Here is a 235,116-nt window from a genome sequence, read left to right on the forward strand (position 1 = left end):
ATCATTCTCCCATTTTTAGGGAGTCAAGATGAGGAGTGAGGGAGAAGTTTTGATGCAGACCACTGAGCTCCAGAGAGAGAGAAAGACAGACAAAAGAAGTGAGTGAAAGAGAGTAGTGGGAGATGTGTAATTTGTATTTTGCCAACAAAACCTTTAATCCCTATACAGACCACCTTCATGACGCATGCAGTTTGCACCTCCTACTATTGTTGGTCAGAAAGTAAAAGACAGAGAGAGTAAGGGAGGGAGAGAGACCGTGTTAAACAGAAAGAGAGATTTGGGACTGAGGTTGCTTCGTTGTCAGCCTCCTAACGTTTTCTGCCTGACCGAGTTTATTTAGAGCTAATCTCTGCTCTTTCATCGCCTCTGGCCTATCTTTTTACTTTCTCTTGCGCGCACTTTCTCACACGCTCTTTGGCTTACTGTTTCTCTGGTGGTGTGGGGTTAGAGGTCAGTGGGAGGGTCGCAACGGTTGTTGGACTCGTTTAACACGAGCTGCTCAATAGCATTGTGACAGGAGGCGGTCAAAATAAAGTTGCCAAACAGTGACACAAACATGTGCACCCAACCAACAGGTTCAAACAGGTAAGGACTGTCAGAATGTGGCTGTCAGTCCTGTTCAAAACAATTTTTTTTAAATCATACATTTACTTGAGAAGCAATGCTGCATATAAGTTGCACCTTGAATGTAAGTGTTTATGTGTTTTGCACTGACTTTTTCACTTGTTTTAAACTTGAACTATAGTGAACAAACATCTGCCAGCACAGTAAGACAAAATACACTCAAATAAAAAATGTATTCTGTGAAAGCAAGCCTTTATATCTTATGCAGTGTTGCTTTGCAGGCATTCATTGATATATCCATCAATACATTTTCCAAACTGCGTGTCCACTGTAGGGTTGCAGGGATGCTGCAGCCTATCCCAGAGTCTTGAGACACCAGGGAACATGCTGGAAATGCAGACTGTGCTTCAAAAACAGATTTTAAATGTATAAAAATGTAAAAATGTAGTACATGGTTAAACCAACAGAAGTCATATTTGAGGGTCAGATCAGGCTCTTTCTGTGGCACCTGTAAGCTAGACACTGATACACGAATGTTTACAGTTGTCAGTCTTAAACTGACTGTGTGAGCATAGCCTATAGGTGATAAACATGTGATAATGTTTCTGAAAAGTGTTTGGCTGAACAGGTCAAAGAGATAGACTCAAATTAAACGAAGGGGCGCTGAAACAAACTGCATCATCTATACCTCAAACAATAATATTACACAAACCATCTTTATGAAATTTTCACAAAGAGGCGAACAAAAGGAGTAGAGAATGGAGCGATGGCAACTTTGTGAGAAGCAGAGAACGGGGGAAGAGATGCGGCCCTTTGTCCACCCCCTCAGTCATTAGTAGTAAGAGAAGAGTCCTCTCTCTCTCAGCCTCTTTCTCAGCCCCTGTTTCATCTAACTCCCTCTCTCTCTCTTCCTCTCTCTCTGTCTCCCTCTCTCTCAAATGCAGAAGATTGCATGACACTTTCAAACTCTTATTCTCTCTCTCTCTTTCACTCTTTCGCCCTCGCTCCCTACTCTATCACCATTTCTTTTTGATGTTGGCCTGATCAGTGAGATTTGAACTGAAAAATCCAGTAGCTAAAAATAGAGCTTGAAAAAGCTGAAAATTGGCTTTAATCTGCTCGTTTCATAAAGTAAGTGTGTGTGTGTGTGAGTGGGGGGGGGGGGGGTGCGTGCACGTCTCTCTGTGTGTGTTAGGGTACGTTTTGAATCCTAGTGTGTAAACATGCATAATAATCATAGATTAATTCTGACCGAGAGCAAGGTTATGAGTTTACATAAACCTCAATAATAATTCTCATGTGTCTTGTGGAAGAGCCAAGATTCTCTGTCTCTTTCATAACCATGAAAATGAATCATTCAGCATTAGCAGCATGTGGGATATGTGGTAGCACTAAAGGCGGGATTTATGGTACGAGAGGCATCAAAAGCAAGAGTATACAATTGCATTAGTAGCAATGTATATTCAAGCAGCAGATTGTCAGAATATAATTACTGTACACTATACCACAAGGTTGCATGGCACCTGTAGGCTAAACTGTGTACTATACAAACACAATATGTGCTCCATGCATTTCATACAGTAAATAAATATACATTTCACATATACTTTCTCATGCTAGGAAAAGTACCACCTAGAGAGGCATTATGACTCTCAAGACCCACCTTGAACTGTTTGGAGTGAAATATGAAGGGGAAAATGGAATTTATTCTGTTTTGGTTCATTTTTTGTCATAATTATTGTCAAATATATTGAAGTAAGCTAATGGTTTACTGACATGGAACTTGCAGTTCAGTGAGTCATATGTTGGATTCAGTAGCTACTGTGATGGATTTGAAGAGTTTATACAGTGAAGGATTTGTGAATTGATTCTAACCGGCAGCTTATGCATTTGTGACTCTTTTCGAATGATTAATTAAAAGAACATGAGAGTCATGAGAGTCATTTGTGAATTTGATAATTACAGCACAGATCACAGAAGTGCTACATCATGTGATAAATATCCAAGTTATGTCCACCATATAACTTGTTCATTCAATATAAGAACATGTATTTTTTTATCATGATTCTTGTTAAATTTTATGTCTATTTCCACTGTGTGACCCATAGTATGAAAACCACTGCTTAAGTGCGTACTGCATACTGCTACCACAGTTGGATAAGTTGTTAGAGGTTTCTAATATAAATCTCTTAGATAAAACAGGAGTGAACAGATGACTAACAATAACACCCCAGATCAAACTCTCCTCTGTAACACCATCCAGTCAAAGCATTTATCATTTTAAATCAAACTGTACTGTAGTTGATGACATTCACCTTCAGGTATTTATGCTCCTCAAAAACCAAACAAGACATGTCATGATGTATGCAAATAGATGTGCTTTAGACAAACTGAGCGTTAACATAAACATCATGTTGATGTTCTGAATATTGGCTAGTTTTATACAAATGTAAAGTTTCACTGTTCTGAATCTTTGTTCTAGTTTAGGATTCGTGATGTGAAAACCAAATTTTGAGGAGCTTGAAGGAAAAACTTTTTTCATCAAAGATCAGATAGAACTGAAATAACTTTAGAGAGCAGTGAAATATTTAAAAGGGTGATGTCACCGGCTTATTGGATTGGCTGTTAACTGTGACATGGTTGGCGCTTCTTTAAAGACAAACACACATACACAAGGACATACAGTAACTCTCCCACCCAGTGATTTACACAATACTTGTCTGTGCAACAACGGTAGACACCGTATGCAGTGGAGATTAGTACTGTATTTGCATTTTGCCTCATAATTCACTGCTAGCATAATGCCCATTCTTTTTACCATTACTGGAGATCATACTAGAGACTTATACTCAATGTACTTGTGACTGCACTGAGGGCAACTAAATAACAACTTAAAGCCATAGCTCAAAAAAATGGCATTTGGCATTTCAAATTATTTTTGAGTGAACTATAAAAAAAAAGAAAGAAAAAAAAAAGAATTAATTAATTAAATTAAATTAAATTAAATTAAAGGACTGACAAAATGTTTGGTAAACTAAAATATACTTTGATGTAATATCTTTTGAAACTTGTATGTCCTGTATTTAAAAAAAAATATCTCTGTATGCACATTTGTAATAATAAAGCTGAAAAAGTACACTCTGTTCCTGATACAGAGTCATTGTATGGCTTCATGAAACATAATATATATAGCGCACCAGTCATATGAATTACTTTTATGGTGAATTTATGATGCTGTATTGTCTTTTTTAGTGTTTGGTAGCCCTGAACTCTCACAGTATGACAAGAGGCATTCATAAATTGGCATTTATCAAATAACTTGGTGCAAATTATTTAATAACAAGTTTGATTAGAAGCTTCTCTTTTTCAGATATTTAGAGCAGCAAATTCAACTTCTAATGGTTTTAATCTCTTTTTCTCTGTTTCTGTCTGTTGTGGCAGGTTTTAAGGCCGAGCTCTGTGTGTACAGTGGGGTCTATAGAGACTGGCCAGTAATCCTGCTCTCTCTTAAGGCTCAGTTTGAATCTCAATAGGAATGTAGGGGGCAGATTTACTCCTAAATCCGTTGGTAAACATTGCACCAATGCTGCTCTCTGAGTACCAACAGGTCTCCTATAATTGTTCTCTGTGTGTATTTGTGTGCCTGTGTGTGTGTGTGTATACAGCGGAGGGTGTTTCTTTGTTTGTTTTGGTTACTCACAGTTCTTGGCCCACTCGCTTATTCAGTTAGATGCTACGCTAAGCTAATCTCTGCGAAGGAAAAACAAGCACATGGAGACTGGAGAAACTAATTTGTTCTGCATTTCTTTTTTCATTGCTGTTGTTGTGGAATTATGTGACCCTTACAGCAATTTCTATGGCAGTGCCATTGTAAATTGACGGTGTTGCCATGGTACAGGTCCATAAACCATTATAATACCATAGTACATTTTTATTAGTGCATACTAAGCTAGCAAGATGATTGCATTCACATCTTGCATTACATTGCATTCTAAAAACTGTGATGCAAAAGTTAAATGAAGTTCAACGTTTCTCAAGACCTTGCATTTTTTCCCCTCATTCCACTGCTAGCGTCTCAGGCTTTCAAAGCAAAAGCATGTTCTGTGCGAACGGCCGCTTATGTGCCAGGTTAACGCATCAAGGGCAGGTCAAATCATTCAACGACTTGACATTGCATCATACACTGAAACCATTGAGCCATTTGAGTGACAAAGCCACAGTCAAGCTGATAAATCAGCACTAATAGCATCTCAGATGTTGAGCTACAATGGCCGTAGATGCAACATATGTCTGTTCCCCATCAGAGCTATGGATGTCCGATGCTTCAGAGAATGCATTAAACTCTTATCAGCGGAGAATGTGGTGTTAATTCAGGGTGTCTGAGTGGGAGATTAGGATGAGATGGAGCAGGGCTTTAGGGTTAGCGGGAGGACGGGAGAGGTACAGAGGGCCGAAATTCCAGGGATGCCTACTGGATCAGGGATGAGGGCTGCTGTGTTTGGATATGGATCAGCAGCAGTTGCACAGGCCTGGGACCAGAGTCCATCTGCTCTGCTTCAGATGAACAAATCCAGCTACAGCCTTTAATAACACTGCATCATCAGGCATGATGTAACACACGTCTTATGAATCCACTGGAAACCCAATATTATTAAATCATTTGTTATATGACTTGTGTAAGTCGTGCTGACGGGCTGGATTTCAGTGCAAGTGAAGGTGAAATTCATTGTGATCTCCTCCCTGCATTGTGCAGACTGCTTTGCTTGTCGCTAAAAGATTTATAGGACATCCATGCACAAATATGCATCATCAAAAAGACCTTTGAATACATACATACAAATTGAGGGTGAGATGAGAGTGGTCACTGTCTTTCAGAGGAATAATGGGAAACAGAGAGGGAGATGGGGAAATAGATGCTGAAAGGAGAGATGATGTGTTCAGGATAAAGAGTGGCTTTCAGGTATACATGCGTGAAGGCAGTGGCACATAGGCGACTTCTGAAATGAGAAGTCCCCTGTTTGCCTTTGGGTTTTTTAGTCCAATGTAAATTCATATTCTCTTTGATGTTTACATGGTTTCTGTTTTGAGAGGATTGTAGCACTGTATTTACCCTGCACTGTGAACAAACAGTCCAGTACAATGAATTATTGATTTATTGTGAAAGGAATTAATGCTTTATTCAGCAATGTGCATTAAATTTATCAAAAGTGACAGTAAAGACATTTTTTACATTTAACATTACCAATGATTTTATTTAAATAAATGCTGTTCTTTTGAATTAAGTATTCATCTAAGGTTCCTGAAGAAAATGCATCATGCTAAATTTTTCAACATTGATGCATGCTTCCAAACATCGAGCAACATTGAGCATCAAACCAGCATATTAGAATGATTCCTGAAGGATCATGTGACACTGAATACTGGTGTAATGATGCTGAAAATCCAGCTTTGCCATCAAAAGAATAAACTACAACTTCAATAACAACTTTTACTTACAGCTTTTACAACTAGAATTACAATTAAATAAATTACAATTATATTTCAAAATACAATAAAATAGAAAACAGTTGTTTTACGTAGGAGTAATATTTCACAATATTTTATTATATACTGTATTTTTGATCATAGATGCAGCCTTGGTGGAAATAAAAGACTTCTTTCAAAAACATTTGAAAATCTTACTGATCCCAAATGTTTTCTGTATGTTTTTTCTTTTTTGTTGTTTCAAAAATAATAACTGCAATATTACAGCAATTTATTTGATATGCATTATTTTAAACATTTTTTATTTCTACTATTAACTGTTCTTAAGCTAATTATTAATGACATTTTGTATTATTTGCTTTCTTTATGTTTATACTGAACAAACATCCTCAAGTGAAAATGGCAGAAACTCATTTCTGCTCTCGTGTCCTTTATGCTCAAACTCTTTTCACATCTCGTTGATGCAGCATCTAATTGATTATTCATTACAGTACCAGCAGATAACTGTGTATAGCTGCTGTATACAGAAATAGAACTAGTGACACAGATATGTCAGACCCCTCTCTGGAGTCACAAACTCTGGAGTCCAATACCTTTACTCAGCCACATTGTCAATGAGAGCATTATACATTCATCCGGGTGTGTATGTGTGTGTGTGTGTGTGTGTATGTATGTGTGTTTGCAGGTCATGGTAGACCTAGACCTAGATAGACCTAGATAGAGAGGAAGGATAGACTCTGTATACCTTGCTGGAGGACACACCTTGTGAACAGTAACTGAATGTACATTGGAAAGGTTGGCACTGTGTTCCTTTGTATATTCAGCAGAACTGGTGTGGAGTTAACTATTAGGATTGGGATAGGAAGTAGAAAATAATCACCTTCACTTATGTTGCCCTATCTGAAACATGTCTGCCTTTGCACATGCCCAATACAACACACACACACACACATGCACACACACACACACACACACACACACACACACAAACACAGTCAAATACTTACAGTCAATATGCAAAACAACAACAACAAAAAAACTAACAAACACAGTGTTATCAGCTCTTTAGGTTATCAGTAAAAGTATGCACACTGATAAAAGCTGAACAAGCAAAAAGACCTTACAAATGCTCTCTCTCACACACATACACTCTACAGACGTTCTTGTCCCTCCTCCCTTTAACGTTTCACACACTTTAAAAGCCCATGTGGTGTACCGATGCTTTAAATCTCATGTTCATCCTGGGTTATTTTCGGGGATTTAGCCACATCTGTAATCAATGATGGAGTTATTGATTCGTGATTATCTCTTGCCGCTTACAAAATCACATCTCTCTGATGTTGTGAAACATGGCTTGGGACCTTATGGATTAGAGCCATCCATGAACATTGTTTTTCAGAGGATAATTGCGGCCCAGTTTAATATTCAACCTCTTGTGAAGGGAGGCCCTCGTCCTCACCTCCGCTCCTTTGTGTGTTGTAGCCAGAGGCTGGGGTTAGACTGAAGGGTGAATCTGGGGAGAGAGTTCAGGGGTTCACTGGGCTCTTGGGGTGGGGGATCACACATTCGTTCAGTTCTTCAGGTCTCAGAATGTCTGACGTTGCATAATATGGTCTTGAGCTGGTACCACCCCCCAATCCCTCATACTACACACATGCACATTTTGCGTAAGCATCATTCTCTTTTCGCTCAGGTGTTTTGTTTTTTTTGTTTTTTAGCTGATCACTGAAACCATATCTGTAAGATGTTTGGTGGAAATACATTTTAGTTGTTAATCATATATCTTCTCCCTCTTTCAGCCTTTACAGTTTTAGCAGTCATTTTTACCACATGCTGCCAACAAGCCACCAAAATTCCCATAAGCACCCTTGCTGGGGTCAGAAGACATCACTATAACAGCGCAGCATCTAACTTGTCAATCAATAAAATCAATCTTGTTTCTCAAGGCTCTAAGAGATATAGTGACTGTCTCATATTCACAGGGGATAGCATTTTGAGATAGACTAACAGGTTATTATTGAATGGGTGATGTTTATGTGTCTTTTTAGTGAATGTCTTTAACCCTGGTGTCAGAGAACAGTGTTGATTCGACTGAGGATGCTTATGTATTCATGCTGATTTTACCACTCGCAGGCTAACAGCCGTCCTCGTAAAACAAACACAGATGGACAGCTACTAAGAACTATCTGTCTCTGCTTCTCTCACATGCACACACACTCCTACGGTAATTGAGAAGACGTTTCTTCTCTTTATGGTCTCATAAAGCTCTCTTTGCAAACGTGTTTGTAGCTTTAAGAGTAATTGAGACTTTGTTTTACTGCTTATCCTAAAGAATTATGACTCTGACAACACTTGGTAATCGGCTAATCAGCCTTCAGGAGACACATGACAGCTTTATGACAAGAAAAATCAACAGACACAATGACAGAATCACAAACCACACACACACACACACACTTGTACAGATACATAAGTTGAAATACCTGATCAGGCAGCCTGTAATCACACACACACTTGCGTTTCTGGTTTCTGTTGAAAGAATCAAAACATACAAGAGAAGGTCTTGGTTTGGGGGTATAATATTACAGTTAAAACTGAATAATAGGACTGTTCCCCATTGTGCTTTTATTTCCAACAGCAAGTGATTTGTCAGAGAATTAGTCAGTGTCATGAAATGACAGACAGTATTTTTAATTTATTTTAGTTACCCACCTTAAATGCTGAATTGCTTTCTTTACTGCACAATATGGGCTGAAGGGCATGCAATAATGATCTGTGTTGACAGTTATAAACACTATTCAATGACAGGATCAGTCTATGGATAGGATATGTTATAATCAGTGTGCAGATTATTTAACCTTCTATGTTATAGAGTTGCCATATGGCAGCAATTAATTTCCTTGTTATTCTGAAATAATAATAATAATAATAAATTCTGTATTGCAATATGGTAATTCAAAGGGCCGGCCTTAATGATATGCTGTTTTTAAGTCAAATGACATTTGAATGTTCTATAAAAAATTTTTTCAAAAATTGTGATTTGCATAATTGAAGCTATGTCGTGTAATACAAACAACAAACAATATATATATATATATATATATATATATATATATATATATATGTGTGTGTGTGTGTGTGTGTGTGTGTATATATATATATATATATATATATATATATATATATGTATATATATGTATATATATATATATATATATATATATATATATATATATATATATATATATATATATATATATATATATATATATATATATATAAAATGGTTAGAACATAATGCATAGTGTTGTCAGTGGGATTTGTAAAGGATTTCTGTCAGTAATTTTTGGGGAGCAGATAGTCTTTCGCAAGATGAATAGTCTTTTATCGTTCTTAAACCAGTTAGAAATTAGTCTTAACGCCGTTTTAAACCAAACATTTTTTGTGATATATCTGCGATGTGTATAATGTCGTCATAAATAGCCTAAAACTTTTAGCCACCTTTGTCGATGTATTGCAAGATAATCCAAGAGTTTGAATAGCTATGGATACCTCCTCAAATGACAGCATCTTCCTGATCGTGTACATTAGCCCTCACTAACTTGTATTCAAACTTTTGTTCTTACTGAAACGTTGTAATGCCCCCCAAACCCCGCTATAATTCGCACCCTGAAAAGAGTACGAACAGCAGAATCTTTGTTAGTTTTAATTGTTTTTTTTTGCTGACTCTCTCCATGGCCCATAGGGCGGTTTGGGTTCGCTGAGCGCAGCTTCTTTGACAGTGAGTAAGTTGATTGAATATTCGGGTTTGGTGTGGGAGGCGCCTGCGGCTGGCTCTCTCTCTCTCTCTCTCTCTCTCTCTCTCTCTCTCTCTGCCCTGAACTCACGAGGGGGGCGGCAGGCGGCGAGCACTGCACTCGCAGCAGGGACGCGGTTTGAAATCCGATCCTAGTTCATTTTTTTCCCTCTCTCCAGAGCCTGGTGCTCAAACTGTTAGTGGGAGTCTGAGAGCCAAGCCTTCACACGGCACCAAACGCCCCGCTCTTCACAACAGACCCAGCGGCGCAGCGGAGCAGTTGTGCCCGGACAGCGCAGCGCAGAAGAGCGGAGCTTCTTCCGTAGGACCCCGAGACCCTCTTACGAGCCAAAACTACATAGGCTAGGTGCTCCTTTAGATGATACAGGCCAATGTGCTTTTGAAACACTTTTCAGCGGTTTAAGGACTGGACAGAGTCGGACAGCTCAAGGCTGTGTGTGAATACGGCATCTTCTCAAACATTGCACTGACTTCACGTCTGTTCAGATTTTCTTCACGCCTGGATTTGGAAACTTCAGTGTATTTGGATGACTTGCCCCATGAATGTGATTCACGAAACATCTGGAAAGGATCCCGCAGACCAAGCTTTCTCAAAAAGCCGATAAATCAATTTTATTTCGACCTTTTAAAAGGATTACTGTCAAGAAGGAATTTGGTGAGGAGTTTATAATTACAATTCTTATTTGTACATTCTTATATTGTCTTTTGTAATTAGCCTAGCTAAGTAATAACGGAATTTGTTATGAATATAGAAACATGAATTTTAAATATTAAAATAAAAGTATACATAAATCAAAAAAAAAAAAAAAAAAATAGATAAAGTTATAAAATGCATACTCCATTACGACAATAGCAAAGTTTACGGCTGCACTCATGCTGCATCATTTATATTGACGCAAAGCAACATCAGTGCCGTTTCTAATATATAGGTAACTTTAAAAAGTGAAGTCTGCATACTTTACCAGTTTTATATAGCATTGAGTTTTGACATAGACCTTGGAGCAGGCAGAGCTGGTCAGGCCAGGTATGTAAAGTTGCCTTTGAGGGGTAGGAAATAGTCTTATTCTCATATTTAGTTGTTCCTTGTTCCAGTTCCAAAAGGTGTTTATCAATTGGTCTATTAATTCAATCAAAGCTTTCTGAATGGAAACAAAGTTTTAGTGTAGAAGTGAGCTGCGGTGACATGTGGTGTGTGCACGTATCGCTTACAGTCGGGCAGGTGTTGCGCGGTGTGTGTGTGTATGTGTGTGAAAGAGAGAGAGAGAGAGATAGAGAGATGGAGAGTACGAGTACCGCGTGCTCCAAAGCTGATCTACCAGTCGCGAGAAGCCGCACCTGTGTTGAAAGAATTCACAATATGGCTCAATTAAAACTGTTTGTTGCTTATAATTCAGCCTGTTGTGTGGACAGTCTATCTGAGGTGTGAAATTGACTCTTTTCCTGAAGCGCGAGTCAAAAAATAGCCTTTAATTCGTCAGCAGCTGGTCTTTGTCATGGAGTGTAGGTGTTTTAATGGTGCCGAAACCCACCGTGGGATGTAAGGTGACAGGAAACAAAGTCAAGGGCGCTTATATCAACCGATCCTTCACACTGCATGAGTTTAATACAAAATGGTTAGTTATTCCCTTTAGACACCCCTTATATAGAGCCATTTACATTTTTACCTGTTGTAAACTCAATAACTTGTTAACGGTCACTCAGTTGGCATGTCTTTCTGATGAGAGACTTAGCCCTTTACAGCTTGACGTATGACGCATTTTAAAACCAAAATTACATCCATTTTTTTCTGCGGCCACCTCAGCAGGGCTTCATTTGTGTTGTTTTTAGCTCACACTGAAGGGAACCTCACCAGTTTTTCCTCCGCCGTACCCACGGGCCATCTGAAACCAATTGCAGCTATCGAAGTGAATTAGAGTCTCTGGAGGTGTTAACGCGGGCTACTGGGGGCAATTAGCCACCTCATGTACTAGTCATTCAAAGCTGTCTGGAGTCCGTGGTGAGAACTGAACTGGGATGTAAACTGTTAGGTTTTCCTCTAATCTCGATGATATCATTATTTTAAGCAGATCTATTGTTAATGTAGGTTTCTTTGGGCTTTAAATGACTGACAGCAAGAAGTTTCTACATAAGATAATCATTAATTTTCTAGTCATGTGTCCCGTGCACTTTTCAATCCAGCCTTGGTGGAACTAGTAAAGGTCTGTCTAAGGCATTCACACAACTCAAATGTGAGAGGTCATGTCATCAGGGAAAAAAGAAGCTCTTTTCAATTGGATCCTCGAGTAATTATGACCCTTAGCGGACTGGTGCTGGCTTAAAATCAATACGATACTCTGTGGACTTTCGAAAGTTTGAGAGTTGAAGTCCTTAATATGTCATGAAACTATTTTTCTCTAAAGTTCCTTGTGTTATTAGCTACTGGTAAGATATTAATATAATAGGCTATATTATTAAAAAACCTCAACAAAAAAATGTGCACAATATCATTTTACACACAATGCACAATGCAATCCAAAGGCTAAAAACAGCATGAATGAAAACGAGGCAAACAATAAACAATGTTACCGCAGTCTTTCGCTCTTTTTTTCCTTTTGCTTTTAATTACACTTCTGTTTTTCTTTTTCTCTGAATGTCTTTGTGGACAGTGTTATGATTTATGTAAGCATATGAGATGATGGGTTTAAGGCTAGAAAGCATAGAAAAGTCACTGACTGAGAAGTTGGGAGAAACCCATAATTTCACAGTGACAAACATCTGTAAATGTGGTTTGAAAATGGGTCCTCTTCGAGTTATCTGTTTGATGCATTCCTCCGTGGGGATGTTTAAAAGGGTGGGTTAAGGAGTTTAATTCTCACCTTTATTCAGTTGTCTACACTGAAGCAATGCACAAACCCGTAGCCTCACATACTCCCACACACGCGCTGACAAAGCTCTCAGAGAACCGCAGGAGGGCGAGTGAAGTCCTTGGAAGAGGATTACAGCCAAACTCTAATAGAGACACCTCAGACTTCAGCTTTTCATCTGCTGTCTCTCTCTCTCACTCTCTTTATCGCTCTCATACTCTGTCTCCCTCCTAATCCCTATTTTCATTGGCAGATTTTAGCCTGGGCTGGCCGCTGACATGGCTGCACAATTACTGGAGATTACTGACATTTTTGAGTCCCAGATTTGTTGCAAGGTGTGACTAGTGTGTGATAGGATTCTATTAAAACCTTCTTTCACCCAAAACTATTAGACATTTCACGCATAAATGCCCAGGATTTGAAAGAAATATACTTGCACTGCCTTGTTCAGCTCTGTAGTTGTTCGCGTTGCATAAAAAAAGAAAGTGATATTTTTTATACTTTAATATTTGTTCTATATCAGAGTTGACTGAGGGGTCTAAAAGCAAAAGACGGAAAAGTAAAAATAAAAACACAGTAGCTAATGTTGAATTATCGGTTAGACTGATAATCATAATATTTCAATAGAGTCCAAATCAAATTCTTCAGTAATCCCCTAGATAAACAGTGACTCTTCTGCGAGACTTAGAGTTTTACACACCACACAGAAACACACTGTAGCACACATAATTCATGTCATACAGTCCCAGCTGCCTATATCCATAAACTTTCATTTGCACAGAAGTATATGCATTTAAGTTTGGGGTTAGTTTTTAAAAGAAATGATTGCTTTAACTTAGAATGAATGGTGACAAAAACATTCTATTTTGACACTAAAATAAAAAATAAAAAGACTTTCAGACCCTACACTTTTTGAGGGTATGAGTTAAAATGGCTTATTATAAATGCATAGATAAGATACAAGCAGGCACAGTCAATATTCAAACTGCACCATGTTGTTTTAGGTAACATATATTGTACAATCATCCATTTATTATCGCTAAATAAACCAAAACATGGTGATCAGGAAACTCTATTATCTTTACAAAGAGGGTTATTTTTGTGATAAGGACTGGCTTACTGCACATAATCCCATTTATTACACTGCTTATCCCCAAATAAATAAATAAATAAATTGTGATTTGAGGTGAAATTACAGCCTAATGAAGAATGTTGCCTGGTGAAATGGTCAATTAAGTTTAGCTCTCTTGTACCATAGAATGCTGTGATCAACCAACCAGTATCAACTACTCCAAAAAGATGCATAATGATAATAATACAAGATAAGGCTTTTTTTCCAAGAATATATCAGAGTTTTTTTCTGATTTAGGCCTCTCCACTACTTTTAAGCTTTGTTACTGTAAGATAATATGGCTCCAGAAAAATATTTAAAAACACACCTACGATACCCACTCCAGAAATATGCTCCACAAATAAACCCTTCTCTCCTACAACAGCAAGTCCTGATACACTATCAGCCCACAGCGCAGTGCACGCTCCTGCTCCACCGGCCAGAAAAAACACTGAGTTACTCAACACACCAGACCGGCTTCTCTCCTTCTTTCTCTTCAGTATGTGCTGACCAAGAATCAAGCGTCTGCTCGTCAAGGGAAAGAAAAACAGCGCCACACTAGCCTCAGGACAGTGTGTGCGTCCGTTTAAGAAGAATGCCACAGTTTAGAGTTAACGCAAACATTTTGTGTGTCTAAACCAAGGCTGCTCTTAAATAACAGGAGTTCAAGTTTAAAGCAACACAGATTCCTCTCAAATTCTCAGTGTCTTTGAACGAAAGTCTCTCAGCGGGAATCAAATCATGCAGCCTACATTATATATAAATATATATATATATATATATATATATATATACATATATATATATGTGTGTGTGTGTGTGTGTGTGTGTGTGTGTGTGTGTGTATTTAAAGCTCTTTACATTCCTTTTATTGCGACTAATGTAAACTCTCTATGTGGCAAGAGGCAGACACACACACACACACACAAGTCACAGTGTTAGGGGAGCATATGTTTTCTTTAGAGAGATAAGTGTGTTTGTGTTAGCTGAGTGAAAGACGTGTTTCACAGTACATGGACCAGAGAGAAGGAGAAAAAAGGGAGAATAGAAAAAAGAGATGGCAAAAGAAAGTTTACAACAAATCCCAGTCTCGTCTAAACTAGTGTTGGACGTATAATATAAAATTACTCACTTTCATTCGCTCGTGGCAGTTGTGTGTGGTCGTCGCACTTTATTTTTCAATTTACAGTGTACTCAGAGAGACTGCTGCAGACATTTGCATGTCAGCACAGAATTCCAATAGAGTGTTTTGAAAAATGTGTACCATGTCAAAATAACAAGAAACAGGCCTAGGTTTTATTGAATATCTGTGAGAATTTGTACTTTTTATACTGTTAAATGAAGTGTTTGTTCTGTGTTCCTTCTCTATTTGACCTCTGATTGTTGATGGTGTTTTTGTGTTTCAGGTGGGGGGCTGGCAGCAACAGGACCGTGTTTGTGTGTGTGTGGCAGCGCTACATTGACAGCATGTGTGGAACGGTGGAGGATGTCTGAGTCTGGTCTTCGTGGTGAGGACACTCGTCCCTGCGTCACCCGGCCCGGGATGGTCCCACTCTGTCTCCTTCTGTACCTCGCGGCCCCCATCTTCCCTCCAGTGTCCAGTGCCCACCTGCTGTCCCCAGAGCCCACAGGTCAGATATTACATCTTACCTGCTCTGTCTCTTGCACTCAAAAACCAGGAAATATCTTATGTTTCTCAAGCCTGGAAAAGTCATTTTAAATACACATTTTGCATACAAACCATTCAGTTTAGGGGTCAACAAGATTTTTCTAAAATAAGTCTCTAATGCTCACCAAAGACACATTTAGTTGTTAAATAAAAATTCTGTAAAAAAAAATATATATATTTTTACATATTATTGTAATTCAGAATAACTATTTTCTATATTAATATATTTTAAAATGTAATTTATATAATAGTAAAAGTGAAATTTCACAGCAGCCATTAATTGTATCTTTTATTATTATTATTATTATTATTATTATTATTATTATTATTATTATTATTATTATTATTATTATTATTATTATTATCAATGTTGAACATTTGAAAATACATTTTTCATGATTCTTTGATGAATAGAATGTTCAAAAGAATAGCATTTATTAAAAAAGAGAAATCTTTCGTAACATTACTGTCACCATTTATCAGTTTAATGCATCCTTACTAAATAAAATTATTAATTTCTACAAAAAAGTATTGTTGATCCTAGTTTTTTAAATGATACTGTGTTTTGCTTTGAAATCCTTGGTATATAGATATTCCAATACTGATTTGTGAATATTATGACTTTGTGAAACAGATTATGTTCACGGTATCATTACTGAATCAGTCTGAAAAAGAGCAATTATTAAAACACTAAGTTTTCTGAAATGACTGGAAAGGTCTTGGTCATGTCTATTTGTTTGCTCTGAAACATTTTGCCACCTAGGTATACAGTAGGTCTTATACAGAGGCCACAGAGATATTTTGTTTTAAAATGAATGGGTCGATTCTCTAAAATGAATCAGTCAAACTATGTTTTCTATACTAAGTGATTCATTTTGGTTCATCTGAATCCTTGCATCTCTTCTTTTTGAAATCAGTAAACCTTCATCAAAGGATCTAAATTGATATAGGCTTCACTTACCTGTGTATCTCACACCTTTTTTTCAGTACACGCACTTCTCGAATGTATTTGTTTGATACTTTCCGAAAACAGAGGATTGTTTGTTATTATTTATCACATGATGAAAATAAGTGGTTGTCAGTGATTCTGTGTTCTTAATGAGCTCAGGTTACAGCCTCTTTGATTGGGCAGTATGTAACTGACTGAGTTTGTACAGTGGCACAAAGTGGGTATTGTTTCAATGAACACTTGTGTAGCTGATATTATGTAAACACACTTTGTCCTTGCCATTGATTTATAATCCCACAGTTGACGGATGAGGCCCTGCAGAGTGGATTACATGACAGCTAAGAGTGTGTGTGTGTGTGTGTGTGTGTGTGTGTCTCCAGGCAGATAACGTCTGCATATGTGGGCAGGTATGAGAGAACCCATGTTGTTGAGAGGTGTTGATCATTATCAGTTGTTTGTTAAAGACAGGTTTCTTGGCTGAGTTCACCCTAGTCTCTGTTGTGATTGGATTCTAGATGGCTCTACTAAACATGTTACAGTCACTTAGAAAATAGAAAGGACATTGATGCTTTCTTGGCCCATTTCTCTGCTCTGTGAGTGTGTGTTGGGAGAGATCATCTGATTGCTAGTGGATCTGATTTCTCATAATGATAGCAGGTAAATATTAGGAGACGGTGAGAGAATTACAGTTAATGTTCTTACATGGTCCAAAGGAGAGAATGCAGAAAGTCTTTAGCAAAACCACAGCATAAACAAAGAGGGATTGTTATGAGACAAGAACCTGCAAACACTTCACCACCCAGCTCCTATTCACTTCTAATCCTAACAACCAAATCCCCTGTTTTTCTCTCTCTTTCTTTCTATTCCTCCATTCATCTTTGTAGGTCTGTGAATCCAGAGACAGTAAGTTTAAATTGATCATTTCAGACAGACAGATTAAAGCAATAAGCCACAAGAGGCCGCACATTACAGTGAAGTTTACATGAGTAAGATGTGTTCTTAGGCACAGTATGAAGCTGTATATGAAGTAAAGTAGCTGTTGTGATAAATTTAACACAATGTGTGTGTCTGTGTGGCATGTGTGTGTGTGACATTGTGTGTGTTAGTTGGGGTTGGTTCATCCTTTTAATGCTCTTTGAAACTCACAGCAGGTCAGCAGATTAATTATTATTGAGCAAAGAAACAAATTCTCTAAATGGTGTCTGAAACCACCTGTTCACACCTGAGAAGAGACTGTCTTGTACCAGATCCCTGCTCAGTATTGCACACAGACAGAGGCACAGGCGTCTGAAGCAAGTACACACTTGCTGGCCTGTCAACCTGTAGGATGGGTGTTTTCAATGTAATTATCCATTCCCCTGAAGGACATTACTAAGATACTTACATAAAGTCATAAGTGGTAAAACAAATGGCTCAGGACTTGCTTTATTCCTTGTCCATTCTCTTCTTTCTTATATCTGTTTTTGTCATGTCAAATATACAGAGCATATGTTAACTATACTATAAAGACTCCAAGCTTCGGGGTGTTCTAAAAGGCTTTTCTTAAAGGTTAGAGTTATCATCTAGTAATTATAATTAGCTTTATATATACAGTATATATATCAAAAATAGAAGTTTACGGTAAGCCTTCACTTAGCCAAGTCGACGAGTGTGTTTGAGTGTGTGTTGCTGATTTCCCTCAGCTCCCCTATACCACTTCTGGCAGTCATGAACAGATGGCAGAAGTTATGTGCTGTAAGAAGTCCAACAAACACACACATAGACGTGTACACTTCTCCTTTACCACCCATGGAATGAACCTCTGCCTTGGCAGTATTCCTGGTCCAACACATACCATCCCACATACACATCCACAACAAACCAGAGCTTGATGTGTCACACAAACAGCAGTCCATCCATCAATCTCCTCTGGAGTTTGGTTAGATTTAAGCTTTGGCTTAGCATCTTATATATTAGGCTCCTCTGGAACACAAAGTTCTTTATGACGGCTGCTTTCTCTCCTGGGATGCTTATGAATAGTTTATAAAGCATTAATAATGCATTTATGACAGTGTAACAACACTTATACCGCACACAGATCAGTTTGTAACTGAAAGTGATCAAGTGCTGGCTTTGTTTAGCAGTGTGCGAGCATTATAAACTGTTATAATGTTACACAAGGACAGCAGGCCATATTAAATTTTTGGTTTCAGTTATTAGCCGTTTATACTGCGTGATAGACTAAACAGTGTGTCACATGTTTGGGGGAATCTGTTTTTGTTTAAAATTTTGAGTTATAAATGGGATTGCATATTCATGTTAATACACTCAGACTGCGTATGTGTGTGTGCGTGTGTGTGTGTGTGTGATTTTGGATATTTCTGAGCAGCTGTTGCCAGTTGCTTCTGGGTATCATTGGCTGGAAGGAAGCAAGGCAAAGGATTAGTACTTTTCCTGCCCATTAATACCCAATCTCTCTCTCTCTCTCATTCTCTCTGAAAATGCTATGTTTCTATTCATAATAAAAGACAGAGTGGGTAAAGGGGGCAGGGCAGGGGCCATGGAGAGGTGACGTGTTTGTGTGTGTATTTTGTTGATCGCTTGTGTTTCTTTGAGGGCAATTTGAGGTCACAGAGTTGAAAGAGTAACATCTCAATCAGCTCATCTCTTATTCTGTCTGAACTTTGTTCGCAAGACATCTCACTCTGCTTTACAGCACACATTTACACATTTGACATACAACAATTTATTATAGTGATAGACCCATTAATGTTGGCCAAAATGAAGAATCAGACAATGTTTGCCTATTTAGAGATATACGTGAACGCATTTCAGTACATTGGCCATTGGCCGTAACCAAATCAGATGATTAAATAATGGGGAATAAGTACTGTATTGTATTAAACACACACATACACACACACACACACACAGTCCTTGTTACAGTGTAATTATACAATTAATTATGGCATACTTTTAATTAACTACAGTATTTACTTTAGGGATTAGTTCAGGGTTAGTTGCTTGTAGTTGTACATGTAACGCGTAACAAGGACATTATAAAAATGTTATCTAATTTTATATTCACAGGATGTTCAACATCAGGGTGGGATCAAATGTAAAAGTACCACTAATATGAATATTTAGTTTATGTCATAATAATTTAATCATTAATAACATTTAAACAACTCCAAATTAAACACTTTTATATTTACAAAATACGTTTTTGTTAACCCTAATTCTGAAAAAAATAATTTAAGAGAAAAAACTGGATCTGGAAAGACATTTGTCAAATATCCAAAGATTTGCTGACATTACTTCAGATTGAGAGCATGTGTTTGTTCATTTTACAAGCTGCCGCAGTGTGTTCTGTACAGTGTGTAGGGTTTGAAACTAGGCCAGTTCGTCTATGGAATGACAATTAAGATGGTCCAGTCCCTGATTACAACCTTTGTGTTTGTTTCAGTGTGTGGCTTTTCGAGTATGTAGACATGTGAATGTGTTGGAAAACCTTTGAAAGAATGTTTTAGGACAATGATTAAAAACAATGTACATGTATATTTATATATATTTGTATGGATGTGTGCTGAAGAGCTTGGCTCAGACTCTGGATGTTCAGTACATCCAGCTTCCATTACTAATTAGCGCACTGATGCGGGAGGGTTTGTGTGAGTGTGTGTGTGTGTAGACAAAGCTTTTAGGATGCAGCAGCTTACTTAAACTTTCCATAGGGGCACACACACACACACACACACATACACACACACACACACACATGCTTCAGCAAGACAGAATAAAAGAGGTAACAAACAGCAAACGCTTCTCCCCACAACCTATTTTTCTGTCATAATCCTAATCGCAGATTGTGTCTTTCTCTCTTTCTCTCCCGCCAGTCTTATTCAGAGGAGGATCCAGCTCAGAAACTTGAGGTTTTTACATCCGGCATCTGCGATTCACACATACAGTGGATGCAGATTTCAGCTTTAGAAAGATAATTCTTTAACGCAACAAGATTGGATGATGTTGAGACTGAGTGAGTGGAAAGGAGATTGCATACGAGAAATGTGCATGAATGTGTGTTGTGTTCAGTCTGAAGGTCAGACGACAGTAGGGGATGTTGACTGAGTGTATCACGCCAAACGGCTGAAAGCAGCGGGAAACGACAAAAGAGCAGACAGGCACAGCTCCGGTTGGTGCGAGTGTGTGTGTATGTGTGTGTGTGAGTAGATAAAGGTGCAGACTAATTACCTGCTATAAATCAGCTACATGTATTGATAACACTGTGTCACAATAGATCACGTACCTGTGCTTTCAGCCATGACTCTGTGTGTGTGTGTGTGTGTGTGTGTGCGTCCGTGCGTGCATGTGTGTGTGTGTGTGTGTGTGTGTGTGTGCAGACTCTCTATCCTCCCCCCATATTCTCGTTTTAACCTGTCGTTTTGTTGCAACACCCAAAACAAGTGGAACCAGAGACTGTTAGTCGTACACACATTTATCACATGCTGTCAGCTGTATGTGTGTGTGTGTGTGTGTTAGTGAATGTTGGAACTAACAGCATAGCGACTCAATACACGTCCCTAAAAGCAAGCAAATAAATCAAGAGGCCACATTAAACCCCACCCAACACACACATGTTTGTGTGTGTGAATGTGAATCATTTATTTTATTCTAAAAATGCTTAATGCTTACATATACAACACCGCTAAAAAGTTAGGGGGTTTAAAAGAAGTGAATACCTTTATTAAACAAAGACACATTAAATTGATAAAAACTCAATAACAAGTTTAATTGCAATAATGTTTCACAACATTACGTTTTTTACTTCTTTTTGTTCAAATAAATGCAGCCTTAAAAGCGATTGAGAAACTTTAAAAAATTTAAGTCTAACAAACCCTAAACATTTAATATGTGTGTATATAATTTTCTCATATATTATATATTATACTGAAAACTAACAGAGATCTAAGATCTAAGACACATACAGCACTTTTTAATCAGATGCAAAAAGTGCTGTTTTCTGATTACTACTGTAAATGCCCTTCTTACACAAACACACACAGAGTGTTGACCTGTTCGTTTCATAACAGCAGTCAAATATATTCTAGCAACTGCTGTGTTGCCCATGGCAGCAGGTTTTAAATCACATTTCACATATTACCCTGCACAACTCTGGCAAAACACAAAAAACCTTTCATCTTTTCCAAAAGATCAAAGGAAAACTGTCCTCAATGCAAGTGTGTGTGTGTGTGTGCTGAATATAAAACAGTGCTTGAATCTACAGTGATTATGAAAATACATGAAGCTGATTATAGAGTGAAAGTATGATTACAGGCTTTGGGGAAGGTAGCATTGTGGTCATGATGGTTCAGGACATTGCCAAAGGTTCACATCCGGAATGGCTGACCACTGCTGAAATCTAGTAATCTAGTTTTGCCTTTAATCCGATCAATGTTGTCATGATGTCATATCCTGTGGCTTCAGAGTGATTAGACACATGATACTTATGGCTCAGATTTCCAGTCATATTTCAGCCAAGCAACTACCATTGAAATAAATGGAAATGCCTAGCAGAAAGCAGATACATACTCTACGTTCTGAATTTCAGAGACCGGTGACACATGAACGGGGTTTGTGAGGCTTCATAAAAGTCTCACCTGATCTGTGGCCCTCAAGAGGTTCCTATATCAGCCCTGTAAAACTTCAGCTCTCACACTGGCTCTATTCTCCACACACCTCCTGGGAAATATGGGAACACAGTAGCCATTTATGATATTTATTTATAACCCCTTCCCCCACGCATATTAGTGTCTTTCACTGGGCCAAGTATATGTTACGCAAAAACATACTACCTCTCTTTCACAGGATATAGAATCGACACACACACACACACACACACAGCAGCATTTATTCACTGAAAGAGCCGCCGTATGATGTCAGCACTGTGGTGCCTGTGGATTTGAGTGGTATAGAGGGGGGAGAGAGAGGCAGAGGAATGAGTGAAAGACAAGATGAAAGGTAAAAAAAAGGGGACGGAGAGGCAGATGTGACGGCATCAAGAACTGATATGAGAAGTGATCAAAGAGATATTAACACTTCACGTGGCCTTCAGAAAGCCTCAGATGGTGTGGTGTTTTTGGACTTTGCACTTAACAGGGTGTGTGTATGCGTTCACGTGTAGCGGGCGATCTATAATTCATACACCCAATTCTGTATTCCACTCCAGCTTAGTCTTGTCTGCAAGCCGTCTGCCAACACACTCCTGACCTCATACACATACACACGAGTGCAACATCTATCAGATGTATCAATCTTTTGTAAGTCTGTCACCGCTCTTCCTAGAGATGAATGTCACTTTGAAAAGAGAGAACAAAAGAGTGATAGAGATGCTACAGAAAGAAAACCAGGTTTATTGGTGGTGATGGAAAAATGAGAGGGAAAATGAAGGACACTCTGTCAGGTGGAATATTTATTCCAGCATGTTGCATTTCTGCATCTCAGTGGGGTTTCCCGCCGTTCACCGTGGTGGTCAATAAACATACTTGTTTATTTTTCCTGGAGTGCATTTGTGTGATTTTTACTTGGAGATATCTGAGGTTAAATAAAGATTTAAAATCATAATATGTTTATCATCTTTGATGCTGTTTTTGAAAATCAAATCCTTGCATAGCTTTGACAGGAAACACTGACATCTTAACAATGCTTTGGGGGGAAAAAACAGTTAATCTTAAAATATAAACCATATACTGTAAATAAACCCCAAAAAATTTTTTTATATTTAAAATAATATAAATATATAATATATAATATACACGTACATTTTTTCTCCGTAAATTTAACAGATTACAGTTACATTTATTTTGTAATTAAATTAAGTTTTTCTGTTTAATGTAACTAGTTACTCCCCAACACTGCAGTTTACATTGCCTTTCTATATACTTTAGCTAAAAGGGTTACTCCAACACCAAAATGAAAAAAATTACATTAATCACTTACCCCATGTCGTTACTAACCCGTTAGCTTAGTTCGTCTTCAGAACATATTTTACCATATTTTGGACGAAAGCCGGGAGGCTTGTGACTGCCCCATAGACTGTCAGGTAAATGACACTGTCAAAGTCCAGAAAAGTATGAAAGACATTGTCAGAATAGTCCATCTGCCATCAGTGTTTCTATCTGAATTTTATAAAGCTACCAGAATACTTTCTGTACACAAAGAAAACAAAAATAACCACTTTATTCAACAGTTTGTCTCCTCTGTTTCTCTCCACTTCATCCCAGCGCCATTTTGGAGAATATGAGCTGAACGCAGACAGCGTACACTCCTATCGCGCCTCTGACACAGAAGAACGTAAGCTGCCTGCGTTCGGCTCATATTCTCCAAAATGGCGTCTAAAGTAGTTATTTTTGTTTTCTTTGTGTACAAAAAGTATTGTCCGTCGCTTCATAAAATTCTAATTGAACCACTGATGGCAGATGGACTATTCTGATGACATCTTTCATACTTTTCTGGACTCTGACAGTGTGTTTTACTTGGCAGTGAATGGGACAGTCACAAGCCTCCCGGTTTTCATCCAAAATTAACAAATCTTTTACGGGTTTGGAAAGACATGGGGTGAAGCATCCCTTTAATGTGTACTAGAGTTGTTCCGATTCCGATACTAGTATCGGAAATATCTCCGATACCACAACAAATTCTGGCATCGGCATCGGCGAGTACATGAACCCATATACCGATCCGATACCATTTTCTTAAAAAAGACCTAGTTATGACCGCAAGCTTTGCCTAACTGCTGCACGGTTCTTCTTCGCTGCTCAAAATGCATTGAAAACACAGGAAGTTGTGCTGTGTTGCCACAAGCAACCCCTGTTTAGAGCAGCGAAGAAGAAATGAAAACGCGTTAGCAGCCCTGATCTATATATGACTGGATCACTCATCACATTCTAAACTGCCAAAAGACAGTGAAGCCGCTTCTATATTATAGATCAGTGGTTAGCAGTATGTCTCTGTAGTACCGGTAGTTACAGACTCTCAAGTATATTCAGTACCGGCAGCTGCGTTCAGTCGCTTCCGTGTAAGTCAAAGCGCAGGGCTCCAGACAGTAGCCGAATATATACTAGTGTCTGTGAATATTAAACTGCAAAATACTATTTAAATATTACTCCCGCAAAATCTACATCTCTGTGGGTGACTGGCACAGATGCGCGAGAGCTCGCTGTTTTGTAGTCTCTGCTGTGTGTCATGAGGACACGAACGCATAAACCGTCACTTCATGAGAATTTACCGTTTCATTTGAGAATACTGTCATATCATAAACACAGACACTCAAAGATCTTCATGGCAGCCCATTAAAATAAATGTTTGGTTTACATGAGTAAATTGACAATATATAAAGCTACTGTTGTAGCCTACAGTAATAATAATACGTCTCTATAATAATAATAATTATGCCTAGATGGTTGCTTGTTTTTTACTTGTTTTGTTGTAAAGAGATTATCTGATTAATAGATCTTTTTTTATATTCCTAGACTTATTTGTTGCAGTTTTTTTATACAGTTATATTGTAAAACTTAAATACCTTTTTTAGTTTGCGGTGTTAGATTTTTGGCTGCATTTGAAGTTCTTTTTTGCATATGAAAATAAATAATACTGTCAAATTCATGTTAGATAATAAAAATACTGTAATAAATACAGTAGTTCACCATGTATTTGTTCATGTTTTATTGAGGGATCTGTCTGAAGCACACCATAAAAAGAATTCTAGCAATTTACACAGGGCTAGTAGTATATACAGCTGTATATACAGATACACACCCAGGTATCGGATCAGTACTCGGTATCGGCCGATACCCTGAGCCCAGGTATCGGAATCGGTATCGGGAAGAGAAAAAGGGTATCGGAACATCTCTAATGTGTACCTTCAAGTGACTTTGGATAAAATATCTCCATTAATCTAATTTCGTTATCGATACTTTCATTTACTGCAGATTACATTTACTCCATTAATTCGTCTTTCTCTGTTTTCTCTCTGTTAGATTGGGTGTCAAGTGAGGTGGAAGTGTTTCTGGAGGACCATGTTGCAGGAGTCGGGGACACTGTTGATCTGTCCTGCACACCACGTGACTTCCTGGTCCCCATCGTGTGGCAGAAAGATGGCGATGCCGTGTCTCCTAACAACCGTACACGGGTGGGGCAAAAAGTGCTCCGTATCATCAATGTCTCCTATGAAGACTCGGGGGTGTATTCCTGTAGACACGCCCACAGCAGCACGCTGCTAAACAACTACACCGTCAGAGTCTCCGGTCAGTCTCTCCGAATTATGTTGAAGTAGTGTTGTCATTATTTTAGTACAGTAGCACAAGCTCAGTCATGCAAAGCATTGCTTGGAAACTTGCCAGTCAGACTTATCCCCAGCAGGCGAACAGGTCTTGAGACATACTCCCAGCACACACCTACAGGCTGACTTGACGTTTATCATACAAAATACAATAACACATTTGAAGGCAGAATGTTAAATAGTCTACATGCTGTTTAATATTCCACACGGACTGAACAGGACTGTTTTAGACTGTGACGAGGGCTTTGCCCAAATAAAAATAAGGAAATTACTAAAATAGTGCCTCCTTGGGAAGGTATGATGGAAAATAGCATATTTCAGTCCCTATAGATTTAAATAAACACCAATGTTGTTTGTGTGCGCATCACATTTGGCCCATTGAGCCGACCTGTCCGGTATAGTTATCTTTTACTATAGAAACCTTTAAAGTGTCACTGACTACTGTATGTTTAGAATGGAATCTGAACACTGCTTTCTATGTAGTATACTCTGTATCTATTATTATTATCATTCAAAAATAGTGATAGAGTAGGCTATGTCCTGTATTATACAATGCTACACATTTCATACATTTCATCATGCTGATACATGATTGGAATTCAGTGTGTGTGCCGTTTAATTATAGGCCAAATAGAACAAAATTAGAACATTTTATAGTAGGAACATGTGTTCATTAGAATTAAATTAATAATTAAAAAAATAAAATGTCATATAAAAAAAATAACACGTTTAAGTCAATCAATAAAGTTAAGGTAAAGAAAAAAACATCTATAAATGCATTTTAATATTACTTCCAGTTCAATTTGGCTAATGTTATAATGTCTATGCATTTGCCTGATTTGCACAGTATACATATGAAATACTGCAGAATAGTATAAGTATGATAGTTTGCTATTTCAAACATGTTCATAATGTAATAAAAAAATATCATTAAACTCTAAGACAAACAGACATTACATGATGGAATGCAGAGATTTGTTATTGCAGGGCGTGTGTGTGTGTGTGTGTGTGTGTGTGTGTGTGTGTGCTTAAACGGTAGTGTGGAGTGATCTTTGGTTCTGTAAATTCGTGGACACAAGCTGAGCTGCTCATTGACAGCTAATTAGGCTGTAATTATCTGGAATCACCTCATCATTTAAAGCAGATGGAAAAAGTAAGAGTGTGGGGAGAGTTTTTTTTTTTTTTTTTACTGACATGTGTTTGGCATTAGACCAGGGCAAATCAGCTCTCATTCTTACCAGCATCTGGAAAAAGACAAAAAAAAAAATGGAAATGGGCACGCAACCTTCACCAATTATCACATACTGATAAATAGTCCACAAGACAGCAATATCCTGTTCCACACACTTTAGCACAAGACACAGCTACCAGACACACTAACAGACAGCAACACACAACCGAGCTTTACAAAGATACTTCATACTGTACTAAAACACTCATCATTAATCACCAATATTTCATTCCAAACCTGTTTGAGTTACTTTTGTGTGTGGAACATAAAAGAAGAGGTTTTACAGAATGTTCCAGCTGCTGTTTTCCATAATGAAAGTGAATTTGGACTAATTTGTGTACTATATTCCGAGTCTTCCAAAGCTTTAGAATAACACACAGAAAAACAAACTGTTTTTGTTTTTCATGGTCTTGCATGTCTTCTAATAAGGTGGCCCTAAATGGTCAACACCAGGTTTGACGTCAATAACATAATTTGTTTACATGGGTTTTGTCATTTACGTCTTGACAATTTTTAACTTTTGGGTGTGCTAATTTTTAAAAACATGTTACACTGCAGAACAAAAACAATATTATATAAGACAAATCTCCATTAGTCGCTAAAAACTGTTAAGCCACAAAATGCAGTATATCTGATGGTTTGGTGCAATAAACACTGTGAAAGCCACACACAGAAAGCTTCAGTGTCCCAGTAACAGCATATCTTTAGCACTAAATAGGCCTAGTGTTTGATTTCACGCTCTGCTGGTATTTTAAGAGTGTGTGCTGTACAGTTTTACCTGTGTAAATGTTCACAGAGGAGGAGCTGAAGACAGAATAATCTCTTTTTCAGGGTCATGGCGATTTTTTCCCCTCTCCCTCTGAATGAGTTCATTGAGAAGCAGAATACGAGAGTGTGTGTTGGTGCATGTGTATTTCAGGACATGAGTGTAAAAATACAGCTGTTGTCAGAAATCTCAGAGACGTTTTACTCACTGAATCTCTGCTAACATCTGCCATCCATTAACCGCTGTGTGTGTGAGTGTTTGAGGGGGTGTGTGTGTGCAGTAATTGGTTTTGATTTGTTATCAGTTTATTTTCCTCATTCTGCAGATCATATGAATAGGTTCATTGTTCATACAGAAAGGCCACTGTGCGGTTTAAGTAATAAGATCGTTCTCTCTCTGTCACTCTGTCTCTCTTAGACTCACTGTCCTCTGGTGATGATGAGGACTATGATGAAGATGAGGACGATGCAGGTAATGGAAATGGTGTGTTTCGCCCTCTTATTTCTCACTTCACTCCTCTTTTTTGATTAAGATTTCCCTCTGAGAGGTCTCTCTGTTGTGTAATAAATGCATTAGATTGCTGTCTTTTTTAGCTGGGGTTAGGTTGCATCTCATTTCATCAGCTGCTTTTTTCTCCCACTTGATGCTAAAACAAATTCTCAGGAGGGATCGAGAGAGAGAAGGAAAAGAAGAGAAATAGTTTAAAGTCTAACAGTGTCAATTGAAATGTGACTAAAATTTGAGAAAAGTTCCTCAATATCTTCAAACTTGTGTGTAATAAGTAAAAAAAGAAACCAGACGGATATTTACTTTCTCAGTGTTTTAGTGTTAGTAAGTTCTCATTTTAGTGACCTGGGCTGTGTATCTCAAAAGCATTGTTAGCTTGAGTACATCGTAGACCCGTTAAAACCAATGGAGCTATGATCAACTTAGGTTTGTGAAGCTTTTGAGAAATGCAGCCCTGATAATTTTTTTTAAAACACATATATTTTAAACACATTTTGATAAATGTCTGCGCAGGCAAATGTATGTCAATATAGCAAGAGAATCAGAATCATTGGTTCTGTCCATATTTAAAAAAAAAAAATTAACTCAATAATATATATATAATAATTAAAATAAATGTTACAATTAAATAGCTAAAATAAAATAAAATAAATAAATATAAATATTCAGTGAAAAATGGAAACTTACATTTAAGTATTCAAACTGAAAATGTAAGAAGAAAACTAATAACTAAAATCTAAAAAGTACTAAAAGCTTACTAAATCTAAAATTAAATAAAAAAAATTATCATTGAAATATAGGTAAATATTATTATAGTACATAAATAATACTAAATCTCTTTTGAAACTCTACATGATACAGGATGAGTGGCATCTTTTTCTGAGGGAGAACAATCTGATATTCTGGAGACCCATTTATCTTTATTTGATCTCATTGCTTTGTAGGAGAAACAACTGAGATTTGACAGAGATCTTGTTAGTGACTTTTCACAAAGAAAGAAAGAGAGAGGGAAGGGAAGGGAAAGCTAATGCATCTGTCTGCTGTGGAGGGATCAGGGTTGGGGGAGGGTCTCAGGGTTGAAGGGAGGGCATGAAACGAGGGATTAGGCAAAAACCAAAACCCCTTTAGAGTTTAATGACCAGTAATCCAGCTCTAATTAAGAAAGAGAGAGAGAGGGCTGAGAGCTGTGAGGTCTGGGCTCTCTGGAACATTTGAGAAGAGCTGAGGTCGTGTGACATCTGATGACATCATTCTGTAATATCTTAATGATGCAGTGCTAGTTACTGCTCTCAGTTTGGCTGACTGAAGCAAGCTGTGTGTAATATCAGCTGTGTAGAGTTGCGCTGTACTTTGATGGCTTTTTTTGGCGGTAGAATAAAAGTGAATGAAAAAAAAAAAAGCTGGGTCACTGTAGATTCGTGGTTCCCACTTCAAAGCTCAAATTGTCTGTATTGAACTCTATAAAATGGCAAACCACACACACATCTTAGGTCCACTGTTTGGTACAGACCCATGTTGTGGTCCTATCATATCACTGACCATCTGAGAATGCAGTGAAAACTGGAAGAGTGTGTGTGTGTGTATGTACAGGCATCAGTGTATCAGTTATGCCAAAGGAAATGCCAGCCTGCCAATCACCCTTCACATTACAATCTGATAGCATGAGCAATAACACAAGAGAGAATTATATTCGGTCTACTTAATGGGTTTACTGTGTGAGCGCGCATCCACAGATGTGTGCTCGTGAGCTCGCATGTATGTCTGGAGCGAAATGTGGCGTCTGTGGGTTTAATCGCCAAGTTTGTGGGTTGATCTGATCTGGAGTTAATTGTTTGAGCAGGGATGAAAGTATGTTTACTCAATCTCTTAAAGACACACACACACACAATGTTCAAGACTTGAACTGAAAATAAAAATAATGACTATTATTTTAGCTAAAGGATGTTACTGTAAGTATTTATGCTGTGATATTTAGCATTAGCTGCTAGGAAGCGTAAACACAAACCTGACCACATGACAGTCAACAATATGAACTGAATTTGTGGGAGGGTTAAATGGAGGAAAATTGCTCTGTTATTATAATAGGCTATTATTAGGAATCCGCATTGTGTGTTCACGGCTCTGTGAAGGAGTTAACACCGGGAATCTTTCAGAGTTCTGTCTGCAAGAGCATAAACTCGCCTCAGACTAACATACGAGTGTATGTAAGCTTGTTTGCTTTTCCAAACAAATTTTAAATCAGTCTGGGAATTAGGCAGCCAGTCTGACGCTGCCACAGAGCGAGCAAGAAAAATCTTTCCATAAACATTCACCCGCACGAAGACTCCTGGAGAGGGAACACCCTACCCCCTAAACAACTGTGCTGCATGTAAACATACACTTATATGTGGATCATTTGCACCTATGGATTCATGTATTATACACTGACCTGCTTTTGTAAACTTTGAAAATGTCATGTTTAGTTGATATTTTCAGCAGCATCTGATTTTATTCTTATATTTCTAACAGAAGCTCCATACTGGACCCGTCCTGACCGGATGGAGAAGAAACTGTTGGCCGTTCCCGCTGCTAATACAGTAAAGTTCCGCTGTCCTGCTGCCGGCAACCCCGCTCCCACCATCCATTGGCTGAAAAATGGGAAGGAATTCAAGGGAGAGCAGAGAATGGGCGGGATTAAAGTAAGACAATATGAATACCTATTAAGAACATGTGCGTGTGCATGTGCAAACATGTGATTGTGTTTAGGATTACAGATAATAAGAATCTGCAATTATTAATAATTTATACAGATCCTCAACATCTGCTCCTTCAAGAGCTCTTTCTCTCTCTCTCTCTCTCTCTCACACTCTGGATTTTATTTGCTCATCATCTCTAGAGGATACGTCCACCTGTTGCTGTTCCTCTGAAAGAACAGAAGAGCACAAAGTTCTGTGTGGTCTTGTTATTTATGTGTTGATGCATTTGTGCGAGTGTTGTTTGTGACGTGTTTTGGAGACTGTCCACTGATTTTTTTGATTATTTGTATTTATTATTGCCATTTTTTTAATCTTTCAGGGCTGTTGCTCCTTAATGCTCAATGATTTAGCCCTCACAATTAAGGGATAGTTCACCCAGAAATAAAATAGTTGTCATCATTTACGCTCCTTCCAAAAAAGTGGACCTTTTCCTTTCAGGAGCAAAAAAATACATTTGTTGTTGTTGTTTTCTTTTGTCTTTTTGGTTCTTGTTTTACAGAAGGAAGTAGGTCATACAGGTTTTCAGCTACATGAGCATGACATTTCTGTGAATTCAGTTTTTCAGTGAATTACCCCTTTAAATCCTATAAAAAATAAATAATAGGCCTAAATAATAGCATTATTAAACACAATTTTCCCGAAGAGGCACACATTTTTCCTATTGGAAAGGAAAAGTCATGAATTACATTTAGTCTTTAATATCTCTATAATAAAAAGATAGCCTAGAGATGAAATTGAAAACAGATTGAGACTTTCACTGAAGACTTTTATAGGATTTTCTCCTAATTAAAAGACACCAGTAATTTCAGACATCCCCTCTTCAGATGAGATCTCAAACTGTGCTCAGATTTGCAAAGAGCTGAAAATCTGAAATCAAAAGATCTCAATGTAAAATATTACTAGCATTGGCATTAGCATTGCATTGCATTGACTTGTATGCATAGAATATAACCAGTGTCCTCTAAGAGAGACATTTAGAAACAAAACATCGACCTCTCCACCTCTCCTTGGCCATAGTGTGACCGGCCCGCCCTTACAAACACACACACGTATACACACACCAGGGGTCCGCACTGACCCAGGGTCATCCTTTATACCAGACCTGTCCTCTGCATCAGCACAGTCACTGTTAGCATAAAGATCTCTGACAGCATCATAATAGCTTTATTTAACACACACATACACAGGAGCTTGACAGCTCACCCTGAATGTCTTCTGTCTCTATTAAGACCAAGGCTAAAAGTCACGGCTCTTATATTTATTCAAAAGGATGTGTGACCCCCTTGTGTGTGTGGATATGACAGGCCTGATGGCTTGATAACACACTCAAGGATGTGTTAAAATGAGAGTTAAATTAATGAATTAAACATGACAGATCAGCATATTCCATCTTAAAGCTCTCTTTTTTTTGCAATGCAAGGGGAACAATAATGCTGTGATTATGTTTCTGTTGGCACTGGAGCCGGTTATAAGTCTCTGGCTGAGGGTCACGTTAATTGCTGACTAAATGCGGTAAGATTGCCGAATGATTTTTAAGTGCAAGAAAATGAGTCACATGTTGTACTCTCATTGTTTGAAACGATTCTTGGCTTTGTTTAGACATTTGACTTTCCCACTGTTTTGCCCACACACATTAACACAAACACACACATACAAACAGACACACATATCTGTGCCTGACTGGCAGGGTTCTAAGGTCAAAGGTCAACTCTCTATTGAGTCATCAGAAGGGGGTGGTTCCCAGAGGGTGTTGTTGTGGCGATTTAGAGACCTTGATTGACAGGGGGAGGCGTGGCTTTTGTCATGCTCACATATGGCAGCCGAAGTCACATTGTTAGAATGCTAATCTGTGGCACTGTGGGTTAGTCACACCTCACACACACATACACACTGGTGTTTTGTAAAAACGCTGCATTTGAGTGTGTGTTTGCGAGCAGTTCGCAACATATTCAACAGCTCAATTGACGAGTGAGCTGAAGAAAGACGGTTACGTCCTCTGAAAGATGTCTCAATTTCAGTTGCACTTCTCTGTGGGACCACCAGTGCTAAATTATACATGCTTGGAATGTCAGTGAATCTCTAGTCCACCGACAAATGTGCCTTTTGTCTGTAGGCCACAGCAGTGTATGTCTTTATTAACTGCTTAGGTGCAATTTGTTATTCATTTATATGTAACAGTATGTTTAAAGGTCAAGTGTTTAATATTTTCGGCTGTTTAACATAAAGCTAGTCCACTTTGCAGCTTCTTTCCAATAAGTATTTTTCCAAAAAGCCTTTTAAGTATTTGTGATCCTTTGTCAATAATTTAACAGTATTTGATACAGTTTACACAGAAGTAAGCTAAGAAGGAAACTAAGCAGCTTTCTGTTGGTCAGCACTGCCAGTTTGCTTAATCATCTTAAATCCAATCTGAATTCTGCATAGGGATTTTTTTTTACCTGAATGCATATTTCCAGTCATGTGGATGCCTATTGAAATGACTGCATTTCTATATGACTGACATAACAACAAATGACCAGCTGTTGTTTAGGGGTGTGTTTATATGACATAGTTGATACTACAATCATAGACTGGTGTGGAAAGAGTAATACATACAGATGAATTTACATATAAAACCCAGAAACAAATCAGCATGCATTATTCTGTTCTGCATGTCTAGAAAACTGGCACAAGCAAAACTTTCAACCAAATTTTTTTTGTGAAACCCGTTTGAAATTTTTAAAAATTCTTTTAAATTCAGTTTTCTACCACTAGTGACCACTAAATACACAACAATATGAACTGAGAACTGAGACTTTCATGTTAGGGTATGTATGATTATGGGCCATCTGTACAGTATTGATGGCTTGTTTTAATGGTGAAACAGGGTGTTTCCAATGAGACTACTGTACTACTTTCCAGTGAGAGAGAGAGAAAAGAAACCGTTTTGTCATTTTAATGACTCGCCCTGGGGTCAGTTGTTTTTGCTTCCTGTCTCTGTGGGTCAAATTAAACAGCACCACTATTGGAACGAGCTCGCACCGTTTTGACACAACCATAAATCCTGAACATACACGTACAAACACACACACTCAAGAGAGACCTGAGCTTCTTGGCACCCTCTGAGCCCCTTTACTCCCGATATTCTCTGCAGTTCACAATTCAGCCGAATATCCACTGCACTGATCTTACCTCCTAACCCCAGTCTGACATCAGAGTTAAAGAGGCTTAATATGTTAACAGCGTAATGCCGGGAGGAATTTGAGCAGCGCTTTTCAACTGATTATCAGACCTCTGCTTGGGTCTTTCTTGTACTGTTTTTTTCTCTGAATCAGTGAGGTCCAGCACGACATTGCACACTTTTCAGCTCTTATCTTTTGATGAAGGATGGGATAAATGTACTAACTCTCTCCTCCCATTCCCTCTGGATAAAGTGCTTGGGTAGATTGAGGAACAGCTGAGAATTCTGCACAGCAATTCTTTTCAGCAGACACACTGAGATAAATGTCACACACACACACACACACACACACAAAATGTCAGTGTCAAATAAGATAGGGTCCTAAATTAACTCTCGCTCTCTTACAGTCTCACTTCACATGGGTAGTTGACATTAAATATGTTTGGGAAGTTAACAAGGCAGATCTAGGATTTCACTGAAAGGGGAGCTGAGCTTAGTTGATGTATAGCTCAGAGTAATATTTATTTCCTGTAGTCTAAAGTTGCTTAACCAACAATTTCTCTCACACATTTACATTCATTTGAACCTAAAATCTTGATTTTGTAAAAGTCAATAGACACATTATGTCAACTACTCCCATACAGACATTCACTCACACACACTCACACACATTTCTCATACTGTGCACCGTGTCAGTCAGCAAACACCGAAGCCTCACTGAGTGAGAGCGAGCCAGCGAGGGCAGCCTGTGAGAAGGTGAGGATATCGAAGATAAGGGGGAGTTGGAGGAGTGCAGGGGGCAACTTTCTTAGGCATGTGTGTTTGTCTATGTGCATGTTGCCCGCTCAGTGAGTGTTACCATGCAACTGTTCAAAAACACAGCGCATAATATTTACACAGTTACATTTTTTTCCACTCAGACCTTCTAAGTAAGTAGAGGAGGAATGAGAGAGAGACAGAATGCAAGAGAAACCGAAAGAATCAGAGAGAGAGAGACATACAGTACATGCAATTAGAGTGTGCTCTATAAATGAATGGATGGTTCTGTGTGTGTGTGTGTGTGTGTGTGTGTGTGTGTGTGTGTGTGTGTTTGTAGTAGGTGAAGGGTTTGTGTAAACAAAAATACTTTTTTTTTTTTTACTTTCTGACCAATTAGCATACTTTCCATGTCTGGTGATGTTAAAGGTATTCCTAAATGAACCTAAAAATAAATAAATAAGTGTGTTATTATTTTCACATCAATGTGTTGTTCTCTGTATGCTTTTTCCATTTTATCTATCTATATGTCTGTCTTTCTGTCTTTTAAACAAACATTATAGCAAACATTCAAAGACTCTTCTAGTTAAAAATTCTAGTATATGGAATAGCATATATTTTATTTCAATTCATTTTAATTCTGTTTGCTTACATTCAAATCAGATTTTCCTTTTTGGAATTCAAATTCAATTCAGATTCATCAGTACAGTGTCATAGTCAAAACATTATACAGACGCAGAATTTAGCACCTGCTTTTCTTCAGCTAACAGAAAATCCTGAGGAAGGATTCAAGTGGACCTCTTATGTAATGCTTCACTAATAAAACTCTGTTTCTGTCTCTGTCTCTATCTTCCTCTCTCTCTAGTTGAGGCATCAGCAGTGGAGTTTGGTCATGGAGAGTGCCGTTCCATCTGACCGGGGAAACTACACATGTGTGGTGCAAAACAAATACGGGACAATCAAACACACTTACCAACTCGACGTGCTGGGTACGAACACGCAACTCACACACATTCACGCTTTAAATCACTTACCTTCATAGCTGACTGCCCTCCATCTCTCCATCTCTCGTCGTAACAGAGCGCTCTCCTCACCGGCCCATCCTACAGGCGGGACTCCCGGCCAATCAGACGGTGGTGGTGGGCAGTGATGTCGAGTTCCACTGTAAGGTGTATAGTGATGCTCAGCCACACATCCAGTGGCTCAAGCACATCGAGGTGAATGGAAGCCAGTATGGGCCCAATGGCGTCCCATATGTCCACATTCTTAAGGTACAGAATAAGGAGAATGCATGAATAACCACTTTTAAGAGGATAATTCAAACTTTAGTATGCCTTTTTATTAATATCACACTACTTGTGATTTGTTAAAATGACGATTATTTAAACGTTGGATTATAGTTTAATTTTTTCACAGAATACAAAGTTACAATTCTTGATTTTTTTTTTCTTAAAACTTTTATTTTGAAATTTTTGCTTGTTAGAATGGTCCATCATAGATGTTGAAGGCATTTTTTGAAATGTGTCCAAGTGCAGCTTAAATTAAACCAACATATTAAGTCTCATGTGAGCTTTGAGTGACTCTTAGAGCACCTCCCTCGACTCCTAATCCCACCCATGTTAGCATCTCATTATAGACTCTGCAACTGGAGAATTAGGGGTATCTCGCTCTCTTTTTCCTCTCAGAGGAGTGAGAGAGGAGGCAGACATCTGTTTTAGGCTATGCTAACCGCCGCAGTGGCGTCGCACAGGGAGACAGCCATTAGCTGTGCTGCCCCACTCACTCTTCAGAGAAGAAGGAGGGAGGGAACAAGGGAAGAGGCTCCCGAAAAAGCCATGGAAAAAATGAGTGCGGGAAGCGAGGGAAGGGCCAAGTCAGCAGGCAGAGGAGGGGAGTGCGTCGGCTGGCCAGACCGCCACACTATTTTAGACTCCCACATAATTGAAACAGTATTTTACTGGGAGCCGCGCACCGGCTTTTCCCTTCCCCACAGTCTCATCTGTGCACCCTCTAAAGCCTTCCCCAGCCCTCCCACACCGAGAGCGCTGAGCGACAGATCATGTGTGGCGCATCGCCTGCGATCAAGGGAAAGAACAGAAACTGAGAATAAAACAAATGAAGCGTCTGAAAGAATCACAGAAGCAGATATGTGTGGGACTGAAGATGATATTCGAGCATATAATTATAACATATAGTGACATCAGAGCAATGGCCTAGCAGTTAGCGTGTTGAGCTGTGGCACCAGTACAGGTGGAGTCAGTTTCAATCCAGCTCGCAACATTTCCCAAGCTGGTTCCTGTTCTTATCCCATCGTTTTTTGTTTTTAAATAAAGAGAAAACTGCACATACAACGTAAATCTTTATGGGTTGCAGTTTGCATCTGTGTTGGGTATTTGCATGCACTTTCTGTGTTGGTTTAGTTGCCTGATTACAAAGAATTATGCAAAACTGTTAACGGCACAACATATTGCTGCTTTCAGTTGTTGATAATAGAGTAACAGTAAATGCACTACATTTTGTAAAAAAGCTACAATCTATAAGAAGCCAAAATTAGAAGGAAGATGTTTGACCTGAAAAGAATGACAATGAGTTAATTTAAATTTTAATGATGCACAGTGGTTTTGGTTCAGTTGAGTTTGTGTATTTGAATTGAGGTAGCAAACAGGAATTCTAATTGAAATTTGAATTTGACTTTGAAGTAGATAAAAAAAAATAAAAATAATAAAAAACGATTTAAAATGAATTTACTTTTTATATTATTTTACCTATTTTAAGTTTAATTTCAAGTACTGTTCTTCTATACTAGTGCAGATAATGCCTGGTTAAACTGGATTTTGTGAGGTTACTAAGTTTTTGCACTAAAGTGGCGCAACTGTTTTGTGAATTTGCCCCTAAGTGTATCAGCTTCTTTAAAAAGTGGTAGAACAAGCTGCAGGAGCATTTTAAATCATTAAGTGTTTCTTCATGTGTGAACGTGTTTGCCTCTGACTAAGTGTGTACATATGTCTCTGCAGAGTTTTGTCAGTAAAGTAAAAGAGGCCCACGATATGCTGACTCTGTATAATGTGTCAGAAAAAGATGCAGGCCAGTACTGGTGCAGAGCCCACAACTTTGTAGGCATGTCAGAGAATACGTTCTGGCTCATGGTATCCCAGCCAGGTAAAAATCTCTTTCCAAACAGCTGATGTCAATCAAGACTTTGGTGGCGTAGAGTCAAACTTCCCTCAACTCTCTCTGTTTCTCCCTGCTCTTCTCGTCCCTTTTTCACACAATAATTAAGGTGACCTGATTCAAGGACTTGTTATGTAAGACGAGTGTGTGTCTGCTCATTTAAATGCTCGCTGCTTCTTTTTCTTCCCCAATCAATGCAACAAGAGTATGTTTATGTCGAAGTGTGTGTCCCAATATTCTAGAGAGCTGTGTGTAGTGCAGGAGAAAATCAACAAGAAAGTGCATGTGGCACAGTCTTGGCTCCTATTAAATAGGTGTCAGTTTCTAGTGAGAAGTTACATTAGGCTTAAAGCTGGTAATATTCTTCCGCTCTTTTTCTTTGCACCTCGAACAGATCTGGATGAAAACTAATGTGACCTGTTACTGCTGATGGGCCACTGAATTTTCCACCAGTGTTTGGGGTTTTGCTTTGCTTCTAGGTCATCTCTTCATATGCAGGATTGTGGGATTTCTGGGTTAATGGTGATGGGTTAACTCTCATTCAGATCTTCCTCCCGGCGTCGGGTCTGCTCTTTTCCCAAGGGTTGTGGTTTACGCATCTGTCTTTCTCTCTCTCCATCTCTCCCTGCTTTTCCAGACTGCGGGAATAAATACTACGGATAAAGAGCTGGAGATTCTCTACCTGTACAATGTGTCTTTTGAGGATGCGGGGCAATACACTTGTCTGGCAGGGAACTCGATTGGCTTTAACCATCACTCTGCCTGGCTTACAGTGTTACCAGGTATACTAGTCTCACTTTCTGGGGTTTCTCTTCAGGCCTTGTCTTCCCATGTCTCCCCACCTCCTAGTTTCTCTGTTGTCCTTGAATGTTCATAGTTTTGCAGTTAAAATGTTTTTTAATTGTTTTCAATAATATTCTTTCCGGAGCGTAGCCAAGGCAGACAGCAGTCTCGTTCTTATTCCTATCAAATTAAAAATGCCACCCTGACTAAAGTCCTCTGAAAAACAACCCGGTAGTTTGTAATTGTTTTCAGATTTAAACATGACATATGCAGAGAAAACAGAGGGATGACGGGTTTTTCTCATAGACTGTTTCCACCCGATAACACACACGCTAGTGACTGAAGTGCTTGTCGTGTTTACTGGAGTATTTACTGATGGCACACAGTCCCAGTATCTGGAAGGCCCCATTCATTAATTCTAACATCCTCTGCGCTCATCCTGTTATCCTGCTCTCCTTTCTGCTGCTATAATTAAAATCGCTCGTCTCGTGTAGAGCCACTGAACTCTATCTGTGGGGCTCATCACACAAGTGCCAAATAAACCTCCCGGAGAGAGGGGTATTATGGGATGTTTGTACCTGCACGGGGGTGCGATAGCGTGTTAATTAGTTTTTAAGGTGGCTGTAAATTAACTGTAGGCTTTCTGCTTTATAGCTTGGAACAAAACAATAACATGATCTCTAATCTAACCATTAGTGGGGCTTATTTCTAAAGTTACTCTCTTTTTAAATGAAAGTCTCAAGGCTGTAGTTATTAGCCAATTTAAGTTGTGTTTCCTGTTTTATTCGAGTAGTTAAACTGAATTTTGTGGTTATGTGTATTAGAAGTAAACAGGGTCCAAAATGAACCTTTTGCCACACAGGTGGATGAACTGAGCCAAAAGAATATTTCTTAACGCCCTTCAGCATATTTTGTCCCTCTAATTTTATAGTCTGCATGTGTCTTGGCACATTTAGTTCTAGGAAAAGTTGTTTGAAGACGGTTCGTATGAATTTTAAAAAAATAATTTGTGTTGCTTAAATCAGACATTATCACACTTTGATTTATGCTACATATTATGTTGCAGTTCCCAGTAAAAATTCAGTTATTTTCTCATCAAAGCCAAGCTCATCAAATTTTACTTGCATTTGGCACTTGTTAAGCGCTCCAACCCTGACAATAGAAAAAACACTGAATAGGAAAGTGAGCCATTTTAAAACATTTTAATCGATCGTTGTGTCTGAAATTCACATATTTCTAAGTAAATACTTCTTTAAATAAGAACTTAATTTACAGCCATTTAGAATGTGTTCTAAATAGTATGGTGGGTTGTATGAATGTAATCGTTTCATTGTTTCATCTATAGTGCAACACATTGGTACATTTGTCTCATAATGTCATCACTGCATGTCTAATCTTTGCTCTTGTGCTCTGTGTCAGCGGTGGAGATGAAAAGAGAGGATGACTATGCAGACATCCTCATCTATGTGACAGGCTGCGTGCTCTTCATCCTCACCATGGTCATCATTATCCTCTGCCGTATGCGGATGAACACGCAGAAGACTCTACCCACACCACCTGTTCAAAAACTGTCCAAATTCCCCCTCAAGAGACAGGTAACAGAAAGTAGATACAAGATTTGAATAGCATTTCTCCTATCTTCTTTCTCTCTTTAACGTAAAGCTATTGTAGTATGTCTTTGGGCTATTGGTGTCTATGAAGACATACTGTGTGGATGTCATAGATGTGAGGTGGCAGAGGGATATGCATGCTCTCCTGGAGACTGCCAGAGTTTATATCATGTTTCTCTTCTGGTGAAACTCGCTCTCTCTCAGTTGTTTTAAACATCTGAAATTGCAGCAGCTGCAGCTGACACACACTGTCTCTTAATCTCTTCTTCTTTTTCCCTCAAGTTATTTCCAGTAATCAAAGCATGGCAATGTCACACTGGAATCAACGCAAGCTACATAATCACGCTGAAGTGTTTTTTTTTTTTTCTTCTTCTTTCTTTCATTCAGTGTGTGTGTAGGTGTGTATTTTGAGCTAGTTCTGATTTTAGAAAATATTGAGATATCATTGTCAGACAGTTTGATCTTCCTACTGCTGACATACTTTCTCAGTGTCTCATGAAAGTGTACACAGATTTGCATTTCCTAAAGGAAACAGCAGTGCTCGCATGGGACTAAAAGAATAGTGCTCAAGTTAAGGCAAACATGCCGTTGTTATGACATTCAGAAAAAGATGCAAATCAGTGCTGGAGAGAAGCCACAGTTTGGGATGAAAATATTACATTGTGATGATGCCGCTGATGAAAAAAATGAGCCAGTTGATGAGCTGGTGGCTCCCGAGCACATTACTGGATACAAGACAACAGCGAAACTCCAGATGATAGCTATGTGTGCACGGCAGCATTGAAATGTTGCTTCATAAAGTCTTCTGTGGTCCATTATGTGGAGACCTGACAGCTACAAACCTGTCTCTCTCAGAAGCACTCCTCTGAGGAACAGACACCATGTTTCTGTCTGCAACACACAACACTTCAGAGTAGATGAGATTCTTAAAATAGACATCTTGATCCTTCCCCTTTGCTGTCTTGCTCTTATTTTCACGGTCTTATTCTCTTTCAGGGACAATAACATGCTCTTTTTATTCTTTACCCAAGCAGGTGTCCTTGGAATCGAACTCTTCCATGAATTCCAACACCCCGTTGGTCCGGATCGCCCGCCTGTCATCCAGTGATGGGCCCATGCTGCCCAACGTTTCGGAACTTGAACTGCCCTCTGACCCCAAGTGGGAGTTTCCACGTACTAAGTGAGTTACAAGCTGAAGTGAACATCTAATGACTATAATACATATGAGTTTTGTCCCTTGCTGATCGATGTTTCTGTTGTAGACTAACGCTGGGAAAACCGTTGGGAGAGGGTTGCTTTGGGCAGGTAGTGATGGCTGAAGCCATTGGGATTGACAAAGAGAAACCCAACAAACCTCTCACTGTTGCTGTCAAGATGCTCAAAGGTGAGTGTGTGTCCAGATAGTCTAAATTATATTTGATTTTTAGTAAATGTCATTTGAGTGTGATTAACTGTAATTAAATAATAAATACTAATATACTAATAATATGCAGTATCCTACCGTTCAAAATACTGGGGTCAGTAACATTTTTCTGAAAAAGATTTCTATTCCACATAAATACTGTTCTTTTGAACTTTCTATTCATCGAATAATCTGAAAAAAAAAAATCAAGTAAAATATTAAGCAGCAGAACAGTTTTCAACATGGATAATAATATGAAATGTTACTGGAGTACCAAATCAGCATCTTAGAATCATTTCTGAAGGATCATGTGGCACTAAAGCCTGGAAAAACAACAAGCTTTGGCATCACAGGAATCAGTCGCATTTGAAAATATATTACAACAGAAAACAGTTCTTATAAATTGTGATAATATTTTACTGTTTTCTTAGATGACGGGACAGATAAGGACCTCTCGGACCTTGTCTCTGAAATGGAGATGATGAAGATGATTGGAAAACACAAGAACATCATCAACTTGCTTGGAGCGTGCACACAAGATGGTCAGTATGCAGTATCCAGGCTTATGTTTAGCTTTTGTCGGTTTAGATTTTTCGGACTGAATTGTTTCTGACTGTGTTCACGCAGGTCCTCTGTACGTGCTGGTAGAATATGCCTCTAAAGGAAATCTTAGGGAATACTTGCGGGCGAGAAGGCCTCCTGGGATGGACTACTCATTTGACACTTGTAAAATCCCAAATGAAACTCTGACATTTAAAGATCTGGTGTCCTGCGCCTATCAGGTCGCCAGGGGTATGGAGTACCTGGCCTCAAAGAAGGTAACACATCTACTTATCTCAGTTTGGAAACTTCTTAAAATAGAAGTAATTTAATATGCTTGAATTGTTTATAAAGTTTATAAATGCTGTCTACGGATGCCAGTTATTATTTTCCAGATGTGTACATCATAGTGTGTATTTATCAGACTTGAGCATAAAAGATGTTCCTCTTTCTGTTTGTGTTGCCAGTGTATCCATAGGGATCTCGCGGCCAGGAATGTTCTGGTAACCGAGGACAACGTGATGAAGATTGCAGACTTCGGCCTGGCTAGAGATGTGCACAACATTGACTACTACAAGAAGACCACCAACGTAAGTCGACACTATTATCAATCTCAGAATGCTTCAAGGATAGCGCTTTTGGGTGGCACTGGATTGAAACACAGAGGATGTGGTTATGTACTGTATTTCAAATGTCAAGCCTGCAGGTGTTGAATTTTGTGTATGCTAAGTTTAAGAACTTTTGATGGTGCTTTCATGAGCAACTTGTCTTGAATTAACCATTGATTGATGTCAGGAGTTGGTAATAAGAACGTGTGTGTATTGGTGTGTACTGGGCAGTATTGAACAAATCACAGTTTACCTTGCCTGCAGTACATTGTGAAATACAGTAGGTACTTGAATCCAGCTAGCTGAAACTAGAGGTGCTGCTACAGTAACTTCACTACATTTTCCGTTACGTGACATTAGCTTAGCTGGGTGGGGGCTGGGTGGGGGGTTTACACTTGTTTTCCATTCATTGTGAAGTACTTATTAAAAAATGGTTCATAGAGTCATCAGTATTAGCACCTTTTGATTAGTTAGAGCGTGTTCTGAACTCATTCCTGTGTCTTTTTTGTTACCGAATTTAAATTTGGTATTGAAAGTAATGACTTGGCAATTTTTTTTTTTTTATTATAGCCAGTACTGGCAAACTGTAACGCATAACTGATTACAAATTACATTAAATTTTAGAGTTTTATGTTATTTACTTTTATATTTTTGTCCAGACATTTGTCCAAATCAGTAATTAGTAAAAAATCATTGAGTATGACATACACTGTAAAAAATTTCTTGTTGTTTTTACAAAAACTTTTTGGCAGCTGTGGTTGCCAGAATAATTTTGTAAAAATACAGAAAACTGTAAACACATTTATGTCAAAAACTGTTAATTTTACAATATAAAGCTGTAATTTACAAACAAGAAAATGTGAATATAAACCAGTAAATTCAACAACACACAAAATTAAATCTGTTTTGTACCTTGAAAATACTGACAACCACCATAATAATAAAGATGGTACTGTATAAGAGAAAGCCACATGAAGTATCAAAGCTCATCACAAGTAGCTTCACCACAAGCAGAAGTATATATTAACATATAGAAGGTGCACATTTATGAAAACACAAAACACAATCATGGTAACACACGTGATACTTAAATAATGCAAAAAACTTTCATTAAGCAACAGAAGATGTAACATAAAGCTCAAATGTACATAACTGATAACAAGAACTATTTAAAAACATGATTATTTAAACAAAATACTTTCAAACGTGGAGTGTCACGCAGGGAATTCTGGGAATATCAGTTTACAGTTTTAGACTGTAAATTATACATTGATTTGTTCTTTTTTTACTTCTAAAAGCTGTATAATTAACAGAATTTTACTGTAAATTTACATTAAATGCTTTGTTAGATCTTTTACAGTTTTTCCCTGTATATAGTACGGGAACTTACTGTTACCTATTATCAGTTTTTTTCCGTAGCGTTTTTACAAAATTTTACAGTTAAAATTACACTTATTTTTTACAGTGTAGTGTTTCACAGCTATATATCAGCACTGTTAGTAACTTGCATAATTATCCATCACATACATGGACTAACTCATCAAGAGGTGCTTTTGTCCCCAAATTTAGAAGCATGGATCACCAAATTAATTTACATGACATTTAAATGGCCATTCTATATTGTTAATATAATCAAAGCTAAATGCTATTAAACACGGTAGGACTTTTTAGCTTCCCCAACACTGGTGCAATAAATATAATGTGTTTAATGGAACTGTTAGGTGTTGTGATGGCAGGTTTTAGATGTGGGGTGTGGCTGGTGAAATTTTTGGATATTGGATGGGACAGTTGGAGATTAGAGAGCATTGTTGATGCGAACTGCTGAAGTGTATTTCCATTAGACAGGACAGTAGGAGATTAAGCTGCAGGCCTGTTGATGTTCATTGGGCGTCTGTATGTCTTGCTGGGTCAGCACCACTGTTGTTCTCACTGATCTGTGTCCTTTCAGGGTCGTCTGCCCGTCAAATGGATGGCACCAGAAGCACTGTTCGACCGCGTCTACACGCACCAGAGCGATGTGTGAGTTTACATTGCCATGCATACCTCGTCTTTTTTCCTCCATCACTTCATGCCATCTGTTCATAAAGTTCATCAAGCGATAAAGGAATGTAAGTGAACACCATAACCCTGCAACGATAGCATCAAAGCCATCCAAGAGAGTGTGCCAGTGTTTCCTGCACTGGAATTCACAGCCAATGTTCAGAGATGTGAAAAAAAAGGCTGTTAGTTAAAATGGCTGAGAACTACTAAATAAAACAAAGACAACACATCTTTCTGAGCTTTTACATGCTGCATTCAACAATAAACATACAACATAGTGTAGTCTAATTCACAAAAAAATCATGTAGTTAATCAGCATAAATATACATACATATATATATACTCTTAAAAATAAAGGTGCTTCAAAAGGTTCTTCAAGCGATGCCATAGAAAAATATTTTTGGTTCCACAAAAAAACATTCGGTCAAAGAACCTCCATTCAGAACCACCTCTTTAATATCTGAAGAATCTTCGTTCACCACAAAGAACCTTTTGTGAGACAGAAAGGTTCTTCAGATGTTAAAGGTTCTTTATGAAACCATTTAGAAAACAAGTTTCTTCTATGGCATCATGAAGCACCTTTATTTTTAAGAGTATATATATATATATATATATATATATATATATATATATATATATATATATATATATATATATATATATATATATATATATATATATAATTATTATTATTATTATTATTATTATTATATATATATTTATTTATTATATTATTTAAAATCCCATGCTACGTGTACTGTGTTAACCTAACTGAGACTTGTTATAGCACTTATATATCATTGATCTTTTTGTTGTTTTTGATTGCTTCCACTGTCTTCATCTGTAAGTCGCTTTGGATAAAAGCGTCTTCTAAATGAATAAATGTAAATGTAAATATATACATATACATATCAATATTGTAAAATATTATTACAATTTAAAGTAATGTTTTCAAATTAAATATATTATAAAATGTAATTTATTCCTGTGATGCAAAGCTGAATTTTCAGTATAATTACTTTAGTCTTCATTGTCACATGATCCTTCAGAAGTCATCATAATATGTTCATTTAGTGATAAAAGCCCTATTTGCATGGGATTAGGATTACCTGGTGCCCTCCAGTCATTTGTAATAATTGCGAAGGTTGTCTGCGATCTTAATCCCGTGCGAATCGCCCATGTCTGTAATTTGTAAAGTCAAAATTCCCCTGCAAAAGTCCTACCATAGTTCACCGAACACCAAGGTCCTCTATAGATAATATTAGCCCCGTGCGAATCGACATCTCTGTTATTTGGCGGGTCATATTTCATTTTTCGAGGTTTTTTTTTCTTCCTGTGTGCCTTTTTATCCATCTTTTGTGATGAATGGAGCTGCTTTTGAAGGAGTGTTTGATAGTATTTTGGGTGCTGTTATACAGTATATCTCCACAGCATACAGTTTGCAGAAAGAGAACGCTGAAAAGGTTTTGAGGTTAATGTGCTACAAATAAATAAAGCATAAAGCTTGAGTTATTATTTTAACCTGGTAAAATGTAAATGACAAAGTGCAAGAAACTATATTCATTTCTTTTTTATAAATCGATCTGGACCATAAAACGGGACTCTCAAAGCCTTGACATCAGAGAGATAATTCAGTAAATTTGAGTAAAATAACAGGCTTTGCTTATCCTGTGTGAATGCACCACACGAAATTCAAATGGGGGGGTGGGGGGTATTTCAAAATAAAATTCAAAATAGGGCTAAATAAACATTTCTTACTATTATCATTGTTATTATTTGTCTCTTATCTTCTATTATTATCTTTTATTATCAAGGAAAACAGTTGTGCTGCTTAATATATTTTTGTCAGTTTAGAAGAACAGCATTTATTTATAATAGAAACCTTCTGTAACATTATAGATGTCTTTGCTGTCACTTTTGATCAACTGAATGCATCCCTAAATAGATTAATAAATGTGTTCAATTTAAAAAAATAAAAATAATTCTCACTGACCCCAAGCTTTTGAACAGTAGTGAGTGTGTCTATGTTTGCACAGCAGGTTTTGATTAGTATACTACACACTGTCTCTCAGTAGAGCGAACACCCATTCATCAGACTCCGGAGCTGCACTTTCCAATATGTCTAAATACTCTTTAATCACAGTTGGCCTGAGACAGCAGTAATAGAATAATATAATTTGCCTCTGTCTATAGGCTGTACTTATGCTATGATATATGAGCAGTGAGCCCTTCATTCACTCGATCTGCTCTGTATGTGTGTGAGTTTGTGTGAGCACCACGCTGATGGGCGTAAATGAGATTTGACTCCAACATAAAGCTAATGAATGGATAGTGATATAATGACGAGCCAATTATTCAGCCCGCATAAGGCTTCTAACTGACTGTGTGTGTGTGTGTGTGTGTGTGTGTGTTTGTGTTTGGCCTGGTAGCATTAGCTGGCTCATAGCTCCTGTTGTCTCTTAGCGTGGCTAATTTGATTAGCACTGCTCAGTGGTGGCGTGGGAGGAATGGGGCCAAAACAAAAGAGCCCTGAGTTAACAGAGCAGCTTGTGATAACACTCACCCACATACACATATGTGCGCACACACACTCACTCTAGTTTAATAGACTCACGTCTCATATCACCAACATACATTATAAGCCTCAGTGAGAACCAACAAAACTCCTCTCTCACATCTGCCAAGTATCTACACCCCAGAGAGAGACAGGCAGATAGTAAGAGTATTGTGACTCTACTATTTCAAACACCACCGGCATATACAGGCCTATCACGTGTTTAGACACTTCACTTATCCTTGAATTGGACTTATGTTTTGTGCTGTACTGTAAATGTGGGATTGTTGCCCCGTTATTTGCTCTGAACTGTGACCTCTCTTGCATCTCAGGTGGTCTTACGGAGTATTGCTGTGGGAGATTTTCACACTGGGCGGCTCACCGTACCCAGGTATCCCAGTGGAGGAGCTCTTTAAACTGCTGAAGGAGGGTCATCGGATGGACAAACCTGCAAATTGCACTCACGAACTGTACGTTTCTGATCTTCTTTGCGTTTCATGAAAACTCTTAAGACCTTCTTAGTCTTCACTTAAAATAAAGCTGTGAAATAGGGCTGAAAGATTTTAATCAATATGGTTTAGTAAAATTATTAAATCAAAAAAACCTACAGTTTAAGTTAAATATAAAAAAGAGAATAAATAAAAAACACATAAATAAAACTCCATGGTTTAATGTTTCAAAATGAAGAAATTGAGATAGCCAAAAGCATTTAGTATTGTGTGTCGTGTATATAGTATATAGTATTGTGTGTGTGTGTGTGTGTGTGTGTATTTACAATACTAGAGAGAGAGAGAGAGATCAAATACTCTGAATGAAATAATATTACATAAATAGTTATTACAATCATAAAAAAAATGTTTTTGTTTATTTATAAAAGTAACATAAAATAACACACACACAAAAAATTTTTGGACAAATTGTGCAGTTTATTTAGCAGGTCATTAGTTATTTAACTGTATTGTTTATCGTTTACTCTGATTATTCTTGCATTATTAAGATATCAACAATAGTCATTTAGAGGAATTAAACATAAAATATTAAAAGATAAATGCTCAACTACATTGACTTGATGCTGGCATCACTTAGAGTATTTTTTTTTATGTGAATGTGCTCTCGGAAAAGTCAGTTTACGAGTTATTAAAAGTAATTTTATACTTTTAAGAGCAAGCAAGACTGCTTTTTATAAGTCTGAATCTCATAATTACAGTAATTCCAACATGACGTGGATGCATCTATTGCCCATCAATGTTTTATTATTTTAATTCTAGCACATATTAAATGCATGTATCATTTTGTACTGTGATTCGTGCAGGTACATGATTATGCGTGAGTGTTGGCACGCTGTTCCTTCACAAAGACCCACGTTCAGACAGCTAGTGGAGGATCACGACAGGGTTCTTTCCATGACCTCCACTGATGTAAGAGACCTTGTGCTGCGAACCAAACACCTTAACTCTTATTAGCCTGAACTCGCCGATACTGATGTGTGTGTGTTTCATCCATCAGGAGTATCTGGACCTGTCGGTGCCATTCGAACAGTATTCCCCTACCTGTCCAGACTCCAACAGCACCTGTTCCTCCAGCGACGACTCTGTGTTTGCTCACGACCCTTTACCTGACGAGCCCTGCCTCCCTAAACATCACCTCCACAGCAATGGGGTCATACGAACATAAGGACCCGGGGCGGAAATGGTGCTTTGTGGGGACCTTCCAGTTCGCTTCTCTGGGCTCCTGGTACAGTGTGGATCTCATGAAACGCTCAACGAGAAGCTTCAGACTTCCAGCTGTTCGCAGGTCTGAAGGACGGATTATGCCCCTATCCTTCAGCTCCTTTTCTTCCAAATCATTATTCAGCTTTTTGTCTATGACAAGAGAATTCCTATTTTTATATTCGGCCAGTTTCGTTTTTCCTTTGCGCAACGCAGTCAGAAGGGTCAAACCATTCCGTGCCTACCAAAAAAAAAAAAAAACAACAGACAAATTGCTGGACAGGAAACAAAAAAGAACGGATCGACACTGTGTCATCGCACGGTTCTGAAGCGACAGACAGAGTCGTCCTGTCACACACAGACAGGAAATGTTTTTACAGCAATATCTGACTGGAGTGAGAATCAAACCCATGGCCAGTCTCTCCTCTCCACTCCTCACAAAGAACGTTTTTCATCCTTTTTTAAAAGAGAGAAATCTCCTAGATGTGAGATTTAATTAGAAGATATATAACTGTGTGCTTTGTACGTATCTTAAAGTTTTTATTGTAAATATATAGATATAAATATGTATCATATTGCAGTCGGTAGCAGTGTACTTAAAAAAAAAATCTAAAGAAGAAAGAAAGAATGACCTTTTAAAAGCAAGTAAGCATACACTGTTGAGATCATGTAAACATTTAATCTTAAAAAAGCTAAACAAAAGTTTTATTTGAATGAACATGTATATTTGTAAAGCTATTTATAGACTTAAGGTTTTTAAGGGGGTCTAAAATTATAGTCGGGTTTTGGTACTGTAAACAAAGGGTTTTTGTTTTCAATTTTGTAAGTTATTTACCACAGAAGTGCAAGATTTCAACCGATGGGTTGTATTTTATTTTTGCTTGTTTTCTTCCGTTTCTTAGTTTACAGTGACAAGAATGTACGAGAAGCTAATTGGCGATATCAGCAGAGCAAAATGATGAAATTACTGTATGAATTCTAAACATGAAACAAGTAGTTGCTTTGCCAGTAGTCAGTATTGAATTTAATGATAAAAGGACCACAAGTGCTTCTGATCTTTATGAGGAAACTATGTATTTTTAACTCCAGTCAGACTCACAATTAAAGCACTTTTCATCAGGTTTGTATATTAAAAAAAAAAAAAAAAAATCTCCATATTTGGGCTTCCATGCATGAGATCTATTTAATACAGTATTTAAAAAAAAAAAAAAACAGTGTTGGTTTTCTCTGATTATGAGCGCTGTGGTCTTTTCATCCAACTCTATGATGAAGGAGTGCTATGTAGGTAAAACTTACCATAGCATATAGATACATGGTGAAACCATATTATGAGTTTGTCGCTCTTATTTGCTCTTTTGCTAATTCATATGTATAATAACATTTTGAGGTAATCCTCTGGGTCGGTATGTCTGCAAAGTGCCAAAATCTTTCTCTCTGCTCGGAGTTTTATGTTAATGAGTACAGAACCGTTATTGCTATTCAACTCTAGCGTGCATGGTTGTCAGATGAGTGTCTCTGGCCCTTGCGAATCTAAGCGAAGCATTATGGGATAGCTTGGTCGTGTCTCAGGGTGTCCTCAGACAATTGCATTCAAGCAGAAAGCCGGCAATAATATATAATGGGGGGAAAAAAAGAGGATGATTCGCTTGCTGCTAAACTATGAAAACTGTAGATTTGATAGGAGGTGACTGTACAGGTGCCGAGCGAAGCAGTTGCTCCCTCCTTCTGCAAACCATTGAATTTTGTACTTGTCAAGTGCCTGGGAGGGAGTTGAGCGGATGAATGTTGTGACGTATGGTCACATCAAGAACAGATATAAGCAGGGTGTTTCTTTGAATGAGAAATGAGTAAATATGTGTAAGGCACTTCGTTACCTTAATTCTCAGATTGGGTTCTTAAAGATATGGATGACGTTGTTCTGTAATTTCTTCTTCCAGCTGAGGGGCATCATGTTCTGTTGGATGCAGTGTTTGAGTGTTTGTCCATAACCGTGTGGAGTTATTGCTTCACTGTTTGGTGGTGTGGAATGGCAGGGCAAGCGATCGCTCTCAGCTTGGTTTTTTATTTTTTGTACAACCTATAACCTCTGGCTCACCTCCGCATCCAAAGCTCTACTACTGACCGCTCTTTTGCATTGTTTCAAACATATCGAACAATGTTGCTGGTCTTCCTCCCTCCTTGTCACAAACCCAGATTATTTATTTCCTTGTATTTATGTTTTGTTTGGTTTTTCGTCATCCGCTTGCTTCCGTGACCTTCTCTTATTCAAAAGGACAGCATTCCTTCATGCTTGTGTGCTTTGGGATGGAGGCAGAGCCAAGATGCGTTAAGGGGTTGAAGAAAATTGACTTAAATGTTTACAATGAACATCCAGACAGTTTCACAGGACAAAGTGTCTCCCAGCACTTTTTTGAAGTGGCTGGATGTTGAGCAATACTGGTCTGATGTCGACACTCTTTCATTTTACGCATTTGTTCTTTTCCTCTTAAGCTCTATTTGATAGTGCCATTCAGCTCTTATTAGAATTAAGATATTAAATTAAGTTATAGATTTAAATTGGCAAATGAATAGATTTTATATAGATGTGTTTTTGTTTTAATTTGTTTTCAAATTGTTTTAATAGGGATGAAAGCTTCTTTACAGTGTTTTCTTACAGAAGAATTGCATTGCATTCCAGGTAGATTTCTATCTTTACGCGGTGAGGTAACACGTTTGCAGAATTAAAGGCATTCAGCATCTGCAACCCTCTCTGTTTAACAAAAGAATGGAATAGTTGACTAACAGTGTTTTGTGTTCTTTTTCCATATCTCTGTATCTGTGGAACATTCCGTTCTGTTTCAGTTGTGCCCCTTCCGAGCTGTTAAACCCCTTTACACTCTATTAGTCTGTGCCTGACGGAATTATGCTGTCAATCAAAACCTTTTCAATAAACACCACAAAACCAGTGCTCGCTTGTCACATTCTTTTTCAATCAATACCGGCCACCCTCAGTATTTCAGGTTTATTTAGCCAATAATGACCAAGTGTGGGAGAGAATTTCATAAGGATTGAAATGCAGTGAAAGAAAGTACATTTTGAAACTCCTGAATTCTCAGTGATGAATACTGCCGAATACTGATGCGCTGACATTTCGGTAGGCAAACTGTTTGAATGACCAAAAAAAAAAAAAAGTGAGCCAAAATGGGTTTTGGAATCATTATCTGAAACACTGACATTTGAAAAGTACTTAAAAATGCAATAATCTTCAGAATTTAGACACACGTAATCAGTTTACTACAAGAACAAAATAAGTTTATTAAACAAATGCCCTTTTCTAACCATTTTCAAATCATACACTTGCATGTATGCTAAAGACAACTTTATTACACTTGTGAATGTTATAACAAATGTTATAACATTTTGTGTTTATCTTACTGGTTTCCTTACTCTTCTGAGACATTTTAATTCCCTTGCTTCATATATAGGGAGAGATATAAAATACTGTTGTCCTCCAAAGCCAATTTATTACAGTCAGTGGTCAAGCCTAAAAGCATAAGCATAAAATGACACTAATTAACCTGCATGGGTGCATGACTCAGCAACTGGCAATTCATGCATGGGACCAATTACTTGAAATAATCATAAAATAAATTGCAGGTATAACAAACTCACACAGAGCAGGAGAAAGAAACTGATGTAGAATACTCTGAAACCATATTCACTGAGAAACTGCTAGAACATTTCACAAGTAATTACAAAGAAACGGCAAGTAGCACCCAAAATGTAAATATAAATGTGTGTGCAATATATATTTAATACAATAATGTAATACAAAAATGTGTCATCATAATAGAAATAATGTTGTGCAGAATAACACAAAAAAACTTTTCATAAGTTTTGGACTAGGACACTTGTGGCTGTGAGTGTTTGTTTGCTGGAGTCCTGCCGGGCTCTCTAGAGCTGAAAGACTCAAATATGTCCTGAAGGGGAACATCCTGCTTCCCCAGGGCTCTGAAGAGACCCATTCAGTGCCTTTAGATATGTGTGTGCGCGCTCATGTGCATGGACTTCACTTTGCAGCTCAAGAGCTCCTTTCACAAATGTGTTTGAGAGAGCCAGGTCTGAATCGGTGTGTTTGATTCAGAGCTGTGTTTGCTCAGGGGGAGGCTTTGCATCCCTCAATTCTTTACACCTCTTTTTTTTATTATTATTCTTGCAGGGTTCTCTGACTCCAAAAAGCCTCAATTTCTCTCGTTCTTCTTCCCCTGGTTCACTGATGTCACTCTATAAGCAGGTTGTCCCACTGTGCAGTAGCTTGAATGCAATTGCTCAGGGTTCACTGGAAATCAAGCACCTCAGTCAGAGTCTTCAAAATTGGATGCTCTGTGGGATTTGTCAGATCTGTAATCTTGCCATTGCTACCTGTATGTTACAAAGCGCTTTATAAACTTTTGGTTATATTTCTGCATAATAAGTTCAATGAGGACATTTGTTTATGTGCAGATGCATAATGTGTTTGGCACGAGTGATGTCATCCTAAAGCGCCCTGAAGGAATGAGCTGTGTGCTGCTGCAGGAAACCATATGAAAATTTCTCTGTCAATGGCATGCTCTCCATCACTGAAAATTGCTCACATTTCACATTGCTCTTGTGAAATCAGAAAATACAGTACTGCACAATAAATACAGAAACACAGAGCTTATATTGAGACCTAAAAAAGTTGGAATTATTGGTAAATATGAGCAATGGGGATTGTGATTTTTTTTTCTTTCAAAATATTTACAAAAATGTAACCCAGAATTTAAGTAAAACAATTGAAAGTGGTGGGAAAATTACATTGTGAAATAAATGTTATTCTCCATTGCACACTGGCCATAATTATTAGCACCCCTAAAAGTAATATGCATTCATGAAATATATTCCCATTCATAGTTATATAGTTAGATGACTAGAGTGACTACAAACAAGAGTTGTTCAGCCATGACTTCTGTTTTACAGAAGTATAAATAAGAGTTAATAAAACGGCCAGGTTCCCTGAATCATCCATCAGAAGGAGTAAAACTAGTTCTGATGTGCAGGCAAAAGATTGTTAAGCTTCAAAAAACAGCCTGTAAGAAAATAGATTAAGCATTGAAAATTCCCATTTCAACAATCAGGTCAATAATTAAAGCACTCCAATCAAATCCAGAGAACTTGTGTCCATATCATCTTAATGCATGGTGTGAAGGATAGTTTAAATGGTCAAGGACTCTCCAAAAAACACAGCTGGAAAACTGCAGAAATTCATTCTTGGGTTCAGAAAGACTAAAAAAATATCAAACAGCACCTACATCACCACATGATGCTTGGGAGGGTTTTAAGAAAAAGTCCTCTGCTCTCATCCAAAAACAAACTCCAGCATTTTGAGCTGCCAGACATGACTGGAAATTCAAACAGGACCAGGATCTATGGTCAGATGAAACTAAAAAATATCTTTTAGGAACATGTGAGATGAGTTTAAAGGGGTCCAGAGGGATAAAAAAGTACCCCATGACCACAGTTATATGCTTTGTGCCTATTTGTCTGCACATAACATCATGGATTCTGTCAAATACCAACAGACAACTGCCTTTGTTAGAAATATTACAAATACACTATCCATCAGGAAAATGATGCAAAACAAACATCAAAATTAACACAAAAATTATGCATGTGTGCGATGCTGATGGCACAGGAGCTGGAGTTCATTAGATGAAGATGAGTTTTTGTGTACAGAAGATTTGGAAAAATCTCTGCAATTATTCCATTTGACAACAGCTCGCATTAAAACCCAAAATGGGGGACGCCTCATGGGGTTTTGTAATATTACTAATGCAAAATCTCTGTGTTTGTTCAAGTTGATGATAGGCCACAAGATAGCTGTGGCACCTGGTCCTCCCCACTGCAGCTTTCACAGTGACTCCATCCCTCCCTGCTTTACATGTGGTATACACAGTAAACACACAAAAAGTAGCTGAGGACTCACATGCATTTCAGAGTATATGAGTACACCTCAGGGTCCTGTAATCAGCGCACCATAATATATATATCGTTTTCAGAATTAAAGGGGTCATATCATAAGAATACCCTAACTTTCAAAAGACCATCTTTTGCTGCAATAACCCAGATGACGGGCTGCAGACATCACAAAGGCTTTGCAAAGACAATGATGAAGAGATGCAGAATATATTGAACTCAAAAGGAAAAATACTTTTATTATACAGTATTTTACAAACAAAGTAGGAGTCTGTAAGCAACAAATGGCTAATTTAGTTATAATGGTCCGAGAGAGAGAGGTGGAGACAGAGAGCGGAAAACGGTTATAACCTAAACTAAAATTATAAATTAACCACAGAGAACTTTTTTAAATGATATATCAAATTATATAACTTCAAATAATGCCCCTATTAAGTTTTAAAAATAAAAATGGCCTTTAAAACCATAACGTCCCTGACTTGTGAGTTGTGTAAAGATAATTATGGCTCTCTGTACCCAGTGCTGGTCTGTATTCTCAGTCAACACACTGAATATTTTTTGACCAAAAAGAAAGACTCCAAAATGGCCCCGCTGCATAAACAGACCTAAAAACAGAGGGTGCAGGAAATCTCCTCCCGACTGCACTTAATTCATTTGATTTGTGTATAAGTGTGTTTTCTGGACTCATGTTGTGCCAGACCCTTCTGTAATTGTTGCTGGTTTAGTGTGTATAGTGCACACACACACACACACACTCATCGGTGGTCTGAGGTATGCAATGAGAGGCAGAGTTTGGGAGGCCTGAGCATAATTAATACCTTCGATGTGGTTACAGAAGAGCCAGAGTCACTGACTATTTTTTGCTAAATTTAATCAAGTAAAAACATGTCTTCATGTGCATGTGTGTACCCGGCTGGCACTGTGCTCTGACCAGACAAGATGTTTACCGTTAGTCTGTGGCGTTGGACGGCAGAGCGGCGGCATTTTTCAGCCCCTATTAAAAAGCCACTGCAGACACCAACGCTTATGACGCAAACGCGGGAGAAGGGGGAGGGGGCCAGGCGGAAGGGAAAAATGACAAGCAAGTGAGAGGCTGAGACAGGAGAGATGTGTCAAACCAAGCGTCAGCGTGGAGACTCCTCTGACAAGTGGATGAAGTCCAGACTGAAGCTGGCTGGGATGAGGGACTCCCCGCCATACTGACAGAAGTTTACACAGAGCTTTAGGAAATTTGAATTGCGTCTAAATGCCAGCACAGCAGAATGTGAACTCTGTCTTCTGAATGGTAAGAGTAAGACACTCATGAGGACTGCTCCAGATGCTCATTACCGTTGGCTGACGACAGAGATGACAGAAGCTTCATGTCTATTCACTTCAGAATTCTGAACCAACTAAACTAAACTAAACTAAACTAAACTAAACTAAAATAAAATAAAATAATTAAGCCACAAGCTTATTTTTTCTATGGAACAACATGTCAAAAATACTCTTTTCTTTACAAAGAAAGTATGTGATCACTGTCTGTAAAGATCAGCTGCAATTCTGCTTGCTTTAGTAAAAATAAAAAAACTTGACATTCTTCAGAATTTGAACTAAAAAATCAGATTGACCGAACTAAACAAACTCTCTGAATCACTTAGTCATAAATTAAAGAAGTAAGTCACAAAAAAAAAAAAAAAAAAAAAAGTTTATTAAAAGAAAAACTGGATGTTTGTTCAGGATTTGGACTAAAGAAAAAAAAATACTCACGAAATAGACTATTTATTCTTAAACTAAATAAATAGTTCACCCCAAAAAGTCCTATTTTATTCACACTCGTAATTTCAAACCTATAGTGATCCTGTAGCTCAAGTGGTAGAGCTTTGCATTAGCAAGCGTCAGGTTGGGGGTTTGATTCCCCGGGAACACATGATAGGTAAAATTTGACAGCCTGAATGTACTGTAAGTTGTGCCTGCTAAAAAAAACAAAAAAATTTAAATGACTATTTGTTCAATGACAAAAAAGACATGAGAGGAAATGTATTTTGAAACCAAAACCAAAACATTGATCTCCATTGTAAGTTTAAACCAAAAACACTGACATATTTCTCAAAATATCTTCTTTTATGTTTCACAGAGTGACATAAGGGGTGAGTTAATATGGCAGAATTTGAATTTCTGGGTGAACTATGCCTTAAGTTACTCATTAAGAAAGTAGTTCCAAAAGTCTTTACCTCACCTATAGGCCACCAAGTGAACCCAGGCTGCAACTGGCAGCCCCTAAAATTAATAGTTCCCTGTTGTTTCTGACAGATAATATGAGGTTGTGAATAAAAGAGGAAAAACAGTTAGAAAAAGTCAGATTCATAATTATAATTCTTATTTCTGCCCTCTGGGTATGGAGGTTTTGTGGCAGCATATTTGGCATCCTTAACTCCTTCAAATTCCAGATGTTTCCACAGAGAGACGCATTCTGTGTGAAAGCTTTTGGCTCTGCAACACAATGCCAGAATGTTTCAGGAAAGCAGGCACTGCGGACACACTCAAAGAGCTGCTCAAATATACCTTTTCATGCTTGTCGCCAGAAGAATGTTCTGGTTTAAACACAGCTCAAGCTGTAACGCCAGCATCTGTGGCATGCTGCTGATTACTCCAGAAAATTATTCTGACTTAAAAACCCATGTACAGTAATCCACTTACAATATACACCTAATGCTTTCGGAGCATAAATGTGAATGTTTGAAATTTGGCTCCTTTAAAAATGCTTTATGGATAGTTACAGTATCCTGGTATATTTGCATGCAGAACTTAAGTTTACTGAATCTACACATCCTTTGTCTTATAAAAAAACTGAGGGATGAGTTGAAATTATTTGGTGGTAAAGTTGTATGTCAGCAGTTTTGTTGTTGTTGTTTACAGAGCATACTCTTTTAATTAGGATGTTTCTACCAAAATGCCCTTTTTTGGGCTAATTTTCATTTCTATTGCACTTGCAAACACATTGAACTTTTCTACAAATAAAGTGCATTACACTGTTCCCATATTGTGAAACGTGATATTAAATAAAATGAGTTGCTCGAGTCCAAGTCAAGAGATCAATTATGGACTATTGCATTATCACTATCTTGGCTTTCGTTTGCCAGATCCTCTTCTAAGATAAGAGAACTTTGCTTAATATATTAGCACTTTTTTTTACAAGTATTACGTCCAAACCTCATTTCGCAAGTGAGTTCACAGCTGGAACACAGCGATGAAAGTTCAAAACGGAGACCATGTTAAGAAGAAGGGACATCAAGTCCCCAGAATGACTGTGTGTTTGACGTGTGAGTGTGCGTCCGTGTGTAATTGTGTAAGCTTGTGTGAGAGAGCTCTTCTCCTGAAACTGGACCTTGGAATGTTGTCGGAGCAATGCTGCCAAACTAGCGATTAGTGAGGATGTGTGAGAGACAGCCGTAGAGAGGAGTGAGCTTTGGGGACAGGTGTCCTCAACACACACACACATCTCTGGCTCTTCATCTGTTGCGTATTGTGGGACGGTGCGGTTTGCTTTTGGTGGGTATTTCAGCTATGTGCAGGAGCACGGAGTCCTGTCAAACACTGGGCTAATAACACACTCAGGCTATTATTTATCTATGATTTTAATGTCAGTCTCCAACTGTGTCATTTATTAACTTTTTCATTAAGTATAATTATCTGCCCCCGTAATAGATTTTCAGGCATGTTTATTTTTTACCTTTATTTGGGCATATTTGTTTCTGATTACATTAATATACAGCATGCCATCTATGTCAAACTCTTGAATTTTAATTAAACTTTTCATCTTGCATGTGATTTTTGGTGGAGTGTACAGACTTTTTTCACGCATTTAACTTTTTGGTTTTCTTTTATAATAAAAAATGCATAACTTGCTACATTATATGCATATAACTGATCAAGTAAGCAAACTCAGTGGTTACATGTACTTGTATAACAATACTCACTCTCAGAAAAAAGGTACAAAAAGCTGTCACTGGAGCAAAATCCCCTTGTGCAACAGCTAAAAGGTATCAAGACCCATTTAGAAACACCTTGAGTAGAATATTCGGAAATATATCAAATGTTAGAAAACAGCTATAAACAGAGGAATGAACTGTAAGAGCATTTTTGTCCCAGCTGAGCACAATCCCACTGCAATGTCTGATCGGGAGAAAGACAGAGTGAGGGAGAAATTAAGAGAAAAAAAGGTTTCAAGATTTGTTATCTCTTGAGTTGACTGGTGAGAAGCTTAATCCAGATGTCCTCAAAGTTTGGGTAGCTCTATAACTCAAGCATAAGGAGTGCTGGATAAATGCTGGGGGTCCCGATTAGTCATTTCATGTGCTTCATCACTGCTTCTAAAATTCATTGTTATATTCAAAACTGACATTTAACACATGCTCCGAGATCACCCAGATATAGCGTGCATGTTCTTTATCCAGCAGCCAAATGCACACGAGCGTGAAGGAATTATCTATCTGTTTAGGTCTGCAACTATCTAATGGGGAATATGTGCAGCAGTGTGTCTGTGATCCATTTCACTTCCAGACGAGAGCAAGTGATAAACTCTATCACGTCCACAGAGCTGCAGAGCCCCATAGAGAGCTCAGAGATGAAAGACGCAGATGGATAAGTGTGATAGGTGAGAAGAGATCCACACTATCCCAGATGTATTATTTATGTCTCAATTTTGAATTGCATCAGGCTTATTCTAAGGAAACAGTGCCTGCATTTTTCAGTTGTGTCCCCAATAGGACTTATACAATTAACAAGACACTCAAGTCACATAATTTGATCATTTTAACTCTATTTAGTGTGTAATCCAAAGAGATTTGTTAAAATACAGAATAAAAAAATGAAGAAATAATCTAGAAATAACTTGTTTTTATTTTTTTATTGAAATTAAAACTTCATGCATCACTTTTTCCCCTTTAAAAATAATAGCTTTTTCTGAACTCATATCTAAAGGAATGGTATCTAAATGTAACAAATACTTAATTCCGTTAATAGAAATATATGTTTAAGCGCAATAACAGAAATGCTTTTTAGGGATAAAACAGCAACCTGTTATTTTGCAAAGTTGTTATCGCTTGTTTAGCATCATATTTATAGTTTAACACTTGTATGTTGTCATTTTAAATCTACGGTGAAATCACACGTGACAGATGTGCACTACGATGTCAATTCATAACTGAGAAAGCATTAAAGTTCTAACCACACACTCTGCTGTTATTCTGTGTGTAGGAGTGTTTGTGTGTGCTCAGAGCAGGCCGGTAAGTCTCATTAGCTGAGAATAAAGTCAGGCAGTGTTACATGTGTGTGAGATACAGAAACACACTGTTCAGTTTAGAGGTAAAGACTAGGACTCTACAGTTCAGTGGCAGTTCAGTAGATAAGAGGACAGTTCCAGCTTTAGCTCCAGTCAGAGGAATGCTGTCTGTTCATGGCCGCTCGTAAATGGTGTGTGATTCAAAGGAATCTCTGTTGACTTATTTGCTGTGAAATTAGCAGTCATTAGGCTGAGCAGAACGCTTCCATATGCTAAACCTGCCTCTCCATCCTGTGGAACTAAACACTCCCTAAGAAAAGTGAGTTTACAGAGACAGAGCTGGAAAAAAAAGATATCTCTGTTTATGTAGATGTGAATGTGGATAGTGAAGGACAGTAAAACCTGACATACAGCTTAATGAACAAACTAAACAAACATTTCTTGAAAATCTAAAAGTGCAAAACGGTTTGTATGAGGGTTCGAGTTTTGGGTTATGGGAAAGAAAATATCATTACCTCAGTTTAAAAACAATAAAAGTCAAATGGAAAGTCCCCACCATGATAGAAAATCAAATGTGAGCAACTTTTCAAGCACACTCATGCATCAGAGGAACACATGCTGATGTGCAAACAGGATGAACTCTAAAGATGGAATTCATCAGATGAAAGAGAAAATAGCACTGTGCTGTTAACTTACACACACACACTATAACAAAATACTTGATACTTGACTGCTTTCATACATCCAGAAGCCCACATGCATTATTAGCGATGTTAAGGTCGACATCACAATTAGCTGTAATTCCCCATTCAGGTTCATTCATTGTCTGATATTATTTGTCATAGAAGCTTGTGTTGGTAGTCTCTTGGATTACTTGTTCTTCTGTGGATTTGGAATAAACTACAGTTTGAATTTATCTTCTTCGTTGTGTGCTTAAATTTATTCAGCACGTAGCGTGAAATTTTATGTGTATATGTATATATATATATATATATATATATATATATATATATATATATATATATATATATATATATATATATATATATATATTAGAGATGTCAGTTTAACACTTTTTAACACAAATTAATTTATTAGTTATAAAAAAAAAAACGCTATTCAAATATTGTAACGCAGTTAATGCACTGCTCCCACCCCAGACCTGTGCGTCATGTTACATACGGTTTCATGTATACTTACAGTTACATGCATACAGTGGACTGTTGACAAATATGATGCAGGGTAACACTCCATAAATGCAGTTATGCTCTAAAATTCAAGATATTGGTGCAACAATGCCCCTGTATGTGTTTTTGTCAAGCGGCAACCTTCTGGTGTCTCTCGTGAAACCAACACAGAATTGTCTAAAACAACAATTCATGGACTGGCTGGCTCCAAAAGGGAGTCAGTCCATAGACTCTACAGCAGCTTTACTGCAGTTTTTTTTTTTACTGCCTGGTACAAAAAGTGTTTTTTTGTCTATATAGCTAATTTTGCCCTTCGTGACAGCTGTGAGGGGGTGAATTTTTTTTAACTCCGTTTAATTTATATTATGCCTTAAAGTTGTGTATAATTAAGGGCGTGGCCGCTTGAGTGACAGACAGGTGGGTTGCCGCTCCTGTCACCACCATTGAGCTAGGTGGGTGTGATCTCAGGAACCAGCTCCCGCCTCTTTGCCCATTTTCGATTATCTGGGAGTAACACAGTGACATGTTACTAAGATGGCAATGGCCAACTCTTTGGTTTTTAAAGCTTTGAGCTTTAAAAACCGATAGCCCTAATATATATTTATTTTTTATTTTTTTACTCAAATTTTCCACAGACACCTTCATACCATTTTGCATTTTAAAATGTACACTACCTCCTACACTAATTGCACTCCTTCCACCCTATTAAAACATAAAAAAAATAAAAAATAAAAATGAATACAGTCTCAGTGTCACTGAAATCTTGATTGCGTGATTTCTTAAGCACTTCCTGAAGCGTGATTCGGCATTTCTTTGATGCTCTTCATTTTTTGCTTCATAAACAAACATGACAGCAAGTAAACTTGTGTAGCTGGCCAGGCCTATTTGAATGCACACCCATTGGTCCACACCACACAGCTCTCGTCTGGGTTTATTTTGGAGCTGTTTTCCGTTTACACATGATTTGTTCTGGATTGTGTTTAATACACATTGGTTCTCAGTGGGGGTGTCCTAGGGCCCCTCATCCTGACAACTGTTGCCGAGGCAGTGAAGACCAGACCAGTGCCAGTCAATGGATTTCATTCAGTCCGTACTTCCTGAACAACAGAACGAAAGAGGGAGAGAAGAGAAGGAAAGAGAGAATGAGAGAGAGAGGAAACAGTAAAGTTTTGCGCTGGCATCTTCTTCCTGCGCTGTCGTTGCCAGCTGTCCTTAAAAATCCACCGCACCACACAATGCACTGGCCTCTCTCTCTCTTTACCCATTTCCCTTCTGCCAAGTGGGTCCAACCGTGATCAATCGGCACATCTGGAACACACACACCACCTGTAGACAAAGAAATCTGGACACCCAACATGCTCATTGTGAATGCATGTAATTTGCACTACTGAGCCTTCCTGTCTGTTTCTGCAGCTCAAGCCAAGTGTTCATACCCAACCGAGAAGACAAGGGCAGGATACAGCGAAAGGGATGCAGAAAAAACTATGTCCTATGGTATAAGCCCATTCCCTCGCTCCAAACGATCAAATTAGATCCAAGCAGGTGTGTGTGAGCATGTGTATGCGTCTGAGGCTGCAGAACAGCCAATATCACATAAATGCTGGCTAGAGCTGCTGTTCTCCACGGCTTCAAAACGACTTTCTCACAGTTTTAAATACCTTACATGTATCCCACACTCACTAAGGAGGTAATGATGAAGAGAATATGAAGAAGATTTACGATAGCAAACCTAATCTATCTCATATGAAATCTAATTTCAGGATTTTTTCAGGCGCTCTCTAAGGACAAAATGATTTGAAGATGAATAAAAAAGAATATGTGTATGTACTTGTTGATAAACTGAATAATTTGCAATTACTTTCCTGACAATAACTTTTTATTATTATTATTATTATTATTATTATTATTATTATTATTATTATTATTCAGAATACAGTGTTGTGTATTTAAATATTTTAGAAAAAAATTATGTTGGTATATATTTGTGTATATTTATATATATATATTTGTGTTATATTTATATATTTGTGTATATATATTTAGTTCATAATAATTGAATAACCCTTATGTAAACCTTTTGGGAAACAATGTGGAAAAACATGCTTTATTCTTTGCAACTGTAGATTCTTTATTTTATGTCTTTTTAGTCTACTTATCTTTTGTAATTGTTAAAATGGTTGTTTCTCTAATAATTCTCTAATAATTAATAATTTCTCTAAAAATGTTGTACAGGTTTGAATGAATTGATTCAAAGACCTATTCATAAAGAAGGTCATTTTCTGAATGAATCAGCTGTATTGAATGAACCCTTTAAGACTCACCATTAAGAAGGACTTACTACCACCTGCTTGTGGTTTTAGTTTCATATTAAAAAAAAAAAAAAAAAAAAAAAATTATATATATATATATATATATATATATATATATATATATATATATATATATATATATATATATATACATTTTTAAAACAACCCCCTAGCATTACTTATGCAATTGCAGTGTAAATGTATTTATGCCAATGCTGATCTGTAAATATACATAACACTTCAGATGCAGTTTCTGTTGCACATTTGGAATGCAAAGATGGACTTTCTTGATAAAGATTTTCATTTGATTGGTAACAGCTTTATAGTATAGTATAGTATAGTCTTGTTGATCCAAGTGAATTTATTGATTCGATTTTTTAAAAGTTGTAAAAGACATGCATTTGGGTACCAGCACACTCAGCAAATTACCGTGTAATCATCATTATCGACAAAATCCATCATATATAATGGACATCATATTACACTCCTAATTTTGAGATATAACCTAAACTGAATAATCTTAGAATGCAAAAAAATTTATAAAAACCAAGATATATAGTTTGGCTGTGTGTCCCAGTTCTAGTACTCTGGTTCGCTACACTAACGTAGAGCTGCTGTGTTTTATATAAAGAAGTGTAACTCATCCTCCACTCCCTGTGAATAATTTCAGGCCTGATCTGCGATGACTGTTAGTTTTCACCACACTGACTGAATCTGGACCACAACTGCCCTGCTAACACAGCATGTCTACGATAACTAATCCACCCCATCAGGTCTGAACAACACAAACATACGAGTGGTGCGGCACACATACGTTACACAAACACACACTTGGAAGCTAAAAGTCTGCGCTAAGCATTATCACCAGGTTTGCAGTGGAAAGTGCGTAGAGCATCGTCAGAGAGATAATGAGGGAGAGAAAGAGAGCTGTTGCCAGGCAACCAGACTTGCTTGCCAAGTGCTTGGATGGATGTTTTTGGGACTTAACTGAAAGCCTCCAGTTAACCTTTTACACTAGTATTTACCCTTGTACACTAACATCAGTTAAAAAATAGAATACTGATTTTTTCTTTTTTTTATATGAAAAAAAATCTGGTAAAACAAGCTAAATTATATACAATAATAAACAAACACAAATGTTAAGACATACATCACACAAGAATAGGAAAAAGAAACTGAACAATCAAAATCCTTTTGTTTATTTTTATATAAAAAAATAAAAAAACGTATGTTGATAGGCCTATATATGTTGTTTGTACTGTGTTGTTTTAATAAAACTGTATATGTAAAATACATTTTTTATTGTTGACATATGGTTGCTACATATATAAAAGCTCATAATATAGATATCATTAACATATACAAATTCTGCTATCGAATTGTATATATGTTAGAAACTTATATCTTGATCTATCCAGAGAATATATGTATGTGAAATATACACATATCTTATAGGTAACTTAATGTGATATGACTCTTGATAAAGGGTAAAATGTGTAATATATTACATTTCTCTGGATCCGAAACCCTCTGTAACTAGCACAGGTTTGCAGAAAATTACTGCTGTTTAATTAAATACATCATTTACACATCGTAGAAAATATATATATATTTTTTTTTCCGGTTTTGACTATTCAGACATTTTGTTGGACATTCTAGGACAATCCACCGGAAAGGCTTTCGCATATGAAAGATAACGGAAGTGAGAGAAAAGTGTTCATTTCGTTTGAAATATGGATTAAAAAAAAAAATAAAAATAGATTCACTACAGGTTGCCTTTATTCTCCCCAGAGCCGTGTGAGGCACGTTTATTATGAATGCGCATGCTTTATTTGACGACTTGTGGGCAACACACGCTGACTGCAATGATCAAAAGAGGATGAGGATGCTTACAGAAGTGGGGAGAAAATCTTGTATAACCAGGCCAGGAACAGACCAACAAATGAGATTAAAGTGGCTAAAAAAGTACTCTGAAAAGCTGAGAAAACCGTTTCCAGCCAACGATCGGGCTTCAGTATGGACTGGCCTCAAGAACATCACTTTCTACAAGACACCACCCCCAAAGTCTGTGGAGAATCAACAACTGGCTGACGATCTGAATGTGTTTTACTTTCGATTTTAAAAGACCAACCTACCTGAAGACATCACTGGACCCTTGCTATCACCATCAGCACTGGCACCCCTCAGGGTTGTGTTCTCTCCCCACTGCTCTTCTCCATGTACACGAATGACTGCTCTTTAAAGGACCCCTCTGTCAAGCTCCTGAAGTTTGCGGATGACACCACAGTCTTCCGCCTCATCAAGGAGAGTCTCAGAGATGAGTCTGCTTACAGACATGTCTGTAGCAGGAAGTACAACATATGCAGGAGGTTAAAGAGCTGGCTGTCTGGTGCACTCACAACAACCTGGAGCTCAATGGCTCAAAATAATCATGGACTTCAGGAGAAACCCCCCAGCACTCCCCCCACTCACCATCATGAACAGCACTGTGTCTGCAGTGGAGTCATTCAGGTTCCTGGGCACCATAATCTCTCAAGATCTGAAGTGGGACACTCACATCGACTCCACTGTGAAAAAGGCCCAGCAGAGGTTGTACTTCCTTCGTCAGCTGAGGAAATTCAACCTGCCACAGGAGCTGCTGAAACAGTTCTACTCTGCTATCATTGAGTCTGTCCTTTGTTCATCCATAACTGTCTGGTTTGGTTCAGCTACTAAATCAGTCAGGACTGCTGAGAAGATTCTCGGTGCCCCTCTGCCCCTCAGACCCAGCCCACTGTCTCTTCAAACTGTTGCCTTTTGGCCGGCTGAGCGCTGACCAACAGAACAATCAGGCACAAGAATAGTTTTATGTAATAAAATTTCAAGCAAAAGTGTAGCACATTAGTTGATTCTGCAGCTCCTGATAGCAGCACAATGCTGTATAAAATGTGATGTTGATGACAGTTCAATTTATGAAGAAAATATCCTGGTCAATTCGAAGACCCTGCAACTCAAGTTGATCGATTTTAGCAGCAGTAGCTTGATGCCAACAAAAGAAGCTATACTTGTGATAAGAAGCATTTTTGTTACTTTATTATTTTTATGCTACTTATGAATAGTAAGCTCAGAGTGCAATCTTATGTGCCATCCCATCTTATTGTTCCATCACGATCACATTGATGAATTTACTGCAATGTCATTTAGATATTTACTTGTAATTATTTGAAATAATTATACATCACTATTAACCAAACATAAAATCTCTTGCTTACAGGAGCACAGCGATACCGTTGACTCAACTGCTCAACGTTTAACCATATCCTGCCAGTGTATCCAGAGGTGAGACAATAAACCTTTAGATTGCAGTTATAGGTACAGCAGGACACTATTGTCACCATATGCTACGGCTGTAAAAAGAACATATTAAAGGAGACTATGCCACAGGTAGATGCACCAGGGACCAATTATAGCACTTAAACATGGAAAAAGTCAAAATTTCATGGTCTGTCACCTTCAAGAACATATTTCAGGAGCTGGGATCTTCTTAGTTGGTGCTTCTAATGATGAAACAGACCCACATTAGAGGAAATGTTAGAACATGAGTGGTTTAGCAGAAAGAAGAGCCAGTGAACAGGTGTGCAACAGATCAGGCAGATGTGTTGGAAGGGGAGAATTCAGCCTAAATATAGGCCAATTATCTTGTATGTGTCCTGCTTTTCTAATGACACTGACATTCCTCAAACATCCAAGATCTTTAAACCTATCAATTCAATAAATTCAAACCTATAAACAATAAATTCAGCCCAAACCAATTCAACTACATTCAAATGTTGCTATGTAGATAATTTATCATTTCAACCTTAGGGGGGCTATTTATTTTGGTTTAATGTTAAATAGTTATTAAATGTTTAACAATTAAATATTGATTTATTTTTATATGCCCTGACTTAGTATTCGGCTTTCAGAATGTACAGCAACGGTAATATCTGTGCACTGAATTTTATATGGACTCACGCTTTCATCTGGTGCTCACCTCAGGCCCTCGGTTCAGTGTGTGTGAGGGAGGTTACATTATGAGCATTGAACCCTTTTACAGCTCTTGCCCTGAAAATAGGCCCTGACACTTTGATTAATTTAATTTCAACTAAGTAATAACAGAGGCCAAAGAAAAGCGAGACATTAATAATCGGAAAGCAGTAATAGAATATGTTACATCCAACACTGCAGACAGTTTCCTCTCCCTCTTGTGTGTGGTGCAAATTTAGGCCTGATAAATATGCAAGTACAAACAAATCCTTCTACACTCAAATACTAAGATCACTACGCACCATAACCTTTCCATGTGGAGGATCGTGATTTCAGAAGCACTGATCTAGTATCTGCACGCAGTGTGTACGTGTCACATGATTGTCAGTGTGAATCCATGATGAGTCTCAGTGGTGGAGACAGGTGAGGGGAGTGTTATTGCATCTGCCCACTCAGCCCATACCATCCTCTGCATAACAGACCTCTGGGAACGTCTGCACTAAAAATACAGGCCTAATAGGGGGTGCAATTACTGTGTGTATGTGTGCATAAGACTTTAAAGGATCGGCGCTATGATCAGTAAAACGAGTTCAATGACCTTGGGCGGAATTAAGCAGTTGTAAGACAGGTGATTGTTTCAGAATTCGAGGTGTGAGGCTTTGCGCACTGGGTTTTCAGGTGAATTTGACGAAGACTCTGTGGCAGAAGAGAAACACAACAAAGAATCCTCGAGGGATGAGTGCCTGCAATAGACTCACGCTTTCATCTGGTGCTCACCTCAGGTCCTCGGTTCAGTGTGTGTGTGAGGGGGGTTACATTATGAGCATTGAAGCCTTTTACAGCTCTTGCCCTGAAACAATAACCTGCCCAGAGAAGAGAAAGGATGCAAAAAGATCAGAAGAGGGCAGAGAAATCAAAGAGAATCGGAGAGAACGGAGTCTGACAACCAACAAACACACACACACAGAGACACACACAACTATATAAGACAAACATAGCATTCGTTCAAAATCATGACATTCTTTAAAAAGAGCATCAATGTCCTCTCCTATAAAACATGTCAGGCCCATGTTTTTGCTATTTTCTGTTAGATGCTCTGGGTTTGTGTGAGTGTCCGGTGTGTTGTGTGGGTCTCTGTGGTGTGTTGGCTGACCCACTGCTCATTATACCAGCCAACCCAGAGTACTTCCATACACAAAAACACTCACTAAACACACAAACTCCGTTCCAAAACCTGGTGAGATGCCTATTAAAACAGCATTTTAAAGCACCATATGGAAATTATGGTGGTAAAACTGTATGTATTCTTCATGGAGAAAGCAATCTCAGAATGTAATTTGAAATATAATCTACATTTACATCACGTTTATTCAATTGGCAGATACATTTTATCTAAAGCAACTTACAAATGAGGAATACAACAAATTAATTGATCCTGTAGGCAAGGGGTACTGATATTTCCCTACAAAATAAAGGACAGGGGAAAAAAAGCATATTATTATTATTAATAAATAATAATTGTATTAAATAAAGAAAAGTACTGCTAAGAAACTTCTTAGTAGAACTTATGTACTAAAAATAGATTAATTAACCAGTATTTATCTACTTAGCTTAACAGCTAACAACATGCTAATGCCAAACTGCAAATCAATTCTGAGTATAAGCAAAGCAAAGTAAGTTTATATACTGTTGAAAAGTTTGGGGTCAGAGTGATTTTTTTTAAAGATTATAATACATTTATTCAGTGAGGATGCAATCAATTAATAGTTACAGCAAAGACTATTCTAAAGTTATATTACAAAATATTTATATTTCAAATAAATGCTGTTCTATTTAAACTTTCTTCAAAGAATCTTGAAAATTATGGTTTCCACACAAATATGAACTTCAACACTGATAACAAATAACAAACAAAAAAAGTTTCTTAAATTGTTATTTCACACAAAAATGAAAATTAGCTTTTGTTTTACTCATCCTCGAGGCATCCTAGGTGTATATGACTTGCATCTTTCTGCAACACCCACTGACAATGATGGAGCTTGGAATAACCAGGACAATTTCTAATATAACTCAGACTGGATTTGCCTGAAAGAAGAAAATCATATATACCTAAAATGCTTCGAGGAAGAGTAAAACACAATCTAATTCTCATTTTTGGCTGAACTTACCCTTTAAGCAGCAAATCTTTACATTAGAATGATTTCTGAAGGATCATGTGACACTGAAGATTGGAGTAATGATGCTGAAAATTCAACTTTACATCACAAAAATAAAATGTATTTTATAATATATTGTTCAGGGAAAAAAAGTTATTTTTAAATGTTAAGAATATGTCCCAATGTTACTGATTTTACTGTACTTTTGATGAAAGAATTACAGCATTGATGAGCATAAGAGATTTTGTTTTCAAAAACATTTAAAAAAATGTCATGATTATTATCAAATGTTTAACCAGTAGTGTAGCTTACATATTGTATGTTATTACATTAAATAGTAGTTCAAAGTGCTTTACTGAGCTAAATATAGTGCTAAAAACTTTTCACAACATATAAACAAGACATACACGGATACAGAGAAAAATACAAAGGACTTTATGAAGGACTGAAGAGATTAGGAAATGAAAATGAGACAAAAGAAAATGAGATTTTGCCAGTGAAGGGTGTCCATTGTGTAACACAATCTGAGCACATTAAACCTATAGGAGGACGGCAGAAGTTCTGGGCAGCTGTCGTTCAGATCAGCACATGCAGAGCAATCGCCTAATCTGATATAACACTTTCAGAAGGACTTCCTGCAAGAAAAAAGGCTTGCACAGATACACTATACATGCACATATGCAGATCTGAGCAAACAGAAAGTGCTGAATGAGGTACTGAGGCTGGTAAATAGGACAGCCCTGTCAAAACTGTTGCAGGAACAAATATTTACACTTCCTGTGAGTTTATCGGCGGAGGTTCAGTGGGCAGTTTCAGACCTCAATTACATCTCTGCCCATCTCTGCCCCATCCTTAGTCACTCTTCTTAATGAAGGAAGCTTTCACACAAACTCCTAATGTCCAAACAAACCGAGCTGCATCGCTACAGATAACCTACACAGGCAGCTGCGTTCTAAGACAACATCCCAACCACCATGAAACTTTTTTTCAACGATTTGAAACATGCTACGGACTGCAATTTAACATACACATATAAGCCTGGACTCACAAATGATTTCAATAGAGTTTAATGTTAGCATGTTGCTACACTTCAGAACCTCCATGGAATATTTCCATTGCACAAAACGTTCTTTATAGTGGAAAAAGCCTTTTTAAATCACTCTAAGAAAAAAAAAAAATGTAAAAGGGCCTTTTACTGTTTGAGCATAAGATCCGTAAAATCATGAAAAAGATTAAAATCTCAAACCTAAAGAGATGTTCTTTCAAGAAGTTGTCTCATCCATACCTTCCTAAAGCTTCTCATTCAAACACTCCCCCACAAATCTACGTCACTGTGTGGGAAGATTTGCATAACACCTCCCAAACGTAAACGCAAATAAAGAAGGCAACTTTTATTCTTGCTCTAGTATTGTTCCCGCTGCCACTGTGTCGTGGAGAAGCTATGTGTTTCCAAATATGGTAAGGGGTGTAACATTTCCATCACACGTTTGAGGTATTCAGCCAATCACAATGCACTGAATAGTTGGCCAATCAGAGCACACCGTGCTTTTCAGAACGATAAGCTTTGTAAAAAATATTGACAGGTTTAAAAAAAAAAGACGGGGCAAAGAAGAACAACAATAATGTGCGGTACATGGAAAATAATATTTTTTTTTTTTTTTTTTTTTTTTTTTACCTTTAACACCATAAATACATTGCATTACACCAAATACACAAAATGATGTTCTTTTTAGTAATGTCATATGACCCTATTAAGGACTGTTCACTGAATTTTGTTGTTGTTGTTGTTGCATTGTTAAAAAATACCCTTTTGGAACCTTTATTTATGATTGTAAGCTATATAAGAACACAATCTTCTAATAGGCATACAAATACATGACACACAAATACAGTTGGGCTAAAACAATTTAGCATTGAATAAAATATATGTTTCTCAGCATTTTTCACTAAGCTCATCGCAGTGCATTATGGGATTTTCATCTCAAAAAGGATATATGGAACACTTTGCGACTGTCCAGTTGTGCATTTGTGAAAGTGAGACATATCCCACCAGTCTATCTCAACTATTCAGAGATGTGCACATATGACCAGGGCATCCCCTTACCATATCACTGACACTGTCATGCCAACAATTAGACAAGCCCCAGAACAGCTGGACACGAGAGTCACAATTACAAACTCACAGGGCACAGTATGTGGAATATATGGGAAGGGCACGGTGGATACGAGATGAGTCTGAAACCGTAGAACATGATGAAAGGGTTGAACGGTTTGGCCTTTGTTTACATTTCATATAAGGCATATCTGAATATGGTAGGAGGTAGATGGAAATGGGGCACTGCTCCAAGTATTTCCCATGAGAACCACAGGGAAGAAAGACAAATAGGAGGGAAAGGAGCAAGTGTGTGAGTGAGAGCGAGCCTCTGTACTCAGCTGTTAGCCTAATGATAAAACTAATGAGACAGCTGACCAGTATCAGCTGTCACTGCTCTAAATACACATACACACACATAAACACACGCCCGTTCCCATAACCCATGGATCAACACGGTTCAGTTTGTGACTCTTGGTACTAATTGCATCTATCCTGGCATTTGTGTGAATGGGCTGCAGAGCCGTGTCGTGATGTATCAGTGACAGTGTACAGAGGTATTTCCTTTCATTCTATGGGACCCGTACCACAACGCAGGGAATGAAGTTCCTCCTGAGTCCTCCTGAGTCCCTTCACACACCGGACCACAACACAAATAAACCCACCGGAACATCCGCACCGCACTCGACCCAAAATACATCTCTTGTTAACAACATGGTAAGAGCTGCTCTATATGAGTAGTAAAAATAAAATAAAAAATAATAATTAAAGCTTGGTATATTTTACATAATTCATTATGTTGACCCTATTATATATATATATCTGGTTAGATTTATATTATAAATCTTGGGGTTTATTTGAAATGCATTTATTTCATGCTAATTATACTACAATAAATGTACATATTGAATATAAAATATCCCACAGTTGTACGTTTGGTATGCTACGTACATTTAAAGTCTAAATTGGAACAACCAATTTTGTACTTTATGCACTTTAATTAAGCATATTTGATTGTGCTAAAGTGAAACTATTGCAAGTATACTTCAGGTACACTTTAATGTCTTGCATTTAAAGAATGATATTATTCAAAGATCAAACAATCCACGTCTTTGAAACACATTTTGGGCTTAATCATATGAAATATGCATTGTGCACAAGCGGTAGTCCAAATAAAGTTGAATTATAATTTTTATATCAGCAAGTCTCAAGCGATAAATCAGTAAATAGTTTTAAAACTATAGAATGAAAAAATTATTTGAAATATATTGCATTTTTTACTAGGAATATTCCCTTGAAATACTGTTTTAATTTCTGAAATATCAGACAAAGACTGATTAACAAAAGTTTTTTTTTTTTTTTTTTTTTTTTTTTTATGCAACACCTCAATGAGATTTCTCATGTCATATTTGAAAGATGCAAAACCAATAACTGAGAAAAAATAGATTTTTAAAAAATATATATTTTTTTATTGTATTTTATTATTAAAATTAAAATTAAAATTAAAATTAAAATTAAAATTAAAATTAAAATTAAAATTAAAATTAAAATACACTACCATTCAAAGGTTGTTTGGGGTCACCATTTTTTATGTTTTTAAAAGAAGCCTCATGCTCACCAAGGCTGCATTTATTTGATAAAAATAAATTAAGAAATAAAAATAAATAAATAAATAAATGAAACAGTTTATTTCTGTGATTGAAAAGCAAAATTTTCAGCAACCATTACATGATCTTTCATAAATTTATTCTAATACGAGTTATATAGTAGTTTATTATATGTACTTTGACAGTTGAGAAAATAATACTTTTTTTTTTCACCACATTGCCATATTTTTAGTATTCCCAAACTTTTCAGTTGCAGTACAGAAACCATTTCCAATGCTTTACATCCCTACTCTAAACCAGGATCTGTCAGTCATTGAAACGAGAGCTGAATATCAAAAAGAAAAGACGTTAAATCTGTCATATTCAGTTGACAACCTAATACAATTAGTTACTAGGGTGAGACGAACGGTTCGTTACTCTTTCTGAGAATGTTCCTAGTTAATCCTATGGTTGCGAGGGAAGTGCTGAGGCATCAGCGGGAAGCGGGAGCTTTGGAACTGAACGCAGATGCCGGACCCTAACGATGACCAGGAAGTAGCCCCGTGTCGTCCTGTCTCACTACAGCCAGCAGCTCTTTAACTCCCCCAGGAGTCTCCGCTTCAGATCTCCGACTCCATCCATCCCTCCCCTCCACCCCTTCTCTCCTTCTCTATGAAGCTGTCAGTTGCTCGAAGATTGGTTTAGAGGATCCCCTGCGATAATTCTACATTCACAAAAGCAGCCGGCAGACAATAGGCCTCTTTATACCAGCGGTTGGGGGGAGGTAGATTTTATATAGCTCGCAGTCAAGTGTTTGATGATGAGTCTGGATATGCGGGTCCAGCCCATGAGGAGGGCTCTTCACGCGTTTAACACTGAAGGCAAAAAACATAAGCAACACAATGGAGATACTTATGAAAGAGGTGAGAAGAATGGAAAGATGGACATAAGAGGGGGTTGAGGGAAAGCCAAGAGAAGGGAAGAGGGTCATTTGTACGGCCGGACTGAAGTACATGGCACACAGTGACCTGTCATTCAAAGCTCTGACAGCTGGGACACGCCCCTTCAGGAAGGTGATGGAGACCTCGACAAGAGCACACACATTAAACACAAGCGAGCGCACACATAATTGCAGCACCCCCAACCACTACCCCCCCAAGTGAACCTAAGTAAAAGAAGCTGTTGGCTTTAATATTCATTTAACGTCAGGATGTGTTTCCTGCTCTGTGAAAGGTGACAGGCATGGAAGCCGTTCAGTTTTGGTCTATCTCTCTCTCACGCACACGTCCTCATCACACTGACACCTCAAAAGCTTGAAGTCACAGCTTGAGAGAGACACGGTGACCTCTAAACACAAGAACACAAAATCATAAGTCTTTAGTGCACTCTCAATATGCACTAACTTAGTCTGAGGAGTTTGGGTACCACCTGCAAAGACACTTAAAGAGGAAGCTTACCAAAAAAAAAAAAAATGCAAATTCTGTCATAAATTATTCAAATCATTCCAATAATGTCTGACCTTCTTTCTTCTGTTCTCAAAAGAAGATGTTTAGAAGAATGTGCAAGCTGTTCTTTTTAATTTACAGTGAATGCTGATTAAGGATTGTGAAGCTCCAAATAAACTCTGATAAAGAATCTTAAACACAGTTTATATGAGAGTGTGGAGCAGACTGTAATTACAGAAAATAAATGCTTTATGAATCTTTCTTAACAGCTTTACGTTAACTGAAAATGATGATTAAACATCTTAATCGACTTTATTTGATTAGATCAAACTTTTAAATGCAGTTCTTGAAATTGCTTTGAATCAGCACAAATCTGAATTTTTTCAATTACAATTTTAAACATTTTCTTTTAACAGTTTAAATAAGGCTTTGGAACAAGTTAGATTCAAATAATTAAAACAGTTGAGATTTGGACCTAAAAATCTAATTTGAGTGTGTATAAACAAGAAGCAAAGCTTTATACAGACTCAAAAAAGATATTTAGGTCCATATTTAAGATTTTTATGTATTTTAATTGCATGTAAAAAATTTCATCCATTTGGACTCTCATTTTTTGGGTCATCCCTTTAATGGAAATCTGTATGGTTTTGTGCACCTGAAGCCAACCATATCCTCGAAAGCTGGAGCTCTTACCAAATAAATGAGCGGCTAGACTGCATTGGGTTTTTTATCAGACTCCTGACTAATGAGAATAAATGGACATGCAGTCCGGTCTCTCTAGTACTCCAGCATGGCCATCTGTCCCAATCAGAGAGCGATTGGGTCGGGGACTAGCTAGGAGCGCTGACGGCAGCTGGTAAACTACACCAGGTATACAGGGACTGTGGCAAAGATTTAAAGGACAGCTATTGATTTTTGAGCTCATCTGGTCTGAAATGGACATCTGCACATTAGAGTGCTGCTCTGGGCCACCATGAACTGATGTGAGCTGCCACTCTCCCCTGGCCTGACCTGCCAAAAAAACAGGACACAGGAAAACAGGATTACAGATTCTGCTCAGATTGATCTTTCAGTACCCTGCCCCTGACACATGCCACAATATATTTTATAACTTCTTAAACGTTGGTTCAGGTGTGTTTGTTGAGTTGAAGCTGAAATCTGGACAGGAACCTCCAGGAACAGGGTTGAACTGTTAAATAAACTAATGTTCAAAAGTTTGGGGTCAGATAGATTTTTAGATGTTTCTAAATGTCTCTTATGCTAATTAAAGTAAGAATAGTAATACTGCAAACTATTATTATTAATATAATTTTCAGCATCATTACTCCAGACTTTAGTGTCACATGATCTTTTAGAATCACTCTAATATGATGATTTGGACAGTAACATTTCTTCTTATTATCAATGCAGAAAAATTTGTACTTCTAAATATTTTTGTGAAAACTGATACTTTTTCTGTCAAGATTTTTTGCTGAATAGAAAGTTCAAAAGAACAGTTAACATGATAAATGCCTTGACTGTCATTTGATCGATTTAATGAATCTGTGCTAAAGTATTTATTTCTATTCTACAGTATGAATGACTGTAGATTTTTTTTCTGGATTAGTTATATGCAATTTTCTGGTATGATAAAAATAAATAAATAAATAAAATAAAATCAGATTTTTTTCCCCTTGTCTTAATCAGAATTCATACGTAATGCTTTGTAATTTCCTCTTTGTTTTTTGCTTAAATTAAATGTCTTAAATTTAATTTCCATAAATGTACAGGCACCATGTGGGACTGTCAAGGGGTTATGATCCAGGTAAATTCTAGTTAGATTTACCACTTTACACTGCAAAGTAGGCCGCATCTAAAGCAGCATGTCAAGTTGCACCAGAAATGCACAAAAAGGCAAAATAAAGAGAAACTACAAAAAGAGAGAACTAAATGGCCCAGATTAACAGTTTCCATCATTGTCACTATTCCAGCCCCATTCCAAATGTTCACTATGATATCACTGCTATAGTGGGTGGAGCCCCGTGTCATGATTCCCAGGTGCACAGATCTGCAGTTCATCACTGCACAATCCTGGATAGTATTAAACGTACACACATATGCACCATCATACTCAGATATAAAATCTAAATATTGTTATTTATAAAATCGTAATACGAACTAGAAATCCTTGAACACCACCGCTGGCTTTCCATGATTTATCCCTCAAACAAGGTTCTGTCTCACACTGAGAAATTACTGCCTACAAAAAAAGCATGCAATACATCACTATAATAAAGCTCTAAAAATATCCCGTCTCGGTGCTCACGACCGAACTATAGGAACAAAGCAGTCTCCCACTCACATAACGTTCAAGACTGCACATGTTTGAGTGAGCTTTTGAGCATCAGAAATGTATGAGATGTCTCAGATGGGCTCTGAATTTATATCGCTTATTACAATGTGATCTCTCTGAAGATAGCAAAATCAGTTCAGTCTATCACAGTTCCCTAAATAACGATTGTGAGAGTGAACCATGAGCCTGCCTGCTGGAGATCGTGTTCAGTATTTTAGTTGTGAACTGTCTCATAACCATATTCATGATCAGAATGTCAAATCTGGTCACTGAGGAGGACCAAATGAATAAGGTGACTCAATGACATTTAAAGAGATAATTCAGCCAAAATGTTAAATTCTGTCATCACTGACGCATTATTTTACAAACCTGTATGACTGACTTTAGTCTGTGGAACAAAAATCAATTATAGAATATTAGTGTGAACAATTATTCAACAGTTTTTGGCACACAACGAGTGAAACGACACTGGACCCTAACTTTCTTTAATTGCATGTAAAAACCCCAGACATCTGAATGATGACAGCATTTCAAATTTTGGGTGAATTATCTCTTTAAATACACAAAAGGATATAGAAAGAAAGGGAGTTGCTGGTCAGAAAAAATTATTAGCATGGCTTTACATTCATGGCAAACAGAGACCGAGTTTTGCATGTACATGAGGCTGTGTGTAACACGGGATTGTCAGATTTATAATGAGTCCCATGAGAATGACCAGCTGTCTTCCAGCCAGGAAATCCACTTTACACCAGTTCCTTTCCTCTTCCTTAACTCTTCTCTTCCCTTGCACAACTCCCACTCTTTCGTTTTCTCTCTCTTTTTCACATCCTTCTGAGCTGTGCCAATGGTTCAGCCTTAAAGAGCAGCTCCACTAACACCTGCTCAGCAGTGCCCTGACACACACACAATCACACAAACACTGTTTAATAACACTACACACTGGAGCCCACAGACTCACTATGAACTGACCTAGAACCAAATACAGTCTATACTTCTAAAATAGGTTTTAGTTAATTGGACTTTAGTAATACCATGGTATTCTTTAAAGTATATCAAGACTGCAATCATGCAAGTGCTTATTGAACATTCATCTTCTACACAATTTGTATTAAAGTTAGCACAAAATGAAATTTCGCTGTGTTTTCTAAATGTGTTATAGACCATCAGTGTTGGGTATAGTTACTTTGGAAAGTAGTTAGTTAAGTTACAACGTTACCATCAATTAAAAGTAATCAGTTATGATACAGCGTTACCTATTCATAAAAGTAACGCGTTAGAGTACTCATGCGTTACCAAAAATTAAAAGCCGTTTGCAGCGGCTCACACATGACAGACACAGCCCCCGGCCCCTTTAAATGCACCTAGAAGTCGTGACTCCCGACAATGAATAACGTCATTCATCCGACTAAATTAACACTGCAGGATAACAATAACAGGAAAGACAGTCAGCAATTGGCTATTCCACATGGCGTTTTATTTATTTATTATGACAGAACATATTATTAATCAAAATTCGCACCTATCCAGCCCAGGTAGCCTAGGCTACTGTATATTATGAGCACCACAAGATAACTCCTGATTTTTCTTTAACTTTAAATAATGCAGTTATCAAAGTACAAGTATGCTTACTTGTAAACACAACCTTAAACAGGCTTGCAGATTTAAATCCATTTAGAAATGATGAACAACCAGCCAGCCAACGATCTAACAGAAATTAACAGCTGCCTGTCAAACAAAAATGATAACAAACCGAATTAAAACCTTCACTGCCACACAAGCAAATGACAAATCGCTTAATAGCCGAACTAATTATTATTAAAGTGTCACTCACAATCACGAGCCTAAATTCGCTGTAATTGACTTTACGATCACAGAGCTTCGGCTCCACTGATACATCCGCAGATGGCACAGTAAACCTAGGACTACTGTCTGACAAAAAGCAGGCTGCAGTCGGGATTTTCCTTTCCTTAAAATAACGGATTACTTTTTTTAAAAAATAACGAAGTTACTGATTACTTACGCACGAAACTAACGCGTTAAGTTACACATTTCAGGAAAAAAGTAATTAGAGTACTCTAACGCGTTACTTTGTAACGCGTTACCCACAACACTGTAGACCATATTGTGAATGATTTATCATAATATGTTTCTCATGTTCAACTTTCTCTACTTGAGTGTGATGCCCACATCTCAACCATCTCAACGTCTGAGAAGTTTCACACAGGTCTACGTCACAATAAGGAGGTAAATCTCTATTTACATTTCATCACAACTTTTGTATGCAGTTTGTCCCTTCCTTCTAATTGGCTGCGTTTGTCTGGGAAAGCTTCCAATAGATGTTGGAACATGGATGCAGGGATTTGCTCCTAATCAGACACATGAGCACAGTGAGGTCAGGATGATGTTGGGTGATGATGGAGTCTGGTTAGCAGTCCAGTTCCGCTGATGTCATTTCCAGTCAAAACACATTTCACACGAGAAGTCGCAGACAGGTCCGGATATCAGCCTACTACATATTTCTCAGACATTTGTGCATTTCTCAGATCTCATTGTAAATAATTCACACTATGCGATCATAACACGTAACGTGAACAAACATTGACTTTTTTTTTGCTGATCTTCAGAAAACTGTTGGATGAGTGTAAATTGGGCCTAAAATCATTTGGTGTGTGGCCGCCTAAAGAAATGTTAGCATTGCTAGAACCTCCTCCAGATCATTCACACAGAATGCTGTTTTGTGTTCTACTGCGCTGTTTTTTTTTTGTGCATGTGTGTGTAAACATGCACTAGAGACATATATGTTTTTTAACCCTTTATCTTCCTGTATTCCTTTAAGGACATGTAAACCACACTTGACATGTAAAATCACATATATATTTATGTATGTATATAGGGATCTGCGATGACCCAAAATCTTATATAATGATGTGAGTAATTTTATTTCACAATAATGATATATATTTGACCATGGACCACAAAACCAGTCATAATTCGCAAGGGTATATTTGTAGCAACAGCCAACAATACACTGTTTAGATACAGACTGTGTTCCATGAAGATATTCTGTAAAATTCGTATCGTAAATATAAACAGAATTTTTTATTAGTAATTTGCATTGTTATGGACTTAATTTGGACAACTTTAAAAGCGATTTTCTCAATATTTTGATTATATATTATACGAGTAAACAGTCGGTGATTAAAAAAAGAATAAGAAAATAATAGGACAAGCAATCGGACAAAAGAAATACTGTACTACAAATAAAAAATAAATGCTACATAAATGTTAAATGTATTAAAACACTGCACATTCTCCAATGTGTAAATGTAATATATATTTATTTTTAAAGTTTTAAAAGTGATTTAGTCAAGAGCTGTGAGAGATTTCTCTCTTCTGTTGTTTGTTTTAAGGACAGACAGCAGGAATATTAGACTGCTGTCACTTTAAGAGCTGCCCGGATCTAATATTCTGTTTCACAAGTGTTTTCTTTCTCAGCTGTTTGCTTTCACTTAGCACCTAAATCATTGTGTTTACAAAGATACTTGCCAAGATGGGCATTTTGACACATACATGTGTATGTATTTAAACTTTCAGGCCTATAAAGCAGCAAAAATTGCTACATTCAATACTTCCGTGCTCTTTGAGCACCGTCTTCATGTGCACTCGCCTCTCTGACAGCACTCAGAAACAGTCACTCAGACAGTGTGTATATAGTGAAATGAGTTCTCGTTTGCTGCTGATTGCATTTCAACGGCTTAAAATCACTTGTTTTTAAATAGCAATATTTAAAAATGCATGCAAGCGATACGTTTTTGTGGCCATGTAGCACAACAATATCATTTGAGCTTGTAACCATGAGGTGATAGTCCAAAATCTCTACCAGTTGACAAGTTTCTACCGGTTGATCGTGTCTACTGATATATCGCCCACCCCTAAATATAACTCAAATAAAGCCTGCATCACATGGAAACTGGCCTGAAATTATTCATGATATTTATTTAGCTAAAGCTAATTGGTTCTATAAACATCACCAGATTATATCCGTATTTCATAGCCCTGTCTGCTAATGGCTGAAATACCACCACAGTTTTGGTTTTGTATTTCCTCACAACACGCACTCAATCCTTCACTTCCATCGACTGAACCCAATGACTGAAGGCTCAAGCTGCACATTACACCAAACAATCACAGAAAAGAGAACAGGGCAAGGCAACAGAAAAGGTCAATGTTTACTGTTCCAGTCATATGGCGATACCGGCCTGATGTTTTTGTACTTTAGTCAGGCCCAACTGGGGACAGAGACAGTTTACAGTACACCACAGAAGCAATGCTACATGCCAGCAGTTAGAGAATTCTACACGGCTGTCATCGGTTCCTCATCAACTCAAACATGATCCGGGATGTGTTCGTGAGCAGTATGTTTAACCCATGTGAGTTTGCATCACACACACCGGATGGATTGCATGTGTAAAGCGGATCCAGCCGAGACCCCTGGGCTGGCATACACACAGCAGATCCCACAGACGTTTTGCTGTGAGTAAGCGATCCTATTGCAGCATTTCAAACTCAAGCCAGGGCAAACCTCAGAATATCGAAACTGCTGCATGTGGTCTTTTTCCAACGCAGGCCATCGCTGTTTGTTTTTCTTCAGTTCTTCTGGATTCTCATGACTTGTGGAGATCATCGTTACTGGGCTATAAGCGTTCCTCTTACTGACCACAATGGTTGGCATGATAACCACGTTTCCTGGCCTCTGTGCCAGAGTTCTGGTGACTGCTGGCGCCAACGCGACGCAGGCTAACTGAGGGGAGCGGGGAGTAAAGAGGTGATGTGTTTGTAGAAGAGTTTAAGGAACAATATTATTACAGGCAGACTGGGAACTCATGGTGAGAGAGGAGTTTGCTTGAGTGCGGTGTGTAGTTCAGCGTGCCATCCAATAATATCCCTGCAGTTGGAAAACATAAATCAGTCACAACAAGGACAAGAGACCAAGTGAATCTTGAACAAATGCAAGAGATGTTTCTATTGCAATAAGCTTATGGTGATATTAAGCCCATCGTGTGACACATACATGGCTAGTAGACCACACACCGTGTGATTCTGTCCCCTGCTATGACGGTTTCAGTTCTGCTGTTTTCTCATTACAGTTACCCTGCATGAGCAGAGTAAAACGACAAATACGAATGAGACAAATATATAAAAGATCAAAAATCTTTTATATGTGTCATACACTGCCCCCTAATGGTCAAATACATTAGCATTTAAACGGCTCAGATTCTGTTGCCCTATTGTCACCCCTTAAGAATAATGAGCATTAACTTTGAAATTGTTGTAGATATATGTTGATCGTGGGCATATAATACTGCAACAGCCAAAGAAAAAAAAAAAAAAAAAATATATATATATATATATATATATATATATATATATATATATATATATATATATATATATATATATATATATATATATAATTTTTTTTATAATTTAGTTTTGATAATTTAATTGTCATAGAAAAAATAATATTAATTAAACCCCGCACAGCTGGGGTAAGATGGCCCTAAAACTGGGGCAAGAAGCCTTCAGGGTCTTCTGTGCCAATTCTGTTTGTCAATTCTTGGCAAATTTGTTTCAAAATACAAATTCAAAATACAATACACAGATAACTATTTTCCAGAGCAACAATATAGATCATTTTTAAAAAAATGTTTATATTCAGATTAAATGATGTTAAAGGAATAGTTAAGCCAAAATTTTTAATTTTGTCATCAAAGTTTCTTTCCCCTGTTCATCACAAAAGAAGATATTTGGAAAAATTCTAAAGAACCAAACAATTGTTGTTCCCCATTGATTTCCACAGCAGAGAAAGAAAGAATATGTAAGTCAATGGGGAATATCTGATTACCAGCTTTTTTCAGCGTATCTTCTGTTATGTTCAACATAAGAAAGAAACTCTTACGGGTTTGGAACGACATGAAAGTGAGTAAATGACAACAAAATTTTCATTTTTGGATGAACTTCCCTTTAAGAAGAGCATCAGATCAATTGAGATGAGAAATCTGGACTTAAACCTGTTTTAATTTATTTAGTCACGATATATGCTTATGAATGGCCATTTATGGAAGTCACACAGAGTATATAATTATGGTATCATCCAGCACCAGCAGGTGCTTACAGGGCCATGCTAACCAGCCAAACCTTGACCCCTTGATACACGTCATGCCCAGCTGAAGTCTCAGTGCCCCACAGTCTAGTGTGAGCCAAGTGAGCTGGAGAGAATGAAGTTAAGTGTTCTTTCCTGACGTCAGCAACATCTCAGTGTCGTAAGTCTAGTGTAAATGTTTGCTCCATGAGCATTCTCCAGCCTCCATGCACTCTTTCCACTGCGTTTTCCCACCAATACACGTCTCTGCAAAGACAAACTTTCAAAACTGTTTTGATATGTAATTCCATCTCAGGTCGACACAAGAGCACACTGATCTTACACATACTGGCATTTTGCGTTGACGCCATGTCTTTTTGCACAATTCTGAATCTGTTTAGAAACATTCAACAAACAAAGCAACAGTCTATGGAATATAAAAGCCGTTTCTACTTCAGAGTAAAAAATAAAAAAGGAAACTGTGAATTATTGTATAAAATAGGCCACACTGTGAGATGTAATCTCACCATTTATTTTTTTTACGCTGAGACAAACAGGTTTCCAGTAATGGAAGCGTGTATGTTTGTGTATGCACACAATGACAATTTATTATTGGCTTTTTTATTTAGCAAAAATCTGGTACATATCTGTACCCAATCTAAAAAACAAACAAAAAAAAAATTTCATTGCACCAAAGTACATTCAACTGGCATCTCTCAGGACAGTGAAAGAGCTTATGTGAAAAATCTACTGCCATTCAGTACAGTGCAATATGAATATACAGCTGCTACAGTGATACAGCATGATTAATGACTTCTGTTTGATGGTAATACTTCACACATACTCTCAAACATTCTGTGGTCCAAATATATGAAAAAAAGAAAACCAACCAAGCACCATCTTTCTAGACAATTTTAAGAAACACAGCTAATCAAATGTGTCAGTAGTGGTGTCTAAAAAAATAAAAAACATCCCAAATGGTCTAACAATAAGGAAGCCCGACTCCCAACTGTTCTGATTGGTCAGATATTTTCTGTACAAATCCTTTTTTTATGTGATTTATGTCTGTTAGTAAACATTTGTTTTAAATAAATATCAAAATCAAATTCATTAAAATTATTCATATAGTGCTATATGAACATATCAGCATCTGTGCATTGGAAAATACAAAGATTGTTACATACTGAGAATAAGCGAATTACATAAAGCAATAGTGTGTTGCAGATGAGCAAGTTCTCCATGTCTTCTCACATATTTCTATATAGAATACAAAAAAAGGGAGAGATTGAGAGAAAGAGAGACAGAGTATCTTACTGAACATAAACAAAGCATGCATTTAATGTTTTAGATTGCTCTCAGCACTGTTATGTCTATAAAGTGACTCCAAACAACATCCAATACATACATCAGATGTAATCTTTCACCGCGCTACACACCTAAACTAAAGACTCTCGCAGTGGCTGGCCAGAGAAGAGCTGTTGAACTCGTGTCAGCACAAACAAGAAGTTCTTTTACACAGAGCAGTGTCCTCTTACCGGCCCACATGGCTTTACTTACAGGGCAGTGTGATTTACTGTGGCTCTCCCTCCAGCTATTCAGCCCTCTTCAAGTCCTCACAGGTTATTATTGTAGACGGCATAATTTTAAGTCATTTTTTAGTCTGGGTGTCCGACTGTTTGAATTTAAGACGTTTATTATAAGCTGACTGTTTTCTGTATTGGTAGTGTTTATATGAATACTCGTCACAGTCTGTTGTCAGTACACTCTCAGAAAAAAAAATGTAAAAAAAAAAGGTACAGAAGCTGTCAATGAAGCAGTACTTTTTTTTTTCTTTGTACCTCATTTACTCCTAAAAGGTGCTTATTAGCGCTTTGAAGGTACACATTAGTTCTTCAAGTGTACCTGTGATCTAAATTGTACACATTAGCACCTTTTTAAAAGGTTCCACACCAGTGACAACTTTTATACCTTTTTTCTGAAAGTGTATGATCTGCTCATATAAAAGCACGGTACGCTGAACTGGTGTGGTAATTATGTAGAACATTAGCATTTAACTGATGCACCACACCGGGTTTGACATAAAGAACAGAATTGCAGAGTTACAAATATGTTGACATGGCTGTGATTACTTTTATCATCTAAAACTATAGCGCCACCTAGTGGTCTGGCAAATTTAGCTAATTTTTACTCAAACAAAATTATTATGAATAACCTCAATGTTTTATCGTACCCCAAGACTTGCATCTATAAATATTACATTTAAATCATATACCAGATCCTTAACAGTCAAGTAATGAAACAAACCATGTAGCAGTTCTGTTGCATTATAAGAGAAGGGCAAGCCATTTTCAAAACGGTAATAATAATAATAATAATAATAATAATAATAGTCAAGTGCTCCGAATACCTGTCTGCAGCCTCACATGCAAACATGGCGATCTCGATTTCTTAATAAAGTGTCATTTAATTTCATACTAGTCTAGTTCAGTTTTAGTGTGCTTTAAACCTGTGTTCTCTGTGCACTGGCTACTGGATTTAAATGCAAGTTACACTTATATTCATATTATATAACCATATGAAACTGAAGTTAAAGAAATTAAAAGTCAAATTAATTTATTTAATCATTACTACAGAGAAGATAGGTTGGATCTGATACCATGCTGTCAGTGGTAACAGGTGAATAATGCAGCAGGGAGGGTGAAAAGATGTTAAAGCAATTGAATGATGAAGACAAAAAATAAGATATATGAAACATGCAGATGCACATGGATTAGAGACAGAAATAAAGAAAAAGATAATATTCAACTTAAAGATCAGTTCATTTTATTTGACTTTGTACCCACTTGTATGTAAATAGTATATTTACATAGGTAGTATGAACAATAAAATAAAATTCTTTTTTTTATCCTTTTTTTGCACATAGCACTCTCATTTTCACAGATTATTTAGTTAATTAGCATAACAGTATTTAGGCTTTGAACCTTCTAAAATGCAGGACGGTCAAAGAAAAAAAAAAAACCTTGAAAGACTAAATGTACTGGCCTTAAAAGGGGAAAATATATAATAAATCAAATACATTTCAATTAGCTTAAGCAGTAAATGAGGTTCCAAGGGCAATTACATCAATAGATTTACTCTCTTCCAGCTGTGCTCACTTATATGTGCACATGCACCATCTGTTATGAATGAATCTGAAAACTCTTTTTAAAATTGCTAAACAAAACACAAATAAGCAAGGTATCTTTATACTTTTCCGCAATATTCTCACTTCGTCCCCTCTACCACTTAAAAAATTCAAGTGTACGTTTCCTCAAAATATCTCTCGGTGTGCAATCAGACATTACATGCATCTTTCTGAGTCTAGATCAACACGCCAAAAAATAAAGCTCTCAATAATTATAGTGCAATTACACGTCAGCATAAAATACTTGAACATTCATGGACTTTTTCTAGCAAACGGTAAATTAATACTAATTCATGAAAATATTTGAAGGCTTAAATGCCATTACTGTACTTGGAGACTTCTATAGGTAAGTTACCGACAACTCACCCAGAAATGAAAATTCTGTCAACATTTACCCACCCTCATGTGGTTATAAACATTTATGACTTATTTTCTCTTGAATGGAAAAGAGCAGCATGAACATTCTGTTAAACATATAATTTTGTGTTCTACATAAAAAAAAAAAGAAAATCTTTAATTTCTGGGTGAACTATTCTTTTAAGGGACACAATGTGAAATAGGCACCCAGACTCTCGGTCAGCGTTTTGAGGTTAGACATGCTGGTCCCTCACTATGACATGTTTAGGGTTCAGATGATGTATTTCCTGCCTTATGTGCCCTGTGAAACTATGCTAGCCTAGTGTGCGAGTCTCATGCTGATGGACACATTCCAGTTACTGTAGGTACTCTGTTACGAGACGAACTGCTGCCACTATCTCCATGTAAGGAGAGAGGGATGATCCAGGTCACATAAAGACTGTAGGCTGAGCTGTACCCGGATTCTGTCTGCACTGAGCTCCATCTTTTCCCTTTTAGGTTCCCAGCACATACAGACATCCACAAACACACTTCATCTATCATTAGCCCAAGCTAGCTAACAGAGACGGATATTTCCTGCTAGTAAACAATGCAAATACTAGCAATGATATACAGCTATATTATCTCAAGTTAATCCCTTGAGTTTACTTTGGACAAGGGATTTCAATTACTGAAGACCACAATGTAAATGTGATGCTGAAATCAATTCAAGATAGGAGCGAAATAAATCAAATTAGTCTCAGCCACCATCTTCAAGTCCGTGCAGAAGCTACAAAGCCGCAGTGCTTGGTGGCTCGTACATGTGTGAATGAAGCAGAAGATCTGCAACACAGCTTCTTTGGTTATTGAAAAAACTTGAGAGTGATATCAACATCTTCTGAGTGAAATTCAAGAATCTCAAAGATTTAACTGAAAAATAAAACTGCAACAGAATAAAACTGGACGAGTAGTGGAATGATGGTGACAGGTGATGTGATGTGCAAAGAGAGGAGATGTCCTCAGATCACAGGAAATTACATCACCGCCAGGGTGTTAAATCATGAGAAAAAAGTTGGTAAGTTTTTGCATCTTACAGCTGAAGTGCGCCATTTCTGTTACACTAAGATAGCTCCACCCCAAACTCCTGTTATTGGTCGCGCTGATGTTATAATGACCAGCTCAACAAAGCAGCTCAAACAAACAGTCCGTTTTGTGCCAGAAATGACACATTTCACCTTTAAGAGGGTCTTTTTTGAGAATAAATTAACGCATTTTCTTTCGGTGCCTCACACATGACTAATAAACGATAGGATGGCCATGAATTAAGAAATCGTTCACACATTTTAATTCGTTCTTACTTAGTTAAATTGTACTATTTATCTCCTTCCTTCTAATTTAGTTAAACTTGGGGATTACTTACCTAAATCAAAGGAACACATTTTTAATTCGTGGCCTTCATTTCTATTGTTTTCTGTATGTCATGTGTAGGGCTCCGTAGTGCATCACTTTTTTAATGTTATTAATAAATAAACATCTTAATTCATTAATTATACAACGGTCTTCCTTGAACAAAGCAAAGTTTGTTCTTTGTTCTAAATATACACACACCCGAATCAATAAGGGACGTCAGCACTGTTTTCAGTCTCGCTCTGAAGCTTCTTAACACATATTAATGAACCTGAAAATCTTCAAAAGCTTCAGGATCTTTTCCATTCCCTACATGGAAAGTCTAGTTTTGGATTTTAGCTGCCTGCTCCTTCTCAACCTTCTCTTTGGCTTTCTCTTTCTCCAACAGCTTCTCCTCCTTCTGCAGCATCACCATGATCTCTGCCACCTGGTTGGTGGAGATATCGATGTCCTCCTTATCGATCAGCTCTACCACCTGCCACACAAACACAGACATCAGATAAACATCAACATCAAAATCAAATGCGGACAGGAACAAAACAAGAAAAAAAAAAAAATCAATGAGGGACCAAAGAAGTCCCATCTTGTTACCTTTAAGACGTCATCAATGTCTATCTTGCCATCTTTGTTTTCATCGAGTGCATCTGCGATGCTGAGCAGCTTGTGTTCAGGGATGTTCTGGATCTGCTTCATGACTCCAATGAGCTCGTTGATGCTTATCAGGTTCTCCCTGTAGGACAGGAACAGACTTGATACTTGATAACACAAAGAGTAAGATGGTGGAGGGCGAGGAAGTTAAGTTCACAGATCAACCAATCGCATGCCAAGACAGCCATGCAGGGTTCCCAGAAGAGTTTTTAGAGTCATTAATGAGAAAAGTATTCACTAATCTTATGACTAAATCATACAAGCCTTATTTGCAGAAGACAAAAATCAAGGCCTTGAAATACTTGCAGCACTGAGAACAAGATTTCACAGCACAATCCTGATCACAACTGATTAAATCCACAATAACCAGCATTAAGGAAATGGCAAGCAGACTACTGATGGATTAAAATATTAAATAAAACATAAACACTTCATACCCCCTCATACCTATTTGGTTAAAAAAAATATGGCGTTTATTCCATATTTTTAAGTTAATGTTTTTGATGATGAAAAACAAAAGAAAGGCGATATGTCTCTCCTGTCCTTACCTTGGCAAGTCACTATGTTTCTCAAAGAACAATCTAAAAAGAACAAAAAAAAAGGTTTTTAATTGGACTGGGAACCCTTTTCTTTTGGATCGCGTGCGCAACCTGCTGTTAGGTTGTTCGTCCACCCCCATTTTACAACACCCAGTGTTGACTGCAATATCCCATCATGCATAACTGATGACACACACAGAAACCACCATCAACATCCAACCCAATTCCATACAAACTCATGCAAATCAAGGACTCTTACCCAATTGGCGGTGTGGTCTCACTGTCCATCTGTCCATCTAGAACAATCTTGTCCTTCTCCAGCTCAGTGATGATCTTATCCATTCTGCTAATCATGCGGTTGACCCGCTTCGACAGAAGTTGGCTTGCTTTAGACTCCTCCACCACTTTCTCCTGTCCTGTTCTGGACAGCTCTCGCTTGATCTCCTCTAGGTCCTGTAGAGAAACAGTGGATATCACATGTTTAAATGCTTAGAACAGAAATGAGAATGGCCTGTTGGTTTATGGTCCACACCTCACTGTACTCCTGCACGTCATCCTTCAGGTCCTCCAGCTCCTCTTTCTCTTTGGTGAGGAGATTCTTCTGCTCCTTCAGTTTGGTGCAGGCGTCACTCAGCATGTCAATCTCTTCCTTCGTGATCTCCTCCCCCTGAAAAGATGACACACAGTGTCCATCAACACTTTCTCTAGGGAACACGCAAAACGGGAACCTTTGAATCAGTGGTAAACTTGACATTTTGGTGCGGGTTAGGTGCAAGCTTAGGAAATTGGACAAAATCTAAAACATTTAACTATGGAAATATGCACAAAATGGACGAACATTACCTACTTAATCAGCTTCAGTTATTTTTCCAAATAAAATCACTTATTAATATCATCGATTACAAAGTCTTGTCACTGTTTGATGACTCCTCTTTACTAATGTTCAAGGTACTCATGATTTAAAGTAGTTAAACTACATTTAAGATAAATTCTCAGCTTGCTCTGTTGCAAGATGACACAATGTAACGAAAGCGGCTATGTAATGCTTTGTCAAGGTACATCTTTTTGTCCTGATGCTAGTGTATAAGTTACTCCCCAACTCTGATGCAGAGAGATTAGAGCTAAAGATCTTTGCCCGAACCCGATGGGACCTGCGGGACCCGACGGATTCGGTCGGGTTCGGGCTTAATTTCTATCATCTTACGCGGGCTCGGGCCGCGCTCGGGCTTGCGCTGCGGTTTGAGAGTCAAACGAGCAGTCATGTGATGTGTTTCGATTAACGTGAGAAAGATGCGAAAATGAATGCTGAGCAGGTGTAACGGGAGGCTTGCCTCTGGTGATTACGTTTTGGTTGCACCAGCAACTAAAGCAAACTCTGAGGTGTGGAAAAGTTTTGACCATGCTTATAATGAGAATATTGAGTGAATAATGACGCACCATCAGTGAGCGCAGGAACGCGCTAAAGACATCTACAGTGGATTCAATCATTTTCCTCCACAAAAACATGTAGACCTAGCCTAATCTCTGTGAGTAAAGGTTTTTCAAATGATAACTAAATATTCATTGAGTCTTAAATGCATAATGTTGACAGAGTAGGCCTATTTACGCTAATGTTGGCATTATTCTTTTATTAAATAAAGCAAATCCGGCAGAGCCTTTATCTTAATTTCGATATTGCCAAATACCCATCTTAATTTAAAATTTATCTTAATACATTTTTTTTAAATGACTCGTTTTTATTGGTGCGTTGGTCTATTTATAGGTAAAATGAGCCTATGTCTAGAATGCTGAGATGTTACAATGTCACAGAGGACTTATTTCTTTATTCCAACTTCCAAGTGGTCTAGTCTACGTTAGTTATAAGTAAATTATGTTAAAACATGAATAAATTACTCATTGTCGACAAAAGGCAAAAGAGCTGTGTGCGTGCGCACATTTTAATAATGTCGGGCTGTAAATGGGTTCGGGCTTTAAAAAATCTGTCAATCAAAATGTACTTGTCGGGCTCGGGCCGAAACCTGTCGGGCCTAACTTTTAAGGCCCGATTACAGCTCTAAGAGAGATAAAGAGGTTGCACTTTTATAAGAGGATCAGTCAGAAGAAAGGAAGGTCTTCCATTACAGAAAGGTCACTAAAGCCAACTGAAACACATTGCAGGGCTAATTCAGTGGGTCTCGGAGCAGCATTAGCATTTGCAGCATGTTTCATTTGCAATGCGCTACAGACACATACTCAAAGGAACAGAGTGTTGGGGTGAAGAGGAAAGGAGGATGCAGGTATAACCACACAAAAAGCTTCTGCTCTTTCAAATCACTGTATTAACTCAATATTATGTACATATGACTCCGTAATTATCTTGTGCCTGTTACGGTAAAAATTAAGAAGCCTTACAAGAGTCTAAGTCTAACCCTAGTCAAAAAGTTCTGATGATGAAACTGTAAATGTGGGAAAAGCACAGAGTAAAGTGACTGGGAGAGCAGAGCATCAGTGTGGTGGTCTCCAGATGGAGAGCGGTTCAGCATCTAACCTGAATGCGCAGATACCTCTGCCACTGCTCGAACTGAAGAAATACACACGCAGAATGATACACAACACAGAGAAAACAGAGAAAGAGCAGTTCCCGTGACATGAATGCACAAGATCCCGTTCTACAACACAATCAACTTAGAGGAGTGAATTAGCTGGGACTGTTTTTATTGAATGATTTCAGCTAAAGAAAGTTAAACTTATTCTGATATTTTATGTATTAACAAGTATATCAACACATTGAACAGTATTGGATGTTTCAGATGTTTTCCCAATTCAAGCAGAATGGGCCTATATTTTCATGTTTATAGCCATGACAGAAAATACCTTAAAAGGGTTATAAGACACTTTATAATAGCTTTCATTAACAAATACCATTTTATCAGTAATACACACTATTGTTTCAAAAGTCTGGGATCAGTACGATTTTTTAAATTGCTTTTAACTGCTTTTACACTCACCAAGGTTGCCTTTATTTGATCAAAAACACAGTAATAAAATGTATCGAATATATATATATATATATATATATATATACACACACACACAGTGGGGCTCGAAAGTTTGGGCACCCCTTGCAGAATCTGTGAAAATATGAGTAATTTTAAAAAAAAAATAAGAGAGATCATACTGAATGCATGTTATGTTAGTCCCGCAATTGTCCTTAGTGTAAAAAGATGTATCTCAGAATCATAAAGTCACTGCTGGAAAGATTTATCTGAAGAACGCTGCTCAGTTTAACTGTTCAGAACAAACAAGGGACTCATGCACAACCATCACAAAACAGAAAGACAGTCAAGGATCATCAGGTGACCAGACACAGTACTAAGAACCACGGGTTCCCAAACATTTGAGGGGGTTATTTTAATAATTTCAGCATTTTTTTTGTCTTGTGGACTAAATGTTAATATCTTTTATGTACAATATCTTACTCAGGACTGTACTAAATAAAATATAACATGCATTTAGTATGATCTCTCTTATTTTTTGAAAATTATTCATATTTTCACAGATTCTGCAAGGGGTGCCCAAACTTTCGAGCCCCCCTGTATATATATATATATATATATATATATATATATATATATATATATATATATATATAAATAAATATAAATATATATATTTTTATATATATATATATATATATATATATATATATATATATATATATATATATATATAAAAATAAATAAAAATATATATATTTATATATATATATATATATATATCTATCTATCTATATATATATATATATATATATATATAAAATAAATAAAATATATATATTTATATATATATATATATATATATATATATCTATCTATATATATATATATATATATATATATACATATATATATATACACACAATTTATTTCTCATTCTAATTTGCAGGTTTTGTGCTCAAGAAACATTTCTTAATATAAATGAATACAAAGTTCAAAAGAACAGCACTTTTTGAGCATTATGAATGGCGTTGTCCCTTTTGGTTTAATGCATCATTTCTGAACAACAGAAATATTAATAAAAAACATTTTAAAAACCTACTGACCCCACTGGTTAACAATAATCATTAAAAGTGATTTCATACATCTTCATTCGAGTTCATTTAAATTTAAGTGAAAAACTTTCTCTTGTGAGTAACTGAGTGTATGAGTGAGTGTGTGTATGTGTGTGTGTGTGTGTGTGTGTGTGTGTGTGTGTGTGTCTGTGCGTGTGTGTGTGAGAGAGAGAGAGAGAGAGAGAGAGAGAGAGAGAGAGAGAGAGAGAGAGAGAGATCATCTTACCTTAATGCCCTCTAGCACTGGTGCAGTATCTCGTAGTGTTTCTGAATGGATGGCCACGTCTACACTGGAGAGAGCATGCTCTGCATCCACCCGTCGTTCTGCTTCCATCTCCACCACCTCAGCCTCCTGGAAACACACATACAACCATCCATGAATATTTCAACTACACTACAGATATGACGCAGGAATCACTGTCAGACTGAAAGTGACTAATGACCCGTGCGGCCTGCTCCTTTTCTTTCTCTGCAGCATCCGCCAGTCTCTCCAGCTCCCGCTCTCTGTTTTCCTGCTGGATAGCTGCCTCTTCCTGCAGCGTGGCCTCCAGCTTGGTTTTGTTATCCACTTTAGAGAAGTCCAGCTCTGCCACCTTCACCTGCGCCTCTTTAGTCTGTGAATGCACAAACAAACATCACACTGTCATTACACAAACCAGAAGCACTTGCTACATGTATACAACCATACAGTTTTTAATGAAATGACCATACATAGAATTGTAAATATAATATACATTCTGCAGTACATACCACAATCTCTGGCAGGTTCTGTAGTGTGGTTTTAAGCTGGTCCGCAGGGGACAGCGTGTCTGGCAGGAACATAGCTCGGGACAGCAGCAGCAGAGATGTGGGGATGTGCTGATTGAGGTGAAGCTCCAACCACTGACATGATCAGAAACGTGAAATACATGATGACAAGACATATTACTAGGAAGTAATCATTGAAGAGGTGAAAAGCATGCGTTACCTGTTTAAGCTGCTCTCTGAGTCTCTCCTCCGTCACCCCCAGAGCTCTCATCCCTCTCACACGACACGCTGCCTGCAGCTCATTCACATTCAGACTGTCCACTCCTTCCTCTGCTATCAGCTGTCATTCACACACACACAGATGCAAAGACATCAGCTAGGACTCATCAATTCATGAAATTCATAGAAATTCAATTCATAGAAATTCATGATAATTGTAATTTGCACTGAAATCTTATGCTGTGAGTAGTTTTTTTATATTTTAATAATATCATAATATAATAAATTATATAGTAATATAATATTTTATTATTATCATACTATAATATATACAGTAAATATACACATCTATAATTTCCTCAAATATATGAGGACTTGCTGAGCATAGATACTTCTTTCAAAACAATTTTCTAAATTGGAATAGTAAACTAAAAACTGCATTTTGTGATGTGCAATCAAACTTGGAAAATTATTTCATGTTCAATTAAATATATATATTAATAATAACAAATTAATAATAAATAAAATAATATAAAAAAACATACTGTTATAAATAAGAAAATGCAAAAACACAATCTCGTTTGAGTAAAGACAAGTTCTAACCTTGTCGTCTGCACGGATGGCTCTGAGTTTCATGATGAGCTGAAAGCGCAAGAAATTGTTGGTGCCGATGGACTGCAGCTCCAGAAGCTTGCACAGAGCCACCAGCTGCGGCCGTGTCAGGTTATCTAAAGTCAGTTCATCTTCAAACAGCTTAGAGAAACGTATGATCTGCTCATTACTGGGTCTTTCTCCCGAGTCACGGATCTGAGAGAGAAGAGGAAAGGGAAGAGAGAGAAAACTCTCATTCATGGTGCTTATGAGTAAGCAGTCATAAGCATCACCACATGGGGGCAATACAGCCCTGTGTTTTGATCACTTGGCCAGCAGTAGTGTTGGTTTTTCAGGATGAGTTCTGAGCAAGTGTGACTATGATCTACCTTCTGAAAGAAAGTGGAGAACTCCTCGGTAACGTTGCCTTTGGCTGCTTTGTTTCTTAGTGCAATCTCCTCAATTGTGTCCTGCAAGAACTTGGCCATCTCTAACTTCACTCTCAGCTCCTTCTTTAGTCTTTCCTCCTGCAAAACACAAAGACAGTGTGTGTGTGTGTGTGAGAGAGAGAGAGAGAGAGAGAGAGAGAGAGAGAGAGAGAGAGAGAAAGAGAGAGAGAGAGAGAGAGTGTGTGTGTGTGTGTGTGTGTGAGAGAGAGAGAGAGAGAGAGAGAGAGAGAGGAGAGAGAGAGAGAAAGAGAGAGAGAGAGAGAGAGTGTGTGTGTGTGTGTGTGTGTGAGAGAGAGAGAGAGAGAGAGATGATATGAGGTCAAATAGGTCTGGTACAAGTATTGTATAATTAGATGCATAAGAGGTGTTACTAGGACAGAAAAACAAGGTCTTTGCAGATTAAACCTCAAAAGGTCAGCTTACCTTTTTGGACTGTGTCTCAAAGGTGGACGGCAACATGTTAGGGAAAAGTTTCAGTGCAACAGGAAGCAGAAACTCCATAAATGGAACGATGATAAAGACCAGAAAGGGCAGAAGCCGGAAGACATCTGCACACGTCCTCAGGAACTGCAATTAACATGACATAAGCAGTGATGTCAGCAGATTGCTGCTTTGGTGATGAAATGCAAGTATTGATCAGTGGTGGAAATCTAATCTCTAGAACTAAAAATGAAGTACAACCCCTGAAATCCAGGTCATGAAGTGCTAAGAACTGACTCTACAGAGTGTTCTGGTCTGTCAGGACTACATAAGAGAGTAAAATTAGAGCTCAAATCCAGCCGAGAGGTGAAAAGAGTCAAGAGTCAAGGTTCTTTCTAAAACGTTTCCTATCTACTGTTTGGGTAAAGAACCTCATATCCCAGAAAAAAAAGAAAAGAAAAAAGTGAGTGAGCAGAGACTCACTAAGCTATCAGTGCATCCCCTCCACATGGCAAAAACTGACTTTCTGAATCACCCCATTTCTAATATATAGTTGATAAAACATCATGAATTCAGAAAATGAGAGGTTAGATAACAAAGGGGCTTCATCTTTATAAGAGGGGTCCCTTCTCCCCTTATTCCACCTGTGTGCCAGCGCTCCTATAGGGAAGAATTTAAACCAAGCGGGCCTGAAAGGAGCCTTTGTGTTTGGCCCATTGACATGTAGAGAGAGAGAGAAAGCACGAGGGGGAGAGAGGAGGAAAACAGGGAGGCCTGGAGGGGGAAATATTCAGGGACGAGTGAGTGGGATGGAGAGTGGAGGCATTCCAAAGGAAGTGGCCGGGAGAGAGCAGGACAGAGGGCTTGGGAAGGGGGTTGATGACTGACATCAAAAGCTAAAGGAACCCACGCTGTGCGAGGCCAGCTGTGAATAGGCAGGATTAAGGATGGAGTAGGTCAGAAGAATAGCGAGAGTGAGGTGCGACAGATGCTAGCTGAGGCAGAGGCATTAGCATACCTCGCAATGCTAATGTTGACAGAGCTCACAACATTAAGAAATCCTCAGTAAGCTCTTGATAACAACTAACCTTGACTACCAAAACACGAGCGCTAGACAAACCGAAGACGTTTTTGGACAAAATGCTATGGGGAATAAATCTCCCATTAATTATAGTATTTAACTTAATAGGCAATATACAATTAATAATAAAATAGTATTTTTTTTTGTTTAATATTTTAACTTAGTAGTGGCATCAATTATAATAATAATTATTATATTTTATGGCCATACACATATATAGTCTGATATAATTTTTGACAGAAGACTAAAAAATGTGCAGACCTACAAACAAGTTCATAAATTAGAAAACCTGATTTTACGGTTGTGTTTCTATCTCTGTGGCTTCATGTAACTGTCACCAGAGTAAAACCAAACATCACTCTTCTCAGGACTATTGCCATGACTTTGGAAAAATGATAGGAGTAATGTAGTGGATAATGTTGGGCATTAATATCCTAGCAACCCAAGGACGGACAGAGAGTGACAGAGTTGACTGTGACACAAAGCCTGAGCAATTTCCAGTACGAACTGACTTAGAACTCAATGGAGGCCTCCAACGGTTATAGATTATATGCGTCACTAAAGTGTCACTTTACAACAGGCTGAGTCACGCAACTGTCTGAGAATTTGAGGTTTGGAAAGTATTAGCACTGTGCTAACAGAGACAATCCTCTAATACACTGTGTGATAGCTGCCATCTGCTGTGTATAGAATACAGAAGACCAATAACCTTGTATTTACACTACCAAGTTTGGGGTCGCTAATATATTGTTATATTGGTCTCTTATGCTCACCAAGGCAGCATTTATTGGAAAAATACAATGCATCTGTCATATACTGAAAAATTCTTACAATTTAATGTAGTCTTTTTTTCTTTTTTTTTTATATTTAAAAATGTAAGTTATTCCTATGAAGTTAAAGCTGACTTTTTAGCATCATTACTCTAGTCTTAAGTGCCACACGATCTTTCAGAAATCATTTTAATATGCTGATTGGCATATTAAGAAACATTTCTTACAATTAATGCTGAAAACATTGTTTGGGGGATTCTTTGATTAATAGAAACTTTTTTTATTTTATTTTTATAAGCATTTATTTGAAATATAAATATTTTTGAAATACTTTTTAAAATAATAAAATTGTATAATATAAGTAATCCTGAAACATTTTAATGGTAGTTGATAACCGTAGATTTTGAAAGTACCTCTTACAACAAAAAGTGAGCTATGTTGCTTTCTGTGGGGAAAAACAAACCATGGCCATGCAGCTGTGGCTGATGGGATGTTCTTCTTGGTGGTTTCTAACTGAAGTCAAAATGTTTTGATGTAGGTATGTTTTTTTTTCACCAATTTATTGTTCGCCAAAAGAAATTTGTTCAATCACTTAATGAAGGCAATATAAAGCTAATGCACTAGACCCCAACTAACCTATCTTTTACTTCTGTCCTAAGGACAACATTTCTCAGCTGGGCATCACTTTACATGAGTCAGCCTGGACTAGTGGCCAACTACAGGGACTTTCGCACAGCAGGAACCATTTCATAGAACCAGAACTAATTGTGAAACTACCCACTTATTGGTGTTTTAACACCACCAGAATTGGGTGTGATTTTAGTACTGGACTGCCTTTTTTGAGAACCAAATTAGCTCCTACTCCGGAGCAGGGTCTAACCAGTATATCTGGTACTACCCGTGACATAAGCATACAGTGATTGGCCAAACGCATTCGAAAACGCCCTCACCTGCCATGATTTCAAACACTGTGTAAACATTGTCAACTTATTTCTCAAGTATGGAGAACAGCGATAGATGAACGGACGCTGAATATTGAATATTGAAATTTAAATTGCGATTATAGAAAATTAATGAATGAATGGGATTAAATATTGAATGGAATTAAATATTGAATGGTAAATATCAAATGATTGAATGGGCCCATACTAAAATGTAATTTTATATAGAAGAGTTTTATATAAAATGGACTTAATGGATTTTTTATCATAAAGGCCTCAGGAATCCCATGTGAGCTAGTTAAAGTGTCTTGGGTCTCCCTGGACTCCTGATTTGCAGGGTAATCTTTAATGGCTGTTCCATGAAGACTCAGCATGGCACTAATTTAAATCATTAAGCTTCAGAAGAGATCCAGTCAGACTTTATAGGACTAGGATTAAACTACGGAAGAATGCTAACCACCCATCCCAAATCCTACTATGCACAACTTAATTACGTTACACTGGGTTAAATCCATAGGTAATTGACAGACATAAGCAATGACTGCTCAACTGACAACACCAGAGCAGTACAATGTAAATAAACATTTCTATACAAAAAAATAACTATATGTACAGACCCAAGTTTCAAGCTATTGATGGGTGTCTGGGAGGATTTACGGCAAATTCTAACCTTTTGTAAATCTACCTACATAGTATTGCAATGAAAGGACAAAGGTGTGTGCGGTCTACTTTCTTATTACCAAATCTCAGTGCAATCATGTTGTCATTGACTCTTTAAGATAATTTTATTATGTGGTCTCAGCATTGAGGGACGTTCACACTGACAACGCAGAGTTGAGCAGAGTTCAACTTCTGTTTAAAAACTGGCAATTCTAATCTGACTGGCAACTTCAGGAGTCAGGGTACAGTTATTTATCATAAACTTATCAGAACAGAGGAATACTGCTTGGAAAGGTTCAATCCTATCAAAACTCTAGTCATAAAAATGGCTATCCCTCAGACATTGCAGAACAGTGTTTTTCACACTCCTGATGCCAAGTACCCCTATGAAACCAAAATAGTACAAAAAATGCACGCAATAAGGTCTGTTTGCGCTCAACTTTGCCTAGGCAAATATTACCTATTAAAGCCACAGCAGAACTGTTGTGCGTCTCCAAACCACACAATTTCTGAATGAATCCACATTTTGAATGAATCGGTTGAACCAATAATTCAATGGTCCATTCAAAAAGAGAGCCATTTACTTCACTTCTGAATGATTCAGCTGTTTGAACGAATCAAAATAATCACCACACTGACTAAGTTTACATGGACATCAAAAATCGAATTATTTACCTTATTCTAAATAAAACATTATTATTATTAAGGGGTTTACACGAGTTGCTTTTAATTTATTCCTTTCACGTTCCTGCTTTACATGTTATAGTGTTGGACTTTAAATGAAATCTACTTTTGATTTTCAACGTTGACATTCAGACTGATAACTTCCGTGCACAGATTCAGCAGATTTGTCACAGGACGCGTGATATGACATCATATGATATATTCTTAATCAGATTATTGTCTTAATCATGTTAAAATCTGAATATTGTTGTACAAGTAAATGCACTGATTGTTTAAGAAAAAAATAATAATAATCACTTGACAGCCCTAGCCTTTACCTGTCTCCTCTCTCGGCGTGACAGAATGTGTCCATTCAGCACCCTCCACAGCATCCGTACCGTAATAGTCGTATCCATCCATAGTAGGCGGAACCCGTGATAGTAATGCTTCACCTCATCAATCACACGTTGACGTATTGTCCGTCTCACAGGCTCATCATCTACCGTCGGGCTGTACACTGGTCCACCCTCCTCAAGCTTTATATTCCGATCCTTCAGTGAACGTAAAGAACGTTCTACCTTCGAATCATCATGGAGACGGCCTGTAGTATGTAGCCATCGGACTTGGGTGTTCTGTGGCCAGGCTAGCGTACTGGGGTTCGTGGAGTGGGTGTGGATAGGCAGGGCAGGGTCAGGTACTAAGATGGCACAGTACAGACGAGGTGATCCGGACAAGCGGCGCTGAAGTGCTGAGGAATTGTCAAGGTACAGGACAGATGCTGCATGGGGCCAGACACCGCCTCCAAGAACACCACAACTGCTGAAAAACAGACGTCATGCATCAGCCTAAACAAGCTTTATATAAAGATCCAATTTGAAAGAATAAAAAAAGAAAGAGTTTTGAAAGTAAGTCTCTTATGCTCACCAAGGCTACATCAATTTGATCAACAATACAGTAAAACAGAAGTATTGTGAAATATTATTACAATTTAATATAACTGTTTACTATTTTAATATATTATAAAATTAAAAGAAATTTCTTGTGATGGGAAAGCTGAATTTTCAGTAGCCATTAATAATAGTCAGAAATCATTCTAATATGCTGATTTGATGATCAGGTAACATTTCTTATAATCAATGTTGAAAAATTTGTGATGATAAGTTATTTTTTTACAATTTGGATGGTAGTATTAACTCCCACAGTATGTATGAATTATACTTTTCTCCAAATAGATTCAGATAAAAATGAGAATCATGTCAGTGACCCAGATACAATTATATTTTCAGTTCCATTTACCTGTTTGTGGCCAACCGCAGCGCAGTGCAGTTAAAGCATGTGCTTTCTGATAACTTTCCTGAAAGAGATTCAGAGTAAAGAAAATATAACATTAGATAACATACAGCACACTTATGAGCCCACCATGAAGAAGGATGGACCAACAGAGTAATGCAATATAGCTCCAGGAACACCATGTGCAGACATCTGAGCATGATTTTAAAAAAATGTAAAAAAGAAAACATGATATGATATAACATAAGGGGTCATGGAGAGTGCTACAGGCTCGAGGCCAGCACAGGATCACGGAAAAGGACAGAGAAAATACCTGATCCCATGCCAGTGTTGCATACAAAGACAGGGGAACATATAAATCACTGCCAAGAGAACTGACACACATATGAAGGTGTGTAAGGTCCCAGCAGTGTTGAATAAGTTACTCTAAAAAAAGTAATTAATTACAAGTAGTTTTATAATTACATCTTCAACGGTGTAGTTAGATTACTGTACAAATTACTCTCTCCAAAAGGTATTTAATTTATTATTACAATTACTATGGGATATAAATGCTATATCAACCCTGAAAAGTTAATGATACAAGGAATGACATGAAACGGTTCTTTTAATTCTTTCCAGTAACTTCTTATATTATTCTGGTCAGACTTTAGAGTAGGGTCCAATTCTCACTAACTAATTATTGACTAGGATGTCTGACTCAATATACTCCTTATTACTTATTAGTACTTAGTAAAGTAGTTGTTAAGTTTAAGAATTGGGTAGGATTAAGGATTTAGAATAAGGTCTTGGAGATTAAGACATTAATATGTGCTTTTTTACTAATAATAAACAGCCAAAGTCCCAGTAGGATTTGTGCTAATAAACAACAAATTAATAGTGACAATTGGACACTGAAGTGTTACCAATATTCTTATTAACTCACCAAAGTATTTAAAGTGAGAAGGGTACATAAAAAGCATGCATTTTAAGGTTCGACTTTACATTTCTATGTGAATTCCACTATTGCATTGTGTATAAATATTCTAAAATCATCACAGTATTAAGTTTAATTGCATAATAAGTATCTGTAATTAAATTACAGATAATAGTAATTAAGTAATTAAACAGTATTTAATTACTTAGTAAGTTTCATTTTGGGCGACCTATCCCTTTAAGAGACATTAACTTTGACAAATTCGAAAAATACATTTTCTAAAAGCTTTTTCTCACTCTCAAGTTTTTGAAAACCCCCTTTTTAAAGCTCTTGCTTAATTAAACCCCCTAAATATGACTTAATACCTAAAAACACAATAACATTTTTACATGGAGTGGAGTTAGGAAGTAATATGCAACTAACGCAATCATCTAATGCTGTTATGTCATGGAATGTGCCGCCACATAATACATTACTAATGTCAAGTTGAAACTGTACCTGCCTACATGCTTAAACAAATGCTTGAATATGACTCATTCCTTTATCCACCTAGTCAAAGCATTTTGTCATGTCCATTGCACATTGGCACATAGTGAATCTGGCAACATTGCTATTTACTTTTGTGTTTGTGGATCTGTTATGACACAACCTCCATACAGGTTACATCAGGACACAGACCTCACACAAAAACACTGCAATTGATGCAGTGAAGAGTTTACATTGCTCACATTTTTTTACATGGATGGATGAAACATTAGCATTCCCAGTGGATCTTCCCCCTCTAAGGTATATGACTAATTACAAGTACTGCTTATGTTAAACTACAGTTAAATAAGACCACCCACTGCAGCTGTCTGTCAGATGTTCAAGCATAATATTTAACTGGTAATAATGACCCTCAGAAGCACTCTCCACATCTGCGGCAACAAACTCAGATTCACAAGGATGTCTTACTCATAGTAAAGTTAGCTACAGCTCTTCAGGAGCAAGAACAGGGTAAATATCCCAGTTCCTAGAAACCACCAGACTTGAAGTGAATCGCCTGTTGAAATGGATCACAAGAAACCAATAACATATCTTCTGATTTTTGGTATTTTCTGTACTGATCTCGGGTTAGTATCTACAGAATTGTTTTAAACGCTGTAAAAATGTCCTAAACACAGGGTTGAACGTGCTATATTTTCTGTTGACAGTTAATTAAACAGTGTAATTAAATTCATTTTTAAGCCACGGTTCCTTTTCAACAAATAACCCACTGTAAACCAGACTTTTGCTTGTTCAACAGGACAATCAAAATATGAATTATGTACTTTTTGTTGTTTTTTTAAAACATAAAACATTTTATCCTGTCCCAGTTTAAATAGCAGATAAAACATTTTACAAAGCTCTTGATTTTTTGAGTTTCTGAATCAGGGCCTATTCTAGGCATGCGAATTAGGCACCTCCAATTATAGGGGGCGCCAATGAGCATCATAATCTATGTTAACGTAATGACACAAAACAAAAAAGACAACAAAACAGGTAACATTTAAGCAGCTGAATATAACCATTAGAATTGCCATTAGAATGTTTTTAAACCTTTAACAGTTTAACCATTATTTAGTGTGTACTGAAAAAATGTATTTTTAAAAATGATTGTAGCATCATAATAGTGAAAGTGTTTGGTGCGCTACCGTAACCAAATTAAACCATTTAAATAATCATGTCATTATCCTAATCAAAATCATACAACACCAATATGGATTTTCCTATAGGGCACCAAAATAGATGGAAACGTCCCCATTCTGAATAGTTGTCCAACACGTGTTGCATCAGGTTTGATTTCTATGATGCAAAATAGCAGTACTTCTTGTGTGTCACAAAGTGTGATGTGTTAGGTTTAAAGCAGAAGTGAACATTAGATTTTAAAGATCTCTTTAACTAAGAAAAGTAAAGGAGTGGACTATAAATGCAGGATGTCCTTAAAATGTAACTTCAGGAAACTCCCTTATCTGGAGTAAGCCAGTAAAGCTATTCTCACCCATTCTGACTGTATCCCACACATGCACTTAAGCCCACAGTTTCCCTTTCCCTGAAATACAGCAATCCATCAAACATGACTTTCTCCTGAACCATTTCCCTCTCCAGTACACCATGCAATCTCTGAATTACATACACTTACGGTCTCGTGATTCTCTGATTTATCCACTCAGAGACAATAGGACAAGTCCTGACTCCATAATTAATCCATTCTCATCCCACTTCCCTTCAGTACTATGGTTTAGGACCTTAGCTCCAATGCCCAGGTGAAGCCTAATCTGGGTAATGCTTGCCATAATGTTTGCAACACATGTAAGACCCTTGGCCCAGTGCAGTCTAATCCTGTTGATGCCAGGATGTTCGTATGGGAAGATAAACACTTTCTACTTTCACTCTCTATATTTAGCTCTGTAGGATGTCTGGACTCACATCTCGAGGTCAGTCTACGGCTGGTAGATGGCCTGAGACATCCTCTTGTACATTTCCTCGTGTTTGCAAATAGAATCCAAAGCTCTCTGAACAGAAGATTAGAGGATGCACTCTTCAAAATAAAGGTTCCAAAAGGGAGATTTTAAGGCAAATGCCATAAAAGCAGCATTTTTAGTTCACTAAAAAAAAAAAGCCTTCAGAAACTTTTTCCACTGTGAATAACCATCTGCAATGGAAATGGAATGGTTTTATGGATGCCAAATGTTATTCATGGAACCATAGAGGCCAATAAAGAACCTTTATTTTTTTAAGAACGTAGAATTTATAAATAAATAAATGTATAAAACGTATACATTTAAAATAAACAGCCTGCGTAAAATGATGAAATGTTTAAAGAACCTGAACTTTCATGGGTGTTGTCTAAGCTCCTTGAAGGGTGGTGGAAAAAAACTAACAACTTTGTGGTCACAAATCTTTTCTGTTTTAGGATGCAATGTAAAGTACTCAAGTGCACCAGTTTCAGGGTGTGTCCAGGAGAGAAATGAAGAAAGAGACATCACATGAGGGTGGGCTCAACAAATGTTTTACTCTACATGCTGCTTCAGATTTCTTCTAAGTAACTGTAATTATTGAATCTAATGCTAGGGAGTAGGTGGTTAAAAGGTGCAGGTCAGGACGTACTGTAGTTTTGACAAAATTTAAATTGTTTTATAGTAATGTGCTGAGTCAAGTACAAGTAAGCAAGGAAGCAATTCATAGACTGACTTTTCTAAACACTTCAATGCTTTCGCAACATCGCTCTGTTTGTTAAAGCAATTCAACCAAGACGTTCAATAATATAATCCCATTCTCAATCATTGCTGTAAGTGCCATGTGACTTGGAGCCACAGGGAAATTTAATTTTTAAATGCTGACTGGCTGAAGAACACACTACAGGCCTAAACCCTTTACTAGAACGTCCAAAAGGAAATAGACAAATTTTATATCTAATACTTAATTGTAACTACACACTTTTTGACCCTTTTGGCCTGGCATGTCATGTTCTGGCAAAATATAAAAAAACATAATAATAATAAAAGTTCATGCAAGGCTCATGGGGCTGTCTATTCCTTATGAAACATTCTCACTGATAGCTTCTGACTCCGTCAGCATTCAGGCAGCAGTCTTATCAGAGGTAGCAGTCCCTCTGAGAGAGAGATAGCACAGCCGGAGTGAAACTAAGTCTACAAAGTCCCTCAGATGTATGTATTTATGTAAATAAGCTTTGTTTAACTGATTCCCTGATCTCCATATATAATATGTCGGTCAACTCCAATCAAAATATACACAGGAAAAACCTTTTGGCTTCATTACAAAAGTTCAACAGGTGCCATTTGTTGAAAACAACAGATCCTCACAAACTCTGACTGCTATTGGCAGGACACATCAGGCGTCCTTCTCTCTCATGTTATTTGCCTGTGCCAAGTCACAGTCTGTGCTGGTCTAATTTAACCAGCTTGGTTAAAGCCTGTGGATTTAGCTAGTGTCCAGATAAGAAAACCCAATGTTTGGCAAGTGACAATGTAGGTTAAGACTTCAGTGCATATTTCTCAGTCAACTCTTCTTTGAATATTTTTTGTGCATGTAGTGTCAAGTGTCAACCGCTCACACATTCAGTCATCTGAATAATCATTTAGTTTGTTAACAGTCAGTGTTGTCATGCTCATAAGACTAAATGTAATGAAAGCTATTCATGAGAGCATTTGTTCACCTAACAATGCATATTCTGATCAGACCTCTAATTTACAGTCTGTCAAGCAGAGCTGCGGTTAATCATTTGCCAGAACACACCGCTTCAGGCTACAGCTTCAAGAAAGAAAGTCCACACATGGGAGTTACTGGGGTTTCTCAGGAAGCACTTCAAGTATATTTTGAAATCAATTAGAGATTGTGGCAGCAATGTTGTGGTTGAGAAATTATGCAAATGGTTTATTTTATTTTGACAAGTTATAAGGCCATCGCCGCTTGCTACAGTTGGTTTTATAACCATTTACTTGTGCTGTGTAATTTCCTTTATTTACTTAAAGAAACGAAAAATGAACAATGTACGACTGAATTGTTTTTCCTATTAAGTATTACTTACATGTATTAAGTTATCATGGTTGCACGAAAATTGGTTAGATTAATATATGAAATATGTATAATGGTAATGGAAATATGGAAATAATGGAATCTTTCAAATTTGTTTACAACACACAATGTTGCAGTATGGTTCAATTTCATTAAAAAATCTGATGTTATGCTTGGTATTCATTTTAAATGTTTCTGTCTCTGAAGAAAGAACATTTAATGGCGTGCTCGAGGCAAAAGCACACAAGACATTATGAGGTTTGTTCGTGAAATAATTTATTTCTCAAGGACTGACTTATGTTTTTATATTCACTGACTGACACATCTCCATTTTGCTCTCCTGTTTAAGAAACTTAATATGTTTTCAAGTAGACTCAAATCCTGAGCAAAACCAGGTCTGTTGTAAATTGTACTTGACAGTACAATTTTTTTTTAAATAAACACAACTGCTTCAAATTTTGCACTTTCACTATGGGTATGTGTAATATACACTGCCGAGCAAAATATATATCGACATATCATTTAGGATGGACTTTCATACTTACATACATATATATACATATATATATATATATATATATATACACACACGCACATTTAATATTTCTATATATAAATACACATTATCATGTTTTTCTAAGACAGGTTAATAAAGCAGCAGTCATTACTGTCCTCAGACAACCTGCAGTACACACAAGGCTATGAGCTTCTGTTATCCAGCCTGGGCAAACCATGACGGGCTAAAACGATAAATTACACAGATTATGGCTATTCAAAACATAAGAAACACGTGAGCCAATTTTCAAACTTTTAAAGACATTTATTTCGCCACACCTGCTACTGCTGTTCATCTCTGGAATTCAGCTTCAAAGAAGCGGTCCATAATTAAACAAAACGCAAACGTTTCTTCAAAAGTGTGGAAACGACTCGCGTGTTGACCATAACAATTAGCTGACAACCCAACCAGCGCTAAACAACAGTTACAGCTCTATTATTTTCCAGAACTGACTTCACTTACAGTAACAGAGCGTGATGACACAAAAGCACAAGCACGTGTGTCACGGACACGCGCGCGGTTACACTCTACTGGACGCATCCCTCACACATTTAGCACATGAAAACGTTTAAGTCTAGGTTCTATCTTATTATGACTGATTCAATCTGTGAGTCTGTACAGATAGCTTGTTAGCTAATCATTTAAGCCTCTCATTTCACCAGTCGTTCAATAATCTTGTGGACCAGGTTTGCGAGCTAAGAGGCTAGGTCGTGAACTCTAGTGTCTCTTTTCATAAGACATTTAAAGTAACGTTACACATGACAGGTCTGAACATGTCCGGTTTGAATAATACAGCAAACGTATCAAGGGAATATTAAATTCAAAATTAAAGGCCTTGTGGGCTTTGCTATATAAATAAAACTGGTCACAGTACGGCTAACGTTATATCAGTACGATGAATGTAACGTTACCGCATTTTGACAGTTCATAGGACTAACGTTAGCTGTTAGTTTCAATAGGTACACCAAGGCAGAGAGAATTACGATATTAACCATTCAAATCGTAGTACTAATCACATAATAATCCATCTCCTGTAATAAACAATGAATAGTATTACCTTTTCTGAATTCGTTCTTTAATGACTTAGATGTTTTCAGTAAATGAGTCCGAGATCTGGTGAGCAAAATCGATGCCATTCTGTTCCCGTCTGTGTGGATGAAAATGCGTCAAACGTTAATGTAAGATTTACAGTAACGCTGAGTGGACGTAAAGAGGTAATACACTGTGATTTATCAGCTATCCACAGAAATCATAGTCCCTAGCTCTTTGCTCATGCCCTTGTACCCTCCTCGGTGAATCAAGCGATGTGTTTGCAAGCGTTCGCCATCTGCTTCCGTCTTCCTGTGGTTGAGCTCAGCCGCCAGGGGGCGTGCTGCACCCGCTGTGATGAAGGTCACGGCGTCAGGCCTTCATTCATAGCGATTGATACATTTTCTTCTAGAAACCGAAATTAAAAAGGGTATAAACTGCGTTTGAAACATTTTAATTGTTTGTGAACCCTGGCCAATGAGGTTTGTATTGAGGCTACTTTTCTCAGATCTCCGAATAAAAGCTAGCAAACTGCTTCACTGGTCTGTTTATTGTAGCATGGTGAACATAAAAAATGCCATTTGCTACAATTGAGTTGTGCTGTTTTAAAACAATGAAATGTTTCAAATATAACTTACTATCTAATTCAATAATATAAAAAAATCGGTGCATTTACATCAATTTTTTGGAAATAATACCAAATAAAGAATTAACGCAACCAATGTATGTAAGCGCCTTAATAAATCAACAAAACAAACGCTCGTAACAAGAGGACATGGCAACACAGTCTCGCGCGCTTATTTTCTGGTTGCCAGACACTCTTGCTTGAGTGCAAATAGTGACTACACGCTCAAAGCATATTAACTGAAGAAATTAAAAATACATTTAAAACGAAAATTACACATTTCAGTATTGGCTTATGGTAAAGCAAAAATTCAAACTAGTGAATTCCAAAATGTTGTCGTTATTTTTATACAATGACGTAAAATGTAAAACTCAGCATTCGCCTTATTTTCTGTATAACTGGCAACAAGATAACGAATTCCCTCCCTCTTGCATCTGACGTCATATGGTGAGAATTGCCCTCCTCTGCTCAATTCCTCGAGCGGTGATCTGTGTCGCTTTGCCCTTTTTCGAAATAAAAACAAAAACAGATGATCTCAGAATATCATGGCTTCATCTTAAACAACGAACCTGCGATGAAGTTTGGAGTGTGCCACGGATAAGTGAAGATGCTCGACGGACAGTCAGCCGCGAAGAGAGTGATATTTGAAAAGGCCGGTTGAATTGTGCCGTCGCGTTTCAGCCAATCGGATGTGAGTATTTTTGGCGCTGACTGGGATGAGAGTTTCCCGCAAGCTTCTCATACACGTCGGGAGAAATGGAGATGCTGTAAACAGGTTTATTTTCCCACAGGAATAAATCGTGGAACGTCACAATTAGGGGGATTGCTGTCCATTACACGCTGGGGTGGGATATTAGAGATTTTCTTTCGCGGATAAACGAGTCGTCTTGTAGTATGTCAATGACCGAGGCAGCTGCAGCTGTACCTCACTTGCTAGCTGGCTAAGCTGTACTTCGCGAGGTTTGTCAGTCTCAGTTCGAAGAATAAATGATTCCCGAGTTAATAAAATGTACCACGTGGTTATAGTTTGTATCACAGCCCGAGACACATCCTCAGAGGTTACATATTTAATAGCGTAGAAATGTTTGGATCCGCACAAGTGTTTTATATGCTTTGGCGTTTCATTTCTCTGCTAACATCATATTAGCTATAACGTAACGTACACTGTTACTTTCACGGACCTATGGCTTGATATCTTTTACTCCAATTTGTATACATTTACTTACACCCGTCTGGTCTCTAAAGTATTGCAGCATTTTAACCGGGGGCACAATTCCCACTGAATGTGTTTTAGTTTCATTTTGGTGTAAAAGTTTGTATTAACGAGAGTTATTTTCAGTTTGCTGTGGGCTATTAGGAGGGTTAGGAGAGTCCATCACGGACTCATCCATGATCTTCCATCATTGATGTTAACGAGGCATCCTGACCGCTCATCCTGAATAACAATAGCTCGATAACTGCCTCTTGTTTAGGACCGAACGGACATTTCCATTTAAGCAGTCACTGTTTTACATGAAGCTTTGCTCGGGTATTGTTTTTATGCACTTTTTAGATATGATTCATTCATTGCCGTTGTGCATGTTACAAATCAAAAGTGGTTACGTTACGTTTTTTCTTCTTCCTTTCATTGATGGAAAGCTCGCAGTTTTTTTTTTTTTTTTTTTGTTATTGAATGGTTTGGTTTGTATCAGTGGGTTGTTTCAGGATTCATACGAGGAGGAGGCGTCGGGGTTTGCGCATTGAACTGAATGAAAGCGGCTGGGCACCCGCTCGCGCACCGTGAATCCTCCACGGAAGCCATTTTAACGTGGGACCAAACCATTCCAGTTCTCCATCCTCGCTATAATCCATTCAGTTCTTTCACCTAACAACAGAGTCCCACACGAACTGCAACTTCTGTTTTTTTAGGACCTGCAGCTTGCAGTAGTCGCCACAGGTGCAGTCGTTAGAACAATGAATTCGTATGTTCGATAAACGTCGGTTATGTTTATTCTCGTAATCTTTTTGCGTTTTGTATTTTTAAAATGTACCTGTTAAATATTTATGCATACATACAATAAAATACCATATATATATATATATATATATATATATATATATATATATATATATATATATATATATATATATATAGCATTAATAAATAATAATTAAAAAAATAATAGTCTAATTAATGAACATTTAGTGGGCATAGGCTTTTAAAGGGTTAGTTCACCCAAAAAGGAAAATTATGTCATTAATGACTCACCCTCATATTCCAAACACGTAAGACCTCTGTTCATCTTCGGAACACAGTTTAATACATTTTAAATTTAGTCCGAGAGCTTTCTGTCCCTCCATTGAAAATGTGTGTACGGTATACTGTCCATGTCCAGAAATGTAACAAAAACATCATCAAAGGCTACGTTCACACTGCAGGCTGAAATGACCCAATTCCAATTTTTTTGCCCCTATGCGACCTGTAACTGATCTTTTCATGACCGTCTGAACGACACAGATCCGATCTTTTCAAATGTGACCCAGGCCACTTGGTTGTGTGGTCCTGAATCCGATACGTATCCGATCTTTTGAAATGCGACCTCCGTCTGAACGGCCAGGCCACATGTATCCAACCTGCACGTCATAGATATGCTACAAACGTCATAATTCTGCGTTGAAGTAGGCGGGAATGAGAAGATAAACAACAACCATGGCAGACGATGCTGCTGAGATCTGTCAATGGAAGGGAAGCGAGGTCACAGATTTAATTAATATTTGGGGTGACCACTCTATTCAGGCCAAACTCGAGGGATCTTATCGGAACCGGGCGGTTTACGAAAACATTTCCAGAAAAATGGCAGAGCGTGGTTACAGACGATCCTGGCTCCAATGCCAGCGAAAAATAAAAAGCCTCCGAGCCAAATACAAACATCCATGTTTAACGTTAGCTACTTCCGCAAACAGCGAGTGACGTCGTTCACCGTTGAGTACTCTTCTGCACATGCGGGTCACTTCTGGGTCATTTCACGTTCACACAGGAGATCACAAAAGGTCGCATTTAATTGGAAATGTGAACGGCCTTGCAAATAATTTTTTTTTTTTTTTCAAAAAATCGGAATTGAGCATTAAGCCCTGCAGTCTGAACGTAGCCAAAGTAGTCCATGTGGCATCAGAGGGTCTGTTAGAATTTGTAGAAGCATCGAAAATACATTTTGGTCCAAAAATAGCAAAAACTATGACTTTACGTGTCCGATTCGAGAACCGAGGAGCTGATGAAACAATTCTGCATGAAGCAAACTGACACACAGAGTGTCTGAACCGAACTGGATCTTTTGGTGACTGATTCTGAACTGATTCTGTGCTAATGTTATGAGCGCGGGTAAACCGAAGGCTTGAATCAAGGGCAATCATCGCCAATGATGTCATTACGTCGAGCGCAAAAGAACCGGTGAACCGTTTTCTTCAACGGTTTATTGAATTCGAATTGTCTGAAAGAACCCATTCGAGGAAAATAACCTAACTTCCCATCACTACTGGTGATTTGAAAACCGATGCAACTGGATTTTGACTCGAGATCAAGTCAATCTTTCGTTCGTTATCTCTTCGGAGCAGTTCAGTCAGTGTACTTTTTGAGTAAATGAATTATTCCGGGATATTGGTTTATTTTTAACTCTGAGTGAGTGTTAGCCACGTTAAAAAAAGTTAACAGATTAAGTCATTTGTGGATTAATGCTTATTGGAGACGCGAAATGTTTAAAACGATTCAGTTCGATTTGGTGAACTGATTCAAGAAGATCTGGTTACATGGAGTGATTCGTTCGCAAACCGGATATCACTAACGTTACAATGCAGTGAACGCGCTCACAACAGACCCGGAAGAGAAGACAATGCTGAATAAAGTTGTAGTTTTTGCTATTTTTGGACCAAAATGCATTTTCAATGCTTCAAACTGACCCTCTGATGTCACATGGACTACTTTGAAGATGTTTTTATTACCTTTCTGGACATTTGAAGTAGATTAAAATAAAGTTGACCTAAGGCAAGACCACTTGTTCTTATTGGACTTATTATTTATTTTAATGTACATGTGCATACTTTTTAAATTAATGTGCCAATTTATTGTTATAGTTGAGGACTGATTGTGAATGTTTATTTTTTCAGGCCCCTGGTTAGTAATGACAGATAGTAAGGGGACATCACTGCCTGCGATGCCAGAGCCCAGGAGTCCTACCACCATGAAACAGCCCTCTGATTCACCTGGTGGATGTAAGGGTCGGGGTGATGGGAGCACTGACCCTACTATGCTCATGGATAAAGCTGCTACCCAAATGGCCGCTACACCTCAAGAAAGTGTTTTGCAGATGATTGGCAGTCATGGTCATAACCACACTCATGAGCGGCTAAAGGACCTGACTTCCCGCTTGTTAAATGAAGATCAAGACAAAATTCCAAAGCTCTGTGCCGCCACAGCTGCACAGCCTCTTCTCAAGGGGGTGGAGCCTGTTCCTCAGCATGCCAGCCCTCCAAGGAAGTCTAGTGTTTCTCCTGAACTCACTTTTAAAATAACCAAATGTATGGTAAATCTAGGTGGGAAGACAAACCAAAATGGAACAGATTATGCAGAGGAGGAAACAGAGGAGGCAAATGCACCTTTGAGACTTTCAGAAGGTTTTCTGGACTCTCCAACTGCCAGGAGAGAAAGACGAAAGAAGAAAGGGGGGCTTGTGAGGAAGAGAACTCCACCAAATCGTAGAAAGTCAATCTTAACCCCTACTGAGAGTTCTGATCAGTCCCCTCTACTGCACACCTCCATAAATTTTAATGACCTCACCACTGAACCACGTGTTCTCCCCAATGAGTCTGATGAGCAGAGTGATGGCGAGATACCTTCAAGTGTAACTCCCATCCCAACCCAGGTATAGCTTATTGTGTCTAAATGGCTCTTCGACTGTCTTTAATGCAAAATAAGTTGTTTGTCATGAGGAAAATGTGTTTACCACTTGTGGAGGATTTCTTTTTCATGGGTCTAACAGTTCTTAATTTCTGTTTTGTAGGGGCCTGTGCCTGACTGTGATGTGAATGATATTGCACAGGGTGTGGATGATGTGGAAATGAGTGGTACAGAGTCACAACCCTGTGTGCAGTTCTCAGCGGGTGATATTATCTGGGCCAAAGTGTCTGGATACCCTTGGTGGCCTTGCATGATCACTACAGACCCAGAGATTAACTTGCACTTTAGGTCAAAAGGTAAGGTGTGCTAGATCAGTTGACATTGTTCTTTAAGCACTTTTAATTAGGGCTGTGCAAATAATGGGAAAAATGGTTCGACTTCAATTTTGATAAAAGGATTATTCCACCCCATTTTGCAGCGCTGGGCTTTTGTTCCTCCATAAAAGTCCAAATACACGCAAAATGCTGCGCTTGGTGATTATTCATGTATACCTTCGTCGGTTATGAAATAAATCAACGTAAAGAGCTGTGAATGAAAAATTTGTCCTTTTGCTTATTTATTACAGACAGTAAAATTAATTATATCAATAATTTTGAGGACTTTTTGTTTGCTTGTAGATGTCAACCTTATTTACAGTAAATGCATATTTATGTATCACTATCTTTTAAATAAATCACTTATACAAAGTTTTGGTCGTATGGCCCCCTCATAATTGTTAAATAATCGTGATTACAATATTGACCAAAATAATTGTGATTATGATTTTTGCCATAATCGAGCTGCCCTACTTTCAATTACCATATTGTCAACCAACAGATTTTCATCATTACTGTCTTACTCAATTTCTAACAGTTTGTTGGCAGTTAATGCTAGTATAAAGTAACATAAGCTGCACATTTTTAAAATGATACATATTTAAAGACATGGAAAAGTAAAGAAAATCAGATAAGTCGATCAGTAACATTACAAATATTGTAACTGATAGATATGAAATGGGTAGCCATTGCAATTTTAAACAGAATTGGGGGGTCGATTGGTGAGTAGGCTGTAACCAAGTTGTGAAGTTATGAAAGCATGTACCAAAGATTCAGTACCTTTTGGGCTAGCAATTGAGCAAAAATGCGCAGTTTTCAGGTAAAAGAATGCTGCCTTGACCGGGTAGTTGAAATGGACTGAAATGATGGGCTGACAGCTTGATCTAGATTTTGAATGGTTTGGCTGAATTTGGATAAAACTGTCCAAAAAGTCATCATTAATGCAATGGTAACTGTTACCATAAATGTATAGCAGTATGAACATAATGCATTTAAATATTGAAAAGAAGAGCAGAAGAACGTCCGAAAACAGAGCCCTGGGGGACTCAATGAATAAGAGGGATAGTGAATCTTCTGGAAGCTCTGTCCATGAGGCAGATGGCTAAAAGTTGTGAGAAGAGTTGTGACAGTGTCAGAAACAACACTTAAATTTGGTCCAAAAGGATGGTTTGAAAGTAGTGATGGGGAGGGCACAGATCCAGTGGAAACTGATCTTGACCTTGAGCTAAAAAAGCAGAGAGAATTACTGGCTTCCAGCTGTCAACAAGGCAGCATGAGAAAGGTAGCACCTGTATGAACTGGACTTCATGATTTTTTTTTAATATATTTTTAATATTGTTATTTGTTTTTTGGCAGTGAATAGCCGCACAGGATTATTGTACCATGTACAGTATTTCGGAAATGCTCCAGAGAGAGGATATGTTTTTGAGAAGAGCATGATCCCCTTCTCAGGAAAACACCAATACCAGTCACTAAGCCGCAGCAACAAACTACCCATTGATATTAGTGGAAGGAAGGTACAGTAAATATTGTCTGTCTTTCACTAATATTTTTACTATGTATTTGGTTTATCATGAGATTCCTTTGTCTGAGACGTTGTTAATATACTCTCTACAGCGGGCAATTCCTCGTAAGTTTCGGGAACATTGGGAGACAGGTGCATCACAGGCTACAGAAGCATTGGGCTTACTACTAGAGGAGCGACTGGCCAAATTTGGCTTTGTTTATGAAAATGGGAAAGCCCAGTTCAACCTTCGCATTCTACAAGAACTTCAAGCACAGCGCAATCAGGGACCACAGCAAGACCAAGATCGGAGGGAGTCTCAGGAGCTTGTTAGCCTCACTCCTCCTGATTCCACTCATTCCAGCCCCAACTCCACAACAACTACCACCATCCCAGGCCTCTTCTCGCACTCCACAGACAGCAGCACTTCAACAGGGAAAAACTCCTTCCCGAAAAAAGCACCTAAAACGTCAGTGAAGAGGGATCAGCACACCATAGTACTGAAGTGGAAGAAGACGGAAGCTTTCTCTGTAAAAGATGTCCCCGAGTCTACTGTTCAGGTAGCATTTAATACGTTTGGACTTGTTAATCTCTGTGTTGAATTAGTATTAGGGATGCACGATAATATCGGCACAACATCGGTATCGGCCGATAAAAGCTTAAAATGACCATCATCGGTATCGGCCGATAAGAATATTTCTGCCGATGAGCCAAACCGATATTCTCCAAGTGAAATAATTGACCTGTTTTTCAGATGTGAATGTGTGTCTACATTTGTAAAATAATAAATTTATGGTAGAATCAGTACAGAAGAGATACATGGATTTCTCTTCAGTAAAATTAAAGTTTAAATATATCCGTATATATTTGTATATATATCGGTATCGGCATCGGCCAAAATTATTTTGAAAATATCGGCATATCGAATATCGGCCAAAATCCAATATCGTGCATCCCTAATTAGTATTTCAGTTTCAGCCTAGAGATGTAATCTTTCAAATCCTTTGGCATTGTAGAATCACTGCACTGGATCAGAACACCAGAGTAAAATAAAGACAAAGACTGGGAAACGGGCATACCGGAAAAAGGTGCATTTTGTTTTACTGGATAATGATCTTTTTTTTTTTTCTGTTGTATTTTGTGGTAATCATACTTTCATATCATTTTATCTTTACATATAAGAAGGACCAGCTCTGTATTGATCTCCAGCCTAAAGCTTCTCAGAAGAAACCAAGACAGATCAGACAGAAGTTTCCTGCTGCACCAAATTCAGTAAAGAAGAGGAAAGTAAAAGCTGGTGTCAGTATCTCTGACACTTTAGGCACAGTGTCCACTAATCCTGGACTTTCAGGTGAGAAATTAACTTAAAATATATTTACAAACTGTAAATTGCAAACAATATCTAACCAGTGATAACTGCTTAGACCGTTATATAGAGGAACCTAAAAGTGGGTTGTGAGACCGTTGCGGGTGGATTAATGTTTTTCTGATGCGAGACTTATTTTAAAAGAAGTGCATGAAAGCTGTTGACACTTTTTCATGTCTTTAAGTAAAAAGTGCCTGTGGAAAAATTCGCTGTCCCGATTCATAGTCAGATGAGATGTTGACAGGTTAAATGTCAGTGTCGTTATTTTATATTATTTCCGTAATTTGTTATGAAATTAAGAAGTCTCTCACCTCAGAGAAATGAACCATCCTGTCCTTCCAGATGTTATACTGTGTTCGTAGCACGCACTGCGCTTTATATCACTTCACTAAAGCACAAAAACTATGAGCATGCAGTGGGTGAAATAAAAGTAAATAACGAACAAAAAGTCGCACTGGACTATAAAGCCGCGTTTCCACCGCAGGAACTTTACCCAGGAACTAGGGACTTGGTCCGGTACTTGGTGTGTTTCCACCGCAGGAACCAGGAACTAAATAAAAGTTCCGGGTAAAAAAATGCCCCCCAGAAAGTCCCTGCTGGCGAGGTGGTACTTTTTTAAAGTTCAGGAACTTTCGGGGGCGGGACTTTGGCGCTAAACATCCTGATTGGTTGAGTTGACGCAGCATTGGTTGAGTTCAACCACCATTTATTCGGATCAACATTTTCAAAATATTACTGTTATTGTGTCATGAAATGTAATTTTAAAAGTATTTCAGGCGAGAATGTAGTTGTTTAAAACTCAAATCTGTTGTTTATTTATAAAGACAGCGCCTATTTAAAAATGTGTTTCGCCGATCTCTGAGACGGTGAGCTCCACACGATCAGCGAGAGCTCAGTCCTCATGTATCCGCCGAGATGCAGCCTCAAATCGGCTAGACCTTCTGATATGTGCCGCTGGCTCTGATGTGTCTTTAGTGGTTAAACATAACATATAATTCAGCTGCGGGGTAAATCTAACAGGTTTTCTTTGGTCTGTATTCAATTTATCTATATGTTAAAATGAAAATAAAAAAGGCAAGTCTATATAATATTTCGTTTCATTGTAATGGCTGTATATAACGTTACACATATCCCTGAACTAAGTACATTTCTGCAGCTGTTATTATGTTTAAATGAAAACGAAAGGAGGCAGTGGTATTTTATATCCTATTTCGTTTTATTGTAAATGTACTGAGGGGAAAATTGCAGTAGCCAAAGCGATCTGAGTTCACGCAGCATTGGTTGAGTTCAACCACCATTTATTTGGATCATTTTCAAATATTACTGTTATTGTGTCATGAAATGTAATTTTAAAAGTATTTCAGGCGAGAATGTAGTTGTTTAAAACGCAAATCTATGGTTTATTTATAAAGACCGTGCCTATTTAAAAAATGTGTTTCGCCGATCTCTGCGATGGTGAGCTCCACTCGATCAGCGAGAGCTCAGTCCTCATGTATCCGCCGAGATGCAGCCTCAAATCGGCTAGACCTTCTGATATGTGCCGCTGGCTCTGATGTGTCTTTAGTGGTTAAACATAACATATAATTCAGCTGCGGGGTAAATCTAACAGGTTTTCTTTGGTCTGTATTCAATGTATCTATATGTTAAAATGGAAATAAAAAAGGCAAATTTATATAATATTTCGTTTCATTGTAATGGCTGCATACACATATCCCTGAACTAAGTACATTTCTGCAGCTGTTATTATGCTTAAATGAAAACCAAAGGAGGCAGTGGTATTTTATATCACATTTCGTTTTATTGTAAATAGGAAAATTGCAGTAGCCAAGACGAGCTGACTGAAGTTATCAAGTACGCTGCTGTTTATAGATTTACCGGACTTGCGTCGTCCCGGACATCACACTCCCAAGTCGAATGCACAAAGTCTGAACTAACTACCGAGGATGCACGTCCAAAATCAGCGTACTTTAAAAAAAAAAAAAACAAATCAGCAGTACTTTGTATTGAGAAACGCGCGCAGACCTACGTCACCAGTCTATTTGCCTAATCTACCCGGTACTTTACACCGCGGTGGAAACGCAGAAAGCAACAGGTCTGGGGGGAAAAAAGTTCCTGGGAAAAAAAGTTCCTGGTAAAAATGTTCCGGGTAATTTCGGTGGAAACGCGGCATAAGTCGCATTTATTTAGAACCAAGAACCAAGAGAAAACATTAGCGTCTACAGCCGTGAGAGGGCGCTCTATGTTTTCAGTGTAGACTACAGGAGCACTGAGCAGCATAGAGCGCCCTCTCACGCCTGTAGACGCTAATGTTTTCCCTTAGTTCATTTCTCTCGGTTCATGTCAAATTAATTTTGATAAGTCGCACCTGACTATAAATCGCAGGACCAGCCAAACTATGAAAAAAAAGTGTGACTTGTAGTCCGAAAAATACGGTATGTTAGTTGGATTTGCATGAAGGTATGATGTATTTATTCTCTTCAGGAGCCGATTCCATGTATCATTAAGAGTTTGGTGTTAGTATTTTATGTTAACCATGGTGACTGTTGTTTCTATAAACCAAAAAATACTACTTTATTTTCACTTTGTGTCATTTAGTATATGTTTAAATGATTGTGGTGGCTCAAACCAATTGTATTTATAGTAACTAGTTTGTGACTGCTATTTAATATCCTAACCTTATAGGCTGTTTATTCTGCTCTGTATTATTATTATTATTATTATTATTATTATTATTATTATTTTGTTCTTGTAGTAATTTCCTGTGTTTTTCTTTTATCAGATATAAAGGTATTAGCACCAAGCCCAAAAGTCTTGGAGGAAGATAATTCTAAAGGTGTGTAGGTGGTTTCATTATTAGCAACATTTCAGTTGTTTATGGAAAAAGTATATGGTTCAAACCTGAAATTCTCCTTTTATAAAAGGTTTCAAGTAAGCATGCATTCTGACTACTTCATACAGGAAAGAAAAAAGGCTACAAACGTTTACGAGAATCCAAGAATGACGTGGTGCTGCAGCCAAAAAAGAAAACCAGTCTTGAAAAAGACTTTAAAAAACCGAAAGGCCAAAAGGTATGGTATGAGGTGTGTAGATATTTGAGCATGAATTGTTATAAATAATGAATGCAAAATTCAATTATAATAAAATAAAATAAAAATTAATTCAGCTAATATATTTTTCCTTTCCTTCATTTGTCAGAAGGCACCATCAAATGAGGCTGCTGTTGGTAAACCCAGGGGGAGGAGTCGGAAAGCAGACGTTGATGACAAAATGAAACAAACTAAAAAAGCCCCAAGTAAATGTACAAACTGTTTTGAACTACAGAGAAGGCCCAGTCTAAATACTGCTCTTTGTGTAATTTTTTTTCCCCCTACAGTTTCTGTTTTTAAAATTATCTTGGTTTCTCAGGGGAGAAGTCTCTTGCTGAAGCTAAGCATGTCAGGAAGCGGAAACGGGAGTCAGACAGACAATCTTTTGCTCTCTCATCCAAAAAGCACCGCCCATCATCCCCTGAGCCAGAGGTATGTGAATTTGTTTGTTTTTCACTATTTGAAATATCATACTTTGAACCTGGCTATTTGTGAACGTGTTTGTGAAATTTTGCATGCATATCCAGTGTTTCTTGGATTGAATAAATTACTTGGTTTGCAATGGTAAATGTTTTATGTCACTTTTTCTTACAAGATGTCCTGTAAGTAAATATATTCTGAATGCATATTTCAGAGTTTGCTGTGTGAGCAGAGACCCGATTCTCCCAGTGACAGTACAGATGAATCACATCACTCAAAGAAGACAGAGCGAATCGCAGGTGCCAAGAAAGAAAGTGTCTGTCTGGTGAGTGATCTCTCTGTGTAGTGTTGTCGAAAGTACTGGTTCTGTGTTAAAGGGATACTCCACCCCAAAATAAAACTTTTGTCATTAATCACTTATGTTTTCAAATCTGTAAAAGCTTTGTTCGTCTTCAGAACACAATTTAAGATATTTTGGATGAAAACCGGGAGGCTTGTGACTGTCCCATAGACTGCCAAGTAAATTGCACTGTCAAGGTCTAGAAAAGTATGAAAGACATCGTCAAAATTGTCCATCTGCCATCAGTGGTTCAACCGTAACATTATGAAGCGACGTGAATACTGTTTGTAAGCGAAGAAAACAAAAATAATGACTTTATTCAACAATTCCTTTGTCAACAGTCTCCTCTGTGTCCCTCCACATCACTCAAACTGCCTACACTCTTCTGTGTCAGCAACACCACAAGGATATGCTGTTTTCTTTCAAATCAAAGCATAAATCCACGTAAAAAATTGACACAAAATAGAGTAGGCATTTTAAGTGATTTGACAAAGGAGACAAAGGAATTGTGGTTATTTTTTTATTTACTTATTTTTTTTGCTTACAAACAGTGCCAGAGATGCTGCTCAGTGCTCCTGTAGTCTACACTGAGCAGCACAGAGTGTGATTAATAGTGATTAATGACAAAAGTTTTATTTTGGGGTGGAACATTACCATCTAGAGCCGTGAGAGGGCGCTATATGTCTTCAGTGTAGGCTACAGGAGCAGTGAGCAGCATTAGAGCGCCCTCTCGTGGCTGTAGACGTTAATGTTTTCTCTTGGTTCATTTCTCTCAGTTCATGTCAAATTAATTTTGATAAATAAGTCGCACCTGACTATAAGTCGCAGGACCAGCCAAACTATGAAAAAAAAGTGTGACTTCTAGTCCGGAAAATACGGTAATCGATTATCACAATAATCCTTAATTACAGCCCTACTCCACTTGTGGTTGAGGTGTTGAATGCTCTGCTGTTAGACCATTTAAACATGTTAATAACAAATAAAATGTTTAGTGTATTGCCTCTGACAAAAAAATCAACAATAACTTATTGGACTATATTTATTAATTTATTGTAGACTATTAGGCAAAGCATACTTAACATTAATAATAAATAAGGGCACATAGTTTATTTATCACTGCGGGCAGGAATTGCATTCAGCTCTTATGTGGTGTGCTGCACATTCATGATTATTAATGTTCCAAAGGTGTGTGAGCAGACCGGAGAGGATCTGGTGATGTGTGAAGGACAGTGCTGTGCCTCATATCACTTGCACTGTATTGGGCTGGATCGGTCAGCAGAAAAGGTGTTCTGCTCTGCCTGCAGCTCGGGTAAGACACGCATGGTAATGTGTAGGGCTGCAACAACTGATCGATTCAAATTGATTATTATCGATAATGAAAATCATCGACAACGATTCTCATTATCGGTTAAATGGGTCTGCCCACAGAGCACTTCTAACTTCAGCCAGTCGCATCAAATTACAGCACTGAATATCACATTCCTATGGACAAAAATGCATCTAAAAATATTGGAGGAAACAGAATTAGCTCCTGCAGGAAAACTTTGTGATCCAGGCTGCCCAAAACATGAGGAATCTTTATTTTAAGCTTCAAGCTGATGCATTAGCATAATGGCTTGCCTGTCAGGCGCTTTTACAGATATGTGTGTTTGTGTCCTCGGCACAAACATTTTTTAGTTTATGGTCTTCATCCTTATCTGTAAATGTCAGAAATTCACGCAAGCCTTTCCATTTTTGCATAAAGGGCCGCCCTGACAGTCTGCGTCAAGTTGAAATCCTTACTGAAAGAGCACTGCTCGTTAAACAGACAACACAGAGAGGCGAGAGAGACAATATCTGTTGTTTAACATTTATATTTTGGTTTAAAAGTCTACATGCAATGCAAGTAATTTACTAGAGTAGGAACTGTCAATGGACAGAAGTGTATAATTGTCTGAATATAAATATCAGATGCTTTTACAGGATAAAGAAATGACAGTAAGAGGAGACCGACTGTGATCATTTTTGATCTAGAGATCTAAACTACCATATATTCACTATATATCCTACAGTGATTAACTAATCTTTTAAAACAAAATCTATGTTAGGGTTTTTAACCAATTTTGTAAGGTTTGTGCCACTGCTGCTCTTAACTAACAATATTGGTAATTACCGAAATAATTTTTTTGCTTTCTGTAGAGGTTTGACCTCCAATATGCGTAAGCTTTTTAGAAACAGTTGTAGGTTATTTTTAATACTGTAATATAATTATTGCTGTTATCTGTGAAAGAAAGGCAAAAAAAATGTTTTTTTTTATTCAGATACCAAATTAGTCAAAAAGTACATAAACAATGTCAGCAAGCATGTGAGCTGTTATCAAAGGCAAAGGAGGCAATTTTTGTTATTATATGAATAAATATCGATCAATAAAATAATAATCGGGCAACTAATCGATTATCAGAATAATCATTAGATGGAGCCCTAGTAATGTGAAGAATAAACCGCTTTTTTTTTTTTTTTTTTTTTTCATGGTTTTCAGGTGTGCAAGTGTGTTTCACCTGTAAGAAGTCTGAAGGAGAGGTACGACGTTGCTGTGTGCTTCACTGTGGGCATTTCTACCACGAGGCTTGTGCGCGGTTGAGCGCCCTGACTGTGTTTGAGAATCGAGGCTTCCGCTGCCCCCTGCACACCTGCCTCAGCTGCCACTACAGCGGCCGTGGTGCTGCCAAGGCCACCAAAGGTACTTAAACTTGCATGCATGTTTACTTAATTTTGCCTTGTATACAGTTTGCGATGTTTATTCAGTAATCACAGATTCAACAAGTAATTTATTAGACTGATTCAAAACGTCTTCCCACTCCACCAAAAATCACATGCAAAATGCATCACATTTCTTGCATGTGATTTTTGTGGAGTAGGTAGACTTTTTTGAGGGGGGGATAAATTTTTGGTCTGTCAACCTCGGTTGGATTGTTTTGAAGGCATAGTGAGTGTCTGGTAGGACTGCAAGATTAATCGCATGCAATTGTCATGCGTGTATATTTAGTAAAGCTGGTTCTTTGATTATCACTAAATATCCATCACCTGCTTTCAAGCGGCACATAAAGGGTTAGTTCACCCAATAATAAAAATTATGTCATTAAAAAACTCACCCTCATGTCGTTCCAAACCCGTGAGATCTCCGTTTATCTTCGGAACACAGTTTAAGATATTTTAGATTTAGTCCGTGAGCTCTTAGTCCCACCATTGAAGCTGTGTGTACGGTATACTGTCCATGTCCAGAAAGGTGAGAAAAACATCATCAAAGTAGTCCATGTGACATCAGAGAGTCAGTTAGAATTTTTGAAGTATCGAAAATACATTTTGGTCCAAAAATAGCAAGAACTACGACTTTATTCAGCATTGTCTTCTCTTCCGTGTCTGTTGTGAGCGCGTTCAAAACTCTGCAGTGTAGTGAAATCTGGTTTGCGAACTAATAATTCGATGTAACCGGATCTTCTTGAACCAGTTCACCAAATCGAACTGAATCATTTGTTGAACTGGTGAAACTGGTGAACTGGTTCAAGAAGATCCATCGAATTACATCGAATGATTCGTTCACGAACCGGATAACACTAAACTGCTTTGTTTTGAACTCACTCACAACAGACGCGGAAGAGAAGACAATGATGAATATCATTAAAAAATCATATTATTTTTGGACCAAAATGTATTTTCGATGCTTCAAAAAATTCTAACGGACCCTCTGATGTCACATGGACTGTTTTGATGATGTTTTTCTTACCTTTCTGGACATGGACCGTATACCGTACACACAGCTTCAGAGGAGGGACTGAGAGTTCTCGGACTAAATCTAAAATATCTTAAACTGTGTTCCGAAGATGAACGGAGGTCTCACGGGTTTGGAACGACATGAGGGTGAGTTATTAATGACATAATTTTTATTATTGGGTGAACTAACCCTTTAATATACAGAACCTTAGTCCCTGAAAATCTGCGCAATATCACGTTCATAACCAAATGCAGTTCATCTGCTATTATGAACGCGATATTGCGTAGCTTGTCATCGAACTACATCCCGCTATATTTTATATATATATATATATATATATATATATATATATATATATATATATATATTCTATTAAGTGCCGCTCCATTTGAAAGCAGGTGATGGATATTTAGTACTAATTACAGAACTAGGTTTACTAAAGAAACACGCTTGACTGTCACATGCGATTAATCGTGTAGCCCTAGTTTCTGGCTATTTTTTTTTTTTTTTACTGATTCAAACCATAATTTGTGCATTTAAGTCTTTTTGACTATTTGATTACTGCATGATGATTTAAATCGCACAAATGGTCTTAAAGGGAAAAACGCCACCATTTTTCCATATTCTAACTGTTTTTCCCTCAACTTAGACGGGTTGATTCGTATCTATCCCATCTCAGTGCATGTACTCAATCGCTGTAGCGTGCGGCGCCACTATGCTTGTGTTTAACTTAGCACCATTCATTCCTTAGGATCCATACAGGAATGAATTTAGAAGCCACCAAACACTTTTCATGTTGTCCCTATTTAAAGATGGTTACATGAGTTAAGTATGGTGAAATGATAACTATAATGTATGGAGGAAGAGCACTTCGCAGCACTTCGCAGCACTTCAACCTCGGCGCAGTAATACCATAACTCTTCACATTGGTTGTATTGACGGAAGTTTCAGGAGTGATGATATTACTGTGCCGAGGTCGAAGTGCACTTCCGCCATACATTAGTCATCATTTTTATCCGCTTAGGAAATCGCCACTCTTTATTTTATTCACCATACTTACTCGTGTAACTGTTCATGTAACGTTTTTTAAATAGGGAAAACATGGAAGTGTTTGGTAGCTTCTAAATTCATCCCTGTTTGAATCCTAAGGAATGAATGGTGCTAAGCTAAATGCTAGCATAGTGGTGCCACGTGCTACAGTGATTAAATGCATGCACTGAGACAGGAGAGGTACGTAGCAACTCCTCTAAGTTGAAGGAAGAACATAGGGAATATGGAAAAATGTTGGCGTTTTCCTTTGTTACCTAAATAAACTGGGAAAAGAAACATCATGGATGGAATGGTCCTGAGAGCACTGTACGAGCTCGCGGTGCCATCTGCAGGACCGTTCAAAGTGCTAAAATGATTTAAAGTGCCAAACGCGAATAGAATCAGTGCTGAAACACGTTACTCGACCTGATTACTTTTTATGAATGGCACTGAAAATGAGATTGCTTAGTGCTGTCATAGGACAACAGTTGTGTTGTTATTATATAATAGGCTGTAGTCTGAAGCGCTACTTGTCTGCTGTTACAGTACTGTTTAGATTCACTGCATATTATTGCTAGCTGTGCCTGGTTTGAGCTGCTTTATTTTATTTGCATTTGGGAACGCACAATTCGTATGAGTGTTTGGGGCATGGCTCATGGGTGTGGTCAGATCTTATTTAATTCATATGGCAAGCACAATTTGGGTTAAACTCTATCCCCCTGTTTCACAGAAAAGGCTTAAGCCTGATCCCAGACTAAAATATGTACCATATTTTCCAGACTATAAGTCACACTTCTTTTCATAGTTTGGCTGGTCCTGTCACTTATAGTCAGGTGCGACTTATCAAAATTAATTTGACATGAACAACCCTCTACATTGCAAGTAAATCACTCGCATATGCAACTAAATCTTCATTCTGGCGACTTAATGATGTCTAATATTAGCCGACGGCTAATAAATTATCAGATTTTACTCGCCAGTGTTTGAGTTGGAGGCTAAGTATAAGTTTAGCACAGATATATTTTCATTCGCCGAACAATCTGACTGAGCGCTTCAGAATTTCACTCTGTCAAGCAATCTGTGATATTTTTCAGTTCATCTCAATGGATGCGCAGCGCACCTGTGTTTGTGTATTTGGCATACCTTGAACTCTAGTGTGAAGGTGCACGACGTGCATCACTATCACATGCGTGAAGTGGGCGGAAGTACTGTTCTTATTAGTAGAATTCGGATTAATAGTATTATCATCATCATGTGAGTTGAGTTATTGTTCGTGTTTTTTTTTTTTTTTTACAGAAACCCTGAATGACAAACAAAACACCAGTCCTAAATTCACTTAAAATGTCTATGCATTCATACATGGTTACCGAGTTAATTATAATTACTAAAGTTCTATCATTAAATAATACTTGATTATTCAGATATCATATTATAATGGTTGACTGACTGATGTCAAGAGTGTTTACTTTATTAGTGTAGCAGTCTGGCGAGTGAACTAAAATTATTTACTAGCCAGTGGCGATTCAGTTGCCAAGGTGTCCGTAGAGGGTTGATGAACCAAGAGAAAACATTACCTTCTACAGCCGCGAGAGAGCGCTCTATGCTGCTCAGTGCTCCTGTAGCCTACCTCTGAAAACATAGAGCGGCTGTAAATGGTAATGGTTTTTTTTGGTTCTAAATAAATGAGACTTACAGTCCAGTGCAAAGTTTTTTTTTCCTCGTCATGACGTATTTTTGGACAGATGCGACTTATACTTAGGTGTGACTTATAATCCGAAAAATACGGTAATTGCTCTGTGTGTCTCAAGATGCACACCAGTAATGTTTTTTTCTAAGGCATGTTTTTAAAAACTACTTAAATATTCTTATTGAGCTATTGCCTAATCCTTTCTTAACCTGAGCCCTCTCTGTGAAACCATAGACAATGTGTTTAAATGAAATAAAATGGCTAAATGAATCTCCAACAGAAGGACGTTTTTAAGCTGATGTTGGTTTTATCACTTAATACATAAACCATATTTCTCATTGTCTCCTTGCAGGAAAGATGATGCGTTGTTTGCGCTGTCCCGTGGCCTACCATGTTGGAGACCTGTGTGTTGCTGCAGGGAGCGAGATGATCACTTCCTCTGCCATTTTGTGCACAAACCACTTCCGGCCTAAGAAAGGCTACAGTCACCACTCTCACGTCAACGTCAGCTGGTGCTTCATCTGCTCAAAAGGTGACTTCCAGTCTCATTATTTAACACACAAGCTCTGTTTTATTCCTTTTTAAATGAGGGGCATCCAAAATTAAAGACAAGCATTGCAATAGATGGAATGGAAACAACCTTAGAACCTCATGAAAGAATTCGAGCATACATGATATGATCATGATGGCACAATATAAATGTTTGTTGAAGGTGGCCGTCTGCTGTGCTGTGAGTCATGCCCAGCTGCATTTCACCCTGACTGTCTGAACATCGCTATGCCAGATGGCAGCTGGTTCTGTAATGATTGCCGCTCAGGGAAGAAACCCAAATACAGAGATGTCATCTGGGTCAAACTGGGAAACTACAGGTCAGTCTCTGTCGGCACCACACACCTCTAACTTTATTTAATGTACAAACTCATCTGCTTACAGTGTATTTTAACTATAATACAGTTTATTATAGTTAATTTAGTGGTTTCTAGGGCTAGAGAATGACATTAAGATTTTAATCTGACATAAAATAATTGGCAAAATAACAGAGCTCATATTACAAATGTGTCAGTTGATCCTTGGTAATGAAAGTGTTCACATACAGTATGAGATGTGAATGGCGCTACTAACTGAACTACATATCTCTGTAGCGTTGCTGTTATCTTAACCAAATAGCTTTTCAGTAGCGACGCTCTTGGCTCTTCTTTTGATCAAGTAGCATCAACAAAAGCTACATTATCCCAAGAATTCTGATCCTCAAATCGGGAAATATAACCGCTAAAGATCACTGATCCTGGACCAGTAAAAGTGAGTGATGCCACCTCCACTTCAACTTGTATAACACCATTGGCTCCCCAAACTGTCAGTCAAACTCATTATTCTTCCCGCCTCTCTCCTGAATGAAGTGCAGCACACAGTTTGTTTGAAGTCTGAACCTAAAGAAAGAACTGTTGATTGAAATAGGTACAGCATTTTCTTTACACAAGAAATGCTATATTTAAAAAGGCTAATGTTTTTTGTATATGAGGAGTGGAGAAAAGTGTCTAGCATTGTTGTTAGGTCACAGTCAAATAGCTTGTGCGAAGCACTGAACCTTTTATAAAATGTTATTTTGGCCAAATAAAAGAAAAAACTCGCATATCTTCAGAAAACTGTATAACCTGTAAGTTCATGAAAATGTAAATGCGATGCAGGTACCTGCCTCTGTTGTGTTAATGACGGGGAAAAAACATTCGCTGGTCAAAAGCTTATTTAAACTTGATTTTGGTGAAATGTTAATGTAATGACACGTGCAAAGAAATGTAATTTATTCTGAAGCAATAGTCTCATCAGTGCTTTATCAGGTCTTTCTTTTAATCAGCACATTTGTGATATTTGCCTTAAATTGGTTTCTATGAGACACTTTAATTTTGTGAAGGGCAAAATTTTCCAAACCTTATGAAATGTATGTGTCATTTACGTCAAATTCTTTTCAACAATTCAAATTTATCCATGTGTATATAGTTAGAATAATAAGACACTTACCATTAACACGTTACCATTCAAATGAAATCAGTATCATCAATCTCCATCTTTCCACTGCAGAGGAAACATAGAAGCTGCATCGAAAGTGCCATTAAGATGTATTTATTCCGATTGTTTATTGAAGATAAGAGGTTCTGTAAATGCATTTATACAGTAAAATTGAAAATGCCCAAATAATGTTATAAGATGTTTTACGTTTTACTTTTTTTTTTTTTTTTAAATACAAATATGAAAAGTTGGAAAAATGCAGTGATACTTTTTAAATATGAAATTAAACCACCAGTTGGCATGGTCTTATTGAGTGAATCATTGATTCAACCAATTCATTCAAATGGCTGATTCATTCTGTAAATGAAGCAAGTGTCTTCATGAATGGCTTACCGAATCATTGACTCACCGATTCATTGGACTGGACTGTCAACCAGTACATACAAACTACATTATTGCAAAGGTGATATTCTTGTCCTAAACCTTAACCTCATTTGAAATTGTAGATGGTGGCCTGCAGAGATCCGTCACCCTAAAAACATCCCGACCAACATCCAGCACCTGCGTCATGAGATAGGAGAGTTCCCTGTATTCTTCTTTGGCTCTAAAGACTATTTCTGGACACACCAGGGCAGAGTCTTTCCTTACATGGAGGGAGACAGGGGAAGCAAATATCAGCATACTGGCATTGGAAAGGTCTTTAAGAATGGTAAAAAATTGATAGTTTTTTCTTATTTATAAATCCGTATTGTCAGTGCATTTGTGGACCGGCTCTTCTGTATTTATCTGTGCAGCCCTGCTGGAGGCTGAAGCTCGCTTTAAGGAGATCGAAATGGAAAGGGAGGCCAAAGAGGCGCATGAGAACAACAAGAAGCCTCCTCCTTACAAATACATCAAGGTATTTTTTATTTGAAAGTATGTTTTCCAGGCCATGACTATTTCTATAGTAATTTTAATGTTATTGCTGTCTGTTTATATAGTTTTAATAGATTTAAGTTTTGTTTTTCAATAGGTGAATAAGCCTTGTGGGCGAGTACAGGTCTACACCGCAGACATCTCTGAGATCCCCAAGTGTAACTGTAAGCCGTCAGACGAGCGCCCCTGCAGCTTCGAGTCCGAGTGTCTGAACCGCATGCTGTTGTACGAGTGCCATCCTCAAGTGTGTCCGGCTGCAGGCCGCTGCCAAAACCAGGACTTCACCAAACGCCTCTACCCCGAGACCAAGATCATCCGCACCGCAGGAAAAGGCTGGGGCCTGGTGTCATTGCGAGACATTAAGAAAGTAAGTGTGCTGGCTTTTGAACATTCAACAGATGAGATTTACTGTATGTTATTGCTGATCGGCTCTTTTGTGTGTCACTCAGGGAGAGTTTGTGAATGAATATGTGGGCGAACTGATAGACGAGGAGGAGTGCATAGCCAGAATCAAATACGCTCAGGAGAACAACATCACACATTTCTATATGCTCACTATTGACAAGGTAAGTGAAGGTGCCACGTGCATATAAGCACTGACCGCTCCTCCTGTGCTGGGTTCATGTCTGATGGTGGCATGTTTAGACCCTGTACAGCAGAGCAAGACAAACAGTGTTGTATTGGGAATGGCACTGAGCAGCCTTATGTGGCATTACAGGTCACAACACTACAGCTCATCCCATAGATAGCAGCCTATGACAGCTTAATGGTTTGGTACCATTTCTACTTTCATCCTGTGTAATATTCCTGTGTGTGTGTGTGTGTGCGCGCAGGATCGTATTATAGACGCTGGACCCAAAGGGAACTACTCTCGCTTCATGAACCACAGCTGCCAGCCCAACTGTGAGACTCAGAAATGGACGGTTAATGGAGACACACGCGTTGGGCTGTTTGCTGTCTGTGACATCCCTTCTGGTGAGCCTGATAATATAGCAATATAGAAATTTGATGGCTTTTTATGCAAAGCTGGGTGATATGTTATCTTTTTCCCTCCCTAGTTTAAACTAGTGTTTTATTCTATTTTACCTCTTGTATGAAACATTTAGAATCTGCTTTGCAACATTTATTGAAATGATTGCTCCTATGAACCAAGGCTTCAAAATATATTTATTATAATTTTCTGTGTTGCCCCAGCCTAATTTTGTGTGCTTTATCTATTCATTTCTGTACCATTTTTTCCCATGTTACAATGTTTTCAGGCACAGAGCTAACTTTTAACTATAACCTGGACTGTCTGGGGAATGAAAAGACTGTGTGTCGGTGTGGAGCGCCCAACTGCAGTGGTTTTCTAGGTGACAGACCCAAGGTGAGTGACTGGAAAACCTTTCGTTTGAGCTGCCTGTCGTTACTGATGTCTTACTGGGGTGGGGTAGTGGTAATAACTCCGGCCTGCTATTCAGAATGTTTAAGCCTTTTAAAGTATGAGCTGTCAACATTGTGCCCTTTATCAAACACTTAACACTCAAGTTTGCCCTGTAGTACCTGTACATGTTGATTTGGATACAGAACTACTTTATCCAGTTCTTATAGTCGAGGATTGAAAAGTAATCATGTCAATCAAAATACCTTAATGCTGTCTTCACCAAACTTCAGAATGGTCATACTTCTGAGCCCAAAGCCAAGCAATCAAAGAAAAAGCCCAAGAGGAGAAAGTCTCGGAATGAAGGCAAGAAGTCTGAGGACGAGTGTTTCCGCTGCGGTGACGGAGGAGAGCTGGTTCTGTGTGATAAGAAGGGCTGCACCAAAGCCTATCACCTCTCCTGTCTGGACCGCACCAAGAGACCATTTGGTAAACATTACTTTATAATGGCATAATACGTGCATGTGTATAATATGTATTACGTAAAGATCATGTTCAGTGAAGATAATTTGTGCATTTCCTACCAGAAATATATCAAAACCTCATTTTAATTGGTAATATGCATTGCTAAGAACTTCATTTGGACAACTTTAAAGGAAAACTCCACCGTTTTTTGAAATAGGGCTTATTCACATTATTTCCTACATTTAGATAGGTGGGCAAATGCATTTTTGTGTCAGTGCATGCATTGTTTTAGTTTGACCGGGTCGGCGTTAGCTTAGCTTAGCACAATGAATGGAATCCTTTGTTGCCAGCTAGCATGGCCTGAGTAAAAGTGATCAAAAAATTAAAAAAAACCCACCTAATTACTTCTTGTGGCCTGCGTATTCACAACGAGTACAAATAGCGATCCAGATTAACACTAGGCAATTTCCTAGGCAGATTTTGACTTGGGACTATATTATGGGGAAGCACAGGCGAAGCACTGCTGCTTAGGCGAAGCACTGCTACTTCGGCGCAGAGATATCACGCAACACATGAAAACATCAACTCTATGTGAATACAGGTATAATATGGGTCGATCTATACATGCGTCATGATTAAAATAATCACTTACTCTGTGGACAGCTGTCCATTTGGTCAATTCGGCGTGGGGCGTTTTTTCCAGTTCACTTTGTCACACCGGAAAAAAAAATCGAGTACTGCAGAATGGATCAGCGCCGTGAAATCCTCTGTAGATGTGACACGACTTCGGGCAAGCTCATCTTGATCTGACGTGTTGAGCCTGGTCATCAATGGCAAAAACATGTCCCACTCTCTACAGCACATAGATTGGCATATTCCCCACATTCACACCACCAGTTCATGTTGGCTCTCATCCTCACGTCCTCAGGCTGTTGAGCGATCTCAACCTCCTCCTCCTGTCGTTCTATTTCCAAAGCACGCAGCTCGTCTTCTGTAAACTCTGGTTCAAATAGGTATTGTTCTGGTTCTTGACTGTCTGAGAAGTCACCCTCTTCGTCTCTCTCAAAATCAGCCATGTTCATCGCCATTCGTGTACTGTAAGGAAAATAGCCAGGCAGCTACTATTCACGCCGGTATGTTGACGGAAGTCGTGGGATTTCATGTGTTGCGTGATATCTCTGCGCCGAAGTAGCAGTGCTTCGCCTAAGCAGCAGTGCTTCGCCTGTGCTTCCCCATAATATAGTCCCAAGTCAATATCTGCCTAGGAAATCGCCTAGTGTTAATCTGGATCGCTATTTGTACTCGCTGTGAATACGCAGGCCACAAGAAGTAATTTGGTGGGTTTTTTTTATTTTTTTGATCACTTTTACTCAGGCCATGCTAGCTGACAACAAAGGATTCCATTCATTGTGCTAAGCTAAGCTAACGCCGACCCAGTCAAACTGAAACAATGCATGCACTGACACAAAAATGCATTTGCCCACCTATCTAAATGTAGGAAATAATGTGAATAAGCCCTATTTCAAAAAACAGTGGAGTGTTCCTTTAAAGGCAATTTTCTCATTTAGATTTTTTTGCACCCTTTAGATTCCAGATATTCAAGTAGTTTTATCTCGGCCAAATATTGTCATGTCCTAACAAACCACATATCAATGGAAAGCTTATTTATTCAGCTTTTAGATAAATCGTATAGGGTCACAGAAATTGACCCTGTATGTCTGGTTTTGTGCTCCAGGGTCAACTGTGTCATGTCATTTATGAATAGCATATATAAAAACTTAAATCTGTGCTCTGTGTTGTCTTCCAGGTCGCTGGGACTGTCCCTGGCATCACTGTGATGTGTGCGGAAAGAATTCGGATGCCTTTTGCCAGCTGTGCCCTAACTCTTTTTGCAAGGCTCACCAGGAGGGGGCGCTGTGGTCGCATCTGCTCACGGGCCAGCTCTGCTGCCAGGAACATGAAGACTCTGATATCCGCCCTCAGGCGAAGACTCCGGTGGAGCACAATGCTGAAGTACCCTCATCCACCAAACCACGCAAGTACAGGCGCAGATCGACGGCCACAACCAGCAGCAAAGAGCCTCTCAAGAAGAGGGCCAGAAAGACCGCAGAGGTGTAGTGGCAAATCAAACTACGGAACCTCCCTTTCCTCTCACTAATCCTGCCCTCCCTTTCCTCAGTTCCTGCCTCAAATGATTGAGTGACATTGACGTCGAGTGACTGTTCTGCCAAGCTGAAAGCACTGTACGTGTCTGATCAGGGAAGCGTGTTAACACTGTAGAGCTCATCAGAGCTGCCGAATCAGGTCCCCTGCACTCACTCTGCCTCCTCAGATTCCACTCGTGTGTGTGTGTGCGCGTGCGTGTGTATGTGTGTGTGTGTGTTTGTGTGCACCCGCTCACGCATCCACTGACAAATAGACGACAGAGCCAACAGACCGAACACCTCAAATAAACAACATTACAGACGCCAAACTTGAAACCTTTTTACACCTTTATGAATCTCAACATAGATAATTTTTTTAAAACCGTAGATATGTATATGGAAATGTATATGAAAGACCAAAATTATAATAATACTGGATTTATTGTTAGTAACAGGTGCCAGGAATCTTGTTTTTAACAAGTGGTATCTTTAAATAAGACACTATGGGTAGCCCTTGAATTACAATTTTAGAGTCAGTTTTAACTATAGAGCAGCACAAGGTTGTTGTTGTTTTTAAATGTATAGCTTGGTTCATTTTTGTAGCTCATTTTTGATTTTGAGAAACCAGAATGTTAGGATGATACATCTACCTATTCAGAGTTTTAAAGGAAAATCATGACGGGCTTCTTGTGATACTTGCAAGTAATAAAGCTTTTAAAAGCAGTTATCTGATGTCTTGTTTGTTTGCATTTGATCTTTTTGCTGGATTTGTGAAGCTGGAAATGTATTTTAGTTGACAATTTAACCAAAACCATGAATTAAACTTGAAAGGGTAGAGAGAAAGATTTGTCCGTTTCTTTACAAAGTCTTTTTCAAACATTTCCATTTCCTTTTGTGGCTTGTTGCTGCACTTTTTTTGTGTGTAACAAGTGCATTCGAGAACAAAAGAAAAAAAAATCGGTGTCCATAAATGTCCTCTTGCGGTTCACAATAAGCTTATAATAACGAATTTCATTTGGAGCTGTTGTCGAATTTCGTGGGAAATGTCAGTTTATGAGAGATGACAATATCTGGCTTCATTGGATCTATATCTGACTATTCATTGGATCTATATATATATATATATATATATATAATATATATATATATATGATTTATTTCAAATAAAAACGTTTTGAAAAGTTAACAGTACATACAGCCTGTGTGCAGTATGTGTGTTCTTTTTTGTATACTACTGCAGATATTGTCAAATGTAGTAATCATTTAAACAAAGGTGTTTTATGCATTTAGTGCACAGTATATAGATACCGCAAAAACAGCAATTACACTACTCTGACCATAGCCTATTACTGCAGGACGCATACAGTTATGAGTGATCATTTTCTTTAAGCATGGAGTGAGATAACCTACTACATTTGTGCAGTATGCAAGAGCATATTGTATTCTGTAAGGCAACCTTCCATTTCCACAGCATTCAATGATCAGAACAGATTCATCTCATTTTCCGTGAAACAATTAGGAAGAACCAAAAGTAGCCCACAGATAACTTTCATTTTAGTAGTAATGATTTAATTCGGTTAAGAAATCAGCACATTGAACATATTTACCTCTGTATATACAATGGTCTATTGCACATGAAAAAGGAAAAAATATCACCACAGGCCTAACATAGGTAATAACTGCATTTAAGATATTTACATTTTGTTTGTCTATTTTGAGTTCGAGCCTTGCTTTATAGGCCAGTTCACATTACACCGCACAGTCTGAAGTTCTGATGTATTCACAGGAATATCTGAGGCATTTCTACTCTATCGTCCCTCGAAATGTGTTGCGAACCAGGCATCAGAAAATTTGGTCACTCTCAAAGGAATAATTAGGCTTCGGGATGTTCACAAGTCCTCTGCTGGCTTAAAGAACACTTTACCACCCGGTCAGGGGTTACCTGTATCGTTTGCTCTTAAAATGTTGAATAAAACTATTTAAAAAGTCTGATTGGCAATAGTCAACAGTATATTCATCAGCTCAGAGAAAGAACACCAGATGCACACCGCTCCTCTGAACTCATGTAAACTGATTTCAAGAGCACACCTGTATACTGTAGCTTAAGATCACTGCTCATTTGTTAGTGTCAGTGATGTATAAGTGCATTTAATTCATGGTAAAAGTCCAAATGGCATTCAGCAGCAGCTATTCATGTCTCGGTGATCTGAAAATAAAAAAATAAAAAAAAACTTTCAGTCTTCCAAGAGCTATGGCCATATAAACCAAGGCAAACATGAATGTTCACACAATATAGCGGTGACTAATATGTGTGTGCTGTACAGTAGTTTGCAATAAATCCAGTGGTTTCAGACAAGGTAAAAAAAAAATAAGGAAATTCACATGGATGGCTCCAGATAAGCGGAAATGTATCAATACATTAGTGTGTTTCGAGTTAATGCTCCTCTTTGTCTCGATGGCCTTTCTTCTCTTTCTCATCCTGCAGTGCCATGCCAAGTTTCTTAATGAGAACGGACAGAACTTTGTCCAGCGGGTCCATCACTCCTCTCTGCAGCCACTTGGGAATTGTAGTCCTGGCGTGGTGGAATCCCAGCTTCTGCAAGATGTAGTCCACCCCCACCGGATCGATCTTACGGCCCGTCCACGAGATCAACCTGAAACATATCACACGTCAAATTAATTCATTACCGACATCAACTGTGCTGATGATGGTGAAGTGAAGAGTAAATTATGGAGAAATGACACCACACATCACCACCTAGCAATGTCCTAGTGACACCTTAACCACTTCCTAGCATTAGCAAGGCTTAGCGGCCGTCTAGCAACTACTTTTATCAACCAGCCATTCAGAAAACCTGAGCAACTACTTTAAAAACTGTCTATTAACATACACTGCTGTTCAAAAGTATGGGATCCGTATGATTTCTAATGTTTTTTTTTTAAGTCAGAAGGCTGTATCTATTTGCAGTTTCAACACTGATAATAAATCAACATTTTAGACTGATTTCTGAAGGATCATGCGACACTGAATACTGGAGTAATTTCTGATGAAAATTCAGCGCTGTGACTCAGAAATAAATTACATTTTAAAAAGTATATTAAAATAGGAAACCGATTTTATAAATTACAATAATGTTTCACAATATTTTTTTGTAGCAAATAAATACAGCCTCATTAAGCAAAAAACTTTTAAACTGCTCCTCTTTTGAATGGCAGTGTAGACGTAACTGAACTGAGAGGTCAGAAGGTCATGTGACTGCAGGGTTACCGTAGTGTGGGCTCCAGATGCCATGTGTTACAGAGGAACTCTCTCCAGTCCACTGTAGTGTAGTTCACTCCCTCTTCATTTTCCTTCTTCTCTGACGAGGCCTCGTCCTGCTGCGCCGTGGGGCTCCTCTGACCGGGTCGAGACGCAAAGATGCGCGGCGCGAAGAGAGCTGGAACACAAGCGACATGCTTCACTACAGTGACAGGACATGTATGAAGACAGGAATCTTCATTTCATGATCTCACCTTTCTCCTTTTCTTTCAAGTATGCCGACACCAGGTCATGCAGGAACATGATGAGCTCTGCATCCATGGTAACGCAGATGTGATCGGTGAACTCGGTCACCACACTGCACTCCACTTTGGGTTTACTGCTGGCATCTGCAACACAGCTCAGAGTCAGCGAGGGTCCTGCACTCACACTATACAAGCTTAACTGCCAGAGGCTGCTAGAATATTACATTAGGGCAGTTTATAAGTCTGTACCACTGAGAGAAGGTTCCTCAGGGTCTTGTACGTGGATGGATTTGAACTCGAGCTGCATTTTGGGAAGGGCAAAGATGGTCTCGGTTTCATGGTTGTAGCTGGAGGCGCCCTTGAAGCCGCTGAGGAGGCTGGAGCTCTTTGCTGCTGCGCCGCTCTCCGAGTTGTTTGCATCCACATTACGCAACAAGTTCAGCTCTGAGACGAGAGGAAAAAAGAGACAGAGATATTTTTATTGGGAAAGAACAGAAAATATAGTAATCATGAACAGGTGACAGTGATTAGGCAACAAGATGGCTTTACACTGGCTCTGTTCCAGAAGCCAGCGAGCTGCCTGTATAAACAGTTTTTAAGGCATCACAGGTGTGCTCACCTAATTCTAACCCATGCAAAGGCTTTTCCACAAGACAGACAAAACAATCAAAATGGGTTTTTTTCTTGCTCAATTCTAAAGCATCAAACTATACGTATTTTTGGGAGAGTGCAATCCCATAATGCACTACAAAGAGCTAAGTGGGAAAATAAATTCTAAATTAGGAATGAAAGCAATGTCTATTACAAAAATTATTATTATTTTTTTTTTTTACAGTTTTATGCTCTGAAATGGACTTGTTTGAAAAGTGACACAGAATGTATTCTCTCCTGTGCAGGTCAAATCAGAATAACATCTGAAACTAAAATGATTTAGGTAAATTCTGATATTAGAATAGAACCGTTTAGGTATCACGTTCTTGCGAAGAATATTGTAACATCCTACTGTAACTGTAAAATCTAGAAAATAATGAAATAATGACAATTATTAACCTCACAATCCAATCTAATAAATGATTTTATATGATATATAATTGGTATAAACAAAAACAGCAGACTGGGCTGAAAAATGTTAAGCGAATGGTGCTTATGTAAAAGAAATACAGTGGTTACACAGCAGATGCCTTAGAAGTCGTTTTTAAGTGCATCCTAAAATGCCATGCCATGGAAAATCTTCTGAAGACAGATTATCATGACCAAACGGAACCATGGTGATAATATTGCGATATCTCAAGACATGTAGAGGGGAAATTGCTGTCAAATTCGTGTTTGCCTAAAGAAAAAAAGATTGACAATCACAATAAGAGTGTAGGGAAAGATTTTGTAACCACAGCTGTACAATAACATACAACAAGAACTCACTGCTGACTGGCACCTAGTGCAAACCAGGGTGTCTACAGCTTGTCTTTTTTATGGAATCAATAAACTGGCAAGCAAAAATGATAAGGTATGTGTAGAGTTAACATGATATCACATATTGGGCAATAGACAGCAAGGCAGCTCAGTGAGTGTGCAATGTCTACCTTCATTCCTCATGGCAGTGACATAGTTGAACCATTCTTTGACTGTAGCCACCCCATGTGGGGGGTTTTCATGGCGGTGGCGGGTGACCTTAGTGATTGTTGCCATCGGGCTCTCCAGAGCACCGCAAGGCTTGGTTACCATTGTATTATGCCCAAGGTGAAAGTCAAGGGTTTGAACGATGTATGTAGAATCATCACTGGAGCCTAGACAAATAACACAACTTGTAAGTCTCAATTTATGAAAGCTCCCTGAAATTATTGGTTGAATGGATTGGTAGCACTATGTCTGTACCATCCTCCCAGATCTTCTGTGCTTCTGTCCAGAAGGCGATGTTGGGCTCTTCCAGATGGAACAGCACCCAAGACTTGGAACGGAAGTTGGGCCCGTGGAAACAAGCCAGAGTCATGTGATTGCCATGGAGACTCATGGAGCCCCCCAGCTGCACAGCATCCTCTGGAAGAGGCATCTGGAAGAGGGAAATGTGACACCCTGCCACCATCTTCAACACACTGGGCCAATGCCTGTGATGAGCTGCATCCATATCTAAAAGAAACAGACATTTATGTTGGTCTTTATTATAAAATGTTTTTGTGTAATCTAGAATTGTCAAAAGCACACTAACAGAGTTCAGCTGCTCCTTTGTCCATGTTGATGACCGGGGTTTTGGGAGGCATGTAGGGGACCGGGCCCCAGGTGGACAGGGCTCGCTTGCTGGTGTCAAACTGCTGTGTGAAGAACTCCTGTAGCTTCATGCCGATCTTTATCAGGTCAGGGGTTGTGGAGCGGGAGATGATCACCTGGAATATGTCCCACTGCAGGTCTCCATGTACAAAGATCTCACTGGAGGACATACACATCAGTGAATGTTTGTTACAGTGGTGGTCATCTTTTACATAATCTTCACTTATATGATTGACAGTCCTTACCTTTTCTCAGAAAGACTGGAATCAGTCGTGCAGAGGTTCACCTTCCACTCGTCCTGGAGTTGCAGGTCAGCATTACTGAAGATGCCCATCAATATGCTGGAACCCATGTAGTCCAGCCGGGCCTCTGTAGAACCCATGGTGATCTGGATCTTATGACTGGGCTGCCGATTTGGATGTTCTGAAATATGAGCTGAAAGAACAACCAGTTCTCAGTCACCAAAGAGGATGAAAAGACACCAGTGTTGTGTGTCATACAGAATTGCAAAGGCCTTTACATGTCCAAATCAAATTCAGAATTTCAATTAAAGTAAAACTAAAATGGAACGAAAGCGGTGTAGTTGAATTGGTGAAGTATGGACCGATATTTTCTTCTGTATTATGATATGCATCCAAGTGCAACACATCACCAAGAAAAAAAGTATGGGAGGGACTTTTATCTATTTGTTGTTGATTTAATGGAGGCAGATCTGTGCTTGGAGTCAAATAAGAGGTAGAGGTGACTAAATGATTGGAGAAGTGTTGCATATGTCATCAGAATGATGTCTGTTATGATACTTTTATTAAAAATGTCAAGGTCAAAAAAAATAAATATGTGTGCAGTAGATGATCATCTCAAAACAAAGTTTTGTTGTCTGTTAGTTTTTTACACATTACCCATAAAACTTATCAAACACAACATCTGAAGAGTTAATTTGCAAAAACCGATAACTCCATTTTTATTGATTTTCAGAAACCAAATTTTTTTTTTATTGTGCATTCCAAGTAATATCAATCAAACTGCAGTTGGGTTGTTTTGATTAAGTTATAACTTAAATTCAGTTAATTACGTAATTTTTCTTCATAGAGGAGAAACATCATTAATAGACATAACAAACTAGATATAAAAACAATAGATTCAGCCAATAGCAATATTTAGTTTTATAAAGTTTTGTGGTGGTGAATAGCAAAATTAAAGTCTGTTTTCATAGCCACTGAAACTGGTTTAACACTGTAACATTATTAGAATTATGCATATTAATTAGAGAACATACGCATTCATAAAAATAAAAAAAATCAGATTTAGAGGTTGTAACTTCTCTCTCTCAAAAATAAAGTTAAATAAATAAATTAATAAAAGTTACTTACAGACCATCTCGAGTGTGTTGACATCAATGTTGCCACCCACCACTCCTCCTTTGGAATCCAGTTTGGAGCGGCCCAGTCCAACAGACATGCTGATCTCACGATCTCGGTTACTACCCACGGACAGACGGCCCTGACTCTTCAGCCCACTTGTTGTCCAACTGTTCAAACATACATTCAGAATTAGACATCAGACAGCATATTAAGCCGCCTTAAAATTGTTTCGATATGTCTTTCATACGTATTGTTGCCCATGACGTTGCTCATGTTCATCTGAACATTAAGCTGTTTAAGGTTGATAGCGAACACCACCAGCGTCTCCCATGGCGAACCCTGCTGTGCTGCTGCTTTTCCATTCCGGAACGACGGGGTGGAGGTCTTGGTAACAGAGTCTGTAGAAACACACAGACACACAACATTGGTTTTTATATGTAAGTCCCAGAGCAGCGCATCATCAACAGAATCCCAGCACCATGTACATTCGTACCTCTGCGCGGTGCTGAGGAGTCGGACACGCTGCGTGAACGTCCGGTGGCAGGTGATTTTAGGTGTGCATGGCTTGGTGTGGCATCAGTGAAGACGGAGGAGGAGGGGTGTTGAGTGGACTTGCCATCCCATGTCCTCCAGTACGCTTTACGGCTGGACTCGGGAGACAGGTGCTGCGCAATGCTCTCCACAGAGTCTGGCGTTGCAGGACCTGAGGCTACAACACATCTGCTCTTAGTATCAACACTTTCCAGCACTGAAGATGTAAGATGACTGGAAACAGGTGACCAGAAATACATTATTGCTCGAAATCTCTGATTTTAATAAGACATTTAGGTGATTTTTTTTATTACATGCTTTCTGAAGCTAGTCTTAAAGGCATAATTCACCTAAAAATGAAAAGTCTGTAGAATTTCTAACCATCACGACATTCCAAACCAATCTGACTTTAGTTAATCTTCAAAAACACAAAATGAAGATATTTTAATGAGGTTTCTGAACCCCTAAATTAGAACTCCAAAACCTAGAAGATCTAAAAAGCTTAGAGGTGTCGTAAACGTGTCATGACATGGTTAACCACCAGATCCTCCTATCAACCCTACTGGCAAAAGGCATCTCAGGAACCACACTTCAATAGTTTGAGTCTTACCTATCAGATAGGTCCTTCAAAGTATCTTAGAGAGGTGAGGTGTCCATGTCACAACATCTAATTACTGGGGTGCCTCAGGGCTCAGTTCTTGGACCACTTCTCTTCTCTGTCTACATGGCATCATTCTGTTCGGTCATTCAGAAACATGGCTTTTCATACCACTGCTATGCTGATGACACTCAACTCTACCTCTCATTCAATCCTGATGATCCGACGGTAGCTACTCGCATCTCAGCTTGTCTAACAGACATTTCTTGCTGGATGATGAACCATTACCTTCAACTCAACCTTGCCAAGACAGAACTGCTTGTGCTTCCAGCAAACCCATCGTTTCATCACAATTTTACCATCAAGTTAGGCACATCAACCATAACTCCTTCAGAAACTGCCAGAAGCCTTGGAGTTATGATTGATGATTAGCTGACTTTCTCAGACCACATTGCTAAAACTGTCCGGTCCTGCAGATTTGTTATATTCAATATCAAGAAGATCAGGCCCTTCTTTCGGAAGATGCTGCACAACTCCTTGTTCAAGCTCTTGTTCTGTCCAGGCTGGACTATTGCAATGCCCTCTTGACAGGTCTTCCGGTCACTTCTATCAAACCTTTACAATTAATACAGAACGAGGCAGCAAGATTAATTTTAATTAGCCCAAAAAAGAATACAGGTCACACCTGTTTATCAATTTGCCCTGGCTACCAATAGATGTTCGCATAAAATTCAAGGCATTGATGTTTGCCTACAAAACCATCACTGGCTCTGCACCCATTTACCTAAATGTATTACTTCAGACTTATGTGCCATCTAGAAGCTTGCGCTCTGCAAGTGAAGTCGCTTGATTGTGCCATCCCAAAGAAGCAAAAAGTCACTTTTACAGACTTTTAAATTAAATGTTCCCTCCTGGTGGAATGACCTCCCCAACTCAATCAGCAACAGAGTCCTTAGCCATCTTCAAGAATCGGCTTAAAACCCATCTCTTCCATCTTTATTTGACACTCTAACTTTAGCACTCACTATTCTAATTCTATTCTTAACATAAAAAAAAAAAAAAAAAAAAAAAAAATTATACTGTCTTACCTTATATCATTGCTCTTTTTGTTGTTTTTTGATTGCTTCCACTGTCCTCATTTGTAAGTCGCTTTGGATAAAACCGTCTGCTAAATGACTAAATGTAAATGTAAAATTAACCTATTTGAATCTAAATTAATTTGTTTAATCCAAGTCTTGTGTAGAGATGCCATCTCTTTATACGATGAATAGATTTAATTAAGCTTTTATTCATTTAAAGGGACACTGAGTAGGAATTACTCCCATCTAGTGGTGAAATTGTATTTTGCATTCAAACTAATTTTGCTCTCCAGCGCCTCGCTTTTTCAAATGCGCATTGCATCTACGGTAGGCGATATGTACCAAAAAGCTTTGACAGGATGTATTCTAATAGCACTTCGTCGAGTTTTCCTTCAGGTGAACAGGTGTGTTATTTCAAACAAACTGCAACATGACAACTAACAAACGAATGTTACAGTATGAATTACTGACTGTGGAAAACATGAAATATTGTAATTAGTAGTTATGTCTAATTTATTCGTTATATTTTCTGAATTATATGCATTGTTAGATATAAAAAAATATTATAATATAGACTGTAACACTGACTTACCTGTCGAGAAGAAAACTGGCCACTTCAGCGTCTCTTTTGAAATCTTTATCCAGCATTAGCTCTTTCCACCTAGAAAAAGCTTCCCCGACATTAACTCTTGTTTTCTGTAATCTACGGTCACGTTTCCTTTTACGTTCTATTTTTGACTGTTTTGGCGACGATGTTTTCTTCTCCTGTGGCGCGGCATATGTATGGTCCATAATAAGAATGCAATCCAGACTTTTAAACTTGCCGGAGCAGTTTCAAGCGCCTCTCACTGCTCTGCACCTGCGTTTCTGGCTCTGACCGAAAACGCGCTGTGGAAACGCGTTGGCTTAGTACTTTTTGTCCCTCTCTGCTATTATAGTTTTGCAAGATGGCGGAACTACATGGAAGCCTCCGTCAACCTACCCGTCCCATGTATATAAAGATAATAAATTCTTCATTTACAAGGATTAGTTTAAACATTGGCATAGGTATTTGTACACCATTGAGGGCATATTTATGAATAAAAATATTGATTTTAGATAATAAAATACCTAAAAAGATACTTATTGTCCCTTTAAACCACACATAGAGTGCATCACATATGCTAAATATGGAAACTTATGTGTCAATCACATGCTAGAGCAAATACCAATGGGTCACTCACACAGGTTTGAGCTTCCATGTTTACCATATGTGATGTGCTCCTAAGTACGTACCAATCATTGCTTAGATGCAAATTAAACCTGTTTATGTTGATCATCTCTTTTTACAAAACTTGGATCAAATGGCTTGATTGACGTGTCGTCTGTGGAAGGCGTAGGACCATCAAATGTTCAGTCTGAACATTATGATAGGCTGTCCTACCTGCCTGTCAAAATATGTATTTGCATACCTCTGTGCACACTGTTTGCAGCATCTTCCAGCAAGAGTTAAAGGCGCTATTATTGTAATATTATGCTTTCAAAGCTAACTTTCTATCGCTAGCCTTTCCCAAATCGCCTACCCTACCTTTAACGATCCCTATTATGTTCAGTGGAGGGACAGAAACCTCTCAGATTTCATTTTAAAAATCTTCATGTGTGTTTTAAAGATTAACCAAAGTGTTATGGGCTTGGAATGGCATGAGGGTGGCTAAATAATGGCAATTTTTATTTTTAGGTGATCTATCTCTTTAAGTCACTCAATACCTTAAACCTAGATCATCAATTCATAATGCTGTTTTCCTTTTTGACTATTCTAGCCTTTTTCTTTTTCTTTCATTTTTTTTTTATTTTTTATGTAGCTTTGTCAATGACATTCACAATTACTTTTCACTGCTGCGTATGTTTTGGCATGTACGGTTCAATAAAGCTGCCAGCTGTGCACCAGTGAGGGATCTGTTTCTCAAACTAGAAACTCTGATATGCTTCTTGTTATATACTGTTTGCTTTCTTCTTTCCAGACAGCAGTGCATGAAATAGCCTCCATCTCTCCAAAGAACAACTATTGAAATGTGTTTTTTTGTGACTATTTCTGAAACCAAAATTGGTATTATAACACCGTATTATGATTGCCACACTTCAGTAGCACAACTTTTTCATCTTAGATGATAAGGCTTTATTTAACAAATATGAAAATATATAAAAATACATAAAAATAAATAAGTATTTAATTAAAGACATATTTAAAACAATAATAATAATGTACAATATTACACTTAAATGCTATTTTTGTGAAGCATCCCTACATCAACTTAATAGTGATTCCAAACTGTTGAACCGTATTGTAATGATGAGAGTGTATATGTATAACCTGGTAAGTTAATGGTCTGGTCTCCTAAAAACAATCTTCTGGCAATGCTTCTGCGGTACCAAGCACGGGGAAATGCTAGAATCTCACTCAGACGTCTCATGTCATACTTGAAGGAAGCAGAACCGATATCACACACCGCTAGTAGAAAATAAGAACACACACACACAGTGTCATAAATTAGTTATTGAGACAACTGAAAGATTCCCTTTTATTGCATTTCATTTTTAAACAAACTACCATTCAAAAGTTTGGGGTTAAAAGTTTTTCTTATGCAAAAATACATTAAAACAGTAATACTGTGAAATATTACAATTTAATGTTTTTTTTTTTGGTGATCAATAATTATTTTTATTATTATCAGTGTGTATTTGAAAATGTTATAAATTGTTTTAGGATTGTTCCATGAATAGAAAGTTCAAAAGAACCTCATTTATTTGAAATATAAATCTTTTTTAACTTTATAAATATTATATATTAGTATTCCTGTGGCTCAAGTGGAAGAGCATTGCGTTAGCAACACAAGGTTGTGGGTTCGATTCCCGGGGAACACGTTAGGTAAAAACTGTTAGCCTGAATGCACGAAGTCACTTTGAATAAAAGCGACTGCTAAATGCATAAATTGAATTAATTTATTTATCTTTACTGTCACTTTTGATCAATGAAATGCATAACTGCTAAAAAAAAAAAAAAAAAAAAAAAAAAAAAAGATTCTTACTGACCCTAAACTTTTGTGTATGTATTCATGCATAATGCTAAAGTATGAGACTTATGGAAAAAGGTTCAGTAGGGTGATATAATCAGACATCCTGAAGGAAATTCCTCACCGGAGATGTTGATAAGAGTTGTGTCCATCTTCCCACCCTTGCTGGCAATGAGAGTATCAATAAATGCTGGACATCCTGTCCGTCTCATCCGGGAAAGGCTGACTTTTACAAACTCCAGGTTGATGGAGAGAGAGTCTTTCCTGCCTGTCACTGAGGAGGCCTCCTCGTCAACTCCTAAAAAAAACAATGTTATCTTTAGAATTTTACAACTGTCAAAATATTTCTGAGGACTGTCTCTGCACAGGGCTCTCACCCAGTGGTCCTGGTCCAGGTGGGAGGCCAGTAACTGCAGACTTCTGTTTGCCGGCTCCATAAGGATGAAACACAAACAGTGAAAAATCTGACATACAGGCGGTAAAGCTCAGACCTGATGAGTTTAAGGATGGGCCTGTTAGATCTGATTGGCTGCTGTGGTGGCGACTCCGGCCTGGAGGACTGGATGGACCTGAGGGATGGAAGACAGTGGTTCCATTACCCAAAACACTCTCAAACCATTGAGAACTCAAAGAAACACCACTTATTGACCCAAAAACCAGAATAGTAGTGTATTTCAAAATAACATAAGAGAGATTTTCAGGACAGTCCATTTATACCTTTGCTTCCAGGCACTCTGTTGGCATTGTGGACCGATGGAGGTGTGGAGGAGGGGGTGTGTTGTCCCTCAGATGGATGGGTGGTGGGCTCTAGCTCACCTCTGTTGGATGAGAACACCAGGTCTAGAGAGGGAAGTTTCAGCATACACTCCACACGAGACATGGGCAGACAGCTGAACCGGATCTGAGATGGCTGAGAAACAAACAAGACTGAATTAGCCAACCGCTTTGAGATGGTTCCTACTAGTTAGTATTTCTTGAAGGAACGCTGGTATACCTGCACCCTGACATAAACTACCACATCCACAGGGAAGGAAGAGTATGGAGATGTAGCAGAAGACACAAGAGACACCTGAGACTCCTCCAGAGGCTCCACAGAATCAAAGTGACCTACATCTTCCTCAGGAACATTCAGAGCTACAAAAACACGCATTGAATATCAGCATAAACTGTACACATGGAAAGGAAGAGCGATAAATGTTCAAACAAAAAGCACACTGACTTGCATAGTTCCTGTCGATTGGTGTGATGGGAATGGTCTCCAGTGCTTTCTCCAGGAAGTCTAGCAGACATGGACTGATGACCATTTCCTCTGGCAGTGTCTGCAGAGCTACCCATGCATACAGCTTAGCCGTCTTCACCCCTACACTTGCTTTACCTTTGGCTGCTTATGCAAACACAAAATCACACAGACATAAAGTTAAAAGACAACCATTGTCTGTCGCCAATTTATACAATTTTCATGCACTGAACACAACAGATTCCTGTTCAGGATGCAAACATATGGCATCTAATGCAGCTCTTGCATGCACTCAATATGCATGACGCACAGTAACACAGCCAAAAAACCCAGAAATTGTTTAACACAAGCATAAGATGCATTGAAATGTCTTTAAAAAAATGGTAAAAAAAAAGTGTGATCAATATATAGCAATGTCCAGAACTATAAATAGCTTGCAGTTTAATTCATTTATGTGAAAAAGAGAAACTTGAACATCTCAATGAAACAACATGAGGTGGAGTAATTTCTTTCTTCATTTTTTTGTGAACTGTTCCTTGAAGCAATTGCTAAGATATTTAATTGCATTTAATTGCATTTATTCATTTAGAAGATACTTTTGTCCAAAATGACTTCAGGGTACTTACTGTTATTTAATATATTTAGTGTTATTTTAGTTTTTTTTTTACTACTGTTCAAAAGTTCAGGGTTGATAAATTTTCTTAAAGAAATAAATACACGGATTTCACCAAAGAATAAAATTTAAAAGGAATTAAAATGAAAGATTTCAATTTCAAATGTATGCTGTTTTTTAAACTTTCTATTCATAACAAAAAATCCTAGAAAAAAATTATCAGTTTCTATAAAAATAAAAACTTTCAAATTCATTAATCAGAAATGTTTCTTAAGCATCAAATCAGCATCAGCAGCTGAAGACCTGAGTGATGACAGTTGAAAATGTAGCTTTGCATCAAAGGAATAAAATACATTTTCAAATATATTAAAATAGAAAACAGATATTTTATATTAGAATAAATCACTTTAAAAAAATAGTTTCTTTATGCTGTATTTTGTTTTAATCGACCCCAAACCTTAGAACAGTATTGTATACACTTTTCAGATTTTAACTGATGTCAGAAAAATGAAGCAAAGAGTGAAAGAGGACAAACAGAAACTGTCGCCAACAATATTATAAAAATAACTAATAACAGAAGCTTGTCTCAACCCAAGCAGTAAACCACAGCAGAAAAAAAAAAAAAGCTGTGGGCCATGCTCCAGTGACAGAGACGAGGCTGAGCACATGCAGACGACGAGACAGGAAGAGAGTGTGTACCTGAAGGGAGAGGAGGGGGAGGGGGGGAGAGGAGTGTGTAAGTCTTGCCAGGGCCTGAGGTTGCTGGTGTGGGTGCATCTCTCATACCATACAGCTTGGACTCTTTGGAAAAGGTTCTGGGAAGGGACGATCCACGCGAGGCATTGGGCGAATCAGTCTTCAGCATTTTAGAATTGTAATGCAGCTGTAAAAGAAACAGGGTGGGGTGGGCTTGAATTTTTTCTTTGCAGTGGTTGAGCATTGTACCCGTGATATTTGTTGCATGAATGCTAGTGTAATTTAAATGCATTTAAATAGGTCTATAGCCCTATGAGTGTTTTACACATCAAATGAGTGCTGATATAACGTCATCTGACACTCAAATCTCAAAATATACGTCTCAGGTTAGAAAAAAAAAATAGCCAAAAAAAATTCTACTTTACTTGAACCACAAGAAAATACACATAGCTGTGTGAAGCATATCAAAAGACCCACAGCAGACCTTAACATCCACTCCAGGGATATAGAAGACAGTGTTCTCAATGTCACTGCTCTTGCTCTGCAGAGAGGTGGGCACTCGCTTTGCAGTCAGTAGTTGGGAGCTGGAGGCAAAACTGTGCTGCTGCCTTCGCTTCTTAGGAGGAGATTCCTGGTCCAGACTCCTCGAACTCCGCTCACAGCTCCTAAACAACAGAACAAGAACGAGAAATACATTTTACAGGAGCATCTTGCAGCCCTGATAAAAATCCTAACCAAAAAAACAAGTGATGTAGGGATGACGTTTTTGTAGACTAAACCATGAGAAGTTTTTTTTTCCCCCAGTTCCATTATGCTGAAGTCATGGGTTTTATGAATGAGTTTTTTGGTTAAATCTGAGGTTGTTGACATACCATACGTATGCAAATCATTCTAACGCAAACTTTCACAGGAATTGTTTGTTAAATAAAGACTTAAAGAGTTGTTGGAAGCTTAACGGTGGTGTTGCTAGAGCCATATGACCTTAGTATAGTTTGTCTTTTACTTCGGATTGTATTAGGCTTCAAAGTTCATTGAAATTTTGTACATTTGTGAAGATTGTCATTATGAACATAGCATGCAAGAATCATTAACTTTTGTTGGTCACATTTTTTTTTTTTTTTTGGCAATAATCCAAATCCCATTGAGTTTCTGTTGAGGGAACCAGGGTGATTCTAATTTCCAGGTTGGCCATCAAATATGTCATCACTGCAAAGTGCTCGACACATTAAAAACAACATGACTGTGTGACTATTTTGTTGCGTCTCTTCACCTCCTCACTCCGAGATCTTCATGCTCGGGTGGCTGGGTGCTGGGGTGCAGCACACACTTGCCGCTGTCAATCTCAACACGCACATCCAGCTCGAAGTCGATGTTCCGCTCAGTGGGCGGAGTCAATGCTCCACGCTGTGGGGGTGTGGCCGGCCAGCGCTCGCTGAATAATGCTGACAGCGCAGATGGCTTTCTCTGAGAGCCCCTGAGAAACACGAACATACAGAATGTCAGTTTAGTGAGTTTAATTGTGTTTGTGGAGTGTTTTCATGTGCTGTGTGTTCAACACACCCTGGTCTGCGATAATAGCTGTGTGGTCTTTCCCTGTAAAACTCGTCGTCTTTGTCTGAATCCTCTGACGAAGTCGAGGAGAGCTCGTCACGGCGACTGTCATCAGGCTGGAAGGGAATGGTTGGTGAAAAGACTGCGGGTGTGCCAGGGGCACTGAACACTGAGCATGATGGGTAATGGGCAGGATCATCAATGGTGACAGACAACAGGTCCAACTCTGTCTCCTCCGGGAACTTCAACAACCAGTGAAAGCCAACAGTCAGATGATTGGTCTATATATCTATCCATCTGTTCATCAGTTTCTCTCTCCTAAAGGATTTGCACCTCTCGACTATATGAGTGGCTCTAACAGAAACAGATCTAGGTCACACGTCACCACAAAATCAAAAGAAAAATAGAGGGGAAAAAAATCATTCAGGTGTATTTTAAGGATCATGATATTAGTGACTTTATAAGTGTATCATTCTCTCCAAATACTGGATTTTTAACAAATCTCAAAATGAAGTTCTTTCATACTTTACATTTTTATGTTAATGTTATGATGCCTACATTTATTTATAACATTTAAAACAACTGAATTTTAGTAAATTGCAGTGTAGAAAAAAAGTTTTCAATCATCAAATGTTGGAGCTGGACAGAATTTGAATATGAGTGCATCACTACCATCATATATCTGGACATTTTATCCTTGGGTTTGTAATTACCATTATATTCAATGGTGATCCTTCTTGGTGTAATACAGAAATGTTTACGTTATTACTTAAATATTGTTCCAATGCAAATAAATAAATAATAAAGCTTTCATGTTATTGAAGCAAAATGCAATTTCTATTTTTATTTTGTATTAATTATTTTGTGATTTTGTGGTGAAATATAACCCTGGCATGTCTAAAAGCTCAATGGCCACTAAGCTATTATAATGGGCCTATCCTTTTATCCAACTGTCTAACATTTACAATTTTCTCCTCAACTGGACATCTGTTTGGATCATGGAGTGGAAAATTGCTATAATATTTCCACTGAACACTTACTTGAATGTCAGTTTATCATCTATCAATCCATAATTACGTCACTTTATCTGTTGATGTACTCAAAACCTAAACTAAACTGATTCTGACTCACTGTCAATTCACACCAGTGATTACTTAAGAAAGCTTTTCCTTTTCCCAATTCATGCTTTCCACTACGGCCCAGAGGAGGAGAGAGGGATGAGAAATGAAAAGATGAAAAGATAGACAGATGACTACAAAGAGATCATGAGCAATGCAACCGACAAAGATCCAGACATGCTGAAGAAACGATGAAGAGTTGATTAGTTACACCAACACAGCAAAAGAACAGCTTCAGCATGTGGAGTGAGAGTGTGTAAAAAAATAAGACCACTCTTCAGCCTAAGATCGTAAAAGGCTAAAATAATTTGTCACAGATGAGTTTTGATTGGATTTTGAAAAGCAGATTTAGATTTAGCGATTTCACACCATAAGACTTTCATGCATAGAGATGCAGAGGCGATTTTAAGATTTGATTTGTCCGTTTTTCTCAGATACCTTAAAAACAGAGTCAGCTGGACTTGGGATTGCGTTTGGGGTTTCCATCTTAAACACAAACAAACTTACTGAGCTATATAGAACATGAACATATATGTTCAGCACAGTACGTGTATAAAATACATATGGTTTTCATTAAGTACAAAGTGAAGCACTTTGCAGGTGAAACCATAAAACTGTGTGTGTGTGTGTGTGTGTATTTGTCCAAGTACACTGCTGTTCAAATGTTTGGGGTCAGTAAGATATTTGAATATTTTGGAAAATAAGTCCGCATTTATTTGATCAAAAATACAATAGAAACATATTGGTCATGTTGCTGTTCAAAAAACATTTCTTATAATCAAATGTTGCAGTTGTGTTTATTAATATTTTTGGTAAACTGAGATTAAAATTTTTTTAATGATTCTTTGATTAATAGAATAAAGTTGAATAAATAATAAAGATAACATTTGTAAATTGAAATGTCTTGACTGTCACTTGTGATCAATGGCATCCTTTGCAAAATAGAAAATTTTATTTATAAACAAAATCTTGCTGACCCCAAATCTGGTGTTAATGGTAATGTAAAAAGCAAAGCTTTATTTAACTTTACAAACATCGCTGACAGATAAACACTTAACATGAAGATGGAATGACAGAATGATGACAAAAAAGATGCATACAGCATTTTAAATGACTCAGGCACACACAGATGTATGCATACACACTACCATGTCAATGTTGAAGGTAACCCTTGGGGCTGGAGATGCTGCATCCACTTTAATGTCTGGCAGTTCGTCCCTTTAGATAGACACAAATCAATCAATCAAAGAACAAACTAATGATGTGTAACTGAAAAGCATTAAACCATCTGTGATTAAATGTGAGTGTGTATGTATGTTATACCTGGGTCTATCCGACCTCTTCATTGGTGGTCTGCCTGTTGCCGAAATGCTCTTTGATCTGCTGTTGCTGTAGCTTGGCTTGTACCCTAAACCCCATTTATCTTTCAATGACGCAGCCTTTGAAACCCAGCACAAACCCAATTAATGCAACATTTTATCTCCACCACGCTTTCAATGTAGCGAGACGAACCAAGTTTTTCTCACCCGCATGCTGGAGCGCCGTAACTTCTTGCGCACATCCCGACGGATATCATTGACAGCGACAGATTCCAAATGCTGATAGCGCTGGATTTCCTGGTTTATGGTGCCTTCACTTGCTCCCAGTTTCCTTCGAAAGAACAAAAAAAATATGGATTTTTATTTATTTTTTTTTTTTTACAAAAAACTGATTGAGGTATATTGATTATAATTATTAATGTCAGGCTGACATTACTTGAGATCGTCAATAACTTTGGCTTGCTCATTGAGTTCTCTAATATCCACCAAGCGCTTTGAGAACTTCCGTCCACGAGCATCGATGATCTGATTGCTCATGACTGCCTGTCTGCGCAAGTCAACAGACTCCTGTATGAGGGAAAACAACGGTCAAAATTATACTTTTAAGATACGAGACACACTTAGAGGTGGGCGGTATGACAACATCTGATATTTTCTTATCATGGTAGATTGAGAAATTCAAAAATGGCATATACACCATATTATTTGATTTGATTTCATTTTACAAATATACATTTACACTGCCATTCAAAAGTTTATGTTTTTGAAAGAAGACTTAGACGAGGCTCAACAAGGTCTCCTTTTTTTGACTAAAAATAAAGTACAAACAGAAATGTGAAATATTATTAAAATCTATATTTTTTTATGGAACCTATTCCCGTAATGGAAAAGCTGAATTTTGTATATTTTTCAGGTTATTCCATCATTCCGCCCAGCCCTAGGTACAGTCATGCATAAGAGTCAAAACAAGTGTGGCTCATTCCAACACAAAAATCACAGCACCACCCCAAAAAACTGATTACTGAACAAAGCTTGTCCGTGAGAAATGCATCCTTTGGAAACGAGAAATAAGAAGAGTCTAAGATGTCACTGGCCACTCATTGCTCACAGAGAGGAATCAGACCAAACTAAAAAGCAGATGGGAAATTGCTCGACATATTTCACACACACACATACAGTTCAACAAGATATTGATTGATGTGACTGATCTTAAAAGCAACTTCCACCCTGACAGCATGAACAAGATGGAGAGAAAGAAGGTGACACAGAAAGAGAGAGGACTGAAAAGCAAACGGGAGCTCTGAAGTACATACACAGCCCCAGGACAGGGGGTCTGGGATGTTTAGTTCGTTCTGCATTGGCTGTGGACGACAGGCGAACACTTCTCGACTTTAGCCGAGTTATTGTGGATGATGGAGAAATATTACGACACTCAGAAGGTGAGAGGGGAGGGGGGCTGGGGCTAATGCCCAGAATGCTGTTCACCAGCCGCTTCCTGAACGAAAAGTCTGGGACTGAGATCCCCATCAGGACACTGCAAACATGGGCCGGTTTAAAACCAACACAAATGCACACCACTACACAGACATTGAGTACAAATGAGCACAAGACACTTCACATTTCCTGTTCTGAACATAAAAATGACATTAATATACCAAAGAAGCAGACAATGCAAATTAAAAATAGTTACAAAGACTCTACAGTGGCTGACCGAGTGTATGGGGGAGACATGCCGTCACTCTCGTCCTCGTCTGATATGTCAGCCATGTTGACTGAGTTGAGGTCTGTGATGTCATCACTGTCCTCTTCACCAGTCAGAGAGGTGAGCGTGTTACCCAGAGCATTCAGACGCTTGCCGATGTTGGGATCCATGTGCACATCGATACCACACATCTTCCACAAGACATTTAGCGTCCACGTCCCTGCACTGCTGCTTTCTGGAGTATTTGAAAGATTTGTTAATAACAACAGACAAAGATCAAATATGAAGTCAGTATGAAATCTAACTGACAATGTGCATTTTCTTCCTTAATGCAAATTCTTGTTTTGTGCATTTCATCAAATAAATGATGGGGTCAGTAAGATCTTAAGAAATTAACATTTTTATTAAACAAGGAAGCATTAAAGCAACTGTTAAAACATATATAAATGTTATTTATAATCTATTTTAAATAAACGCTATTCTTTTAAATATTTTATTCATAAAAGAATCCTGGGGGGGGGGGGTACCAATGTTTTCAACATTGACTATAATGAATTATTACTTAGTCATCAAGTCAACATATTCAAATGATTTCTGAAGGATAATGTGACACTGAAGACGGGAATAATAGTGCTGAAAATTTAGCATTGCCATCAGAGAAATAAATCACATGTATATTAAAATAAAAACATTTATTTTAAATTGTAATAATGTTTCACTATCTTCCTGTTTTTACTATATTTTTGAATAAATAAATGCAGCTTAGAAAGTTACTGCAGAACATTGTTTTATTCATACCTGCGGATGCTTGGCCTGTCGTTCTGGAGCAAACCTCATAAGTGCCATCAGGGACAACACCTAGAAAGCCACATCGAGTATTTGAAGAATCATGGAAGCATTATGGGGCCAAATACAGACACTTGAAGTTTTACTCACAGGCATTCATGACCAGGTCTCCTCTGATCTCAGGTTTCCAGTCATCCCAAGTGGTCTCAAACCCCTCAGCAAATCGAATGCAAAAGTTCTTGAAATGGCCTTTGCTGACCAGAGATTCGGAGGAGCAGGCTGTGATTAGCGTACTCTCGATGGTTAACACTAGCGCTGAGCCAGCATCAAAATCAATACTGTGATTGGCCTATGTACAGCAGAAAAGGGCCAAACGTTTAATATCAGTCATTCCAACCAGAAATAAAAAAGATTTCAAGTGTATAAAAGGTGAAATACAAGTCTACAGTATTTTATACGGTTAAAGTCCTGTTCACACCAAACTAACAAGTCTAAACATAAAAACAACGATAAATAGATCATCTATCAGTGAGGATCCACCTGTGTGGTGCTGGTGATCGGCAGGCAGATGCCCAGGTCATTGACAGTGAGCTGCAGGAAGAGAGTGCTGAAGGCCTGGACGCTGGTCTGCTGTATGGCTGGCAGTTTGTCCACCACCTCTTTGGTGGCCATATGAATGTCTGAGTTGAGAGCCAAGCGCTGTTCCTTCCAGTTATCATAGGCAGCCTTATAGTTCAGCCAGAACAAAACAGCTACAATAGACATAAAATGACACAATTACAAAAGATAAATAAAAAAATCCACCAACAGATGAACACGATTGAACAAAAGGCTACGTGCGGACTGACCTCTGTCAAATGCTACTGGCTGAGCAAAAACAATAGGACGGTTGAGTGTGATTAAGACAGCCTCTTTATCAGAGCTACCACTGATCTCCTCCTGAAGAGCATTGCGCAAACCGATTCGAGTGCGGAAATACGCCACCTGGTGGAAATCTGACCCCGCCTCCTCATACACCTGCAAGAGACAGTGTCACGACAACAGTGATTAACTGATAGTGTGCATCACCTTATCAAAATCACATGCAAGAACAGGAACGTTTATTGAGAGCAATGAATAACAGGGTTGCTCTTTATGTTTCGGTGACTAGCTACCTGATGTTTGACTATTTGTCCCAAAGCCAAATTGAGATCCACTTGACATTTGCCAAAGAGCTTCAGGTAGTTACTTCCTGTGGGAGTAGTCTTGCACTGAACCCGATTGGACAGTTCAAGCTCAATCCAGCCCGTCTCAAAGCGCACTGCCCTCATTGAAGGAGTGGTGGCTGTCATTTGAATCCCCTACAACAGAAAAAAAATACTGAAGAAGTCTAAAAAGTCTGTGAGATTCACTTAAAATTATTTATTAGTACAAACCTTAAAAGTCAGGTTAATAGAATAAAGCAAAATTTTAGGTTTGTCGCCATCTGTTGACACATCGTGTTCATTCCACAGTGGGATTGGCTGTTCGCCTCCTACAGAAATAAACACATTTCACACAGCTGGTGTGAAATCAAGCCAAGTCAAGTAAAAGAACAGGTCAACAATAGGACAAGAAGAGCTAAATAAACTCATCACCCCATATAAACCAAAAAGATGTTTATTAGATCCCACTAAATTACTGAATGAATACCTGTAGCAGAAGAACCGCTTCTCAATATTATTAACTTGCCATTATCTTTAGGTCACATCCCAAAATCATTCAATCTGGCGGTTATTAAGCCTCTTATTAAGAAACCACAACTAGATTCTAGTGAACTGGTAAATTATAGGCCCGTTTCAAATCTTCCATTTGTGTCTAAATTTTAAAAAAAAGTTCTACTTCCTGTAAAAAAAAAAAATTATCTTAAAGAATTTCAGTCAGGTTTCAGGTCCCATCATAGCACAGAAACTGCACTTGTTAAAATTACAAATGACTTGCTAGTTTAACTTGATCTTAGTGCTGCGTTCGACACCATAGATCATGACACTCATAGATCGATTACAAAACTATACAGGTATTCAAGGACAGGCTTTCAAGATGGTTTAGATCCTACTTGTCCGATCGTACTTTGTTTATTTAAATGGGGAGTCATCTCATTTATCACCAGTAAAATATGGAGTGCCACAAGGATCTGTCCTAGATCCTATGATATTTTCAATGTACATGTTGCCCCCTGGTAATATTATTAGAAAATACGTGATTAGTTTCCACTGTTATGCTGATAATACTCAACTATATATCTCAACGAGACCAGATGAAACTTCAAAATTATCTAAGCTAACACTGTTAAAAATGTAAAAGACTGAATGACCAATAATTTAAATCAAAACTCCTATTAAATTTGGATAAGACAGAGATATTAATTATTGGACCAAAAAACAGTACACAGAATCTCTTAGAGTACAATTTGCAACTAGACGCATGTACTTTTATATTAGACAGCAACTTGTCTTTTGAAAACCATGTCCCATATTACAAAAACAGCATTCTTTCATCTTAAAAACATTGCCAAGCTACGAAACGTGTTACCTGTTAATGATGCAAAAAAGCTGGTTCATGCATTCATGACCTCTAGACTGGACTATTTTAATGCACTGCTAGGTGCTTGCCCTAAATCCTCAATAAACAAGCTACAGGTAGTCCAAAATGCAGCGGCTAGAGTCGTTACCAGGTTAAGAAAATATGATCAAATTACCCCAATTCTACAGTCTCTGCACCTACTAATTATTAATTCCATATCAGTTACAAATTATTATTACTTACTTACTTATATACCTATAAGGCCCTTAATGGTTTAGCTCCTGTGTACCTAACTAGTCTTCTACCACACTTCAAATCCATCCCGCTCCCTAAGGTCACAAACGCTGGACTTTTGGTAGTTCCTAGGATAGCAAAGTCCACTAAAGGAGTTACAGCTTTTTCACATTTGGCTCCCAAACTCTGGAATAGCCTTCCTGATAATGTTCGGGGTTCAGACACACTCTTGGTTTAAATCTAGATTAACTTCCAACTTCAATTTATTTGTATATATTAAAAACACATATCTTTCGCCAAGCATTCAAATAATGGATCTCATAATTTTGGACTGCAGTTATATCTGATCAAATGCTCATTATTATTTTTTAGCTTGGGTTAAGCTAATAAATTTTACTTGGTTGGAACAGCAGCTACGTTAATTATGTCTATTTGTTTTGCCACTAGGATTTACATAAGCTCCTGTCTGGATCCAGAACACCTGGGAAGAGATAATGTCACCCCCTCAGAAGACCTCAGATGATGCTAACCCTAAAACAACATACAGAACTACCACATTTTGCTATAAGTGTGATTGCATGATATAATAATTGCTGTTAACAGTGTTCAAGTCTTTAATTGATTTTTTCTGTAAATTTCTCCCATATGCACATAAACTGACATTCACCACTGATAAGCTACTACTAAAAAAGGGAAGTTGTGGCCTAATGTTTAGAGAGCAAGGCACTGAACCCCCAACTGCTCCCCGGGTGACGCAGCATAAATGGCTGCCCACTGCTCCGGGTGGGTGTTCACAGTGTGTGTGTGTTCACTACTGTGTGTGTGCACTTTGGATGGGTGCAGAGCACGAATTCTGAGTATGGGTCACCATGCTTGGCCGTATGTCACGTCACTTCACTTTTTAAATATTGTAGAAACTTAATTTCCTGTAAAGTTGCTTTAAAAAAATAAAACTAAACAAAAAAAAAGTGTTTTTTCATCAAACATACCTGACACCTTCTGGATGACCTCATTGACCTCCTTCATGAATACCTTCTGAAGGAAGACTAGATGGTTGAGCAAATCTGTAGTCAAGTTGTGTTCGAAAGATCCAATCTAAAAATGGAGAAACCAATATATTGTATTTCAAACAAATCCATCCATCTGCTGAAACATCTTGATAATCTAATAATCAAGCAACCTATTTAGTACAACATGTCATTGCTTCATCACCTCAGCTACACAGCGCAGGTAGTTTCCCTGAAGATAATTGCTGTATCCTGGGGCCCAGGCAGTGTCGCTGTGCCCCTCGTGCTCCTGTATGATGTACTGTCCTGACATGGTGACGGGAGGCAGCGTCAGGCTGGCAGTGGGGGGCATGGCCGACACATCCACAGGGGAAACCTTCGACTGGAAACACAGCTTATGATTGGGTAGTTCAAAAGTGAATCGTGTCTGAGCACCTGTGAGGGAGACACCAAAACGTTAATACTTTGGTATTGTTGCATCTGTATTTCCCATGGGGCTGTGAAACAAATGAACAATTGTGGATACCTGTCATGCCATGGCTCTTCATGCGACCCATCTTGTATTCTGCTTTGAGAGAGGGCAATAGGGCTGCACCAATAGTGATCCCATCCAGCATAGCACTGAATTTCAACACGATTGGCTTCTTTTCCAGTCCTTCAGGCAGCTGAGGAAACTCAATGGCCTCCACCGGAGTTTGATTGACACTCACTTCAGAAGGCTGGGGAGTAGGCGTGTCTTCGCGGTTGGGCGGGGGGCTGATATAAACAGATTTAAATTCAATATGGGCAACAACAAAAAAAAAAATCATTAAATCTTACGAAAATAAAGTACAGAGGTTTGCCTCACATGTTCGATGGCTGACGGATGAGGTCTGAAATCTGTTTTGAAAGCTGGTGGGAGCTACGGACCATCATGCTGTGCAATGTTGCAGGGTGTTGCGGGATGTTGATGAAGATTGCACCCACTTTAAATATGGCAGCGTTATTGGTCTTCAGCCCACGCTGTGCGCTATATAAAGCCTGGGACTTTGCGATGTTACACTTCACCACCGTCCTGATAGATAAAAATACACACAAACAAAAGGAACTTGCTCATTTTGAAATCCCAGGGTGGATGTAATATCAAGCAGTAACATAAAACAATGTCTCCGAAATATGTGCAGACAGATACTGGCAAACTGTACAAATGAAATGTTCATGTGACTGGAAACGAGGCTTTGTGGATGTGTAGAGAGAGATCTAGATGGATTCATAGAAAAGATGAAAGGGAGAGTTTCAGGAGCTAATGGCATGATCATAGACTGTCAATCAGATTCACACTACACAAAAAATTGGCAAACACTTCCCAAAATGTAAGGATCAATTTAGATTGATTGATGGATATGCAATTTCCAAGAGCCAGGGTGCACCAGAAAACTAGATTGTGTCTATGTACCAAGCTGCTGCAATGAGCATCTTTCAGGAGGAACTAACCATTAGATTTGACAACTTTTTCCAGGATGGAAGCAGATCAAGTATTTAAAAGATATTCAGAGTTTTGTATGAGGCACATAGTAGCACATAAACTCAATAACCACTAGCAGAACTTTATAATCTACTTTCTGTTCTGAGTTATGAGTCTGTGAAATACTCCCGTACTTATTACTTTTGAAAGAACAGGGGAAAAAATTGTCTTGACATATTTTCTGCTGTTTCTGTAAAACTGCTCTCAAAGACTACTTTTCCATTAAACAAAAGATTTTTTCATTTGTGCCAAATTTTATCATTGATTTCAGATCAATCATCACTTTAACAGTGTATAAAAAGCAAATCCAAAATTAGTAAAAATGGCCTCTTGTGGTCTAAAGTTTGGGGGGGGTGGGCTATGCACGTCATTGTGAAAATGACAATGAAACTCTTTTAATGAATTATACTGTTGATAAAAATATGACAGGGAATAATAACACTGGTAGTTATTAACAATCCATCATCCATATTTTCGAAAAGTAGACATGACAGTGAGTGGACCTTGGTAAGAATAACCTATAAAAAGGACTTGACACCGATAGTCAAAAGCTTGTTTCAATTAGACCAGGAAATGAAAAAGTATACCAGTGACAATGCATTAATTAAGTAAATATGACTGTAAATTAAGTCTCATGAGGATGTTACAATTTCACTGACCAATGTTGAAGACAATGCTGTGAAACATTTATATGAGAACGGTATATATGGCATATATTTGAAATATGGAAGGGATCGTGATATACAAATCTTAAGGGGATGTTATGAATGGTCATGGAGGACTGGGCAAGGATACGGAGGAAACTTAGACATACAGGAACTCCTGCTTGGTTGTGCTGGTAGGTGAGGTTGGAAAATCCTCTAGTCTGCCAGTGAGAGAGGCAGAAAAAAACAACAAAAAGATGACAGATAGAGAGAAGAGAGGAGAGTAGAGAGCAGGAAGGTAGAAGAGGGGAAAGTTATCTACAGAGAAAACATTTCAAAACTGTCAGATACCCTGTGATAAATCTGTACTCTTAAAAATACATTTGTGGAAAGAGAGAAAACAGATCCAAGAATAACTTTAAAACAACTTTAAAATATGATAATCAGAGAGAGTATGCTAGGAATAAAGTGCATTACAAGGGCTGCTTGAACAAGATTCTACATTTTCTAAGGCTGGGTTATTTCGGGTTGTTTCCAGGGTGGTGTTATGCAGTTTCTAAACCGTGTTTGTGTTAGGGTGTCCATACGTTTCCTCTTTATGGGACACGTCCTGACCAGGATTTCTGTATTTAGCTTTGTCTTCCTGTTCTCATACCTGATAAAAGTACTGATTGAAAAGTAGTTTGACCGCATTGTATTGTATTTAAAGGTACAGGTTGTAGGACCTGCCACGAGAGGGCGCACTACAAAAACAATAACAATCGCGTGGTTTGATTACGCTAAGGAGGAGCGTGGAATGATGGGATTTGTTGTCTTCTACCCAACCGTTGACGGCCATCAATCAGACAAAAAGATAAATCATGGATTTAACGCAAGTTCAACGATTTGCGCAAGTAGATTACATACAAAGTCAATGCAAAGACGTGTGGCATGTATGCCCCATAATACTAATCTTGTTGATCGTTATCGTGATCATAATAGCTTACGTTTTCTGTAAGGATACGAATCAAAACAACTCACCTATCGAGTAAAACACAAGCAGATCGGCATCTCTTTCTAAATGAAGTTTGTCATGAAGCTACTGCCACATTTGTCCATGACACTCGTGTCATGTGGTTTCTACATCAGTAAAGGCGGTAACAAAGGGTAACTAACATCATTGACAGGCACTGTTGGGAACGTTACTTTAAAAAAGTAATTAGTTATAGTTAGTAACTGAATTACTCTATAATAAAAGTAACTCGTCACCAGGGAAAGTAACTATTTGCATTACTGTAAAAAAACAACAACAACAATGTTACTATATGTATAAGAATTTTTTTTTTTTTTTTTTTGCAGTTTTCACAAGTCAGTTGAAATAAGTAGAACAGACAGGTGTTCATACATAACGTTTCGATATTTATTGCACGTCAACAGACAGAAAGAGTTTTATCCTGCACTTTAAGTATTATCTTTGTAAGTAAAGTGTTTTTGGTCACTAGCTTTGGATGCGTGTGTCAAACATTACATATACACATTACATGCACGTTCTTGGCTTTGACCACAATGAATTTGAAGTAGCGCTTATATCTCCACCTTGAAATGCCAACTGTTCATCGGATTGCTCCTGACTCGCCATTTCTGCTACTGCTGGGAATCTCTAGGTGTTTCTCAATGTCAAGGAAGGATCCTCGGAAGCCAGTATTTCGAGGATGCTACGTCATCGACATCCGTCGAAGGACTGTTCCAATGTCGAGGATCCTCGGAATTTCAACCAAGGACTGAGTCCTTCGTTCGAAGAATATCCCATACACAGGAAAGTATGCATAGGTGTATCCTTCGCACTCTCAAATCACCCACAATCCTATGCGCGCAGCTTTGCTATCTAACGTTAGTTCAAAAATTAAAAAATGTTGAACGTTAACGTAATCGGAGCGTTAACGGTTTTTATTTACGTTACCAAACATTTGTTATAACTGTAGTAAATATAAGTAAAGTTTGACGTTTAAATGCCAGTATAAATTACTACCGTATTGACATTGTAAATTATACAAATACAAATGGTTAACTGAACCGGACCTGTCATTTAACAATTGGTTGCGTCAACGGCATTTCTTTTATAAATAACTAGTTAAGTTGTCCAAGTAGCGTTATTCAAACCGACCTTTTCACTGACGTAATGACACAATTACGTGCACTTGCTAGCCTGTTCCATTTACGTGTTCTCCGTATGCTAAAGAGGAGTCTCACCTAGCCTCTGAAGGAAGTGACTTACAAGGATCAGTCCTACCAAGGAAGCATCCTTGACATTGAGAAACGCCTTTTGTGTAGCTGTTGCGTGTGTGTGTGTCTGTGTGGCGCCGCTGGCGCGTCTGCCGGCATGTGTGTAAAAACACTGGCTCTGATTGGCTACCATGAAACACATGACTCTGCCTTAGCCAATCATAATCGCTCATCTCGTGTTTAACCCACCTCCACTCGCTGTGTGTCAGCCAGGGGTGCGTTCGGATTACATAGTTTATTAAATCAATGCATAGTAACGCACTGCATTTAACTTTCAGTAATGGTACCGGCATTGTAACGACAGGAAAAGTAATTAGTTAGATTACCCTGTTACTGAAAAAATAACGTCGTTACCTAACGCCGTTCTTTTAAACGCCGTTATTCCAAACACTGTTGAGAGGCGACTGCACTGCCCCGTGTCACTGTTTAAAATGGGAATTTTATCATGATTTACAAGAAGTTGAAAACATTAGAGATATTGTTAGTAATCAGCTGGACAAAATGTATAACACTAGCTTAGTGGTTTTTGCATATTTCACTGCAAATATCTTACAAATTGTACCTTTAATACAAAGCATTGTATATAATCGACCAATCGGGGCATGTGAGAAGGTGAGGTCTACAGAGAAAGGTCAAAGCGATGCAAATACATATACACATTTGTCCTTTCGACTTAAAGTGCACTACACAGACTTTTATATGACATAAAAGTACTGCGAGAGCGATTCGAAAGCACAAGGAGCCGCATGTTCTCTATAGCTCTCACAGATGTCATACAACAATCTGTCTGCACAGTGCAAACAGCCAAGTCCTGGATATTTTAAGCAATATAGAAATCCTGGCCAGGACATGTTCCATAAAAATGTCATGTAAGACCACACTAATTTGTGTAGTTTTTAGCTTGCTACCATACAGTTTCTAAAAACAGTAAAGTATCTGTGACATGCAGGTCATTAAATACATTAAATATCTGGCAAGTATGAATTAATTTGCTCAAGTGGAAGTACAGACATTTATAATGTTTCCAAAGATTTCTAGTTCAAATTAATGCATGAGTAATATGAATGTGGCAGTGATAATAAGAAATGCTTGTTAAATCACCAAATCAGCATAATAGAATAATTTCTGAAGGAATAACACAATAATCATGTGGATTAACAAGAATAAATTACATTTTATAATATATTAACATTTTATATTATTTTGAATTGTACTAATATTTCATAGTTGCAGCATCGGTGGGCATAAGAGATCTTACTGACTGCGTGTGGGTGAAGTTTTTGCATTGTGGTTCATATTATTGTTTACTCTCTTAAACTGATATGTCAGACTGATCAAATAAACAGAGCAAAATATTAAAGCACCACAGAGATAAAGTATCTACATGCTTCAGGAAGCCAATCTACCAAAGGTTTACAGTGTTTTGCATGTGATACTGAGATTGGGCATATTTAAAAAAAAAGAGAAATTATACACTTCAAAGTAAACAGATTTATATGAAAGGGGATGCTAGGATGCACTCAGTGGGTCTTAGGCCTAGTGTTAAATGAATTACTGACTGTATGTCTGGTGTGATTCCTTCCAGAAGCACAATGTTCACACATCCGATATGGGCCGAGGCACAGGTCTCAGTCATCTTCTGATGGAGAATATCTGCATCAAAAGAACAGAAATTATAGGATTAAGTGTTTGTAAGTATACAGGATGTTACATTTATTTAAAAATGTTGTTTGATTTACCCTTCATTTTCTCCTTTAGAGTAAAACTCCCATGTATTTTCTTAAGCTCCGCCTCCATGGTCAGTCCTCCAATGTCTGCTTCCAGATGTGTGCGGTTCACCATGCCAACGCCGAACACGATCAGTGTCACATGCTGGGGCTCAGAGCTTACCAAGCTCCGCCTTCGACCCATTCGACTGGGCGGCGTCTCGCCTTCAGTTTCATACACCACATGACATGGAGGATCTGCAGGGCTCCGTCCACCCTCTGAAGAGCAATTGAACAGGCAAATTAGATCAAAAGATGTGATTATTAGACTATTTTTGTACCATCCAAAAGCAAAAACTAAGATTTTTTTGGAATTTGACATTTTCATGCCAACTGAGAGTTTCCTTTCTCCAAGTATCATTATCACAACACAATAAAACAGAATTGAATTACCATAATGTGCAATACAATCATTTTGAACAGTAAAGTATTAATATTATACAGTGGCATGCGGAAGTTTAGGAACCCTTTGCAGAATCTGTGAAAATGTGAATAATTTTCAAACAATAAGAGAGATCATGCTAAATGCATGTTTTTTTTTATTTATTTAGTACTGTCCTGAGTAAGATATTTTACATAAAAGATGTTTGCAAATAGTCCACAAGACAAAAAAAAAAATTGCTGAAATTATTAAAATAATCCCATTCAAAAGTTTGGGAACCCTTAGTTCGTAATACTGTGTGATATTACCTGGATGACCCACGACTGTCTTTCTGTTTTGTGATGGTTGTGCATGAGTCCTTTGTTTGTTCTGAACAGTTAAACTGAGAACTGTTCTTCAGAAAAATCTTTAAGGTCCTACAGATTCTTCAGTTTTCCAGCATCATTGCATATTTGAACCCTTTCCAGCAGTGACTATGATTTTGAGATCCATTTTGAGGGACTCAAACACAACTATTTAAAAAGGTTCAAACATTCACTGATGCTCCAGAAGGAAACACAATGCATTAAGAGCTGGGGGATGAAAACTTTTGGAATTTGAAGATCAAGGTAAATTGTACTTAATTTGTGTTCCGGGAAACATACAAGTATCTTCTGTTGCTTACGAAGGGCAGAACTAAATGGAAAAAATATATATTTCAACAAAAATCGTTTGTTGAATCGGGTTCAAAAGTTTTCACCCCCCAACTCTTAATGTATCTAATGTATGCTTCTGGAGCATCAATGAACGTTTGAACCTTTTTTAATAGTTGTGTTTGAGTGCCTAAACTGTCCTCAGTGTGAAAAGATGTGTCGCAAAATCATTCAGTCACTGCTGGAAAGGGTTCAAATATGCAAAGATGAAACAATCAAAGGGACTCATAAACAACAATAAAAAAAATGTAATCCAGGTAACCACACACAGTATTAAGAGCCAAGGGTTCCCAAACTTTTGAATGGGGTTATTTTAATAATTTTTTTTAATTTTTGTGTTGTGGACTAAATGTAAACATCTTTTATGTACAAAATCTTACTCAATGCATGTTCTTTATTTTGTACTGTTAAGGTTTCCCAAACTTTCACATGCCACTGTACATCATGGTGCAATAACCTGTTGTATTGACTTTGTTGTGGGGATATACGTTTATTAACAATATTTTAAAATTTTATCAATAACAAATACGGTGTACAACAAGAATGATGCTCATTACCATATTACAGTACTGAAAATCTATAAAAATATTTTTTATTAAAATCCTATTTTCCTATAATATTTGTATCATATTTTCAAATGATTTTACATAAAGTGAATCAAGAGCCTACCTGAGAGGACATTATCTTGGTTCTTCTCCAGGATGCCTGTGGGGTCTGATATGAGCGAGTAGAAATTAAGAAGTTTGTACATGTTCTGCCAGCACTCGGCCGACGGCTCGCTCTGTTCTGACACTGTGATGGAGTCTGAGTCATCCATCTGAATGGTCATGTGGTCCGCCACATCACGCGAACCCTTCCGAGATACTTTTGATGTCCTTCGCTCCGAACGCCCCAGTGTCCCCCTTCCACGAGGCTCTCGATTCCTGGTCAGCGTGTCTAGGCCTGGCCCGACCACAGTCCGCTTGCCCTTCTGAGTGCCCAGTCGAGCAGCTCCATTCAGGCTCCCACGAGAACTACGGCTGAAATCAGAAGAGCGAAAGTCCCGATACGGCCGCGCCTTGGTGGGCGTTGGGGAAGAGGAGCCGGCAGTGTAGCGGTTGAGCTTGATGTCAGTCTGTGTGGCTTTGATGTCATCGATCATTGTGCTGAACTGGTGAATGAGGCGGACCAGGGCCATATCCACGTGCTGGCGAATCGCTTGGCAAGCAAGAGTAAAATGGCAGTGCACACTGGCCTGGGGTCTCCGGCTCAGCTCGTGGAAGGACAGCGCGCTGGCAGAGGGAGGGGTTGACATGCACTTCTCCAGTACAACTGCATTCAAACTGAACGTCTCAATCATCAGGGCAGGCTTGAAATCGAGTGGGGGAGGGTTTATCACTCCCTGCCTGAACACAAGAACACACATTGACTGCTTGAGAATTCAAAAAAAAAATCATTAGGCCAAGTTCAGGGTGGAACAGGTTTTAGTCTGCACTGTGTGTTAATTCCTATTATATATATATATATATATATATATATATATATATATAAATCTTTTAATTAATTATATAAAAACACTCCTGAGCTCAGAAGTTACCAGTCTGAATGAATCTGATGAATCATTCACTGAATGAACTTGCTGAATCGGTCAAACGGCTAATGAATCAACACCTGAATCACTTGCTGAATTGCTAGTTATTACTATCAGTCAGGTTCAACTTGAAATGAAGAAATAACTTTTAATTATCTTTTAATTAAAGAAAATAATTTAATTATTGGGCACTTCAGAGTACCCATACCCACAAAAAGAAACTTGAAACAGGTAAAACAATAAAAATAAACCAATAAATAAATGAAAAGTATGCTATTTAGAATATATCTAGACAGATGAACAAAAGCTGGCAAATCTGTGTTACCTCTGTGCTCGTTTGTTCTTCCTGTCTTTGCTGGTATCAGAGTCGACAATGTCAGCTCTCAAACACTCGAGAGTGCCGCTGAAGGACAGGTGCTCCCCAAAATACATCTTGTAACTAAGTGGAGGAGCATCCTGGGGCTGGATACCAATGTGACTCAACAAAGGCTTAAAAACAACCTGTACAGACAATCCCATGACACACACAAACAAAAAGAGAGGAGGCAATAACATAAGCATGGTCATAAATAAATGATTACAAAATATTAAGTATTTCTGGCACATGCACCTGTGCGTCGGCTAGCTGCACAGCTGCAGGGCAGAGATTTGTCTCATCTTGATCAAGCAGGTCATCTTCACTTGTGCTGTGCTGGGAGTGTGTGTGCTGAGAGTGTGTGTCCAGTGTGTTCTGATCACTGGACAGTACAGTGTTAAAATCAGATGCAGAAGGAATGGTGGGGAGGACTCCTGCACACAAAGAGTTAATAAAGATTTTCAGTGCAAATGACACTAATCACTGTTCACAGACAGATACAGCTGCATGTTTACACACAGTCAACAGACTACTCCTATTTATCGGTCATCACACTAATCACTCACCTCCGGTCTGCAGGCTGTTGTGCTGAGAGCGGTTGAGAGGAGAGTCCTGGCCGTGGCCGCCTGTGCGGTTGCCAACAGCATTTGACATCCAGTTGTAGAAGCTGACGGAAAACGGCTCCGGTAGAAGAGGATGTTCTGTTAACACGTCTGCACCAACATTATTGCCTACCAAAAACAACAAACATTTAACATTATCTAGATTTTTATGTTGTGCTTTCTGCACAGAATTCACTATCATTCTCTGTTCTGAAGGGATGTTAGCACATTGCTTAAGTTTTTGACATTCTGTCAGTAGATATTGTTCTGGCCTCGCCTACAGTGTAAGTCTTTGTCATTTTTTTTAGGGATGCACTATAAATATTGGTGTTATACCGGTTATTCGGTGATAGTGCTATTATTGTCAATTAAAACAATGTACCAAAAACAGATTTTGTTGAAAGAAGCAAAGACGAAATAAAACCTACATATTAGATATAAACTAAGAAATAAACACTTAAAAGTAAAAAAAAAAAAAAAGGAAATGCAAAGGAACTGAAAATATAACAATGAACACTCATTTAAATTATTGATACATCAAATAATAAAATATACAAAAATTCTATAAATATCCAGTGCATTGTGACTGGCCGAATGTCTCAAGCAATTGACGGGAATGTTACGTCCCTGTGTGTCCCGGAGCACTGAAACAAAAACATTAAAAACCATTATAAACTACACATTTGTTGCATCCAGTGGGGACATAATTATGGATTATAATGACAATATACTGTCTTTTTACACATTGCGTTGCATCGCACCGCGTAAACATAAAACCATGTCAGCATTTGTGATCGGAGAAATGACCAACAACAAGCACTACTCTACACTGCTCAAAATTTGCGCTTGAATAGTCACTGGCAAATCCTTTAAAAGGGGGGTGAAATGCTATTTCATGCATACTGAGTTTTTTACACTGTTAAAGAGTTGGATTCCCATGCTAAACATGGACAAAGTTTCAAAAATTAAGTTGTACGTTTGAATGAGTATTTTTGTTCCAAAAATTGGAACAATTGTTTTACAAACAAGGCCCAGTTTGACGCCGGATTTGCATATCGTTTATTTCTAAAGGATAATGCAGTCCCAACAAAAAAGGGTCACGATCGTGTGTTGGAACCGCAGGCGGTGAGTAAAACTGCTTCAGATATCTCTGTGTTGTTAACTTAGCTATCGGCGTGTAAGCACATCAAGTAAACAACATGCGATGTTGTCATCAAACTTCACTTTCCGAACGTACACCTTAAAAAAAAAAAAAAAAAAAAAAAAAAAAAAAGACGACATAAAGTGGAACTTTAACTCTTGTTCAATTTCAGCCTCGGGATCTGATTCTGGATCATAAATAAACGGCTGAATCTGACTGTTAGCCATGGTTTGTTTTGGATGGTGGTTTTTCCCTCACGGTAATGTCACAGCTTCCACACGCTCTCAACGCAAAAGCTTAATCGCGCTCGTGATTCTTTAGCTCCGCCCACACGTCACGCCCCCAGCCGCTTGTGTTTTTCCGGGAAAAAACGGTACAGACTATCTTTCTCTTATGAATATAATAAAACTAAAGACTTTTTGGAGTTATGAAGGATGCAGTACTACTCTATAGATACTCAAGATTAACAGGATATTGAGTGAAAACGAGCATTTCACCCCCCCTTTAAATATGTAAACCTAGCCTACAAGAAAATGCATTTGTCTTTTATTAGATTGCAAAAGCAATAAACTCTGAATGAAGAAAATCATACCTGTACGTGTCAGAGAGCTGCTCTTGGCTGTGGTTTGTTCATTTGCTCGATGGGGCGTGGTTTCAAGGAGGTTGTGCAGACTGTGGATGCTTCCTGTTAAGTAACTGAGCAACGACTCTTTCCGAGGGCTGTGATTGGTCTGCAGCCCTGTCCGACTGACATGAGCAGGAGAATCAGCTGCTGTATCTCCACTCGTGTAGCTCAGGGACTGGTAGGGGTGGGAACCCTTAAAAAAAAAAAAAAAAACATTCAGCTTCCTGATTTTCTATACACTATCATTGCTAACAAATCAGACCCACACAAACCTTGATCCTAAGGGCAGACTCGCTGTGTGTGTGAGATTTGGACAGTTTTCTCATGATCTCGACTCCAGTCACGGGGGCAGAGTTACCGGTGGGAGCTGGACGACTACATACTCCTTCTAACAACATTGTATGTTCACTTACAATACCTAAAAAGGCGTATGAATGACACAAAACAGATAAACATCCCAAAATCACATTATATATGCTCTGTGTTAAATTAAAGGTATGCAAGACAACTACCTGCATCAAACTCAAACTCAGCTCCATCAGCACTTGTGTCACTCTGCAAGGCTGTGCCACAGTCTGGCCCTTGTGTCTGATCAGGATCAATGGGGTCCTGCTCTTTGGGCTTAGGAAGCTGATTGGGTCGTGGCAAACCAACCGCCTTAAAGCCCTGTGTGACAACGATGAACTTCATCCACTGACGAGCAAGCGCCACCAAACCCTTCCTCAGGGTGACCAGAGCAGGCAGTTCATCATTCTGAAAATTAAAGGTGAATAAGTAGTACAAGATTAGTAAGGACAATTAATGACAGATTGTTAAAAATAATATTTGCAAAATAAATGTTTATTCTGCGGAAACTGCAGTTACTACATGCATTTATTGTAATACACTGTTCATTTTATCTTGTCCAAGAAGAGTCAAGGGTGCCATTGCTAGTACAATTCAGAGGAACATGCAGGACTCCAGAGAAAGGTAATTTTAAAAAGTAGTAAAAAAAAATAAAAAAATTAAGAAATAAAATTAGACACCAAATTATTTTTTAAGGTGCCACAGAATAAACATGTTTTATTTTGTTTACATTTCAGTCATACATTTAGGTCTCATCTTTTCTTGTCTTTGTCAGTATGTTAATTCATCTTGTGGTTGTACTGGGAACTAAGGTTCACTTAAAGTGGGAAGTAAACTTTATACAGTCAATTTATTGCTCAGAAAGTGTGCCTATATCATAACTATATACTAAGAATGTATCCTATAATGGTTGTCATACACTAAAAAAAATTATATAAAAAAAAAACAAAAAAAAAAACGTTTGACTGGTAAAGAATTATATTCTGCTCACCAAGCCTGCATTTATTTGATCCAAAATACAGCAAAGCAGTAATATTGTAAAATATGTTTTACTATTTATTCAGCATCATTACCCCGGCCTTCAGTGTCACATTATCCTTCAGAAATAATTCTAGTATGTTGATTTGATGCTGAAGAAACATTTATTATTATTATAATCATCATCATCATCATCATCAATATTTTAAAAAGATCAGCATTTATCTGAAATAAAAAGCTTTTGTAACATTATACACAATACCATTCAAAAACCTTGAGTCAGTATAATTAATTAATTTATTTTGTGGGGGGGGGGTGATCAAAGACAATTAGGATTTCTAATTCAGATAAATGCTGTTCTTCAGAACCTTCTATTCATCAAAGAAACCTGAAACAAATTCTAATCAACTGTTTTTCACATACTACTACTACTACTGCTACTACTACTACTGCTACTGAATGTTTTTTGAGCAGCAAATCAGAATATTAGAATGATTTCTGAAGGATCGTAAGACTGGAGTAATGGCGTTTAAAATTCAGCAGGAATAAATTACATTTTAAAATATAGGCTTTTCAAATAGAAAACAGTTCTTTTAAATAGTAAAAATATTTCTAAATTGTTGTTTTTGCTGTACTTTAGACTTCTTCAAAAAAAAAACATCAAAAATCTTACTGTTTAAAAACTTCTGACTGGTAGTGTACATCTTTCACACGTCCAATCTGTTTTTCTTCAAAAGTAACATGCAATTTTAAAAGAGGTGTTTAATTTTATCTCAAGCTCCTTGCATTATCTTATGTAGACAACAGTTTAGGTAAACTATGAATATGCAATATAACACATAAATTTAGCAAAATGCTCCTGTTTATAGTTATTTTTTCTAGCTGACTGATCAGCTTGTGGACACTGAATGGTTCTCCTTAGGTAATGTCTTGTTACGTGGCACTGTTTACAAGCATGTGCACGTGCTGATTAAACTGAGGTGCTAAAGTCGCTCATGTCACATTAAAGTTCGCTCATGTAAAATTAAAGAGTTCCAAAACTCTTTATTTATTAATTTTTTCAAAATTCTGTATGAAATCAGCAGATTTTTAAAGCTAATACTTTTTTTATTAAAATGTAACAGAGCACGAATCATATTGCGATTATTGGACGGCAAGCACATTACAAATAAAATCAAGTTCCCTCATCAAAAGAACACAGCATATAGACTGAAGAAACCGTATTAGTATTGATTATAAATTAGAATTGTTAACGCTGTTGCTAATATCCACACAGCTGACACCTTTACCTGTTGTAGTTTGTTCATGTTTTGCAATAAATAGACACTGCTTTTTTGCACTTTTATTCACATGTCTCCATCATTTTCGATCTCTCTCATGCTGCCAGAACCAAAGCTGCTTTGGTGAAGTTGTGTCATCAACGCTGGTGTTCAGCAGAGATGAGGACCACTTTTTTTCCACTAAAACTTTGATGAACATCATCTCAGTTTATTACATCAACATAAAAGATGTGATCGCAAAAAAAAGCAGGAAAAAAGCCATTACATGCAAATTTTTAAATCATAACATAGACGTATATAGTCTCCAGTGGCAATCTCAGTAAAAAGGTAATTCGCGAATTAATATTTTTAGTTGCAAATGTGACCGTTTTATTCGCAGTCTGGAGCCCTGACATGGTGAAGGAATTTTAGACTTTATGGTGGCCAACGAAGAATTCAACAATGCAGTACTATGAGAGAATCTAATACATGTGCAACCATGTGTCCTGCAAGTACACAGACTTACCATGGTGGCCTCTTCAATGGTTCTGTAATCAGCCTGCTGCAGGTAACGATGTAGAATATTACACAGCAAACAGGACGGGTTCTCGTGAAGATATCGGGCTCGCTTTGTAACGCGGTTATACTTGCTGCGAAAAGGAATGTGAATACTCTTTTTCTGTTGGGTTAAAGCATACATACACATAATATTAGGCCAGTTAAATTAGGTCCACATTTATGCTGAATTACACTGCAAGTCCAGGGATGTATTAACAAGTCTGACCTCCAGGGCCTCAGTCATTATGCAGCCCATGACCGCACACACACGCAATGTGGCCTCCATGTCTAGTTTCTGCAGGGAGGACTTCAGCTGGTCAATGGGAACCAACCATGCACCGACCGCAGGGGTCGCAGTACTCAACAGATTCAGCTGCCTGCAGACACATTTGACAATACAGACCTCATTAGACATATAAACAGTGATCCATGATTCTCTTTGAACCAAATCAAAAACTTTGCAGCTAAATGCTATACTGAAAACAACTATATAGAAACTATATATACACACACACACACACACACACACACACACATTAAAAGTAAAGTAAAAAAAGTAAAAGTAAAAAATTAGAGCTTACAGCTTATGAAAGTCAAAAATCCAGTATCTCAAAATGTTAGAATATTAACATTTCCGCTTCATTAAATGACCATGCCTAATGACCATGCCTACACTATAAATTCCAGGTATTTCTTGTCCTTTGAAACCACAATAATGGGCAAGACTGCTGACTTGGCAATGGTCGATAAGTCAATAATTGACACCCTCCACAAAGAAGTTAAGTCACAGAAGGCCATTACTGAAAGGGGTGGCTGTTAACAGAGTGCTTTATCAAAGCATATTAAATGCAAAGTTTACTGGAAGGAAAAAATTGGGTAGAAAAGGGTGCACAAGTAAAAGGGATGATAGCAAGCTTGAGAAAACTAAAAAACAAGATGAAAATGATTATGAAGTTGGTTTGCATTTCTGTGTATACCTTGACATGGCTGGAGCGTGAGAACGGATGTTGGTTGGTGCAGCAAAGCTGAACCAGATCTCCTTTATCGTCAGCTTCATACTGCTGGAGTCAGGAGGAGGAGGCAAGAGGGGCAGGTCCTTTTTCAGATCATCTGACTCCACTCCCTCATCCTGCACAGAAAAACATGAGTGAAAAATAATACGAGAAACAAAGACCAAATCAAAACTTATAAGATCTCAAATGGCCATTAATTATACATGAACAACTACAACAACATATGAGAACCTGTTCGTCAGAGTCTGAATTGTTGTTGGGTTCAGAAGCAGGGCTCTGCGCATCATTGGGTAGGTTATCGTCAGATACATCAGTGCTGTAGCCACTTCCTGTCTGAGAACCACTAGAATCATTTGATTTTGAGACTCCATCCCTGACACCGCTGTCAGCCCCGCCCATCACCCCAAAAGTACTGTATAGAACGGCTCCTGACTGCCTCCCACCTGAGGAAGAGTCCGACATGAATTTCACACTACTGAAATACAAATGTTTAATGCTATCTGAAATTCAACACGTGTAGAATACCTTTGACAGTGAGGTTCTCAATCCCACATTCAAACATGATCCAACCCCATTTCTCAGGACTGGCGCCAGAGCGAGCGTGGTCAGGGGTGCGTTCTGGGACATGTTCAGTGGAGATAGAGGGCTGGGTCTCATCCACTAAAACAAAGTCATCAGCTTCCTCCAAACTGAAGAGAACCTTAGACTTCTCAAAAGGAATGGCAGTGATGGCACAAGCTCCAAGGTCTGTTACAAACAAATATAAAACAAAAATAATTACGATTCCAAACAGCACTCCAGAAAAAAATTCAATACAACACAATAAAAAATAAAACCAATGAATATTATGTTCAATTAAATATCAACTGAACTTAACCAAATAAAACTGTAATTTCACGTGGCATGAGATTTCATTATTCCAATCCCAGTTTTCTCCAGAGGCGCATAATAAATAAACATACGGATATAAATTTGAGTGTATGTGTGTACCTGATGAGTCCAGGCCACGAAGTTGGCTGTGTATGCGGTGTATGTTGAGTCTGGCTGCGATCTCCTTGCCCTTCTCAATCCCAGCATTAGAGCGGAGAGAACCGCTTGACTGAGGTGCCATCTTAGATGCAGATGAAAACTTCTCCATCATAACAGAGGGCTTTTCTGTCTCCTCCACTATGCCCCTACAAATCACACATTAACAGCCAGAGCACCCACAAAAAATAAATAAGTCAAACTTATATAAAAAAAATATATATAATGTATTATATTATATCATATTGCCATTTGGAATTACCTATTCATGCGCAACTGAGTAGCAATCCGGTCAAAACACAAGGCCACTAGAGAGACATGTGTGACACTCTTATTGGATGGTGAACCTTCTTCTACAGATGCCTGAAGTACACAAAGGTTCACCTGCAGACACATGCACATACAATTACTTCCACCATATTTACATGACAAGTATTCTTTCTTTCATACGCACACACAAAAAGGTACCTTTGGGACAGTCACATTAGCTTGCAAACCCTTTATCTTCACATTGTCAGGTTTGATTGACAGATCAGTTTGTCCATGCGGCGTGCTCAGAGACCCAGGGGTGGTTCCCTCTGTTTTAGATATTTTGTGCTCTGGCTTTGCTGTGCTCTGGAAAACACAACATTCATCATGATCACATTAAGGTCTAAGTGTGCTGTCACGTCTCTGTTTGTTGTATCGATTACTTACAGACTCAGAGACAGTGGATTTGCTGATCTGATACACTTCATTAAGCACTTTTCCATGCAGATCATCCAGGATTGATGCAGGGTGGCGAATACTGGCAAAGTGAGCCATCGACTCAATGTACCTGGAACAAAAGACAAACAGAATTTCACAAACACTGTGGCAGTTATGAAAGACCACATTAAATCTCTTGATGAGAAGATTTTTCTTTCTGTTTCCTATGTTAGAAGACATACTGAAAGGCTTGTTTGTTCCTTTTCTGATCGAATGCCTAATTTAGTGCATTTTTAGTAGTTTTGCACCAGCAAATAAATGATCTGAAAGCTAACAGACTAAAACTCTACATTTTAGTGTCATGGCACCACAAGGTTGGTGATGTGACAGTTGCTGTGATGTCTGACCTGTCTAGAGCTTCAGCTACTAAAGGAGTCAGAACCACATTGACTGCCCCTTTGACCTCTACAATGGCTGTGGTTCTCGTCTGGGCAAGAGGCTGATCAGCAGTCCAGTCCTCTGTCACTGTGTCCTCATCCGTGTTGTCCACTGCCTGCTTGTTAAGTGGTGTGTAAGGTGTGCTGGAGATACACAAATACACATCACAAAGCATGCTTGAAATTGTTTCATGATACTGAAACAATCACTGTTGATTTATGATTTATCATTTTACCTGTTTATATTACTCATGAGCCGAACTCCTCTGTCCAATAGTGAGGTGGCAGACAAACCACCCTTCACCATCTGTAAAAGAGCACAAATACTATTAGCATCAAAAAATAATGAACAAACAAGCAACATTCTTAGACTAACAACATGTCCAGGTCATATTTTACCCAGAATATGGGTAAACAGAGAAAAATCTCAGTAGGCTAAAGTAATGTAAAAATTACATTTTATCCTCAAACTGTGCATTTTATATGTCCATACATCAAAAAATTAACATTGTTATATTAATATTATTTGTCATTATTAATAAAAAAAAGTTACAATTATATATTTATATTAATTTAAGGAGAGAAAATATAAATATAAAAAATATGTTTAATATATAGTTCATTCATTTTCATTTACATTCACAAATTACTATTAATTTGGGAAGGGTTCCTTAATAGTCCTTAAAGGGCTGAAAAAAATTATATTTATATTTAGAATAATATTTACTCCATATTTATAAATAGGCTTAATTTTATTGATACAAATCATAATTATTTTTTCCTTGATATTGTTGCTGAAATATGACCTGGAAATTTCTTTATAAGATTCATCTAGATCGGATTCACAACTGCATAAATAATATATAACAATTAAGAAAAATGAATAAATTGAAATATAAACCTTAAAAGACGGTATGGACAAGTGGTCAAAGGAGGCGGAGCTCTCCTCACTTGTAGGTGTGTCAAGGTCAAGCGGACGATGCAGCGATGACTTAGATGTTCTCTTATTGGTTGGTTGCTTAACAGCCCAGTTTGAAACATGATAATGTGCAAGGTAGTTTTGGTATAAAGCCATTAAATGTGGCTGTGTTGTCAGGAGGCCAGGCTCTACCTTTTCGGTTTCAATAGAGCCCTCTTCCTCCAATCCGAGTGCAGAGACAAATGAGGCTTGAGAAGTGTGGCTAGGCAGCAGAGGTGGACGGGTCTCAGCAATTGACAGAGGACCTTCCACACTGTGGTATATAGATGTACGACTGTGTTCTGTGTGAGGTTGACCCTGTTGTCTCCGTCTGCGTTTCCTCCCTGGATAGGTACCTGGACCTTCATCGCTACTGATTGGCTCAAACTCCTCGTTAGCGCTAAAATAGGCTTCACTGTCAGCCACAGACATGGAGGAGTCGGCTGAGCGGTACTGATGGAATGTGCTAGAATCCGCTGATGGAGTGAAAGGAAATGAACCGTAGCTTCTTCTCTGCCTTGGCGAGTCCAGAACATTCTCATCGCTACGGGAAACCTCGCTGCTAAACTGCACACTAGTAGGAGGAGTGGCTTTCTCTATGAAGACGGCAGCTGATAGGCTCTTGGTGCTGCCAAGGCGAGCTGATTGGACAGATGACTGGCGCTTGAGAGGAGAGCGGAGTGGAGAGCGCAAGGGTGGACCCTCAGGAATTGGACCGTCAGTGGTTACGTTCATTAACCTGTAAAACATACACAGTAAAATACACATTCAAACACTAGAGTAAAAGAAAGTGTAGAGTGGGATCAAGAACCTGCTTTTATTCAGAACGGGTTTTATAAAAAAAAAAAAACCTACTAGGACAGCTTTGGTGAGCATTAGAAACTTATATATAAAAAATGTTTAACAATAGTGTATTTAATGATTGATTGTTCAAATGACAGGTTGGCATAGGGGTGCTCCGATCACGATCAGCCGATCGTTAATGCGCATCTCCTCAGTAAATCTAATCTAATCAGCGGTTAATTCCATCAGGTGCGTGATTTCACATAGAGCAGCTGTAACTACACAGAGCCGTTGTTAACTGAGAAGATGCGCCAATAAACGCTGAAAATGAACGTGGATTTGCGCATCTTCTCAGTTAACAACGGTTCTGTGTAGTAACAGCTGCTCTATGTGAAATCACGCACCTGATGGAATTAACCGCTGATTAGAGAACCGGCTTTACTGACGAGATGCGCATAACGATCGGCCGATCGTGATCGGAGCACCCCTAGGTTGGCTTATAAAAGCCAATTTTCACTGTATAGTAAAAAAAAAAAAATTGTATTAAGGCTTTCTTTTGCCTTTATTATGACAGGACAGATCAGAACTGGGATCGGGAAAGGTGCTTTGAGTCATGATTCGAACTCGGGACGCCTGTAGCTCAAGGGCACCGAGCATTGTGAGAAGTTTAAAAAAAGAAATAAAAGTGATATTGTGAGATACAAAAATGTCCAATTGCAAGAATTAAACTAACAATTGAGACAAGTTGGTTATGGGTCTGGAATTGTTCTTTATGGTACAGGAGCACATGTGTCTGACTCACTCTGTAGAGGGGGAGGGACTCTCTCGTTCTCCAGCTAACAGAGGCAGAGCAGCACTGGAGGAAGAGTTTTCCTCAGAGGAAGAGGCAGAGCTGTGGGAGCGCTGAGGTACATGCAGACTGAGGTGCTGGCCACGTTTCTCCAAGTCCACTATCGGAGCAGGGGAACACGTTTCTCTCCGTATAGCAACACCTTTAGCTTCAATTAAACCAATCAATAAGTACAATTCTCTTGATAACCAATCAGCATCATAATAGCCACAAACAAAACTTACAGTCTGAGAGTTTAGGAGTTTCCTTAGTGATGATCCATTCTCCTGGATGTAATAATGATTGGCCGTAGGACATGTCACTCTCTGCAATGATGCTAGAGAAGGCGGAGCTTGAAGAGGGTGTAATTTCCTCCAAGCGGAAGAAGTCCAGGCCACCACCCGAGCCGGCAAAAAAACGACATCCACCAAGACAACCACAGCGATTACGGCTTCGCTTGTATTTGTCCTCAGGCCAAAGGAACCAAAGTCTAAAACACACACAGGAAATATGATTGGTTTTGTTTTTATGGTTTTCTTATTTAGATTTTTTACTTGCATTGGTGTAAAGAACACTGGTCAAAAGCTGTTGTGTTTAGTTGTGCTATAGATATAAAATTGACAGCGAAACATGTCTGCCTGCACATTTAGCAATACAAAAAATAAATCATAAAAGGACACAAATTAACCTTTTTGTTTTCATGTCATGAAGCTCCAGGAACTGCCTCTGAACCTCATATTTGGCTTGATGGTCAGCAGCCAATGCCACATCAGCCGTGATGAGGTTAAAGGTCACCGAACCGGCTTCGAGCCAATGAGAACGCCGAAGGAGGGGTGGAGGCAGGCCAAGCCGGGCAACTTCCTGTTGTTCGATGAATTGAGCGATCACTACGTCTTGCAGAACGGCACTGATGCCTTCGCCGACAGCAGCTGTATGCAAATTACATGTGGCCAACCGCAAGGCTCCGGTCTGATGGGCAAGCATACATACACAACTCGTAAAAAGTTTGGATTAATTAAGATTTAATGTGTTTGAAAGAAGTGCATTCATTTGATCAAAAAAACATCAAAAACTAAATATTTCTATTTGAATACATTTTAAAATGCAATTTATTCCTGTGATGTGAAGCTAAATTAGTCTTTAGTCTAAGCATGCTCCAACAGAAATTCTATAAATAAATCAATAGCTGTATTGCCATCTGATCAATCGCTAATCATACCTTAATATTGGCTGCACAGCCGTGTTCAACAATGAAAACCTGGGCTCCGTCAACTGTTAGTCGAGTCATGGTGTACTTCAGATCCTCTGATGTACGACAGGGACCAGGCAGGGCTGCATGCTACACGTACAGACACGCATTCAGTTGTGTAGTTGTTTTGAAAATGATGTGAATATGACAGTACAAATGTGCGTGTTTCTGCCATACCTTGGCATCACAGACTCTACGATCAACTCCATGTTGGCAGGTGACAGATGGTTTTGGCTGCTGGAGCTGAAACTCTCGGGACACTACATGAAACACAAAGCTCTCGCCCCACTCCAGAAGCGACGCGCACTGAAACACAATCACTACCAGATCACATCTGCTGCACTACATGCATACAAACAGTGATTAATACTGTCAGTAGCTTAAAATAATTATCTTGAGTAATCCCTTTTGGTGACACATTCAGTAGCTTTTTAGAGATAAAAAAAAAATGTAAAGCATTCACTATTTGTTAGGATTATATTTATAGATAAATATATAATATTAATCGCGATGACTAATGCATTTTGAGTCCCATATCAACATCAGTAATATGCATAGCAAATAATTAAAACAATAAAATTGTACAATATTACAATAACAACTATAAAATATATTTTGACTTGACATTTTAAATTGAACGATTCTGATTGGTAATTGAGGCTTACTGACGGGCTGTGAAGGTAAACAAGACAAAAAAAAAACTAGGGCTGGGCAAGTTAACACATTATTATCGCATTAATTGATTAATGCCAACAATTATTTTATATGGAGCCCCACACATGTCGTGCAAAAAAAAAAAAAAAAAAAAAAAAGTGCGCACGATTTACTAATTTGTTCCTTCAATGTACTAAAACGTGCACACGATTACTATTGCAATCCCTCGATTTACTATTGCGTTCCCTCGATTTGTTAAATAATGCACACGATTTAGCAAATCGTGTGAACGAATTAGGAAATCATGTGCACAATTTATAAATCCAGTGAATGAAATAGTAAATTGAGGGAACGCAATAGTAATTGTGTGCACGTTTTAGTATATTGAGGGAACGAATTAGTAAATCGTGCACATGATTTAGCCTAATATTTTTTCCTGCATGTCATGCAGGCTCCGTAATTTTATCACGCGTTAACACAGTTTTTTATTATTATGAAAGTCAATTGCTCACTGGCTCTGAATACACATACAGACAAATCATGGGTCAAAGACTAAGCATCAACATTCACAAACCACTGTCCACTGTTATTTTTTACAGAAAAAATGCAACGCCCTGCACTCTGCTGCGATGGGTCCCGTGATCATGCAGGTCTCTAATAGGAAGGTGCCTGTTATAATGTTATGATCCAGATTCTGTACTCTGAGCATAACTTGTTTTTTCTAAAATAAACTATAAAATATTTTCTATAAAAATGTTAATGTCCTGGAAGTGACAAATAGCTTGTTTTATATTTAATTACATTAATGTTATAAGTTGAGATTAGGCTACAATTAATATTTTAATTGCTACTATGTGAAAGGGATACTGCTTTTAAAAGCACCTTATTTGTTTAAAGTGTTTGCAAAACTAAATGTTATTACACTTTTGTTTATATAGCAGTAGGCCTACTTTTAAATAAAAAAAGTGCACAATATACTACTTTTGAATGCATTATTAGTTTTGTGCATAATGCGATTAAATCGCAAACAATGTGATTAATCGCGATTAAAAAATGCCCAGCACTAATAAAAACACAGCAAAAAAATAAATAAATAAATAAACTTTTTGATGTCTATGTTCTACTGCTTACTTTTGAAATTAATTACCTAAAGGAAGATATTTGAGATGACTACTATGCTTAATATAAATCTCGCCAAAAGGAATTCTTTCTATAGATTTCATTCAAGCACTTTAACAAAAATCCAACCTTCACATTCTTTGAAACTCTCCAGTCCACATGCCTGCTACGCTTCTATTAAAAGTGTAATTACTGAGAACATTTTCATTCAAACACAACGAGTGATGCGTCAAAATATATGTGCGAGGTCATCATCCCACAGACATTACTAGAATAATTCCTTTACAATAGTCATGCATCCTTTTTGTAGTGTCAAAATAAATGAGTCACCTGTGGCACACTGACTCTTCCAGTAAGAGCTCCAGCTTGAACGTCGATGAGCCAAGCATATTCCAGTGTGTCACTGCCCGCTGGTAAGCCTTCTGCTGAGAACATAGCGTGGGCTCTCATCTGCAACCCCGAGAGGCTCAGATGCCCATCTCTCAACACAGCATCAACAGCAGGCCGCTAGACACACACAGGAATAAATTACACAAAACAGAAACATCACGAGAACTTTAAATACCAGCACCTGAGAGAATATGAAGAAGGTCATCTCCTCCCACTCCCACCTGATAGTTATCACTGACAAACACATGTAGAGGCGAGAGAACGAGCTGTAGCATGGTCTCCTTATAACCCTTTTTCATCTCAAAACACAGGCGCTCTAGGAAGCCCGCAGGACCCTCTGGGCCATCACTGCTACAGTGCTGTAAAGATAGAACAAATAAGGCTCACAATCATGACACGTCAACACTTTTGGCTCCTATAAATGAAATTACTGAAGCGGTACTGACCGTTGGAAGCCGCCCATGGACTTTGTGCAGATTGATGAGTACGGTGATGTCCCAGGGCCGTAGGGAGAGAGGGTGGGGTGTGTCTTTAGAGCGGCTCTCCTCCAGACCCACCCCAGGCCAAAAAGATGAAGAAGAGCAGGAGCTCAGCACAGGGCTGGATAGAGACTCCTCAAAGTCTGTGTACATGTCGTCCTCTCCAAAGTAGTTCTCCTGCACAGATAAACACAACTGCCATTTTAATGGGATATTGTAGTCAAAGGAAAGTGTCATTATTCAGCCGCCCTCATTTTAGTCCGTAACTATAAAGTTGTTAAGGACACAAGTTCTATAAACACCTGAACCCATATGCGAGCATGCATGCATATATACATGTGTACCTTGATGGACACCAGTGCTCTGAGGAGAGGGCCATAAAGGGTGACGTGGGATTCGGGGCTCAGCTCCATCTCCACATGTAAGCGGTCAGGGGGCAGCAAACTGGGGTCAGAGGAGATTCGAGGTGGAGGAGGCAGGGGTCGAGGGTGTTCTGGCGGTCGCAGTGCGGACAGCATGGACTCCTCTATTTCTGACACTGTACGTAATGTAAAGTGAAGTGTTAAAAGGTCAGGTTCATAATTGTACTATGCAAGTAAAAGCAGCAACAGAGATTTGAAAAGTAAACATACACAAGGCACATCTAAAGTTTTGACACACCTGACTAAACCGATGCATCTCACGAGTGAAGTATTTTGTTTAAATGCTTGAAATAATTTTTATGGACTTAATTTTTTTATTAATATTTCCAGTTCATTTGATGGAGAATGTAGACCTACTGTATCAGTAAAGACGTAGTCGTGTCTAGATCATCTTTACAATATCTGTACAATAAGTGTATTATTTTTATTGTGTTATTCAAAAGCTTACATGATTGTTTGAGCTGCTGTTCAGTTTTCTGAGGGTAGATGGGATGCCAAGTATAGTCTATAATGAGCATGAAGTTCGGCACACTCCAGCAGTCCACCCAACCAGCCCTGGAAACAAACACACACACACACATAAACACAACAGAAGTGTCAAAGAGCAGCGCAAGTAAGAGACAGAAGAAAAGAAGAGGGAATTCTAATGCAGACTTACTCTGCATTAGTCATGTTCCTCCAGCGGGGTTTGCTGTTTTTGGGAGGTGCTCCTTGCCCTTCTGCTGGCATTTTGTTGTCTGGATGGGTCTTACAGTGCTGGTAATCTTTAGTGAGGGTGAGCAGTGGGTACCGGCTGGGGTGACAGTCAGGCAGACACAGGCGCATATCTGTGTCCTCAGCCTGTATGAGAGTTCAGTCATTCAGATGAGATTTAGGTGGCCGCTTATGTTTTAACGTCATATAAGGTTTTAATGCTTGGTCACACATCATTCAGCACAACAGACAAGTGCGTGTAATTGTTTTTAAGGGTGTACACTCACTCTCAAACAGAAACGTGTGTTACAGGTGGTCGGGACAAAATCGTTAAATGGCAAAGTGAAGTCAATATTCAGCGTTTCCCCACAGGCAGCAAGATAAACTACAGACAAAGAGCATGAATATGTTAGAAGTTATTCAGAAACCAAGAAAAAAAATCAAACTGATTCCACATTGTGTTTAGAAGTGCTTGCTGCTTTGTTTAACAGTCTAAAATCCTTTGATTTGGATTTGTAACTAACAGGCTTTGTTCATATTTTTAGATTTGAATAGAAAATAAAACTCAAAATGAAAAAATAAATAAGCTAAATATTTTCAAAAGAAAGCAAAAAAATTATCTTTTTAGTTTGGCACTAAAAATGACTTCTCTTAAACATTGATTGTGCTAGATTTCCTTTTAATATAACTATTATTACATATGTGATTTAAAAAACAGTTTGTTTTGCATTTTATGTAAATTACCTTTCTACCTTTTTTATTATCATTATAAAATGTGTTCCATCTTTTAACTTAAGTTATATTACGGTAATTTTACTTGTTCTCATGTGATTTTGTTATTTATTTTACAGCACTTTGAGCTGCATTTCCCGAAAATGTCATAAAAGGTAGAAAACAAATCAAGTTTATTATTATTATTAACATTCAACATTCAATCAACCAGCAAGTATGCAAATAAATAAACATTACATTAAAAAAAAAGTTAAATCTAATTTAATCCAGTCTAATCGCATCAGTTTTGTCTTTTACATTTTCCTAAATCACTATCAAAATGGCAGAATGTCAAAACTGTGTGCAGTGTGTACACAAAGTCTTGTTAATTTGTTAGATTTTATTCCAGTGTTCGAATTCCTCAAACACTATATTAGTTTATTTTCCAGTGTCACATTTATTTATGAAAGTCTTTCTCACCGTTCTCCTGCTGTTTGGTGGAGCAGTCAATCCAGTTGTGTTGATTGGCAGCCCAAATCATCTCAAACTGGTGAAAGAGTATCTTAAACTTCCACGAATATGGAACGAATGAGTAGATGTCCGGTTCACTGTCACTGGCCCAGTCCTTGATCAGATCTGCAGATCACAACAGGAGGAGGTCAACCGGAGGACAGACTTTAGACACATTAGTTACACCCAGGTTAGAGAGAAAGGTTACCCGTGAAGAAGTTCTTCTGTGCATAGATGAAGTGGTACGTTGCTTTGTAAACCTCAATCTCACACTGCCAGGACTGAGGCATATTCCAAACGCGTGGATAGCTGGCTATGACGTAGAACTGAGGAGTTCAAAAACAGCTGTTAGCATTCAGTATTGTTTCCCAGCTTAGCTTTATGGCAGAATAATTAAGACATCTACAAGGACATTTAAGTAATTGTATAGACTTAATGGTTTACATTATACATACTATTACAATGATCATTAAAATTAATATTCATCACTTGTTTGAAAAGCCTAGTACACTTCTGTGCTGACGCTACAACCCTCCCCAAAGCGCTGCGTGGGTGAATGTCAGCAAAGTGGAAAAGTGCCTCGCAATATGCAATATCTGAATTATTACAAATATTACTACTCGAAATTCATGTTCTGTAACAGATTTCCCATCTTCAACAATAAATTTCAAGACCATTACTGTCAGATCTCAAATCGCCTGCAGCAAGCAATGTTCCAATTTTCTGAAGATTATCAGTTCTGTGCACTAAAAGTTTCAAGTTACTCCGCGTATTGAAGGGCTAAGCTTGGAGTCTGTCGGATCAGGTCTGGTAAACATGACCTTAAACCAGCCTAATTATCCAGTGCATCTTTAAGACTGACTAGTCAATTTTGAAAACATACAGTTTTGCATAACACTTATAAATAATAAAACCATGTGCTGCACTTACAGCAAGCATTTCAGCCTCTAGCAGTGTCCTGTACAGCATACTGCTGGTTGCATCTATATGTAATAACTGGCCTTTAACAGTGGGAGAATAACCTAAGTGGAAAAAGAAAGGCAAAAACGGGTTATGAATAGTCTGATATAAAACTCAGGAGGGCATAACCACAGTTAATAATAATAATAATGAGTCAAGTTAATTTACATTAAACAAACAAAAACTGTCAAATGTCATCCTCATTAACTACTTTTATTTTTCAAAAAAGTTTGGAAGTTACCATTCTCCCCAACAGTCATGGGTATGTTGACCTCGAGGTAAGAACCTGCTCCTACATTCACATGGACCGCATTAGTCTCCTGTCAAGACAAATGGATTACGGGTTAGTGAGTAAACAAAGACAAAAGAGGGTACACACTGTTCCTATGAATGCAAGCAAACTTTGCCCTAGCAAACGTTAATGCATAGGAGTGTGCCACTCAGAAACGAATCATTAGGAGTGTGTGCCTGTAAATACCCTGTTCTTTGTGAATAGCAGGTCTATTGTCGCATCAGCTATGATGTTCATACGCAGCTCAAACGCAAGGATCTTTCGGGGTTTGCCTGGTGTGGCAACATCGCTCACTTTCATTTGCTGATAGTCTGCAGGCAGGAAGAACTTCCACAGGCTGTCTCTGTAGGGGTCAAATCACAATGTAACGGATGGATGATTACAAACATTGGGGTCAGTAAGAGTTTCTTTGCTTTTGAATAAAATGTATTTCCAATTATATACAAAAACTGGATACATTTATTTTTATGCATAAATAATATTTTACAATATCACTATTATTACAGAAAAACAGAATGTCACATAAATGTAGCAGTTTTAATAAGCCTTCCACAACATGAACAATTTAAACCACAAACCAAACTACAATCATTTGAGCGTGTGCCTGTACCTCTGTCTGTCGGCCCATGGGCCATAGTTAAAGTCTGTTCCTTTGCCACACACAATGTCCAAACCCCAGCACGGAGGCAAGTCCTGTAGCTTGGCATCTTCAGAACAGGCTTCTGTATCTCCATTCTCCAGTTCCTCTGGGACCAAACCTAAAAAACACACAAACATTTGCAAAAACACTCTTAACACGGTTAAAGCCAGTATACCAAAAAACATCACCAGACCAGACCTTTATTCTCAAAATAATTAAAGACAAAAAGATTAACCAGTCACAATGATTACCTGGTTCATCCTGGTAGTAGTAGATGTCGACATCATTCGACTGCATGACCACAAAGCCCTCTCCCATGAGCCTGGGAGGTCTAGAGACAGGAACTCACTCTTTATACAACATCTACATCACTCTAACAGATCACTAATCATTACCAATCGAGCAACTAACAATCAAGACTAATTAGTTACATCAATGAAAACAAACCCATGCTTACTTTCAGATCAACAATCAAAGACATGGGAAAAAGCTTATCTACACAAAAAGCAATTAACGTTCAGGTCATTATGTCAATATGACTTTCAATCTAAATTAAATTACACAGATCAGTGCGTGTAATTGTTGTAACTAATGGAACAAATGAACAGCTCTGATTACTTAAATAAACCTTTGTGTGCAAAACAGCACATTAATAATTATTGTATACTTGAATATCTGGCCATATTGTTTGGTGTGTACAAGTACAAATAATATATATATTTATATATATTTATATATATATATATATATATATATATATATATATATATATATATATATATATATATATATATATATATTAAACCATTATCTTCTTCATTATATTATCTTCTTAAACCATTTCTATTTGTACAACATGTCACTTAAACTGTAGTAGTGATTTGTCATTTATTATAGCCCGTTATCCTGCATCAATCCAGTCATATTGCCATATTCTCCAATTTTCTATATATACACAATGTCATGGGCTCTGTAATGGTCAACTGCCACATATGCCTCATTATCACTTATACACAGCACCTTCTCTATTTGCTACATGCCATTTGCACTGAACTGGTCATTGGCCATCTATACTTTATACCATCAGCACTTAATATTATTTAAAGACATTGTAAAATCAGCTTTGCAGCAATGTGTGTCATCAAAATGCCAGTTTCCCTTCAAAAGTTGACAGATTACCTTTTCCGAAATATATACAGTTTAAATGTACAGTCTAAAAACAGAAAATCACCAGAGATAATAATGAAGCATTCTGCACTCACGAAACTACACGAATTTCTGTCTTAAGATGTCGTTATAATAATAAAATATCTTAATGAATACTGTTCTTTTGACATCTTTAAGCTCAACCCTGGTGAGCACAAAGACTTCTTTCAAAACCATAAAATAAAACTTATCAACCGCACACTTCTGAATGATATTGTAAACAAAAGGCTATTTACAAAGAACAAGTCAAGGCCTTGTCAATAGTCAATATGCCAACACGAGAAATTGTGCTTACCTACTGATTTTATGCTATCCCTAAATAATATACAGTACGCCCGTTTACACATCAGTTGGATTATAGCTATTTCATTGGCTCTGTACTTGCACAAAGACAAAAAAATCTAATCTAATCTAATTTACCCTTATAGACTAGAGATTATTAGACTCACTCATCATTCTGAAGGCCCAGGTATCGTGGGCTGGGCACCAGCATGACGCGGACGTTCTCCAGAGTACCCTTCACAATGTGCATGAACTGATCTAAGTGGCTGCTTGGTGGTTTTGTGGCATATGTCAGGAAGGCATCGTCAAAGTTCATACACAGGGTTTGGGGAAGATGGTGATTGCCGAATGCTACACGACCCTGAGTGCAAAACCAGTGAGAGTTATAGAAGTTGTGGCATGGGAAGGTAAATAATAAGTAGATTTAATTCTTTGTTACAGTATAAAGTATGAATGACGCAGCTAGCAGCGTGCTGATGTCAGACAGGAAACGGGAGAATGGGAGAAACGTTGACTGCAGAACTCACTGTACTGATGTTGACTTTGATGACGGGGATGAGAGACCTCCAGGAAGATGACGGGTCCGGAGTCTCAGCTTTGATGTGAACACTTCAAAAGCAACAACAACACATTTTCCTTCATAAGCACCTTCGGATATGAAGTACTGCAACATTACTGTCTAAAAAAAAAAAACTATGGGAATTGCTCCAAGCCATTGTTTAGATTCAGTTTAGAAAAGTCAATGAACAATAAAGCAATGGTTTTTGTAGCCATCACAAATACTGCCAACATGCGGAAATGCTCAAACATGAAGCTAGATACAAAACACTTCCTGTCTGAAAATTAAACAAACCAATTTTATTGCTAAGTAACACTGACTTCTTCACTTGCTACAGTACATTGACATGAGTAATATCTACACATTAGAATACTGTTGTCAATTATTCAGCAAACAGATGGATGGCTGGGCCAATGCTTCTTTGTTGAGATGGTCAGTGTTTACATTGAGGAAATCAGTCTATAAATAGCTTATTTGTAGTTGTTTCTGCATATTAAAAGCTGGTCCAAGTATTTCAGCATTTTAAAAATTACTTTATGAACCAGAGCGCATTGTTTACCTCTCCATGGATTTATCTCTCTGCTCTCGCCCTTTCTCCTCATCCCGGTGGGGCGGGACAAGGGTGGGCTCTAGGCCAAATATTTCCTGTAGCCGTGTGTACAGATCCGTGCGATTATAGACATGGAACTCAAATCCGTTAAGCGTGACATAGAGCCGTGTCTCAGCCTTTGGGTCTGGAAACAGCAGAACTAACAATATATCAATACACATGCATTTCATGGAGAACTGTCATTGAAAATAAGGGACAAGAAGAAAATTTGAGAGATTTATGTTATGATTAAAGATGTCCCTGAAACAACAACATAAATCTGTCACAGCTTGTGTGGGTTGTTTGTTATGCTTTTACACTGACCATGTTGTTTCTGTTTGGGATTGTACATCTTCCACCAACGAAATATAAGTAACCCATCTTGAATTCTGGAAAAAAAAAGTTACCAAAAGAATAAATAAAAATGGGATATGACCAGTAAACAATGAGAAAACACACAGATAATGGGAATGAGTAGAGTATCAAAAAGCAATGCAGCATAAAAAGGACTTCAATAAAAAGGACAGAGTTTGTTGTGTACCTGATCGACATGTCTTCACTGATGAAATAAACATCTCGAAACATGACCTTGCCAGACAGCACAGAGAATGAAAATGAACCTGTAAAACAAATAAATAAATGTATGAAACAGAAAAATCAATAATAAAAATAAATAATATTATTATTTATATATATATATTATATATATATATATATATATATATATATATATATATATATATATATATATATATATATAGAGAGAGAGAGAGAGAGAGAGAGAGAGAGAGAGAGAGAGAGAGAGAGAGAGAGAGAGAGAGAGAGAGAGGCTAACTCACCAATGTGTATGTATCCATTCTTATAGAGACGGTTAATGATGAGGGTGAGGACGAGTCCAATATTACGGGAATTGTAGTATGTCAGGTATATGATCCATCCGCATGACATAATAGTGGCTGTGTAAAACATAAATCCAAATCCATTATTGGCCTTATCGAGCAAATAACACAAGCTATATCATTTACACTACTGTTTTAAAGTCTGGTGTTGGTGAGATTTATCAAGTTTCCTTTAACAAGTCTCTTATGCTCACCAAGGATGCATTTATTTATTCAAAAATACAGTAAAAACTCTAATACTGTGAAATAATATTACAATTTAAGAGAACAGTTTCTATTGAAATGTTTTCAAATGCAACTTATTCCTGTGATGGCAAGATTTTTCAGCATCATTACTCCAGTCTAATATGCTGATTTGCCGCTCATGAATTATTTTATTATTATTATTAATGTTAAAGCTGTTATTTTGTGGATGACTGAATCATTTTGATACAGGATACATGGTTTTTTGATGTTTTATTTACAACAGAAATCTTTTCTTTTTTGTCACTTTTTAACAATTTAATGTGTCCTTGCTGAATAAAAGTATTCATTTCATATAAAAAGAAATACTGAATCCAAACTTCTGAACAGTAGCGTATAACAGTGTCTGTGCCGAACACTGTGTCATGTCAACTCGAGGCTGTGTACTCCGAAAGAAGTAGTAACTGCAGAATGTGCATTAGCAACAAATTAATCAAATATAAGCTAAACACTAGATAGAGTGAATAACTATCTATCCAACCTAATTTTCACATTAAAAAAGATGTTATAAAAACATAAATTAGCTGAGAAACATCACAAGCTGGCTTTGATGGATTGATTAAAAGATGTTTACATACAGATCAAATTAAATTCCTAAATTATATTTGTAAATAAAATCATTTTATTTTAGACCGATGGTGGAAATAAAGTAGTCTAAAATGGAAGTGGTGCGTTTGTCAACTTAAGGCCCAATGCGATGCACTAGGCACCTATGGTCTAGACATTTTCTAATCTGCAGAACAAAAACAATTTCCAAATCAAATCAGCTGCCCACTTACCCACGAGGAGCCACACAAAGTTGGAGTTGTGTTTGTTGAGGTAGTCATCTAATTCATTATAACTGGGGAAACTGGTGTTGGCTTTCTCCATGGTTACACCCCACTGCAGATAAGCAGAATAGACATCACTATCAAATTACACCGGGTCTGCGTCAACCTCTGACTTATGAAGAACATCAGCAGACTATTCACAAACACAGTGTGCAAAAAGGGAGGTTCTTTGGCTAAAGACAGAAGTAGTTCATTAACTGTCCTCAAGTGATCCACCATCATGAAAAACATTCACACAATTAGGACTCCATGTTGTGTACAATGAACAATGTTTTTAGTAAACTGCTGGTAATGCATTTTCAGTCATCTGTTTGAGCATCTTATAATGGAGCTCTTTTGCTGAAGAGGAAATATATGTAGTTTTTGTATTAATATAAAATGGAAAAATAATACAGCATTATATCTCATCTCATGTCATCATTTAGCTCTTGAGGAATGGTGAAAGATATTGTACTGTATAGGAAAGGAATAGTTTACTGAAAATTAAACCTTGCTGAATTGTATTTTTTTTACTCAGACCATCCAAGATGCACGATTAAGTTTCTTTGTCAGAACAGATTTGTAGAAATTTTGCCTTACATTACTTGCTCACCAATCGATCATCTGCAGTGAATGGGTGCCGTCATCAAACATCACAATATTCCACAAATAATGCAAGTAATTCACAAACAGTCTGTAATCAAAAAAAAAATTCTAATAAAGATGTTTTTAATTCCAAACTGTTGCCTCTATTTATAATATTGCTTTCTCCAGTAAAAAAAATTCTCATCTGAAACAGGAGAGAAATATGTACTGATCAAGCCTCATTTACTAGCAAAAAGAGTGCAAGACAGTTCTAAACAAATATATTGGTTTATATTGGTATATTGGAGACTTTTTCAATGGAGGAAGCATTATTATGGAATATGGATTATATGGCCAGAAGTGACAGTTAATGTTAAAATTATGAATTTATTACAAACACATAGCTTTTTGCTTCACAAGACACCAATTGATGGACTAGGGTCATGTGGTTTATGTGGTTTACTTGGGAATTACTGTAATGTTTTTATCAGCTGTTTGGACTCTAATTTTGATGGCACCCATTCACTGCAGAGGATTCAGTGAAGAGCAAGTGATGAATGTTAAATTGCTCTGTTCCGATGAAGAAACAAACTCATCTACATCTTGTATGGACTGAGGGGGAGTACATTGGGTGAACTATTCCTTTTATGTGGACAACAGGAAAAAAAGCTGTAAGTGGAAACGTAATGGACATATATTTGAAATTCGTAAGAAAGAAACAACTCAAAAGTGCCATTGTCTGCAAATGCTGGCTGATTAATAATTACCGATCACAGACTAATTAATGTGACTGTGAACTGCGCCTTTATCTGGTATGTAAGCAGGTTTGAAAAGGGAGAAGCAAATCCGCATGTAATCCACTTTAAATCCAAAATATCTCAAAAGAACCTTAAACCTGCAACTGAGAAACATTTGTAAACAGAACCACTTAAACAACATAAGCTGTATCTATTCAGCTGTAAACACTTATTCACACACTCTACTCTACTGTGTCACATTATTTAGATCATTTATCATATAACATTTTATTTGACTAAGTCCAGTAGCACTAAATATGGCAGAAAATCAGTCTGCCAAATAAATGTAAAACAGCTCTTCCAGGCAGTTAAATGGTTGGTGGATTGTGATGTCACTTTCTAACTTTAGAAAGTGTGTAATGTTGCTGTTTGAGCATAAACAATATCTGCAAACAGAGATACTGTCTTTTAAAATTACGGCAGTTTAATGCCTAAAAAATGGCTGGCAGGGACTAAGCTACTTCCCAGGTTTGTGATGTCACAAACCCAGACATTTACATAAACCCCGGAACATGTAAAAAAAAAAATAAAAAAAGGGGACACTGCCATGTTTCACTTCTTTAGATAAGAGGGAAAGTTGTTGCCATGCCATCAAAGCTAAGGGTGCACGAATAAAAATGAATTCTGTCTTATGATTCTAACGGATTCACAAGTTTCAAAATCAATGTTCTAAAGCAGCGCTTCTTAATTCTGTTCCTCGAGTCCCCCTGCTCTGCATACGTTCTACATCTCTCTCTCATTTAGATAATTAGACATTTTTCACATAGCTATGAGAAGCATTAAACATGGACATGCATGTGGTTGCCGCATCTAAGATATTGACTGTCATTTACGCACTAAGGATTAATGACCTGCAGGGTTCATGAATATTAATAACGTTGTCCGTTTTCACTCAAACTGATTTGCAAATGATGTGATGTTCTTAAAAGCTGAAGAATTCCAAAGGAACTCAAATATTTTGAAAGAAAAATACAAAAAGGATTATTGTTTACATGTAGTGCATCAGTTCTGCACTTCAGTTTCAAATTAGGTGAACTTTATTGGCATGACACAAACTGTACATTTGTATTGCCAAAGCAGTAGCAACTGAGCTGCTTACAAATAGTCACATATGTATTAATGTAACATACTCACTAACTCTCTCTCTCTCTCTATTTTTCAATTCATTTTTAATAGCATGTTAAGAATAAATGAATAGATCAAATGAGCTAGTTTAGAGTTAGGTTAGTAGTGTTTAACACCTAACGTTGTGAATGGCTAACACATTTTGCAGCTAGTGCAGCTGTGTTATCATTTTCTCAGTATCACTTTGTTCAGTAAATGATCTCTCTTTCTCTCTCTCTCTTACCTTTATTTGCATTGTAGTGGGTGGTTTTCTGGGTCTCAATCGGGCTCAAATCAATAATCAATATTGATGATGCCATTGTTTGCAATACAAACGGAGTGCATTCTGAGGTGAGGGGCGTGACATTTCTGAACGTGCACTAGACGGTTTAGCAGATCACAACACACTGGGCCATCTTACCAATCTGAGCCCACTGTGTATTTTTGAGGGAGGAGTTTTATAAAAACAAGAAATCAGAGCGTTTATAGGAGAAGGAACAGAGCGGTGTAGAATAAAGGTAAATGATGTGAAAAATAATGTGTAAAAAAAAAAAAAAGGAGCAGCATTGACAGATGTTAGACTGCACCCCATAAACACAATCGAGCCAAGAAGAAAAAAAAGAAAAAAAATCATTTGTAAAGATATATTGCTTTCGATAATGCTTTTAATTCTAGCGTGACAGGTTTGTCCAGACAGCTCTCAGTATGACATCATTTTCAGATGAAAAGATGCGATGAAACACGACCAAACATAACAATGTCAACCCATCATGTGACAAAAGTGACTTGATAAAAAATAATGAGATTCTGTAGTGACTTATCTTTGATTCTATGATAAAAACAGCATATAATCTGCAAATGAACATTACCAGGTCAGTTGAATATCAATACGTGACGCTCAAGACACATCCTTCCTTCATCTCAGCCTACTCTTCAGGCTTGAGCTTGACTCTACTCTAGCCCTAGTAAAGGCAAAAATGAAAAGCCAGACGAAGTCTGCTATTGCACAACAGGAAAACTAAAACAGAAACAGCTGCTTCCGTTTCTTCAACTCTTTAAAAAAAGTGGTGCAAGTACTTTAGCAATAACTCATGTAGCTACCACCATAACTTTCAACATTAAAGGTGCCATAGCAGTAATCTTTTCATTATTAAATGGTTAAACGTCCACATATAAAGCTTTTGAACTAATCCGGCTGTGTGTGTGTGTGTGTGTGTGTGTGTGTGTGTGTGTTCACTGCTCCAGTTGTGTGTTCAAATGAGTTCAAGTTGAGGGTAGTTACTAGACAGTTATAACAGCAGGAAAGTCCCACTTTTTATTTAAATGACATTTATGTGTAAACACCCTACTTTACTCTACTTTGAAAAATGCAAAAATTTTGTCAGACCACTTTTAAAGGTTTACTTAACTAGCCTATTTCCTGTTGAAAATGCTGAGACTGAAAAACACGTAGACAATTTCTAAATATACAATAATAACAGCTAGACAAAAATTACACAGATTCTAAATTCAAATTCTAATTAGACAAAAAATATTTTGTATTAACAACTTGAAATATTAAATAGTATATTTAATATTAATTATGCCAAGTTTGAAGATGCAGGTAGAACAGACAGGCTGATAAACCAAAATCCCAAATCCCTTGCACTCGGATCATAAAATTTTTTGTGTTTGGTAAAGGAAATAAAAGGATCTGTGCATTTGTTATTTGGAATTATTTAGAAAGGATAAAATATCTATTATGAGGATTTTATGCTTTCAGTTCTTTAATCCAGTCAACCAACAATTGCTTAGCAGTTTTGTGTTCACTGGACATCAATGCCACACAGTTGTTTAAACTAGTTTCTTAAAGTTAGATTTAGTTGATCTACCCCCTATTTAACTTTCAGCAATTACTATTCTTATGCACTTGCTAAGGAAGGTTAATTTAACTTAAAATGAATGAACACCAAGTCTACATTTTACAAAAAAAATACATGGCAAAAACTACTGAAGTTTGGAAAAGCTGGATGCCTTTATTTTTATAGTGTGTGAGCCACTGTGATTTGCTATGAACTGCTGAATGGCTGTTCAATCCCCCCTCCTTCAGTAAAAGCATTTTTACTAAGCCTGCATTACATGAATACAGCATAAACAAAACAATCTGCACTGAATCACACACAATCAGTTAAGAATTATCATAGACCTGGTCAAAAACAACCCTTAACAACTTCCTTCTGAAGGATACGTACAGATGTAGGTGCTACACACAGCCAGTAAAAACAGAAGGTCAGGTGGAATTTCTTACACCTTTTACATTTTGGGTCCCACTATTATCGTTTTTAACAAATATGTAATTACTGTATGTCAAAATAGGAATTATGTATTGTAGACTCAGAAGTTAATGCCCACTGCCATGACTGGCTAACAGTTGTATGTTTGACAGCTGCTGTGATTTAGGTCAAAAACTTATAAATAACTCAATAAATATCAGTAATATGAAATGAACGACGGACGTGGTCTGGATCTTCATTAATAATAAAGTTAATTCACTCTTTTCAAACACTGGGATCAGTTTTTCCACAACTTGGCATTGCAATCTTGTCTTTAGATCCATCATTATCATTTGGTTTCTGCACAGACCTGCTCGTTCACCTCTCGTGGAAACTACATGAATGAATCGGCGGACGGAGATAAACAGACAGTGACGTCGAAGCAGGCACTGATCATCTTTTAGAGCAGAATATTCCAAAAGCTGTCGTTTTAGAAGAGTGGCTTCAACATAAGCCTTTTTTAGACTAACAACAAAGTTTTGAGTTCTAAAATTCACAGGATATTTTTAATAGTACAATGACCTGTTAAATTATATGTCAAAAAATGTAAAGGAATTTCATGACCCCTTTAAATAAAGGTGCAAGATAAAAAGCAAGTGTGTGTACACAATAAGTAGATTATATATGTACTGATTAATTTTAATATAATTAGTTAAAGAGACTCGACAGAAAGTGGGTTGTGGTTATATCCATCAAACTAATGTTTAAGCAAAATATCATTAAGTCAGGATTGCATTCTTTTAGTTTGATGTGAATGCCTGATAACAAATAACGCAGAGCTGTTCGGTAGAATTCCTTAGATCAGTTGTGACATGTTCTTCTGCTCTGAACTAATATTGCTAAAAAGAGGTTACACAAAAACAAACCATTCGAATACATCAAGTACTGCATTTGGACTAGTTATTACATGGTCAATCACATCATGTTTCCTACTAAGCTAATTGTGTTTGTCTGTAAGCCATAACAAAATCAATATTTATGCCCATGTACTTCATTATTAATTAACTGCATAAAAACCGGGATAATGTATAGTTAGCTGGTCATTACAGCAAAATAAACTGATCGGGACCATGACAGAAAATAGCATCTTAATCAAATAAGTAAATAAAGTTAAACACCTCAAACAAATATGTGCCTGAGCAAAGATTTGTAACCCTGTACTTATTTACACAAAAGATCCTGGGTATCATATACCAAGTCAACCATTTAAAATAATTGGCAGAAAATTAACTATTAATGTGAGCGTCAAAATGAAACTGAAATAGAGATGTGAACACCTGTGCAACTCTAGAAAACAGTGTCAGCTTAGTCTAATTACTCAGTTATCCAGTGCATTATCATGACAGGATCACAGCTGCTCACTGTGACATATGACAGCTAAAGAAAAACATCTAATACAACGCATTCTGTACCATAAACGGCTTCGGCAAAGGTGAGGCGTGTAACACAATAGTGGAGCTCATTATTACTATGTGTAGCAACTGGACCATTGTACGTCTACGTCCTACAGGCACCAACGCGTTTCTGAATAATAGACTGTAGAATAATGAAACTCAAATGTGTACGGTTCACACAGATTAAAGACGGCTGTGTGTGTGTGTGTGTGTGTGTGTGTGTGTGTGTGTGTGTGTGTGTGTGTGTGTGTGTGTGACAGCGCTTGGGCTCAGCAGGTGATCCAGGATCAAATCCAGGCAATCTCTGCTGTATCAAAGGCCGCAGTCCGTGAACACACATACACACATACGCCCTGTTTGGCAACACGCAGCGTACCAACCTTGCCTTGTAGAGTGCGGAATTAAATTTCACGGTGCCATAATCCGTAGTGCTTTTCTCTCATACTCCTCTCAGGCGACAGCACCCATTTCTCAAACTAGTTCTTTTCCGGAGTATTTACATGGACAACGCTTGTGCTTCCTGTTTTGTGGTCATGTGCCAGGAGTAACCATTCACAGATCTGTTGTGGACGACAGATCCAATCAGAGGGCGAGGTCATAGAACCTTGGCGTGAGTGACATGGAGAGCAGCCAATAAAAATCACGGTATTTGTGTCAGATTGAACGCAAGAACTGTCCAGGAGGGGCAAAGAAAACGCTGATGCAGTAATTAAGATTTTTACCAAAGCTAATAAAAACCAAATTATTTAAAGTGGTCTTCAGAAAAAATAAAATTGAAAATATTTTTTAAGACTTCATCTGTTTTACTTTATCAAATACTATGAGGTTAGAAAATAGTTTACTGAATATTCAAATGTGGGAATATATTTTTTGATACAACTGACCTCAACTACCTTTGCCACTGTATTGCAAATAAAATCAGATTAGTTATCAATAATAGATCGTTTTCTAATGCTTTTCTGTTCATTCCCAACTCTTCATGACTACAGAAATAATGTACTGTTGTCTCATCAAACCATAATCTAAGCCTCAAAAAATAAAATATTTTAACAGGCACAATCAAATAAGTCATGTTTCACAAACAAAAGGCACACTTTATTAAGAAAACACATTTACAACTTGAAATATAACAACATACATGTCACAGTTTAAAATAAACCTCCGACTGTGATTCCATAAATAGTCCAAACATTCAGAACTCCATTTATGTTTTGAATAAACATTAGGAATCTATCATTAATGCACTGCCTGTTTGATATATATATCAATATATATAGCATACATAGCAGTGGAGTAATATATTTTGGAAGAACACTTAAAAATGAAAGCAAGATGTCTATGGGGCCCTTCCTGTTATTTGCTGACTTCCTTGCACATTGTACACCAGAGATTTGATCTTACGAGTCAAGTTTTACTTCACTTTTCCCACATTTCCACCAGCTTTCCTATATTCATGCCCCAAACCAGATGCAAAAGTATGAGCCATTTAATTAACCGTTAGTTTAGTTTGTTAGACTCAAGTAAAGGAACAAAGAAAAGCCTCCCAGTAAATAGGATTCTGCAAAGTAACACATCTGTCATCTATAAAGTCTCCAGACGATCATAGATAAAAGGCCAGGGAATGTTATTACAGAGTGAAGGTTACTTTAATTAAACCATATTTTAAATTACTTTATGGTGTTCCAATTTAAATAAGAGACAAACTTAGAGTGGGATTAAAATGACTTCATCTTTGTTCCTTGCCATGTTACACATCATCAATAGATTGTGCTATGAAAGAAGGTATATCTTAGTTAGCCAAAAACCCATTAAGTGTAAGATCCAAACATTGATTGGACACGTGTCTCATATTCCCATTAAAGAATCTCATATGAACAAAGTCTTCTTCACACGAATATGAATTCATCAGCATCATAAGCAGGTAATCATTATTTTAAAGCACGTGTGAATCAGTCGACATTTCAACAGCAGGTGTTGTTCAGAAAGCTGTAAACAACAAGTGCATAATAAATATACTAAAATAAACATCAGGATGCAAGAGTGTCCTGTGGTGTGATGAGCCCAGGGTTCAGAGGTCAGAAGTTAATGAGGAGGTCACGCTCCTGCACACTGGTAAGGAAAGACTTCCCAAAAACGAAGGAGTGAAGACCTGCCCGCAGTTTCTCTGCCATCGCCATGATGATATTCAAGTCACCCTCCACTGTTAAGTCCAAATCAGTTTTCAAGTTGCGTAGAGATCTGAAAGGTTTTTTGCCCTTCTGCCTATAATTAATAATAATTAATAACACAATGAGTCTACCGTAAAATATACAACATAATCGCAACTTAAAAATATAACCAGGTATGTTAAAGGAATACTGGAATTCATCTTTATCAATTTTAACCCCCAAAAAAAGACGACGACCATTTTGAAATTAATTAAAATTAAAATGTAATTCTAATTTAATAAAAAGGGGAGTATTTAAATAAATTTTAATTTAATTTTTTTTAGTTTTTTGCTTAGATTGAAATAAGCAATGCAGAGCAGCTTAAACAGCTACATATTATATTAAATCATTTTCTATTTATCTATACATTTTCATTGCAATTTTAAGGACTTGTATTTAAAAAAAAAAAATCGTAAAAAAAACTACAATTTAAAAAATCAAGCTAAAAAATAGTTTACACTAACATTAAAAAAAAAAATAATTTAAATAACTTTCCTGAAAAATAATGTATCAAAATCAAAACATATTTAGCAGCACACAACTGTTTTCAACACTGATGATAATAATAGGAAATATTTTTGAGCACCAAATCTGCATATGATGATTTCTGATTGATCACGTGACACTCAGTTATGATGCTGAAAATTAAATAAATTAAATGTAAAAAATATTAAAATAGTAAGCAGTTACTTCTGTAGTAATATTTCACATCACAGTGTTTTAGAACAAATATCTGCATTCTTGGTGCACAAAATACTTATTTTTCTTAATAACACTAAAAAATATTACCAACTACAAACTTCTAAATGTCAGTATACATCAATTCAATTTCAATTTAGGTGAGCTTTATTGGCATGACAAAAACTGTACATTTGTATTGCCAAAGCAGTTGCAGCTGGGCTGCTTACAAATAGGGCACATATGTGCACTATTTGTATATATATCAACCACCTTAGTTTACAGTACATAATAGTAAAAAAATTTAGCTTAATTTGACTGAAAATTGTTGTCATTCGCTGCATGTGAGTGCATTAATTATCTACAGTAAATCCTAGTTCAAATATTTTCAATAAATGACACTGTGTATGTAGTGCCTGTAGAAGATGTGAGCTCAAAGCTGCTGTACTTACGTCTCATCCTCAATATATCTGAGCAGTGTCAGGGCCTTTCTGTGCAGCAGGAGAAGGAAGTGGGACAAATACACACTCCGCAGAGACAGTCCTGGTTTCAACAGAAACACCTATCGATCGACAAAGAAGCAAACAAATACACCTTATCAAGGCCAAAGCAAAGGATGTTATTATAAAGCTCAGAAGAAAGATAGTCAGGCAAACTTACTGTACCTCATCTATGAAAGACTTCACAAGTGTGTCTTTGTGCATCACGTCTTGAAATATATTCCTAGGAAAAGCCATAAAGTTTAGTAAGTGATTGAGAAGGTAAAGAAACCTCTTATTTCCTCTTGAGAAAGTTAATCTAAAAAAGTTGACTACTTGACATGTGACTCTGATAACATTGTTTTTGTATGTGTACACAGCGTATCGAACGAATGATATGGTGAGTGCCCTAAAATGAGATCTAAAATGTCTCTGTTTCACCCCTCAGCAACTCTGTGTACTTTTAAATTGAAATGTTTTTGGTCAAACGGTCACTGACAGTCCCTTGAAAACAAATCAATGATGCAGCTCTACGCTGGCCACAGCCCTGAACCATGACATTAACAGAGAGTGGACACACATCCATATACACAAGCATCTCAAAGCTCATTTCTTCATACAGAGAACTCCGAGATCAAAATACATTTACATTAGCAGTTCACGTTAACATTACTGTTACATTACATTAAAGCTACAGCAACAGCGAATTATAATCTTACAGCATTAACTAATCTAAATTATAATGTTAAACTCTACATAGCTTTATGAATTAACATGTATACCAGCCATTCAGATTTTTGTTAAACTGAATCAAATTTATGCATTTAGCAGACGCTTTTATCCAAAGCATAGTGCATGTGTCCGGGGAATCGAACCCCCAACCCTGCGCTCTTGACTCTTATGCTCACAAAGGCTGCAGTTATTTGATCAAAAATATCTCTATAAATTTGGTAAGTAGTCATATAATAAGCAAGGATAATGTACAGTCAGTAGGTCATTAATCACCAGCAGTCACCATTAATAAAAAATAAAATAATAAACCTTGTATACAAAATAAGATCCCTTCACTATGCAAGAATAACCAACTCACTGTATATTATCCCTTAAATATAGATTTTGTGTATTTGAATAAAAGACCATGATATCTTGTTGTTATCCTTACAGTAAGAATCAGCCAATCATGATACAGTTTCCAGACTGATAAGGTATGTAGAAGTCAAAGGTCATACAAGTCTGGAGTGTAGGAGTCCTGGGCATTGATGAGGTTGTCAGAACTGATGTCATCCTCGCTGGCGGCCTTCCAGAGGGCGCTGAGCTCAGCACGCATGTAGCGCCGCTGATGATACGTGTGCTCGTGGCAGGGGGGCATCTGCTTGACCGTGTTAATGTCCACGTCGATGTGGGTGGTGGGGTACGGGGAGTAGAGCACCTGCCTGTAGGGCAACACAAAGCTGCCTGTGGAGTCCTGGGAAGGAGAAAAGAGGGACTTTAATAACATTACCACACAGCAAAGCCACCAGACGGTTGGACCATGTCATTACTGGATATTCTGTGCAAATGGGCAGTGGTTATGAGGGACTCTCTGGATACCTTAAGGAGGCCTTGAACAAAGAGGCCGGTGTCATATTTAAATGAGCTGTCGGGGTGACACAGCCGAGAGCACTTTCTCTCCGCAGGAGTGAGGAAGAGGCACAGCGTGAGCACGATCTATAAAAGGTCTACAATCATTAGTCGGCTTTCATGCTCAGATATGAATGCTGAGAATATACATGTGGGAATGTGCACCTTATTGACTTTCTCAGGATTGCTGCCGACCACCATGGAACAGCCACAAGTCTGAAGATGAGAGCTGATAGCCCTATGATAGAGAAGGACGACAAACATCACAACCTAAACAATGAGAACAAGCAACTCAGTTCAGATCATTGCCTTCTACTAAAGACGCAATATGTCTTACTTGTGTAAAAAGTCTTCGTGACAGCTGTCTCCAATATCATCATCATTGAGCACCGTGTCCTTTAGCTGTAACGAGGAAAAGTATTTCTTTATGTGCTTCAGTGAGAAAAACAATCAAAATATTTAATATTTCAAATTTGTCAGAAAAAAATCTAATGTACAGTAAATGTCATTGATTGAAGATCTCTTCCAGCTAGATACATATTGCAGACCCTTAGGAACTAACCACCATGTTGTTTGTACAACGACATTTATAAATTAGAATTAATATAGTACATCAAATGTCATAAATAATACATTTATTTACAGTGCTAGTCAATGACATGGTTCAAATTGTTTTAGTTCTGTATATTAATATATTCAATAATGTATTGAAAAAATACCATTCATACATACAATGACTTGAATGGATTTCTTCCTATGCTGTGATGCATGATTGTATTTTTCCTGAATTAAAATTAATGGTGATTTTTTTTTTTTTTTTTGGGTGGCGGCACAAAAATGTTAGCGTGACACTTTCCTAATTTTATAATGATGAAAAAAACTAATTAATTGCTTTGCATTTTTGAAGAACACGCCAAGTAGTTTGGCATAATCTTAATTGTTATTTCAGTTCTGGTCACTGCCTAATAGTGCAGAAAAATGCCAAAATATGATATGATCGAGAGGTCACCTGCTCTTATTTATTTAATTAATTTCATTATTAATTTGTCTTATTATTAATTATCGCACAAGTACAGTCTTTTTATTACTATTGCATTAGTACGGTTATATTTTCAAGAACTGTTGTAATGGTACGGTTTTATTTGATCTGTATCATTCTGTTTTATGTAGTTCATTTTATTTAGTTTTATTTAGGCCCTCAACTATGTCAAAATACTCACATCCACTTCCTCTGGTACACTGTGTTTCTTCATGGAGGTTAGCAGCTCCATTATGGGAACAATCTCAGATGACAACACAAAGATTATGTTGTAACCCTACATGATAAAATGCACACAGCACATACATTATGAAAACTAACAAACAATAACTGGATCAGAAGTAAAAGATGCACAACTCTGAGCAAAGACCTTCTGCATGCAGATGCGTCCCTTGCGGATGATGTGCTTGAGTCTCTCCACACACACACTGTGCAGTGGCAGGTAAAAGCTTAGCTCTGACTGCGGCAGGATGATTGACAGCGCGCAAGTGTTCTTATCCCCCTTGAGTTCTCCGTCAAAAATCAGCGAGACTATGATAACTCCCTTTTCTGCCAAGACGAAGAACTTCACATCCACTGCTCCACTCTCCGCACTTCGCAAAATCTCGCCGTTCAGCGTGTGATTGGCCAGAAACGTGACCTCTCCATCACTGAGCAGCGGCAACCTCTGACCTTTGGGGGCCCAGATGTGCTGTACACGTGGTCCCAGGATGTTGTCCCAGTAAGCGAAGGTTGCAGCCAGCACGGGACACCAGTCCTCGACCAGCACTTCAGTCTTAGCCACACCAGGAGACTGCGGGGGACCGGCTGCAGACATGACGCCTGCTCACACAGACCTACAGTCAGCCTGCTGTCAGTCTCGCAATGCAGAAGTCAGAGGTGACAAACAGATTGCAACATCCTCCTGCTGTTACACTGCACCCATGCAATCTGTGGAAGAGGAACAGAGAAAACACAGTGGAGTGGACTAGAAAGTGAAGACACTGACGTGACATGTAAGCCAGGACAACAAAACGTTATAAAATAAAATTGCTATAAAAAGCACGAGCTTTTTGACTTGAGAATTAATCATTGGTGTCAAAATATCCAAATGTGTTAGAGCCTTTCCAGAGATCCGTGAATCTGTACATTACACTCATCGAGCTAATCAAGACACCTCGACATTCATGTATAAAACAAGTCTGCATTAGCTTGAATAGTCGTGGTAAATCAGATTTTTGTTGCCGGTATGTTACACATACAGAATCCTACCTGCTTTCACTCAAAACGACAACACATTCGTCTAACCTTTTTCCTTGTTCTCTTGCTGTCACTAGGCTGCGAAGAAGTGCGTTCCTGAAGCTCAGGGCACAACAGCGCCCTCTGGCGGCTGAAGGAGTCATTTGATTACCCGAGACCGAGGCAAGGAGAAATTCAATTACCTCTCGAGTCGTTTTATCAAACCATCACTTCAGGCTGTGAGTTGTATTGAGGAAGATATTGCTATTATATTGTAGTATCGAACTGTGTTGCAGTCTATTTGCAATTATATTAAATAGATTTTTGTGTTAACCATGCCTTTACACTAATGTTACCTAAATGGAGTTTCAAAGCTGCCTCAGTACGTTATTTCGGGACATCAGAATACGGTTTTTGTCATAGTAAATATAGTAATAGTGTGCGGGTAAGAGTTCAGCTTCAGTGTACAGTAGGTTACAGGTTCGCCAACAGTCTGAATAAATCCGCCATTAGACTGAATCAATCCAGAGTAAGTTAGTTCACCAACGGATCAAATCGTTTGGAGCACTTTTTTACTTTATAACAACACGGAGAGCTAAAAGAACATTAGATGAAGAGGGTTTTCACACACAATCTACTGAAACAAACCTCGCTTTGTATCGTTTGCCATCGACCAACGTCTTTATTAAGTTAACACCTGCGAGAGCAGCTTGTGAATGACTCACTGCAGGTAAAGACTTTGTGCAACCAGTAACGTTACACACTGTAAATACAATAATCCTTTAGTGCTACACGATACCATCACTGTACAATGATCTGCTACTAGAACAGCAGATTAAACTATATTGTGATGTTGATTAATATGCTGTATGAACAAATATACCATTACAAAAATGATCCATAGTTTTATTATAGTAAAAGTGTAGTAACCATTGTTTGGTATTAACCAATGGTATTGACTACCATTTATAAAACCACAGTTTTACTACAAATACCATGGTTAAACTAAGGTTAGTGTAGCAAACCCATGGTTATTTTGTGGTTACCACGGTTTATCCTTTTTTTTGAATAACCATGCACTAAAAAAATCTGGGCTTATTTTTTTTTTTTACCCAAACGCTGGGTTCAGACTTTTGGGTAATTTTGGGGGGTTCTTTTTTCAGTGTTTGGGTACTTTTTGTATTACTCAGATCCTGGGTCAGACTTAACCCAACGGTTGAGTTATTTATCGCGGGAATTTGCTTCTCTTCCGGAAAGAGCAGTTCTTTGTGCCGTAGAATTTACGCATTCGTCTGTAAAATACAGGTTTGTATACAGTTTACTTCATCTATAAAATCATTACTATGTTGAATATCGTTCAATTTTATGCAGAGCAACATACAGGCGTGCAGTATGAATCACCTTTAACTAGTGTTGCGGTCTTTTCGAGTGATGGAAAAGCCTGATGCTTTGCATAAAATGAACGATTTTATACATAAAGATACAGAATACAAATATTCCCTCAGAGCTGTTTACTGTTTGTTTTGGGGCAGGTTATAAAGGCAATCGCAGTATATTTTGGATATGAATGAAATGCAGGGAGGCGGCCTCAGGCGTGAGCAGTTCCCCACCGAACACGACTCTAGCTCGGACTCGAGAACCAGTGTGACGCAGCGCAGTTATGGTGCAAACAGAACAACAGAGACTGGTTAATAATACGTAAATTACTTCGGTTTAACGTAAATATCGTCTCCATGCCCTGAAGGTACTCAAAAACTTTGGTGGCGCCACCTTGTGGTCAAGAATTATAATGAAATATCAAAAAAATGCTAATAACTTTTGAATAAATTAGACTATTGAAATGAAAATGGTCTCCCTATATTCTTTGGGTCATGCCGAGAGCATCGATACCAATTATGAGAAAATTGGCCATACTTCCTGTCCACCATTTTGATTAATGTTGAAAACTTACTTTTTCGAACTCCTCCTAGACCGTTAGTCCGATTTTCCCCAAATTCGACTCAGATCATCTTCAGATCATGCTGGCAAAAAATTATGGAATTTGAGTCGATATACAAAACGGTTCTCATTTGGCACATCAACGAATTTGCTGGAAGGGTGCCAAAATGCATTTGAGGCTGTATCTCTGCAAAGCTTTGACATATTTCCACCAAACTTTGTATGTGTCATCGCCACATCAGACTGACCATGCCACAAAAATTTGGTAACAGCGCCACCTTAATGGATTTTGTGTCGAACCGTTTTCACACACCACCGCTACGAATTTGAGGCATCATGGCAAAATGACACTTCAGGCTGAATCGCTGCAATGCTTTGGGATATTGACACCAAACTTTTTGTGTGCCATTATCATCTCTCACAGAACAGCCAAAATGATTTGATAACAGCGCCACCTCTTGGTCAAAAGTGATAAGCCATTTAATCATATTACTAGTGGTTGTATTTATGATTTTTCAGCCATTTCAATTACAATCATCCTAAAATTGCTTTAATTGCACATTGTTGTATTTGGTGTGATGCTCCATGCCATGGAGTGCCGGTGGAGTGCTTGGCCCCGTAATGGCTGCTTCCAGCTATATTTATTAGTTTTATTGTTTTTAAACAAGTTTAAATATGGGCAATATGTATAGCCTTTCAAAAATATAAATAATGCTGTAAATGATAAGGAAAATAAAGGAAGTTAACATGCAAACCAGTTGTTGTGGGGGGAATTTTTTTAGAAAAGTTTAGAGGATTTGAGTTAATCTGTAAACATTATTTAATGTATGAAGTAAAAAATAAGCTAGTAATATAGTAATAATTAATTAACTTTATCTGGGTTAAATCAACCCCTTATGGTGGGTTAAATAAGTAACCTAATTTGCTGGGTAAAATTAACCCAAAATGGGTTCTGTCCTATTATTTAACCAACCCTTGGGTTAATAACAACCCAGATTGGTTTTTTTTTTTTAACCCAGTGTTTTTTAGAGTATGGTTAACCTTTTTTTTTTTCGTAGGTCAGTGGGAAGGTGAACGTTGTAATCACCCAAATGTACTGATGTAATTTATCTTGTTGTCACTCCTGGTTAGCTGCAGTATCATCCTCACTCTTAACCTCCTGATTGGCACATCATCCGTCTACCTCTAATTTTGTAATACACACCATCAGGCCTCGCTGAACTGGTCCACTGATCTCAATTTTGTGGTTAAATACACCACTTGACCCTCACCACCTCGAACCACTGTTGTCGGATGATATATATTGTGCTCTCAGCTTTCCATTACAATGCTACAAACCTCATTGACTTATTGTGATAGCAGAGACCGGAGAGAGACAGAGGCATTTCAGGTTGCCATGGCAACAATAGTGATAAGCAGTGTTAGCGACACTTTTAGGCGGCACCTAGCAACCGTTTCCATGCATCCAAAGGCCAGGTTACAAGACAGTACAGGAAGGAAATCATTTGCACAGGCTTTTGTTATAGAGCTGTTGCCTTCTTCTGATTTGCTTGGCTACATAATGTGTTGGAAATCCAGCAACAAATTATTTACAGTTCAGTACGGATGAATGTGCAGCTTTGGTATCAGCATGAAGAGAAGCTGATTATGAGCGAGTCTTGATGAGTTTGTGTGTATGTGTGTGCGTTTCTAAACGTAACCTTTGCGCTCACATGCTCCCTACGCTGATTAGGACTCGCTGTGCTGATTAGCAGTTGTCATGTGTGCTCTTTACAGAGTCATTACAGAGTGATTTCCTCCCACCCCATTCCCCATCCCATCATTCTGTGGTGTGGAAGAGTGAAGATGAATGGCTCTAGCCTGCACAGAGACGGGTAATGGGTTATTATTTCTAGAACAGTCATACTAATGCCATGGGTCTGGAAAGATTGCATACGCAACATGACCATCATGTTAGCAGGCTGAAGCTCAAATCGAGCATGCTTTCAGCGGCGAAAAAGTCAGAACAGAAGGACAAACCTGGCAAACAGACCCATGGGGGATGGTTGTGTTGTGTGATGGTGTAACTGAAGCCACTTTAAAATATGAGAGAGGCTCAGAGATTTATGACTGGGGTTCAGCTGGTGACATGTTTTCCCTTTTGTTTCCTATTTTGCTTATTTGGCAGGCAGATAGGCACCGCTGGCAAACCTTTAGTCTAAACTCATCCTCTTCACCATCAGTCAGAGTGAAATATATGGGGGAGATGAACCTCATCTTGGTAATCATTAGCCAACATCCATTTTCCAGTGACTTTAATCCACAGGGTAAAAATCTGAAAGTGTTTCGGGCGGAGCGTTCTTTTCCCCTCAAAATCAGTACCAGGAAAATATTGATTCCTTGTCATTTAGCAGGTGCTTTTTTATCTGAAGTGATTTACAGTACGCTAACTGCAGGGACTCCCTGGAGCTTTGTCTGGCAACCGAGTGGGTGAAGGAAATCTTACTGAAATAACTGCTGAACTGGGACTGTTCACAGCAGGGGGTCCCAAACATTTTCACGCTATGACCCTATTCTCAGGAGGCATAATTACTCTCGAGAACCACTAAAAAGATTTTATAGTGAAATATGAGGGGAAAAGACCCATTTGCTCTCTCATTTTGCTATCGGTTTTTGTTTTCTATTTCATTCATACTGTTGAATTCGGTAGGCTGAGAATTCCATTGCATTACCATAAACTATAAAAATGGGGATAATTATCAACAAAGACATGAATATGAAGTATACAGAAAGAGAGAGAATATATTTTTGCTTTTCTGGAGGCACAGCATGTAAGCACAGCCTAATGGCTTTAGTGGAGTAATGATTCAGTTCGGTAGGTGAGTCATTTGTTGAGTTAGTAGCTGTTCTGACGAATTTGTTGAGTTAATTCTGTGAAGGACTCATCAGACTGATTCAGACTCTTGAGTTGGTGAGTCATACAAAACGATTCATTAAAACAGCCAGCTCATAATGCTTGTGAATCGGACTGTCTGGCATTGTATTTTTGTTAAATGCTTGAAATATGTAACATCAAGTGTCCAACATCAAGTCCAAACACTTTATCAGATCACAAAAGCAAACAACAGACAGTTTTAGTTAGTTATCTTTAAAGTTTATTGTTGAAATTTTGATATCCGGGATACTCTGATTCAGAGACACAGTGCTATAAATAAATAGCACTCATAAAAAGCTCTTGAGATAGCATGAAATGCATGAGAAGCGGCACCACTGAAACTGGCACAAGAAATACTGCTGTGGTGTGCGATGCACTTGTGTTGCTTCGTGAAAAATACATACGGTAAATTATCCCCAATTCAAATTTGAATTTGAGTACTGTACTTGTATTATTCATTTTCCTGACATGGTATGAAAAAAACATACTTTTACACTCTATGATCCACAGTTTGAACACTCTATAGGTTATCGGAAGTATTTATTATGTCACAATTAAATCAAGGTATGTGTGAATAATTAAATTGTTAAAGTGTATAATTAGATTTTATGAATTATCCTTCTTGGGGTTACTGTTGTGCTTCTAATATGTTTGTCTCTCTTGCACTTTCTTTTGGGTAGCAGGCAGTTCTCCAGGTCCATCTTGAAGCAAGCCTTTATGCATCAGTTCCTGATACTTTAATGTGTCTCTGAGGAAGACTCATTCACATAGAAAAGTGCCCCCTGCTCATATTTTCACCCCAAACGCGTCCTGACAGAACACTGCAAGGTCAAGCACTCACCACAGAACACCATAGTTGTATGATGATGACGCACACTCTCATATAAAAGCAACTTCTTTTGTTTGTGAGTCATAGACATGGACATGATTAGTTCAGGTATATTTAGATGCTTTTGATTGTGTAACAAAACAAGCCCATAAAGACCAGCAAACCTTCAGGGAATTTTAAGGTGCTGGTAGTGTGTAGGTTAACGGTTTGGCCCGCAGTTTCTTTAATACAGCTGGAATACTTTGGCACCAAGGACAAAAAGTAGTAACCTGAGGCACATTGTCTTGATGGAAAACTCTGTCCTTGTACTTTTGTGTAACGAGATCAATCTAAAGCAGTTTAAGTGGAGGAAAGACTTTAAAATAATAATCTGTTTGGACAGGCTAAATTTAATTCAGTGCAGTGCTTACTGTATATCAAATACAATTTTTGCAATCCGTCTTCCCTTATAAATTGAGTTAAGATAGAGTCAGGATGAAATATAGTATAAATATAGCTTCAAGTTGCAATATACGAGGTCCAACCTGAACAGCAAGAGAAGCAGGTAATTAAATGCTTAGATGTAACACAACTGACATCAAAACTTGGAATAAGGATTTTAAAAATTACACTTTTAAAGACATTGTAGAACAAGAGATCATATCGCATATGACACTGGAGAAAATCAAACCAACACAGCTTAGGCCTTTATGTATTAAAAAGATATCAAACATTTATCAAAAGATGAGGAGTCCTTTAAATACAGTACAGAAAAAGAAATAGAATATGAATTTACTATAGATAATTAGACAAATGAGTGTGAGTTTCATCCATATTTTGTTTAAAATTAATGGACGTCAGAGAAGCAAATATTAAAAATATGTAAAATATTCCAAGAACATTCTAAGTATTCCAGCCTGATCAATTTAGATTAACTGTATTAAGGAAAAGCTTTGTGCTTGTACACCTAAATCAAGGAGGTCAATAATGCACAATCAAATTAATTTCAATGGCAAGTGCTTGCTTGGCATGTGACCACCTGGAAGTATGCAATTTAAAGTCTGCCATCCTTGCTCTTGGGAACTCAGTTCTGGATACCGTTTTTTTTAAGCCAGGTTTTTTTTTTTTTTAACCCTGGAAAAGTAATAATAATGACATCATGATAACATTGATTTGTTGATCACACCATGAAATACATGCACAATCCCAAACCCTTCACTAGTGTCAATCCTGAGCTGTGACATCAAAGGAAGCTGACAGGGACAAATATAAGATAATTTCATGCTTTTAAGAGCCCTTAAAATGGTCACTATCAAGACATCTACTATACTATAATGGAATATTTGGTATTCATATGTTTCCTTGAAGAAATTTTGTCAACTACTTGAGCCGTCATTTTTAGTTGTCCTCTCTAGTTAAGTGAGATGCCAAATTTTACAAAAAAATATAAAACAAAGACAATTTAACACAAAGAAACAAAAGTTCAACTGACCAACAGCACTGAGATTTTATATTTCACATTTTAATATGCCTGATGCCAAGCAATCACAGCTATAATCTATTCCATAATTAAGATTATTGGAAAATTTAGCAACAGAAATATCCTGCATGCAAAATTGTGTGACTTTCCACCATGAAGAGATTAAGTTAAGTTAATAAAAAGGGTTATATATATATATATATATATATATATATATATATATATATATATATATATATATATACAGTATTGTTCAAAATAATAGCAGTACAATGTGACTAACCAGAATAATCAAGGTTTTTCGTATATTTTTTTATTGCTACGTGGCAAACAAGTTACCAGTAGGTTCAGTAGATTGTCAGAAAACAAACAAGACCCAGCATTCATGATATGCACGCTCTTAAGGCTGTGCAATTGGACAATTAGTTGAATTAGTTGAAAGGGGTGTGTTCAAAAAAATAGCAGTGTGGCATTCAATCACTGAGGTCATCAATTTTGTGAAGAAACAGTTGTGAATCAGGTGGCCCCTATTTAAGGATGAAGCCAACACTTGTTGAACATGCATTTGAAAGCTGAGGAAAATGGGTCGTTCAAGACATTGTTCAGAAGAACAGCGTACTTTGATTAAAAAGTTGATTAGAGAGGGGAAAACCTATAAAGAGGTGCAAAAAATGATAGGCTGTTCAGCTAAAATGATCTCCAATGCCTTAAAATGGAGAGCAAAACCAGAGAGACATGGAAGAAAACGGAAGACAACCATCAAAATGGATAGAAGAATAACCAGAATGGCAAAGGCTCAGCCAATGATCACCTCCAGGATGATCAAAGACAGTCTGGAGTTACCTGTAAGTACTGTGACAGTTAGAAGACGTCTGTGTGAAGCTAATCTATTTTCAAGAATCCCCCGCAAAGTCCCTCTGTTAAAAAAAAGGCATGTGCAGAAGAGGTTACAATTTGCCAAAGAACACATCAACTGGCCTAAAGAGAAATGGAGGAACATTTTGTGGACTGATGAGAGTAAAATTGTTCTTTTTGGGTCCAAGGGCCACAGGCAGTTTGTGAGACGACCCCCAAACTCTGAATTCAAGCCACAGTACACAGTGAAGACAGTGAAGCATGGAGGTGCAAGCATCATGATATGGGCATGTTTCTCCTACTATGGTGTTGGGCCTATTTATCGCATACCAGGGATCATGGATCAGTTTGCATATGTTAAAATACTTGAAGAGGTCATGTTGCCCTATGCTGAAGAGGACATGCCCTTGAAATGGTTGTTTCAACAAGACAATGACCCAAAACACACGAGTAAACGGGCAAAGTCTTGGTTCCAAACCAACAAAATTAATGTTATGGAGTGGCCAGCCCAATCTCCAGACCTTAATCCAATTGAGAACTTGTGGGGTGATATCAAAAATGCTGTTTCTGAAGCAAAACCAAGAAATGTGAATGAATTGTGGAATGTTGTTAAAGAATCATGGAGTGGAATAACAGCTGAGAGGTGCCACAAGTTGGTTGACTCCATGCCACACAGATGTCAAGCAGTTTTAAAAAACTGTGGTCATACAACTAAATATTAGTTTAGTGATTCACAGGATTGCTAAATCCCAGAAAAAAAAAAATGTTTGTACAAAATAGTTTTGAGTTTGTACAGTCAAAGGTAGACACTGCTATTTTTTTGAACACACCCCTTTCAACTAATTGCCCAATTGCACAGCCTTAAGAGCGTGCATATCATGAATGCTGGGTCTTGTTTGTTTTCTGACAATCTACTGAACCTACTGGTAACTTGTTTGCCACATAGCAATAAAAAATATACTAAAAACCTTGATTATTCTGGTTAGTCACATTGTACTGCTATTATTTTGAACAATACTGTATATATACCAAAAGCAATAAGGCTAACATGGTGTAGGTTCATATCTATTTAGTGTGTTTTGTGCCACAGGGAACACTTGAGACGGGCGAGAATACAATTTAAGATGACAGAAACACTTATCAAGCTGTACGATTTAAATTTATTTTCTTTGGAAAATATAACCAGATATTTAGTATGTAAAAACATTTGAGCAGCATTTGACAGAACATAAGAAAAGAAAAGAACAACTTCACACAGTTCCACAGACTTCCACTGAGTCACAAATACAGCCCCTGGAACCCACCATGCCAAACGGCTTCTTGCATTTTAACATCTTTACAACAAAATGGCAGGAAACTCTCCGGTTCCCCCAGAGGTTCTGCTAAGAAGAGGATGTCCCAGGAGAACAGGAATTCTGAGCAAAACCAAACACTTCACAACACAGCACTGCCGAGGCTTTTTCCAGTAGATACTTTGCTTATTGGGGAAGACAACTTGAGTTTTTGCAGCGTTTTGAAAGGTAATTGTAATGTATCTGTAAATAGATATATTCATATATTTATATATATATATATATATATAGAAATATACCATTCTTTCCCACAAATATGAAATATATATACACAACTTGAACTTAATCACGTCTGCACTGTCCAAATAATGCTTTCCACAGATGGAGCATTGCAGAAGACGCGCATTATATGGTTTGGCGTTTTTCTTTTTCTTTCTTTTGTTTTCATTGGGATACCATGTTAACTCTCATGATAAAATACATCCTTTGCATCTTTTGCAACACATATATCCAAAGACTCACAAAGTCCAGCAGAAACGCATATGCAACCATGCAACCTGTGAAATCCTCTGCCATATAAAAAGTTTAGATCATCTTCATGTTGACACGTCTGGGCCCACTTGTTTCCGTAAGTTCTGAGTTTGCGCCTTTCCGTTTTCGTGGGACGTACTGAATGTCCACGCTACCTCTATGCTTCCCTTTGCCACGGCTCCATGCAAACAACAACAAGAAACAGAACAAGACGACACCCAGGAAGCTGAGGCAGCCCATTGCTGTGGAGACCAGGATAGTGGTGAAGTCCAGTACCACCCTGATGGTGTACTCTTCTGTGCCATTAATCAGGGAACTGTTGTAGTCGGAGTCAAACAGAAAGCTGCGGTTGGCGTAAAGGGCTCTATCCCTGATTCCCGAGCTTTTAACAGCAACAGTGATGGACAAAGTGGCATTCCCTGCTGGGTTCGATGCCACACATACGTACATGCCGCTATCCTGAGGCTCTGCCATGCGGAACTCCAACGAGCCATTGGTATGGACAACCATTCGTCCCGTACTTTTTGTGGTAATGTGCCGCCTATGCGGTGTCAGCCATGAGACAGAAGGTGGTGGAGCCCCGTCCGCACTGCAGTATAACCAAGCTCTCTGTCCTTCTTCTGCCTGTGCTGGGTAAATTGCCATTGAGACAACCCTGGGCTTGGTGCAGATAACGTAGCGAGAGATCTGAGGTTCCACCAGGTTCCTAAGAGGCTTCCCAGCCAAGGGAGCAGGGGCACTACATTCAGGTTGAACATCACCATACAGCAAAAGTGGAGTCCTCTCCAGTAGCCAGCGAAGACGACAGTCGCACACTAATGGGTTCTGGCCAATCAGAAGACTCTGCAGGGCCTCAGAAGCAGGAAAAACACTCCTCTCGAGCGTGGAGAGACGGTTGTAACAAAGGTCAAGAATGCGCAGCGAGGAGGCTCCTTGAAAGGCTTGAGTTTCCACACTGAGCAGGTTAGACTGTCGCACACGTACAACTTCCAGCCGGTCCATTCCCCTCAACCATCCTGCTGGCAGGACACGTATGCGGCTGTAAGACAGGTTGAGATGCGTTAGATACAACAGATGTGTCACCACTGGCACGGACGTCAAATTGGTGTGGGTAATGGAGAGTGTGCTGAGATTCAGCCCCTGCAAAGTGGAGGTCGGAAACCCTTCTAACAAAGGCCAGCGGTCCACTTCAAGGTGTTTCAATCGTGGTAGACCCTTAAATGCGTGTGCCTGAAGCTCTGCAATGCCCAAGTCCCGCAATCGCAGGCTGGTTAGACCGTGCAGATGTGCGAGAGCATGTGTGGGTACTGTGCTCAGGTTGCATCGCTGCAGCGTTAGAGAGCGCAGGGATGCCAGGCCACTGAAGGCCCGTGGGGCGATGAACACTAGCTCATTATCACTCAGCTCTAGTACCCTGAGCCTCCGCTGCTCCTCAAAACCGTAGTCCAGCAGAATAACAAGACGGTTTTGACTGACATCCAGCAGGGTTAGCTCGCTGAGGCCAGCCAGCGCTCCGCGTTGCAACAAAGTCAGTTGATTGCTTCGCAGTCGGAGCGAGCGCAGCCGCGGCTGAGCTCGGAAGCTGCCAGGTTCCACAGATGACAACAGGTTGTTGCTGAGGTCCAGCTCCTCCAGCAACAGCAGCGAGGAAAAGTTCTGTGGTGTCACAGTGCGCAGCCGGTTTTTACTGAGGTCCAATGCCCTTGTCTCTATAGGGATTCCCTCAGGCACCTGCACTAACCGCCTGCGATGGCATGACACAGAACGTGTGGGCACAGAGCACTCACAGCGGGCAGGGCAGGCATGGGCGGGGCACTGAAGCAGGAGGAGTGACAGGAGGGAGAGCCCCAGAGCACAAGAGAATGAAGAGAACAGCATGGCCACCTACAGAGAGAAAACAGAGAAATATAATATAGATGAGAGAGATGGCTGGATGGTTAGTCACTCAAGGTAATGTAAACAGTCACATACAAACAGTCTAAGACTATAGGCCACTGTACAAAATTCTACAAAGTTATTTTAAATTAAAATTACCAGCTGTGAAATTATTTGTATATGTATATATATATATATATATATATTAAAAAGTTTCATAGTAAAAGTTGGAATACATTTCTAAACATGTAGTATGTGTACAGCATGAGGGACACAAATAAGCCTGTGTTTTGTAGAATGACAGCCATATCACCCAGCAGCCACATCACCCTGGAGCCCAAGACCGGTTTGCCACTGAAGCTCCTGAGAAAACTAGGTTGCTGCTGGAAGAGGTGCTAGTGAGGCCAGCAGGGGGTGCTCACCCTGTGGTCTGTGTGGGTCCTAGCGCCCCAGTGTAGTGATGGGGACGCTATACTGTCAACGAGCACCGTCCTCCGAATGAGACATTAAACTGAGGTCCTGACTCTCTGTGGTCATTAAAAATCCCAGGATGTCTTTCGAAAAGAGTAGAGGTGTGACCTCGGCATCCGGGCTAAATTTCCCCCATTGGCCTCGGACCATCATGGCCTCCTAACAGTCCCCATATCCGCTGATTGGCTTCATCACTCCGTCTCCTCTCCACCAGTGTGTGTATGTAAACACCTGGTGTGTGGTGGGCGTTCTGGCGCACTATGGCTGCCATCACATCATCCAGGTGGATGCTGCACACTGGTGGTGGATGAGGAGATACCCCCTGTCTATGTAAAGCGCTTTGAGTGCTAGAAGAGCGCTATATAAATGTAAGGAATTAATTAATGACCCCTGTTATCCACACACATGCACGTCATGTCCATTGTTCAATTTCCCAACACCTCCTCTGTGCAAGACCTCTGCTGATTCTAGCTGATGGTGGTGCATCGATCGTCTCTTTCTCTGTCTGTCATACACACACACACAAACACACAAAACCTGCTTTCAGAAAGACATCTCCAAACATGCCATAACCATGGAAACTCCATGCTCCCTTGGCAGAAGTCCTGCTTTGCCAATCGAAATCAATAATGGAGGAAAGCAAATGGCAGGCATTCCACAGGTCTGTTAGACTCAAATCACAAATGTGTCATTTAGATTAGACACGAAGACTGATTATAACCATGTCTGTCTAAATGTTTTATATCAGTGTGCAATCACCAGGTAATTAGGGAAGATGAGGGAGTGTACTATTATAAATGTAAAACAATTAAATAAGCATAATATAAAATAAAAACAACAATATTTGAGACAAAAAGGAAATTTTTGTGATTGTGTATTTTATATAATGACAATTTACCTTTTTGTATACCTTATCTGTTATAATCTATTGATTGACTTTCCTTCCAACATGAAATGGGTTGAAATACACCCCTTATTTCAGACAATATAAAAATCGAACAGACAGCCAAGATTCAGATAAGAATCACCAGCAAGGGAGCTTTTACATTTTCTGAGATATCTATCTTGCATGAGAATGCATCATTTAAACCTGCATCTAAACTACAGCCATTTAGTCTTGTGATAAAAAATTAATGTCTCCATCGTAAAATCTGAAGAATGGCTTTAGAATGGATAATTACATCTTACAACATCCCAGCAGCTCCGATTATATACATCTCTTTATGTTTCTCACTTCTGGGCTGTTCTTTAATATTTTAAATACTTCCATAGACATGATACACAGTGTTGCATAATTCAAGATGATGTGTTTCTCATTATTATGAAAGATACATGAGTGTAGCAACTGGTTTGAAAACATAATTATCAAAGGGCATAATATGTGGAAAGGTTACATGCACGTATTCTCAATTAATTATTAATAGAACAGAACCATAAAGGCATCTGTTTCCATTATTGCTTTAAAATGACCATAAAGAGAAATGCTAATAATCTTGGGCTGAAAAATGGGGCAGACAATTTTCAGTGAACTGGCAAGCCACCATGGAGTGCTCTCATAACCAATATAGCAACAGATTGACCTGCATGCACAGAATAAACCTTTTGCCTAGTTTCTCTCTAATGTATAATTTAGACGTGGCTTCACTATGTCAATAATAATCTACCATGCATTTTTACTACAATTTTCCTTACTAATTTGTATAAACCTAATAGAAATCCCATTTAAAAAGGTATCTAATGCATTTAAATGCCAGTGCTCATTAAAATCACCAAGACAAAGTTGAGGTGCGAATTCTTAAAAAATCTATTTCACCTCACTGGTCTAAATGACTCAAACCCTGTATGACGAGCACAGGTTGCCTCATTCAAACACTGATTAGTAAGAGCCAGGCTATGCTTTCATTTCAAATCAATATCAATACATGTACAAATTCTGCTGCCACATTTGCACTGCTTTTCAAGGAGTGTGACTGCAAATGGCCTTGCTTGTACAACAGAAGCATTGCTCAACCTTGGCGGTGCTCAGTTTCATTCTCAACTCCATCAGGTCTGTCGCGACGCGACACGTCAAATGTTCGCCTGCCAGCCTGAGTGTCAGAATGAAGACAGAGGACACGTCTGGGTGGAACATCAGGGAGCAGCGCTAAGCCTGTGGTTCGTTGTGGGGAGCAGCTCACTGACAGGAGGAGTTTATTAAGTTTTAATGAGTTAATAATTCAATTCATCCCAGCCGATCTGATGACAGTATCAGCAGCAGGGGAGAGCATGAGCGTTGATGTAATTCTTGCTAAAGGTGTCTAGATTAGAGATACATTTCTAAGGCAAAGTTTATCAATTAATCATTACAAAGTCCTCTTTTTGGGAATGGAGATAATCCATTATTTGACAGGATATGTTGTCACACAGCAGGGAGCATATTCTCCTCAGTCTTTTCACAAAATCTTTATCCCACAAAAGCAATCTGTCGCTCTTCTCTTCAACAAACAGACAAGGCAGCCGAGCTTTTACATAGGAAATAAATGGTGATTCTCGAGGTATACGGGAAGCCTACAATCTGCTAGTGAATCCAATATATATATAATTAATAATAAGGTATTAATCACAAAATAAATTATAATAATGTTTAATGTAAATAATAAATAAATAGAATAAATCAAATTTAGAAAATTCATCAGTTATCATATTGACAGCCATAGATTTATATTTGGCTTCAAGTTTATTCATTAAACAGTACAATGATGGATGAATAAAATATACAGTGACAACTTAAAATATCAGCTCTAGTATAGTAGTATTATAATATATTTAGAATATATACATTAATACTTATAAATAAATAAAAAAGTGCTGCTTTGGGCTGGAGAATGTCTTGTTGCATTTTCCAGAGTCCTGTTTAAAATGAGTTTTTGTAAGTACACTAGCTCAGTGTAATGTAGATGAAATGTGTTTACTGAACTGTAAAAAAAGAAAGAAATGGAATGTATTGACAAACTGACAAAAAAAACATTTCAAATTAAAATTGTTCGATTTAACCTTAGCTAACACTCCATACAGACATCAAACAACAGCGGTGCGCAGAGATCACAATATAGTTTCACTCCCTGATTTTTGTTCCAAGAATGTACTGTATCAAAAAGAATTCTCTGTCCTCTTCTAGCTTATCAAAGTCAAGATCAGAGCGTTTCCTCATACTTTGCTGGTGTGCTGTGGAAAACAATCCGGCCATGTCTCCTCATTGCTCTACATCAGCGTCTCAATTCCACAGACAGCGATTGTGAAGTCTGCGGTTTCTCTTACTTTGAGGACATTCTGCAGATTAACTTGGTCTAATTTTAGTTTATCTAATTTTAGTCTCATCCATTTTTCATTGAGTGAAACCACCACAGCCATTGGAGAGCGCAGTGTCCCATCTCCCACCGGGTCCGTGTGTGTATTGTCTGTGTGTCTGAGACCGAACAGGAACAGGCAGAAGTTTGTTGTTGGGAATGTTTGTGAAACATGCATATGTAGTACATATGCCAGCTTGTGTATGGTAGAGAGTGCTAGTGTGCTCACCTTGACCCTTGGGGGTCTTTGGATCTCATGTTTAATTCCGCACTACAGCGCGAGCTTGCACTACATTTTGGTGATTATTTCATACAGAGGTGTCTAAATGTAGGTGCCACGGGCTGTGTGTGTTCCCAGCATGTCGCTTTCAGACGCCATGCTGTAGTATCTCTACAATGCTCTGATCTAGCCCTGTGGAGCTCTGTTGACTCCTGCTATTGATCTCTGCGTTATTACACATTCACTTCTTCACATGTCTCTCTCATTGCACAAGACTGAAACCCCTCTGCACCCATGGCAACCGAGCCGTCAATCAAACCCTGATCTCTGAATGTTTCATATACCTAGAGCTCAGGTGAGAATCCACTGAATATACTTTAATAATACCCAAATAATTTTTCCGGCGTGTGTTCCTTCACTCATTTGAGTTTCTGTGCTATTCTGTTGCCCCCACGAGAAGAAAGTATGGTGAAATATGGTATTTCCTGCATGTTTTCATGCTGTCAGCTATCCTTATTGGTATAAATGAGCATGTTTATGTATGTGCATGTTTGTGTATGTCTCTGGCTGTCTCGCTGGCAGCACTGATGCAATGTTTTCATGTTTAACGGACATTCAGTTCAGAGTCAGAAGGGTGTCTGGGCTCAGCTTCTAATGCCTTAATGTATGGTGCATTTTAACATGGAAAAAGAAGAGGAAAGTAGCAAAACATTTAATATTTAACAACTGTTTTTCCATATAAATATTAAACTACTGACAGTAATATTCAGCAAGGCGAACGACTAACTTTTTTCTCAAGCATGGTTATTTAGAATTGAAAATATGGATTACACGATTCGCCTAATTCCTATTTTGTGATTATTATAGTGTGTTATTTGCTGTTTTACACTATTGTTTTTACTAGTTAAATTAAATTATTATAGTATGTGTATAAATATTAAGCCAGCTAATTTTTTATGCAAATATTCTGTGTTCCCCCAATTAATTTAAAGTCAAAACTATGCATAACAATCAATACAGAATTTTTAAAAAATGGTGTTTAAAATCGTTCGGATGGACTAGTCAAACTGCTGTGACATATATCATGCCAAATTGATCTACATACACACCATATACCTTGTTCACTAAAACAAATCTTCAGCACGAAGAATTCTTGAGCAGTTTGTAATCTCTAAACTATCAGAAAATAAAAATACAATGTAAATCTTGAAGAGAGGAGCTCAAAACGCCCTCAGAGGGAACACAGGTATTATGTAAGGGAAGAGAAAACAATTGAAGAGACAACAGAAATAAAGAATCCAAAGATATAACAGGCAGGAGCTGGTGAGAAGAATATAAGAGGTAAGAAGAGGTAATTCAGAAAGAGGAACATGTTGCAGTGCATAAGAGAAAAACAACGAGACAAGAAATCAGGCATACTGATTCATCTTTCCACCTGCGCGCCTGGGTAATAACATTAATGTGTGTGCAGTCACGTTTATTTGGCCAACAGGTTTCCTCCTCCCTTTGGCATTTGGCTGTGTGTGTGCTCATCACCGCCATACTGTGTAGTGGAAGCATCATTTATGCTTTCTTGTTGGTTTGTCTTCTGCATACACAAAATTCTCAGTGTACCCAATTACACACACACAAAAAAGAAAGGGATGCGAGAGAGCCGACTGCCTCCAGACATCGCTTCTGCAATGCTAATTAACCCTGCAGGCAAAATCCACCACCAAGACACTAACCCTTCAACATAAACACACACAGCCTCCCACACACAGGACCTCAATGCTTACCGCGTATGAAAGTTTTACTTAGATGCTGCCGAGTTATTTCCTCTTGCCTTTATTTTCATTAATAATTAATTTCCGTCTAATCTAAAAGGTGAACTAATCACTTAATAAGTATGCTTAATTGAGTATTTTCAAACACAACAGAGAGCAGACGTTATATTTCTTGCAGAAAATATATGTGGCGTCTATAGGTGTTTGGATACTGCTAGTCAAAACCCAAAAAAATCTAATCTGGTCACAATTTGCAGTATTATTCTTGCCCATGAAACAGGGTTGTGTAAAATTTTACATTTTAATTTTATTGACAACACCCCACAGGAAGTTCAATTGGAATTTAAAAAGAAATATTAAGAAGTAGAATTTATTTTCGACCATGTACAGTTAGAAAAAAAAAAGTAATTGGCTAATTTTAACACTATATAAATAAATGTATAAATGAAGTATAGATTTCTATAGGGGACATAAAAAACCTTTTAAACTGCTGTTAAGCCCAGTTTTGTTTGACAAATTTTCCAATTTGTTAAAAATGTCACATACTGGGGTTTAATTTAACTTTTTTCAATTTCAATTTGTAATCTTTAAACTATCAGAAAACAATAAATACAATGTAACTCTTGAAGAGAGAAGATACAACAGAAAAAAGGACTCCAAAGATATAATAGAAAGGAGATGGTGATAAGAATATTAGAGTTAAGAAGATTCACTTTAATAAGAAAATTGTGCAAATTTGTGAATTGGATTTGATATGCCCACACAACACAGGAAGTTGGAATCTGTAATAACTGGAAGTGAAATTTACTGAAAATACAGAGAAAGTCAAGTTTTTGTTTGTCCCCCACAATGGGCCAAAAAAAAGTAGTGGGAGATTTTTTCTCTACTTTTGCTGTCAAAGCCAAATTTTGTCTTTGTTTCAGGGTTAAATCTACTTCCTTCAGTACTTCCTAATTCAGTGTTCTAAGTATGCAATTCTAGTTGCTGTTTGCAACCTCAATTAAAATCCAAATCAAATCCAGGAATATAAGTGGATTTTAAAAAGCAAATGCCACTAATTGGCATGGGTTAATAAGATCTTTGGGTCATGGGAACCACAAAACATCTTCTTCGTGAAGATTTTGGTGGTGATCACACTCTAGAGGACACTTTTTTATTGGAGATGAGACAGAACATCTATCCTTGCTTGGCATTTCTAGGGAATTGAATCAGGATTATGTCAGCTGCTCTAAGAAGCAGTGCTCTTAAAAGCAGTCTGTTTCTGAATCCATAGAGTGCATTACCATTATGAGTCCAAACCAGCTCTTGCATTAAATCTTGGCACTTAGATGGATAATGATAAGGCTAACGTAACAACCACTGCCACCAACAAAACGCATGAGTTGATTCACATACAAGTGGATTAAACAAACACATCTTCCCCTTAAATATCATTGCTTCACCCAATTCATTTTTCTAAATAACCGTAGCAAACTTAATGGAAAGCAATTTAATTTAAAGTAAGTGAAGTGAGACACTAAGTGAAATTACTTTGGCAATGGGCGCATAAGTTTCACAGCAGCTTAACGGAACTGCCAAAATCTCACAAAATTTCACATACAGACATGACTGACACAGCCACACATCCATCCACATGCATATTTAGTTTTTGGCCTGATATATGCTAATTCATGCACATAATGCAGATTACTGATATTGTAATTGGGTGTCAGCTCTTTGAGTACTGTTTGTACCCAAACAAGCTAACAAGTGATCAGGAGGAATAAATATATAACCTCATTCTCCCATGCAGCGTTGTGTTAAGTGTGCAGATGTAAGACTTGACCACAGAAAACCTTGTTACAGTTAATTAAGATGCTGGAACTTGCCACTCCTGAATATGAAAATTAAATAAAATAAAAAAACCTTTAGAAATAGTGAAAAAAGGAGTTATTTAAAACGAGTTATTCAAATATGACTCATAGCATTAACGGAGGGAATAAATTTAGCATTAAAAAAATCTGCAAGTGTGCCGTCTCCCTAGAGGACGCTCAGGAAGCTCATGGAGGCCATCAGGGCCAGTGAAGTTAAAGCAGAGCAATCGCAATCGGCGCTTTGAAAGGAAGCCTAATTAAAACGCAAAAACACTTGCTTAGTCAGACAGGATTCAGAACAGGACATTTTTTCTTCATGTCATACTTCTGACAGTATAATGAATAGGTCTAATTGTGAATATTAGTTGGCTTAACATGTACGTGAGCTGCTCTGTGAGGCTTCTAGAAGCACTCATAAAACTATAGTCATAGTAGCACAATATACAGTGATATTATCTCCAGTGAGACAGGCTGCTAATATTTAGGTCAGTGGACCCTTACTATAATGCTATAACATTGACAAAAGAAACTCAAATTAGCCCAACACAAAATCAATCTTGCAGCTTAATATCTAATCTCTTTCCACTCAAAGCATTCTGTAACTTTTCCTTTAGTACCTAAGGGAAATCAAGGAAAATTGCATTTATATGATTGCATTTATATGATTGCATATATATTTATATATATATATATATATATATATATATATATATATATATATATATATATATATATATATATATATATATATATATATATGCAATCATATAAATGCAATTTTCCTTGATATATATATATATGGGCAAACCAATACTGATGTGTTGCATACGGATTAGTATAATGAAATAATTAATCAAGAGATTAAAAAAGTATTGAGAATGTTATGTATTAACCAGTCTTAGGATATTTGGTTATTTGGAAAAAAATAATTTGATATTTATTGTTTATATATATATATATATATATATATATATATATATATATATATATATATATATACACACACACATACATATATATATATATATATATATATATATATATATATATATATAAACGAACAAAGAACTGCAGGTCAAATCTGGTTCTCTTCAGTAAAAATACAGCTCTGATCCCCTCTTTTCGGCCTAGACATCTCCTACATATCCTCCCCATATGGCCCAGGTATATACTACAAATTGTTCACAGTAGTGTGTCTAATTTGTAACCCTGTTGGCTTCCCTCAAAGTTCCTTAATGAACCCGGCTAAACTGTCAGTTTTATTAGGCTTGGCTCTGGAGAAACAGATTTGTGATTTACAAATCCCCAGGGGAAGTAGGGTTTACATTACTTGCCACTAGTTCTCAATTGCTTCAATATACATCTGTGCTAGTTTGCTGTGACAAAGCTGCATTTCTTTGTAGGGAAAGGTGCACACCATTCTGCTTCTAGAAACGTCTTTACTTGGCTGTTTGTTGCTAGATGGCTATTTACTTGTTTGCAACCATGTTGTCACACAACAAACACAGTCGTGTCCTGTCTGAGCCTGTGCCAAGACTATGGGGAAATGAACTGCTTATAATCAAAAAATCGAAGCAATTGACGGATCATTAAGAGATTAAGATAAATGGTGAAACAGGCAATTAAAGCAAAACAGTAAACCAACTACAGACCAAACCTCCTATTAAGCAGTTTAAAAATTATACATCGAATTAACTGTAAAACAAACAAATAAATAAATAAGAAAGAAAGAGCAAGGAAAAAAAACACATTCATTAACCACGTCTACTAACTATATCTGGATCAGACAACCATTTCTTCAGACAGCACTATATTTTCAGTGCCACTTTCTTGTTGTCACTCTGGCTTTATTCTTGATTCATATCTTTTGCATTCTGCTGAAGAGTAATTTTAACAATACAATATATGCACATTCTAATAAGTCACTTTGGCAGTGTAAGACACGGTGGACAAAAAGTATACAAGAAAAATGTATTTATGTTAATGTAAATGCATTTCTGCATGCCTCGTGAAAGCATTTCAAAAAGTAGCAGAATGTTATGTCTTCAGTGTTTACATTTACATTTAAAACAAGCTGATTTAATTCACTGAGAAATCATTTCAAATTCCATTCCGTTCTTGCAGCATTGGTGAATTTCTGTTAAAGCAGTCTGGAGGCTTTCCTGAAATACGGCAGCACTAATCTGGGTAAACCATTTTATTTGCTTAAAAAAACAAAAAAAACAGACAAAAACTTTATTTCATGATCCAGTTAGTACAAAGTGTGAGCAAAATAACAGCAGTATGCACATAACATCAATACAGACCTGTTGGTGTAGCTTACAAGGAGAATAAAGAAGAGATTAAACCTATTTAACACTGTCAAATCTGAGCTACGTTTGTTACATAATAATTACATGGTAATTACCATATAATATACCACATTAAAGAACATTTCCCCCAGAGCCTAGTTAGGAGCTAAAATGTTAAAGAGGTAGAACACATTTTTTTTCTGAATGTAAAGAATTCCTGTTTCTCTGGGGGGTGGTGCGATACAATGCTGTGATTTAATTAGGTTGGACATAAAGGATAATACATCAGAAGGTGTTAGGGTGTAGACAGCATCATCCTTGCCTTTCTGATGTGGAATATGAAGATCTTTTGATTAAAGCCGTGTTATTAACTTTTCCTCAAGACAACACTAATTCATGCTTTCAAAAACAGTATGTACTCTTCAGTTTAAAGCCTACCTCTATCATCTAGTTCATGGATGTATTAATTCACAGCAAGTTGAAAAAGTTAGTTTTTTAAAGAAGGGAAAAGATTATCCAATGTTCCCTACATCACTACATACCTCTAAATAGCCTCGGATCAACTTGCCCGGTCCATTTTCTAAATCCCTATTTTTTTCCCCCTCTTCCTTCAGCTCCTAATGGATGTGAAAATAGAAGTGCATATCCCGGAGATCTGCTGAGTTTATATTTTGTCTTAATGTGATTTAAACCAAATAATCGTGCTCTTGCCACATGTGACGACACACTTTGATAAGATGAAAATGCAAATGCGTGAATCACACCCCGACACATTCATCCTGTAAGTTACTTACAGTCAGTCAGCCAGTCGAAAGCTCTGCGTGTCTCTCCCGAAGGCAGGTCTTCTTTATTGTGTCTGACAGCTCCAAACCTGTCCTTCTCCACCCCCTGAAATCCACACTTTTTGTTCTTTACCTATGAACAGCATCCATCACTGTCCGGAGCCCTTCTAGTCTATCAGCGCTTGAGATCGGAAGCGTTGAAGGGGGAATCACAGTGGCTGCCGTCTACTGAGGAGCTCCGCGATGACCGAGCGCATTAATGACACCTGACCGTCCGTCACAGACAAAGTGAACTAGTGACACACTTACGTGCACCGCGCTGATGAAATATCGCAGTGATGTCTCCCTCGCTCCTGTGCCTCTCTCTTTTTTCCCACCTCTCCACTAAAGCACAGGCGGTGGAAATTCGCAGCAGCACTCGCTGAAACCCCTGGCAGAATACATCACCACTTTCCCTTTTTATGAGTCACAATGCACACACATACACACCTCTGATCTGTTCCTACCTGCCAAATGCGGAGCGTCTCAAACCAACGCGCACTTTCTTTTACCTTTACCTCCATGCACTACAGTTTAAATAGTCTCAACTCTATCGCAAACACACCTCACGGCATAGGTAGGCTTATGTGCTCAAGGCGTGCTGCTGGTTACCTGTGGCTGCTGTTCTAGATGCCATAAGGATCAGCGTTCCTGTGATCAGCGTCTGAGCGATCAGCTAAGAGGAAGAGGGAACAGCCAGCACTCTGTCTCCACGACAACGCCCGGCAGATGCCACACCTCCAGTTCAGGATCCTCGAGAACAATAAGCGTTTATCGCCACCCTCCCTCTCTCTCTCTTCTTCCCTCTCCATCCGCCGCTTCCCGCTGTAAAGCCACGCTCACTCGGAGAGAGTGACGCGCTTGTGTGTGACGTCTTCCAAAAAGCAGGGATTCTGTATGTGTGTCTGTTAGAGTTCCACAAGGGGATTAGGCACTTTTCATCTTCATGACGCACACTAGAAAGAGAGATAGAGAGAGAAAGAGACTGGAGATGGAGAGACAGAGGATGGGGTCGTCATGGAGATATTTGCCCATGAAGGGAGTGTAGGGTGAATGACATGAGATAGGGATAGAAAGAAAGAAGTGCTGTTAGTGAACCCTACAACACAACCATACGGGACTTTTGATTCAGTTTGGCATAAAAGAGAAGAAGAACCGTCTCGCTAAAAGAGGGACTCGTGCTGATTTGCATGCACATATTCTCGCTGTCTCCTCCTGAGCTTTCCTTGTGTAACCGGCTAGCCCTCGGGGAGGCCCTTCTACTGCTCTATCGTGTGTCTGACTTAATGCTCCAGCCTTCAGATTAAAATAGCTGCAGCCAAAAGCCTTAAACCTGCCGCCTTTTCTAAGATTACAAGGCACTCGCTTGTCCAGCAACGTGAGCTTCAATAAGAAACCCTGCTGAGGGGATGAAGCGAGGGCAGATTCCCTGATGGTACTTTAGGTAACACAAAATGCCATGTCTAATTCCTATTAACATGGTGTAGATGGCAATCTGCCATTGGGAGTATGACGGGCTCTTCATTCTACATACTAAACAAAGGACACTACAGCCAGTAATTGTGCACAGTGTAGAGGGTGTTATAATTAAGCCACTCCCCATCAGGTTTAAGCCTTGCTAACAAGAGAATAATTGACTGAAGAGGTTGTCGGCCATACAGATGAAGCCTTGATGTATATGATCTGATAGTAATGAGTTAGTCGACGGTATCTGGGGCGTCAATGTATGCGGCATGTGCTCTGCCGAATGCCAAATGTGTTTTCAAAGGTGCAGCTGTAATTGTAAAGCTCTATCATCTGATTCTCTCATGCTGATCTGATATCAAAGAGATGAAAGCTTACTGTGATTGCACATTCCAGGAGCAGGAATCCCACACATGCAAAGCTGGATACACCCAGAGACAATTACAGTGTAGCCTGGGCAGGCTAGACTTCACCACATTTCAGTAATACAAAGAAAATCGCATTCTGTTTGGTGCAAGCAAAAGTGCAATCTCTATTGGTTGTAGGTGTCTACAAAAGTGCGTGCTTTTGAACATACAAACACATGTGAAATAACAAAGAAATGTTACATTCAAACTGGAGCTTAATCCAGTCACTCGTTTGACTGTTTAATTTTGTTCTGTACACTCTAATTTTGGTTATTTATGAGAGGGACAACTGCATTCTACAACCAAATTTACTCGAAAAATACCAGTTGAAAGAACGGGACCAGTTTAAACCATTTATTCTTATAATCACTTGACTTGTTAGCAAATTTTGACATCCACCTGTCTCTCTCTACCAGCCCTTTGGTCTAATGGTGATCCATTACTATCCAGAGAGAGCATGCAGTTTAAAAAGAGCAGCTAAATGAAAAAAAAAAAAAACTTTCCAGATGATGAGACGCCTCAAGTTGTTAAGATTACTTCGCTCACAAAAATTGTTAGCACCCTAGTAACACAGTAAAACATTTAAAATATATTTATTTCATAATAAGTATAGTCCAAAATCTATTAACATAGTTACTGACATTTCGCACAAGGCTTAATCTTTATTTGGAGTATAACTTGTGCACAACACACATTTCTTAATATTAAGCCTAAAATTAGTTTTAATGTCACTATTTATGAGGATTGTATGATCTTTGAATAATAAATGCAAGATATTTAATGTGTACCTAAAGTATACTTGCAATAGTTTAACTTTTGCACATATATACTTCTAGATACAGTGTATCTTTTAGTTTTCTTTTCAAGTACAAAATTCGTTTTTCCAATTTAGCAGACTTTAAGTATACCAGTTTAGGATAACATGTATCAAACAATTGGTATTAGACAAAAGGTACAATTGCAGCGTATTTTTTACATAAATATGTAAATGTATCTGTAGTATACTTAGCATGAAAAGAAAATGTATTTCAAAAACATTTTAGCATATTTATTTTTCACTAGGGCAGCCAGATAATTCTGGAGTGACTCCTGTTCACACTTAAATTAACATTAAGTACATTCACTTCCAAAACTTTCAAACTGATTTTTTTTTAGCTATACATAATGTTTTCTGGTTGTACAAATAGTGAATGTTTGGAACACCAACAAAAACAATTTTTCTCATTCCAATCTTACATGCGTATTGTATAAGATTCTGGGTGTTCTGCTTGCGGCACAGAAATGACATCACCTATCATGTGCCCAAAAAACATGACTGAATTCACCAATAAAAAGGCTTGATGCACTGAACTGACAACATTTGAAGAGAGTTGTTTTACTTCTTCGTTATGAATAAAAAATAAAACATTCTAATGTAAACCAATGTAAAAACAACCAATTTAATTATGCAGGAGATGCTTTGATATTTCTTTGCATGTTTGTTCATTTCAGCTGTCTTTGTTTGAAAGCAACAAACCGCGATGCAGAGACATGACGGCTCACTTTGACGTGAAAAAAGGAGCCTAGAGTGAGATCCATTCATTAACGTCTCTTCACACATCTGCCGTGCAAAAAGAAGCACCAGTGAGAATCATGCAGCATTGTGTGTCAGGGTTTAAGTGTGAACAGAACACATTTCCTCAACTCTCTCACACACTCCACATGTAGCCGTTCACTGGCCAGTCGGTTGCTATGGGAAACCATCAGACCACATCAAAACGAGTCCTCGAGGGACTCCTGCCACGAGCAATCCTATTCACTGAAACACACTTAACTGTGTGTGTGACAGAGTGCCGTTTCCAAGATGCAGACAATTCGGTTTCTCACACCTTGCCTCATAAAAGAAAGAGAAACTCATCTGTCAGCAGTCTAATAACAGCCGGGAAAGCATTTAGGGGTCATGCTGTGCTTGGATATTGAGCGAGACATTGTAGAAAATGGAATAATTATTGGGCAGTGCAAATATAAATCTAAAGAACAAGGCAAATAGATACAAATCTGTACATGAATCACCCTTCGGAGAGATTATATGAATGTGATTTATGTAGCATTTATAAATAGGGATAGCATTTATACCTGAACACAGCATGCTAAATTAAACTAAACAAAACCATGTATAGATAACATTTTAACATTTATGTTAAAATGATTTAGCAAATGCTGTGCTAAATCTCATCATAAAGTAAATCAAGCAGAATCATATGATTCCTCACACAAACAGAGAAGTCATGTGAACTCGGTGGCAGTGATCTCAGGCTGCAGACCTACAGGCCTCAGCTCTTCAAGTCAGTGAGGGGGTGACTAATTGGCAGAGACAAAGTGAAGGTTGAGTCTCCATCTTGTGGCCATTAATCATAATATTTATAGATGTATCTCACAATCTTTCCTCCCAAAGGCTCTTGAAGTATATTACTTTCACATTTAGGTTATTAGCAGATAAAAAAAATTCAGCACAGGAAAGTGCATATTGTGTAAGTGATAATTGTCGAAGCATGTAAATATGGAAACCACTATATTTACAAAATCTTACATTAAGCTGGGGAATACATATATATATATATATATATATATATATATATATATATATATATATATATATATATATATATACATACATACACACGCACACACACACACGCACACACACACACACACACACTGACTCCAAATTTTGAACAGTTGTGTGTGTGTGTATTATATTATATTATATTATATTATATAAAGTTATATTATTTGACCCTCTGCTGATTTTGTTAGCTTGCCCACTTACAAAGAAATTACAGTTTATTTTAACATACAGAGAAAGAAACCCAACCAAAGAAAAAAAAAATCCTGAAAAAAAAACACATTATATAAAGGTTAGAAATTGATTTGCATTTCAGTGAGTGAAATAAGTATTTGATCCCCAAGCAAAACATGACTTAGTACAAGCACAGAGGTAAGATGTTTTTTGTAGTTTTTTGTAGTTGGTCACCAGGTTTGCACAGATCTCAGGAGATATTTTGATCCACTTCTCTTTACAGGTTCTCTTTAAATCCATAAGGTTGCTTGGCTGTCATTTGACAACTCTAAGTTTCAGCTCCCTCCACAGATTTTCTATAGGACTGAGGTCTGGAGACTGGCTAGGCCACTCCATGACCTTAATGTACTTCTTCTTGAGCCACTCCTTTCTTATTTTGGCAATATATGTTTCGAGTCATTATCATGCTGGAAGACCCATCTATTCGTTAAAATAAACCTACCATATACATTACACATCCTTCATTTCTTTGTAAGTGGGCAAACTTGCAAAATCATTAGGGGATCAGATAAATATTTCCCCCACTATACACACACACACACACACACAGGCCTTGTATCACTGGAATAAATTTCAAAAGGTTTTTATTTTCAAAAGGTATCCTGCCACTTTTTGAATAATCACTTAGCTTACATCTTTTATGAGGTCATATTAATTGAGCAACATTAAATATTTATACTTTTAAAAATTAATTTGACACAGGGCCATTTGAAATGCACTAAGGCCAAAAGAGCCACTTACAATACCAAAGATATTAACCTTTGCCTGTATTTCACCTAAAATCACATACTTATGAGAACATATTTAGAGAAATTCTGAAAGGCGTTGTTATGGTGATAATATACACTGTATGCTCTCTCCATACATGCTTACATCTCTGCCATTCACTGTCAAAATACTGAAAATGTTTGGCAAAAACCCCAAGCCACATGCCAGGATTGCTGCAACAATGAAGGTGCTTTCGTGCTCTCTGGTAGCTAGAGGCAGGAACAAACATATAAAGTAATAAGACATGACTTAGCCTAAGAGCATCCTGTCTAGTGAATGACCATTTATACTATGGTATTCAGAGGTCGGACGGGGTTTCATGTCAAAGATATGCCTAGTGGCTCTTTTCCTTTTTAGAGCGGTTGTATAATACCCTCACTGCCCATCTTAGTCTCATCTCAGTTCAGGGGTCTGACTGTTATTAGATTTTCCTTCCAATGAGTCCTTCATTTTCAAATACCAAACTTTCTTCCCAGATTGTGTATCTATGCACACATAACGAGTATTCACACTACATGCAAAACAGACATCTAAATTAAGATCTCAGCACTGCATATCTCCATCTGCTTGAGACCGCTAATTGGTGAACAAATGGCGTGCTCCTCATT

The 235,116-nt window shown here is 38.0% G+C and overlaps 6 protein-coding genes and 1 long non-coding RNA gene across 30 annotated transcripts; 2 read left to right on the plus strand and 5 right to left on the minus strand.

Annotated features, from left to right (window-relative positions):
• The first annotated feature begins 9,929 nt into the window (after positions 1-9,929).
• On the plus strand, positions 9,930-52,268 carry LOC113057063 (fibroblast growth factor receptor 3). 6 transcript variants are annotated; one of them, XM_026224094.1, is made up of 18 exons: positions 9,930-10,520; positions 15,226-15,450; positions 25,449-25,715; positions 28,165-28,230; positions 30,763-30,932; positions 35,771-35,894; positions 35,986-36,176; positions 37,920-38,064; positions 40,279-40,460; positions 41,504-41,649; positions 41,732-41,853; positions 42,303-42,413; positions 42,499-42,689; positions 42,879-43,001; positions 44,968-45,038; positions 47,946-48,083; positions 48,926-49,031; positions 49,120-52,268. In XM_026224094.1, the coding sequence occupies exons 2-18, from the start codon at positions 15,306-15,308 to the stop codon at positions 49,285-49,287; spliced, it is 2,466 nt and encodes an 821-aa protein (XP_026079879.1). In that variant the 5' UTR covers positions 9,930-10,520; positions 15,226-15,305; the 3' UTR covers positions 49,288-52,268. The 6 variants fall into 6 exon arrangements, with proteins under 6 accessions (XP_026079879.1, XP_026079878.1, XP_026079880.1 ...); XM_026224093.1 differs by lacking the exon at positions 37,920-38,064 and adding an exon at positions 38,714-38,858; XM_026224095.1 differs by lacking the exon at positions 37,920-38,064 and adding an exon at positions 38,714-38,858 and having other exon boundaries at positions 40,279-40,454; positions 41,501-41,649.
• A 29,613-nt stretch (positions 52,269-81,881) lies between these two features.
• LOC113057064 (uncharacterized) lies at positions 81,882-83,048 on the minus strand. Its single transcript, XR_003277773.1, has 2 exons — positions 82,742-83,048; positions 81,882-82,615 (listed from the first exon to the last, which is right to left on the minus strand). It is a non-coding gene; the product is annotated as an uncharacterized LOC113057064 (long non-coding RNA).
• Positions 83,049-84,388: 1,340 nt separating this feature from the next.
• letm1 (leucine zipper-EF-hand containing transmembrane protein 1) lies at positions 84,389-109,294 on the minus strand. 7 transcript variants are annotated; one of them, XM_026224101.1, is made up of 16 exons: positions 108,934-109,294; positions 101,854-101,911; positions 100,896-101,373; positions 96,446-96,589; positions 95,963-96,100; positions 95,586-95,789; positions 94,984-95,103; positions 94,767-94,898; positions 94,460-94,630; positions 94,243-94,368; positions 92,454-92,486; positions 90,459-90,593; positions 90,186-90,379; positions 89,936-89,968; positions 89,331-89,469; positions 84,389-89,214 (listed from the first exon to the last, which is right to left on the minus strand). In XM_026224101.1, the coding sequence occupies exons 1-16, from the start codon at positions 109,010-109,012 to the stop codon at positions 89,062-89,064; spliced, it is 2,337 nt and encodes a 778-aa protein (XP_026079886.1). In that variant the 5' UTR covers positions 109,013-109,294; the 3' UTR covers positions 84,389-89,061. The 7 variants fall into 7 exon arrangements, with proteins under 7 accessions (XP_026079886.1, XP_026079885.1, XP_026079888.1 ...); XM_026224100.1 differs by having other exon boundaries at positions 100,896-101,376; positions 108,934-109,293; XM_026224103.1 differs by lacking the exon at positions 89,936-89,968 and having other exon boundaries at positions 100,896-101,376; positions 108,934-109,287.
• A 674-nt stretch (positions 109,295-109,968) lies between these two features.
• On the plus strand, positions 109,969-135,680 carry LOC113057066 (histone-lysine N-methyltransferase NSD2-like). 11 transcript variants are annotated; one of them, XM_026224107.1, is made up of 24 exons: positions 109,969-110,221; positions 113,671-114,425; positions 114,564-114,756; positions 116,131-116,291; positions 116,392-116,838; positions 117,295-117,366; positions 117,461-117,629; positions 120,424-120,477; positions 120,603-120,724; positions 120,840-120,942; positions 121,050-121,162; positions 121,365-121,475; positions 122,676-122,799; positions 124,009-124,209; positions 128,310-128,489; positions 128,670-128,826; positions 130,468-130,670; positions 130,756-130,859; positions 130,974-131,243; positions 131,326-131,442; positions 131,710-131,851; positions 132,136-132,242; positions 132,530-132,725; positions 134,509-135,680. In XM_026224107.1, the coding sequence occupies exons 2-24, from the start codon at positions 113,685-113,687 to the stop codon at positions 134,817-134,819; spliced, it is 4,398 nt and encodes a 1,465-aa protein (XP_026079892.1). In that variant the 5' UTR covers positions 109,969-110,221; positions 113,671-113,684; the 3' UTR covers positions 134,820-135,680. The 11 variants fall into 11 exon arrangements, with proteins under 11 accessions (XP_026079892.1, XP_026079898.1, XP_026079896.1 ...); XM_026224113.1 differs by having other exon boundaries at positions 120,840-120,936; XM_026224111.1 differs by having other exon boundaries at positions 120,843-120,942.
• A 712-nt stretch (positions 135,681-136,392) lies between these two features.
• Positions 136,393-199,867, minus strand: LOC113057067 (uncharacterized protein KIAA1109-like). The gene is made up of 88 exons (XM_026224119.1): positions 199,729-199,867; positions 193,127-193,229; positions 192,045-192,161; positions 191,747-191,825; positions 191,530-191,594; positions 191,176-191,350; positions 190,585-190,666; positions 190,225-190,418; positions 188,821-188,900; positions 188,540-188,687; positions 188,116-188,272; positions 187,879-187,957; positions 187,608-187,699; positions 186,886-187,003; positions 186,648-186,803; positions 185,744-185,841; positions 185,422-185,603; positions 185,212-185,318; positions 184,686-184,879; positions 184,309-184,518; positions 184,084-184,221; positions 183,803-183,979; positions 181,877-182,005; positions 181,670-181,789; positions 181,139-181,419; positions 180,696-180,940; positions 180,424-180,619; positions 178,782-179,577; positions 178,117-178,187; positions 177,851-178,024; positions 177,453-177,573; positions 177,225-177,371; positions 177,019-177,140; positions 176,721-176,905; positions 176,256-176,477; positions 175,962-176,173; positions 175,695-175,846; positions 174,944-175,094; positions 174,686-174,838; positions 172,090-172,330; positions 171,850-171,995; positions 171,545-171,770; positions 169,776-169,940; positions 169,465-169,643; positions 169,180-169,355; positions 167,954-168,669; positions 166,184-166,429; positions 166,004-166,097; positions 162,353-162,403; positions 160,882-161,088; positions 160,561-160,790; positions 160,240-160,469; positions 160,017-160,122; positions 157,668-157,765; positions 157,407-157,592; positions 157,101-157,269; positions 156,793-157,004; positions 156,403-156,601; positions 156,265-156,324; positions 155,476-155,701; positions 155,147-155,298; positions 155,078-155,097; positions 154,201-154,331; positions 153,972-154,095; positions 153,769-153,884; positions 153,594-153,663; positions 152,884-152,931; positions 151,337-151,569; positions 151,047-151,250; positions 150,261-150,441; positions 149,780-149,963; positions 148,450-148,611; positions 148,225-148,364; positions 147,948-148,140; positions 147,608-147,799; positions 147,355-147,528; positions 146,531-146,668; positions 142,466-142,681; positions 142,220-142,370; positions 141,982-142,139; positions 140,857-141,046; positions 140,553-140,770; positions 140,222-140,473; positions 139,930-140,133; positions 138,599-138,793; positions 138,359-138,493; positions 138,114-138,282; positions 136,393-137,499 (listed from the first exon to the last, which is right to left on the minus strand). Exons 2-88 carry the CDS (start codon positions 193,215-193,217, stop codon positions 137,280-137,282), a joined length of 14,949 nt encoding a protein of 4,982 aa, XP_026079904.1. The 5' UTR covers positions 193,218-193,229; positions 199,729-199,867; the 3' UTR covers positions 136,393-137,279.
• Positions 199,868-200,421: 554 nt separating this feature from the next.
• Positions 200,422-206,732, minus strand: c9orf72 (C9orf72-SMCR8 complex subunit). Of its 2 annotated transcripts, none has more exons than XM_026224121.1 (10): positions 206,659-206,732; positions 205,742-206,301; positions 205,553-205,648; positions 204,670-204,734; positions 204,498-204,570; positions 204,303-204,419; positions 203,942-204,177; positions 202,899-202,956; positions 202,686-202,795; positions 200,422-201,610 (listed from the first exon to the last, which is right to left on the minus strand). In XM_026224121.1, exons 2-10 carry the CDS (start codon positions 206,186-206,188, stop codon positions 201,424-201,426), a joined length of 1,389 nt encoding a protein of 462 aa, XP_026079906.1. In that variant the 5' UTR covers positions 206,189-206,301; positions 206,659-206,732; the 3' UTR covers positions 200,422-201,423. The 2 variants fall into 2 exon arrangements, with proteins under 2 accessions (XP_026079906.1, XP_026079905.1); XM_026224120.1 differs by having other exon boundaries at positions 206,623-206,692.
• Positions 206,733-216,186: 9,454 nt separating this feature from the next.
• Positions 216,187-230,318, minus strand: lingo2b (leucine rich repeat and Ig domain containing 2b). Of its 2 annotated transcripts, none has more exons than XM_026224122.1 (2): positions 229,643-230,318; positions 216,187-218,291 (listed from the first exon to the last, which is right to left on the minus strand). In XM_026224122.1, exon 2 carries the CDS (start codon positions 218,283-218,285, stop codon positions 216,462-216,464), a length of 1,824 nt encoding a protein of 607 aa, XP_026079907.1. In that variant the 5' UTR covers positions 218,286-218,291; positions 229,643-230,318; the 3' UTR covers positions 216,187-216,461. The 2 variants fall into 2 exon arrangements, with proteins under 2 accessions (XP_026079907.1, XP_026079908.1); XM_026224123.1 differs by lacking the exon at positions 229,643-230,318 and adding an exon at positions 229,004-229,618.
• Positions 230,319-235,116: the final 4,798 nt, after the last annotated feature.

Source organism: Carassius auratus, chromosome 38 (assembly GCF_003368295.1).
Source record: "Carassius auratus strain Wakin chromosome 38, ASM336829v1, whole genome shotgun sequence".
In the NCBI taxonomy this organism is placed as follows: domain Eukaryota; kingdom Metazoa; phylum Chordata; class Actinopteri; order Cypriniformes; family Cyprinidae; genus Carassius; species Carassius auratus.

What these genes read in the sequence shown, in the direction of transcription:
- LOC113057063 (XM_026224094.1), top strand. Translation starts at nt 15,306, where the DNA reads ATGTCTGAGTCTGGTCTTCGTGGTGAGGACACTCGTCCCTGCGTCACC. An exon ending in CGATGCAGGTAATGGAAATG is followed by an intron (nt 28,231 to 30,762) that starts GTGTGTTTCGCC and finishes TATTTCTAACAG; the next exon opens with AAGCTCCATACTGGACCCGT. An exon ending in AGAGAATGGGCGGGATTAAA is followed by an intron (nt 30,933 to 35,770) that starts GTAAGACAATAT and finishes CTCTCTCTCTAG; the next exon opens with TTGAGGCATCAGCAGTGGAG.
- letm1 (XM_026224100.1), bottom strand. Translation starts at nt 109,012, where the DNA reads ATGGCATCGATTTTGCTCACCAGATCTCGGACTCATTTACTGAAAACA. An exon ending in CTGCGGTTGGCCACAAACAG is followed by an intron (nt 101,377 to 101,853) that starts GTAAATGGAACT and finishes TCTGTTTTTCAG; the next exon opens with CAGTTGTGGTGTTCTTGGAG. An exon ending in CAGTGCTAGAGGGCATTAAG is followed by an intron (nt 92,487 to 94,242) that starts GTAAGATGATCT and finishes GTATTTCTTCAG; the next exon opens with TTCGAGCAGTGGCAGAGGTA.
- LOC113057066 (XM_026224107.1), top strand. Translation starts at nt 113,685, where the DNA reads ATGACAGATAGTAAGGGGACATCACTGCCTGCGATGCCAGAGCCCAGG. An exon ending in CACTAATCCTGGACTTTCAG is followed by an intron (nt 117,630 to 120,423) that starts GTGAGAAATTAA and finishes TTCTTTTATCAG; the next exon opens with ATATAAAGGTATTAGCACCA. An exon ending in AGAAAGAAAGTGTCTGTCTG is followed by an intron (nt 121,476 to 122,675) that starts GTGAGTGATCTC and finishes AATGTTCCAAAG; the next exon opens with GTGTGTGAGCAGACCGGAGA.
- LOC113057067 (XM_026224119.1), bottom strand. Translation starts at nt 193,217, where the DNA reads ATGGAGAAAGCCAACACCAGTTTCCCCAGTTATAATGAATTAGATGAC. An exon ending in AGTCTGCCCTTAGGATCAAG is followed by an intron (nt 171,771 to 171,849) that starts GTTTGTGTGGGT and finishes TTTTTTTTTAAG; the next exon opens with GGTTCCCACCCCTACCAGTC. An exon ending in ACAACCAAGCAGGAGTTCCT is followed by an intron (nt 161,089 to 162,352) that starts GTATGTCTAAGT and finishes TTTATCTATCAG; the next exon opens with GACGGTGGTGAAGTGTAACA.
- c9orf72 (XM_026224121.1), bottom strand. Translation starts at nt 206,188, where the DNA reads ATGTCTGCAGCCGGTCCCCCGCAGTCTCCTGGTGTGGCTAAGACTGAA. An exon ending in ATCCTGAGAAAGTCAATAAG is followed by an intron (nt 204,420 to 204,497) that starts GTGCACATTCCC and finishes GACCTTTTATAG; the next exon opens with ATCGTGCTCACGCTGTGCCT. An exon ending in GACTCCTACACTCCAGACTT is followed by an intron (nt 202,957 to 203,941) that starts GTATGACCTTTG and finishes GGCTTTTCCTAG; the next exon opens with GAATATATTTCAAGACGTGA.
- lingo2b (XM_026224122.1), bottom strand. Translation starts at nt 218,285, where the DNA reads ATGCTGTTCTCTTCATTCTCTTGTGCTCTGGGGCTCTCCCTCCTGTCA.